Source organism: Nyctereutes procyonoides, unplaced genomic scaffold, assembly GCF_905146905.1.
Source record: "Nyctereutes procyonoides isolate TBG_1078 unplaced genomic scaffold, NYPRO_anot_genome, whole genome shotgun sequence".
In the NCBI taxonomy this organism is placed as follows: domain Eukaryota; kingdom Metazoa; phylum Chordata; class Mammalia; order Carnivora; family Canidae; genus Nyctereutes; species Nyctereutes procyonoides.
In genome coordinates this window covers 36,398,987-36,687,344 of record NW_026575134.1, presented here as the reverse complement: position 1 = coordinate 36,687,344, position 288,358 = coordinate 36,398,987, and the positions used below count along the sequence as shown (strand labels likewise).

General features: G+C 41.0%; 1 protein-coding gene across 2 annotated transcripts; it reads right to left on the bottom strand.

Moving 5' to 3' along the window:
- Positions 1-52,065: 52,065 nt before the first annotated feature.
- Positions 52,066-228,507, bottom strand: MPPED2 (metallophosphoesterase domain containing 2). 2 transcript variants are annotated; one of them, XR_008661307.1, is made up of 8 exons: positions 228,380-228,507; positions 222,406-222,654; positions 180,058-180,239; positions 142,849-143,074; positions 59,796-59,911; positions 56,163-56,276; positions 52,935-53,441; positions 52,066-52,808 (listed from the first exon to the last, which is right to left on the bottom strand). XR_008661307.1 is itself a non-coding variant. In XM_055301042.1 (7 exons), exons 2-7 carry the CDS (start codon positions 222,531-222,533, stop codon positions 53,323-53,325), a joined length of 885 nt encoding a protein of 294 aa, XP_055157017.1. In that variant the 5' UTR covers positions 222,534-222,654; positions 228,380-228,507; the 3' UTR covers positions 52,066-53,322. The 2 variants fall into 2 exon arrangements, 1 of the variants encoding a protein (XP_055157017.1); XM_055301042.1 differs by having other exon boundaries at positions 52,066-53,441.
- Between the last annotated feature and the right edge of the window lie 59,851 nt (positions 228,508-288,358).

Genomic DNA, 288,358 nt, shown 5'->3' with positions numbered 1-288,358 from the left:
AAGTCTCTGAAGAAAGTCCATGGTACTCTGCGCCTTTTGATGGGGTCATTAAGCCCATTCACGTTCAGAGTTACTATTGACAGATATGAGTTTAGTGTCATCATGATATCTATTTAGTCCTTGTTTTTGTGGATTGTTCCACTGACCTTCTTCTTAAAGGGGAGTTTTAAGAGTCCCCCTTAAAATTTCTTGCAGAGCTGGTTTGGAGGTCACATATTCTTTCAGTTCCTGCCTGTCTTGGAAGCTCTTTATCTCTCCTTCCATTTTGAATGAGAGCCTTGCTGGATAAAGTATTCTTGGTTGCATGTTCTTCTCATTTAGGACCCTGAATATATCCTGCCAGCCCTTTCTGGCCTGCCACGTCTCTGTGGAGAGGTCTGCTGTTACCCTAATATTCCTCCCCATGAAAGTCAGGGACTTCTTGTCTCTTGCTGCTTTAAGGATCTTCTCTTTATCTTTGGAATTTGCAAGCTTCACTATTAGATGTCGAGGTGTTGAACGGTTTTTATTGATTTTAGGGGGGGATCTCTCTATTTCCTGGATCTGAATGCCTGTTTCCCTTCCCAGATTGGGAAAGTTTTCAGCTAGGATTTGTTCAAATACATATTCTGGCCCTCTGTCCCTTTCGGCGCCCTCGGGAACCCCAATTAAACGTAGGTTTTTCTTCCTTAGAGTGTCATTTATTTGCCTTAATCTGTCTTCGTGGTTCTTTAATTGTTTATCTCTTTTTTCCTCAGTTTCCCTCTTTGCCATTAACTTGTCTTCTATGTCACTCACTCGTTCTTCCACCTCGTTAACCCTCGTCGTTAGGACTTCTAGTTTGGATTGCATCTCATTCAGTTGATTTTTAATTTCTGCCTGATTGGATCTAAATTCTGCAGTCATGAAGTCTCGTGAGGCCTTAATGCTTTTTTCTAGAGCCACCAGTAGCTGTATAATGGTGCTTCTGAATTGGCTTTCTGACATTGAAGTGTAATCCAGATTTTGTAACTCTGTGGGAGAGAGGGCTGTTTCTGATTCTTTCTTTTGAGGTGAGGTTTTCCTTCTAGTCATTTTGCTCAGTGCAGAGTGGCCAAAAACAAGTTGTATTGGAACACGGGGGAGTATCACTGGTCCGTCCAGCTGGTCTTCTGGGGGAGGGGCCTGCTGTGCTGATTTTCAGGTGTTAGCACTTGGGGGAGCTGCTCTGCCCCTGCCTGCTGCCGGGCTCAGCGGGGGTTGTTTACCCCGTGGGGCCCCAGGAGGAACAGCAGCAGTTGCTACGGCAACTCTGGAAGCCTGGATTCAGCCTCCGCAGGAACTACGGGGCTCGGGGCTCTCGGTTCTCCGTCCGCAGGGCCTGGAGGCTCCGGGGCGGGGCCACTGATCTGCTCAGCTCGGGGCAGGAGCGTCCTCGCTGTCTCGGGCCCTCCCGGCCTCTGCCTGTCCCGGGGGAGGCCGGATCCTGGGCTGTGTCCCGGCGCCCTGTGCTCCGGGGCCTGCGCTGTGGGATTCGCGCTCCCGCCCCGCAGCCCCCTCCGCGGAGCCGCCGCCCGAGCCCCTCCGAGCTGCTCCGGTCGGTCCCCGCCGTGCGCGCTGCAGCCCTTAGGGAGCTCGGAGCACTCTCCCGGGGCGCAGGTGCCTGTTAGTGTCCCCGGGAGCCCGAGGGCATCCCCGCTCTCCTGGGTCCTGCTCCAACTCCCTGCGAGCCCCTTTCCCCCGGGAAGGTTGGTGCAGCTCCTGCTCCTCCGGGACGGGGCTCTCCTGTCCTGGGGACACTCGCCCCGGCCTCAGCCCGGCTCCTCCGGGGCCCCTCCCCCTCCGAGGCCTTTTGTTCCTTTATTTCTTTTCCCCCGTCTTCCTACCTTGATAGAAGCGCGGACTCTTCTCACTGTAGCATTCCAGCTGGTCTCTCTTTACATCTCAGGCCGAATTCGTAAATTTTCAGGATGGTTTGAAGGTTATCTAGGTAATTTGGTGGGGACAGGTGACTCGGGGACCCTGCTCTTCCGCCATCTTGCCCCTCCCCGGTTTATTATAGATTAAAAGAACATTTTGAACCCCATTGTCTCTCACGTGCTTAATTTTATGTAAGTTGTTCTTAAGTTGGAATATTGTATTTCCACTAAAGTGATTTCTCCCAAATCATTTTGTTTTATTTACCAAAATGCTTAGTTTTTGTTTGAAAAAGGAGGATTGATATCTTTTTGCTTTAGTCGGGTTTACCGCACAGAATTATTTGATATTCCTTTTTCATCCTTTGGTCCTTATTTTTATCAGTTGGTCCTCATTCATTGATTCAATCCTGCACCTTCTCTCTGTTCCCAGAGTGTGTGTTTGTCAGGGTGGGCAGGCTTGATGGTGACAATGATTGGGGTCATGGTTTCAGCGGTAGAAAATATTTGAATTCCATTTTTTTTTCAGGGTTCAGCAAATTAGAACAGATCATTTTTTATCTATACTAATAGTATAGATTGTTTAATTGTTTATAAATTGTTATAAATTGGTTCAAGTCTTATATTTCTGCACGTAAGAAGGCCGATCTCTCTAATGAAGCGAGAGCTAGCTGAACCCATATCTGTGTATTCCTGTTTCAGGGATCCTTTTATGCCATTTGCCACAACTCCATTCCTGGTCCCGAGGTCTGGTCTGCCATTGCCAATGATCACAAACCAGGCGCTGCACTCTGCAACCAGAGAATGATCCTGCTACTGTTGTGGATGCTTCCTGGAGCCCCTGAAATCACCTGCTTCCCTGTCTCACTTCACAGAGCAGCGCTGAAACACAGAGAAGCCACTTACACCTTCCTAATGCAAGCATGGGAACTGTTCAGTTGGGAGGAAGCACTCATGGCTACACACACACAGCCAGCTTTTCTTCACATTCAAGTTAAAGATTTCGATACGACAGGTTGATTAGTGACAAGGAAAGACTTAAAAATCATCAGACAGGCTGGCAGCACCCAATAGCTCAGGTGCCTCTGCTAAAGGGACACTGACAAAAGAACAAGTGACTGGATGAGGGGACCATAGATCTTTGCCATCCCTAGGAGATGGAAGTTGCTCTCTGGGCCAGAGGCAGGGGCTCAATTCCCATTTGGGACGGTGCTCACAAAGCGATGAATTGACATTGTCAGGGAGTCAATCCCAGATGAACTATGGTAATGAATGTTGGGAAATGCATAAATGCAGTCCCAAGCAATCTGTCTGTGTGATGTTTGTATTCGAAAACTGCCTTTTAGAGGGGTTTACAGTTGTCTTTGGTCCTTCAGAAAACCCTGCTGTGACAATATTGAAATGAATAGCAAGAGGTAGAATTGAATTAAACTCTTTCACTTTTCAAAACATAAAGAGATGTTTTGAAAGTTCAAAATTCACAGAATTGCCTCGAATGCTGCAAACCTTATGCAAAACCAAGGAACTAGGGATCCCTGGGTGGCGCAGTGGTTTTGCGCCTGCCTTTGGCCCAGGGCACGATCCTGGAGACCCGGGATCAAATCCCACGTCAGGCTCCCGGTGCATGGAGCCTGCTTCTCCCTCTGCCTGTGTCTCTGCCTCTCTCTGTCCCTCTCTCTCTCTCACTGTGTGCCTATCATAAATAAATAAAATAAAATAAAAAAGATTAAAAAAAATACCAAGGAACTGATCGGTCTTACCTTCCAGGCGGTCAGGGCGGAGGGTGATCAGAGATGTTCCTCACTCTCTGGGCACCCCTGAGGACCATCTTTTGCAAGAGAGTCAAGGTACCAAGCCAGAACTGGCAAGACAGTTACTCCCTAAAATGAGAATGGAATGGAATGCACTCTCACCTTTGAGTTCATGTGCATGTTAAGGTTTTTATCTGAAATGAATTCTGATTAATATCAACTTGGACTAAGGAAAAAAAAAACATTCAAACATGTGTTTGTGCTTGTTGACATGCGTAAAAGATACACCTTAAATCTGAGTCATAATAGAGAAATGCATACCACTGATACAGTCTTGGAGAAAGCCCACATTCCAAATCCCCCAAGAGACAAGGAAATTTGTTTAAGTGATTGTCCAGTCACTCTACAGCCATCAGAACAAGCTACATTGAGTGACCTCAACCCTCCCCCCACCCCTTTGTTCTCTTTAGTTATCATCTCAGTTTCTCACTCTAATATTTCATTTTCCATTTATTTCAAGAAAAAAGAGAAATGGATGTACCTTCCATGGATGCTTTAGAAGACTTGTTGCTGGTACAGAGAGAGGAGAGAGGGTTGACTCCACATTCTTAGGAGGGAGTTTGTGTCCATGGCAGTGAACATCTCTCATACACCCAATCAAAAAGAAAATAAAACAAGCTCCTCTCTTTAGATGATGATGCCAAATGCTTGCAATCAGCTATCTTCATTAAACTTGAACCATCACCTTCAGCTAAGTGAAGTCTTTCAGTGGAGATAAAATGGAATTCCCAAATTGGTAAAATCTGGAGGTTGGCTGGAAAAGCCCTGTCAGCAAGAAGCAGCAGGTTTTTCCATTTCTCTACTCTTAGCTTTAGTCCCTTGGATAGACAGTCTTAGGTTACCTATTACTTCTTCTATGATTTCTTAGCAGAAGTTATCTTAAAGGATATGCAACAATTATATCTAATGGCTTCCCATCTCATTCAAAGTCTCTACAAGCCCCTCATCATCATGTCACCAGCCAACCACTCATGCACCATCTTCATTTCTTCTCCAGCCTCCTCCAGGCACACTAGCCCATGTGTTAGTCCGTGAGCACATAGTCCGTGAGTCTAGGCATGTTCCTGATGCAGGGCCTTTGCAATTGCTGTTCCCCCTGACTGAGTCTCTCTTACTACAGTGTACACGTGGTGAAATTGGGTCTTAACTCAAATACTGCTTTCTCAATAGAGACGTCCTGAACTGTCTCACCTAAAATTTTAACCTCCTAATTCTCCTAAACAATTCTTATCCCCTTTCCCTAACATAGCATATAATTCACATTTGCAACCTTATTTAGTCTCTCTCCCTACTTGAATGTGGAAAGGATAGTATTTTATTCATTGCTGGGTCCTTAGTGCTGAGAATAATCCCTGGCATGTACTAAGGGCTCAATAAATACTCTGAATGAATACCAATGATTTACCAAGGGAGATAGTCATCTCTCCTTTATTCACATAGAAAGGCCAGATCTTTTCATGAGACACTAGAAGCATTAACATGATAATCTTCATTGTAAATGACTATGAGCTTTTACCGTACCAAGCATTATGTGAAATGCTTTATGTGTGTTATCTTAATCTTTACAACCAACCCCTGAGCTGAGTGTGATCATTTTTAGTTTACAGTGACTAAATGAGGAGCCAAGGAGATCAAGTAATCTGCTATTGTTAGCATATTAGTATGAGGTAGAGCTCAAATACAAATTGAAGTTTGTCTAACACATAGGTTTCAACCAAGGATGACTTTTGCCCCCACCCCACCCCCAACCTCCCAGGACATTTGGCAATGTCTGGAGACCTTTGTCATTGTCACAACTGGAGGATGCTACTGGCATCTAGTGGGTAGATGTCAGAGATGCTGCTAAACATCCCACACTGCACACGCCAGCCCTCCATAATAATGAATTATCCAGCCCAAAAGGTCAATTGTGCTGAGGTTGAGAAACGCTGGTCAAACCTCATAGACTGTCTTTAGTCACTTTGCAGTTTTGCTCGATTAGCTGCTTGTGGCAGTGAAAATGGCATCAACTCTCTTATAGAGCAATATGATGAGAGTGTTTCTCAAGAGTGTCAAATGTTTTCATACTTTTTGACCCTGAAATCTGGCCTCAGGAAATAATCTGAAATGTAGAAAATGTCCCCAAATGTTTATCACATTATTTGTAATAGCAAAAAAATGAAAACCACCTAATGTCTTGTAATAAAGGAATCATTAAGTAAACTCTGGAATATCCACTTGTTGGAACATTAAGCAGCCATTAAAATGATGTTTATTAGCAGTTTATAAGGAGATAGGAAAATGCTCACATAGAAATGGCAGATTTTAAAAATTAGTTTTAAAAATTATGTATGCAGAAGGACTATTTAAGAGCTCACAAAAATTATATAAAATTATATAAACGAGGTAAAGCAGAAATACACTAAAACATTAATACTGTGGTAGAACATTGGGGGGGTTAATTTATTTCTTTTTATAGAAGATTTTATTTACTTTTATTTTTTATTTTATTTTTTTAATTTGAGAGAGAGCAGGAGCATGAGCAGGGGGGAGGCACAGAGGGAGAGAGAGAAGCAGGCTCCCATCTGGACAGGGAGTCCGATGCAGGGCTCGATCCCAGGACACTGAGATCATGAACTGAGCTGAAGACAGATGCTTACTGACTGAGCCACTTGGGCATCTCTATTTCTTTTCTCTTTCAGTACTTCTAAAATGTTAAAAAATTACAATGTACTCATTTTATAATGGGGAAAATATTTTTTTAAAAATATTTTTCTATAAAGAAAGAAAAGTAACTAGAACAACTGTCCCTAAAGTAAATTTCAGACCTGTTGTGGTGGGGTTTTCTCACATATGGATTTATTAATTGTGTTTAATTAGTGTTTACTATGTTTCTTCTTTGGTGGCTGTCTTTGTTATAGGAAGAGAGTCATGGTTAGTTGTTTTATGGTAGCTGGTACTAGCTCCATCTTCGCCAGTTTATAGCCACCCAAAACGTTTCTCTCACTCATCTTAAATTTGTTTTCTATTGTTTTAAAAAAAGTCAAGCCTATTAGATCAAAGAATTCTCACCCTTAGAACCAGAACTGCTGGGGCGCTTGGGTGGCTCAGACCGTTAAGCATCTGCCCTCGGCTCAGGTCATGATCCTGGGGTCCTGGGATCGAACCCACATTGGGCTTTCTGTTTAGTAGGGAACCTGCTTCTCCCTCTCCCTCTGCCTACCCTCCCCTTGCTTGTTCTCTCTCTCTCTGTAAAAAAAAAAAAAAAAAAAAAAAAAAAAAAGAACCAAGACTCTTCTCAGGGCAGGTATGGGAGGTGCATAGCTAATCTCCTTTGTATGGAAATCCAAAACTGGGAGCCATGCATCTGTGATTTAGAGTGGGCTGTGCCCTCCAACAGGCCTTGCTTCAAATTCAGATTCATATTCACCGAGGTATCTTTGAGTCAGCTCTTACTCCTCCATGCCCTTTCTGGATTCCAAGTCTATGTTTAAATTCTCCATTTGAAATGCTGTTAATGCATCACAGATACCATGCTCTTTGGATACTGTGACTTGGGACCATCCACGTAAGAAAACTTGTCCCATAACCAGCCTAAGTTTCTTATCCTCACCCACACCCCACTATCCAGATGTCTTTAATTTGAAACTTCAGGCTTAGGCCACAAAAGTTGTGATACCACGTATGAAAGCTAAGGCTGGGCTTTCTGGTCAACTGAAGGGCAGCCTTTAGGATGGATAAGGAACCCAGACAAAGCAGCTACAGAAGTGGCATCCTCATTCACTCAGACACTATTTGGGAAATTAAAAAATAGACACCCCAGTTATTCAATTAGCCCACGGAGTCTCTGGAATGTAAACATTTTCTTTGCAAGTACTTTCTCTTGTTTCCAACCAGCAGGCCTTTATTTCTGCCTCTCCTTCTATTCTCTCCTCTCTTGACCCCCCTGTAATGCATTGTTAGATGACTTGTTTGCACAAGATTCCCCCCGCCCCCCCGCCCAAATTCTTGAGGCGTTAGAAATTTTCTCCCTTATCAATTTTCCATGGACGGGCCCTCTATTCCCTAATGGCCCTGGATGGGTACACACTGCAGACAGTGCCTGAGAAACAAAAAGGAAAAGCAGGAAGATAGAGATACACAGAGCCAGCCTCCCTGGCTATTCCCAGTGTGTCCCACTGACAATGCTGTGTGGAAGGGAAATTGTTCTATCAGCGACTGTGTTAGATTCATGACCCCACCACAACCTTGAATTGGCCTTTAGTTGTCGCTGATGGGAACTGAAGAACAGCGCCTGTCGACATGATTGCTACTCTCCAATGAATCAGAACATACAGGGCGAGGAGCAGCACATTAAACCAGCAACAGAAATATATCACTGTACTTTTATATAGATGTATTGCTTTTGCCCAGGCATATAAATGATTGGGCCAGGCACTTATTTTTTTTTTCAAGGACTATAAATTAAAAATAAGCTAAGGGTTTTTAAATTATGTTCTTTTAAAAAAAATCAGGGTAGCTATTTTAAGGCAACAGTCAAATATTTAAAGATCATCTTATACGGATATTTCAGCCACTGTCATGGGGAAGAAAACCAGCCCATTGCCACCTGCACTCAGGTTACTTAATACATGGCCACCAATTTATCATGCGCTGTCATTTGCTAATTGATCTTTTTAAAAAGTAAATGTTTCCCATATTTACTTCCCTGCCTGCTTATTGATAAAAGTATGGTTCACAAATTAAGCTGTGATTTAAATAGACAGCAAGCATATTCACCTGCTTAGAACAAGGTACTGTAAGAGTCAAGGGGTTCAGAAAAAGCTAAGAGAGAGGATCAATGATTTTTAAATTTAGAGGTTATAGAGCCCTATCGAGAATATGCTGGGGCCAATGGACACTCTCCCCAGGGAGCACACAAAGCATGCTTACACGTATAAGCAAAATTCTTGATTTCGCTCTGCGGACTCCCAGACTGTCTGAAGGCCCTCCCCAGAGCCCAGGTTGAAAGATTCCCCGCCTTTGAGGTCATCATGTAAAGCTCTAAAGTCGTGACACTAGGATGATGGTGATCAGCTATGAAGCATGTCTCAAGTAGTTGGTTACTAACAATAGGTAAAATATAAATACTCGCTAATGGATTACTTTTTAGAAGTATGTATGGTTGAGGAGCTTCAAAGGTTTCTCTATAACAGGATCACTCTCACCTATCACTATGGCAATAAGACAGAACTATGTGGTCTAAGTCCTGCCTACCTCTCTGACATCACTCTTACAGCTTTTCTCCTCACCCTCAAAGCTCCAGCCACATGGCCTCCTCTCTAATTTTCAGCCCACTAAGTTTTTTCCTGCCTTAAGGCATTTTTAATGCTGGGCAATACTGTAGGCACAGTTTGAACAAGGCCCCAATATCTATCTTTTGTGGATTTTATAATCTGCAGAGGGAAATGAACAATAGGTAGGTGAATAAAGCAATTTCAAATGTTATGTTTGAATTTCATTTCAAATGTTATGAAGCAATTAAAATAGAATGATAATGGGATAGAGAGTAATTGATGAGTGGCCAGGTAATGCCTCTTTGGGGAGATTTTTTCTGAGAAGAGAGAAATGAGAACCAGCTGTGGGTCAAAGGAAATACTTTGCAGTAGCAAGTGCAAATGCCCCAAGGCTGGAAAGAACTTTTGGAAGGTCAGAAAGGAAGCCATGTGGCATCTGATATGTTCTCTCAAGGAAAAACTTAAATGATCTATGCTGCTGCCCATATTGATATACCATTGATATGCCATAAAGCAGTTGTTGTGATAATTACAATTAAGTTCTATATCTCCCTGTGATGATTTTGAGTTTTTGTCAAAATATGGATATGCAAATCTAATTGATTAAGACCTGGTTTAAAAAAAAAAAAAAGAAAAAAGACCTGGTTTGAGATGGAGTAGTATGAGCCCCAAAGGCATTAAAGAATTTGCCTGCAGTCACACAGCTGGTTAATAAGTCAACTTATTATTTCAACATTGGTGAAAGAGACCAAAGGAAAGCCCTGAATTTTGCATTTGCAGGATGGTATGCTTGCATTGTACCACTCTGCCTCCCTATGGTCTTCATATAATTTACCAAAGTTTCTTTTTTCTTAAAAATTACTCTGGTATCTGGTTCTATTCTCAATCATGGCTCAGAGATACAACATCATTACGTAGTTTTTAGCTTTTTGAATTTTAATAAAGAATCTAGCTAACCCCAAAACAAAAAAAACAGAACCCCCCCCTTCCCACTATCCCCTTTGGGCCAGGTATTGAGATCATTAGACTATTATAGGTTCTGGGTCCTCACTTGCCTCTGATTGGGCTAGAAGTTGGGACAGATGGTCTTTCGTATTGAATGTCCATGTTAAGGAGGATAACCATGCTTCTACCCCCTTTGTCCCTCTGGGTTCCAAATAGCAAGTGAATTGACAGCAGTCTCGAATTCACAAAGAAATACTCTGATCTAATGGAATCAAATTATTTTAAAACATTAGAAAGAGGGTCAGTTGGTTGAGTGTCTGACTCTTGATTTTGGCTCAGGTCATGATCTCAGGGTCATAAGATTGACTTCCAATGGAAAGTCGGCTTGAGATTCTCTTCCTCCTTCTCCCTCTGCCCCTCCCCCCACCCTGCACACATGCATGCATGCTCTCTTTCCTCCCCCTCTTTCCCTCTCTTTCTCTCAAATATTTTTTTTCTTTCTCTCAAATAAATACATCTTTTAAAAAAAGAGAAAACATTAGAGGGGCACCCGGGGGGCTCAGTTGATTATGCATCTGCCTTTGGCTCAGGTCATGATCCTGGGGTTTTGGGATTGAGCTCTGTGTCCAGCTCCCTGCTCAGCAGGGAGCCTGCTTCTCCTTCTCCTCCACTGCTCATGCTGACTCTCACTATCTCTCTCTCTCTCTCTCAAATAAATAAATAAAATATTTTTAAAAAACATTAGAAAGAAAGTGGACATAGGTAAGAGAAATACTTTTGGTAGCTATAAACTGGCAAAGACTAAGCTAGGTCCAGTCTACATAACTAACTACATAGCTAACTGTCCCTGTACCAGTACTGAACTCTCTCATAATAAAATTCTAAGAAAGAGTCTGGCCCAGTCTAATATTGAAATACCCTTTTGAACTTCTGAGCCTCTAAGAAAGTTCAGAAAAATGAACCTAGCATTCCTCTAGTGCTTCTGATAAAATTCAGGCTCATAGTCCTCTCCTCCAGCATCTGAAATCTGTTTTCTAGCCAGCAAGTTCCTCTCTCCTCTTTCATACTGCTGGTAGGAATCATGCCTTCAGGAGCACAATTTGGCTATTGGATATCAAGATGCTCTAAAAACTATGTAGATTTGACCCAGTGATTATACTTAAGATTTGATCATGAGAAAAATCAGAGATACTTACAAAATTATATGGCAAGACAGTCACAGCAGCTTTATTTATAGTGGTGAAAAATTGAAAATAATCCAAAGGAGCTCAATCTCCCAAAATGTGTTCTGTGGAAACTTGTCTCCTAACTTGTCTAAACACACACATACACACACACACTGAGGAGTGGGTGATTAAATGAGTTTGAGGCACACATATGACTTCTTTTGAGGAGTCACAAAACATATTAGATAAATCTTTTCTAAAGAATTCTAACAATAAAGAAATCTAACCATGCTGAACTTCGTGTTTTTCAAATTCATGAGGTCATGGAACCCCTTTATTATATAACACTTCTTGATATCTAGAAATAGGGTTCTGTAAAATATGTTTCAGGAAATACTGGGATAAATAAATATATGTATCTATATTATGGAATGCTTTACTGGTATTTAAGACAATGTTAAAGAAAATTAATTCTATGGTGTAAGTAGTAATGATATATTGTTGAGTGGGGAAAAAGCATGTTACATAACAATGAATATTTGATTAGTCTAATTTTGGAAGCAAAATGAATATGTGTACAATTATACCAAAATAATTTCAGATTTGATCTGTTGGTGATGGAATTACTGATGTTTTTTTTTTCCTTTGTGCTTTTCTAAATTTTCCCAATTTTCTATTATAGATAGGCATTAATTTTGTTATGAGGAAAATATTATATATTTTTAAACTTTTATTTTAAAATAATTTGAGTGACCGGTATATCCTTCCCAAATTCAAATGTTGAAACCGGGGGGTGGGGGTGAATGGGTGATGGGCACTGAGGGGGGCACTTGACGGGATGAGCACTGGGTGTTATTCTGTATGTTGGTAAATTGAACACCAATAAAAAATAAATTTATTATAAAAAAAACAAACAAATGTTGAAACCTACTCCCCACTATCATGGTATTTGGAAACAGGGCAGTTGGAAGGTGATTTGATTGTGAAAATGCAGCCCTCGAGAATGGAATTAGTGCTCTTGTAAAAGAGACCTCAAAGAGAACCCTTACCCCTTCCTCCATGTGAGGACAAGCAAAAAGACAATGAACCAGGAAGTGGGCTGTCACCAGCTACCAAATCTGCCAGTGCCTTACCCTTGGCTTTCTCAGCCTTCGGAACCTATGAGAAATAAATTCTATTGTTTTTAAGCCACCCAGTTTACAGTATTTTGTTATAACAGCCCAAATAGACTAAGATAGTTATTATAAAATTGCAAAAAACAGTACAAGAAGTTTTCATACACTCTTTACCAGGAGTACTTCCCCTTATATTAGCATCTTACAATAAAATCGTATAATGACTAAAATCAGGAGATTAGCACTGATGGAATATCCCTGTGAGTTTCACCAGTTTCCCCACCAATACCTTCTTTCAGGTTCAGAATCCAATCCAGGCTCCCACACTGTAGTTAGTTGTGATGTCTCCTTAGTCTCCTCCACTTTGTGACAGTTTCTCAGTTTTTTCCGTCTTTCATGACTTTAATACTTCTAAAGAGTCCTGACTAGTTTTTTGCAGAATTTTCCTCAACTTGAACTTGTCTGAGGTGTTCTTAGGCTAGTTTCATGCATTTTTTACATTTTTGCAAAAATGTCACAGATTTTGTGTTGTACCCTTCTCAGTGCATCATATAGGGAATTACATGATGTCAGTATATTTTATTACTGGTTTCATTAACTTTGATCGCTTAATAGGTATCTTTTTTGGGGAGCTATTTTGAGACTATGCAAATCATCATCCTTTCACCTGCTAATTTTAGTATCATTATGATTCTTAACTATAAAAGTTATCACTGTTGGATTTCCTAATAAGTTATCACTGTTGTGTTTCCTAATATCATCCCACATTTATTAATTAGAAATCTACTGTAGGAAAATGTCCCTTTGCTTCCATTTATTTATTTATTTAACTATTTTTAAGTAGATGTGGACTAATGGCTATTTATTTTATTTTTGGGTTATCATGAATGATTTTGGTTTTTTAAACTGTCCCAGATTTGGCCATTCAGAGCCTCTTCAAGTTCGCTCCCATGTGCTTTTAAAATTTCCCCACCCTTATTTTCGGAACTTCTTTACTTTTTGGCACACAAAATATTCCAGAGTCCTCTTGTGCTTTCCTCTCTTCAGCCCTGGAATCAAACATTTGTCCAAGAGAAATCAAGATGTGGGCATAAGATGTGTCTATTGCTACCAGGGCCTTCCTACGTGGATAGAGCTTAGAAATACAGAAAGTGTACTCACACATGCATACAAAAATATCTTTGTTTTCATATCTACCCCTCTCTAACACTGACTTCATGTCGATACCTATGATTCCATTCCTTTTAAAAAATTTCTTATTTTTTTTTATTGGAGTTCGATTTGCCAACATATAGTATAACACCCAGCACTCATCTGGTCAAGTGCCCCCCTCAGTGCCTGTCACCCAGTCACCCCCTCCCCCCGCCCACCTCCTCTTCCACTACCCGTTGTTCATTTCCCAGAGTTGGGAGTCTTTCGTGCTTTGTCACCCTCTCTGATATTTCCCACTCATTTTCTCTCCTTTCCCCTTTATTTATTATTTTTTAAAGATTTTATTTATTTATTCATGAGATACACAGAGAGAGAGAGAAAGAGAAAGGCAGAGACAGAAGCAGGCTCCATGCAGGGAGCCCAGCATGGAATTCGATCCCGGATGTCCAGTATCATGCCCTGGGCCAAAGGAGGGGCCAAACTGCTGAGCCATCCAGGCTGCCCTCCTTTCCCTTTAATCCCTTTCACTGTTTTTTATATTCCCCAAATGAATGAAACCATATGATGATTGTCCTTCTCCAACTGACTTACCTCACTCAGCATAATACCCTCCAGTTCCATCCACGTCGAAGCAAATGATGGGTATTCATTGTTTCTAATGGCTGAAGAATATTCCATTGTACACATAGACCACATCTTCTTTATCCATTCATCTTTCGATGGACACCGAGGCTCCTTCCACAGTTTGGCTATTGTGGACATTGCTGCTATAAACATTGGGGTGCAGGTGTCCCGGCCTTTCATTGCATCTGTATCTTTGGGGTAAATCCCCAGCAGTGCAATTGCTGGGTCGTAGTGCAGGTCTATTTTTAACACTTTGAGGAACCTCCACACAGTTTCCAGAGTGGCTGTACCAGTTCACATTCCCACCAACAGTGCAAGAGGGTTCCCCTTTCTCCACATCCTCTCCAACATTTGTTGTTTCCTGCCTTGTTAATTTTCACCATTCTCACTGGTGTGAGATAACTATGATTCCAACCAAATTCTACAACATTAATTCTAGTTTCCCCAGTTTTTTTTATTTGTAACCCCTTTCTCCGACAGGGAGAGACCTGGTTTTCATTATCCATGATACATCTATTTATTTGTTCAACCTTAGAACACACATAAAGAGTTTCAGAATTTCTAACCCATACCTTGTGAAAAAAATGAACTTACCAACTGGAGCACAGTATTTGTACATTATCATTCTTTCTTATCTTGAGTTAAATCATAACTAAGTACTGCTTTCTGGTGTGACTTAGGTTAGTTCTTCTTTTGGTGCAGTCACATAATCAATTTGTCAGTTAGGTTCATTTTTATTGTTTGTATTCCATTGGGGATCTCCTCATATCCCGGTTGATTTAAACTTTATAAATTTATTTTGGGGTGTGTGCAAAACATACCTAAGAATCAGAGTTATGTTTTAAAAAATACACTTGGGGTATCTGGATGGTGAAGCGGGTTATGTGTCTGACTCTTGGTTTCAGCTCAGGTTGTGATCTCAGTCTCATGAGATCAAGCCCCATGTCAGGCTCTGAGCTCAGTACAGAGTCTGCTTAAAACTCTCCCTCTCTCTCCTTTTGTCCCTCCCCCCCTTCCATTAAAATAAATAAATATTTTAAAAAATACTCTCAAAGAAGTGTCACTTTCTCTAATCCCTACTACCTCTTTCCTGTTCCCCCATTCTTTCCATCCTGTTCCCACCGAGCCACTCAGTAACTAATTCAATTAGTTTTTAGTTTTTCCTTTCTGCATTTCTTTTGCACAAATGATTAGATACCCATATATTTTATTATATCTCCTTCTTTCTTACATGGGAGGTAACATGCTATAAATACCCTTTATACTTTGCTTTTTTTAATTTAACAGAATATCCCAGAAATCACTCTCATTCTTTTTGATACTTATCTAGTACTTCATTGAGTGCCTATGCCAAGTTTATTCAATCACTTCCTTATGTATGAGTGTTTAAGTTCTTTCTATTATTTCGTAAGTACAACTAATGCTGAAATGAATAACCTCGTGCATGTGTATTTACACATTGTTGGACATATATCTGCAGTATAGATTCCCAGAAGTGAAATCACTGCATCAGAAAGTAAGTGAATATGTAATTTTATTATTGCCAGATTATCCTCAAGAATGGTCATGGCAATTTGCATTTTCATCAGCAATATATAAGAATGCTTGTTTTGGGATGCCTGGATGGCTCAATCTCTAGAGCATGTGACTCTTGATCTTGGGATCATGAGTTCTGGCCCCATGTTAGGCCTAGATCTTACTTCATTTTATTTTAAAGATTTATTCATTCATGAAAGACACACAAAGAGAGGAAGAGACATAGGCAGAGAGAGAAGCAGGCTCCATGCAGGAAGCCCCATGCAGGACTTAATCCTGGGACTCCAGGATCACTCCCTGAGCCAAAGGCAGCCGCTCAACCGCTGAGCCACGCAGGCGTCCCTAGATCTTACTTTTTAAAAAAGCATGCTTATTTCTCCATTGTCTTGCCGACAGAACATGCTTTCTGCTGGTTAATTTTTACCAATCTAGTAGGTGAGAAAAGGTATATAAGTTGAGTGTTGATTCTATTTGCATTTTGCTAATAATGGCTGGTGTTCTACATTTTTTTTTTTATGTTTAAGAGCCATTTTACATTTTTTTGTGTGAATGGTCTGTTCATGCCTTTTTCTCATTTTTGTATCATGCTTTTGGTCATTTATCCCTCAATTTTTAAGACTTCTTTATGTCCTTAAGTGGATTAGCCCTTTGTAGTATATGACAAATATTTTTTCCCAGTTTGTTGGTTTTCTTTGAACTTTTTAAAAAGTATTTCTGCCCTGCAAAATTTTTAATTTATTTATCAAATTTATAAAGTGAAATTTATCAACTTTTTTACCTCTGAATTTCATTATATAATTTTAAACATGTGCCTATTCCATAACCTGAAAGACTTGGACACTATACCTCAGTGCTAATAAAAACAAACACTTACTCTAGGGTATTTTAAACAGGAGAGAGAGAGAAAGAGAGAGAGAGAGAGAGAGAGAGAGAGAGAAAGGTCATAGAAAACTCAATAGCTCTGCAATCCGGTGCGCTTTATTGCCACCTCGTTCACTTTCATCTTTTTAGCTGTGAGACCTTTGGCAAACTATTTAACCTTTCAGAGCTTGGTTTTTTCTCTTCTGTAAAATGGGATGATAAAACCTACCTTGGGCTGCTATCAGTATTTGAAATGCTTATTTCAGTGGTTGTTACTAAGGAAACACTTAGTAGTAGTAGTATTCATAAAACATCTAATTCTAATACATCTAATTCATTTATTATATTATCGAAGTGATAATATAATAAAAATCTCAAAAGATGTATGTTATTTTGTTCCCAACATTATCTCATCAAGACTCTACCACTTTTATAAAAGCAAAGAATCTAAAAGATTTTCTCCCATTTATCTGTATGTTCATCCAAATTGTTTTCCTATTTACTTTCCGAAGTACTTTTTCTTTTGAAATGTTATCATGTCTCTGTTCCATAATGCATTCAGAGAAATGTAAGGATGAAAGAGTTAACATCCATAAGGCACACTGAACTGACAGATAAGAATATCAAACCGAGTTCCAGAAAGGATCCTAATTAACCCAATTTATTATCACCTTATCTTTCCAAAGCCCTTCCCTGCCCCCAGATCCAAGTTCAAAGTTTTGTGGTCTCTCTCGAAGGACACATGTTCCATAGAACCAGGAATCTTCAGCTGACACTGGTTATTGTCAGTACCACAAAGGTACTCATTGGAATTCCTGTTGCCAAATGTGCTCTTGCCTTAACAGGCAATTCATTTTCAGTTTCCCTGTGAAATGAAACAGATGCCCATAGGGAAGTCTGATGTCACCTTTGTTTTCAGTACCATTCAAAGCAAACACAACCAAGACTATTCCCCTAATCCTTTGGCAGCTGCTTCTAAATTATTTGAACATGATGAAGTTCCCATCTACCAATAAGTTAATTAGGTGGATGTGTGTCCTTATAGAGTACAGATGTCTTGCAGGGAAAAAAAAAAAAAGGCTAAGGGCCCCATGGATGGGAATGGATTTTCTTCTACTTAACTGATGTTTGGTTTTCTCATAGCCTTAGTCTCAAGGGGGTGATTTGGGCATAGTCCTCCCACCACCCTTTTGCAATTCCTCACTGCCTCAGGACACATGCAACCGATAGAGGCAAAGAAGAGTAGTAGTGACAAACTAGACAACTTACTTTGATTGCACATCTACTACAATCTGGGCACGACATTAGCTACTTAGAGATATATTATTTCAATGGTCCTTAGTCAAGAGGATACCACCCTCAAGTGGCATTTGGAAAATTTGTGGAGACATTTTTTTGTTGCCATAATAATTTAAGAGTACTACTGACATTTATGGAGTGGTGTGGTATAATAAAAAAATAAATACTTGTCCAAGTTTTCTGGCACAGAGCCCCTAAAATTCTTGGAATCTCCTGAGCTATAAGAGTATCTTTTGTCTTCTAATGAGATGGCTGTTGGGCAGGGGGTGGGGAATGAGCTGGGGGGATGTGGTGGGGTATGAGGGCCCTAGATACCTTCAGGGTGAGGGGTGGTCATCAGAAAGACCAGCCAGGATTAGAAGGTTGGTACTTTACATACTCCAGTCCCCTACTGCCCTGCCCTATCTCTGGGGAGGCTGGAGAGGCTGGAGATGGAGGTAATCACCAAAGGGAATGATTAAATGAATCTTATCTACATAATAAAACCTCCACAAGAAAACCCTAAACGGTGGATAGCTTCCAAATTGGTGGACTTAACTCCTTCCCAGAAGAGTGGTAGAGTGGCATGCCCAGAAAGACCAGGGAAGCTCTGTGCCTCCCTCTACCCCAGACCTTGCCATATGCATCTCTTCTATTTGGACGTTCCTAAATTATATCTTGTATAACAAATCTGCATGTTAAGGATAGCACTTGCCTGAGTTCTGTAAGTCATTCCAGCAAATTATCGAACCTGGAGTGGGGAGATGGTGGTGACTCCCTAGTCTGTAGTCAGTAGGGCAGAAACGTGGGTGCCCTGGGCACTCCATTTGCAAATGACATCTGACGTGGGGGCAGTCATGTGCGAATGAATCCTTAACCTACTGGATCTGCACTAACTCTAGATAATCAGCATCAGAATTGAGTTGTTGATACACACAGTTGGTGTGGGGAGAATTGGTTGTTGGTGCTGAACCAAAGGTGCAACCTGCTTGACATGCTGCAGTGAATGGAACAGCTCTGCAGAAGGAAGAGTTGTCCTGCATCCCACATGGCTTTCAATGGACTCACTAGTGCAAACCTGTTTATAATTATCTGAGCCTAGAAACTGACTTCATTTTATTTACAGCCTATGTTTGGCATAGTTTTTATATATATAAAACTTTCCAGAAATGCAACTATTATGTAAACTGAGGGCAGACTGCACTTTATTCTGTGCTCTGTGGTACTTGAGTTGCTAATACAACACATTTGTATTAGTCTACATTTGTACCTGTCACATATATGGTGAAAAATGTAGGTGTAAACACTAGACCACTTCATTGTAGTGTCTAGAGTAGTTGTGCTTGAGTATTTATAAATTATTTTATTATAGATTACTTTCCTTTTATTTCTTCTTTATATCACATATGGGCATTTTGGATTTTTTATGTGTGTATATATGAGTATGTTATTTATGAATTTAATTTCAGTATAGTAAAGGGGGCATTGCAAAATATTTGTAATAAAATTACACCATTTGTTCTAAGAGGGTTGAGACTCATTGTATTATTTCATGAATGCCTCATAATGATTTTCAGAAGATCTCGTTAGCCCCATTTTACATACACAGGAATTAGAGACCAGAGTGTCTAAGTCGCTTGCCCAAAACCACACAGCCAGTTAAGTGGCAAAGCCAGGATTCAAACTGTTTCTTTCTGGTTCTAAAGGCCGAAATTTAGCAAAAATAAGAGGACAAAGAATAGAAGGATGAATTAAGGAAGAAAGATAGGGAAAGCAAAAAAGATTGAGGAAAAAGTATGGAGGAGGAAAAAAGATGCAAATTAATTTTCGTTTCAATTGGGAAGCTCTGATGAATAATCTAAATATATGTAAAAAGTTTTCATAGATATTGTTTGGTATCTGTTGTACATAATGTGTATCAAAAATACTGAGGATGCAAAGTAATTTTTAAGTGCATAACACAACCCTATTCTTGCATAATTTGTAGTTAGAAAGATTTACTTAAACAAGTAAATAAACAACATGGTCCAGTATACATTAGGCCCAAAAGGAGAAGGGCAACATCATTTATTCATCTAAATGCACAGCCTCGTTTCAAGGTAGCTTTTCTTTTTCACATCATAGCCAAGGAATGAGAAGCTAAATGGTTATATATTCAGTGAAAACTTCATGGGACAGGATCACAATTTTTTGCCCTCCCAAGTAAAGCTGATTCCTGTATCTGAGGTTGATCCTGGCTTTGTAAGATACAACTTACTGCCAGTTTTACTTTTTCCCTAGCTGATGCTTGGGGGTACCCAGACTCTTACTGGAAAAAAAATCCCACAGCCCAAAAAAGGGAGGATCAATCAGGTTGCCAGTAAATGCATCATGCTTGGTGCCACATCCAAAAGCCACAGACACCACAGGGTAGATGAGTGGCCCGCTTCCTGATCCTGGCTGCAGCTACTGGTTTTCTGGGACCAATGTTAAGGGAACTGCCATCTCCTTGCCCCAGGGGAGTTATTTCCCTTTGAGGACTCACAGGCAGAGGCAGATTTCCATGCAGCTAAAGAAGCTTAAGATTCAGGGATCCTCATTTGGAAGGGGGCACCAATATGCTCACATGGTCATAGATGTTAACATTTGCAAAAGTAAGATATTGTGACTATAATTGGTTAAACCCACTGTCTCTTCCGATTTGGGCATCACCTCCCATCCACAGCCCTTTGTGTCAAAAGGGGATTGGAGTGACAATGGCTATTTTCAGTTACAGCTAATAACTTGGGAATACGTTTTGTTTGGGTATAGTAGGATCTATTTTTGCAGTTCACATTCGCTTTTTTTTTTAAGATTTATTTATTTAATCAGGAGAGATACAGACTGAGAGAGAGAGGCAGAGACATAGGCAGAGGGAGAAGGAGGCTCCTCGCAGGGAGCCTGATGTGGGACTCGATCCCACATCTTGGGATCAGACCTGAACTGAAGGCAGGCAGGCGCCCAACTGCTGATCCACCCGGCGTCCCTCACTTTTCTTTTCTTTTCTTTTCTTTTCTTTTCTTTTCTTTTCTTTTCTTTTCTTTTCTTTTCTTTTCTTTTTTTTTCACTTTTCTTTTTTAACCTTGGTCACTGTGTTTCTATTCAACTATCTTCTACCATCTATCTATCTATCTATCTATCTATCTATCTATCTATCTATCATCTATCTATCATCTATCATCATCATCTATCTATCATCTATTTATCTATTGAGATATATTGACATTAGTTTCAAGTATATAACAATGATTATATATGTAGCATGATGTGTGTAACATGTGATATATGTGTATAACAAGTGTATAACGTAATGATTTCAAGTGCACAACAATATGATGACTCTCTTCTATACACAGGTAAGTTTGGCTAGCTGTGTTGAGACAAGAATGGCTTCCAAGCATACTCTTATCACTGATTATGCTGGATAATCCAATCACTGAACTCGTCATGAAGATACAAGGCCAGGGGTTGTACGTTACTTCCGAAGTGTCATACAGTGTCTGGCATCAGATGTTTATAGGTAATGTGGAGAAGCAAGGTATGAAATGTTTAGAGACAGAAATTGGTCTGTGGAAAATTCTTCCAAATTCTAGAGCTCATATATAACAGAAACTTATGGAGGATTTCCCAAACTTGACAATACTAAAAATTAATTGATGTTACCCATCACAACTGGCATAGTTGGGAAAAAAATGCTTCTCTATCAAAAATAAAAGACAAATTTTGATATTAGAGGAAAGATTGAATTATCTTTCTCTTCTTTTCCTTAGAAAATAATATCAAATTGAATTATCTTTCTCTTCTTTTCCTTAGAAAAAAATTGTCAAATAAAGAGTTATTCAGAATACTGATCCAAAAATGTAGGGAATGAAAAAGTATTAGAGGTAAATGTTCTGAGCACCCAATTTCAATCTGTGGCAGATTTCTTTTCCCTCTTCACCACCAAGCTATTCTCAGACACCAGCTGGTTGTCCTACAGCTCAACTCAATAGTGGCCAATCCCACAGGCTAAAGGCTCAGTCCCACAAGACAACCTCTCTGTCCAACCCACCCTTATCCCCCACCCTTCACACTTCAGACATCAGTCGAAAGTCCAGGTTATAGACCAGAGGTGTCCACAACTCTATCCTTGGTTTATGAAACTTATTTGCTATGGTGGTTTATGAAACTCAGAGAAAGATTTCATTCACTAGATTATTGGTGTATGATGAAAGGATGTAGCTAAGGAACAGCCAGATGGAAGAGATGCCTTGGGCAAGGCATAGGGAAGGGACATGGGGCTTCCAGGCCCTCTCCAGACTCCACTTTCCCCAAATTTCCAACGTAGAAGCTCTTAGAGCACCATCCTTTTGGGGTTTTATGGAGGCTTCATTTCATACACACAATCGATGAAATCCTTGGCCATTGGCAATTGATTCAACTACCAGCCCTTCTCCCCTTCCTGGAGGTCAAGGGGGTAGAAATGAAAGTTCTAACCCTGTGAGTTCTCCAAGGTAGGTTCTCCTGGCAGCCACCTCGCATCCTTAGATGCATTCCAGAAATTGCCTCTGAATATGACAAGCTACCTTTATGGTTCTCCTCATTTAGGGAATTCCAAGAGTTATAGGCCCCCTGTGCCACAAATGGGAACAAAGACCAAATAGGCATTTCTTACTATAGACCACAATATCACAGAAGCATATTGGAAAATCTATTAATAAAATTATTATTTTCTTTTCCTGGATGTTTGGATTATTGTCAGTTTTTTTAAAAAAGGGGAATTTGTTACAACTTATTTTCTTCTTCAAAGTAAATATTTATTTTTGTACCTACCTCTTTTTTTTTCAGTAATTTTATATAATTTTTCTTAAAGAGGGCCTTTCAAATTGTATAAGCTCCAGGTCTCACAGGACTTAGGTTCATCCCTGCTCATGAGGCCTGGGTTAGCTATTTTCAAAGTGTTGGTGTGCAAAGAGGGTTCATTAGGCTAGAGCTTTAATTCATGGTGGGAGTTATAGGAGGAAGGATTTCAGGTCAACTTCAGACAAATATTTTATTATTCGGAGTCTTGTAAAGCTGAAGAGGGAAGCTAGGAGGAGTAGTGAGTTTAATGACAGCAGAACTATTTAAGTAAAAGCTGCATAATCATCTGGCATGGCCATCGTTGTGTGGGCCCAAGCTTGGCAGGCTGTTTGGGCATAATGAGCTTTCAGGTATATTCGGACACTGAGAGTATCTGCTTCTTCCAGTCTGCTGTACCCTCGGACCCCTCCTTGTGCCCCCAACAATGCTCTTGTAGTAGAATCTTCGGGGTGTGTGTGTGTGTGTGTGTGTGTGTGTGTGTGTGAAACAGGCGGGAGTAATGAGGGCAGAAAACAAGGAACACAACAATCATTTTATGAAGAGGAACGGAGGGCTCAGAAGTGAGATTAATGGCATGGCGTGTTCAGCAGTTGAGAGGGAATCCACAGCAGACAATTTCTGGAAACACCTTCTACAAGCTCCCCAAAGACCTAATAACGTCCTAAGGGAAAGGCCCAGTTTCTCACTAATGGTGGAGGCAGTTGCTTTGCCATTAACCTTTTCAAAGGGTCACTTCCACACCACGAGCCCAACATGCCACCCAGAAAATGTAACTGAACATCAGTTTTGCTTTTCTTCTTGCTTAACTGTTTTAAATGTCCTTGAACTGCACTTCTCCACCAGGCTTAATTTTATGGATTGTGGATTACATTTACTGCTCAGCACTTCTTGCTCAACCCTGGACAATCGCAGACCTACTGAGTTGTTAACTCACATGGTCAGCATTAATGTCTGAGACTAGTTATACCAAATGAGCGTAGCATAGCGTGATTAACACCTGGCCTTAGAGCGTCCCAATGAAATCAGCACTTTGGTTCTTCTTTTTCACCAGCGCAAACCCAGGAGGAATGTACAAGTAATGGCTTGGGTTAACTGTGCTTATCTTCCAAAGAGTTCAAATTTCTACCTCAATCTTACTAGCTTGCCTTATCTTGGAAAATTGTATCTGCAAGCTGCAGGATGGCCACTTTTCCCATCTCGCATTGCAGGTTGCAAGATTCCAGAGAAAAATGCGACTTCTTCATTGTCACACAGAGCCAGTAGGTTCGCCCCCCACTAGCCCAAGCTATTTGGTTAGAAGAACTCCAAAAAGTTGATGCAGAAGCTACAAAAACTTTAGAATCACAGAATCTTGAAGTTGAAAAAGACCTTAAAGTCATTATTTGCATCTTTCCATCTTAAACAGAGGTGAGTAGAGCCTGCTTCAGGTATGACCTGTAGCCAAAGCCACCTTATCCACTAATCTGGATCACCCTCCACTCCCGGCTGATGAATGGACCCAAGAGAGCACAGCGCAGGGAGCGTAACTGGTCTCAGGGCATGAGAAATCATTACCAAAGGGCTCCCAGTTCAGGCCTAATAACTTCGTCAACTTTTCTGGGTCTTTTTCTCATTTTGTCAGCCCCATTCAGTGTAGATTGTCGTTCTGTGAAAGTCTGACATGTGTTGAGATGCTCAGGTTAAGGATGTCAGCAATTCTATTTAGGAGAAGGACAATCTGCAGCTGCTGAGAGTGGGGAGAAAATTCTGTAATGTCCTCTCCTGATTCACTCAACCGTCCCTCCCACCACTCCTGTGAAGGGGAGGTTGACAAATTCCTGATATCAAACCCAGCTGTCAGAACAACATAGGGTAATAGCTGTCCTTGTCAAATGCACCAATTAATTCACCTGACTGTCAATGCTAGGATAATTGATAGACTCCGCAATCTGGCTGAGTAATGAAAGTCAAAGGCATTACTAAGTCCATTTCACCTCCTAACAGGTCCTATAGTGGAACTGGGGCTGTCAGAGCTGGACGATATTAATAAACCCCTGCAAAAACTAGAGCTTGATTTTTAAATGTATGTGTGCCGGCATGGAGAGGAAGGCTCCCTAATCAACTGTATCTGTTACCATGGGACCAATTCCTAATAATATTACCAGAAAATGCTCAAAGGAAAACATGGCAGATAGATAAACATTCTACTGGTTAATACTAAGGTTTGCATGTAGATACATCATTGCTTGGACATGCCATTTAAGACTGCAGTAGCCTGGGCCTTTCTGCACTACTTACTTACTTTGATAAAGTAGAAAATAGAAGTCTGGCTCAACAGATGTATACCCAGAAGATTTGGTAGAGAATATTCCTTATTCTTATGACAGGATTATCCAATGACTACCATGCAATGAGAACACTCATGGTTAGAGATCTTTGCTGAACATATGGTGATATAATATAAAATGTGGAATTCCAGGGTGACAGTCACAATTAGATCATTCTGGCAGGGGGGACCAGGGAAATTAAATGTCTCATAGATTCCCTAGGAGAATGAAGGGTCATTTGCAAGGAGGTCAGCTACGGAGGGGCAAGTAGGTATACTAGGCCTAAACAAGCAAGACGTCAAATAGAAGAATCATAAGATCTGCACCCATGAGCAAGGTTGAACTTTGATCTGTGCATTTTAACTTTGCAACATGTTTCTTATATTAAGATGTATATTTGCTGAGCTTAAACCATCCTCAGCCCAGAAGTGACAGTGATAACGATAGTAACAGTTTATTGAGCACTTGCTATGTTCAGTACTTTGCTTAGATTCTATATACATTATGTCATTTAATTCTCGCAACAACCTCATGTGACCCATGGAAGTGAATGCACATTTTTAATGTTCACGGACTTATAGCTTAAATGAAAGACATCTATAGGGCAGCCCCGGTGGCACAGTGGTGTAGTGCTGCCTGCAGCCCAGGGCCTGATCCTGGAGACCCGGGGTCGAGTCCCACATCGGGCTCCCTGCATGGAGCCTGCTTCTCCCTCTGCCTCTCTCTCGCCCGCTCTGTATCTCTCATGAGTAAATAAAATAAAATCCTAAAAAAAAAAAAACAAACAAACAAAAAACAATTCTACTTTAAAAAAAAGAAAGACACCTGTGATGTCCATCTCAAATTCCCCCAAAGAGGAAGGCTTCTTTCTTGCTGGTGGAAGGACTAAGTATTGATTTAATCATCACAATACTTTAATCTTGTTGCTGCTGCTGCTGGGGGTAGGGGTTTAGGTTTTTAGGAGTATTTGAGGAGAGAGGCTATGAGCAGCTGCAGGAGTAAGCCAAGTGGGTGGGGGAGTATAGGAATGAATAAATATTGCTGTGAACCAAGTATTAAAATCCTCTATAATATCCTTTTAGGGAAGCCAGTGTAAACTGGGACATCCTTTCTCTTTCTCTGGGCTGTTGAAATCGATGTTTATTGTATGTGACATTACTGAGGTAGAACTACATGATCTGTGAGTTCATTAGGATTAGGATATAAATATTACTCATTGAAAGACAAAGATATTGGAACTCAGAGAAATTACATAATTCATCCAAGCTTTCAGTACACTTGTGGAAATGCAATTTAGCAGCACAGATGAAATACCCCATTTGTACGCCCCTTCCCATGCCATTCTGGAAGAGTTCCATATTCAAGGATATTCCTTGGCCAATTACACCAAATCCCTTAAAGCCTCAACTCAGAATTTAACTGCTCTTGTCTCATGAGGTAATAATACTCCCAAGCATGATAAGTTATGCCAAACACTGTACTTGTATTTTCTCATTTTATCCTCCAGTAATCCCCCGAGGCAGGTATCATTCCATCCAGTGCACAGAAGAGAACACTGAGGCTGCAGGAGATCAAGTAGGGTGCCCACGGTTGGTTGCACAGCCGGCAGAGAGCCAAGTCCCAAGTTGAACCCAGCTCTAAGTGCAAGCCTCTGCCTCACTCTCTTTCTCTTAGGATAATTTTATTTATTTATTTATTTATTTATTTATTTATTTATTTATTTATTTATTTATTTACTTATTCTCTTAGGATCATTTAAACGTTTCAGGTAAATGCCAATTGTCTGTTGGGAGTGGGAAGATCTCAAACTATGCTCAGAAGCACTCCAGGCAGCCTCCTCACCTTCACCCGTTTTCTGATTGTTTGGGTTGCCCCTTCCTTTAAAAGGACCACCCCATTTGAATAACCTGTGTACTCCTCGGAGCAGAGAATTGAGCAAAAGAGTGAGCAGTGAATCTCAGGCAGGCTGGAGCCCAGGGGATCTGGCCCTGGGGATTAGCTTCCTTGGAGCAGCCTGATTGATAAGCCGGGATTTGTCTATGCAGTCAGTCTTCAATTTGGATTTGTCAGGATCAGGAAGATTTGTTTTCTTCTGGAGTAATGTGAGGCTCCGAGTGAGTTCAGTGTAATGTGATGCTGGTTCACCTTGACTATGATCTTCAAAATCGTGACCACGTTTCTCGAACTACCAGCTAAGAAAACACCCGCATAGATTGGTGTAGTGTCTTCCAGTGGAGAAGGTTTCTCTTGAAAAGTAAAACATTTGTCTTCCTTTCTATACCTCATCTTGAGTGAAGTTGTCTAATGAAAAAAACAAAAGATACACTGAAAAGAAAGGAAAAAGAAAGGAAGAAAAGAGAAAGAAATGTCCTGTCCTGAATTCTGTCCCAAGGATCATAGACCAAGGTCCTTCTATCAATGAAAAGTAGATATTTGGTGCCCACTAAGGTCATCCCTCTTCTTCCCCATCACCCCAAACTCCAGAGGCTTTCATTTCATTTCATTTCATTTCATTTATTTCATTTCATTTCATTTTTACATTGGCCAACTGAAGCTGTCATGTTCAGGAGCTAAATGTGTTGTCCTGCGTGGGCATCACATCCATCAATTAATGTTTCTGCCTTCTGTGCTAAAGGAATTATCTCCAAGTTCATCTTGATGAATTTTTCTCTCTACCTCATTACCCAAGCTAGATACAGCAGAGACTTTTCATGTTTAATGGCGACCATCTTACACACATTCTGATTCTTTTGAATGCACACATGCCTATTTATAGAGGCCCATGAGCATGCCATTGACTCTTTTTGCATTAAAGACTCTTAAATTACAACAGCCATACAAGTCCCTTGTAAAATAAAATCAAACATTAGAGAAGTGTTTTTAAAAAGTGAAAGTCCTTAAGTAGAATTTCTCTGCAGTGAAAAATCAAAAGGAGAATCACACTTCTATATATAACTACTGCAATTTGATTTTTTCACTTTATTTCAAATCTGAGTACACAATAATAAGATGGACATTAATAACTGACTTACATTTTTAGAGTATTTATCTTTTATAGCACATTCACATTTAGTTTCTTAATTGCTTCTCAAATGGACCTTTGAGATTTTATTGGAGTAGACTCTTCGTCACTAAAATTCCTGAGGTAGATTCCTTATATACTTCTGCGTTTACTTTGCTTATATTTGCTTATATTCTCACTCTCTCAATGTAATGCAAACTTCACGAGGCCAAGGGATGCCATTTGTCTCTGTCAGGACTATTTCCTCCTGGCATATAGTAAGTGGTCAATAAATATTTGGGTACAAATAAATAATAAATAATTTATTTGAAATAGTTCTATCTTCTGGGTAATGGAGTTTGGATTTTAAAAAATCTAAATGACTTTATTACTGAGCTATATAAAAGGCTTTCTTTTTAATTGAAGCATATTGTCCATCATCTATTTTGGAGTGGTGCAAGATTGTTGTTGTATCATTGCTTACTACTTTCTTGTGTATCATACCACCATGATTTTAGGGCTCGAGATATATCAGGCTTTTTGCCTCTACCCTAAGTGACGAAGACATTCATTTAATTCTGCTTGGCTCTATGAGTTTTCTGACAAAAAAAAAATCAGTGACGATAATGTTAATTTTATTTCAGCAAACATCTATACTGAATACTCAATATATGCTAGGTTTCATCATGATTACAAAACCCAAAGTGGATATAGTCCCAAAGCACAAGATCATGTAATCATATTTCCGAGGTATCAGTACACAGGAACCCTCATTTTGTATCTGCTTCTGCTCTGTAATATTACGTGATAAATTTAGGAATTAATAACTATGTCAGCAATGTGTGTAAAGTATGAGAGAGGAGGCTTAGAAATAAAGTGTCTCCTATTAATATTGTTAAGAGATTTTGTATGCAGACTGGATAATATCTAGCCTGATGTTTATGGAAGAGTAGTTTTTTTTTTTTTTTAATTGCATTTGATTCTCAATCATGTTTAGGGGACTGGGTTCTTTTTAGAGAGGAATTATTCTATGCCCATATGAGAGAAATGAAACAGAAACCTGAAGGAAAAAAATATCTTCTCTAAGTTTTCTTGCTAGTTAGAGGAGCCAGAACCACACTTCATCTTTCTTAATCATTCATTCTACAAATTTCCTAGTGGGCCACAGACTCACAAGGATTTGTTACACAATGACAAGGTAGACAAGTAAGGCTTATATGCCTCTCTGTGTAATATTCCTGGTAATTTTCCAGAATAGGGCATTAGGGTCACTTACCTTCTTTCCTATTAAGCAGCTGTCTTATGTGAATCTGTCAACATCAAATCATATAAAAACAAAGAGTGGAGGCCAAGTTGTGCAATGTGTGTGTAAGGGATGCGGACTTAGAAAAAACTGCCATAGACATAGTAGCCAATTTAAAAGATAATGAGGTATAATTGCTTGCTATTCTCAAATCTTGAGCTTTTACAGTTGCTCCGGGTATTAGTTTGGGTGGAGCAAAAGCACCAAGCCCGTAGAGAATGCAATGTCAACTCAGTTTTACTTGTGAACTTGTCTTTGGCGCAGGCTTCCCTTGGGCTCCTTATTTAGTTTCCAGAGCCAGGCCACTTGTGGCTCAGGCCTTCTCCTGTCCTGGCTTTCAGAATTTTTGTGATAGGTGACATTTGTGTGGACCAATGCTACAAAGGCTCTTCATGCAGGTGCACTGTTACGGAACAAAGTGGCTAGAAGGACCTTCCCAACGTAGAAATCAAACTATGTCCTTTGAGTACTTAAACCTTCTACCATCTTCATATGGAAATTAGAATGAAACCCTAAATTGAAGTTTGCTAAGAGAGTAGAATTTAAATGTTCTCACCCCCCCTCTCTCTGTGTATGAGATGATGGACATGTTGATTAGCTAGTTGAGAGGAATCCTTTCACGACGCAAATGTGTATTAAATCACAGCAATATATACTTTAGATAGCTTACAGTTTTATTTGTCAATGATACCTCAATAAGGCTGAAGAAAAAAAAAAAGAATACAATCCTCATACCAGAGCCTACAAGGACTTTGGTGACTTGGCAGTTGTCCCAGCTCCTCCCCGGCAGCTCACAGGCTACTCTCTAGCCACACTGGGCTCTTTTTCTATCTTTTTCTTCCTGGAAGCTCTGCATTTGCTATTCCCCCTGCCTGACCACTTCTCTTCCACATCTTCACACGTCTGCCTCATTCTCATTGCTCAGGTCTTCACTCAAATGTTTTCCAATCGGAGACTTTTTCTTTGGCTACCTTCCTTAATGTCACGCACTCACCCTACTCTGCTAGTCAACTTCTATCGCATTATGTAGTTATTTTCTTCATAGGGCTTATCATGATTTGAATTATCTTTTAAATTTACATTTTATTTTCTTTCTTTGCTGAGTGAATATGAGTTCCAGAGGACTTTTAGACTCTCATTTACTGCTCTTTTCCAAAGCCTAGAACAGTGTCTAGCACATACAGAGGTTCTGGATTTGGGTGTTAAGTAAATGAATAAAGAGCTCACACGGACACCTCTCATCAAGTATGTGGTTCTGCTTTCAAGCTCATTCCCAACAGTCAAAGGCCCTTCTGACTGTGGTAGATTTATAGTCAATAATTCTTGCCTACACTCATACCATTATGATCATTATAGAGTCCATATTAATAAATGTGTTTACAGGTCATACACAGTGACCGGAAAAGCAATTATTATTATTATTATTATTATCACCAACACGTATTGAGCTCATGCCAAACGCTGGACTCAACACTTGTCTCATGTTTATTTCTAATCCTCACCACATCCCTGCAAAGTAAATGATAGAATCCACATTTTGCAGAATAGGAAAATAAGGCCACACATTCATTATGTCTCAAACATATCTGCAGATTCCCATATTCCTCTCAGCATGTTTAGCAAGGCTTGTTAATAGCCCTCTACTCTGAGCAGATATTCTCTCTGGGACTGGGAACAAAAGAGGCTCTCTCTCAGGAGGGCTAGGAAATGAGAGTGGCCTCGGTGCCGCTGACCACATGGGGCTGTAGAGACACTGTCCCCATGCTCTGGGCCAGCCACCAAGGAAACTGAGCAGTGGGATGGGACGGGTGTGGGAATGATCCCATAACAACTAAGGGTTAATTAATTTCATGTTTTGGGGGAAATACCCAAGAGTGCAGTTAAGCATGCCAGCTTCTTTGAGATCCTACCTATGCAATCCTATCCCCTTTTTTGTTATAGTGAACACTGCTAGCAGAGTCCCATCTGCAAAAGAAATTTCCAGGGTCCCCCCGCCCCCCCAGCTCTTCACTCCACTGCACTTCACTCTGTGACAGTGCCGGCCCTCACTCCAAGGAAGTGCCCAGACCTGGCCCCTTCAGAGTTCAGAGGTGGGGCCAGAGGGGGAGGGGCAGCCAATTCGTGCCCTTGGCAGATGCCTGACGTTGGGGGGGAGGGGGGGAGGGCTTTGTGGGAGGAAGGTGGGAGCTGGGGTGTGCCCAGCTGGAAGCCGCCCGTAATTTAACACTCACAGATGGAGACTGAGGGTGATATGATACCCCCAGCTGTCTGCCCCTGCCGCCTTCAAGACCCCCTTCGGCTGCCTGGGACTCGGGATGCTTTAGGAAGGGCCTGATGCGGGTGGGGGCAGCCTAATAAAGCAGCTGGTCTATTAGAAGATAAGCTTTGTGGAGAATCACACAATCATTTCGAATCCCCCTAATCCCAAACTTTATTGCCCTAGATAATAAGCTTTGGTGGCGACGCTCCATTGAAATATGGAATTGTCTGCAGGCTGGAAGCACCTGCTGTGTCACTCAGCTCCAGGGCGGCAACTGCCTTGCACATAATTCAGGGGCAGGTGCACAGCTCCTGCCTGGGCTCCCGGAGGGAGGGAAGGGGGACCGTCAAGGGGGCCGGCCACGCTCCCATGAAGGGCTCCAAATACTCTCTGTGCCCAGGAGGCCTGGCTTAGGCCTGAGAATGTTCTCTCTGAGGCCTGTGGATTAAGCTGTTTGGGGGACTTGGGGAAGAAGGAGCAAGAGGGAACAATTGTTTGTTGGGGACGCTGAGGCTTAGAGAAAGGACCAGCTCTGCCTGCAGACCTCCGTGATCAGTGGATGATCCGTCCTCTTCCTCCCTCCTGCAATTCCTCCTGCAGCTGTCTCTGAGGCCCACCTTGGCACGGGCTGTTTCCTTTTCGGCCTCCTTCCCTACAAGTCCACCTGGTGAGCTTCCCTGTCTCCTCCTCCACGATGCTGTGTGTCCACCAAGGAGATTTGTGTGTCTTCTCCTATGTGTTTCTCTAGCTCTTGATTCACATCAGCCATTGGAGCCCATGCAACAGTAATTAATCAAACAATCAATTAATTTCTTCTACGCCTGTCTCTTCCACTAAACTAGGATGTCCTTAAGGGCATGGATCATATCTGATTCATCCTGTCCCCAGAATCTTGGAGATGCTCAAAAGATTCACAAAAAGAAAGAAAAAAGAAGAAAAGAGGAAAAAGACAAACAGAAAAAAAAAAAAAAACCCAAGAAGCAACCTACATGCACATAAAACGAATCCTATATGGCTACTGAGAGTAATGAAGCATACCTACACGTAGTCAAAAGGGATGAGAGGTTCAAAACCTATTGTTACGTGAAAATAATGCAGTGTCAAACAGCATCTAGAATATTATGTTAAAAAAATAGTGCTGATGGTAACGGTTGCCTCGGGAAAGTATACCTGCCTGGAAAGGGTTAAAATAGGTAGAAGGGAGACTGACTTTACACTTTAAACCTTTTGTAAAACTGACATTTTTAGCATGTACGAATCTGACCTTTTTGAAAGGGTAGAAACAAATAGCCTCGCACGCGTAGAAAGACAGTTGTCGAATGCACAAATAAACCAGCCGTTCATGCTCAAGTCTGTCTTACTCCTCTTACTCATTGTCCAAACATGATCTAGAAGAGTGGGATGTGTCCCCCCTCAAAGGCATTGGCAGCAGATTCAGTTCCCTGAGTGCCGAGCAATCCTTCAGGCTGGCACAGCAATGGGTCTTTGCTGTCCATGAGCTAGGAAGCTACTGATGGGAAGCTTGGAGAGTATAATGCAGGAGGGAACTCAAGGACTGCTCTAGAATGTACAACTATGGATGAAAGAAACCCAACTGGCATTTAAGGAACCTCTGAGGCATATTAGACCTGGCAGGAAACATCTTTAAAGAAACCTGTCAACTTTTCCCAATTATTCTGACAATTCCCTCCTATTAATAAAATGTTAATATTCCAAAAATGTTCAAATTCCCTTGTATTAACATATTCTTTCTTGCTTCTCCCCTTCCTTCCCTCCTGTCTCCCCCACTCTCCCTCAACTATGGTTATCGATGCCCTTTCTGGAAGGTCTGCCCTTCCTCAGATGAACATGACCTAAATTATTTGGCTCTTGCTCTGATGGTGTATTGATTACTTCCCCATCCCCATAAACCACCTCTTGGCGTCTCTCCAGGGGACTGCCTACACTAGATGAAATTAAGGGCAACCCTGGCTCTCAACAAGGCCTCTCCACCAAGCAGTTGCTTTGGAGGAGTGATTCATGAGTTTAGTTAATGATCCTAATGGCCTCCAATAAGAACAACCCCTTCCTGCAGCATAGTCTTTGGGCTACACTGGATTTAGGGGACCTTCGTTAAGGTTGGGGATATTCTCCAACACTAGAGATCGAACAGGAGAACAAGAACAGCGTGTGTGGTCACCTGCAGAACTAAACTGAGAGCTCCGCTCAGGTGGAAATGGCTAATTCTCATCTTTGAAGATGGCATCCTGGGGAATTCCTATTCTCTGTGGGTTAATGTGGCAGCAAGAGTTCTTTTTGGTTCCCCTGCTAAGCTGTGCCAGCTTTTGCTTCTACGTTTTCATAAAATGTACGGCTGTGGTTAGGATTCTGACGTGCAGAAATTCAGGAAAACCCTGCTTCCTTTCCTCGGGTGGCATTTAGGTTTTAGAGAATTCCCAATCCGCTAATGAACAATTCGGGAATTCTTCATGGCTTCATTGAAGTATCCCATGGTAAACTTTGCCCCACAATGCTCTGTTTCTCTAGAAAATACCGTATTGCTTTCCCGTGACCTTGCTGCTGACTTTGATCACTTTGATCTGCCTCAAGGAGCCTCTGAGAGGCTAAGGTTGGTGATGTTGACTTTTCTGGGTAACTGACTTGGGTAGATAGGGCACCCTTAGTTTTAGGAACTTCACACTTAATCTTCTTCCGAAGGATAGGATTGTGTAACACAGTGGGAGTTTGGGGGCATTGCAATAAATTTTAGTGGCCAAGTCCCCAGAGCTCCCAGGTCTATCAGCACACAAAATGCCCAACCCACTAAAAATCTTCATGTGCCCCAGGTCATCTACCTTTTAGGAAAAACATCCTAAATCATTGATATAAGTACAGTGGTTCACATTAAATATATTTTGTAAGCGTTCAATGTATCACTCTACGTGTTGAAATGCAGGTAACTAGTTGGCATGTTATGCCATTTGCAGACATTCAACTAAATATTTTGTAGTTTTGATTTTCTGCTTTTTAAAAAATTTACTGGAACAGTATTTTTTTCAGATCTCAAACACTGTCAGTCTAACAGCATGGGTGTCCTGTCTGTGTTGCCCAAAAGATAAAAGAGGCCTGAAACCATCCTTTGTTCCCTGGAGGATTTGATGGTAATGAAGGCAAGAATCTGGAGGGCATCATTTCCATTGATTGAACAGCGGCACCCTTTGGGGTGTTCCAGAGAAGTGTGTCAACCGAGGACCCTTCCATTGCTCTGTACTTCAAAGGAACACTGTTTCAGTTAGCCTTTGCTGTGTGACACACAACCCCTCAATGTGGCTTAAAACAACAATTATTTTTCATGAGATTCCATGAATTAGCTCCAAGGTTTTTGCCTGGGTTCACTCAAGCAGCTGCATTTGGCTGAAGGGTCAGCTGGGCTCAAAGATAGAGATGGTGGGCCTTCTGGCAGGTGTGGCAGTGGGTGCTGGCCATTGGCTGGGACGCCTCCCTTCTCCCGCATTTGGCCTCTCCTCTTCCAGTCGGCTAGATCAGCTTCTTTGTATGGTGGCCTCTGGGGAGCTTTCAAAGATGGTGGAAGTAGATGGTTCACAGTAAGTCACAGCAAAGGGCAAAGGGGCCTGGACACTGGAATGGAAGGAATTCGCAGTCATTAAACAACATACCACAGCCATGGCACAGAAGGACTGCAGGTCCCAGAAGCTGGGGAGAGGAGAATGTCTGGAGTCTTCTCATGTGGTCATTGCATCCTTTCTCTTGCACTGTCCACACACCCTGCAGAGAGGCTGCAGCTCAGACCTTAGGTTCCTCATGGAGGAAACGTGGGATGGATGCTTAGCTTTATCAGTCAGGGGTGGTAGTATGGTGCCCAAACGACACAGCAGGTAAGAGCAGACTCCCAGATCAAAATGCTCGGTGTGAGCTCTGGCTCTACCACACACTAGCCATGATATGGAAACAAGAGACAAACTCTCTAGGCTTTGGCTTCCTCCTCTGAAAAATGGGATGACGACTGAATCTTTTATTTACGTAGATAGGTGTGCTGTGTGTAGATTCAATGAGGAATGCCATTTTGCTTCAATATCTGGTATTTGTTAAGTCGTAAGTATTAGTTTTTGTTATTTTCCAAAGAGAATTCAAATTAAGAAGAGGTGTCCGAAATAAATATCATCACACATACTTCTAGAATCTAAAAGAACAAAGAGAAATTCAACCTCCCCAGTTACCCTGACATCAAAACCCTATTGTTGTGCTTGAATGTGGGGTAGCGACTAGCATGAAAAAGATGCACAAATTATAGTCAGACCAACCTGGGTTCTAATCCTGGCTCTGCCAGTTACTTACTGCGTTATCTTGAGCAAACTACTTACCTCTTTGGGTCTCAGTTTCCTCACCTGCAAAGGACGCTCAGCATATACAACTACAGTGGAGTAGATGTGAGAATTTAGGCAACATAGGGTGAAGCAGCTGGCACACAGTAGGTGTTTAAAATAGACTAGTTCTCTTCCCTCCGCTTTTTGAATTTCTGATTTCCTGCTTGAGCCCCAATAACAAATTCAACAATATTTTTTGAGCGCTGGCATGTAGAAGATGAGACTTGACTCTAACATTTATTTTTGTTGTTTGATTTTTGGGGTCTTTGCCAGAGGCCACAAAAAAGAAGCAGCCTCCCTTCTCTTGCAATGTTAAATCTGTTTTTGTCCTATTGACAGTTGTCTCTGCTCTGTCCCTTTAAGGAAAAGACCCTGAATGAGCTGCTCACCCCATTAATGCTAAAGGCTGTGAGTTTTTCAGTTCTACTGAACTCTGCATGACCCTCGCAGACAATAATTGCTTTAACATAGGGTTAGGCAACAGCAACAAACTTGTCTAAAAATAAGCTGAGGCTTAAAATACAACTTAACCTGGGAGATTTAAGTAGGTAAAGAAGATGGCTTCTCTCTGGAATTGCTTCTTGATTAATCACCCCATCTGAGGCTGTTGGAAAAATGACAGTTTTCAAACAGGGCTTTAAATGTCTACCGTTCTACTTTTCCATACTGGCAGGAAGCCAGTCCCTGCAAGCCATTGGTTCTTAAAGGGGACGGGTTCCTTTGGATTTTCTGGAGCCGCAGCTCCAGTTGGGAGTGGACAGCCATGGAGAAGCTGATGGGAGTCCTCATGCTCTTCACTGAAGCTTTGTCCATCTTCAAGACAAACCCAAGGAGCAGCCATTGAGGCTGGAGGAGTGAAGCAGCAGGATCTGGGGATATTTTCAGCTGTGCTCAGGGCTCAGGTCAAATAAGGTTTCAGTGTGTCCACTAGCTTCTTTCCAGTCACATTATCCAGAATCTTGCATTCTACGATTGCCCCAGTATTTTATTGACTTGTCTCTAGTCAGCCTTCTGTTCTTCCTGCTGGCCTCTCTCAATCCTAGGGTTTTTCCCAGGCACCATCTTCTGAACATCCATGCTTTGAGTTTGGGAACCTTCAACTTGCAACCAATCTGGGGATCACCTCCCGTCCACAGCTGTTCCTCTGTCCCAAATGAATTAATAATCATTTGGGTTAGAATTGTGCTTCGCCACCATACCTACTGGGCACCCATAGCATCACTGAAAATATCCAGTGGCCAGCCTCGTCTCCATGTCCTCGCTATCAGACAAGCTGATTTCTGCCCTCACTTCACCGTGGACATAGTCTCTGTGGTCTTTAGGCAACTTTGGCTTTATCACTTAGGCCTAAAGCATGCCTCCAACTGTTGGGATTTTCAGACAAGCATTTCATCTTGGCCTTGGGTAAGAGATTTTTCTTTCCTAAGAGAGATTTCTTAGCTTGAAACCAGATAAGCTCTGTACAGGGATGGGTTGGCTTAGTGGTTATCACATTGTATTCTTCATCCTAAACCTAGAGTTCTGCAACAGGGTCTCTAGGGCTCTCTCACTTGGTTTCAACTAGTGGTTCTACTTTGAGAACTCTATTGGAGGTATACTTTGGTATACTCTATTGGAGGAGTTCCACCTAGGATTGCCCCTTTTGCCTGCAGCATTCAAAGGTATTTGCATAACTTGCTCTTTCTCTTCCTTTGTGTCTATGCTTCAATTGTCCTCCACAACCACCCCATGTAGAATGGCAATACAACCTTCCCTAACTTCATACTTCTTTACCATAATACCTGACATACCATATAGTTATTATTTATGGTGATTCATATTCCCATGAGTTTATGTTTAGTGCTTCATCCCCTGCACCTAAAATAATGCAGATACATAGGAAGAGTATGTTTGTTCAATAAATGAATAAATTATACTTACAGAAAGAGTCCCAGGATTCTAGGGTGTTATGTCTTATTTATTAGAAGTCAAAATGACTTCTTGCTGGCATCATATTCTATTTTATTCTATTCAAAAAATTAATATATAGTCAATTTGACTTTTATAGGGGGTGGAGGAATGTGGCTTTTTGAGTTTTAAGACACATGTAGATTTGTGTAACAATCACCACCATCACAGGGTACAAAATGGTTCCTTCAACTCCACCCACCCTCAAACTTCCCTATGCTGCCCAACTGAATTCATTACCCTCCAACCCTGGCAAACATTGTTCACTATAGTTTCTTTCGTCTTTTTGAAGATATCATATAAATGGGATCATACAAGATATAACATTTTCAGACTGTCTTTAATGCTTGAAATTCATCCATGTTGTGGGTATTAAGTTTCTTCTTCTTCATTGCTAAGCAATATTCCACTATATGGATAGACTACAGTTTGTCTATGTATTCACCCACCAAAGGACATTTGAGTTGTTTCTAGTGGTTGGTGATTATGAAAGGAGACGGTATAAACATGTGTGTACAGGTTTCTGTGTAAACCTAAGTTATCAGAGCTCTAGTGTAAATACCCAGGAGTGAGACAGCTAGGCCTTATGATCAATGCATATTTAATTTCATAGGAAACAATAAATTATTTTCCAAGTGACTGTACCATTTTGCATTCCTAGTCATAATTCATTAGAATTCTAGTTGCTCTATATTCTCATTAACACTTGGAATTCTCAGATTCCCCCCTTCCTTTTCTTCTTCCTTCCTTCTTTCATCTTTCCTTCCTCCTTCCCTCCCTTTGCCATTTAATGGTTGCAGTGGTAATACGTGGTGGTTTTAATTTGCAAACACAAATTATTTGTATCTCATTTCCTTAATGGCTAATGATGTTGAACATCTTTTCTTGTGCTTATATGGCATCCACATCTCCTCTTTGGTAAAGTGTCTATTTAAGTCTTTTACCATTTTCAATGTGATTGAATTTTAAGACTTTAAAAAATATATATTCTAGCTTATAAGACATAATGTGATTTGCACGTATTTTCTTGCAGACTGTAACTTGTCTTTTCATTTTAACAGAGCATAAGTTTCTTAATAAAGTACAACTTACCTTCTTTTCTTTATCTATTATGCTTTTGAGGTCATATCTAAGAACTCTGCATAATTCCAGGTCACAAAATATTTTCTATTTTCTTCTGAAAGCTTCACATATGTCTTACAATTAGATGAATGATTCATTTAATTTTTATACAATCTATGAGATTCAGGTCTAGGTTTATTTATTTTTGCATTATATTTTATTTTGCAAGTTTAGTTGTTCTAACTCTATTTGTTGAAAATACCTGTGTCTCTTCATTGAATTGCCTTGGCACCTTTAAAAAAAATTGGTCATACCATATGGTACTATTTTGAACTTTCTATTCTATTCCAGTGGAGTAATATCTATCCCTTCACCAGAACCACACTGTCTTGATTAATGTTAACACTATAGCAATTGTTAAATTCAAATAGGATGAGTTCTACAACTTTGTTACAGACTAATTTTCTAACTGCTGTCATCTTGTGCTACAAAAGGAGAAAGTAAAGAGAAAAATCTTTTATTGAGCACTGTCTAGGTGATAGACAGTTGACTATGGAAATTTACTGTATTTAATTTTTTAAACAATACATTTCAGGTGGGTATTGTTTACTATTTCTGAAGATAACTGAACCTCAGGGAATTTTAATAACATACCCAAGGCTATGTAGTTCATATGAGGCCAAACCAGGACTTAACCTCAGGTCAGACTGACCCTCAAGCTCCCAACCTTTCTACTAACAATAGTTCATGTCAACTCTTCTGGATTCTGGAGGTATGGAATATGCCTGAGAATACCTTAGATCCTCTGCTGGATTTAATTTCAAAAGAATTTCAAAAGAAATCATTTATGTTAAAAAAAAATCCTCCGTGATTTTCCAAAAGTTATTTTGTTCTCATCGTTGAGATGCAAACATATTATTAATACAGACTGAGCAGAAGGTTTAGTTTGGCCTCTTGGAAAACAGTGCCGAGTTAATAATCTAAGAGTAGATTGTCACACTGGCTACAGGAAGATAAATAATCAAGGATTCTAAGTCTTTAATTTAATATAACTTATTCTCATTAATTAAATGCCAATTACCTGCTTGTCTTTCCTGGGAACTGGCCTTTGCAATTAATCTTTTCAGAAACGTTGTACACACATGCTCACAGAGGTATTAATATCACTCTCAAGATTTACAGGCACTGGACTCTTTGGCTTAAACCATCCTCAAACACTCTACACTGTAACCGCAGATAATCGTCATAAATTTCCTGATCTTTGACCTAACTGGTTCTTAAATTTCCATTCCCTAACCGGCTTGAGGAGTTCGTATTTATCATACTGAGACGCTTACTTCTAAGGATCAACGCATTCCAGCAAGGCTTAGATTTCAGATCTCTGACCCATCTTCCTACTTGGGGTTTTTGCGAGTCACAACAGATAAGACCCCTTGGGGACTAACAGAGTACTCTGTCCTCTGACTCCCCTGAGCAAAATCATTCACTCACAGACAATATAACCTTGCAAAATACCTGGAGCAACTTGACCCCTTAGAAGCCTTTTGAATGCCCTACCTGTACTGATTTAAGCATTTGATGGCAGCACATACCCACTGCTGAGAATATTCCTATTCCAGCTTTTAGCAGCTGGCTGCATGTATCTGCACTTTTTATTAAATTTCTTATCCCCTAGACTGCTTATTCCTTATGCTTGTACATAACTATACATTTTATGGGTGCTATAAATTTAAGTCTTGCAAGTGCTGGTGGTTTGCTTTGCAGAGCTAGTCTTAAATATGTGCTTTCTAATTCTGGATTTCAGTGCAACAACACAAGGAGACAGAGGAGGAAATCAAATTTATTGAAGGAAATCTTAGGTTTACTTGCAAACTCGGAGTCACAACTTCCTACATCTGATCAGCTTTCATTTTTTTCTTTGTTAACATTTTGATTTCAGTGCCCAGGATACAATTATCTCCATCTCAATCACTAGTTGAATGCTATTTTTTGTTAGCTTATTTTTTAATTTAAAATAGTTACACAAGCACATGCAAAGTGAATTTAAGGAGTGTAGAAAAGTACAAGGGAGAGAAGTCATAAATCAACCATTGGAATATATAAAAGGTCTAATAAATGATTTGATAATGGTAGCACATATGTGTCAGGCACCATGCTAAGCTCTTTGCATCCATTTTCTCTCAATAATTCTACGAGATCAGTACTGTTATGACTCTCATTTTATTCTATTCTATTCTATTTTTATTTATTTTTAAGTAGGCTCCACGCCCAGCATGGAGCCCAACACAGGGCCCACACTCACACCCCTGTGATGAGGAACTGAGCTGAGATCAAGAGTCAGATGCTTTACCAACTGGGCCATCTAGACACCCCATCACTTTCATTTTAATGATGAGGGAACTGAGGTTCAAAGAGATTATGGAATCTGATCAAAACCTCTCAGCTAGTGAGTGATAGAATCCTGTCCTGAATCAAATCTTTCTGACCCCAAATCCCATGTTCCAAATATGATACTAAAAGTATGAGCTATTCACCACCATTATCATCTCAGGTTCATCTTTTCAACCTTATGCCTAGCTTAACCATGAAACTAAAAATCCACCTATTATGGATCTTTATTGGGGACAGGGCCAAACATTTTTCAAGAGATGCTTCTTAGCTTAGCTTGCACAATTCATTCCTTGAGTTTGACCACTCCATTTCTCCATTTTGTAGGAAACAAGGAAAACTGGGCTAGGGATTTCTTAATAAATCATTATCCTTAGAGGTAAACATGGTACTATGATTCATATCAGCACTTCAAGGGCTATAAATTATTGTAGCTCCCCCACCCCCCTTTAGTAGTAGAGAGAGATTTGCCTCAATTCACTTATATTCTTTCAACCACTCTCCGTGGTAATACCAATGAGTTATTTTAAGGTGCTAGGGTTGAAGTTGTGTGGGACTTTGGACAAGAATAATGAATGCTTGTCCTCTTTAACACAACTTCTCTGACCTAAATTCAACCTATTTCACTCATTTGCCAAAGAGGTAGTTCTAGGTCTTATGTGACCCTGGCTACTGCTGATTAGATCAGGGGGTAGACACATAACCTGGGATGCCAGTTCATGGATTAGGAAGAAGCTGATCAGATAGTATTTTTTTTTTTAATTAAGCACCAGATAAAAGATCCATGAACAACTACTACTGAGATGCCTGGAGATTCTTGGTTTTTCCCTCCCTAGGTTTGCTTGTTTCTTGTATTTATTATGTCTCTCCCTTTAAATTGCAGGCGCACCCCTCCCCCTGATTTTTTTTGAAGTGAACTGGAGTGAATTTTGGTTCCTGGGAATCAAATATCATTTGGACAAGAGAGATGTATTAAACTTTCTTTAGTATCAGAAATAGCTCTTTGGAAGTACAAGTGGGTAAAGATCTACCAACTAAAAAGTATAAGACGGTACGTATCAGACTTGAAAGAGTTAACTTCCCACAAAGAACTAAGGGGTTGACATTCTTCTCTTCAGTTGGACCCAGATTAATTTTGGTTGGTTGCAAATGGTATTTTTATTCAGGAGGCATGGGACATATGTGATAAATTTGAGGACTATCATATGTCTTATAAAGAGCTAATTGTTTGTGAAAGATGCTCTCCCAGTGACACACACAAGTCTGATATACACTGGCTGCTGGCTCTTCTATAACAATTTCATTAAACTATCAACCCTTACACCAGAACATAATGTGACAAAGCAAAGATTGTCTTCTTTGACCTTGGCAGGATCTGGAAACATTAAAAAGAGATCAAATACTTTTTTTTTAAATAATAAACAACTTTATGAAGACCTAATCACTCTGCATATTAAATTCAAGCACAGGACTTATAAGCCACTTTCTCATTAACACTGTTGTTAATTTTTCATGCTGTATCCAATTTTCTCTATGTCTCAAACTAACCACTTCCTCTAATTTATTAGCTTAAGAACTGCCGAATTACAAAGGTAAGAAAAAATCTTGTGCTTTGCCTTTCCTCCAAAATTAGACTCCCAACCCAAGGAACTGGAATTTTTCAGTATGGAATCATTTCTCCCCATCCTTTAAATTGCTGTTTTATCAAATCTCTGGCCTCTGGAATGCTGGCAGACATTACTCAGAGTAGAATGTAATGTACTGTTTCTTGTCTTTGTAAAAGTCATTTTGCATTTATCTTCAGAATTATTTTATCATTTTACGAACAGTTTAACATATTTACTCATGTGTAAATGGACAATGGGTGAAGATTAGAGAGGCTTCATTTGCAATGAAGACCTCAGTAGAGTCTCAAAAAAAAAAAAAAAAAAAGATGGTTGAGCTACCAGCTAAAGATTATAAATTCTGGATAGCAAATTATGGCCATAATCTCTAACCTTTAAGATAATTGCTTTTAAAAAACAGACAGAAAGTTTCTGAAATAAAAAAGAATTTATCTCAGCCTCACAAATAGTCTTGAAACTCAGCACTGTTCTGAAGAAACACTTAAAGTCTTGAGTTTGTAGTTAATTCCTTATTTGTAATTAGAGAACATATTTGCGGAGAGAAAGTTTTTGACTGACTTACTTGGAAGAAAAAGGAAGCAGTCTTACTTGGAAGAAAAAGGAAACAGTAGGAGAATTCAGGAATTGTCCCAAAGTTTTAAAACAGTTAAGGTCCTGGCCCATGGGAGAGATATTCATTCTTCATTATTTGAGCATCCCTTTCAACATGACTTTGTTGATACCAATGTTAATATTAGCCAGAGAAGTTCTAAATCCTTGAAGAATAAAGAGTGCATTCATTAGCCTGTTTTAAGACATATCATCCAAACACTAAAAGTTTAAAAGGCCTGAAACTTTAATTTCTGAGATTTAATATTAGCCAGACCTCTCTGATATAGACATGCTCTTCTAACTAGGTCCAAAGGCCAATTATTTTGTATTCATTCCTTTTTCCAATAAAACATATTTGTCATCAAACTTTCCTAAATGAATTTACGGATACATTTTCCTTTTTACACATGTCATGGCCCCAAAATAAAACTTATGAAATATAAGCCCTGGTCTGCAAAAACCACTACAAAAGATTGAGACCGTGAGTTATAGGACAGCAGGTGGAGAAAATGTTGTAGTACCACTGATTTTCATACACATTACTTGGAGGAAACAGGCTCATTTGCTCTGATGCAGGTTAGACCATGTGGTTAAGGCTTTGGTTGGAGCTTCTTTTTGGCCCGATTCTAGACTGAATCTTATGCTAAACAGAGTGCCTGATGCAGAGCGGCCACATGATAAATATTAGTAACTCGGTGCATGAGTGTAAAGGTACGGATTTGCTTCCCTGACCGCAACTTACTATCCCTCAGGTACATGTTACTGGCCATTAAAAACACCCAAAAAGGGCAGCCCTGGTGGCTTAGCGATTTAGCGCCACCTTCAGCCCAGGGCGTGATCCTGGAGTCCCGGGATCAAGTCCCACGCAGGGAGCAGGGCTCCCTGCATAGAGCCTGCTTCTCCCTCTGCCTGTGTCTCTGCCTCTCTCTCAAATAAATAAATAAATAAATAAATAAATAAATATTAAAAAAAAAAAAACCAAATAGATATATATTGGATGTGCCACTCCACCTCCAAAGCTCATTCTAGGAATGAAGACTAAAACAGAATCTCTTTGATTTCAGGTGAGTAGTAGAAACATTTTGTAACTAAGTGAACTGTAAGTGGATTCAACTGGAGAATGGCAATTTCAATTTTACAAAACTTTCAGATGAGAGAGAACTACATAAAAGAACAAAAAGGACCAACATACATCTCCCTCCAGAATGCCTCTAGGCCAGCTGTAATTATTTTGGGGGGCGGGGAGTGGTAATGAAAGGAGATTGCCTCTATTGAATTACTTTTAACATCGGTCCAGAGTGGTGGTGATGAAGGGGTTCTTTAAATAGCTTTGAGAATGCTGAGCTTTCCAAACAGTAGGTGATGTCCTCAGCATCCCAGTCAAGCTATTCACTGCAAATGCTACCAACAACCGCAGCACTACTGGCATGGATATAAATATTCATATCAATAAATGGGATACTGCTGAATCCACAAGTATAGCTGGAATAGCCCTCATATTGTCACTTCACCAGAGATACATAATTTATTTCTTGGGAAAAGTCTTCTGTAAGAGTAACATCCTCACGAAACAGTTTTCCATGCGCCACAGTGTTGATTGTGCTGGAAAAACCCATCATGTATAGAAGTGATGAGAGGTCCAGATCTCCTGGGCCCCTACAAAAGCCAGGGGACTTCATATTAATGAAACAGCCAGGCAACTAACTCACTTGCCCTTTCTGTTCAAGGGTGTCCTAACCTCAGAGAAGATAAATATATCAATTCATAGTTTAGAGAAAGAAAGTGATCAAAAGATATTCACAAGTCACATCTCTTAGCCTGGGAAATCAAAAGGTTCATTCAGGTTTGGATCTAGACCTCCTGCTTTCTCTTTCCTCATCCCATTCCCCTACCCCCACTTGATGTTTCTAGAGTAAATTTCTCTGCACAATCTCTGAACTCAAATAACGTTATTGCAATTCCTGGATGCTGTATCCATAGACTTGATCCTTCCTTGGGAAGATGATCTGTTGTATGTAAATGCAAGAGAAATACAATGCCCATCTACCATAGTTTCTGAATCTTTTCAGGACACGTGGATTCCACTCTTAAAATGTAGAACCAACATATTGCTCCCATCGCAACTAGCAATCTTATGATTACCTCTCGATTTTTTATTTTGGTTATTTAGTCCTTAAGAAAACAATGTAAGGAAGTTCTTATCCTTCTGTACATCTTATTTCAATTCCAGCTTATTCCAATTCCATTCTTATTTCAAAACCAGCTACGTGACACACTTGGAATTGCCACTGGCCAGACTGGTAACCAGAAATATAACCAATCAAGGAAAAGGGTTAATTTGTTATATATGGGACACAGTATTGTTGAAGAAGACACAGACAGACTGACAGACACATACACACACATTCTTTCACAAGAGATACTTTAATGCAGAAACAAAGTTGTGATAAGTATCACTTTTCTTATTTCTATAAAGTATATTTAAACAAATTTCTCAGGCGAAACCCTCCAAGTTGTATTTTTCAACTTTTTGAGTTAAGAATTAGGAAGATAAACACAGAGTTTCAAATCTCACCACCATTTAATAATGCTAGATGGGAGTACTGTGTTGTATTATCTTTATCTTATCATTATTGTCGTCATCTAATAAGACAAAAACCTTGTGAAGTGGTCCCCTTCTGGTGTTTGAGTCAGTACTAGAGCTTACTTAGGAAATGCAAGACTCCGCCTTCTTTCAAGGAACCTTCAGCAGGTAAGAATTATCTTGATGTTCCTGTTTATCTTCCATTTCTGATCTGCTAAGCTATGCAAAACTGAGGGGTTAAAGACCAAATGTCTCCCTCATGGGGAATTCAAGGAAGTGGGGCAAATTGAAAGAAGGAAGGAACTGCACTCGTGCATGCAATATCTTTTCTCTTCCTGGTAAGAGTGAGTTCAAGAGAACTCATGGAAGAATCATTGCTTGTCCAAATGCCCACACATCGCTTCGAAGGCCAAAGCCTTCCATACCTCATAATGCAACCCTAGTGGTCACACCACAGGAATGCAAGCCCTTTCATCCGAGAGTCACAGACCACAGTGGACACCTTGACCAGCTCCCCAGGAAACACTGGTCAGAAGGACATCAGTGCAGCTCAGGCCAAAGTCACCCTCCAAGACAAGTCGAGAACAGTATAAAGAAACATGTGCTCAGGGCAGTATTTCTCCAGAGAGCTATTTCAGATTCCACAGAAGAGTAACTGGTGGCCTTGGATAAATCATTCCTCTCATTTATGTGCTGAACGGGAGAAAACAAGTCAACAACCGATGCATGCAAAAGCATTTGGAGGTGATGGATGGAGACATTATGGCGCATTTCGTCAATGGCATGCCATTAGAGAAAACCATTTCATAGAGTAAATTAAGAAAACAAACCAGCTACGTGACACACTTGGAATTGCCACTGGCCAGACCGGTTTTTCTCCTTCAGGAATGAAGCTGCCTGGGATTGACATTATCATTATCACTCAGACTCCCTTTCCTAGGTTAGCTGCCAGTGCTGGTCTGAGAATTCAATCCTCGGCCAGCACTTCCCCATAAGGATGGCCACTCACATAACTGGACAAACCGATCACAGGCCCTGATTTTCTTTTATTGCTCTTTTGAACTATTATTTAAACCTTACTGCTATTTAACTTCATTGTGTCAATATATTGTCTTCTTCACCAAATTATAAGGACCTTTCATGACAAGAACGGAGTCTTGCAAATGAAGCGTACTGGTCCGGCACTGTGCCTATCATGTGCAGGAAATGTCTATTGATTTCATCTGTGATTAATTTCTCCTATCTTTCTCACATACCTGGCTATTGTCTGCCAAACACTGATTAATTCATTAAGAAAGCATGTCTTCAGACCTAGATGCTGGGAATGCAGAAGACGTGGTCACTGAACTCAGGGAGCTCACAGGTACACAAGCAACAGTTGGAACATGATGCGGGTGGAAGTGCTCGCGGGGGACGTGGCAGTATAGAAAGGAGGCGTTCTGGGTATGGGGAGGGGGATTCAGGAAAGGCCTCTAGGAAAAAGGAGTCCTTTTGAGGATTAAGTACTTGGTACCCGAGCATTATAGCCAATGTGGGCCAGGGCATGTTGGTGAGCCCAAGCATGGAGAATTTGGGTTCCAAGTCATTTGCTATTTTAGAAGCTTCTACTGAAAATCTCAACCTATCCTCAAGGTCATCCACTAAGGTCAGGGCAGAAATGGGCTATGAAATTACAGGCCCCTTCCCTTGGTAAGCGGGCTTGAGAGCACTCGGATGCACCTCATGGTAACCGTGGCTTCATAAAAATCAAAGCTGATTGATGGGTGCAGGCTCTCTGCCTCTCCGTGTTTAGTCTATTCGTGCTTTTAGTACCACTGTGGCCATGCTTCCTAATGGAAATGCATTTCTCTCTCTCACCATTACCCAGATATAGATGCTCTCAGATATGAAAGGCCTTTTACCTCAAGATTTTTGTCTTGTAAGACATCCCTAATTCAGGAAGGAAACAAGGAGGAGTTGAGAAGAACCTACCACAAATGTTTTGTCTTGTATTTGAGAGGGCGGGGGTGGCGGGTGGAGGGGGGCGGGAATTAAAGAGCTCAATTTATGTATGGCGTGGGCTTGCAGCTCCATTACCTTAATTCAGTTCAGTTCAAGGAATTCACTTTCTCTTGTGAAAGACTCCGAATAACCTGGAAAAATAAGCTAATGTTTCCTTTTTCACCCCCCTAGCCCTTTTCCTTTGCTTTAAGAAATTGTGATGGACAGCATAATAAAATCTTCCATGTATAATGAGAGCTCTGTGGCCCAGGAGTCTAGTGATATTATCATATTAATTCCAATAAATCCACAGTGAGGTGGGAATTATTCCCATCATACAGATGTGGAACAGGAGCCTGAGCAAAGTACAGCAGCACATCCAAGGCTACCCAGAAGGCAAATGGCATTGCTGGGGTTTGAAAGCAAGTGCATCGGATTCCAAAGTCAGGGGCTCTTACGGACACCCAACAGGTTCAGACTGGACATATCCGTGTATGTCAAAACATGTGACAAAAGAGCAACATCTCTCTTGTGGGAGGAGGAATTGGCTGCCTGTCAGTGTCCTTATAGGTGGACTGGTTGAAAGGAAACAAAGTGACTCATCATGGGAACACTTGAGGTCAGATTCTAAGGTCTAATAATAATCTGGCTTAATAATAAGAAGCCACAGATAGGCAGGTTGTTGTTCTCTGGTGAAAAATCATATTATGTCTGGCCAAACTGATCTCTCCATCTGTGATTAATTCCTGAATGTCAAACTGAAAAAGCAGTTCAAGTTCAAAATTAAGAGCCTAAGGCAGCCCGGGTGGCTCAGCAGTTTAGCACCACCTTCAGCCCAGGGCGTGATCCTGGAGACCTGGGATCGAGTCCCGTGTTGGGCTCCCTGCATGGAGCCTGCCTCTCCCCTCTGCCTCTCTCTCTGTGTGTCTCTCATGAATAAATAAATAAAATCTTTTAAAAAAAAATAAGGGCCCAAATGCCAATGTAGGGGGCTATTTCTTTTGATTTACTGTGTGACCATGGTGGTGCCACCGACCCTCTCTGAACCTCTCTTGAGTTGCGGAGCCTGACTTGACAATGGACACCAGGGAAGAGTGAGGCTTTGCAGAGAGGCTTTTGGATCAGTGTGGTTTTCTCTTCCATGGAAAGGCAGGACATGAACAGAAAGGTAGAGATAACATCTTGAAAAGGAAGGGAAAGAACCTTGTCAGAGAGTGGACACACAGGTAGCAGTCTTGCTACTTCATCATCAAGTAGGAGAAAAAACATTTTGCATTTAGAAGCTGACATCCAAAAGTGGGCCTGGAACCTTCTATAAAACCGCCTATTAAGAATGTCCAGTCCTGGAACCGTCCCCTCATCCAACTGCTTTCCACTCTGTGCCCAGCCATGTTTCCAAATGCAGCTTATAGCCAAATTCTCAAAACAATGTAGACCTTAATTCACTTTGTTTTAATAACTCAACAAAAAGTACTTGAAACCTGTAGGAAGATGGGAACAAAGCATGAAAAGATATTGGAAAACCCAAATAAAAGATGGATGTTCACTCTGATGGAGCAGCATGGCCTTGCTTGGGGGGGGGGGGGAGGGGGGCGGGACAGGACATTATTCTGGGCACAGCAAGTATTTTATCTGCAATTGACAAATCCCAAATCCTCCCAGCTTCTGTTTCTCCCTACTTAAGACCTGGGTCACAGTATTTATTTACTTAAGTGATGGAGATGAAGGCAGGCTTAACGCTGGCCACCTGTCAGAGTAACAGTGACCTGCCTCTTACGGGGATTTCAGCAACCCCCCAACATCTTTATACGACAAAAGGGGATTGGGAGAAAATGGAGAGAAAAAAATTGACTAACTGAGCTTGAAAGAGATGGTGACACGGAATACAAAGACTCCAAGGAGAGACAGAGGTGCTGAGATCCACGGGTGCCATTTAAAGCAACTCTGAAGAGTACGGACCCCTTCCTCTCCTGAGATGATTAGAAGGGATTTGCAAAATACGATACCCACACTGAAAAGTCAGACCCCCTTATCTGCCTCTCACAAGTGCCCTTGGGGTTCTTCATAGTCTCATGAAAGAGGTTCATTACAGTTTCCAAGGATTGCAAACAAATACACTTTCTCAGAAATAATGCAACTGGTGCTCTTGAGGGTGAGAAGGCAACAGACAGGTCCTGCCTGGAGAATGTCAAGGGTGCACGGGGAGCGGGGGGAGGCGGTTATTTAACAAACTGGATGCTGTAGGCAGTGATCTCCGTATCACGACTTACAGCAACTTCATCATCACCAATCCCCGTTTATAGCGATGGTAAAGTACCCAGCCCAAGGTGTGAGAGCCAGTCTGAGGAGGAGCCAGGACCTGGACAGGCCTGCCGGCCCCAGGCTCTGTGCTTGGATCCATGCAGTGTGCTGTGTCTCCAGCAGAGAAGTGGTCCAATTTGATGTTATAAAGCCACACTGAAGGATGCTCCAACAGCTCCTACATAAGTGATAAGAAATGCCTCCAGGCCCATATCAATTTTGTTGTATCAGTTCTGGAAGGGGATCAACTTTTCTAGTCCAGAGGCCAGGTGATAAAAAAGGGCAAGGGGCTACGAATTCAGACGGACCTGGTTTTGAACCTTCCATTTTTCTAGGGAAATTTATTTAACTTTTGGAGCCTTGGTTCCCTGTCTATAAAGTGGGGCTTCTGTGACCTCTCCCAGGGTTTTGTGAGGAATAGAAACAAAATAGGAGACCTGCTCAGCAGAGTGCCTGGTGATGAAAGGACAGAAAGTGCCAATTTGTAAGAGCTATTTCAAATGTTCCTTTGTTAGAAGGCCCAGTGGAGAAAGCGTCAGGCCTTTGGACAGTCATCCTGGCCCTCCTGGAGGCAATTCATACATATGGAATGGTGAACCCGGACCATGAGCCAGTCTGCCCTGTAGATTTAGCAGGCTGGGTTGCTTCCTGCCCCCTCACAATGGAAAGCAATTTTAGTAAGTGCTTAGCTTAATTAGTTTGTGTCCAGACGTGCTGTCAAGAGCTGTACATGCATACTTGTCATCATGATCATCCACCTGTCTCTGGAAAGCCTGCTTTTCCAGAAGTCCAAGCTTAGCTCCAAATGAAATTTCCATTCAGTCACCTTTCACTCCAGCTCCCTAGGAAGAGCCCTGAAGTCAACACCTTCTTCTATTGATGTAGCAGATCAGAGGAGGGTTGTTAACTTCTCACAGTACCTCCTTTGGTCCACCATGGCTACTATGGTCATGGACCACCTCTGCTTGGGAAGGTCAAGCGTCTGGTCTGCGAGCTCAGACCAAAGTGTCCACCATACACTCTAGGTGGCGTCCAAGACACTTAATCAATATTAACAACTATGATGGCCCAAGATGATTACATGTGAGCCTGAGCTGGAATTCTGGCCTAAAACATTCTCTCTAGCCTACTGGTACCGAAATCAAGGATTCTTTTCATCAATTACAACCAAAGGGTCCGCAATGGAAGGAGGAAAGGAAAATCTGTCAGAATATAATCCAGTGAGCACAGGAACGCAGACTTTCGGCCTACACAGCAGATTCCAGATCATGCTGCTTTTCTTCAATGGCTGTTCCAGGGAAAATAAAAAAGACTTTTTTTTTTTTTTTTAAATAAAAAAGACTTAACTTGGTTTACCATGGTCCACCACCACCTGTTGGACTCCTGGCTGCCACGTTTTAGTGAGGGACATCAATAAAAGAATAGTGAGGGGGTGATGGGGTAATGCTCCTGGGGACAAGTAAGACTCCGCAGTGGTGACTCTATTACCCACTAGTTCACCCTCTCGCTGCCAGGCACACAGGCGTCCACAGCCTCCACTGCACGGTCAGCCTTCTCATAGAAATTACAATGGTGAGGATGAAATATTCACCCTCAGAAGCCCACGGCAAGATAGATGACAGTGTGATGGAAGGAAAGAGTAGACTGAGTGCCTTATCGATCTACCTGCCAGCCTGTGAATGGTGGGTAATAAAAATTTATTGAAAATCAGAAAAAAAAATCACTTATTCTAATTCTTCTGAAAGGCAGTACTAATGCTGCATGTGAATAAATCCCTCCTTCCCCAGGACTAAACCACCATCCTCCTACCAGCCAACCCTCCAAACAGGACAGATTTAAAAATCTTGCAATTTTATTTGCATATAAAGGCCGCTAGATATAGAATATCACAATAAATTTAAAAGAAACAACTGCTTTCCTAAATTTCATTAACAAGATAACATAAAATAGAATAAAGCTCAACAGCATTTACAATGGGAAAACAGAAATGACTATTAGCGACAATATTTTGTGCTAGCGAAGATTGCATCGACACACAGTGCAAAATGGGGGGAGGGAGAGGAAGTAAGAAGACGATTCAGGGTATTTAAATATAAAGGACGACTAAGCCTTATTTTAGTTACCTCCCATTGCATCCACTTAAGTCTGTACACGCCTGTAACTGTACCGAGACTTAACTCAAGCTCTTTGAGACCTTGAGTTCTGAGAAAATGTGTCAGCCCCTTCGGACTTCTGTTGCCTTGCTATAAAGCATCCCTTTGCAGTCATACTGTCCTTGGCAATATTAAACTTCTAACTTAGTCATAATACACAAAAAATATTTATATATATAAACCCATACTGAAAAGGAGTCTGCACGCTCAATTTTTTTTTAACTGCACGAAATACTTGCTCTTGACAGATTCCATTCCCATATTTTTAAAGCTAAAATAATTTAAAAGAAACAAACAAACAATGAGACCTTGTAGAACCACAATACGGATCTCACTAGCTAAGCCATCCTTTAAACGAGGGCCGTTTTCTTCCCTGGACGCAGCTTTCTTTATAGTGAGAGTGTGAAGAGAAGTCTTTTCCACGCCTACTTTTTGTTGAAAAGATTGCTATAAATCCAGGCCATGTCTGCAAAAAAGTAAGCGTTACCAAGAAAACAACAACAACAACAACAAAACATCAAAAAATAAAATACTTCGAACAATACTCTTAAACAGTTGTGCAAATCTGGGTGGTTTTTAAAACACTACCTACCTGTTTCTCTCTCTCTCTCTCTCTCTCTTTTCTTTTTCTTCCAGCTTAAAGCATATTAAAATAAGACTTTCATCACCTTTTAAAAAGAAAGCTTGGCTGTCCTTTGGCGAATACTCACAATTTACTATGGCGTGGCCTTGGAGAGAACGGAAGTCATTTTACAAATTCACAATGCTCCTTTCATTTCGAATGGACGCCCCATTTTTAAAAAATAAAAAATAAAATAAAATAAAGGAGAAGCACAACCTCTAGCGTCATTTGTGTTCCAGTAATTTACAAAAAGAACTCACAGGATTTGGAAATAAACAAGTAAGAGAATGTAAGTTTATAATTAGAAAAATGGCAGTTTATAGACCTTCCCTCACATTCCAATTGGGCTTTTAGAGCTTCAGGAACCCTGTGGGTTTGGAAGGTCAAATATAATTGGAGGGTTGGTCGGTTGAAAGCTGACTGTACACGTTGAGGCATTGATGTACGTTGTATAACCGTCGGTCATAATGCCGTAACCTGTGGAGACAGAGTGTCATGCTTACTGTAATATACACAAATGATAGTGACTCAGTGGTGGGCTGTCAGGCAAGGAAAACTCAAAAATCTTTGCCAGTGGGCAGTGAGATGAGATTCAATGAAGCCTCCCCAGATGATAACAGCTTTCAGAAGCTGCCTTCCAATTACATTCTGTTTTCTTTAGAGGGAGAATCCTTGACTTCAAAGAAAAGGGATTCTTTTTTTCCTTATTTAAGCATTAGATTTGTCGGGGAAAGACTGTGATTTCTTTACTAGTGAGAATATAGAGAAAAACACTTCTCCCCTCTTCTTTAAATATGATTTTCATTTCAAAGCCCTGCATTCATTACTGAGTTCTAGGGAACAGAGAGAGTCACAGAAGAGGCTCCTCAGGGTGCACACATCCAAAACCCCAAATGGGCTTTGGGGCAGGTGAGGCAGGAAAGAGCACACAGCACTGGGATCCGGAAGAGGGGGTGCAGGGGGGGTGGGGGGGATGCTCAGCTTCCTTGTCTATGAGATAATCTCTACTGCCTCAATGAATGGTTAACAAGAAGTGATCTTATCTCACTCGAATTGTGTGGCTTTTTGGTGCTGAGTTCCATTTCATTCAAAAAAAGTGAAGTAATCGAATATCCAAGTGATTTGCAGACACACATCACCATAGGACACTGCTTCCTAAGCTCACCCGGGCACTGGATCAAGCAAAAGCACTTCCCACGTGCAGTATATAAATCTCTTGTGACCTATCAGGAAAAGCTACGAAAGTTTTTCTTGGGTCTTCGGTATGTAGGTCCCTTTTATAATTTTTAATTTGTTGAAATTTTTAACATGTTTGCAAGTTTGCACATTGCCCTGGATACTTTATATCTACCTTAGAGCCTCTGCGATTCAGTTTGTAATTCTATGTTGGTATCAGGCTCTTACGGAATAGAAAAATATGCCTGTGAACAATTAAATTACCAGGACTTACAGAAATAACTGAGGGTTTTTCTTGTCTTTTTTTTTTTTTTCTTTCTTTCTTTCCATTTGCTAAAATTTCTCCAAGTAAGCCTGTGGAGAGCTTAATGAGGGTCAATGGAAAAATCTCTTAAGAAAAGAAAAGAGGCATTTAAAATGTGCACTGTTTAGTTCTGGGGTCATAAAGTCTTGTTATCTCTCTCCATCAAGAGGTTGGTATTTGCCCTCTCTCTGCCCTCTTCAGCTGTCTTAAGTGAATAAAAGTGAGACAAGTTTATTTGAATATGATCTCCTCCCTTTTAAGCAAGTTTATTATTTTGGGACTTCAGTGGAATTCCCCAATTGTCTGGCTAGTTTAAAGCTAATTAATGATTAAAAAAAAAAAAAACCCGGATGAAATACAAACTCACATAGGCAGGCTGCAGGAATTCAAGCCTGATAACTGTCCCCCAGAAATGCCTGTTGGACAGGAGCTCCCATCCATCCCCCCACCTCCCCGCCAATCCTTAGAGAAGGGCCTCCCTTTTTTAAGACTACAGCTCAAAGTCAGAGTAGGATGATGTCCACTCTTGGAGAGCTGCACGCCTGCATTCCATGCACTCAGCTGGTGCTTGCACTTGGGGCACGATGAATTTTCTCTGGCATTAGTAGGATGATTTTCAATACATATGCTTTTAATTCCATGCCTAACCTGGAAGCCAATGGATTTGCGGGCTTTGAGAAGCAAACTTTTGTTTTTTCACTTCGTCAGACACATAGGCCTGAACAACTCGCCTGCAGATTCATAAATAACTCCAGAGTACAAGCTGTAAGCAGGAGCTGGAGGAAATTCGGCAGCTGCCTATGTAAACGCACCCACGGCACACAAACCCATGTAACAGGGAGAGGCCAGTGGGGCCAGAAAAATCTAAGGCCTGCTGAAAGACAGCTTTGCATCTCTCTGAAAACCCTAGTCTAAAAGAGGAAGGGAAAGACAAAACCTAGAACCGTGAAGTTTCCTGGGAGGCTTTCAGGTTCTGTGAACTCGGCTCCGGCTTACCTTGAGAGGCAGAACCAGAGGCAACTGGACCAGTTCCCACTTAAGGGAGATTTAATTATTCTGTGTAGCCTCAGCCTGACCTGAGAGTGCGGATGATTTCTGAGAAGCCTGAAATGGTTTTCTGAGGTTAGTAAGGAAATGACTACCTGCAAATGATGGCAGGTTCCTGCCATTTCTGTTCTATAACTTTCGTTGAGTGTCCAAAGTTACTTGCTTCAGAGACTGTCCTGTCTTCCTGGGTTCTTCACGTGCATTCCATGTGAAACACAATATTTACAGGTAGAGCGAGGCCATGGAAGATATTTGGTCTAACATCTAGGCCATTTCCTCTAGCTCTCTTAAGGAAAAAAATATCTTTTTTTTTTCTTTTTAACCTCAGGGCACTTTACAGTTGGTGGTTAGCAAATATTTCTCGTCAGAGCCCTGAGATTCTAGAAGTTGCCTGGGGGAGTGCTGGGTTTTCCCCGTAAGGTGAACCAGACCGGGCTTTTTCTCTCCACTCTGCTTAAAAGAGAGCAGCTCCATATAAAAAATGTATCATATAAAAGATATTACATACAGGCGTTTCTCCTAACAATTCATCTTATACAAGGGTTCTCCCACTGGTAAAAACTTTGACAACCACTGCTCTAGTCATATTCAGCGTAGCCAAGGTCCCCATTCTGGGATGAAATCATGGATAGTGACCCAACCTCTTGTGAACTCCTTTCTTCTGGTCTTACCTTCATGGATTCCACCAAATACGTGGAGCTTGGGCCGGACTCGTCTCTGGACTGTGTTTAAAAGCTCCACGCAGCCCACTCTTTGAAGCTCCTTTGGAACCCAGTCTCGAAAACCTAAGGGCAAAATGCAATCAATACTCTTAATTTTCTTTCTTCAGGTAAGGTTTCATTTAGACTTTCAGGAAGCCATAACTCACAGAAGGTTTATTACATTATCTGTAATCCTAGCCTCTCCATTAAAGCTCACAATGGCTTTTAAGGAACTTTTCACTTGTCACTTTGTCTTCTTTAGGTTCTTGAAAAAAATTTTTTTTGGTTTCCATTTTTTTCTTCCTGTTAATTAACATTTTTTTTTTTTCTGTAAGGGATTTGATTTATGCAGCCCCGATTTCAAATCTTCATGGGCCTAATGACATTTATTCCCGGCAGTCCTGCAATATCTCTTTCTTTCACGATTCCGTTACTTTCTCTTTTTTTTTTTTTTTTTTTTTTTATTATGTCTTTCTTATAGCAGTTTACCTCTAGGATGGCTCAAAGAAGACAGGCTAGGAGGGGCTGTCTGTAAGCTGGCCACAAGATACCTGGCTCTCCTTAGGTACATCAACTCTTCACCTTTGGCGGTTCCTGCTGACCAAAGCTTGGAAATGTCAAGCTTCCTCCTCCAGTCTCCTGTCTAGCAATAGGCAACAATGTGACCTCATGGTGGCATCCGGTAAGCTGGGGCTAATTGACTACCTTTAAAGTAAAAGCCACTTACTTCTATGCCTAATGCAGAAAATCCATAAAAACCGACATCAATTATAGCAAAAGTCAGGTATCTGAACGATTATGGTCAGAAATGGAACCCATACACCTCAGCAGGATGGGTGTGAAGAAGACAGCTGGGAATAACAGCTAAATTGTAATAAGTGGGAATCTGCACCATAGCTCTATTAGCTGAGTTCTGTTTAGAAATGAGGCAGAAATGGACAGACAAGTTTACTGCACTTTGGTGAACCTGGAGAAATGAGAATATAGCATCTCTGTAAAAATATGGTAACTGGAGTGTGGGGAGCAGCTGGAGAGGCTGCAAAGAACATTAGATGAGAATGGGGGCCTTAGAAAAATTCAGCCAGGGGTTTCAGAGGAAAAAAATCCCAAGACTGGCATATTCCCTCATGGGTGTGTTTTTCTGGAAAGGGGAAAGACCTCATTTCATATAGAATCAACCTGAGGAGGCATCCTGCTTCCACCAGAATAGTAAAGTCTCCTGGAGAGATGGCTTTTCTTCTCAACAGGACAGAATTCAAGGCCAATCTCTATTCCCCCACCCAATCCAGCATTTTCACCAGAATCCCAATAATGTACTGATTAGGTTCAACTGAACCTTAGGAAAACCTAGCCTGACCTTTTAGTGTGGAACTCGTTGATGTAGAATTGACTTACCTTGCTCTACCCACAGCCAACTGTCTGGATGGTGCCATGTTTCCTACAAAGGGAGGGATGGTAGTCTCCCTCTTAAAAGTTCTTGGGATGTCTGAATTCTTTGGAGGCTAGAATTCAGACTTATTACTACTGCTACTGGCTTCTGTACCAAAATTAATGGCTTGAATGAATTGTTCTATTCAAAGCTATATTCCAAATAAGGCTTCAGTCATGTAGATGTTTCTGTCCTGAGGATATGCAAGTTTTATTTACAATAAACAGCCTAAGGGGAATCATTTCTCTACAGAAGGAGGCCTCTCAGGGAAAGGATCAAGTTGGCTGGGATGCTCTCTCTGTGGGTCTCACTGGGTAACTCACGCTGATCAGAATATTTAGCTAACAATTCAGGATTTAGTCTCTAATGACTACAAAATAGGGAAATTAATTAATTAGGACGATACATGTTGTTGGTAAGTATAATCTTTTAAAACATGGGATGGGATGGGATAGAATCGGGAAAAAAGCATGGGGATGGTGATTCTGAAATACTGAAGGAGTCAGGAACGGCTAAGATCTTGTGCAAATCTGGACAGCTTCTCTATCTGCAACAGAACTGGCTCCTCCTCTCTAGCTTCTCCCTATCATTAAAATGTGCCACCTTAACTCATGGCTTGTTTCTTCCTTCTGCTGTTTCCATGTGGAACAGAGAGCACTTCCCTTGTAAGGGAAGGGAAGCAGCCTTAAGTGGGTTGGAGGAAACAATATTTACGAAGATTAAATTCACAGTAGGGGACGTGTGTTAGATTTTTTATTTTTCAGTTAGTTGACAGAGGAGGTAAGTGATATGGACAACCCCAAACCACAGGGAAAAAATGGTGAAAATAATTTATTTTGTATTAAGCGTTTTCTTCCTCTTTCCAAAACAAACTTTGCTAGTACTATACATTTGAAAATTTATTATTCTTTTTTTAAAATTTTTATTTATTTATGATAGTCACACACACACACACAGAGAGAGAGAGAGAGAGAGAGAGAGAGAGAGAGAGAGGCAGAGACACAGGCAGAGGGAGAAGCAGGCTCCATGCACCGGGAGCCTGACGTGGGATTCGATCCCGGGTCTCCAGGATTGCGCCCTGGGCCAAAGGCAGGCGCCAAACCGCTGCGCCACCCAGGGATCCCCCATTTGAACATTTATTAAGAGTGAAGATTTCACGCTATGTATTTTTTTTTTAACCACAATCTAAAAAATAGAAAACTCTCCTACTGAAAGTGAAGTATCTGAATTTCCTGAGTACACCTTTGTTGGACAGGAAGGGTCCTGGTGTAATAGATACCAGACAGATGGGGATCAAGGTGATAGTCGCGTTTGAAAAATGTTCTGTAGCTAAGTCAGAGATAACAAGTTTCATGAATAATTAAAAGATAATTATATGAGTCAAAGAATCATCTTCTGGACCATAATCTGCGTAACTAAAGGTAGCTTTGAAGCACACTGGCAATCTAAACTGGATGTAGGTTCAAGGATTCTGTAGAATGAGTATTATTAAATAACTTTCACCATAAGTCCTTACTTAACACCTTAGCCTTAACAAAAAAAGAAAAAAAGGATTCTTTATTCATTTATCAGCTCCAACGTTCAACTATGAAGATTTCCTAGGTCTTACTATTAGATGGAAAAGGAAATGAGCTACTTTATCTTATCTTTGGGAGAGACAGAGAGAAAAAGAGAGAGAGAAGTGGGGGGCGAGGGAGAGAATCTCGAGCAGACTCTGTGCTGAGCATGGAGCCCGATGGGGGTGGGGGTTGATCCCACTACCTGAGCTGAAACCAAGAGCAGAATGCTTAACCAACTGTGCCACCGAGGCACCCCAAATGAACCACTTTAAACAAAAGTTTCCATCATTTCATTCCACCTCCCTCACTCCTGAGAAGTACGGTTCTTAAAATAAATGATCAAGCTCAAAAGACTGTGGTGCTCCATACTCATTTGATTTTCCCTGACTCGACTAAATAAAAAAAAATTAATTTCAAGAACACCTGTAAGCCCAGCAGAACTGCTGAGTTTAATTATCATACTGGTTTCTTTTAAAGACATTGGCTTTTCTTTTTGTGTTCACTTTTTATTTTTTGAGAGAAAATGATTATATCCCCGAAGGATTATTTATTACACTTTATTATTATGAAAAAAGGCAGTTCTATGACAAAAGGACAACCTTTTGCTTCACTTACCTAGAGGAGGTCCGTGTGTCATGAGTATGTCGATGCCCTCAGGGATGAGGTTCCACTTGTCCAGCAGAGACTGACCTCTGGGCAGGTTAAAGCCCCATCCATTAAACCACGGGGTCCTTTGGGGGAGATAATGCACATGGTATCAGGCCAGCAGAGCTATGTTTCTGCTCTACAATATTTCTCTCTAGCACATTCCCCCACGGTTTGCATTGCTCTCTTTTCTCTTTTTGATGGTTGGCCCTGGCAGCAGGATGCTTTTTTGTTGACTGCTTCAAAACCAAGGCATATGAAAGCAAGTGTGGAGCCTGCAAATTGTTCAACCAGAAAGGGGCACAAGAGTCTTTACAGTGGAGACTTTCCCAACAGACCTCTATCAAAATTTTAACAATGCTTTGTCTTCTCCCCCAAATCTCCATGCTTCCTAACATGCCTACCCCCGATCCAAAGCATTCCCACTCTTCCTGCAGTATCTCAGAGCTAAGACATTCCATCAGTACTCCTTCCTCCCCTTCACTGTGACGCTACTTTAGTAGAAGAACACTTACTGGAGATAAGACCAACAGCTCTGAAGGCAGAGCATGTACCCCCTGCCGTACATGGAGATGTTCTGACAACCCTGGACTGAAAAAAATACAGGGACTCTGACAGGTGAGAGAGGGTACAGGGGACAAAGACCAAATGTGGGCTTTTCCTCCTATCATCAAAAAGAAAATCGGGGGTCATTCTGGAATCCACTCTCTTGACAGGGAAGGTAAGCAGTCCACCCTCTTGGAAACTTCTACTTCAGGAATGAGTTTCTGAGACATGCCTCATGCAGAAGTGAAAGGAGTTCTTGTCCAGCACAAGCATCTCTAACCGGAGCCGAACACGCCTCTACCATTTATAACAACAAGAGAAAAGCAATTTTTCTCTACAAATAGTACAAGCTAAGTCACATCAGAACAAAGCAGTTCCCAGGGCTGTCCTATTCCCAAACATCTAGTTATAACTTTTATTTTTTGAAACTGACTCTTGGGATCCCTGGGTGGCGCAGCGGTCTGGCGCCTGCCTTTGGCCCAGGGCGCGATCCTGGAGACCCGGGATCGAATCCCACATTGGGCTCCTGGTGCATGGAGCCTGCTTCTCCCTCTGCCTGTGTCTCTGCCTCTCTCTCTCTCTCTCTGTGACTATCATAAGTAAATAAAAAAAAATTTTGAAACTGACTCTTTCCCAATCTGTAGAACCCCCCCACTATTTGTTAGCGTATACATGCAGAAGGCAAGACGGGCAATTTTCTGGCTAAGCTGAATTTTCCTCTTTGACTTATGCTGGTCCTTCTATGCCTCCTGAAAGAGGTGACCCTGTGTCCCAGGCAGCCTGGTCAGTCACAGCTAATCAAAGGAAGTGCACTTTTATTTAAAGCCACTCATGTGCCAGACTGTCAGACTCTCTCAAGACTCAGAACTGAGAAATACTGACCCAGCATTCATGTGGTGGTGGGCACGTATAGGCAAGGACAGAATGAAAGGAGGGCACCTGAAAACTGAAAATCCATCCTACAAATGAGAACCTCAGTTGCCCCTGAGGTGCTTAAAAGAAAGTTCCAGAGATAACAGATGGTGTGGCCCCAGCTAGAAAAAGAGAAAGCAAGAAAGTATCTGACCTGGTTCCTAGAACTATTCTGCAAATTCCTAAGCCACCCTCAAGGGCTTACTTATAATAACAACAAAACTTTTTAAAGCTATTACTAGTTGAGGGCTTACTCTGTGTCAAGAAACTATTCTAAAACACTATTTGGATTAACACAGTTAAATTTCACGTGAGCTCATGGGGTATTAGCACTAACCCCATTTTACAGGTGAAGAAACTGAGGCACAGAGAGCTCAAGTAAACACAACCAATAAACCAGATATGAACCCAAACAATCTGGTTCCAAAACCCATACTTATAGCCATCGCACAATTCCTCTTCTTCCACAGTACTTGAATTAACTTCCTAGCTGCCCTGGGTGAGCCTCTTCTGGACTCTTTTAAGTGTCTTGTTGCTTGAAGCCAAATGAACTCTGAACTGGGATCGGGTGAATGGTTCTGAAAGCCAGCAATGAGATGGAGGAGTGGACGCCAGTGGTTACTGCCTGCTTAGCTCTTTCACTCTTCTTTTGGTAACAGCGTCTGAATTTTCTTTGGAGAATCTCTCCTTCCCCCTCTCAGTACACGTGCTCTAAGGCTGACTCATCGCCGCTCTAGGATCTCCCTAAACAGTGACTGGTGTCACTGTACCTGTGACCAAGCTGGGAGTCATCCTCAGGCTTTTGCTGGTGCTACCTAAAAAGAGATCATGGCTTTCTCTCTGGGATCCTCGGTCTTGAGGACTGTATAGGCTTGGAATTGCCTGGGAGCTTTGTCTTAGCCACCGTGCAGATGGCCTGTGCTTGAGAATCAAACCATTAAGGGAAATAAATAAATAAAAGAAAGAAAGAAAGAAAGAAAGAAAGAAAGAAAGAAAGAAAGAAAGAAAGAAAAGGGAAGGGAAGGGAAGGAAAGGAAAGGAAAGGAAAGGAAAGAAAAAAGAAAAGAAAAGAAAAGAAAAGAAAAGAAAAGAAAAGAAAAGAAAAAAGCCAAGCAAAGGAACAACAGTACCCAGATGATCGTGTTAGACATGTGGATCCAGCTGTGCCCAAAGCCAATCACATATTTCCTTCCAAGAATATAAGCTAATAAAATACTTTTCTTTTTATTAACTTGAATTAGCTTCCGTTTCTGCAACTGAAAGAGTCCTAATACATAAAATTGTAGTAAAATGTAAAAATGACCTCTGTATTTATGGTAGGCAACAACGTCCACACCCCACCGCCCCCAAAGATGTCCATACCCTGATCCCTGGAACCTGTGAATATATTACCTTACACGGCACACGGGAATTAAGGATGCTGATGGAGTTTAGGAGCTAATCACGCTGACCTTAAAATGGGCGAGATTGTCCTGGATTATCTAGGGGGTAATTACATGCCAAAAGCAGAGGAAGGAGGCAGAGGAGGAAGATGGAGTAACGTAAGAAGGACTCAACCTGCTGTTGCTGGCTTTGGACATGAAGGAGGAAGAACGCAAGCCAAGGCATGTGGGCAGCCTCCAGAGGTTGGAAAAGTGAAAGAAAGAAAAGGAACTCTCCAACAGAGCCTCCAGAAAAAAACCAGAGCCTTGCTGACATCCAGATGTTAGCCTAGTGAAACCCATGTCAGATTCCTGACCAAGAGATTATAAGATAATAAACAGGTGTTGTTATAAGCCACTAAACTTGGTGGTGATTTGTTACAGCAGCCAACTGGACACTGATACAGAACCTAACATGTCGGAGCTGGCCGGGCCATTCAGGAGCTGTTGGTGGCACGGGCCTCACGTAGCACAGGTGCAGTCAACACAGCCCTTTGCAACCACACTGCCTTGCTCAGCTAGGTGCCATGCTTTGGGTTTCCTTGGAGGAAAGGCAGCGCTTGCTTTCTTACCCCAGGCCTGGGGGGTAATGCCAGGTAGACCCTTTTAGGGCTCAACTAGTCAATCTCGCTTGCATTTGTCATCTAGGACTTCCCATCTTCAGGTTCTTCAACATTTTCACCGGAGTCTGAAATAGACCATTTCCAGTTTGGGACGCCCATCCTCCCCCTTCATTTTACAACGATCCCTTTCTACTATTTGTCTTAAAGGTAAAAAGAAAAAAAAAATGGCAAGTTCTAAACCCAGTGAAAACTCAGTAAGCATTTTGGCACTGGAGAGAGAAAAAATAAGCAAAAACATCTGTTTCCCTAGATTTTGAAAACAAGCTGGTGGGCCTATGGTTTGTCTCTGAATGGCAAATAAAGAAGGCTTGAAAGAGTCCCAAGCACACCCAAGTAGTTGGTACAATGAGGAGCTCTGATTTCACTGCTAGAGTCCATCTGAGGGCAGTCAGCCTCTGGGCCTCCAGGTCATCCAAGGGGATTCCAGAGTCAAAGGAACAAGACTTCAATTTTCTAATTTTCTCCACAGAGTCTTCTCGGGAAACCCACAGCCCTATTCCCCCCAGGAAGTGCTCAGTTTTATAAGTGCTTTGCAAAAGAGTAAGACAAGCCCATTGTCTGTGGATACCCCAAATTTCATTTGGTTAATGTTAAGCTTGTGACAAAATCCAGAAGTTTCCAAGTTAAGGGGAAACCTTAAAAAATAATCTGGCTTTCATGCTGACTCAAACCTGTATGTATGTGTATGAAAGTGAGATGGAATTTAAATTGTAAGAAAAGGAACATTTATCAAATCCCTGATATGCTTCACATGGAGGCTTTACATAGACCATTAAACTTAATTACTCATAACAATCCTTGAATTATTATTAACAATCCTTGAGTATTGCCAGCTCTATTTTTAGATAAAAAGGCTGAAGATCAGTGATAACCAAGTAACGTCAATATTCCCAGGATTGGTAAGTAGTGGAGGGCTGATCCAAACACAGATCCGCTGTCTCCAAAGCCTGTTTTTTCCCTTGCACGATGCGAACTAAAACCTTCTAGCCCACTTCTGGGTTTGGTTCTCACACTTGCAAAATAAAAACAGGGCTGCTCCATACAGACTCTTAGGCTGTGCACGGTACAGCCTCAGGGGGTGCCATGGCATCGTGCGATTGAAATGGTTCTTTGTAAAAAAAAAAATAGGGGCACACAGAAGAGACCTGGGTGCTGATTCTCATTCTGGCATCAAGCTACTAACTCAGGGGAACCTGTGATAAGAGAGCGACCGTCAGTGGGCCACTTTCCTCATCTGAAAAATGAATGCGAGCATGTATTTGATTACTGGATTTCGGATTGCTTGTAGATTGTGGAAATCTCAGGCAGGAGCCCCACATCCAAAACAGGTACATGCAGGGGTGCTCTTGCTAGAAGGCCTGGAAGAAGAGGCTCTGAACGTGCTCCTCACTCGGCCCCTTCCTCCTTTCTGACCTATGCTTCTGCGCAAAGCCAGCAAAACCTGGCACTCGACAGTCCTTCTGTGATCGAGAAATCCTAGCATTCTAGAAGTCTGTGCAGACTATCCATGTTCTCAATAAATGCTGTGAATCACTCTCAATGAATTACCTAAACTGCCTGTAAGGGACCGAGTCTAGCGTGGAAGAAATCGCTGCACAGAGCAGAGACCAAATGTGTCAGCATCAATGAACAGTGCTTTATCCAGTTGAGTTTCAACCTGAAACATGAAACCCCAGCAGTGAGCCCATCAGGGGTTCACTGGAAAATATGTGCACAGTCGGCCTCCAGAGCCCCACAATGGGTTTTGTTCTGTAGCAATGGGGGGTGAGGGGGGCAGGGTGGGGGGAGGAATCCAGGGGAACAATGTCTATTGCCTCAGCCAAGGACTTAATAATTAGCTGTGACTAACAAATACCACATGGGAACCAACTTGTAAGAAAATGTCCCACAAAGCGCCCTGTTGCCAGTGGGCCAATCAGAACCCGTAATCCAGCCCCTTAGAGAGAAGGATTAGAAAACTCTGGAAGGAAGGGGAGAACTACAGCTGCCTGAGGCCATTGGACCAAAGACTCGGATGGAAGCTGCGGGAGCTTTCAGGGCTCCCTCCCCCTTGCTCTTGCCATTAGGGGCCCTTGGCTTCTTTAGGCTGCAAGTTCAGGGCCGGACACTAAGGGAGTTAACCTCGGCAGAACTTGTTCCGAACAATGTCAACACAAAACAGGTTTCCTATATGGGAGCAGGTTGAGATGCAATCGCTGCAAAGGTCATCTGTGTTTGCTGTACACAGTGCGGCAGTGAGGGCCGAAGGGAGCTGCTGGACCATAAATCTGAGGTTGGGACAGGTGAATGGCTCTTTACTCCCTTGCCCACATCAGTGGGGGCTGGGCACACCCCAGGAAAGCAGGATTTGGAAAAGGAACCGTCTAACTCGTTCTGCTCAGCTGGGCTCCTCAGGTTCATGGCCCTGGTACCCACCGGCCCACATCTACAAACTCCCCATGTGCAGATGGGTCGGCAGGCTGTGCCACCAAGAACCTAGGTTCTTGGGATTGTTATGAACTGTCACCTAGGTTCCTCCTGCGAAGGCTAGGGCTCCGCTGGGATCCTGCATGGAAGGCGTGGAGGGGCAAGTGCAAGGGCCCATGCGGTGTGCTGGCCGCGCCGCCCAGAGCTGCGAGAACCTGGGGGTCCTGTCCAAGTTCACCACTCTTGTGGAGGCAGAGGAATGAGCGTGGATTAGGGAACCACAGGCCAATCAAGTCCCAGGTGTGGCTCGTCCATCTCCTCATCTTGCAGATGGAAGCAGAGTATCTGCTTACCTGGGGGAAGTTCACGCAAAACTTTCAGCAGAGTGCGGATGCCAGGTGTTAACGTGCAGCTTTTAAATTTATATATATATATATATATATATATATATATATATATATATATATATATAAAATATATTAGCATACGTGTATGTGTTTGTGCACATGCATGCACACACAGACACACACACACACACATATACAACACAGTCTCTCGTGTTACTTTTTCTTTTTAGAATTTCCCAAGCTGCGGCTCATCAAATACTAGGTCCTCCTGCTCCAGACTTTTCTGAAGAGTCCCCAGTGAATAGGCCAGCATTACTAGATGGCTAGATAGAGCCTGATTTCCTCCGGCTGATTACTTATTAAAAGGCACTTCCTCAGTTCACTTTTGAGTGGAAGTTTTTCCAACAGGCGCTCACTCACTCGCTGGCTTGCTCAGTCTTGCAGAGACAATCCCGTGGAATGTGAGAGCACAGGGCAAAACGTTAGTCAAGGCTGCTTAGCTGGCTACTACAGGTGGTTAGATTTTGACAGCATCTTAAATTGGGGAAGTTCCAGGAAGGGGGTGACTTTGGGTCCTTGGAATATTAATAGTAATAGGGCGCTCAGAGAGGTTCACTGGCAGCCCGGACAAGCTACTAATTAACACCATCACCGCAGCCTGGCACCTCCATGAAGCGAAATTCAGAAGCCAGGGGCCAGTTTCCACGTACACTTTCTTTTCTAAGTGGAGGCACTTCAGAATTGCAACCTTGCTCACGCCTGGCACTCCCAGCCGCCACCGGCCCCTCTCCGACTGCACATCACACCAGGTCCAACAGAAGCTAATTTAACCACCGCTGGTTAAAATCACACTGCACTTCACAGCCCCCTTCACATGCCATGAAGCTGTCATGATAATTCTTGATCTCTAGCTCACCTGACAGCTCAGCCCTCCCTTGATTGCAAAGCTTCCCGTCAGTTAGAAATAGCAGCTTCCCTGGCACCAGATGTGTCATCCTGAATATCCAGATGAAAGGCAGACACCTGCCCCACTCCCTTCCTTGCCTCCTTTTCTCTTCTTAGCTCTGGAGTTTGTTAGGAAGCCAGCCTTCTCCCCCAAGTCCCTCCACTTGGCAGCCTGGAAGTTACTCTCCCGTGCAATTAAGGAGATGCTTTGCATGAGCCCACAGAGGATCTTCACACCTTTGTGCAGCGAACACACACACACGCACACACCGGTTGACATGGCTAGGAGAGAGAGGGATGGCTTAACTTCAGGGCAAGATTTACAGCCCTGCGCAGCTGCCCGGGAAGCCTGCTGGCCCAGACCACAGGCTCAGCTGCCTCTAAAGGGCAGTGCGGGCTTCTCTCTCACACCAGCTGTCTGGTCCCATCTCTTCCCTGTGACTTTGCAACATGTTCTTTCCTTATGAGGTCCTTGGGATGAAAACAGATACTGTTCTTGATAAAGGGCACGCCAGGGTGAAAAATGCGGTCTGTGTGCTTGTGGACAGAAGAGGAACAAATCTTACCTGCGGGGGTCACCTGAGGCCCATGAGCTGTGAGCAGGGGCTTCATAAGCCAAGACAGGGCACCCAGTCTTGACAAACATACCAACTGTGCCCCCTTTTTGGTAACTGATAAGGAACAAGTGTCAGAATTAAGCCTTTGTTACTCACTTTCCTTTCCCCTGCCCCAAAGGAGATGGTGTAAGAGGAGTCTGTTTGGGGAGCCAAGGGGAAAAAAAAAACCCACTATGACCTGTTTTCAAACGTGCTGTGTCTTGATTTATTAAAAATAACATGACAGCATCTGCTGCCTTCCCATGGGGCTGGGTGGGAGACTGGGCTCCTCAATTGTGCAAAGGGCCTGACAGGGCAGAGGAAAGGCCACGGCAGGACTTCCGTCTTGGCGGGCAGGTGAGGCAGATTTGGGACATGCCCAGGTGCATCCAAAAATAGCACTTTGTTTTGTGGCTGAGGAAATTAGAGGGCACCCATACCAGGGTGCCTGGACCGGAAAATGGGCCTTGGGTTGATCTTTACCCCCGGGCTGGGAGAATTCTTCAAAGGGGGATGTCAGCCAACTGTCCCGCTTTGAAAGAATGAGGAAGGCTCAATGGATGGAGAGGAGTAGAAAAATAAGCAGCATCCCTCTTTTTTTTTTTTTTCTTTTTTGGTGATTTTTAAAATTGTGGTAAACTGGGAAGCCTGGGTGGCTCAGCGGTTGATCGTCTGCCTTTGGGTCAGGGACGTGATCCTGGGGTCCTGGGATCGAGTCCCACATCGGGCTCCCTGCCAGGAGCCTGCTTCTCCCTCTGCCTGTGTCTCTGCCTCTCTGTGTGTCTCTTATGAATAAATAAATAAAATCTTAAAATAAAATTGTGGTAAACTAAATAGAACATAAAACTTAACCATTTTAGCCATTTTTTTTAAAGTGCGTAATTCAGTGGGGTTAAATACACTCACAGCGTTGCGTAACCATCGTCACCATCCAGCTCCAGAACTTTTTCATCATCCCAAATAGAAGCTCCCAGGAGACAATAGTTCCCTCTACCCACCCTCCCTCCAGACCCTGGCGACCACTGCTCTACTTTGTGTCTGCAACTGTGCCTACTGCAGGCGTCTCATGTAAGTAGAATCATACCACATTTGTCCTTTTGGGTCTGGCTTATTTCTCTTAGCCGTGTTCATGGGTCATCCACATCGTAGCATGTGTCAGAAATCCACCTCTTTTTATGGCTCAATATGATCCCATCATAATACTTTTCATCTAAGGTTTCTGAAAATCTAGGATGTGCCCGGCACTAAGCTTGGCCATAAGGGACACATGGTGTCCCTTGCTTTGTGTGCGGTTACTGGGTGGATAGCCCAGTCAGGATGTGCTCAGTACGGTACTTGGGCAATTACTCATTCAACAAACATAACCTGGATGCCTGTCATGAGCTAGGTTCTGGCAAGGTAGGTGTTGGGAATCCAAAAGTGAATATAGCTTTCAGGATAAACCCAAAGCTCACCATTTCACAGGTAAAATTGCCCTGGACAGAAGTCCTTCATTTCTAAGTAACCTAATTGCAGAGGAACTTGGGGGACACCAGAGTGATCTGAGAATCCAGCAATTTCAAGTGAAGACGGGCCTCCAGGCCACGAGGTGACCAGGAGCATACAAGGTAGGACTTTTCAGGGGAGGTTTCCTTCTATTTCCTCCTGCGTACTCCTTAATAAGGCTGGGCAGCTGAAGCCAGGACCACAAAACACAAAACCACATCCTACTAAAGACTGAGCTTGTGACGGCAACATGTGTCACATGCCTGGCTGATTCCAAAGCACAGGACGAACAGGATGGGAGGAGACAGGGAGACCGCCAAGTACTCAGGCAACTTGGCAGAGAGCACCTGCACCTCCTTCTTCTGCCCTACAGACGTGTCACAGAAACCTAGTAGGTGGAGGGGTTTCCTAATTTAGATTTCCCAAAAGAGCAAGAAAAGAAGGAAAAATGGCTTCAGGATTAGCTGCATTTTGTCTGGTTACCTAGTGAACTCTTAGGAATGGATGTTAATAGGTGGGATGGCCTGGTGAAATCTGTGCCCCCCACTCGAGGCACCATTTTACTATGTTTAGTTGATTCGAGAAGGTGTCTGTCTGAGTGTGAGCTGTCACGTATTGGTGTCGATAACGCTGGTTTCTTTTTATACGATTTTGCTTTGGGGACCCCATGGGGGAATAGCTGGGGAGGGTCACACTGGCAAGAAAGGCTGTCACCAGAAAAATACATCCTAAAAGAAGAAGTGGACAATAGAATGCTATGCATTAAACATAACAAGGAAGACTGGAAGTTCAGTGACTTCAGTCTGGATCACCTGGCACAAAGCAAATGCTCAAGTATTTGCCAAATGAATTAAGAGCGACTGTTCATGAAGAGTTTGTGACTTCATGAAAAACTGTGTATACCTTGGGGGTCAATGGAGAAGCAGAGCATTAATCTGCATATCCGTATGAATTCAAGTATGCAAAAATGCTTCGAATAAAGACACAGACCAACATAATGAATGGTTATCTTGGATTTGGGAAGAGGATTAGGGGTCATTTTTTCCCCTTTTATTTGAAAATCTATGTTCTACGTTTCCAATACTGATTAATATCATTTGGAAGGAAATAATTATTTGGTGTAAAATCTCCATGTAGCCAAATGCAAGTTGGATATGGACGGACAGATTCACCGTCTATTTAGACTCTACTCTGACCATAAGGCAGTTTCCCTAGGGGGTGGGACATTTGGGGGACTTTTGCTCAGGAGGCTGCTTTCTTTCTCTCCCCTCCCCACCTAATAGTTTGTGGGAACAGAAAGGTGTCTTAAGCGGCAGAAATTTTTTATTCATACAAGTAATTCGATACATGTTTACGGAGCACCTACTATATGCCAAGCATCGTCCTGATGGCGGTGGTTCATTTTTCGTTTTACTGAGGAACTTCAGTTTTTAAAAAAAATATTTTATTTATTTATTTACGAGACAGACACAGGCAGAGGGAGAAGCAGGAGCTTGATGCAGGTCTCCATCCGGGGACCCCAGGATCACGACCTGAGCCAAAGGCAGACGCTCAACGGCGGAGCCACCCAGGTGCCCAGGAACTTCAGTTTAAACGTAGGTAATGTTATATATCTATGTAGTACTTAATACACATCATTCCCACATTTCTTAGTTCACAATAACCCCAAGTGGTGAGTAAGGTATTCATTTCAGAGAAAACGGTATATAGAATTTTAATTTCTTGCCCACCGTCACCTCCAGCTGAGGTGGCATGAACATAACTGTAATGCAGTGACTGCATTTGCGGGGTTAAAAATGAGGTCTGGTTTCAAATTCACACTGCTCTCTATCCAGCCACGTGACCTGGGCAAATTCCTCCAGCTGATCTCATTTTTCCATCTATACAACGGAGGTCACAATGGCTACACCACACAGGTGGGTTGTGAGGACTGGATGCGGTAATATATGGAATGCGTTTGGCAGGATGCTGGCCCGGTATTAAGAATGAAATATTAGCTCTTGTTGTCATCATCATGAATATTACTATCATTATAAATATTAGTCATCTTCAAACCCTTGGCTCTCTGTCCCCTACTTTACCTTCTTTGTATCACCACGAGGTGTACCTTCTCGCCACTGCTCAGATTTAGAATGTAAATACCAAAGAACTGAGTGCTCCATTTGAAAGCAGTGAGTGTTAACATTTCAGCACAGAGGAGGCAGCTTCGGATAATGAGAAGGCCAGGAGTTAGCGTCAGAGGACTCGGAGTCAGAGCCCTGGCTCTTCCAACTCACTTGCTATATAACCTTGGGCGAGTTAACCTCTCTGATCTCCTGTTTCCTTAACTGTGCCACAGGGATGACAATTCTTATGAACCTTGCAAGGTTGTCAAACAAAGGCCCGTGTAAGCACATGGCACCTAAAGGGAAAGTGCCTTCTAATTCCCATGTCACTGGCTGTCTGTGTTGCCTGTTTGTGCTGCTTGAAAGGCTCAGAGGAGCTGGAATAAGTGACAAGGAGGTCAGATGGGAGTTAAAGCGTTGGCCCCCACTGATCTACCATTTTGGCTCTCAACGACTAGTTTTGGTCCAGACCGATTTAGAAAAGTGAGAAAACTGGGAGTGCAAACTGGCAGTCCACACAATCAGAGGGATGAGCGAGAAGCTGGAGCTGCCCCTTCAATTCCGAGGTTAAAGCAGGCAGACAGACCCCGGTGTCTCCCTCACCGTGCCAGCCAACCAGAGATTATTAATTGGGCTCAGCAACCATTGCCCAGCCCCTTCCACTCACTGCAAGGCTCTTGGCAAAGGCCCTCCAGGGAGATGGAAATGCAACGCGAGACCATCCCAACCTGCCATCTGGTTGGGATAACGAGATAGTCACAGGCAAGACTGTTCTCCCCTAGTTCTGCCCATTAAAATTCGACTCAGCCCTTAGGGCTCTGCTCACAGATTCCCCAAGAAGCTTTCCGGGATCCCCTCAACACTTTATTTTATTTTTTAATTTTTTTTGTTTTATTTATTTATGATAGGCACACAGTGAGAGAGAGAGAGGCAGAGACACAGGGAGAGGGAGAAGCAGGCTCCATACACCGGGAGCCCGACGTGGGACTCGATCCCGGGTCTCCAGGATCGCGCCCTGGGCCAAAGGCAGGCGCCAAACCGCTGCGCCACCCAGGGATCCCCCCTCAACACTTTAATTGTTGTTCGTGGAATTCATCATGTTCTGTGTTATGACTGGCCTGTGTGTGTACCTGCGTGTGTTTTAATTCCCATCTCATTCCAACAAGTTGGTCAAAGTTGTGTTATGGGTAGGTCTGTCTTCTCCAGTGGATTGTGGGCCACGTCTTATTCATATTGGTGTACCCAAGATCTGTGTCCCCAGTAGGCACAGTGCCTATTCCATAATGGATGTCAAGAAAATATTCACAATAATGAAAAAAGCAAGAGTTTAGAATAAGAGCCCAAGGCAGTGATCCAAATAACGTGTGTGACTGGAGGTCAGAATGGGGCAAGATAGAAGACTGAGTTTTTAAAAACAAAGGCCATTTAAAAATACTGGATTATAAGTCTCAGAGGCCTGTGCTGTCAAATATGATAGACACTGTGTGGCTACTGAGCACTTGAAATGCGGCTAGGCCTGCTGGAGATGTACTAGAAATTTTTTTTTTTTAGACTTTATTTATTTATTCATGAGAAACATAGAGAGAGAGAGACATACAGAGACACAGGCAGAGGGAGAAGCAGGCTCCTCGAGGGGAGCCTGATGTGGGATTCGATTCTGGGACTCCGGGACCACACCCTGGGCCGAAGGCAGATGCTCAGCCACTGAGACACGCAGGCACCCCGAGATGTACTAGAAATTTTAACATCTGCTGTATTTTGGATACTTTACAGAGAAAAGAAATGTAAAAATATCTTAGTTTTTATACTGATTGCATGTTTCCATGATAATATTTTTGATATACTGGGATACACAAAATATATTATTAAATGAATTTTATCTTCTTTCTTTTTTTTTTACGAGGCATATTTAAGACTACATATTCGGTTCATGTTATATTTATATTGTACAACACCATCACAGGCCACAGAAGCATTTATGCTAGGATTCAGAAATCCCCAGTTTATGGCTCATACCCTAATGAAAATAATCCAAAAGTGAGTAAAAATGCCATGCACAAAGGTGTTCACTGCAGTGTTATTTATATGCAGAATACTGGAGACGTATATCCTCAACTCTGCATAAAAATAGTAATGGTGGGGATCCCTGGGTGGCTCAGCAGTTTAGTGCCAGCCTTTGGCCCAAGACGTGACTTGGAGTCCTGGGATCGAGTCCCGCACTGCGCTCCCTACACGGAGCCTGCTTCTCCCTCTGCCTGTGTCTCTGCCTCTCTCTCTGTGTCTCTCATGAATAAATAAATAAAATCTTAAACAAAATAGTAATGGCTAAGACAATTACTACTGTTGGATATTCCAACAAAACGTATATTATGCAAGTGCTAATTATCAAAACAATGTAGCAACACAGAAAATTCTTAAGCCATAATACTGCTTGAAAAAGCGCTCAGCACCTAAATCTGTACAATCTGCATATAGGCATGTTCTTTCATTCAGCTCATTACACATTTGCTGAACTAATACTGCACCCCAAGTTCTATATTAAGGGAAGATTAGAATTGGAGGTGGAAGGGGGTGGGGCACCCCAGGTAAAGTGACAGTGGGGTGTGCAAATAAGATACCAGGTGGAAAGGGAAGGAGGTCACATCTAAGCTTTCCTGGGGTGAGCAAGGACTGGCGAAAATGTGAAGAAAAACAAGACAGCTGCTCTTTTGGTTAAGGGTGGGATGGGGTTTTCCTTGGCATCTCCAGTTTTCTCGGGTTTTTGCCATGAAAACGCAGAATAGAGGGACGCCTGGGTGGCTCGGCGGTTGGGTGTCTGCCTTCGGCTCAGGATGTGATCCTGGGGTCTGGGATCAAGGCCTGCATCGGGCTCCCTGCGTGGGGCCTGCTTTTCCCTCTGCCTGTGTGTCTGCCCCTCTCTCTGTGTCTCTTGTGAATAAATAAATAAAATCTTAAAAAAAAAAAAAAAGAAAACACATAATAGAGATCAGCATCTGACTCCACAGTGAGCCCCTGGCACTGAGCAGCAGGTGTTCATTGTTGGTTCAAAGAACCGGGCAGCCCCTTACCCGCATGGCTCTGTGGTTTGGCCTGTGTCCTAACAGGAGCTAACACCTCCCGCCACAGCCCTCTCGGTCTCAGTTTGCTCATCTGCAAAATGGAGATAATTAAAGTATCTGCCTCATTAATACATTATTGAGAAATTAAACACAATAATCAATGTAAAGGTCTTAGCTGGGTGCTTTTGCACATAACAAGCATTACATAAATGTCGACTTTATTATTATTGTAATGATTAGAGGAATAACACGAAATAATTGATCAGTAAAATAAAACAGAGGGTGGAACCCATCTGCTCCTAACACTACATTTGAGTGGAACTGGTTCACTTACTTTCAGTTTCTAAAATCATTTATAGCCACTAGATTGACCAAGTTTTCGCCTTCTTTTTTTATAATGCCTTGAAGGATGATGAAATTATAAATGTTCTATATAATGTGACAGCGAAATAAGTTAACCAGAGAATTATTTAGGTCTGCTGTCTTTCACTTAGCTGCATAAAAAAGCTGGACTGTATTCTCATTTCAAATTTCACATTTTTTTCCCCTAGCAGGATACTCAATCGGTTCCAAACTCCTCAGTCAGAATTTATCAGCACAATTTATCGATCTCTAGATGACCTCCCATTAGTCAAAAACAAAACCAGGTCAACTGTCTCATTGTTTCTTAAAGAGTTGCTGATGAATTCAAGAAATCTTGAAAAAGAAACATTTCATTTTTCTGACACGCTGTCCTGCTCTTTCTCTAATAAGAGTCTAAGCATGTTTGTGTGAAAACAGACTCTCTGTTTTATAAATAGAACACTATTCAAAGTTTTTTAGAGGTGTCTGCTAAAAATAAAGAAGGTTGTAGTTTACTTCTTTATAGCCTCTCAAAACAAAACTAAACACAACAAAAAAGCCCGAGCTTAACTAAATGTTATATTTCTATTTTGAAAGGTATCTTTATGTGAGTCAGGCATGATTTCTTGAAATGAAATACTCCAGAAATTAAATTTCCTGTGTTTATACAAGGTGTGCCTATGTAAGTAATGACACCATAGTGTTTGTTGTGTTTTTTTTTTTGACACCATGGTGTTTTGTTTTTTTTTAAATCTATGCTCCAGAATGAATACAACTGAATGTTCGACTTCATCCTATAAAGTACTCACACAATTCCTCTTTGAAAATTGGTTAGTATGGGACGCCTGGGTGGCTCAGCAGTTGAAAGTCTGTCTTTGGCTCAGGGGGTGATCCCGGTCCCGGGATCAAGTCCTGCATCGGGCTCCCTGCGAGGAGCCTGCCTCTCCCTCTGCCTATGTCTCTGCCTCTCTCTCTCTGTGTCTCTCAGGAATACACAAATAAAATCTTTTAAAAAAAGAAAAGAAAAGAAAATTGCATACTTTGTGGAGTATAATAACCATTTTTAAGTTCTAGGTTATTTGCTCTCAAATTATCAGCATTACGGGATCCCTGGGTGGCTCAGTGGTTTAGTGTCTGCCTTCAGCCCAGGGCGTGATCCTGGAGTCCCAGGATCGAGTCCCACGTCAGGCTCCCTGCATGGAGCCTGCTTCTCCCTCTGCCTGTGTCTTTGTCTCTCTCTCTCTCTCTGTCTCTCATGAATAAATAAATAAATAAAATATTTAAAAAAATTATCAGCATTACTTTGAAGCTGAATCCACTGGCCCCAAACTGTGAACGTCCGGACTGTATTCCAAGCTGTCTGCAGGTTGCCTGGTTGGAACCCATCAAGTGTCATGGTGTGGAAACACGGCCAGGTCCCCGGGTCAGTTCCCAAGACCCAAGCTAATTCCTAGGACAACTAACATATGATGACAAGGATAGTGCCAGAGCTCGACCATCACCTAGGATGAGGTGAAGTTGGAAGAAGGCATGCCTTACAACTCTGGATGCTAGGCACAAAGCTCTCCTCACCCTGGCTGGATGGAGGGTCCAGGACCAGGGGCAGGAGACTAGGGGTTGGATATAGCAACTGGCATCTCCTTCCATGGTGCTTTCCAAGGCAGTATTTCCTAGTGTGCCCCATGGATTGGATCTGTTGAGATTGTTCAGAATCACAAAGGGGTCTAGGGTTAAATAAGTCTGAGAAATGCTGCTTGATGCATTTCTCTTCTACTTTGGTGGTATAGTAGAAGGTGAACCTTACCACCTTGAAGACTCTGAGATACCCTGCAGAAAAGAAATCTGTTGAACTTGATATAACTGAACATATTCCAAACATATGAGGTCCTTATCAATCCTGCTGCACTGTTACCAACATGCCTATTAATAGTAGTTAACATGTATATAAAGCACGTGGCAGGTATTGTTCTGAGCACTTTATATACAGGAAATCATTTAATGCCCACAGTATCCCCCCCGAGGTAGAGATTAAGATTTACCTTACTCTACAGATGTGGAAACTGAGATAAAGAGAGGTTAAGGATTTCCAAAGGCCCAGAGACCCATGTTTCATCACCATGCCAAACAGATCTTGGAAATCAATCTCCTTAAAAGTCATTTAGGAAACACTGTCCCGTGGGCAGGCCCATATGGCTTGAGTCACCTCTTTCTTTTCTTACCCTGGCCCCTCCCTCTCATGAATCTTTTGAAGCTAAATTTGGAAATATTCCTCTTTTGCAACAGAGAATGACGAAGTAAACATGGGTCTTTTTTCCAAAAGACTAAAGAAAGATTCATCCACACTTCTGAGGAAATCAAGTTTGCTTTATGCTGGTGTATCAGTTTCCTACTGCTACAAATTATCACAAATTCAGTGGCCTGAAACATCTCAAATTTATTATCTTACAGTTCTGGAAGTCATTAGTCCAAATTCAATCTCACTAAATCAAGGGACTGGCAGGGCTGGTGGCTTTTGAAAGCTCTAGGGGGAGGATCCATTTTCTTGTCTTTTCCAGCTTCTAAGGGCTGCCAGCATTCCTTGGCTCTGGGTCCTGCATCAACCTGACATTTGCTCCTGTGGTCACATCTCCTCTCACTCTGACTCCTGCCTCTCGTCTCATAAGCACCCTTGTGATTATACTGGGCCCACCCAGATTATCCAGGATAATCTTCCCGTCTCAAGGTCCTTGATATAATCACATCTGCAAAATCAATTTTGCTATGTAAGGTAACATGCACAAGTTTCAGGGATCAGGATCTGGACCCCTGCAGAGGGCCAATATTCCACCTACCACAATGGCACTGCACTGATTTAGTAGGTGAGCTAATAAAGAAAAGATAGACAAGGGGCCTGGAATTGGCAGAGGTGGGAAGCAGGAGTTGGAGATTCCTCACAAGCTCCCAACTGCTGCTGCAAGGGTTGGGGGAAGAGACAAGGTCATGGAGCTTCTCTTTTACTATCACCGGCTCAGCTCCCATGGCCTCCAGATAGCAGATGTAAGATGAAAAAGGAAGGCAAGGGTTGTGATTTTAATTTTTTAAAAAAGATTTATTTATTCATTCATGAGAGGCTCAGACAGAGAGAGAGAGAGAGAGAGAGGCAGAGACACAGGTAGAGGGAGAAGCAGACTCCTTGCAGGGAGCCCCATGCGGGACTTGATCTCAGATCCTGGGATCACACCCTGGGCCAAAGGTGGACACTCAACCGCTGAGCCACCCAGGCATCCTTGGTTGTGATTTTCAAATAGATGTGTGTTTTCTGCCCCCCCAGAGGACATGGTTTTATGCTGGGAACACCTGAATCCACAGACCATCCTGATTTACCATCCTGGATCAATTATTTTCCTTAAAGATGTTGAGATTTTAACACTGAAATCACTTCTTTCACATTAACCCAAACCCAGGTCTCTGGGTCTGCTAAAAAATGACACTTTGTAAGCCTCCCTGCTTGTCCGAGTGTATGAGACCTAATAACACAATCTATCTCCAATGGCAATAGTAAGGTTTAAGTAGATTAATACCTATGAGATGCTTAGATCAGTGCCCGGCACATAGGAAGCTCTCAGTGTTATAATTCGATTTGATTGTTGTTACTCTATCACTACCCGAACCATTATATAGCCACCTGCCAGGTGCTTTCTATACGTTAGCTGCTGTTAGCCTCACAACAGCCCTAAGAGGTAGTACTGTTATCTTCTCCATGTTTCGGATGATCAAATGAGGTGAGGTCTGCAGTGTTCAAATCATCTGATTAGGGTCACACATCTGACTGGCAAAGTTGGGACCCAAACTCTGTTTGCCTCTGGAGCCCACAGTTTCAACGCTTCCCTCTCTCCTGCACACTTGCCACCCAGGTTCCTCTGGGGCCAGTAGAGCGTGTCACCATCACGAGTCAAATCAGAGTTAGCAGAACTTCTAGTGAGTTCCTAAGGGGCTCCTGGTTGCAGATTTTTCTGAGTTATTAATTCTGCAAGGAACACATTTCTGCTCATTCATTGTCAGTGCCAGTGTTTTAAAAGTAAGAGAAACCGAGTTTTTATCCCCCACACTTCCCCAGTCCCCTTTCCTCTCTATCTGATGACACACTGTCGCCTGTGTGTCGTGGCCACAGCCTTTAGCTAGTCAAACACTTTCTTCTCAAAGCCCTTCAATAAACAGTAGCAAAAGTGCCACTGTCTGACTTCTTCAACAAATGGAAATTTCTCGGAGTCAAATTTTTGCTGGCTCTCCTTAAAACAGAAAACTCTGAACCTGTGGCAGTGGTATTCGATTGCAGTGGCTCTCCATTCGAAGAATACTTTACATAGATAAACTCTGTGGTCTTCTGAGGATGCTGGCTAAGTATACCACAGGGAGAAAGAGAGAAAAACATATTTCCTGAAATCTTCACAAACGTGAAGAACAGGAAACTTTCCAAGCCCATGAGCAACGACACTTGGCCAGCAAAGGCTGACCACCCACTATTCATAGCTCTTCCCTAGACTGGAGTCTCTCTCGGTTTTATGAGCTGCAAGTAACTGGGAGTTCGAATTTCCAGCTCTGCCTCTGCGAGCGATGTCAAATCCCCAAGGTCATCTACGTGGGATAAATCTGGAAGTAGCCAAGCAGGGATTTGGTCTCAGGACAGCCTATTAACTTCATGTTTTTTTCCCCCCAACAAGATGCATGTGCAAAGGAGAAAGACTCTACAATCAGAAACCACGACACTGGGTTTTAAACCTGTGCCTTTGAATTATAAACAGTTGTGCCACCCGAGGGAAGTCACTCAACTCATTACGTAGCTGTTCCTTCACTTGCCCATCAGTGGGTGGGATGCTGAGCATATCTTGTTTTCGCTCACTGGCAACATAATCTGCCAACCTGAGATAACAGAGCTTGGTATATAAAGTACTTCATTTTCCGTAGTGTCTCTAAGTGGTAAGCTCTACGAGGGAAGGCATTTTTTGTATTTGCTGTATCTCCAACAGTCCCTGGCTCTTATAGGTACCTGATGGATATTTTCCAGATGCAAAACAAAATCTGGAGAGAGAGCATGGTGTAGTGCAGCGCTTCTCAAACACCAGAGTGCATCAAAATCACCTGAAAGGCCCACTCCTGAAGTTCTGTAGGTGTAAGGTGGGGCCTGAGAATGTCCTTTCTTCCTTTTCTTTTCTTTTTTTTTTAAAGATTTTATGTATTGTGGGCTCCATGCCTGGAGCCTGACGTGGGGCTCGATCCTGGGACTCCAGGATCGCGCCCTGGGCCAAAGGCAGGCGCCAAACTGCTGAACCACCCAGGCATTCCTCCATATCAGATCTTAAACTCCCCCACCCTTTCCCCCATATTGGAATGGAAAAAATTCCTCCACCCCTTCTGAAGATCCCCTACACCAGCCCATAAAAAATCCAGCTGTAACCCACTTCGGGGGCCAAGCCCCTGCTCTGCTGTATGGAGTATACTTGGACCCAAGCTCGAGCTTGTAAATAAACCCTCGTGTGTTTTCATAAAAAAAAAAAAGATTTTATGTATTTATTCATGAGAGATACAGAGAGAGGCAGAGACACAGGCAGAGGGAGAAGCGGGCTCCTCGCAGGAAGCCCGATGTGGGACTCGATCCCAGGACCCCGATCACGTCCTGAGCTGAAGGCAGACGCTCAGCCACAGAGCCACCCAGGCACCCCTAATTCTTTTTTTAAGAGTGGCAGCCTAATTTACCTCTCTATGCGTTCCTCTGTGCTTCCTCAACTGTAATAGCACAGATAACAACGAAACCTACCTCTCGAGGTTCCTGTAGGTAAAACATTTCAAATAGGGCCTGATACTTCATAGACCTTGTGTTTTCTATTATTATTGGGAGATTTTTTCTCTCCGGCTTGGATGTTTTAGTCTGTGTTTAGATTTGTTCTTCCAACAACAAAACGAGTGCGAATAATTTGGAAATCCTGGATCTCAGCCCAGCTGTTACTCTGGACACCGCTGGGGTGCACATTTTTGCCATGCGGATCTATGTGGACATGGGCCTTTGCTGAGGAACAGAAAGAGATTCCTCACTAAGTCAATATATCTTTAGACTTTTAAGGTGACCACCTATGGTTTTCGAATCAGGTAGCATCCAGGTTCTTGCAATAAGTAAGGATGACACCTCCTGCATTAGAGTGTGGCCATGTCGGCCATTTCTAGATGGTCAAGGCCATGATGGGTATCACCTCTCTGAGACTGGTTGTGCTGGCTGTGGGAGGTGCCGAGAGCCTCCTCTATTTAAGCCAAAGGAAATTAACAGTGGGACAAATTAAAACAACAATCAGATTTAAGTGGCCTCTATCAGGAAATTAACTTTAATGGATATTGTCATCACCAGGCCTACCTCAGAGCTGCTAGTCTCCCAGTGTTGAGATGCAATAAAAACTAGGGCCTAAACACTGAGTTACCCAGCCACAACTCAGAATGGATTTTCTTTTTACTACCTTATGTTTGCTTTAATATGTCCCTTTCCCTGTTCATTCAAGCTTTTCTGTGATTCTATTAAACTGATTACACACCTCTGCAAATGACTGCACACCTTCCCTGAGACAGAAGCTCAAATGGGGACTGGGAGATGCATTCCCTTTTAAGTGGGATCTGTAAGCTTCTCTTTTCCCCATCAAATTCCAACCCTAGAATGCTGTGGAGGCTTAGAAGGGACTGTTTTCCGTTTCTATGGCCCTTTTTTTGCAGGAGAATAAGAACCAACCTTGTTATCTAGGTATGGCTACATCATCTGGGCTTTTCTGGATCAGCACTTACTTGAAATTCTAGGCTGAGTGTAGTCTCTGGCCTTCCTCTACTCGGTGGACCTATGAGGAACCTTCTCTCTTCCTTCAAAACAACCATCTACACTGAAATTTAGCCCCAGGGTTTGGTGTCATTTTTACTTGCTACTGAAAGACCCAGAGATCAAGAGCAAGATCACTAGATCCAGAGCAGCGCAAGGGAGGCAGGAGAGGGAATCTGACCAGGATAATCTTTTGACTTCATAACAAAACGAGCCTCCAAGGACTAAGAAGCAGGAACCTTGAGGGAAATAGAGTTGATGGGCCTAAGCGAACCCAGTCCACCTGATGGCAGCACAGAGCTTGGACTCTGGAGCCAGTCAACTGGGTTTGAATCCTTAGTCCACCACTTAGCTGGATGAACTCTGGCAAACTTCCTCACGCTTCAGTTTTCTCATCTGGATAATTGGAAAATTGTTCCTCTACCTCAAGGGTATATTGTGAAGTTTACTTAAAATACACAAAATACTTAGAATGTTGCTTGACACGCATGAAGCGTTAGGTATGTGTTACATGACTAAAATATGTTGAGCCCTACTATGTGTCCGAGATGACCAGGACATGGCTCTTATTCTCAAGGAGTTCACGGTTCAGTAAAGCAGACAGACTTGAGAAGAAGTTAAGTGGTGTGTGTGCAGAATGAACTCTAGTCGGAGGATAATTATAACAGCTCCCTCTTATAAAACACCTACTAGGCGCTTTCCACATGTGTCCTCTATTTAATCTCCATAAGGGTTTTACAAGGTAGGTATTAAGAGTCTTGAGTTATCTATGAAGAATAAGACAAAGTTTAAGTTACTGAATGAAGCATCATGGCCAAGTGGCTGAGCTGGGATTTGGATGCAGAGCTGCAGCCTGGAGACCATGTGGAGCACAGGAGACTAGTTTTTATCTTAACCCATAGAAAACTGTGTGATGACAGAGAAATGATTGGACCCCCTGTGCTTCTGCTTCTTCAGGTCTGAGACGGTACTGTCTGGCTCCCACCTGCACAGACTTGCAGAGTCATTGTGAGACCAACGGAGATAATGAGGACAGCCCCGAGAAGCATGGAGAGTGCCCGAGAGAAGTAGGATGCTCCAACTTTAAACCTCAGAGGCAACAGCCTTCACTGATGGGCCAACCCTCTTTTCCTTGGGCTGTTCCCACACGGGTCTCGTTCTTCCAGGGCAGGGACAGCATCTTCACCTCCTCATATTCCCAGGGCATTTTGCCCAATGCTAGCCACAGCAGACAAGGAACATACTAAACAGTTGTTCAGAACCAGGACTCTAGCAGAGGAGAAAGATTGAAGTCAAAAATGGCAAAATGTGTCCAAGGAACTCACAGAGGGATATGGGGTTTGATGAGACTAGATGAGTAAAACTAAATAAATGAGTTAGGAACGAAATGTCGTCTGGTTCTGAAACGGCCCGGGTTCAGAGAAACTCAGGTTAGGCCCTTGTACTTCTAGATTCGGAAAAGAACAAACCCTCCAAACCTTGAGAGACTTGCCAATCACTAATTATATGCCAATTATTCTATTTTGGGCTTTTGCTAATGAGATCTGGGAAGTGTCTTAATTACCCAAAATTATGAAAATAATTTCAAACTTGACTCTAGGGCTAGTTTTACTCCACTTAGGAAGAAAAAATATAAATGAACGTACATGGGGTTATTTTTTATTAAGAAAGACTCTGAATTTGCTGGAACTCTAGCTCCTATTGTAAACCCACATCTACAGCTCCCAACACTTTAATGCTCGAAGTTTCAGGCACACTGGCAGTGTCACTATTATGTTCAGTGGATTGCTGGTGGGTTTTGGTGATTTCCAGAAAAAGGTGGTCCCTTTAAACTGTGGTGCCCTAGAAGTCCCAGTCTTTGCTGAACAAGGAGAAGGTGAATCACACTCTGTGCTCAAGGGGGCTGGGGAGAACTGGGACTTCATATAGAAGAAGGAGTAGACCCCAAATGAGGAGACAGTAAGTTTATTATTTAGTATGTGCTTTTCCTCATGAATTGTCTTCTACGGCCCAAGTAAAAGGGGGTTTCCTTGGATAATACTATGTCCTATTTGTATATAGCTTTGTAATTTAATACCTGTTTTTTTTTTGTGATATTATAGGGAAGGGAATGTAGTATGGAAAATAAGGACCAGTTCTCGGTCCTTCTTACTATACTACATTGCCTTAAGGAAGTTATTGAAAGTCTCTGTGCTTGAGTATAAATCGAGGTATTTATTTTCTTACTCCACAGGCTTAATTAGAGGTAATACATTTAAGCTTTCAGTGTACCTTTGACTAGGGGTCTACAAACTATGGCCTATGGCCCAAATCTGGCTTGTTGACTAGTTTTGTAAATAAAGTTTTATTGGGACGCAGCCGTATCTATTCATTTATATACTGTCTGTGGCTGCTTCCACACTGTAATAGCAGAGTCCAGGAGTCATGACAGAGACCTTGAGCCTGCAAATTCTAAGATATTTACCCTATCCCTGTTAGGGACTCTAGAGCACTGAATGAATGATGGTTATTAGGGCAATTGTAGAATGGGTACTGTTATGGCATTTTATAAATAAAAAAAGGAAAGCTCAGTAGACTTGCATCCCTTACTCAAGGTAGCAGAGCTAGGAAGTGCCAGGCCAAGACTAGGCACTGACTGTCTGACTCCAAGCCCAGTATTTTATCACTATACTCTGCTGACATATGCTAGTTTTACTCAATAGACAATCAGGATCAAGTTGCTGACAAATCAATGGCTGAGCCCTTGCCTCTGGCATCTGTATGACGTATGCCTTCTTATAAGTCCTGTCAGCTCGGAATCACCACAAGGATGCGTCCAGAGGATGCTAAGAAATCCCACTTCAACCACATTTTCCAAAGAGTGTACTGTGGAATGATAATAGGTCTGGGTTAAAAAGAGAGTTTCATAGTCAAACACATCTGTGAAAGGCCAAGCTAAAAAAAGTTTCTTTACTGCAGGACCTCTCAGAGTCTTCGGTGTATTAGCGCATATTAAGAATCTCCAAGAGGACAGAGTGAGTGACACTTTCCAAGTCAATCCCTCCCCCAGCCTCTCCTCATGGCATGGTTATCCAGCAGGACGGGTGGTCCTCCGAACACTCTGGAAAATACTGCTTTTTGGTCTCAGAAATAGTATTTCTCCATTTCTAAGAGGGACTACACATCCCCATACCCAGATGACATATTTTTTAATTAATAAAAGAAATTAAAACCAAGGAAATGCCCTTTTAATTACAGCTGAGGCATTTACTGACCAAATAGTTCCCAGGAGTTATTACTAGAAACACATGCTTTCCAATGCTGCTGAGAAAAGACTTAAGTAGCAGTTTATGCTCCTTCTAATCTTCCCAGACTTTCATAACTCCGGCTGACCATGAGACAATCAAGATCATCTGTTCCATGTGGAAAATCAGAAATGGAACAAGTGAGCGATCATATTTTTATACATTTGCCACAATTCCCTTCTATGAAACCAATCACTCTTAAAAACATCTGTAACGTATGAAATCCTTACAATTGACTACAATCTTGAGGTAATAGCTTAATTATGCCTCCAAAAGATGCCCCCTCATTCCAGGAGCCTGGCAACAGATCTGTGAGCCTGTGGTTCAGTCTCATATTTCTCTCCCACTTTGTCCTTAAATTCATTCCCAACTATGAAAGCAGGAAACAGTTCTGAAGCTTTGGTTCCAGGGCCATTGCCTGCATTTTCTTGGTCCTTTTTTTTTTTTTTTTTCACATTATATTTTCTCCACTTCTTAGACCCAATGGGAGCAAGCACTATGGCCCCACCACAGCCTTCAGAGCCCCACTCCAGGCTAGGCCAGGCAGCCCTCTTATCCCCTGCTGATCACACGGCAATGTGTATCGCCCTCGCAGTGCTCCCTTACCGGAGTGTCAGTCCTCTAGGGCCGGTCTTGTTTACCACTGTTTCCTTACAGCCTAGCCTGGTGCCTGGTACTCAGAAGTAAAATAAATATCTGTGTTTATTGATCTCTGGCTCACTGGAACAACTGGCTCGGAGAGGGCAAGAAGAGAGCATTTCAAAGATATTCAGGATACCTGGTTTAAGTAGAAATGTAGATATTGCTGGAAAGTTGTGGAAGAACTGAAAAAACTGAGATGCTCCCTCAAAACACTGTGGATGATGAAGAAGAAACCCCAAGACTTCAGATGGGGAGAAAGGAGAGTAGTTGTCAGTCAGAAATACCTTGGGTATGTTTTAGAGGAAAAAAAATGGAGCCCCACTAATTTAAGATCTGTGATGTGGGTCCTTGGTCAGATGAACTCTGTGAGTGCTTGGAGAATTGTTTCTGGTAGGAAAAGAGTCTAGAAGGAACAGAAAAACATTTTCTGACTGCCTACTAAGTGTGAAGTATGTCAGGGCAGCAGGGATAAAGGGGAAGAGATGAGACACTGCACCAAATTCAACTAATTTCGTGGTGTGATATGGGACCCAGATATGAAAATATTTTAAAACAATGTGAAAAGCATTGACATTCATTCATGACTTCATTTATTTGGCCACATAAGCACAAGTCACTGAGCACTCACTCGATGTAGAGGCTGGCATGACCACCTCCACCTGGAAGAGTTCTGGAATATCCCACGCAAGGTGACATTTCCACTGATTATTCACCGGGGTCCCATTTTTAAAAATAGTTATTACCATTAAGCCCTGATTCTAATCTGCTTTGGATTAATCACATGAGAAACTCCTCAGATGCAATATCAATATGTCTTTTTGCACATAGAAATGCAGACTCCCAAAATCAGTCCTCCAGACCTGCTTCCCCATCCACTGTCCTGGAGTCCCATCCACAAGTCCTGGAGACTTACTAGGAAATGATGTATTTTATTTCTTTTATTTTTTTAAAGGATTTTATTTATTTGTTCATGAGAGATATATATGGAGACTTGATCCCAGAACAGGACCCCAGGATCATGACCTGAGCCAAAGGCAGACGCTCGACCACTGAGCCACCCAGGTGTCCCGGAAATGATGTATTTTAACAAGTTACGAAATAGAAACCGCATTTATGATGAGGAGATAGTAAAATTAATAGCAGTTCACATTCATGAGAGCTTCCTCTATGTCAGGTGCTAGGCCGAGCGCTTTCGGTGCTGGAGTTTAGGATTACCACTTTGAAGTATCAGTAACTTCTGTTTTCAGCAGAGGAAATCTGCAAGTTACTAAAGTTAAACAACTTGTCCAAGGTCACCCAGCACAGGTGGGAGTCAAGCTCTGGTCTGCCCGACTTCAGGGTCAGTGTCCTGTCTCGCTGAGCTCCTTTCATATGGGAGGGGCGGAAGGGAGGAGGAGAGACAGGAGGTGGGAAGGGGGAGACAGAAGGCAGATTAGAGACAGAGTGAAGGGAGACAGAGGTTAAACATTTTTGGAAAGTTGGCATGGTGAAGTGGAAAGCGCCCAGACTTCGCAGCCAGAGGATCTGGCTCCAATCTTGGCTTTGCAGAATGAACTTAGGGAATGGGCCGTGCTTCATATAGAGTTGGGGTGATGAATACCAGACCCCTCCCCTCCAGCACCTTCTGTCTAGTGCCTTCGTTTGAAGGAGTTCCGCCTACTGGAAACAGTATGAATGAGCGACATTTCTCACTAGCAGCAAGACGGCCTAACTAAACAGAAAACTCTTCTTAAGTAGAGATGAGCCCACCCTGTGCTTCTCCTTAGTGCCCAGGCGCTTGCCACGGTGCATTGCTCTCAATCCTCATTTGATACACGGACGAATGCAAATTGCTAAGGGACACAAGGTTTTCTGGAAAAAGCACTGCTTTCAAAGCAGAATAAGCATCTTTTGGTGTTCTTGTCATCTCGTGAGGGTTAAAGCACAAGCAAAAACAAGGAGGTTGATTAAAGCTTTTTGTAATGAGTTCAAAAAGAAGTAAAACACACACACACACACACACACACACACACACGGTTATTCCCTGGAAAAGTCAAAAAGAAACCAAATAGGATGGTGTTAGGTGAAAAGATTACCCCTAAAGCGCAGAAAAGCGGAATATATGAAATCGGGAGCAGCATGATTTGCATTCCACCTGCATTGTAAAGTAATGAAAATAAAGCTATGTGCTTGGGGCAGAGCTGTCACTTCCAATTGCTCCAAATTGTTTTGCTTGTCTCACAAAGTGCTTCAAACATATCAAATGCACTTGCCTTCCTGAAGAAGTAGTCCATAACAAGACTGGAAATTAATAGTGGTTTCTGAATTACTCTCAAATGTACAAATGTCATCCCTCCTTTTTTATTTTTTATTTTTTAAAACAGGACACATTTTTCCAAGATGACCTAACTCCATTCCGTGATGGCTAATCCATTTAAAATAAACATTCCAAATAAACTCATCTCAGGGCTGACACAATAAATAAAATGCACATTCACTATGATCCCAAATAAGCTGGTAAGACTTAAAAAAAGAATATGCAAATCAACTCACTTTTAAAAAGGGCATTTGTTGTAAGCTTGCTCCCTTCCACTTTTCCTTTTGGTTTTATATCTGTATCTTTGGGCTGTGCTGGTTTGTTGGGATTTTACCCTTTTGCTTTACTTATTTCAGTTTTAAAATGTTTAAATTATTCAGCAATCCACAAAAGCTTTAACAAAATGTTAGCTGCATGTATGACAGCATTAATTTCTTAAATCCCCATAACTGTATGCCATGGAACCAGCCCTTGTGCTACCTTAATTAAATAAATTGCAGCACATCCTCCGTCTTCACTTGACAAGATTTCTAGGATTCAGTGATTGCCCACATTGGGATGAAAGAACAGGACACACAGCAATTTCTTAACAGCAACCATATTATTTTTTTTTTTCCTCTTTGGGAATTGAGAAATTAAGTTTGGGGGAGATGAGCAGTCCCTTCAAAGCTCTGTCTTCTCATTCACACTTTTCCCCTGACAACACCTAGTCTAGGTATCCAGTCACTGCCTGAGTGACCTGTGACAAAAAGAAAATACAAAGAGCAAAAACCAGGCTGGCCTCATTAAAATGTCTACTGAGAGAACTCAGTAGGTGAGGAAGGGCTCTGGGCATGCAGGGCCGGCTTAAGGGAAATACTGTTCAGCACCGTCCTCTCGTATAAATAGGAAATAAGGCTCAAAGGGCCGATGCGACTTGTCGGCAGACCTTCAACTAATACATAGAACTAGATTCCACACTTTCTGATTCATAAACCAAATTCTTTCTTTTCTATTTTTGGACTGGGACTCAGGGGACCTGAATTCTGATCTAACCTGTTGCTAATTAACGTAAACCATTTTTTTTTTATTGTGGTAAAATACACATAACATACAATTTGCCATTTTAACCATTTTCAAAAGTACAGTTTGGTGGCGTTCAGCACATTTATGGGGTTGTGCAACCCTCACCGCCCTCCATCTCCAGAACTTTTTTTTATCTTCCCCAACAGGAAATCTGTACCCACGAAACAATAACTCCCCACTCCTTCCTCCTCCCTAGCCTTCTCTATTTTCGGCCTTTATGAATTTGACCGAAGCAGGTATCTCATATAAATGGAATCATACAATCTTTGTCCTTTTGTGTCTGGCTTACTTCACTTCGAATATTTTCAAGGTTCATCTACGTTGTAGCATATCTCAGAATGTCCTTTCTTTTTAAGACTGAATAATATTCTATTGTATGTACACACATTTTATTTATCCATTCATCTGGGGAAGGACATGTGGGTTGCTTCCACCCCTTGGTGACTGCGAATAATGCTGCTATGAGCATGGACCTACAAATACCCGCCTGAGCTAACAGAACCTTTGATGGAGCAGTTTCCCTTTCCCTAGCATTGCTATTGTCTCTGCAATGACGGTAGAGGGATGTGTACCTTCTTGAGTACCCCACTTTCTTTTTTTTAAAAAAAGATTTATTTATTTATGATAGACATAGAGAGAGAGAGAGAGAGAGAGAGAGAGAGAGAGAGGCAGAGACACAGGCAGAGGGAGAAGCAGGCTCCATGCCGGGAGCCCGATGCGGGACTCGATCCCGGGACTCCAGGATCGCGCCCTGGGCCAAAGGCAGGCGCTAAACTGCTGAGCCACCCAGGGATCCCCCAGTACCCCACTTTCTACTAGTATGTTCATCTCATCCAGGATTTTGCTAGGTGGGATGCAGACAACTATTAATCCAGCTCCAATTTAGACTGATACAAAATGAGTAACTTTCCAGTCAAGGTCAAAGATTTTGAGTTCCAAGGCACCTGCGTGGCTCAGTGGTTGAGCGTCTGCCTTTGGCTCATGTCATGATCCCAGGGTCCTGGGATCGAGTCCCACATTGGGCTCCCCGCATAGACCCTGCTTCTCCTTCTGCCTATGTCTCTGACTCTCTCTCTGTGCCTCTCATGAATAAGTAAACAAAATATTTAAAAAGAAAAAAAAGAAAGAAAGAAAAAGATTCTGAGTTCCTCCCTGGTCCTGGAAATTCCAACTGTATATAGGAAAAAGGATGTGCTACCAGGTAGAGAGGCAAGTTTCCTCTTCCACTAGGTAGAGAGGCAAGTTTCCTCCTCTACTCTTCCCTCCCCAGTGTTTAACCCATAAGGACTTCATCCTGAGCAGAGTCTTAATCCAGCTCAACCCGACAACCACTTTTTGAGCGCCTAGCAAGCAAGCTCCAAACTCTGTCCTAGGTATTCACTGGCTTGATCCCGGCATCACCAAAGCTACCTTTTGGAGGAAGACACTGTGATGGAGTGACACGTGTTTCAAAGTGCTACCTATTACACAGCATGACTTACGAAGAATCAATCCACTCACTGCAAAGGAGGGGGGAAAAAGCAGCATCAGTCAGCAGAAGAAACAAACATCTCTCCATCTCCTGGCCTCTTTGTCCACGTCTGCTGCAGCCTTCACACTTTGCCAGGCCGCTCCAGGCAGATTTAAAGTCTCTACAGAGCCTGCTCAGCAAAGCCATTAGAGAGCCCCTTGTATACCTCCATCTGGCACAGGGCTTCCCAAGCCAATCCCTCGCCCAGGAAGGGGCCCACCAGCAACACCGCAGCCGGGGAGCACCCCTCTGACTCCAGGCTCCTGTAAAGGCCAACAGGCAGCCCCATCTGTTCCCCCCAGACCGTCAGAGTGCACCCCTCCCGGCCCCCCCAATGCTGAGCTCCAGGCCTACAAGACTTTCTTCCATCCAAGGGACTGATTTCCTTGAAAACGGTGACTTATAATGAAAATGGGGACATTTAACTCAAGTGCTCTTTTGGAATGGTCTTGCATTTTACTAAGAGGCACAGCAGCCCCAAAGTTAACATACTGTGTCATTTCAGCGAGGAGGGAGAGGAGGAGGGAAGGAAGAGCTGCTGAAAACGAAAGGTCATTCTATTTGATAACATTAAAAGGACATTAGATGTGTACTCTGGGAACTGGGCGGCCTGAACACGGGGTCTTTCTAGGCAGGCAGGCTGCTGTTTGTCAGGAGGGCTCTGTCCGCGTGTCACAGGGCCCACTGGACCAGAATCCCTTCTCCGGGGCCGCTGCGCAACGCCAAATTCCACCCAAGTTCAGAACTTCTGACAGTCCGATTTGATGAAAATCCCAAACCCACAGTAGCCCATTATGTGGGCAAACTATTCATTTTATATTCACCTCCTTGTCGTGTTAGTGCAGAGGTCATCTAAAGAGGAGGCCTAATTAATCAAACTGTCAGAGGCAATGAGGAGGAGCATGTTAATAGGACTTTTATTTCACCCAGGAAAGCGGCGGCCTGACAGGGACCAGAAAATATGGCCTTGGTGTTGCTGTTTATTAGCAATTCTGAGATCAGTGGTAATAGGAGCCAAGCAGTGTGTGGTTGATAAAGTGCAGGGTGTCAAGAAGCAGCGGCAACTCGAAATTAGACTGACAAGAGCCAGCACTCGCTGGATATTGATCGCTGATAAATAGGAAGCCCAGCGCAAAGGGGGCATATCAAAGAGGGTGGCATGGCCAACAAGGGAATGTGCGGTGAGGTGGGGGCAAGGGACACAAGGCAGAGTTCCCATTCTGTCCTCTGCCGATTGCTCAAAGGGGTTGGCTTCCAAATGAATCTTTCCTGGACTTGGAGGCTGTGCACTCTACTGGTCCTTGGGCTGGACGCCTGGGATGCCCAGATGCCCAGGATGTCACCCCTCCTGGCTAGTGGGCTAGTGCCGTGCTTATTTACTTGGAGAGCAGACCCGCATGGAGACTGTAAAGAAAACTACCTGCCTCCAAAAGAGAAAATTCGTATTTGCAACAAAACATACAGTTTTGGGGGTGTTTTAGAACTGAAGTCCCCCGAGAAACACTTGCGGAGGGGAACGCTGGCTAAGAGTCTGCTGTCACCATCTCCTGTTGAGGAGGTAGCTTTCCAGAGATGAATGGGCATGGCTTGGGGTGAGAATGAGACAAGTCATAAGGGCACCGTTTTCCTAACAGGGACTTCCACTGGAGGCCTAAGGCACATCTTCATGCCCTTCACACTGAACTCCATTTGCGCTTTCTGGGGCAACATTCTGCTTGCAGAGGAGGGGGCCGTGATTTTCGCAGGAATCAGCCAGCAAAGGAATCGACAGCTCCCGGGGTTTGAGAGGGGCCCTGGGACGTGAAGGCACAGCAGCACCTGATGAGCGCCACATACCTGGCACTGCCACCAGGGCACCCCCCGCCCCGTCTCAGGAGGCCTCCTTCTCTGCCTCTGGACACAGGCCCAGGCTTCCGACTGTTTCATGGGTTCCACGTATGAATGATCATGTTGTGCACTGCAGCTTTGCAGCTTTATCACACTGATTCTTACCACTGTATTTACGTATTTAAAGATTTATTTATTTATTCATGAGAGGCACAGACACAGGCAGAGGCAGGAGCAGGCTCCCTGTGGGGGACCTGATGAGGGACTCGATTCCAGGACCCTGGGATCATGACCTGAGCCGAAGGCAGATGCTCAACCATTGAGCCACCCAGGCGTCTCTTACCACTTTGTTTAGAAAGGTTATTGCTGTGCATCCATCTATAAGGACACGGCCTAAACTGAGACAACTTTCTTCAACAAGGATGAAATGCAACAGGTTAACTTTTTTGTGTTTAGAAGATGTCCCCTAACTGCCCGGTTAGCTCAGTCGATAGAGCATGAGATTCTTGGAAGACAATCTCTGACAGCCCAGAAGAGCATCCGTCCCCATTATTTTTCTTAACCTCCTCTTTCTATTTCCTTCGTAGCGCTTATTCAAATTCATAACTGGATGTATTTGCTTTACTTACTGGTTCACCTGCTGTTCTTCAGTCTCCTCCGTCAGATTTGAATGTTACCACAGCAGGAACTGTGTCTATTTTATACTAACATAGATCCATTCCCAAGCACAAAGTCTGGCACATGGTAGGCGCTCAATAAATACTTGTGGAATAAATGAGTGAATGTCCCTAAATATAGCCGAAGATAACATTAATTAGAATAGAGTGAATCTTAAAGTTCTGCTCTGTTTGCATATAAATTCATTACTTCACTACAAGATATTTATTGAGTATCTATGATGGCCAGGCCTTGTCAGACGTGGGAATTCACTTAACAAAAAGAGCCGTGACCCTGCCTTCATGTGGCTTTATAGTCTCACTCCTTGTCTAGATCATAATAAAAATAATGACAGAAGCAATAGTGACAGCAGGTGTTAGTAATACACTTCGGGATGCACAAAGTGATTTGTACATATTTTCTCACCGATGCTCACAACCATCTTATAAATTAAATGCCGTTCTTGGTCCCATTTTACAGGTGATCTTTGCTCTGAGAGATGAAGTGAGCTGCCCATGACCAGGAGTGGACAAATGGAGAAGCTGGGATTTGGCAACAGCCAAGTCTGAGCCCAAAGCCTGGCTGTGTAGGATCAGCAATAGAGCCTCTCTCCCCCTGGTACTTCTAAAACAACTAGGAAACAGACACAGAAAAATAACAGCTACACTTGTGAGAGTCTGGCACCTAGGTTTTGTAGTCAAGAGTTTGTAGTCAAGGGGATCCCTGGGTGGCTCAGCGGTTTGGCACCTGCCTTTGGCTCAGGCCGTGATCCTGGAGACCACGGATCGAGTCCCGCATCGGGCTCCCTGCATGGAGCCTGCTTCTCCCTCTGCCTCTCTCTCTGTGTCTTTCATATGAATAAATAAATAAAATCTTTAAAAAAAAAAAGAGTTTGTAGTCAAGAGTTTAATGACATTTGTCATAATGGGGATTTTCAGTTTGCAAAGAATTTCCATGTAAAATGGCACATTTCAGTCTCAGAAAAACTCTGTAAGAGGGAAGGGAGAGAGAGAGAGAGAGAGAGAGAATGAATATTGGCCCCCTTTTCTAGAAAAGGTAACAGGCTCAGAGAAGGGCTGGCTCAGGGCCACACATCTGGTAAGCAGTAGAGAGGAGTCCTGAACCTGGTCCCCTAGGCTCTTTGGCTTCCCAGGATCATTTTAGTTTTGCATTTAAAGGATTCATAAAAGGGCGCCTGGATGTCTTCAGTGGTTGAGTGTCTGCCTTTGGCTCAGGTCGTGATCCTGGAGTCCTGGGATCGAGTCCCGTATTCGGTTCCCCTGCATGGAGCCTGCTTCTCCCTCTGCCTGTGTCTCTGCCTTTCTCTGTGTGTCTCTCATGAATAAATTAAAAAAAAAAGAAAGGATTTATAAACTATCCCGATGGATCCCTGGAAAACAGTCTGTGGGATTAATATCACAGAATCATGAGACAGCAAAGCAGCAGCGTGTCATGGCAGCGAGAGCCACCTGGATCACTGTCCCAGCCTCATCACAACCTAGCAGTGGGGGTCTGAGCAAGTCACTTTCTGTCTCTGGGGCTCACTTTCTCCTCCCATAAAGACGGGGCCCTGGGGGTGGGGGGTGGCAGCTGGTTTTTGGCAGCAGGCTGCACTGTTGTGATGGGCCAGGGGTCCTGAGTGCCCGGGGTCCTCGTATTTACCACTTAAGCCGGGCTGATTTCAGGGACTCTGCTCCTGAGACAGCTTCACCTTAGAGCCGGAAATGTAGTCTCTTTAGAATCTTATCAGGATCCCTCCCCACACCCATCACTGTGTGCAGAGATGCTATTTTAACGTTAAAAGAAGCCTGTTATCACAAACGTCCATTTCACTTCGACCATTTTCATGCGTGTTCCAATGATGTTAGAGGAACTTTCAAAAGAATACAATTGCTTTGTGCAGCGGGCCTCATTATGACAGAAGTTAAAGGGGTGGGGGGTGGGGTGCTTTTTTTTTTTTTTTTTTTTTTAATCTCCCCGGCTGGCAGGCTGCAGTGGGAGATCCCGCTGGAGATCTGGAGGCAGGAGACCTGTGGCCTAGTTCCTGCACCCCGTGTAACTTGATGCAATCGTGGGCAAGTCGTTTAACCTTGATTTCTTAAATTGGGAAAATGGAATCACACCAATTAGGCCTGCCTCAAAGGAACGCGGGGGGTGCAGGGGGAGCCAGAGCAGGGTTCCTATTTCCTGCCTCCGCTCATTTGGCCTTTTCCGCTCCTGTAATGCAGCCTCAAACCACCTCAACTGGTCACCACAGAATGAAAGCAGGAGTCAGACTGTTTCACCTCTCTGCTTAAAATTCTTCAAGGGCTTTTCACTGCCTAAGAATAAACCCTAAATTCTTGAGTTCCTCACGTGGAGTCCTGGCCTGCACCCAGTGCTCTGGCTGCGAGGTGACCCCTGTGCCCTTGACCCTTTCACCTCAGCCTCTGGATCTTGTTATTTTCTGTTCTGAAGGCCTTCTGTCTCCAGCACTGCCAAGTGACCAAGGTTGGGTCATCCTTCGAGATCTGGCTTAAATAAGATTCCATCCAGGGGGTCTATGGCCATCCTGCAGCGTGAATACCTTCTGTTTCTAGAGCACTCCCTGGGGACCTTCATTCAGGCTGGAAACAGTGATGTTCTGTAGTACTGGAAATAAAAATCTTCTACGTCCTCCCCTCTCACTTTATCAGTATTTCTCTTGGGGTCTTTGCATCAAGATTATCTGGGAGACTTGTTAGAAATGAGGTCTCCTAGCTTGCTCTCTCTATAAAAAGGTGTGTGTGTGGGGCACCTAAATGGCTTAGTCGGTTAAGCATCCAACTCTTGATTTCGGCTAAGGTCATGATCTCAGGGTCCTAAGATTAAGTCCCACATAGGGCCCTGTGCTCAGTGGGGAATCTGCTGGAGATTCTCACTCCCTCTCCCACTGCCCCTCCCCCGCTCATGCATATACTCCCCCTCAAAAAAAAAAAAAAAAGAAAGAAATGAGGTCTGGGTCCCACTCAAACTCACCAACTCACAATTTCTGGAGCTGAGGTGCGACCTACACCTGCTGAAGCCTGAGAATCACTGTACTAGCATGTAAGCTCTCCAGTGGCAGAAATCCTACCCTATTTGCTGTGTGTCTCTAGAGCTTACCACAGTACCTGGCACACAGTAGGTACTCATTAAACATTTGTGAATGAATAAATAACTTAAGCCCTGAGGACACAGGCAAGCAGAGTTCTTGTCTGGAAGACTGATTCGAAGATGAGTTGTCTTAAGATGTCTCTGGAAACACGTTTTGTCTGGCAGTGTGGGGCCATAAAAGTCGCTGTTGGGAGAAAAGAACTAGAAGAGGACTGCCACGCTTCTTTGCCAACATTATTCTATGTGGCTCTGCAACAAGGATGGTGGGAAATGACAACAAAAGTGGGGTTTGGAGAAAGAAAGAAGGGCCTTGGAGGCGAATATGGATGGAGACATTACAGAGGAGACCGTCCTGCTGAGGGTGTCCAGCATGCACTGCGCCTTGCCCACATGTGGCTTCCTGGTGAAGCCAGCAGGCATTCCCTGCAAGGACGTACATCCAGTTCAGTTATGCGCTATGAGCACTGAAGGGAAACAACTCTTTGAACTGTTGTTTGTTTTGTTTTGTTTTTTCTACTCAAGACATTAAATAGATAGAAAAGGCTACACTACCAGCAGCTAAAATTAAGCCTCTGGTGACAACCAAAATAGAAGCCACGGAGTCCCTGGGATCTTTCATTGCAAAGAGAATTTGGCGACCAAGCCTATAGGGGTACAACCATCATATCAAGCTACAGGCTCCGTCTGGAAAGCCTCCACATCCCTAGGGCTTTCTAGATCCAGAAAGACGAGGGAGCCTGCTGAGGTAGACGAGTTGCCTCCATGCTATCCACTGGCCCTCAGGCATTCTTTAATTTAGTCTTCTTCAAAACAATCCCTTTGAATTGAGGCTTCGCAGGGGCCATAGCAAAATGAAGATGGAGACCACTTTACTTTATATCTGGGACAATCAAATTTTCCTCCGATAGAGCAATTTCAAGACTAGCTATTTTTGTAAATAGTGTACTACGGCCCCAACACTAACACCATAGCCCATACACTTGCTTCCGGCTGCGTATGGTGACATTCTCACTGAACTCGTTTCCTTACACATTAAGAAAATAACCGATTTTCCCTCCCTACGGGGAAAATTGAGTGCACCAAAATTTCTGGTCATTTTCTACAGTTTGCTCTGTGATTTCAAAATGGCAGATTTCATTGGACACTGATAAGACCAAGAAAAAAAGACTAGTTTCTTCTACTCTGAGCTTCCCTACTTGGCTCAAAAGGACAGATGCTCTCGTGCTATGTCTAACTCTCCATTACTCCCTCCCACGGCTGTGGAGGAGTCTCAGACTTGGGCACTCTGGGGCTGGCTTGGCCCTGCGTGAGGTGGGGCCCAGACAGCATTTGAACAACCTCTGCATGCAGCAGGAATCCACAAGGCAACCTCTGGTGCTCTGGTGCTGCTGTAATACACAAATGGGGTCAGAGGAGTGTCCTTTTTTTCCCCAAAGAGGTCATCCCCGATCTTGTCTCCATGCCACACACCTTTGTTTCACTCATTTCTTTGACCAGGCAACAATTTCTTCAAAAGATTCCTTTATGAGGGAAGGGGTTTCTTTTTACCTTAGCAAAAAGAGGTATTGTTGCTTGAAAACAAAAGGAATCTGCACCTTAATCCTGATGACATTGCTACAGGAATCTTATTTACAGTATGACAAAAACCCGTTCCATTCTTACAGCCTCATTAAATCTAAGCCTCATTTAACTAGCGGGACATTTTTACAATGGGTTTACTGGCGTACTGTGATAAATGGCTGTCTAACATCTTTCAACAATAGCCGGGCTACAGCCATAACCATGATGTGTATAAACACAGCATCAGTTTAACAATGCACAGTGCTGAATAGCAGGAAGTGAAGGCAAACATTTTCCCTGGGTGTTTCTGTGTGTGTGTGTGTGTGTGTGTGTGTGTGTGTGTGTGTAGGTGGGGGGGGGGGCAGGCCCGGCGGGGCATTCACTGGAGGGAAAACTTATAAAAATTTTTTATAATCCTAAGGCTCCGGCTAAGGAGAGTAAAGATGACCTTTGAAACCCATGACCTCTTTGAAAAAACATTTTCCTGAAATTTGATAATTTGATCCCTGAAAGATAAAAGAGATTGGCAATCAGATGAAAATGATCCTGCTCCCTCTCCATTTTAAAAGATCCTACATCTAAAAAATGAATAGAACGGCTTGTGAATACACACAGTTCACATGTCTAGAAGATGAAGTCCAGCTTGCTTATTCAAGAATATCGGTTAGGACTCTGGGCAAATCCAAACAACCACAGTCAGGCCAGATTCTGAAAGACCAAGGCACTTTAAAAAATAAAAACAAACCACATTTTTGTCTTTGTGATAGAGAACCTCACCACCACATGCATACTCAAGACTGTTGGGGCCTCTTCCAGGTACTTAACAGGTGCCAAAGGGTGGAGAAGCATAAGGTTTCCTAAATTAGGAGAGAAACTTCAATGTACTCAACACATTTAGATCCTACCTGGATTTTCACTGGCCTCTGATTTAATTTCACACCAAATGCTATTGCATAACTGGACAGAGCAAAGCCTCTAGTATTTACACTGGAGACTAAGGTCTGACATTCTGTCTAAATGAAATTTCCCAGTTGTCCCAAGCAGTTTTTACCTTGTTTCCACGCTAGCAGTTTGAAATGTCACTACATATTGCTGCAGTGACAAGTGAGCAAAAGCCAAACCTGGCTTGGCTGGTGCCCAGAGCAAGCAGGCCTGGGAACCAGCCTAGTGTCCTCTTCCCCACTCCCTTCAGGGGCACTGGCCCGTGCTCTGCCCCATCAAGCAGCACTGCCAACGGGGACCCAAAAACTCTGCCAGTGACCCTCTCCAAAGGCTAATTAGGAGGAACCATGGACAATTACCACTGAAAAGAAAGGACACTTAATCTCTCTCTGTCTCCTTCCCTCCCTATGCTTTAAGAATCAAAGGCTGCCTTTTGGAGTAGAATTTTGGCCATAGCTCTATTTTTATTATTAGGATATACATGTAAAGCAGAAAACTAGTTTTCCGTTCAAAACTAGTTTAACGGAAAACTAGTTTTCACAGTGTTAAAAAATTAAAAAGCTAAGTGTATGCCCTTAGGTTACTCCAGTGTCTTGTTTTTTCTTCTTCCTCTTAATACCAAAAGGCAGCTTCTACAACCTACGCCTTCCTCTCCATATGGGATGGGAGGTAATCAGAAGGCACGGCTGCCTGCTTCATCAACAGTGTAAATCAATTAAGCATCGCCATTCCCCCCAGGAAGCCATCCCCTTGCAGATCAGCCTGGCTTAACATGATGAGATGTGGGAACTCCCCACTCACAAAGGTAAAGATTCCTCTCCTGGACAGTCCTGCCAAGAGTAGAAAGTAGAACAGTCTGGGCATATCCAGACTCATGAACCTGCTGGCCAATCTGCTCTTGGAGACAGACAAACTGATGCTCTGACCAACAGGCTCTGTGATTCAGTTTCCCCACTCTCCCATCGATAGGACACTGGCCTGGGTAATGTTTCATCATATCCTGAATTCAAAGCCTCTATGTCTTACCTTTGAAATAGAGTATAACTTGTTGGGATTTAAAACTCTCTCCCAACATGACTTCAATTGTTCTTTATAAGTATTATTTCTCTATAGAAAACCCACACAAATATTAATAAAGGAGGAAACCTTATAGCAGGTCCTTTAGTTTTGTTTGTTATCCCCCCAAAAGAGAAGCAAATGAAGAAGCTGGCGGAAATTTCATCTGGGGAATAGATAACTAAAGAAAACACCAAATTCCTTTTGAATATTTTGAGGAACTGTCTGACATGTGGAAGACATCAATGGATATGGGTTCAACCAAAGGAGGTTTGAGTAGAACATACAGCCTTGCCTGATGAGTGGTCCTCAGTTGAGAGGAATAAAAGCATAGCAGAACGAGAGGAAGGGGACTAACTAGCATCCAACCGACAAAATCAATCTTGACCATACATGGTGTAACACGTGTCCTGACCACATTCCACATACTACTTGAGCGATTCAGCTAAAAGTAGATGAATTCATTCATTTTCATTCTATCTCATATTTTCTCTTGTCACTCTCTTGCACTCTTGCTCTCATTCTTGTGTGTGTGCGTGTGTAGTAAAGGGCTGTTGGCAGAGGCACCGACTGGCTAGATAAACTTTAAGGAAAACGCAATCCTGAACTTCTATAATCCTAAAGATCAAATGGAAACAGGAATGAAAAGAAATGGCCTAGCCTCCACCACTTTTTTTTTTTTTAGCGTCCCCATCCCCCCTTTTTTGTAGGCACAGTATATCTATTTTGGACCTTCCCAATTTCTTAAGCAGTGCCATAATGGCTTCATACATAAGACCCTTTTTACTAGCAGTCTTAGAGCACTATGTGAACACTACTTATTCATCAACCACACAGTATGAACGAAAACTATCTAGATGGTCAAATACATAAGCAATAGCAACTAATTCACACCTGGAAAAAGTGACCTATACCCCTGTTAAAATTAACACTTCACCAAGAGAAGTTACTGAAAGAAAAGCCAGGTCCTGGTAGCAGTTAATGTTCTTACTCTTTGTTTGATAAACTTTATCCTCTGTCCTTGAATGGGAGAGAGTTGACTCATATGGTTTCAGTCTGTCTGTGAAAAAGACTCATCAGCATTTATGAAGTAAACCAACACGCTTTGAGAATGTACCCCCAGCGCTGCTCCCTGGACATGTTCTAAAGGAATGCTGACGACAAGGAAAAATGGGGACAAAATGAGGGAGAGATTTTCTGCCTTGCTCTGTGACAAAATTCTCTCAGAGGCTAGGGCCTTAAAGATGACATAACACATAATAAGAAAGCTCAAAAGGAGTTTTTCATTCATCTATTAGTCTGGCATTTTGACCTTCTAATTTTTCAAAACAGTCCCTTGTTTTTAAATTGCTGAAAGCTGATAGCCTCCAAAAGTCACATGAAAAGCTTAAAATGATCCCTTGGCATTTTCAAATTGTTGACATGTGCCCCAAGTTTGTAAAGTTTCAGATCCTAAGAGCCCTGAAGAGTAAATAAAGGTCCATGGAAGAAAGCTGGCATTTACTCGGTGCCCACCAAATTCCAGGACTCTTTACATATGCCCTTAATCTGCAAGCCAGCTATTTTAGAACCTTTATGCTAATGAGGCTCAGAGATGTAAAGTAACTTGAGCAGAATTCTCCAGTTAGTAAATAACTGAACCAGGGTTCAAACACAGTTCTAAGTCCACAGCCATGTCTTTCCAATACAACCGAGGATTGCAATAAAATTTGCAATTTATGCCGTCTTGGCCTTCTACCCTTAGTAACAAGAGTCATCTGGGATTTACTTGTGGATCGCCATATTCATATTTGCATCTTAATTCATATTTGAGTCTTCCCAGAATCTATGTTCTCAGGGTAAAGATACAGTTTGATAACACAGATGAACCAATCTGCATTAAATTCTTAATTCCCAAATGCCCAGGACAATCTGTGATGCTGCAGCACCTAATGGGAGTCCTTCCCATGACATGCAAGCAATTCATGGCACAGTGGAAGGAGCCCTCACTTGAGCTAAAGCCCTGGGCTCCCGTTCAGGCTCTTCCAAAGTACACCTCCCATCTGCTTCTCAGTCTGTTTTCTCTTGTGCTAAATGAGAGATTTCCAAGGTCCTTTTCAGTTCCATGGATGGGAAAATGTTTTGAGGGTGGGAGAAGAAAAGTTATAAAGTAAAATAAGGAAACATAAAATGTTAGAGAATGGAAAGAAACTCAGAGATAAATTAGCACAATATTTTCTTTTTATACATGAAGAAAGTGAAAGCCAAAGGGACAAGGTAATAAGCAAAATCACATGAGTAGGAAGTGAATGTGTACATAACTGGGGTTCCCTTGGGTTGCATGTCCACCCTCCTCCTACAACACAGAGCAGAATGAGCTTGAAATAAAACATGTAATTAAGGGGAAATATTTAAAAATCAGTAAAACCCACAGTTATCTGTATCCCAACCAATACAGATGATGAATTAAGAGAATTTTAATTTACTTTGCCCTCCACTTTTATAGGAAAGAGGCAGAAAGATGCCCCCATCAGGAGTCGATTTACAAGGAAGGATTCTAGGAATAAATACACAGACCTATAGCTTCAAAGCCGGTTGTTCTCATAGTTTAGTGGGCATAAAAAGCACCCTGCTAAATTATCCTGCTAAAGTACAGATTTCCTGCTCCCCACCCTCTCTCCTTCTGATTCATGTCTACATAGGGCCCAGGCTCTGGATTATCAAAAACTGAGGTCAAGCCTGAGACCTGTAATCAGGAACCACACGTTCTAAAGCTAGATGAGTGGGGCAAATAAAATTTTCTTAATTATGATCATCTGGAGACACTAGAGGATCCTAACTTAAAATTCCCAGGGCAATTTTGAACAGTTATTAAAATAAAACATTTTTTAACTCAATCTTCAGAACTGTACACTTACCAAACATTCCATATACTAAAGACGCCTGTTTATCAGTGTTGTACTACTGTCTGCACACAATGTTAGCACATTCATAAATAAATCCAATTCCTTAAGTGGGACTTTTATGAAGCCATGGAATATCTGGTTTGAAATAGACAAAGTCACTCTAACAACTCTAATTTTATAATAAGAAAACTCACAAACATCCCAGCAGACAAAATAAAAGCTAAACTAAGGCTTTGGAAATGCTGCATCTCTTGAGGTTTTTCTGCAATTGGGAATGTTCAAGTCTTCATAAGAAAGAAGCCATGGTAGTGCCTGTAGGTCACGTTATAAGGAGAGGCCTTGACAATAAGATCATGAAATATTCAGTGCAACTGTTTTCAAATGCACAAAGTTTCACACAGAAGCTCCTTCTCTGGGTCTTATTATTCCAAGATATATTGTGAATTTTTTTTGTTGTGATATATTGTGAATTAACAGAGTTACATGAAATTGCAAATAACTTTCTTGTGCTCTCTCTTCTTCACCCCAAACCTGCCATATGTATGGCTAGAATGGACTTCATATACCAGTATCAAACATTTCTTTCTCTTTGGAGATCCTGAGCAGAGTATGTATGTTGTGACAATTAGTTTTGCCCAAGGGTGGTAACTGTTTTCAGAAAGCCAAAGTGACACTCTCTTTTTCCAGAAATGAAAGGACATGGTTTGAACTATCTAGAGGCAAACAGCAGCAAGGAGTCTTTATCTGAGAGTCAGCCCAGCATCTGCTCCACTTTGCAGCTCACATGGACACTTGTGTAGGAAAGACAAAACACTGGGGGCTTGGCCATTACAGAGGCACACAGAGCATTTTGTACTTGGCACAACCAAGACCAGGTGCGCCCTAAAATGAAACAGTGACAGAGAGGCAAGCGTTTCACACCCAGCTTACAGCACTTTCTGTTTAAATCCAGAGTATCCCGTGTTCTTTGTGAAAGCTGGCTCTTCTCTGCGTTCATTATGCTATAGTTTTTACTTTTTTCTTTTTTATCCTCTTTTTATTCATTTCTGCTTCTCTTGGTCACCATATAAATGTAGAGCCCAGTTCCCCACCCCACCCCCACAAAATGGAGCAAAACCTTTCTTGACAAGAATCCAGAGTCCACCAGGCCCATATTTTGGGGGATATGGTGGCATGGGAATTAGGTCTGCTGAACAGAACCTGATGGATTGTTGTAAGAATGTAAAATGGTGCAGCTGCTGTGGAAAATGGAATGGCAAGTCCTCAACAAATAACCAATAAACATAGAGTTACCATCTCATTTGGCAATTCCATTTCTGGCTGCTTACCCCTAAAGAAGAAACTCAAACAGATACTGTACACCCATGTTCCTAGCAGCATTGTTCACAATATTCAAGAGGCAGAAGCCTCATCCAAGGATGAATGGATACACAAAATGTGATATGTACATACAATGGAATATTTAGCCTGAAAAACTCTGACACATGCTATAATATAGATGAACCTTGAAGATATTAAGTGAAATAAGCCAGACAGAAAAGCACACACATTGCACGAAGCCACTATTACGAGGTACCTAGAGTAGTCAGATTCATAGAACCAGCAAGTACAATGGTGGTTGCCAAGGGTTGAGGGGACGGGGAAATGAGTTAGTGTTTAATGGCTATAGAGTTTCAGTTTGGGATGCCAAAAAAACCCAAACAAACAAACAAAAAACAACCTGCTGGAGATGGAGAGTGGGCATGGTTGCACAATGAGTGTACTTAATGCCACTAAACTGTACACTTAATAATGGTTAAAATAGTAAATTTTGTCATGTGTTCTTTTTTACCACAATAAAAAAAAAAGGGAGCTGATAGGAGAATGAGGATATCGCACCAAAGACACCGTCTAATGGGACTCAGGTAGCATATCATTTGTGCTGTAGCGAAGTTGAGCACCAGCAAATCCATCCCTGCTGGAGTGGAAAGGATGCTCTAACTTCTGCAGAAGTACAAAACCCAGCACTCGGAGGAAGACATATGATGAAAACGACTCTCACGAAGAGAAAATGTTCCTGGAAGTTGACTACAATGGCTAAATCTTCTTTATGAAGAGTAAATGTTCTTTCGGCCTTTACCTATTTCAGCAAAAATCATCTTGACAATTTAATCTCTAGAATTTTTTTCCCCAAGTCTCACTTCATATGCTGAAGGTAAGCACCATATATTTCGTATCAAAAATGGAAACTTATTTAGGTTTCAGGAGATTATCCTGTATAAACGTTCAGGCAGAGATGCTGGGCACTCACTGTCCTGCATAAATTCATCTCACCCACTTATCAATTTTAATTCAACAAGTTCGTGCGCCTCCCTCAAGTGCTGCCAGATTCAGAGGTCTGGGAAGTGGAGCCCAGTAGGACAGTAGGGGAAACACTGCAGTTACCAATAAGGCGATCTGCACTAAAAGACTCAAAAAGCTTTGCTCCAGTCTGGGCACGTTTTGAGAACATAAAACTGAAAGTTCACATTTAACACCTGTTCTTCATTACCCCTGTTTTCCAGGGTAAAGACATCCCCATTACCAGGGAGTAATCAAAGACATAAACAATCCTTTAACTTAACAATAAATGGAAAAACAGCAAAAAGCAGAACGCAAACAAAATGAATTCTATAAGCGCTAGCCCACAGCAAAAACTCATTTACGTTATTCTATATAACCCAGATGGAAAGAGAAGAAAAAAATCACCCATAGCCTCCAGATTCAACTTGGGCATGAAGGAATAACAAAACTTTAATGTATGCTTTGCATAAAAATCACTGCCTACATAATGCAAATAATTAAAAATAATGTAAAAATACCAAGGTCTTTTAAAAGTATGTTCAGAAATACTCTTAAAAAGGAAAGGGAAAATTAATCTCTTTTAAGTATTATTTTAAACAATGACTTCCTTCATTTAGTGTAAAAAAAAATCCTGTTTCTATTTCTGGCCCTCAATCTATTTTCCTGGACTGGATCTCCAAGAGAAGTTTACTAACGTCCAAGTACTTGCAAACAAGGAGTCCAATAATACCCCATTCCCATCCACTTTAACTCCCATTTAACAGATAAATAAAAAGCCACTGTAGTATGTTTAATTGGTGGAAACTGAAATATATAGATGTATTTATTGCCCACATGGCAAAAAGTATGGAAAAGGGCATAGTCCTATCATCTGGTATTTATTTGATGGATGGAAAGTTTAATAAGAAATCTAAAAAGGCACATATGAAAAGATTTTAAATCTGGAAAGAAAAGGATCATACAGGAGAATCAGCTGGGAAAAAAGCACTAATTGTTGGAGAAAAGAAAGATGCATTTTCCTAAAGAACCTGTGGTTCAGGAAAAAAGAAATAAAATCATTAAGAATAGTTGAGTGACTATGGAATGGAATCTGTCAATTTTTGTGCAAATGATAAACTTATAAAAGAGGGAGAAGTGAAAAATCCCTCGTGCCTTTTCTTTATAAAGTTTTATGTCACTAAGAAAGGTTCCTCAGGCCAATTCTGAAATATCAGTTACGATAGAATATTGAGAACCACTGAAGAAAAGACACACCAAATAATTGCAATTATTTAAAGGAAACGAGCTTCAAAGGAGAGTTGCTCACTTCCTGTCTCTAGTAAATAGCTCAGAGTGGACATTTGTTGGTTGCTTTCCCATGTTCATTCCTCCACTTCCTCTTCCTCACAGCCCTGGCTTCCACTTGGAGATCTAGGGTAAGGTGACTGAACTCCAGGCCAGCAACATAGAGCTTGCAACCCAGGCTAAAGTCATTGGTACATCGTCTCCCTTTGGCTCTGGCAATTGGTAGAAGGGCGGAGATATGAAGAATCAGCTGCAGGATTTTACGGAGTCTGCCTTCCCCTAGATGTGGTCTCTTTTCCCCACTTAGTCCCTCAAAGACACTGGCAGCCATTTTGAAAACATGAGGAAACAGTATGCCCGAGAATGGGGCCAACATGTGAGGAAGGGAAAGGGAGAAGCAGTATCCCGGTCACATGTTAAGGCCACGTTAAAACGCCCTCAGAAAGCCACATCTACTTTAAATTTTTTCCAGTACATGAGTCAATACTTTCCATGTCTTCAAGTCAGTTTGAGTTGAGTTTTCCATCACTCGCAGCATAAATAGCCTCACTGATACGGTGTTATGCCCAAACCGTTCCTATGCATATGTATAACTGATATACATATATGTGTGCATAACTGACGTACAGTATTATATTAGTTTCGAGTGTACAAAATAGTGATTTGACATTTGTATACATTGTAAAATGGTCACCACATACCACAATAAGTCTAGTTACTGTCTCTCACCTTGCAAAGTTTATATATTGACTACAGTATATTTTTAATAGAGCAAAATATCATTAATTTGGACTCTATACTAACAAATTTTAGAAAATGTATGTCAGGGATGGGCTAAGTTGAAACTTACCTACTCAATGTTTAAAGAAACAAGATTCAAAGAGAACATTTAAACTATTAGATTACAAGTGTATATGGGAAGCATTCAATAAAAATTTGATTGCATTAATATATATTTAAGATATGTTTTTTTAAGATATGTTAACAACTATGCACTCTTTAAAAATATGCAAAATGATAAATATATATCAGCCTCTTTGATCTGACCTTTTTTTTTTTAAGATTTTATTTTTATTTATTCATGAGCCACAGAGAGAGAGGCAGAGACATAGGCAGAGGGAGAAGAAGGCCCCCTGCAGGGAGCCTGATGCGGGAATCAATCCCAGGACCTTGAGATCATGACCTGAGCCAAAGGCAGATGCTCAACCATCAAACCATCCTGGTATCCCTTGAGCTGACCTTTTATTAGGACCAGAAGTTACCAGATTTTTTGATCTCATGACTAGTAAAATGCCAAGGAATGTTTTGGGTACTCATAATTTATTACTTTTTTCTTCTGCCACAAAAGGATGCTAAAACACAAACATGTCCGTTCTCATAAACACACTCACTACACTCGACTATCATCGACTACGTCTCACTTAAAAAAAAAGATGAAAGACCAAAATGTAGGATGAATATAATTTCAGAATAAAGGCTAGTCCTCCCCGAGAAAAAGAAGTTGAAAGATACAATGAAAACACAATACACATTGTCTTTTTTTCTCATTCTGTTAGGATAATACTGTGAAACTTTACCTTCAGTTTCTTAATGAACTTGACTGAAGTAAATAAACCATTTTGAAACTTAGACTTTTTACTAATTCAGACTGTCTGTTTGTGGTTTGTGCCACTGCGCAAAACCTGTCAATATGAGGTTATTCTGCCTAAGGGAAGAAACTTTGATCAAGTTCAGAGAAAAACTTAGGAATATGTAAGGTTGCTTCTTAGTGCTCATCTTCAGTCAATTCACTTTCATGATTTATAAAATCATAATTTTACCACTTATTTTGTTTTAGTTTCTATTAGGATGGTGTAAGAATTTAAATGAGAATGTTCTCAAGGGTTGAGAAAGCCAATACTAATGCCCATGAGATACCTGGCTAACTCTCAGATTCTATGGTTCAATCCTACCCAGAGCTTAGCTTTCATATTAAGCAAACAGAGTCTAAGTCTCGGATTCCTAGTTTTACTCCTCACTAGCCATATGATTCTATTAAGTCACCTCTGAGTCTCAGCTGCAATGACAGCTAGTATACCTTCCCCACAATGTTGTGAAGGTGAAAGAAAACATTTATCACAGAGTATGGCACATGCTAAGTTCTCAATCAAACAGGGTGGGTGATACCACATAAGTTAAGAAAGATCTCAAGTGGTTCAGGCTGGAATTGCATTTAGTTCATGTGGGTAGGTTAGCAGGTGAAGGTGGACTACTAATGCAATTGGAAATAGAGATGGGTTCTATGACATATTGGAGCATACATGTATCACATGAAGACTGTTAAACTTATTTATTTGCTTAAAAAATACTGTTCGTGGAAAACAACACACCTGACGTCCAAATGTAGCCCTAATTCCTAGTTTGTGGCCTTTGGCAAGAAGAACCTGAAGACACAGCAAAAAGCAGAGGATTTCGGTGACTAGAGTGTTTCTGGAAGTTACACCCAAGCTTATAGTAATAGTGATGCCTTTCCTATTTGCTAACACACTGCTCGATTTCATTCCTGATCACAGCACTTACTAGGATCTCACGGTCTTCTACATCAATTTTCTTTTCAGACTATTTTGTTGTTGTTGTTACAATGGAAGCTCCATGAGAGCACAGACTTTGCTCCTAAGCCTGGCAAGAGAAGGTGGTCCATAAATATTTGCTGAATGACTAAATGAACACTATTGTTATTTGGTCCCAGGGATTTCTAAACAGGATCACTCCTTTCAAATTAGGAATTTGAGTTTCTGAAATTTAATAGATTTACCTTCCTCTTTGAATGAGGACTCAGCTAGGAGAGCAATGTAGGGTAACCAGGTAATTCAATAAAGCTGTTGATATTAATATGGAGAATTAGCTTCAAAAGTGTTTGAAGAACCTGGATTTAGCAATGGTAGGCTACCACTGCCTTGCATGGGGCTGGACTGACAAAGGCAGGAGATGCTGTTGCTGGAAGCCCTACCACTCCGACAGCTGAGATCAAATTGGCCCACCCAGTAGAAACTGGGTCCACAAAAGAAAGGGGTCTCCAGGGGAAACCAAACTCCAGAACCCCATGGAGGTCAGATGGCACAGGAGCCCTGGAACCCTAGTTGGTAGCAGTCAGCTTGCCCTGTGATGCAGAGATGAGCAGGGCAAGGGTGAGGACAAGATATACACGCACAGGGCAATGGGTCAGTGCGGCTTCTGACTTTTAATCTAATCTAAGCACAGGTCAGGGACTGAGTTTTTCTCTGTCAACTTTCTCCACTTCAAAAGCTTTTGCAAATTCAACTGAAACAGTACTTTTGGTTCCCAAAATATACTGAGTTTTTGGACTATAATGCATTTGAAAGAGATAATTATTAAAGGCCTGCACAAGCACAACATTCTGATTCTTTTTTTTTTTTTTAAGATTTGAGAGAGAGAGAGAGAGAGAGAGAGAGAGAGAGAACATGTGAGCAGGGAGGAGGTGCAGAGGGAGAGGACAGAGAATCTCCAGCTGACTCCCTGCTGAGTGCTGAGCCTGAAGCTGGACTCAATCCCAGGACCCTGAGATCATGACCTGAGCCAAAATTAAGGGTCAGATAATCCACTGAACCACCTAGGTGCCCCTGATTCTTTACTTCTGAGCCAACTCTACTTGGTAAGAGTGGGAAAACATGTTTTCTTGTTGTTGTTTTTAAAGACTATTTACTTATTTGACAGAAAGAGAGCGCACAGGCAGTAGAGAGGGAGAAGCAGGCCACCCAAAGAGCAAGGGAGCCCAACGCGGGGCTCGATCTCAGGACCCCGGGATCATGACCTGAGCCAAAGGCAGCCACTTAACCAACTGAGCCACCCAGGCCCCCCCCCACCCAGAAACCGTGTTTAATACTCTATTTAAACACACTTCTGAGCCTCTAAATTAAGTGTGTGTATGTGTGTAATATTGTAACAAATAGTTTAGCTTTCACAATTTTTATCTTCACATATGACAGAACAATTAACAGAAATATTAATCTTGGTTTTCCTCTTTTTCTCTCCCTTATCCCAAGAAGGTCTTTGTGTTCCTTTGCCTCCGGGTGTTTATACAACATAGTTTAAGTAGAAGTTGCCAGAAATACCCCCACTCCCACTCTTCCTGGCTTTTGTTTTCACTGAGGGCATGAAGCTAGGTCAATGCACTGGGGAGGGAGGCCTGGGGACAGGGGTGGGGGTGAAGGACTACCAGAAGTAGTCAAGATAAGGACAGGAGGAACTCTTCTACAGTGAAAACAGAAAGACTGTCTGGAGCAGTGAGGACTCAGCTGGGATTTCTGACAAGGGGGCATAGTGGGTGGGAGACTAACCAGCCCTCAGCAGGAACAGCTATGCGACATTCCTCAAGAGGCCAAATCATGCCCTCGCTCCTCGTTTGGGCAGCCACACCCCAGCCTAAGTCAGGGAAAACAGAGCCATCTCCTGCCTCCCAGGAACTATGCCATGCCAACAAAGGGCCTATCAGCAGTGGGCCCCATCCACACGGTCCCCTCCAAAGGGCCTATATCTCTTCAAGTCCCTGGTTGGGTGCCAAGGGCCGAGGGAACCTCACTCATAGGTGAGATCTAATTTCTTCCTACGTTACGGGGAAGGACTCAGATTTGATTTATTTCAACTCTAAGACCCAACAAACAAATAAAAATGATGTGAAATTTCTTGCATCTGTATATCACAGCATAACATTCACACCTGCTACACATGTTTAAATGTTTAAAAACTCAAGTTGCTGGTGCAGAGTTATTGCTCACGCCTTGGGCTTTCATCAGTAGATGCAGCTGCGGAATTGCTGGGAGTGGGAGGGGTTGGTTCTATTCAGAATCCTAACCTCGGTGATAGACTTGCTGAGGGCACGCCACGGGAAGATGGCACGGATGCCTCTTAGAGATGACTTGGGGTCGACAGAGAAGGCAACAGAGCTCCCCAGAGGCGCCAGATTCAAGTCAAAGATGCCATATATTAAATAGTGTTTCTCAAGCTTTGGTCCTTGTGTGCTACAGTCATGATTCATTTGCTACATCTGTGTACCACCTGTACTAATATTTACTAAATATTTCTCTACATATGGATTCACTTTTATTACTTAAATTTATCCTCACCCTAAACAATAATATCCATGAAATCACAAGTTCGGTGTGCTACATATAGACTCACACACACACACACACACACACACACACACACACACACTTTTCAATATGCATGCAATAAATACAAAATTACTCAAGAACAAATGCTCATCTGTACACTGACTAAGATTATGTCATGCTTCATTAAAGTGGCATAACTTAACCCACTTTGGGAAACTGCATCACATACATTTATGTAAGAGCTACAATTGTTCAGGATATTCTGATGACCTCCTCTCTTCCCTTTGATCTCAGTTTCCAGACTTTGATAACGTTCCGATGATGACGGGCCTGAATATAAAATGGAACTGAGAGGCAGAGTGTGAGATAGGGGTCAGAAAGGAGGGACAAGGAGGAGGAGGAAGAGATGAAATAAGAGAAGTAGAAAGAAAAGATGTCAGGTAAGAGATCCAAACAAGAACGTTAATGGCATGGGAGCCTTTGTATTTGTGTATGTGTGTTCTGAATCATGTGATCACGACAGGAAGTATGTTTATCAAAAACGTGGTTACCTCACGAAGGGACAGTAGTATCCTAAATAATTATACAGTGCTTGCTGGTCTCAAGCAGAAACCTGAAAACAGGAAGCGTTTGTGCTTGAATCCTCCAGATTCTTCGAGGCCCCTTGTAGTTCACCCTGCCACTTGATCTTGGCCTTTTTGCTCTGCAGAGACTTAACAGTGGAGCTGCACAACCAGCCCTGCCTCTACACCTTCCCCACTTACCTTCCTTATCAGCTCAGGAAGAAATTTCTGCAAAAACTCTTCCTCTGGTCACTGATATCTCTGGGAACCAAATCCATTAAGATATTTTTGATCCTTACTCATGCTATTTTGAATGTCTGGTGCACAGGAAGGAACCGATAAAAATAGAATTACAATGCCCTTACCGCCAAAGTAGCAAAGGGGCTGATTAAGATTGATGTCTGAATAAATATACAATAGCAGGCCCTACATTTTAATAGCTTTTGATGGAAGCAGAAAAAGGAGTAAGTGCAGTTTTCACTGACTCCATGTGTATACATTCCTGTTCCCTTATCATGGACTTTTGTCTTAAAATATGGTCCCTCTTTTTAACAAAATATTAAAAGTCATGTAGAACAACAACAATAATATATAAAATCATGGCTGATATTCACTAAGTACTTACTGGATGGCAGCCATGGTTCCATGGTTCATGCTCACTAACCCACCCAATCCCCACAACAAACAACCAAACAGGGATGTGTGGATACCGTGATTCCTCTTTCCTGGGTGAGGAAACTCACAATCAGAAATGCACCAATAGCACAGCAGAGATCCAAGTCTAGGCCTGCTTTTCCAAATGGGTATATTAGCATGGGAGCTACTGATATCTCTTCATCTCAATCTCCTCTGTAGTCAGAGCCCCGGGAATGCGGGTTACCATGAGGACTTCACGCATGTGCCGGCCACCCAGTAAACCCTGGAATGCAATGCTGCATCATCGCCATCATCATCATCATCACCACATCACCATCCTTTCTTCCATATCTTCCACTGATTAGGAGGAAAATTCTTTCTCTCTCTCTCTCAAAGATTCAAATGAATCTTATAATATAAAACAAATAAATTTCAATGAAAGGGGCATCGCCTTTCAGTCCCTCCAGTCCCTCCAAAGGAAAATTCTCTCTCTCTCTCTCTGCACCTACGAATGAATCTTATGATATAAAACAAATAAATATCAATGAAAGGGGCATGGCTTCTGCCTCCAGTCTCTCCAAGGAAAGGAGCTAGGGTTCACTATCCCATCCTGGTGGGTACCCAGAGAACTCCATGGGGACCACCTCCAGCCCAACCAGAAGCATAGGGCCTTCACCTAGCAACATTCAATTTATGGTCTGTAGTCACTTAAACTCAAAGAGCCTTGCTTATCTGTAAGTGGTTATTCTTTGGTGGTTTGGTGATTGAATTCTTTCAGCTGTCCATCTTGATCATTCTATCCACTTTTGTTTTAGCCTGTTCTTTTCCGTAATATTATTTAATTTTGCTTAACATTTTACTTTCCAGGTATAAACAGTATGGTCCATCATGAAATGGGCATCTGGGTAGGCAGTTCATGATTCAAAGACAAGAGGTTTTAGAAAACTTTCTCCTTTCACTTATTTCCTACCCTGTTGGTCCAGCATGAACTTCAGCAGACAAGCCCCCTCCCCGCCATGGTAAGCAGCAGTAGCCTGCCCACAACTTTTTATCATTCACAGTCTCATTTAAATTGTCTGTGCCCTGCGCTACTTTTATATATACTCAAAAATCTCCCACTCTTCCCAACGGAGAGTATGGTGGTTTATTTCTACTTTCAGACTTGCTTTGTTACTACTCTCGCTTAATTCTTGTACCCAATGGCTGCTTCTCTCTTTGCTCCTTCTCCCACCTCATCTGCTCCAAGTCATCCTGTCTAGGTTTCCAACCTCTAACACTCTACATGAACATGCCTCCAAGGACATGAAAGAAGGGAGCTTGTAGGATGTGCCACCTAGGAAGGGTGCTCACTATCTTTCTAGGCAAATAATCAAACACTGCTCACAATAGAATTCTTTAGAACAAAAGTATAAGTTAACAATCCATTATCAGGTTACTGGAATCACTTAATACTAGTCAGAAAGCCAGAAATCTAATCTTGACTTCTCCCTCAGCCTCAGCCCATGAGTCCTAAATCTTCTGATTCTACCTTCTCAACATATCTTGAGTCTTTCTCTCCTCTTCATCTCTCCTGACAATGTTTTAAGGAAGACTCTCCATGTCTCATTCCTGCACAATTCCAACAATATTTCTGATTATTGGTTCTGGTCTCATTTCCTTTTCCACTCCTTTCATTTTAGTCTACACTGCTGCTAAAGTTCTTTCCAGAATTAAAATAGTCAAATAACTCTCCTACTACAAATCTTTCCATGGCTCCGGAAAGCCAGAAGACAAAGTCCAATCTCTTACACCCGGCATATCGGGCCCATTATGGCCCTCTTACAGCTGGAGTCTAGGGCAATGGAATTACTTTCAGATCCTAAACTTTTAATTGCTTCTACTCATTGAATGGGCAGCCCTTTAATGCCTGAAATATTCTCTTCTAGATTCTTCTCGGTCTTCTGAAGGCTTTCTTTAACCACCCAAGCAGAATTGACTGCCTGCTCATCATGCCTCTGTCTCCAAAGTAATCTTACTAAACTACCTGTAGTACTTGTGTCAATCTGTTTGATGATCTACTTGTCCCCTCTGTAGTAAGAGACTTCTGGGATTCTCTAGGATCAGTATTTTGTTTTTTTTCAATCTCATATTCCCAGCATCACACCTACTTAGAGAAAACCTTTTCATAATCTGCATATAGCTTATAGCCCCACCTCTAAGTTGAGGCCATAACTTGACTTTTTTCATTAAACAGTCTTATAAAATAATACTTCTTTTTTCCAATGGAGGACTGTGCCTCATTAGTAGGTCATGAAAGGAATTTAGTGGTCAGCATTTGAAAAATGAAATACACAATGAGGTACCACTATATACTCATTTGGATGACTATTATCCCCACCACTAGCAAAAAAAAAAATGTATTGGCAATAATATGGAGAAATTGGAGCCCGTATGCTTTCCCGGTGGGAATTCAAAATGATGCAGCTGCTGTGGACAATGGTATGGCAATTCCCGAAAAAATTAAACACAGCATAATTCAGTAATTCCAATTCTGGCTACATTACTCAAAAGAAGTGGAAGGAGAAACTTGAACAGATATTTGCGTACTGTGTTCATAGAGCATTATTCACAATAGGCAAAAGATGGAAGCAACCCAAATATACTTTGACAGATGGATAGTACACATGTGATCTACACATAAAGCGGAATATTATTCAGCCTTAAAAAGGAAGGAATTCTGATACATGCTGCAACACGGATGAACTGTGAAGACATCATGTTAAGTGAAATAAGCCTATCACAAAATATTGTATGTAATATTTGATTCTGCTTATTTGAGGTACCTAGAACAGTCCAGTTCGTAGAGAGAATATAGAATAGTGGTTGCCAGTGCTGGGAGGAAGGAAAATTGGAGTTGATGTTTAAAGGGTACAGAGTTTCCGCTGGGAAAGATGAAGGTGTTCTGGAGATGTGACAGTTGCATACATCATGAATGTATTTAATGTCACTGAACAGTACATTTAACAATGGTTAAAATGGGAAACTTTATGTTATATATATTTCACCACAATCTGTATAACAAAATAGAATAGAGTAAAAAATATCAAAGTGCATCTTATGTACAAAGGGTAAGCATTTTCTATGAAAGTTTTATTTATTTTTTTAAAAGACTTATTTATTGGGATCTTCGGGTGGCTCAGCGGTTTGGCGTCTGCCTTCGGCCCAGGGCCTGATCCTGGAGATCCGGGATCGAGTCCCACGTCAGGCTCCCTGCATGGAGCCTGCTTCTCCCTCTGCCTGTGTCTCTGTCTCTGTGTCTCTCATGAATAAATAGATAAGATCTTTAAAAATAAATAAATAAAACTATTTTAAAAAAGACTATTTATTTTGAAAGACAGAGAGTGAGCAGGGAGAGAGGCAGAGGGAGAGGGAGAGAGAGAATCTCCAGTAGACTCCGCGCTGAGCACATAACCTGACGAAGGCTTGATCTCATGAGCCTGAGCTCATGACCTAAGCTAAAACCAAGATTTGGATGCTCAACCAACTGAACCTCCCAGGTGCCCCGAAAGTTTTTATTTCAATAAAAGTTTCTCTATACTTATTTTTAAATGTAAAACAGATTTCTTACTGTGAGTTAGGATCAAAAAGTTTAAAAGTCACCACTCCAAAATATTACTTTTAACAGCTATGATATTCTATCATATAAATATAGTGCAATTTTTAAACCAATCTCCTACTTTTGAACATTCAAATAATTTTCTTTGCTCCCTCCCTCCCTCTCTCCCCTTTCTCCCTTCCTCTCTCCCTCCTTCCTTCCTTCTTTCTTCTTTCTATTCTCTGTAATGAACATTCTTAAATACAACTCTTTAGGGGCGCCTGGGTGGCTCAGCGGTTGAGCGTCTGCCTTTGGCTCAGGGTGTGATCCTGGAATCCCGGGATCGAGTCCCACATCCGGCTCCCTGCATGAAGCCTGCTTCTCCCTCTGCCTGTGTCTCTGCCTCTCTGTGTGTCTCTCACTAATAAATAAAATCTTAAAAAAAAAAAAACTCTTTATGTGCATCTCCTCTTTCACCTCTTGTCATGTAACTATTTTTTCAGTTTGTTTCTGTAATCATTTTCGGTACAGGACAATCCAGCTCTTCAGTGGTTTCAATTCTGCCTTCTCTGATTTGCATTTCTAACCTCCTCTGGCCTCACCTTACTGCTGGACCTTCCTCCATCCACTTCACGCACCCAGGATCAAGAATCATTCAAGGATCCCAACAGAAAAACTCAATGGCAATAGAGATGGGTAAATTCCTTCCGCCGTAGACATACCACCGTCACTGCAATAAACAGCTTTCTAAGATGCTTCCAATAATCTTGCTTCCTGGCATTCATGCCCATGTGTAATCTTTTGCCTCCTGGGTCAGGATATGGGCATAGCCTAGTGATTTGCTTCTAATTAAAAAATATGGCAAAAGTGATAGAATGTTACTTCTGAGATTAGATTACAGAGACAGGTTCCATCTTGCTGGTCTTCTTTTACTCTCTCACTTGCTCACTCTGATTCTAACCAGTTGCCATGTTCTGAGCTGACCTATGGAGGAGCGGCCCACATGGCAAGGAATTGAGGAAGGCCACTGGCTAACAGTCAACAAGAAACTGTGAGAAACAGGCTCTCAGTCCAAACATTTGCAACAAACTGAATTCTACCAATGACCACTTAAGTCACCTTGAAAATGGATTCTACAACCACATTCAGCCTTGAAATGAGACTATAGCTCTGGAAAACACCCTGATTATATATTCTTGCTAGAACCTTCAGTAGAGGACGCAGCGAAGCTGTGCCCTGATTCCTTACCTATGGAAACTATAAGATAATAAATGTTTGTTGTTTAAGCACTAAGTGTGGTTATTTTTTTACATATTTATAGATGACCAATACAGCCATAATCTGAGAATTTCTGGTTGTTGGGCCTAATATTAATAATAGGCATTTATGACTCCAGAATTTTCGATTCATCATCACTAGTACCCACCATTGAGAGCATTTCTAGCTTCCAATGCCAGAAGCAAAGATACTGGGATCAATGAATAGCCATTCTTGAAAAAAGAGACTGCAAGAAATTAGGACCAGAAACTCTCTTCTTATGTGTGTGTTTATAGAGAGGCAACTATGACTGTTGTCTGTGGTACCTTCAATTCACCTTCTTCTGGTGATAACGTACCAATTTTCCTATGAAAACACACCTATTCCATTGTTACTTCAAGTGGTACAGGTGAGACCCACCCCATGTCATGCTTGCACCAGGAAGGAATCTATGACTAGGCCTAGCCAACTATAGCATTCCATCCTCCTCCTCACACTGATTGGTTTCAGAAATGACATGTAAGTCAAAGTGGGATAATGAGACTCTCTTGATTAGATGTAAAGTTGAAACTGCCAGCAGCACCACAAGGGGAGAGTCTGTCTACAGAGGAAGCCAACAGCCCAAGACCCATCCAGGAAGTAGACATTGGTTCCAGTAATAACAAATGGGTATCTGATCAACCGTGCTCGATGTCAGTTAACCCCTGGACTTCTAAGTTACATGAGCCAATAATTTCCCATTTTTGCTTTAGTCATTTTGAATGAATTTCTGTTACTTGCAACTAAAGGGTTTTTTTTTATGTTTTTAAGATTTTATTTATTTATTTAACAGAGAGAGAAAGAGCACAGTAGGCAGAGCAGAGGGAGAGGGAGAAACAGGCTCCCCACCCAGCAGAGAGGCTGGATGCAGGGCTCTCCCAGGACCCTGGGATCATGACCTGAGCCAAAGGCAGACCTCAGCCAAAGGCAGACCTCAACTGACTGAGCTACCCAGGCACCCCTAAAAGAGTTTTAACTAACACCTTCATTCTGCTTTGCTGCTCCAAAGTTAAAAACAAAACAAAACAAAACAAAAACACTGTGTAACTTGACAGAGAATGTTGCTGATACAAATTGAAATTTTTCCTGATTACAAAATCAATAGCCTTGAACCATAAGGCATGATAAAGTCTGTTTCTATAAACTGATTCTCTTTTATCTAAGATGGCTAGATACGGAAATCTAGAATTTGGGTTATATCATTTAAGAAAACTTGAACTTCTTTCCATCTTTTTCTCCCTTCCTGTTAAAGAAATGACTGACATAAAAATGCCTCATTAACTCCTTCCTTTCTTCTTTACTTCCTTTCTTCCTAAAATATTTGATTAAAGATACTAATAAATGTTGAATGAAATAAGAAAGCCCCAGAGGACCACATTCTGTCTAATTTCCTTTTAAAAATCAACTTTACCGGTATATAATGTATGTACAATAAGCTATATCCATACAAAGTGCACAGTTTGTTGGAGTTTTTCAGATGTATGTACATGTGTAATGATGAAACACCGCCACAAAAAAAAAAAGCCACATTTCCATCACCCCCTAAATATTCTGTATACCCTTTGCAGTGTACTCTTCTTTCTGCCCCTACTCTAAGTGGCAACCACTGATCTTCTTTGTGTTAATTTTCATTAGTTTGTATTTTCTGGAATTTCAAATAAATGGAATCATGTTTTTGTTTTTTTTTTTTTTTGAATCATGTTTTATGTACTGTTCTGTGTCTGGCTTCTTTTCCTCAGTATATAATGATTTTGAGATTCATCCATGTTATGTAGAATATATCAGTAGCTCATTCCTTCTTTATTGCTTAGTAGTACTCCAATATATAACACTTATTTATCTGTTCACTTGATGGAAACAGGGGTTGTTTTCTGCTTTGAGTTAATGTGAGATATGCTGCTATGGACTGTTGTATACAAATCTTTGTGTGGACATATATTTTCATTTGTTTGGGGTACATATCTAGGAGGAGAATGGTCTGCTTGTACGGCAGAAAGTTAAAGGATTAAATTTCTAAGAAACTGGTAAAAAGTTTTCCCAAAAGGTTGTAGCCTTTTACACTCACACCTCCAGTACATAAAAGCTCTCTTGTGCTTCATAACTTGTCCCTTTCTGGTATTGTTAGTTTTAAAAATTTTAGACCTTCTGAAGGGTATTTAATGGTATCTTGTGTGGCTTTAGTTTGCATGTCAGACGTGAATAATGATGCTGAATATCTTTTTGTATGGTTAATGGCCATCTGTTTATATTCCTTTATGAACAGTCAATTCAAACTTTTGACCATTTTTTATGAGGGTATTTGTCTTCTTATTATTAAGTTGTGAGAGCCTTAGATATTCTGGATACAAATTTACATAACTGTCAGATTTGTCAAGAATTTGTTCTCTCAGATTGCGGACCACATTTTTTATTTTTCTAATGGTGTCTACTGAAAAGGAGAAGTTTTTAATATTGATAAAATCCAATTTGTCTTTTTTTATTCTTTTATGGTTCATGCTTTTGTGTCCCAAGAACTCTTTTTCTACCTCAAGGTTGCAAAGTTTCTCTCTTTCCTTCTGAAGTTTTGTAGAATTAGTTTTATATCTCAGTATAAAATCTTTTTTTGTATTTATTTTTGTATATGGTGTGAGGTATGGGTCAAGGATTTCCATACTGATATTTGTCTAAGTACAATTAATTGAAAACTATTGTCTCCCTTTAAATTGCCTTGGCCTGTGTCAAAATTCATTTGACCATATGTGTATGGTCTATTTCTAGACTCATTTTTCTTTCTCACTGAACTACATCTCTACTTTTCACCATTAATACACCATTTTGATTATAAAAACTTTATGGGTAAGCCAACTTTTGGTTTTTAAGTTATTTTTGGCTATTCTAGATCTTTTTCATTTTCAAATAGACATTACAATCAGCTGTTTATTTACAAAAATTAAAAGCCTATTGAGATTTTGACTCTGTAGACTGAGTTGAATCTGCACATTAAGTTGGGGAGAACCGAATGGTCTATAAACCCAGTATATCTTCATTTGTTCAAGTCTTTAATTTCTTTCAGGAATACTTAATTTTCAGGGGGATCCCTGGGTGGCTCAGCAGTTTGGCGCCTGCCTTCTGCCCAGGGCGTGATCCTGGAGTCCCAGGATCGAATCCCACGTCGGGCTCCCTGCATGGAGTCTGCTTCTCCCTCTGCCTGTGTCTCTGCCTCTCTCTCTCTCTCTGTGTCTCTCATGAATAAATAAATAAAATCTTAAAAAAAAAGGAATACTTAATTTTCAGTAATGAGATACTCCACCATGTTTTGTTATATTTACCATTAGCATTTTATGTTTTTGGTGCTACTGTAACTAATATTTAAAAAGTCACTTTCACTTTTATGCTGCTAGTATACAAATATACAGTTGATTTTTGTATATTAATGCTGTACCCTGTAAACTTGCTAAATTCACTTACTCTATATTCTTAGAAGATTCCTTAGGATTTTGCTGTTCTGTAAATTCCTTAGAATTTTCAAAATTAACAACCATGTCACATGCAAAAAAAAGACAATTTTACCTTTTCCTTTACAGTCTTCACTTTATTTCTTTTTTGTGCTTGATTGTATTGTTTAGGGACTTAGAGAATTTAGTGTGTAGAAGTATAAGCCCAGGAATCCTTACCTTTCTCACAATCTTAGTGTGGAAACATTCAGTATTTATCATTAACTATGATGCTAACTGTAGACGGTGGCCCTATATCAGACTGATGAAGTTTTCTTCTACTAGTTACTGAGAGTTTTATTAGGAATGAGCTTTGAACTTATTCAAATGCTTTTTCTGTATCTCTTGAAATGATCACATGGTTTACCTCCTTTATTCTGTTAACAGGTTAAACTACATTGATTTTTTTTAATGTTAAACCTATTGTGAATTTTTGTGATAAACTCAAATTGTTTGTAATACATTAAACTTTCTGTATGTTGTTGGATTTAATTTTCTGAATTTTGTCAAATATTTCTGTGCTTGTTCATGAGGCATATTATTATGTAATTTTTTGGGGAAATGTCTTTGTAAGATTTTGGTATTGATGTTATGCTGGCCATAAAATGTACTTACTTTTCTACTTTCTGAAATAGTTTATGCAAAATTTTGATATTTCTTTTTTGAACGTTTGATAAAACTCACAAGCAAAACCATCCTGACATGGAGTTTTCTTGTTGAAAAAATTTTTGAAAATGAATTTCAATTTCATTGTTAGATATAGGACTATTCATATTTTATGTTTTATCTTATGCCTTTTTTTCAGGAAGTTGTATTTATTTTTAAAATTGAACTGTCCATTTCACCTAAATTTTTTTTTGGCATAAAGTTTTTCACAATATCATCTTATTGTATTTTGAATGTTTTTAAGGTGAGAGATCCTCTTTCATTCTTGATATTGGTGATTTATATTCCCTTTTTTCTTAATCATTAGAGGGTTATAAATTTTGCTAATATTTTTAAAACTAGTTTTAGCTTTGTTATTTTGTTTCCTATTTCATTGATTTCTGCTCTTCACTTTAGTAATTCCTTCATTCTACTAACTTTGAAGTTGTTTTTGCATTTTCTAGGCTCCTGAGAAGGACCTGTGAAAATTGACTTTACATACAAACATCAGGGATAGAAATCCCTCTCTAAGCTGTGGTTTATCTGTACTCCACAAATTGTAAAGTGTTAGACTTTCATTTACTATTCAATTTGAAATTGTTTCTAAATTTGAGGATCTCTTTTTTGACTCATTTAGAAGCACACTACTTGGTTTCCAAATATGTGGGGTCTTCAAATATATCCTATTGCTATTAATTTCTAACAAAATTCCCTTGTGTTGAGGGAATATCCTCTGTATGATTTCAATTCTTTTAGATTTACTGAAATTTGTTTTATGGTACAGCATATGGTCTACCTTGGTTAAAGTACTATCTATGTACGCTTCAAACAAATGCATATCCCACAGCTGCTGTGTGAAGTGTTCTAGAAGTATCAATTAGGTCTAGGTGGTCAGTAATGTTGTTCTGATCTTCTATTTTTCTTAAGATTTATTTATTTGAGTGAGAGAGAGAGAGAGAGCATGTATGTGAGTCAGGGGAGGGGCACAGGGAGCCGGAGAGGGAGGGAGAGAAGTATACTCCCTGCTGAGTGTGGAGCCTGACTTGGGGCTGGGTCTCACAACCCTGAGATCATGACCTGGGCTGAAATCAGGAGTTGGACACTTAACCAACTGAGCCACCCAGGTGCCCTGATCCTCTGTTTTACCTTTTTTTTTTTTTTTGGTCTAGTTTTAGAATCAATTAATGAGAGAGATGTGTTAAAATATATTATGATTATGGAATCGTCTCATTTTTTTCCCTTTAACACTGTCAATATTTGCTTCACGTGTTTTGAAGGTCCAATGTTAAGCACATACACATTTATGACTATTACATCTTTCTGATGAATTGATCTTTATATCATTATGGAGGTCCCTCTTTATTTATGGTAATACTCATCTTCTTAAATTTCATTTTACTTGATATTAATACAGCCACTCCAGCCTTTTTATGCTTACCATTTGCCTGGTACATCTTTTCCCATCTATTTGCATCTACTTACTTGTATCTTATATTTAAAGTGTATCTTTATATTTAAATATTTTAATATATCTTACAAATTTTAATATATTTTAATATATCTTTTGTAGATAGCATATAATTGTTTTCTAATCTATTCAGATACTCTCTGCCTTTTAAGTTCATGTAAAGTAATTACTCATGTGAGTATATGTAGGTCAGCTCTTACTAGTTTTCTGTTTGTCCTCTTTGTTTTTTTTTTTTTTTTTTTTTTTTTTTTTTAATAATTTTTTTTAAATATTTTTTTTATTTTTTATTTATGATAGTCACAGAGAGAGAGAGAGAGAGAGGCAGAGACACAGGCAGAGGGAGAAGCAGGCTCCATGCACCGGGAGCCCGATGTGGGATTCGATCCCGGGTCTCCAGGATCGCGCCCTGGGCCAAAGGCAGGCGCCAAACCGCTGCGCCACCCAGGGATCCCTGTTTGTCCTCTTTGTTTTTTGTTTCTCTGTTCACCCTTCCTGGCTTGTTTTGTATTATTTAAAACTATTTTGGAATTCCATCTTATCAATTGGGTTTTAAGCTATACATCTTTATATAGAATACCTTTAGAGATTGCTTTAGTTACATTATACATTCTTAACATCTTACAACCTTTTTAGAGTTAACATTGTACCACTTCACACAAAATGTACAAGTCTTGAAATCACGTAAGTCTTTTTACCTCACTTTGTGACACAGTTTTCATGTATTACATCGGTAAGTGTTATAAGCACAAGATACTATAATGTTTGCTTTAAATAGTTGTATGTATTTTTGGCAACAATCCGTGGGAAAAAATACATTTTTATATTCAACCAGATATCAGCTATGTCTGATACTCTTAATTAACTCCTGAAAATCCAAGTCCCCCCCTAGTTATCATTTCCTTTCAGTGTAGAATTTTCTTTAGCATCTCTTATTGTGTGGGTTTTGCAGCAATTAATTTTCTTTGATTTCCTAAATTTATTTGAAAATGCTGTTATTTTGCTTTTATTTTTCAAGGATATTTTCACTGACTATAGAATTCTGAGTTCACATTTTTTTTCTTTTAGTTCTTTAAGAAATTGTTCTACTGTCTTCTGACCTCCATGGTTTGATGAGAAGTCTGATACCATTTTAATCATTGTTCACTATATATAGTATGCTGTTTTAGTAACTGGCTACTTTAATTATCTTCTCATTTTCTTTGGACTTCAGTAATTTGACTGTGTTCTTCTTAGGCATAGTTTTCTTGATATTTTCCCTCTCTGGGGTTCACTGAGCTTCTTAATTTGTAGATTTATGTCTTCAATAAATTTGGAGCTTTGAGAGCCCTTATTTTGTCAAATAAATTTTTGGTTCTATTCTCTCCCCTCTCCTTTGGGCCTCAGATTACCTGTATGTTACACTTTTGTTATTGTCCCATAGATTCCTGATGCTGTTAATTTTTTCAATACTCTTTCCTTCTTTTCTTTAGACTGCTTAGCTTCTATTAATCTACCATCAAGTTTGCTCATTCTTTTTTCTGTTAGTCCATCTGCTATTAAACCCATAAAGTGAATGATAAATTCAGGTATTACATTTTTCAGTTCCAAAATTTCCATTTAGTTACTTTTTATTTCACTTCTGGTATTTCCTAATTTTTTATTAATTATAAACATATTTTCTTTATCCTCACTTAGCAAAATTATAATAGCTGCTTCATTTTTAAAGAGATTTTATTTACTTATTTGAGAAAGAGAAAGGGAGAGAGAGACAGAGTGAGCACGAACAGAGGGGCAGAGGGAGAAGGAGAAGCAGACTCACTGCTGAGCAGAGATCCTGATGCAGGGCTGGATCTCAGGAACCTGAGATCATGACCTGAGCTAAAGGTAGATGCTTAACCCACTGAGCCACTTAGGTGCCCCATAATAGCCGCTTTAAAATCCTTTTACGATAATTCTAATATCTGATTCATCTCAAGGCTGGCCTCTGTTCATTGTCTTTTCCTTTGACAACAGGTTACACTAATCCTGGCTCTTCACGTTGTCAATACCAGATACTTTGAATGTCATGTTTGTGGAGACTCTGAATTCTGTTATATTTCTCAGAAGACTGAGTGTTCATGGTTTGTCTTAACAGGCGATTATCTTGGTTGGAATTAAACTCTAAACTGTCACATCTGTGGTGGGCAGTAGCTCAGACCTCAGTTTAGACTGGTTTCAATCTGCCCATCAGGCATAGCTCAGGAACTTATCAGAGACTTGGACAGAGATTCCACACCGAATTTGGTGTTTCTCTTATTTGTCTCTCTTTTTCCTAGAATGTCCCCTCATTCTGTAGTGGCTCTAGTAACCGAACTTCTTCAAAGGGTTCTTCCTGCCTAAAGGAGTGCAGGTTCTCTGTTGGAATTTTAGCAACCCCCTGCTATAACTGCCCAACAGAAATAGAAAACTCACACTATGCTTGATGCTTCCTCCAAGTTTCACCTCCCCTCCAAAAATCTACCTGCTTGTGTTTACTTTCCAAAGCCCTTAAGTTGTTATTTTTTTATTTTTTCAGAGCTTATAGTTATTTGTAGGAGGTACAATCTGTTAGAAGCTTATTCTATCTTAAGTAAAACAGAAACCCATAGTATTTTTATGATGTTTAAAGCCAATAACCATGTGTGTGTGTGTGTGAAGACAAATCTAAATAAGCAAGGGAATGATAAAGACAAAATTCAAATTAATGTTTACCTGCAGAAGAGAGAGGGATAAAAGAGGAAAACACATAGATTAATACAAATTATTATATGCTAGTTCTCTGGCTATGTGTGGGCTAATAGGTGTTTACTTCACTATTCATAAATGGATAAATATCATGACAATAACAAGGCCTATACATAGAGCAGTGATGATCCTGTGTTATAAACCAAGAACTTGGGATCCCTGGGTGGCACAGCGGTTTAGCGCCTGCCTTTGGCCCAGGGTGCGATCCTGGAGACCCGGGATCGAATCCCGTGTCGGGCTCCTGGTGCATGGAGCCTGCTTCTCTCTCTGCCTCTCTCTCTCTCTCTCTCTCTGTGTGTGTGTGTGTGTGTGTGACTATCATCAATAAATAAATAAATAAATAAATAAATAAATACCAATAACTTCAATATATTTAATTCTGTCTGTCTAAAAACAAGTGTTCACAGAGTCCTCATCTAGTTTCTAGACTCTTGAAAAGTCTCAATACTAACAAGATTCTGACAAGCTCCAGGATCTATGAAATTGCTAAGGATTTATGAGATTCATTTATAGGTAAAATTTATAAACCATTCACATTTTGGCATATCTTAGATGCATGCTTCATAATGAGAAAACCCCCTAACTAATGTCATTTTGAATAAGAAGGATAAAAAGACAAAACCAAGTATGTGTGTATTGTTTCTTTGTTCACAATACATACAAGCTCCTTGACCAAGACAGGAAAAGTTCCCAAGGGTGTAGAAACAAGAAATAAGAAAAGAGAGTGAGTGTGTAAGAATGTTGAAGCATTCTCAAAGCAGAGGCAAACTTTAGTTTGTATGCCTAAAAGCATATCCACATGTCAAGGACCGTGGGACATTTTCCCAGAGGGGACTGGACACGAAGCCTCCCTGGTCTTAGTATCTTAAACTACGCTGAATGAACACCAGGGAATATGCTGGAGGAAGGGAGAGCACACTGGCCAAAGGGGTGGAAAAAGTGATGCAATCAGAGAGCTCTTTCCCATCTCTAATTTTATGACTCTCTGTAAAAAGGAAGGAGAATTCAAACCACTTCAAAATAAGATCAACGGAGACCTGGCTTGGAAGACTGGATTTGATGAGAAAGAAAGTTTATAAAAATTCATTTTCATGGTTGAAAATCACATACCATACCAAAAGATACCTCCATCTGACTTCTGTTTAAATAGCAAATACTGGGTAAAATTTTAAACTAATGCAGAAAATTTTCTCTGGGAATTGGGAACAGCAGGGAGAGAATCTACAAACAATATTCACTGTAAAATAAAGGCTTTCCTTCCTGACAATCAAAAGCTTGACAGATCATGCCAACATTTTATTTCTCAGGATATTTAAAAGAGCACAACAAACAGAAGCCTCTTTGCTTGCTTGCTATCTGGTTTGATTTTAAGGAGAGTACAATCCCAAAGACAAATCTCAAAAGAAAAAAAAAAGCCATTAGATTTTCTTTTATTTTTTCTTATTTGATGCCATTAATAATAAATTGTATTTTCCCAAGTCGAGGAAAAAAGAAACACCTTTCTGCTGCTTCTTTGAAAGCAGCCCAACAAACATATTTTAAAGACTATGCTATATAAAACTTTTTTTTTTATTTTTTTGTATTTGAAATTCACTAAATGCTCTAAAATTCAAATCTTTAATCAACTGAACAACCCCCCCCCCCACCACCACCACCGGGGTGTGAGGAAATAGGGCCTCTTTGGGGGAAGGTAATCCTAATTATGTGGCATGCTGGAGAGGCACCCAAGTTTATGTCAGTAGCAGATTCTGATAAGATATGCACCAAAAGAATCAGGTCTGGACTGTTTCAACGCGGGGGGAAGGGGTGTTGGTGTAATGTTGGTATTTAACTGTGATCTAGAGGCCAACAAAGGGCAGGGTGGACAAAGCAGAGCCTAATGAAGCTGCTAGTGTCTGGGGTGAAAGAGCCACAAAGCCTTTCAAATTAGCAGCTGAATCCTGACACTCATTAGTGATTATACATGCAAGGGCTGCAACTTAAAGCTCTAACCAGTAAAACAGCCAAGACACCGCATACACACAAAGGAAATAAAGTATGTACAAAAATAAAGAACCAGAACCTTTCAAATGTCTTCCCTTTCACATTTTGACATTTTTCTTTTTCTTTTCTTTTCTTTTTTTTAAAAAATATTAATGACAAGCCTGCAGTGTGCTTACCTTCCAATTTAGTACTAAAATAATTACCACTGCGACTAAAATGAGACTTTCATTTTTTTTTAATCAAGGAAGGTCTAGTCAGAAATTGCTTCTGCTAAGTTCTGTACAAGACATAATATACTCTTGTTAACTAACAAAACCAATAAATCAAACTGAAGCACTTATTAAAGTATCTTACAGCACTAAATTTATCACTGATGACAAATTTAATTTGGGACTCTGACAGTTTGCTCCTTGCTTGTACTTGAACAGATTTCTTTCTCTCTCTCTCTCTCTCTCTCTCTCTCTCTTTTTTTTTTTTTTTTTGTGGGGGGAGTCGGGGAGCGGGCAGTTATTTCACAAATAATAAATGCTGAATTTTACTAGAAATTTTTGGAGATGTAAAAGACAACTTCTGATAGAAAATGGTGTTTTCCCCACAGCGTCGCTGTCACTGGGGAAAGTTATGCATTAAAATTCTTTTCTAGTGATTCTGTCCTTTGCACATTAGAGTTCGCAGAATTTTTAAAATGGTGATAATGAGCACTTTACGAAGCAATTTATAATCATCACTCAGTTAACCCACACTCTATCTCCACAGTTAGGTCAGTGCACGTCCCTTGATAATGAAGATAAGAAAATTGAGATATTGAGTTTTCCCCACCTAACAGGTGGAATAATTTTAATCTATGGCAAGGTCATTCGGCACAAGGGAGGGTGAAAAAGTAAAGAAATTCTCAAGACTGGGTTGAATCTTCTTATAATTACCCAATACTATAGCTTGAAAGGACGATATTCCCACTTTAAGTATCAAAAGAGAATTACATTACAAATACACATAAAATTATTATTAATAGGCAACCTTTGCTCGACACCATACTTCCAGACTATGTAATATGAATAATGCCTTATTTTCTGTCCTGGCCAACCTCACTAGTTTATTGTACAACACAACCAGGTTACTTACATAAGTTATATTTTCTATAAACTTTTCCTCCTCCTAAAACACAGCTCTACAATTCTACATTAGCATTTTCCTGTTGTCTTTTCAAATGGTGTTTTCTTTCTTGACAATGCCATCATCATATAAAAACCAAATTTCACTGCCTGGTCCCAGTTAAGGCAAACCAAGCAGCCTGAACCACAGCCTGACAAGGAGAACGCATTAAGCTCTGAAACAAAAGCATCCAAGTCGACCTGTTTTGCAGACTGATTAATAGAAACAAGCTCCAAGGACTAATCACAAGCCGAGCCCTGTTTTGCAGATTAATAGAACAAAGACACACGAGAGGAGGGGAGGTTACAGCACCGGAATACAAATAAGCAAAGGTAGACACCAGGCTTTCCTCCACTCAAGTCACCTCCTATACAGTCAGATTTACTGACCCAAAACCCAGGGTGTCACATTCAGGGATGAATCAAAATGCAGCACCAAAGAAGTCTGGGTTCTCTCACTCACGCAGCACCTAACAAGCCACCTGGGTTCCACCTTCTTTGGAGAGTGTGATTTAAAAAGAGGAAACCAAATTTCTCAATGGAATGACACACGAGGCAGGGAGCTTTCAGGGACTCTTTCCAGGTTCAGCCAGGCAACCCTACAGCACTTGTTGATTGGGACAGACACCTCCACCTCCCCAACGTTTGCAATGGCCCGGGACACAGGTAATCTCTAAAGTGTGTGCACACATGCAGGCCCACAAGGATACAAGAACTATATTCACAATGACAGCATAAAGCTAGAATTAAGAGAGTCCGTTTCCAAATTATCCCCAGACACACATTTTATGACTGGAGAATGTGACTTTTTTTTCCTGATTGTAAAAATACAACTTACCCACTCTACGAAGATACAAAATACCAGGGAAGTAGAATGAAAAGAAAAGGAAAAAAAAAAAAAAAAAGAACACTCATAAAAGAAAACCGCTGTTATATTTGTGGTATATTACCTCTCAGTTTTCATTTTCTTTCTATATTTATATACATTCTTTATAATGTTACGATCCCTCTGTATATTTTTGGTGGGGATACGGCTTTTGAAACGCTCAGTGCTAAGCAGCAGAAGAAAAACATACCACTGCTCTCTGATGACTGATGCTCATTCTTGAATGACTAAAACTGGATGAATGTATGAATTTTTACTGGAATTGTAACATCTTCATCCAGGTGAGATCTGGTAAACTGAAGACAGTTTACACAGTTTGAAAAACAATCTCTAGGAATGGAGACGTCTACTTTTTGCCTGATTTCTCTCCTTGATGGTTTTCTGTAGCAACTACTTTCCTTTTCTTTTTTTTTTTTCTCTTCTTAGTTTCTTTAAAGTTTTTACTTATTTTATTTAATTTTATTTATTTATTTTATTTATTCATGAGAGACACAGAGAGAGAGGCAGAGACGTAGGCAGAGGGAGAAGCAGGCTCCCGATGCAGGACTCGATCCCAGGACCCCACTATCAGGACCTGAGCCAAAGGCAGGGGACTCACCCACTGAGCCATCCAGGTGCCCCCTCTTCCTTTCTTATTTTTTTCTTTCTTTCTTTTGACAAAGCTTTTTGGGTCTCGTTCAGAAGAAGAGGATTTGAGTCAATGGACAAAGAGAATGGATTTTCTCTGCCATGTTTGTATTCCCCTTCCTCAGCAATCCATTTATTCTGTTCATTGCAGCAATCAACAAAGCAAAAATACATTTATAATGAAAATCATAAATTTCAGCAGTTACAAAATCTCAGAACGGACTCGAGAGCACAGTTAAGCCTGTGGTTTACAAGCCAGCCAAATTTCAAAATTTCCAAAGAAGTGATCGTATTTCTCTCTGGCTTTTCAGGAGACTTCGAACTCTCCAGAAGGTAATTCCTCTAGCAAATAAGCTTAAAAACCTCGTACCTTCCTTAGTACGAGATCCTCCCTTTAATCCTAAGACTGAACAGCACACACAATGTGTTTGAGCGCAGGAAGGTACTCGATACCCTGAATCCCCTTGCCTTTCACCGGCCTGCTCTGAAGCTGCTATGCCAGCGGCAACCACACAGAATTCGCCTCTGGTAAGAGCTGTCTAAAAGCACAAAGGTCAGGGCCAGCATTATACACACGCACTTAGGTTTTCCATTTTTCTACTCAATCTGCTCGACCTACAGGTAAATACTTGTCCTTGCAGAATTCTATCTTTTGCAGGGAGAGGCTGAAAAGGAACTTCCTTGCTGTTCCCTTTGAAAAAACGGGAGGTATCGGGGAATGTTTGGTAACAGAGGCATCATAAGCAGGACCTAAAATCCTGATTCTCCAGTGCTTCCTATGGATTCATTTATTTAAATAATATAAAAGTAAAGCCCATAAACTGAGTCTTTTAAACAAATTTCCTTTTCACAATCTTTTTTTTTTCTTTCCATAACACCAAAGGAAAAGAAGAAAAAGAGCAGGAAGGTGGCTAGTAACAAGCCAACAGCCTATTTCCAACCAGTTTTGCGGTCAACAAACACCTGATTAGTTTTTTGTCTAGCCATCTCTTATTTTGTTCTGTAAATATCAAAGCAAGAAGGCCTTTTTTTCCGGGTGCACCTGGGTGGCTCAGGGGTTGAGCGTCTGCCTTCGGCTCAGGTTGTGATCCCAGGATCCTGGGATCGAGTCCCTCATCAGGCTCCCCACAAGGAGCCTGTTTCTCCCTCTGCCTATGTCTCTTCTTCTCTTTCTGTATCTCTCATGAATAAATAAAATCTTAAAAAGTTTTTTTTCCCTATTGATTCCTGATTTACAATAAAAATGAAGACCCCCTCCACTATGGCTAGTGATAGGGGTATGGAATTTTAAATCATCAAGACAATAAAAAGTTTTTACCCCCGTTTCTGTCTTTGGTAGTCCTCTTTCTAGGTCCATGGTACTTCAAGCTACTTTCCATTGCTCATGAAGTCTCCTGTGGTATGGAAAGTCAGTACATCTTAGTGGATTCAGTCTTAAGATTGACATGTCCCACAATTTCAATACATACTGTAGCTTGAAATCTAGTGAGGAAAACAGTGATCTTCCATATGAAGCCCAAGAGCATCAGAGGCACTTAGTTTTATGTACAATCATTTTGTACATAATATGTAAAAGAAGCGCCTAACCAGTTTTAGGAAAAAACAGATAATCATGTGTCAACTCTTTTTTCTTCCCTTATAAACAGCATTGGTTTTATTTAGCCTTCAATGTTGATTTACTGCAGGTTCAGATGAAATTTTAGCATGACTTTTTTTTGGGGGTGGAGGGTGCAGGGTATAGGGATATGATCTATCCTAAATCCACCATGCCAGACATTAGGGGCATGAGGACTCAAGTATCTGAATTACCCAATAATATCACCAGAACCTTAGATGCTGTCTTGGGAAATTTTATCTTGGGAAGAATCTTACTTAGGCTGGTTCCTAACCACTTCCTCTAATTTGCCTCTATATGAGAGGTGTTTCCCTTTGTTGCCTTTTCCTTTTTTGCTGCAAATTTCATACTTGGACGTTATTAGTCATAGTAACCATATTTACGCTTTAACCAAGCTGATCTTTTCTAATATTTGACCAAAACAGTCTTCCTATGTTCTCCCCTGGATTAATGTAGATTTATAACTCATCTTTTCTACTCTTTACAGAATACATGCACATTCTATGTACCCACAGGCTTTCAAATTTGCCACTGGCTTCCTGTTTGAGCAGCCCTCATGGAACATTCCACATTCAATTTATAGTCCCCATCCAAGATTACCTTTATTTTTCCTGGGTGAAAATGCATTACCAAGCATTACTCATACATTTCAAATGATACTTCATATAAGTGACCTTAAAAATGCGCCCATGTCTTCATTTAACAGACATCTAGTCACGCTTCCCCGTCTTTCGACCAAATGCAACCGATGTACGGGGTGCCTTTCCTAAGTGGTTTCCACTTACCCAGATCATAAGCAACCTGCCGTGCAAGGAAACTGTACAATATTTGCTTTTAAAAATTCTTTCTCTCACACACACAAACAGAAGGAATCATTTTCCTAGACAATGCTGCTGAGTCATCTCTTTTCTGCCCCCTTTCACTTCTCCCTTGATATACCAGAACATAAAAAGAAAACAAAACAGAGCAAACACAAAACAAACAAGCCAAAATGAACAAATGAACAAACACAAATAACAGCCGTTATAAAAACCACACAACTGTTACGTTTCAGGGGAGAAAATGACATTTACTGAGCATTTACTGAGTGCCAGGAACTTAACATACATGACCCCGTTTTTAGTCCCATAAAAATAAACTGAATGGTGAAAAATATAAAGGCTTTGGGGTTGACTTCCAGTTCTGCTACTTTAGGAAATGAGTGTCTTTGGATGAATTAGTTAACTTCTCTAGCCTTCAATTTTTATCATCTCCCAAATGGGGATGATTTTACTTTCTTTATAATAAGGCTCAGTCAATGTGACACTTAAAAACAATGTTATATAAGGTACCTGTATGTGGGTGATGCTTAATAGGTAGTAGTTATTACAATTTGCATACCCATTTGACAGATGAAACTATGGCTCAGAGAGATAGAATAATGCCTAACAAGGTAAAATGCCTAACCCTAAAGGATAAAACTGAGACTCAGTGTGCTGGGGACAGCTGTCTCTAAAGGCTAAAAGCCTGTGGCCTCTGCCCTCCACTGCCTCCCTTCAGTAGGGAGAACAGGGTTGTTTAAGCTACGTCCAGTCTGGGGATTGGACCTTTCAGGGTATATCTCCCCACTGGGGAGGTCGAGAAGTTTATTAACCTGAGGAACAAATGGCTTAAGGGGAGAGGGAGTGCGAAGGAAGAGCCCAGACCAGTTTCAACAAAGCCTTCCTTGTCAGAGGGATGTCCCTGAGCTCAACGTGGTTTGGCTTGTCCCCCAACAAGTTCCTAGGGCTTAGAGGTGAATCCTCAGGAGGTGAGTGACATCATGCCTTGACTGCTTCTCACAGAGCAGCCTAGCATGGCAGAGGGGTTCTTTCCTGTGGAATGGGGAACAGAGGATGGCTTTGGTTATCATGCCCCTATTGTGAAGCTACTTTAGCAGCATGCAGACACATCAGAAGGGGGGAAAGGGAGGAAGGCTGTCCAGATGTGGTGCCTGACCAAAGGGGAGCCCTCGGTGGCAGCGGCAACCTCCAAAATGTGTGCTCCAAGGCCCACTGCCCTTTCATCATTGATCACCTGGAGGATTACATGAACCTGGGGAGTTACTGGGACTTACTAGTGAACGCATCAGCTCTACAGGGCAGAAGTGCACAGTGGGGAGGCAGGGCAGCAGCAGTGACTGGAACCAGGCAAATCTGGGTCAAGACTGCCAGCGGGACCCCAGTGCACTAAGTATCTGGTAATACCTGTAGAAATTCACATTATGTTTACAGCTCAGGTTATAAAATCAGAAATCCACGTTGGTCAAAGAACCTGAAAATAAATGGTACAGAATCCACACGACTTTAATTCTTCTCTAGAAATTCAACCACTGGGAATTTGGCCATTAAGAAAAGAGAATACCACACGTTTGATAACTGGTTTCTAACGTCCAAAAGAACTTTCTGAGTGCCCAGCTGTCTAGCTTCCTACCAAACTCATACTTGATGCTGACTACTTTTACTGCAGCTTGAAGATACAGTCTTCAAATCTAATAGAAACTTCTATAGTTGGTCCTAGCATGGGGATATGGCATCTGAAGTAAAGAAACGACAAGAAAGAGCCTAAAAATACTGTTGGAGCCTTCCTTTGAAAATTCTCACTGCCTTCAAGGTTAGGTTTGTCCAACTACTCCCACTCCTCACCTTTTTATTAAAGCATGCTCACCTGGAGAGATGTTATACTCTCTCCATTTATGAATGTTCAGGATGGATCAAATACGTTCACAAAGCTCACAAACATAGTTGAGTGCTCGGTTTGGTTCCATCTTGCTTACCATCTCTCTAGTCCTCCTTGTAGATTCATGGCTACACTTGATCCCACATTGGAAATATTCTTTCCTCTGCAGCTCATGACTCATCTGTGTAGACCGTTAATCCATCAGCCACAGAAACATCAGCACCACCCTCACTCATTCATTCATTCATTCATTCATCTGATATGGACAGGGCATCCACCATGTGCCAGGTACTGGGCCACCCCAGGGGATGCAGAGAACAAAGCTGACAGGGTCCCTGCCCCTAAAGAACTTCCATCCACCAGCAGCGACTATGGGTTAAAAAGGAGCCTGTTAGTGTAACATGAGAAAATGAAAGAACACTCAGCAGCCAGCCAGCCGGCTGAGTCTCGGTGTTAAGGGCCAGGTCTTCTCTGGAGCATGATGTGTGGGCCCATGCCAGGCAGGCCTGACTTCAGCAAGGCACACTGCCAGCACTTCCTTCTTGGTGCATATATCCGGGGCTGTTGTCTTTCTCAGCTGCTACCTGGTGCCACAGAGGGAAAAAGCCACAGGCACCCAATACTTACCCCCGCCCCTCACCCCGCTGATGTGTGTGCAAAGGAATCATGAGTTGTCTCCATGGAGCAGAAGGATTAGAAGGACCAGAAGGAGGTAGGTGATTCATGTCTTATGACACACTGAGACACAGATTTTTCACAGAAAATCCCAGGCTCTGCAGCTTGTCAAGCAAACAAATACTGGATCATTCCTTCATCTGTCCCCTCAATATCCCTATTTGCCCCCTAGGAGCACCTTACCCGGAATCCTGAGAGCTCCTGAAGAGTACTAGCCTGGATTTCTGTGCGCCCTTTCTGCAATTGGATGGAAAAAGCTAAGTCTTCCAAGAGGCCCCTTCCTGAATTGCCTCAGGTCAAGGAGTAGAAGGACATCTGGTTACTAGGATATCCTGGTTTAGTCTAAAGAGCTCAGCATAGGAAGGCTGGGTTCTAGTTCTATTTCTCCCTAATACCTTTGGGCAAACCACCGTCTCTGTCAAGAACTCTATCCTGGCCTCCTCTGTCAAAAGGAGGCAATACTGAGCAGCATCTGACCTACAGGCAATTGTAGATGCTGGCTATTATTAATTATTGTTATTAATACATACTCTGCTTATTTCAATTGTCTGAATTACTTTTTTAACTTAAATTTTAATTACTTAGAATTGCTGTGAAGCCCAAACGACAGAATACATGTGACAGTTCCCTGATTGAAGTAATCATCCAAATGCAAGCTTGTTATTGTTGTCTGCTAATTGAGGTTGTCTCTCAGAACGTGCAGGCAAAAATTTAATTTATGCCAATAGCTGATATTAAGGATAACTGAAGACACACAAACATTTCCATAGCCCCCTCCCCATGCTTCCACACAGCCACCACCAAGGTGTCAGATAAAGGCACCAGGACAGGCTTTACGGGTTTGGAGGGAGCAGGGTGGAAAGGTACCAGCGGGATCCAACATCACAAGCTCTGCACAACCTGGCTTTGGATTTGGTACTCACTGAGATGGCTATGAATGGGAGGTGGAAAGCAAAGTGATCGTTTTTGCTTTCTCCTTTTTCAAATAAACAGGGCATTTGTTAAACCAGAAGTGAATCTGATCCCGTGTGGCTTTAAGAACAGTCAGCTGCATTCTGGAACAGGCAAAAATGTAAACAGAGCCTGTAACTCTAGAGCAGGGCAAAACACCCATAGGTTTCATATGGGAGAGTCTATGGGCTCTGTGCCAAGAAAAATGAAATGCTAGCCTGGGCCTTTAAACAGAATCATGTAAAAGCAGAGTGCATATTTGTTTAACACACACACAGACCTTTCTCTGTGCCAATACCTTTCTGAACCCTCCTGAATAAAAGCTGGAATCCCTGAGACGGTGGTAGGAACCAATATTGTTTGTATAGTCCTATTCTTTAGTGCGAAAGGACCTTCCAGCTAAACATGGAGATGTTTCTTTTCCTTCCTTCCTTCCTCCCTCCCTTCCTTTCTCTCTCTCTCTTTCTTTCTTTCTTTCTTTCTTTCTTTCTTTCTTTCTTTCTTTCTATCTTCTTTTTTTTCTTTCTTCTTTCTTTCCTTCTATTTCTTTCTTTCTTTCTTTCTTTCTTTCTTTCTTTCTTTCTTTCTTTCTTCTTTTTTTCTTTCTTCTTTTTCTTCCTTTCTCAAGTTAATCACAAAGTAGGACTGTGAAAATAAAATAAATGAGCCCATTCCACTCATCCTCATATCCGAGTTCTATCACGAGTTGCCAATTGGTTTCCTAATCCTCTTACTCAATATCTGCTGTTAATTTGTCTGCAATTTCAAGAACTTGAAGGCTGTCAGCAAAATACATGATGCATCACAAAACTTATAATTGGAAATAAAAACATCTGAAGCTTTTCTGACAGGGTAAACACAAAGTACTATTGCACTGATCAGAACAAGGAAACGTGAGGAACAGTGTAGCTATTTCTGTGCAAACACAATTACAAACGCTGCAGAGAGTGGCATCAACACTTAACTCCCACTTGTAAAAATGCTGAGAAAATTATATCTAAATGAATGAATGAATGAACTCAACATGTTTGTGAACCTGAAATGAGAGGCAGGGAGGAGGGGAAGAAAACATTCTGCTCAGTCTCCCTTTGCAGATGCAACTCAACGGGCTTTCTCTTGTTACTGCAGCCATTTCAGAATTCCACTGTCTAGGTAGGCCCCATCTAATTTTCCTGCCACAGAAGTTTAGGCACTTCCTCCACAGTTACTAAATCTGACAAATTACACCTGGGTCTACTCTAACATGAAAAAGCGTGTTCTTCGTCCCTGACCCTGTGGTCTTAGAGAGATCAAATTCCTGAACATCGGAAAGCTCCGCTCATACTCATTAAAAGCCACGGGAGGCAGCCCTGCATTTCTGCTCAAGAGGGGAACGAGGTGCAGCCACTGCTGAACCACACAATGCTCTGCTTGGGTCAATGTGGGCTTATTTCTACTGTTTGCAGGTTGGCTCCTGATCAATTAGTACCTCGATTTTTTTTCAACACAGCATCTTAGTATCAAAAGAGCCACTGAGGGAGGGCAGCCTGGGTGGCTCAGCTGGTTTAGTACCATCTTCAGTCCAGGGCATAATCTTGGAGTCCCAGGATCGAGTCCCACGTCTGGCTCCCTGCATGGAGCCTGCTTCTCCCTCTGCCTGTGTCTCTGCCTCTCTCTCTCTCTGTCTTCTCATGAATAAATAAAATCTTTAAAAAAACAAACAAAAGAGCAATTGAAACAAAACCAAAACAAACAAACAAGAAAAACCACCAAAAAAAAAAAAAAAAAACCCGAAGGGGCAGGGGTTGATTTTATTTATTTATTTATTTATTTATTTATTTATTTATTTATTTATTATTTCTAAATACTTTATTTATTTATTCATGATAGACATAGAGAGAGAGAGAGAGAGGCAGAGACACAGGCAGAGGGAGAAGCAGGCTCCATGCTGGGAGCCCGATACAGGACTTGATCCCGGGACTCCAGGATCATGTCCTGGGCCAAAAGCAGGCGCTAAACCACTGAACCACCCAGGGATCCCCAAGGGGTTGATTTTTAAATGGCAAGTCCCACAAGTGAGTTTACTGAAGCCTGCTAGTACTAAGCTGCTGGTTATAGATCCAATAATCCAAAATACAAAGCTGATTTCAAAATTCCACCTCCCCCCTACCCTGGCCAGACAAGCAGATTCAAATTTTGCCTCCTCTTTCAAGCCATCCTCAGCCTTTGGAAAAGACAACACAGACAGGCAATCAGGAACCATGGCGGCAGCAGGAAACCAACAACAGGGATACAAGAAATCCAGAAGCTTTCCTGTCGTGGCCCCAAAGTCCTAGGCAGACCTACCTGCCTGACAACACAAGACCCTCTTCTTCTCCCCCCAAGAAAGAGAGAAAAAAAACATAATATGTGAAATTCAGAAAAGCTGTGTCTGTGCTGATACATTCAAAGATGCTAATACCTCATGCCTGCTTCCTTTCTTCAAGATACTGGGAAGAACAAGACGGTGAAGGAATATATTCAGAAGCCGCAGATCCTGCCAAGAGGCCTCCTGCAGTGGGGGTGCTTTCTGGAACTGGTCAGCTCTTGCCCTCCTTCCAAGGGGACAAGGCAGCCCGCTTACATCTTCTTTGGTGTAGGCAGGCTACTGAATTTCCCCAGACCCACCGAACCACACCCAGATCCTCTTCCTCGGGAACCTCAGAAGTACCACCGTGCACTCCTATTGCAAACACACACGGATCCTTTGAATGCTGTACATTCTTCTCCACGTACAGCTTCCTGCTAAACTGTAAATTAGAGACATTGCTTTAATTTTCCCTCATCTTTAGGAAGCTTTCGGCTGTGCTGCAAGTTAAAACACTGTAATGAATATGGACTGATACTCCTTTTCTATACTGAAAGCAAGTCACGATCCACATTCTTAAAATACATGAGTTACAGCAATCTTCCTGGTTGGATGGCCATCACCTCTGAGAAATCCACAACAAGATGGAAATCCTTGTATCAAGGATCTTATTTTGGTTTCTGTTTTGAAATTAAGACCCTAGTAATATCAAAATTCACTGGAAAAGCCCAGGAATCAACCTTAAACCAGTTTACATTATTTTGGGGCTAGAATAACTAATTGGCTAGTAAGCAGGCATTCACCTGTGGGTGAATCTCAGGGATGGAGAAACCTAATTTCTAAAGGTGGAAAAGTGGTAGCTCTGGTACAAACCCTCCCAAACTTTGCTTCTAGTCAAATTCTTAATAGTGAAAGTGGTTACAAAGTGTACAAGATATTAAAATAATCAGGGCAGCCCTGGGTGGCTAAGCGGTTTAGCGCCGCCTACAGCCCAGGGCCTGATCCTGGAGACCCGGGATGGAATTCCATGTCAGGCTCCCTGCATGGAGCCTGCTTCTCCCTCTGCCTGTGTCTCTGCCTCTCTCTCCTCTCTGTATTCTCATGAATAAATAAATAAAATATTAAAAAAAATAATCAAGCATGCCCTGCTAATATGGATATTTTTTGAAAATGTTAACTTTGGTGACCAAATTTAAGTGCACAGTGGAGGAGAGATACTGAGGCCGATCTCGTTGGCCCTAGTTCACAAATATAGAAGCTTGGTGATTTGCCTCATGTCACTCAATCAGCAGAGCCTGAATTTAAGCTAGAAGGCACCCCATCTGACTCCTGGTGCAACGGCCTTCGTATGAAGATGGACAAAGGTATAAAGTAGATTTGAAAGACTAACCGCCCTATATCAGTAGTAGCTCACACTTATTAGATGCCTCCTCTGTGTCAGGAAGTCTTTGGGGGTGCTGTAGATATATTAACTCATTTATCCTCATAGGAACCATATGAAAGAAATAATGTTGCTATCTCCCACTTTAAAAGTGAGAAAACAGGGAGATGTTCAGACACTCACCCAAGGTGCCAGGGCTGAATAAGTGGTAGAGCTAGGAAAATCTGTGCTCTGTGCACAGAAAAGCTAGCGTGGGCATTCCCAAATGAATGTTCAGATTATCAGCAGTCCTGGGAAAATTAATTTTTTAAACTTTTTAAATTTAAACTCAACTTAGTTGACATATATTGTACTATTAGTTTCAGGGTTAGAACTTAGTGGTTCATCAGTCGCATGTAACACCCAGTGCTCATTACATCAAGTGCCCTCCTTCATGCCCATCACCCAGTTACCCATTCCCCGCACCCACCTCCCCTCGAGCAATCCTCAGTTTGTTTCCTAGAGTTAAGAGTCTCTTATGGTTTGCCTCCCTCTGTTTTCATCTTATTTTATTAATTTTAACAAAATACCTTCACAGTGCGACCCAATTTACCGATAGCTCCAAAATACATATTGAAATTGAAATTTGCTCTTCACCAACCTCTGTATTCTTAGTTAAAAGACAAAGTACCAGCAATTCCTATGGGTGACACAAATTCCATGTAAAGATCTCCTTTATTGTAAGGAAGTGTGAGGCAGGAAATAGTTTAAATTTTCTGGAAATCCCAACAAATTATGTTTACGTAGACAACTTTAGGAAAACATGTCAGAAGACGCATCCTGCCCACCTTCTTGCTCTCCAATATTAAAACAAGCAATTTTTGAATGGCATCAATTCAGATCAAATATAAACACTGTCTGAAGTTTTTAGCAACATCAAAAATGGATTATGTTCCATCACATCACATATTTGAATTACTGTGTTTTGTGTTTTTTAAAAAATTTTCTTTTAATTTTTTTTTATTTCTTTTTTCTTTCTTTCTTTCTATTTCTTTTTTATTTCTTTTTTCTTTATTTCTGCTGCAAGATCTGCCTCTGGATCCAAAATCACTCCCTCATTCATCACAGCCGTCAACTGGTTTAGCTAAACCTTATCCTATACAGATTTGAATCTGCTCAGATAGTGGATGGAGTTTGCTATCATCATTTCAGCAACTATCAATGTGGAGATCTCTGAAAGTGTGGCTTGTTCAGGAACAGCCTTCTATGTTCCGTGCCTTCGAGAAGGTTTCAAATATCATCTTCATGTGTTAAAAAAAATGATCGTAACTCCATGTAGAGCTTCTCTGCCAATCAGAAGTCATGCCTCAACTACTGCATAGTCATTAAGGAGGGAGCTATGAGAATGGAAAAGCTCCCTCTCCAGCCCTTTGCTCAGAAATGCTAATACCGACATCCTAGGTTACTTTGAGACCGGTTTTCAGATTACAATTTGATAGGACCACCAATTTCTCCTGTTTGTTCTCCTGCCCTTTACCACCTTCTCACACATAAAAACCATTACTTGATGTACATTAACAAAGCTGGATATAACCATCGTGGATTCTCACCACCAATTACCACACCACTACCACCTGTCATAGCACGCACCCTGTAGTCAGACTCAAAATTAGGATGCTGCCGCTCAGGGTCTTGGTGATCCCTGAGCAGTTACTTAACCTTTCTGTGCCTGAGTTTTTTCACCTGCTAAATGAGAATCATAACAGCGTCACATTTCTTAAAGGCATGAGATAAAAGGAAAGTGAGGAAAATGAGATAAAAGATAGACTTAGAACAATGCCTGGCATATAGTAAGTACTCTAGTAAGAGTTCACAATCTTTTGTTGGGTTGATTTTAAAGTGAAATATATTTCGTGTATTCACTCATCAGTCCTTCTGGATATCAACTAGTAAAGCTGGGGGAAAAAAGATCAACTGTTTAGAAACTATCTCAACTTTCTATTCTACAGAGAACAAACTATGGAGTGGGATGGTCAATCTAAAGTCATGCTATTTGCCCTCCTCCAGCCTTATCTGCAAATCCTAGAGCAGGGCTAGGATTCTTCTCCAGGTTGGGTAAGTAAAGGTTGGCTCTCTGCTTCATAGACACACAGAGCTCCGAAAAAATAGATAAATAAATAAATAAAAATCCAAGACTCCTCTGATATTGCTCTTCCTGTCTAAAACTCCTGTTTTGAAGATGAAGAAACTGGTTTGGAGGCTCAAGTTCACTTAAATACTTAGGGGCAGAACCAAGGCCAGAAAATAATAATCATTATCCTAAATAAACCACCCAGCAGTCTTACACATCCGTTACAAACGTCACCTAATTTAATCCTCATAATAATCCTCTAAAGTAGGTATTATCTCCATAGGCTTAGAGATGTGGAAACTGAGGCTCATCCTCAGAGAATCAATGTCTTCAAAGCCATATAACGGACAAATGATAGAGACAAGATCAAAATGCTTCCTCTCTGGTCCCAAAGAATCCATGCCTGTTTCAAGTTTTCTAGAGCTCCGTGCTAGAATTTTCAGCACCGAGTCTCAATCTGTGACTTTCAAGCTGACTGTGCCTCAGTCTCCTCTGGGGAGCTTTAAAAATACAAATTGCTGGGCTCTACCTCAGGAAGGAGAATCAGAGTCTCTGGGGGATGGCTTCAAAATCTGTATTTCTTCTGAGTTGGGTCAGGTGATTCTGATGTGTAGCAAGATTTGAGAAAGCCTAATCTAAGCCAGATATTTTACGAGGGGTTCCAGTGTAAAATGAGAGGGAAATGAGTTACCTAAGGCTGATGGAATGTTCGGAGTAGCTGAATCTGCAGGAAGGGTAACGCGGTGACCTTCCCCCAAATCCTTCTGTGTCCCACAGATGCGCATGCAGCCCCAGTCACATAAGCATAGATGCATCTACCAGCACCCTACATCCACTGATCTTGCCTAAGGAGATGTGCACCACGATGAAAACAACAAGCTCTGCTCTTTCCAGCCACAATATGTGTTGTGTTGGACACGCAGCAATAAGCTTTCTTTCCACCCTTAGCCTTTTCATTGAAAGCACCTTAAGTCTGCACCATGATTTCTTAGCACTGAGCTAAAAAAAAAAAAAAAAACGAAGGAGAAGATTGTTCCATTGAGCACTTACCAAGGTGCCCCGTATATCCTGAATCCCTTCACTGTTACCTCCGAGTCTTGTAAGTAAATACTGTTTGTCAGGAGGGACTGAACGTTGTCAAAGTCCTCTGGTTTCAATTTGGACACAGAGGGGAAACGGTAGTAGTCCTGTTTAACAAGGTCTGCCATGAATTCCTTATCAAATGTCAGTTCATGATTCCCAGCAATCACTATTTTATATTCATATGGCAGGTTTCCTGAAATAAGAAAAAAGAGTACCAATTAGCACGTTCATTTCCCATCACGAAGTACAACAGCCGAGACCGTATGATTAGCAGACAGTATACCCAAATGAAATAGCTCACGCATTCCTTTATATTTCCATGGGAACCAAAATTTATGACTATGCCTTTATGCCAGCAAAAAATGACAATAAACAGGAGAGAGGAAGCTGCTAAGAAGCTAAAAAGCTACTAAAAAGACATTCCACTCTCTGGTTCCATTTCTCTCTTCTGTATGCTCCAGATTCACTGTGATGAATCTACACTGTGATGAATCTGTACTTTGTAATTATCCTGCAAAAAGCACTTTAATCACGATCCTTAAAAAAGGTCTGGACTTGGTTTGGTCCTCAAAATATAAGCCAACCAACTGTTCTTAACAACTCAAATAACTGCTGGATTTGTAGTATATCCTTCAAAAGTATATTTGTAGTATATCATATAAAAGACATGGCCTAGCCAAGCATTCCACAATTCACATAAATGAAAGGAACTACATAGTACAATTTCATATTGTAAGTTAAAATTTACCTTGTGGCTTGCGAATAAAAAGAACATTAATAATGGCCCCCTGATTAGAAGGCTAACTTTCCTCCCATTGGGATGGGAGAAGAAACTGTAAAGCTTAACCCCCTTTTAATATTTATGGTATGGGAATGTGAGTTCTCGGTGTGTGCTTTTTATGCAAAAGTTTCCCGATCAAAATGAGATAATTCTGGGAAGAAGAATGAAAGCTATAAAGGAAAACCCAAACACCAGACTTCTGCATAGATTTATAATGTTTGAATAAAGTACAGATCATACATATTAATAACTCACCGTGATGCTATAAGAACCAAAATCCAAAGGGAGATAGTGCCGGGCAGCTGTCCCCATCCTGAAATTAATGCCCTTTTCTCTTCTTTGTCATTACCCATCCCTCAAGCCTCACTGCAGAGCTGCTGCTCATTTTATTTTATTTCATTTTATTTTAGGGGAGAAAAGGGTGGGGCAATGGTGCCTATAATTCCAGCTTCCTGAGACTCCTGGGTCCAATGCAAAATTAATGTTTCCTGCTATTCCAGGAAGAATGAAAGTTACCACTAGCAGGAAATTGGATACACTTGTTGTAGGAATTGGTCCTTACCAGCAAGCCAGAGTCAATGATTTAATTAATGAAGCTTAGTGGGGAAGAAAATTATATTTTGGGGGTGGGGGCACTTGGACTTCAGCAATGCAAACTGCGGAGACCTGTGAAGTACTCATATCAGCAGTGCACTGCAAACTTATTTGCTAATATTGAAATGATTTTTTTTTTTGAGAGAGTGCATGCTCATGAGTGGGGGTGGCGGGAAGGGATAGAGGGAGAGGGAGAGAGAATCTCAGACAAGCTCCATGTTCAGCAGGAAGCCCAATGTGGGGCTCAATCTCACAACCCTGAGATCATGACCTGAATCGAAATAAAGAGTGGGATGCTTAACCCACTGAGCCACCCAGGTGCCCCTGAAATGATTTTTAAGATCACCAGAATATGCTTTATAATGATATTTTCTTTAGCTTTCAATTTTTAGGTTTCTATCAGTAATGAAATTGCATATATAGCATGTGGTTTAAAGGTGAGGCTTAAGAGAGAGATGAAAGCAGTCAAAAACTAACACGGCAGAAATCTGAAACCACAAACAGCGTGGCCAAGCGTCAACGGATATCCCTGACTACTAGTGCACAGGGCTGTGCGACATGCCTTTGGCCTCAGATATGTTTTAAGGCTGTAGTGAAGAGCTCACAGAAAATAGGAAGCTTCTCTCAAATGTACGTTTTTACAAGTTTATAATGCCCACTAGCATAAGACAATAAGGAGTGTGACATATATTGTAAGCTGATTGGATAGAAAAATGGTATTTCGCACAATTCCCTGCACTTAAAATAGAGGTGAGAGATGTATTAGAGGTGAGAGATCCCTGCCATAAATCCTGACACCACACACACTAGAAATTTGTGAGATGCTCCACAACTCTCACATTACGGCTATGTGGCCGGCCCCCTTTGGCCCGATTCTGCACCCCTAGGGTTACCTGTGCCCCCAAAGTTGGAACAGGCTGAAACATTTTCCTTGACAGTAATCTGTTTCAAGGTAGGTCGTACCCGCATGAGTCTTTGAGCAACCCTATTTGTACAAGTCACGCTATAGCTGCCCAGTTCCCTTTTAATCATTCATGATGATGGACTCACTGTAAACCTTTCTTTATGCACCACTGCTCTTGCAAGAGGCTTCTTGCTTTTTCCATTTTAGAGGTCTGGTTCAGGAATGGATGGCATGGGTGAGACTGAGAAACAAGGCAAAGGAACTATATTTTCCCCCCTTTGAACTATTTTTTTTTTTAAAGAAAGTAAAACTGCTACAAAGTAAATCTTCAGGAAGACAGGCCTCTTACATGTCTTTTAAATCAAATTTTGGAGACGCAGCATAAAAAGGTAGCCACCAAAATGAAGAAACAGTGAGGATGTTTACACACTGCCAACAAACTCATCTCTTTCTGAGAATCCAGTAGTAGTATCCAGCTTCCATCCTCTGTTACCTGTGTTAGGAGATTCTCTCTCTCTCTCTCATACACACACACACATCTAAATATATATATATATATATATTTTTTTTTTTTTCTGAACGGACTTCATCTATAATCTGCCAACTTTTATTGTTTTATATGAAAAGTGTAAGCAGGGCAGCTGACAAATCTCCCGTTACCTGATGGTATTTTTTTTTTTCGAGGCTAGATTAATTTGGAAGACTTTGCAGTCAACCTCCAAACTTCTTGGTATTCAAATAGCATCATTTAAAAATTGTCAGACAAAGAGGTGCCTGCCTTGTTCCATTTTATTCAGATCAGGCCATTGAAGTTGACCTGCGTAAGTAAAAAAAAAAAAAAAAAAAAAAAAAAAAAAAAAACTAAGGCTATATACAGTTATTTTAACACGGAAAAATTCTTGCTTCGAATGACCTAAAGAACTCTAACTAGCATTCCATCTTTCCCAAGACATGCTCTATGTTCTACTAGCAGTATAAAAGATTGTTTTAAGTGGAATGGAGATAAACTTTTGACAAATTATCAAATAGTTCTATATGTTTTAAAAATGCGTATTTGGGGGATGCCTGGGTGGCTCAGCGGTTGAGTACTTGCCTTTGGCCCAGGGCGTGGTCCCACATCAGGCTCCCTGTATGGGGCCTGCTTCTCCCTCTGCCTATGTCTCAGTCTCTCTCTCTCTCTGTGTCTCTCCTGAGTAAATAAATAAAATCTAAAAAAAAAAAAATGCATATTTGGGAAATACAATCTGACAGTACAAATAATGATAGATGGCTTCATTTTTCATCTCTACTCCATTTTTCTCTCTTTACATCTAAAATAAGAGGTGATTTAAGGAAAATTATTAAGCAAATAATAATACAGATAATTCACAAGTATGGCAAAGTGATGAGTATAGCAAGTAAAACAAGAGAATGTGAGAAATTAGCCCATCTTCTCAATGTTTCTAATAATTGGCCTTTTGATCTCATTCTTCCCACTGTCACTGACACTTTAATATTCCAGACATCTATCTTTAATATTTTGGGTCTCTTTCTCTCCATCTAATCCTCCTTCTTAGTGAGTTTTTGTTTCCCAACCCTAAGAAAACAAAAACAAGCAGTCGTTTACACGCACACACACAAACACACACACACACACCCCTCATGTACAATCCTAAACCATGCTTATTCGTTGAGATGCTTCTTCATTTCACATCTAAATTTCTGGAAAGAGGATTCCAGAAGCTCACAGCTGGTAGGCCAAATACAGCCCATAGATGTATTACAGTTGGCCTCAATACTGTTCTGTGTTTTGTTTTTTGAATTGAACTAACATTTAGAAATTAGGTGATACCACGCAAAAAATTCTGATTTTCTAGCTACTTTTAGAAAATCAGAAGACCAGTCAATACTGACCTCCAGTCAGCCACAGACCTCCCCAGCCCCTATGACTTCTCATACCCGGCCCACTTACCACATTTGTGTTGCCTGATGGTCTCCTCTGTTAGGAGAATTAACAACTTAGAGACACATGGCTACTCAGAACTTACTCCCATGTAATCTGGCTTCCATTTCTATTCTCTTCCCAAAGCTTTCCCAGAATGTCGATAATAACTTCCTAATAGCCAAAGCCCAGACATTTTCTCACTTCTCATCTCCATGGATCACACCACAGTGACATTCCTGTCCCCCTTGACACCAGATGCTGTACTTTGGATCACACCACAGTGACATTCCTGTCCCCCTTGACACACGAGATGCTGCACTCCCGGGTTCTCCTCCTTCCTCTGTGGCATTTCCTTTCCTTCCTCTTCTTCCTTAGCTCCGTTTGCCTCCTGTCTCATTCTCAGTTGACTCATTTCACTCTCCCTCTTCAGAGTTACTTCTATGGATATTAGTTAATATTTCCTTACTGTATGTTTCACATTTCTATTCTCTGTGATTCAATCTTAAAAACTATTATAACTTAAACGATGGAGGCAGCACGAGGTTAAGAGCAGGGACTCTGCTGCAGGCTTCCCCACACACTGGCTGCACGACCTTGGACAGGGTCCTTACGTTCCGTCAAGTGTGCTCACAAAATGAGGATAATAACTGCACCTACCTCATAGCCCGTGCTCAAGATAAAATGAAATAAAAATTTTAAAGCACATGCATGGTATGGAGTAAACAATCAGTGCATGTTAATTATTTTTTTACTCTATTTTTCTTAGTTTTGCTTTTTGCATATGACTTGTCTCCCACCCCCTAGACAGTGAAGTCCTTGAAAGCATGGATCATGGCTTGTGGCTCTGTATTTGACCCAAAGTACCAGGTTCAATACCTTCCAAATGGCAGGCACATGATTATTATTTGCTGAATACATGGAAGAATGAATGACCTTCTGCAAGATTTGCCAGGAGCTTTCTTAGGAGAATTATAGGAACTGAGCTTATCATTTTGGGACATGACAAGGTTTAAACTGCCATCACATTGGCCTCCAGGGACATATGGTGACTCAGTTTAAGACTCTCAAAGTGTTCCATTCTCTGCCTCTAAATTCAGTCTAGCCAAAAAAATCTCTAACAAACCATTTTTAAACTGGACTTTTCTCAAATCTAAATGGGGGAAAATATAATCCCACCACCAAGGTTTGGTACACATTAAACAAGATGGCACATTCAAGGAACTTGTTCAGTTCAATGATGACTCACTAGGTATCAGCTGTGATGTAATGATTGTTATAGTGATGGCCCTTCCCAGTTGCCAACCAAGAAATTATTAGTTGATCCATAAATCGGATCACTCCTTTGTCACAGTGGCACAATGCCACTACTCCCAAGGAAAAACATCGGAGATGGAAAAGAGAACTTTGATTTTCAAAAGGTAGAAACTAGCATGGTCTAATGTGTCCTTCAAGTTAACAGAAGTATTATTAGAGCCATCAAGGCATCTGGATCTAGAGGGGACGGTGGGTGGGCTTATGAGGTCTTTAACCCGCACACCAGTGGCTTCTGTCAAAATTATTCTAATTTTGAAAAACGTGTCTTGTGAACATCTCATTTCTTCCCTCTTTCTGTTGCCTTTACCCATCACTTCTAGTATTTACTGACTAACAAAAAGTGTGCCAGGATCAGCCTCTCATTTACAAATGAATAGCATAATGCAGGATCGATAACATCTCTTAGGAGTGACTACTCATCTGGAATACCCCTGGTATCTTCCTAGAATCGGACGGGGTCCTCTTCTCTGAGTATATAGAGAGGAACAGAATGCCTAGAAAAGTTTAAGATCTTCTGTTATGCACCTGTCTGCTAAATCCGCAACAACTTTAAAGCAGACACACAGTGAATTGTATCAAGGTCAGCCTCCCTTCCTCACCAAACTCTGGACATTGAGTGTGTTACTGAAAGTGACTCCCGTGAATCACAGCACATGAACCCAGTAGGATTTTCAGAGACAGCCTCATTTGGTGATTTGAAAGCTGTGCTCCTTGAACCTTCCCCCCCACCCACCCCCCAGGGCTGGAGGAGGGTGACGTGAGGACAGTGATGAAGGCAGAGGCAACACACCTGTTCCTGTGTTCCACAGCAGCATTGCTTTCCTTTGTTTTACAATTTGGGGCAAGATTCCGTGTGAAGACTTATCCCTGGCTTAAAAACAGTCAACAGAAAAACCACTGATTTGTCCAATTCAATTTTACTGATGAAGAAATGGAATGCCAGAGAGGCGCTACCACTGGGTAAGCAAAATCACAGGCCAAGTTGGAAGCACAAGCAGGACAAGGGGAGCTCTTCTGCCTCCCAGGCTAGTTTTCTTTTGGGTGACCCCCAATTTTTAAAAAAGATTTTATTTATTTATTTGAGAGAGACCAAGAGAACACAAGCGGGGGGCAGGCAGAGAAAGAGGGAGAAGCAGACTCCCCGGTGAGCAGGGAGCACGATGTGGGACTTGATCCCAGGACCTGGGAATCATGACCTGAGCTGAAGGCAGACGCTTAACCATCTGAGCCACTCAGGTGCTCCTCCAAATTTTTAAGTCTTATGAAGTTTAGCTCAGGACCTGTCTCTTACACCAGTCCTCCTTGTACCACTCGTCCATCCACGAAAAATTCTTCACCCTAGCTCTTGGCAACTATGGCCTTTCTCCTTTGTATCACGAAGTAGAACTGGCCATGTCATGGATTTCTCCTCCAGGAGTCATGAAGCAGTTTCAGTTTCACACCATGACAACACATATGCTGGCTCAACTGAGGCATTCCCCACATGCTACTGAAATTGTGGGTATAATTTCTTACCAACCAGCTCTCAGAAGGATTTGGGAGCCTACCCAATGAAGAGAAGGTCACGGCCTTGGGAAAGAGAAGGGAAAAGCTCCTGTGCCCAACTTTCTGGAGGGTCCCAGAATTTAAAAACATGTTGACTATATTATAAGAACTAAGATGAGACTTTGACAAGAGAATAGAAGTCCAAGATGATAGGCCCAGATGCCTATAGGGACCAGAGAGGTAAAGCAAAAATGTGAATTGGACCAAGTGGAAGTTAATAGAGGGTGGTGAGGATCAGTACACGTGCGCATCACCATTTAAAAATAAACATATATAAGCACTGCTGTGGCCAAACAAGATTCCTTGGTAGCTTGCTCCCCTCCATAAAAGTCAATGTCCCTCAGAATTAAGTATCATACAACTGCGACCTATTTTTCTGTCACAAATCATTATAAGATGTATTCCTCTAGAAAACTTAAGTTCTGTTCAAATCAAAATCCAAAGTCAATTCCAGGACAGTCACTTTTCTTGACTCCTGTGAGAAGAGGACTCCTGCCTCATAGTCTTCATTCCTCATGAATGGGGAGTATGGGAAGTAGGGGTAACCAAAAGGCCATTAGGGTGTGGCTAATGCCAAATACTGCCTTCCCTAAGCCCCATTTTTATCAGGGATCTGATGAACAAGGCTAATTGCTAATTTATTTCTGCTAAAACTGAGGAAAACAAAAAGCCAGAGTACAACAATAGTTCTTTGTGAAGGAGAGCATCCCAAAGCAAACATGGCTTGCCAGGTTCTGTGGGTAAAAGAAAACCTAGTTATTTAAAGGTGACAAATTTCAAGATCTCCAATCTCTATGCCCACTCCCCTCTAAACCCTTAAATTTTGGACTCTGAAAATATATAAAGAAACCAAAAATATGTATGGCATAACACTCAGATTAAATAAAGTTAATTAGGCAGCAAGCAGAAAACAGAGATGACGAGATAGGAGGAGAACCTGCAATGGCTTCCAGATACCCAGGAAAATCACACTCACAAGGCACAAGCTTCAGGCCCACTTTCCCTTGCCAGTATGCTAGAAGAAAACTAACTTATAAAATTAAAAAAGAATAAAACAGATATATAGTCAGACCTATTATCACGGGACTGTTTCTAAACAAAGGGGATATATTACAATTCAATCCCAGTTCTGAAACCTTCAGCCTGCATGGGGCAGTGCCAGGGGCCTGTTTTAAAACTCTGCTCCCCCCCCCAAAAAAAAACTCTGCTCCCTAACACCAGTGTTATAAGAGGACCTTGTTATACCCCCAAAGTGGATAAAAGGCAGTAATATTTTCTTTTTAAAATTATTATTGTATTTTTAATATCATGACTCCAGCAGAGAGGGAAAACATTCAAACCCTTGATGTCTCTCTATTCCACTGAGGACTAAGAGTAACTTGGGCTTGAAAACTGTTGAAGCAGAAAATTTTGCAGGAGGATGAAAGAAAAAATATTAATACCAGTGGCTACGAGGATGGAAGAGCTATGAGGCTCTGGGAGGGACTAAGGAGACGTGTCATCTACATTCCTTCCCTGGATGACTGGGGGTCAATAGCAGAACAGAGCTGAGGCGAGCCTGGAGGTGAGGGAGATGACTCCGTCAGTTCTCTGTGGGGAGAGCCCACCTGTCCCCACTGTTCTCCTAGCATCTAGAAAAATGCTTGGCATTTGGTTGGCGCCCAGTGCCTACTTGCTAAATGAATGAATGGACCTCCGGCAATCCCTCTCGGCTCCACGGTTTGCACTCACTTGCCTGGGCTGCGAAGCCACCAGAAACATTCAATCAGGGCAAGCTCCGTCTCTGACCTCAGTCTGCCCCCGTCAGGCTCCATTAATTTTCACAAGTCCTGACAGCTCTAACGTTAATACTCACACTTGCTGATGGAGCCACACAGCAGGTTCAGACTGCTACCTTCTCCTCTGAAACTCATGCATTAGGGTTTCTTCCATGCTTGCAATGGGAAACCAAGTCTAAGAAATATTAAACACAGAAAACTATATTACAATAATGTCAGGGCTGAGCTGGAAACCCAGGAGAATGTAAGGAATGCTGAGTGAAAGCCCAGTGGTCCTCTGTAGGAATTAGGGCTAGCGTTAAGACACCACAGCTGAAACGCTCCCTCCTCTTCTTTAGCCTCCTCCATAAAAAGAATCCCAAGGTACCAGAAGATGCTGTAAGCCTTATTCCATAGAAAGGAGCCAAAAGTCCATCCCCCACCCAGGAAAGCAGACCCCTTCTGGACCTGAATAGTCACCAAGATGTGGTACTGAGAAGTATAAAGTACGAGGGAGCAGGCTGTTAGCACCCATGATTACTAAAGACATAAAAACAGCACAGAGAATTGATTGTTGCTCAGCAGCAACTTGTTTTGCACCTATTTCCTATCTCAACCATAACCTTAATCCAACATAACTTTTTTGTGATTTAAACACACATACAGGCACACATACTCATTCACACTCAGACATATTAAAAGACAACCACAAGGTAGTAAAAACAAAGGACAACATCTTCTTTGTTTCCCAACTGAGTATCTCTAAGTTGTCACTCAGACCAACATGGCATGCTGTACATGGCATGCTGTACATATGAAGGTGTGTGTGGTGGTGAACTGTCCTCTGAAATACAGCTCCAATTATACTTGGGTATTACCATCTGGCTGGACAACTGGAGTCACAGGTAGGTTCTTCACTGTATTTTGTCCAATCTCTCATTTATGAATGCAGGCCTCGGCTGGCTGAGAAAGTTTTGTCTGAACACTCAGAATATCTCAAAGACTTTTTAATCTACTTCCTCAAGCTTCAGCAAACTGGTCCAAATCAGGGTTCCACTGGACAGTCCGAAAAAGAACTGGTAAAGACACAGTAAAGTCTCCTCTCAAACAGCTGTGTGCATGTTTCTATCATTCAAACATACTGGCATATAGGGATATAAGGCAAGATGGAAAGATCATGGGTTGTGGAGTCAGATTTGGGACCATGTTCCTGACTGTCACTTATTATCTCTGAAACTCAAACTCAAAACATGCTTTAAAAAAAAAAAAAGATTTCATTTATTTATTCATGAGAGACAGAGAGAGAGAGGCAGAGACACAGGTAGAGGGAGAAGCAGGCTCCACGTAGGTGGCGCTAAACCGCTGAACCACGGGGGCTGCCCCAAAACATGCTCTTTAACTTTCTTACTTCCCATCAGAAAAAATAAGGATAACTGTACATCCTACTTTACAGAGTGGATGTGCAAACTGAATGAGATCACTAAAAGACCTAATACGAATCTGACACATAAAGGATAATTATTATTATCATCATTTTTAGTCTGTCTTCTGTTTTGCATTGCAACCTCATTCAGGATAAGGGACCCATCTCCTACTTCTTTCTCCCTTAAAAGAGTATTCAATAAATATCTTTAATGAACTAGTAGTCTTGACTGACAAAATCTATGGTGAGCTGAAGAATATTATTGTTTTTTCTGCCACAAAGCCTTTAAAAAGCAACTGAGAAAAAGGTGCCCCTTCCAGCATTAATTATAAAATGAATGGCAATTAGTCTACTGAATAATTAGAAGAACAAATGCAAATCCTATGTTTACATTTTCAGCCATTAAATATGATGAAAATAAAATTAAATAAAAATAACACTGGCATAAAAACCATATTCCTTAAAAGAAAGCACTTTAAGAGAATTTTAGGTTCCCTATCCATCTTAACCCTTCAAATAGCAATAAAAAATCCTTTTGTAATAAACACTATTATTTTTGCCTGCTAAAATAATATTTGGGCAGATGAATGCAGGATTTCAGTATGCAGTGATTCCAGGGGGCCGGTCCACAGAAGCCGAAAGAGAGGATTGACAGTGGAAATAAAATCTCTGCCTTAACAGCGCCACTGGGGCTAGATGAAAATGGTCTTCTAGAACTTGATTAAAACTAAATTGAAAAAGAACATATTTGGCTAATATTACATTAGACTAAAATATAGAAATGAACCCTAATACTCTTGAAATCTAATAAGAAAAAGCCATCTCAATTTCCAAACTTTCAAAAGCATCTTCTTTAAATGCATCACAGATCAATTTACATGGTACTTTTGCCAATAAGCAAAACCAAATCACAGGTTCCAATTGGCTTATATTGGAAAGTATGAGAGCAAATGCTAGAAAATGCAATTACTGCAAACAAACTCCATTTTCTCCCCTCTGAAGGGAATTTCAGAGAATATTTTATTGCCATCAAATAATATTTCTGAAGGCATCAATACACAATTCTATTTTCTTTTCAGAGTCCCTACTCACTGGATAATCTAATCCACTCTACAGAATATCTTGAAATTTAGAGAAGAGTCCACGAAAGGGGATATTACCTTGCACACACATCCTATGTCAATTTTAATAATTTGCACTCTGGACAAAGCAAAATCTAGGATCCAATAAAATTGACTTTTCTCATTTTGTAATTCAAAGTTTTAATGAAGCATTTCAAAAATAAAATTTTAAAAGAACTCTCTCAGGGAAGGTTATTTTCATCAAAAGTGACAGAGATGAGATGGAGGAAATGGAGACCACGTTTATTTCTTCTTCGTTTCTGCTCCCCGCTCCCCCGCCCTTCTCCTGGCAAATTTTTCTATTAATAAGAATTCCAGATAATCAAGAGCTACAAAGTAGACTCCCTGTGGGCTATGGAATCATGAAGTCTCCCAGTGATAAGGTTGGTTTCATTGAAACACTGGTTCCAAAAATGTCTGACCTCTTCCCTTAGGAACAGTTTTGTGGCCTCGTGCCACAAGCCTCCCCTCTGGGATAAAGTAGTACAAGGTAGTATAATTCCTTAGGAAGAAAGCATTTTTTTGCAAAGTCTATTATAGTCCCTGGAGTCCAAGGTTCCAGGATGTGGAACTGGAAGTCTATTTCCCTTTGGCATTTTTGTTCCTTTTCCATGTGTCATGGTCTGAATGTTTCTGTCCCCCCAAAATTTGTATGTTGAAATCCTAATCCCCAATGTGAATGATGGTATTTGGAAGTGGGATCATTGGCAGGTGATTGGTCATAAGGATGGAGCCTCCACAAATGGGATTATAAATGAGACCCTTAGAACCCTCTAGCCTCTTCCACCATGAGAAGACACAGCAGGAGGACACTCTCTGGGAACCAGGAAGAGGGCTCTTACCAGAACCTGACTGTGCTGATGCCCTTGGACTTTTCAGCCTTCCAAACTGTGAGAAATAAATTTCTGTTGTGTAAAAACACCCCAGTCTGTGGTATTTTGTTCTAGCAATCTGAATGAAGTAAGACCTCATAGTTTTCTAGTTTCCAGAGATCTAGCCCTCAACATCTTACATCTACAGTTCAGGACAAATTCACACTGGTCTTCCTAAGTCCATGTTTTCTCATAAAATAGTGTGCTCAAAGCATATGGTGCTCTTTACAGCTCTCCTTAAATAATTCAATTAAATATGTTAAGGAATCCAGGTAATCACGGCACAGTTGGAGAGCATACTCATCTGCTGAACACTGTTCCCAGCAAGACAATAAAATGAAAAAAGAGCAGAGGTAGTCAAAGGTTCTGAACATTCGAAGTCATTCTGTTCATTCGAAGTGAACACATACTGCTTTAGTACATATCCATTTTTTTCCTCATATCACACACACCCATGTCCTCAGACAGGTTGTGGATTTCCCCTACCTTTAGGTTTCTGTCTTTTTTTTTTTTAAAGATGTTATTTATTTATTCATGAGAGACACATAGAGAGAGGCAGAGGGAGAAGAGGCTCCCTGCAGGGGCCTGATGCAGAACTCAATCCCAGGACCTCAGGATCACCACCTGAGCCGAAGGCAGACACTCAGCCACTGAGCCACCCACGTGCCCCAGGTTTGTGTCTTTTATGAACTGAGTTGTATCCCCTCTAAATCCATGTGATGAAACCATCACTCTCAGTACCTCAAGTATGGGGCTATATTTGAAGATCAAGCCTTTAAAAAGGTGAATAAATTGAAATGAGGCCTTAAGGATGGGACTTAATCTGGTCTGACTGCTATCCTTAAAAGAAAAAAATGTGGATCAGGAATGTGCTTGCACATGAAAGGCCACAGCAGGAAGCTGGCCATCTACCAGCCTCCAAACCTACTGACACCTTGATCTTGGACTACTAACCTCCAAAATGGAAAGAAAGTAAGTTCTGTTGTTTAAGGCTCCCAGTCTGTGGTATTTTTTTTTTTTATGGCACCCCTAGGAAACTAAGACATCTTTCTACAAGGAAGACTGCTTAATCCATCCTATATACTAAAGCTGGGCTGATCTTATCAGACTACAAATCCGATCATATTTTCCTTCCATACACTTCCACACTCATCCACTTTAAAATCCTCCCAGACTCCCTATTATTGTCTACAAACCAGAGGTCAAACTTTCTATGTGGTGTGTATAACTCATTGTTACCTGGCCCCTTCAGCTAATCCTCCACTCATACTTTGGGCTCTGAGCTTGCTAAGTGCTTGCATCTCATAGAATAAGAATGTGTCCACAGGGCTCTTTCTCCACTTGACCATGGACCTCAGGAGATCAGACTATGTTTTATTCATCTTTGCATTCTTAGAAGATTTCAATAATTTATCAAATAAATGAATGAATGAAGAAATGATTTCATCCTGGCTAAGAATCAGTACCTTAATTTTGCATTCTAGATGCCCTTCAAAGTGTGACAAAACTAATTCTCCTTTATCCTAGGATGGCACCAATTTATACATCAGGAAGTATACTATTCATTTGCAATTGAGAAAATCTGTTCTAAGGAATCTTTCTGGTTGTTGTTGGGGAAGGCAAGGAGATTGGCCTGCACATGGGAAGGACTCAATTTTGTTGAATGCTTGAAAAAATAAAATGGATGAATAAATGAAAGAATGAGCTATATACATCATACAAATAATATGTTTCAATTTCAAAACAGAAGGGAATTACTCCTGTTGCATGGTTAACATTACTCATTTAAAGATTTTTCCAACCTTTGTTCCCAGGATTGGGTAGCTCAGAGGAGATAATCAATACTGGAGTTAATGGAATAGCCATTCATTATTTGAGGAAGGTGCCTGTATTTCTTCTTCACTGTATCCCTTCATCTGAAAGTTCTTACCCGTAGGGCCCTCAGGCAAATCACTGCTGTTTTGACAGCTGGCTTTCCCGAGGCCACTCTTTACAAATGAGCCTACTGCCTGGGCCAAACAGGACATGCGTGCGCATCTTCTCAGGACCCCAAGTCACTGGGTCACATGAAAGAATCCACACTAACATACTTGCAGGGCCAGCTTTTTCCCTTTGCTTCCTCCAGAAAAATCAAGAGGCAGCAGGGTGCTCCTGACCTCTTCTCCTATAATTCCAGGCTCGCTGAAATTCTAACCTAGAAGAGTCCTCAGAGATCAGAATCATTCCTTCTATGGAATGGGAACCTAAGACCCAGCAAGGCTAAACCACTCCTCCAAGGTCACCCAATGAGTCAGCTGTAAAGTGGAACTCCCAATCTTGATGACCCATCTCTGCCCTTCCTACCATATCATACAATTAGAGAGTCAGAGACAGTCTAAATTATTTGCTTTACAGATCAGGAAATTTAAGTTCAGAGAGAAATGGAGAGGCTTTTCTGAAGAGAGCGTCTACAATCATGAATCCTGACTCTCAAAATCAACCTGCCGCTACCCACCAGTAACCTTCCAATAACCCTCTGGGCCTATGGCTACTAATTTCTTCATATTTCAGGGACAACACACAGGATTGCTCAAAGTTCATGGTTGGAATAATCTTTTTTGTTCTTTTCTAAACCTCTACTGTTAGAGTTTAAAGACCACTTTCCTTCATCTGATCCGTGGAAGGCACATGTTTAGCAACTTTAACTCTGAGTTTAAATCATAGAGCAACCTGAGACAATAAAAATGATCTCTCTGGACCCAGCAAACATCCTTCCAAATTTTTCTTCTGTTTCTGACGGTATGACTGAGGCACCTTTGCTGAAACCCAGTGGTGGAGATCTTTCATGAGACTAGTATCCAATTTTTACTTATTTTTTCCTACCAGAAGCTAAGGAGCTATCTTTGCTTATTCTCAGCCAATATGGTACCCCTTTTTCAGATCAAATACCAAGGTGGTTTCTCAGAGTTCTGAGCAAAAGATTTTCTAGATTGTTATCTTCTTATAACACACAGGCTCATCTCAACCATGCTATTCATTTCTGCATGTCTCTGAAATACTAGCATTTTACACTAGGATTATTCTCCTCAGGGTGGGAGGTAAGGCCAGTATCATTGATTCTCAAATGCCAAAAGTGGAGGTGAACCTTTTTTTTTTTTTGAAAACGACTATTTTTTAAAAAATTTTTTAAAAGGATGAATTCCTTTAAAGTGTTTTAGTCAGAAACTGGAGATCAGATACACTAGCAGGAAAAGAAGGATCTTTTGCAGGTTCTTTTTTTATTTATTTTTTATTTTTTTTAAAGCTTCTTTTTTAAAAATATTTTTTATTTATTTATCCATAGAGACACAGAGAGAGAGAATGAGAGGCAGAGACACAGGCAGAGGGAGAAGCAGGCTCCATGCAGAGAGCCCCACGTGGGACTCGATCCAGGGTCTCCAGGATCACGCCCTGGGCTGCAGGCGGCGCTAAACCGCTGCGCCACCAGGGCTGCCCCAGGTTCTTTTTTAAAATATTTATTTATTTATGAGAGACACACACAAACACAGAGGCAGAGACTTAGGCAGAGGGAGAAGCAGGCTCCATGCAGGGAGCCCGATGTGGGACTCGATCTCAGGACTCAATCCCACGACTCCGGGATCACACCCCAAGCCAAAGGCAGATGCTCAACCTCTGAGCCACCCCAGGCGTCCCTGCAGGTTCTAACATAATTCTCCACAACCAAGAACACCAACCACTTCTATTCCAACTCATCTAAAGCTTGTCAAGTCGATTCCTTAGTAGGAAGGTCTAGCCAGATTTCAGTTCTTTGGGTTAAACTATTTCTACTTTTTAACTCTGTCATGTGATTTCAATTCCACATTCTCAGATTCACCCACTTTGTAGTTTCCTTTCCCTTTTAGCTCATTTAAAAGCTCATTTCAAAGTTCTTGCAAAGTCAGGTCTCAACCTAATTTCCTAATACAGCAGCCTTGAGGAAAAGAAATCCTATTAGATCCCATTAAATCTCATTAAATCTCCAAACCTCTCAAAAGTCAGGATGAGATTTGCAAATGCCCATGGAATGATCGCAGTCTTTTTACAACAGTCACACTAGTCCCCTAGATTGCTGGGTATCACAGTCAGTATGCTTGGTATGGGCTAGGAATATAATGATGCACAAAACAGAGTAAGGTCTCTGCCCTTACAGAGTTTATACTCAGCTGGGAGCAACAGACAAGAAAGAAGTAAGTACCTACTAATATAACTTAGATTATATAAGTGCTAGGAAGGGAATTAGCAGGTACTATGGAAGAGACCAAGAGAGGACTTCTACCAAGATACGTCAATCAAGGAAGGGGTCTTCGAGGGGTGTCAGTCAACATTTTCAGTCTGCCCAGCTCTTTATCAATAATCCGTTAAGAAACAGACTTTACGGGACGCCTGGGTGGCTCAGCGATTGAGCATCTGCCTTTGGCTCAGGGTGTGATCCTGGAGTCCCGGGATCGAGTCCCACATCGGGCTCCCTGCATGGAGCTTGCTTCTCCCTCTGCCCCTCTCTCTCTATCTCTTTTATGAATAAATAAATTCTTAAAAAAAAAAAAAAGAAAGACTTTACTAATCGTCTGTAACATAATGTAAGGAGGCATGATGCACACCTGTGCATGTGTGACCATGCGTGTGCACTCACACACACACGATGTTTAAGACAGTGTATCAAACACACGGTTTCTTTAAAATCTCAATTTTTCATGAGAACACTCAGATACTGCCATCCACTATGACTGATTAGCTGAAAATTAACTAAAGAATATTTTTTCAAAGCCTACTCTTGTGATTGTAAATCTAAAACATGTTTATTCAACTTCCTGCCTCGTAAGACAAACATAGAAAAGTGGGCCTGTTCTTGGATCCTGACTAAATTGGTAATTGTATCTCCCTTGCCAGTGACTGGTTTAAGAAGATGCATGTCACCTAGTCCTGGTCAATGAGACAGAAGGGGTGGTCTGCCAAGGGGCTTCTGGGAAACAGTCACCACCTATACAGAGGAGGAACGGCCCCCTCTCCCACTGAATTTCACTCTACGCCTTCATGCTCTGCCTGAAACCTCAACAGTCACCCTCCAACCTTTGTGGCAAGGCTAATAACGTATGAGAACAGGAGAAAGACATGCCGAAAGAATCGGGCTCCTGAATTACCAGATCCTGAAAAAATGCTTTACTCCCAGCCTTCTTGTTATATGAGATAATAAGTCCCTTGCTGCTTCAGCTATTTTTTTTCTTGCAGCCAAAAGCCTCCTGATTTAACTCACTATGTTTATACTTCCACATGCTTCATTAATAGTGTTTCTCCCAAACACTGCTATTTGAATATCTTCCTCTCCTCCTCACAATATAGCCTGGCAAGAGATTTGCTGCCTCTTGCACAGATACACAGAGTCCCTGTAAACAAAAGATGAGGCTTTAGAATCAACACATAGGACACTTACCTCCTGTTGGGCACTGTCCTAAAAATTATATATACATTAATCTACTTAATCCTTGCATGAACCATATGAAGTAGGAATGATTATGCCCTTTCACAGAAGCAGCAACTGAAATACACAGAAGTCACGATGGGAAAGAATGGCCTATTGTTAAGGGTGATGAGAGCTTGTAGAATAATATCCCTGAACTTGACAACTGATACTGTCATAAGTAAGAACAGTGGTCATGAACTGGCAGGAAAAGCCACAGAAGAGCTCATTAAAGTTCCAATTATTTAGATCCACTGGTAGAAAATCTGATTCCAGAGGTCTAAGCTAGATTTCAAGAATCTCAATTTTTAACTATCTGCCTAGGATATTCTGATAAGCAGTCTGTTGGAGAAGAAACGAACTTGAACTAGGGAAAACTGAGCTGCTCCAGATTTGGGGCACATGCCAAGATAAACCGAGTGGGTCTATTAACTCCTTTTCAAATCAGTAGGCAAAAAGCTTCAAAAGTTAACTCCCCTCAGAAGGGTTAGGTAACCTTAATTCTGTATAGGTCAGAATCATAAACCAGAGTTAATTTGCTTCCTAAATACTGCAGGACATAACCGTTTCGTGGTATCTTCCTGACTGCCTGATTCACACACTGACCCCAACTTGTCCCACAGATACGTCAAGAACCTGCACAGCAGACATGGGACGGCCCACGATGTGAAGGAAACCAAAGTCCCACCAAGCCAAGGTCACAGTCATTTCAGGATCTTTCCAATAAAGACATCTGAAAGTCTGGATTGGCCATAAAGAGTTAAAATAAAGCAGGCGTACACTTCACTGTGGCAATTTTCTCTCTACCGCAGTCAGAGAGCATGAATATGACCAAAGATGAATGACACCAGACCAGGAGCCTTCCCATCCTACAACATGACAGACATTGCAAATCAATCCTTAACATCTTTCCCACTGAGGCTGGATGTGGCAGGAAGATCATTCTTAACAAAGTGCTTCAGGGCTGAAACTCCTTTAAGAACATGAATAAAAACTAAGCCCTCTCACTAATAGATCAAAAAAAAAAGTGAAAGTATTATGCCTTCGTTTCCCAGACTCTCTCCTGGCGCATCCAAATCTCACTATTTTTGTTTCTATAGCTCCTCATCTCTTGTTCATAAAGAGCCCTTGGATAAATGTTTACTGAATTTAGTTTTTTTCTACGACTTTGGCCAAAGGATTTAGCATTTCCCCAACAGGAATATTAAACCCAGCAGAGTCCATGAAACACTGGAACCAAACAGTTAATTAGCAAGTCACCAAGACTGGAGCAAGAAGCAGGAGGCACAGCTTAGAAAGCTGCCCATTTTTCTTGCAATAAAGAAAATAAAGACAGTCATTCTAAGAACATTTATTAACCCCCCAGTATGGGTAATTGCCATCAGATGTGGGTCTGTCAGTCTTGCATTAACATAAGCTACTGCATCTTGGTTTTCAATGGCACAGTAATGCCCATGATACTGCAGATAAGTGCTAACGCTGGAGTTTTGAGAACCAAGCCCTGTGTCCAGCAAATGCTTTTAAAAGATTTCACTCTCAATGGTTGCTTGCCCAGAGAAATTCATTTTATGTTTTTTTAAAAAAAGGCAAGAAAGAAAACAAGGAGGCATTCAATTGAGCAAGCATTTTCTTAACTCATTTTAAGATAATCTCTTACATTCACCAACAATTTCTCCAATGGGTGGAACCACAGAAAGAGACTTTGTATGGTTTGGCTGTATGCTCCATCCTATATTGGTGTATGACCTAAAATAATGGAATGGCGATAAAACAAAAAAAAAAAGAAAGGCTTTATAATAGTCAGGACACGCCGACCAATTTTAAATTGAATTACACAGCCTGCTAATCTTTATGATGGGATAAAATTTCTTTCAACATTATGCATTATACTAAAATTTGCAGCTTCCCCCTCCCCACTTCTTGAGCTGAGAGCCCCCCACGCACACCTCCCCAGTGATAAAGCTTCCTTTCAACCCCAAAAGCATTGTTCCTGCTGACTGGGAAGGCAGGGCACGGCTTGTGCAAGGTTTCATTTTTATAGCTATTGTTATTCGGTGCGCATCTATATTTCACACCAGGGTACACCCAAACAGTATTACGAACACTGGACATATTTTCCTAATACCCACAAGCACACATTTTTTTTTTAAAAAGGATAAATTCGAACATATACAATGAAAGAGATTTTTAAAACCAATAAGGTTGAGGAGCTCTGTTAAATTTTATAAAAGGATGTGCGGAACACTGTCCAGGCTGCATATTTGATGAAGAAGGCAGACCACAGAAACTCTAAACTATGTAAGTCCAGAAGTGGGAGCAACCCCAAGGAAGCATGAGACTGTGTGTCTGGGCTGTGTTCTTGGCCACTTGCTGAGTTTCTCTCTCTCTAGGTGACAGTGCGGGGTACGAATGGGGAAAGAGCTTGTTCCAAAAATTCAACCCTTCTAACCCCAATGAAGAGAATTAAGAGAGGACAGCAAGAACTGCCTGCCCAAATTTCTGGATCCTTCTTCGTCCCATCCAGGGAAAGGAAATTCCCAAATATACCTTACTAAAACTACGTATAAAATATTCCTAGGAGACATGAACCCTTCTTAAAACTTAAGATCTTCCCTTATGTTCCCAATACCTTAGACTATGGAATCTTACTCTGAAGCATTTTGGCTTACTAAAATAAAAATGAAACGCACACCCATAAACACAGAGCTGTGGAAATTTCATGTTCCCTAACACTTGAGTTCTATCTATGACTTTTCATTTAATTTTATTTTGTTTAAAGATTTTTATTTATATAACTCATGAGAGATGCAGGGAGGGAGGCAGAGACATAGGCAGAAGGGGAGCTCCATGTGGGACTCCATCCTGGACCCCGGGATCACGACCTGAGTCAAAGGCAGATGCACAACCACTGAGCCCCCCAGGTACCACTATGACTTTTTTTTTTTTTTTAAATATTTGCAAGGTAGGCAGAGGCCATAGGTAAGAATAAAAACTTAGATCTAGAAGTACTAGAAGAGTATATGGAGAATTGTGGGCTATAGAACTACCACCAGAAACTACTAGTAGTTTCTGCTTCAGATCTTTCTAGAAATCCCAGACATTCTTTTAACTGACACTAACCAGTTACCGTTGAGACACATGCTGGCTGCTGCCCACAGTGCAGTGACCAATGCCAGTCACAGTTATCCCTGGTGACACCTATGGACTTCTGCTCCCATGTGCAGCATCCCAGAGCCACCTGCATGTTCCTCCAACTAGATTATGCCAGCTGTACTTCTTTAGCATAATCACCTAACACAATTATGTATTACTTAAAATGATGAAATAGGAATGTGAGAAGACCGTATAAATTTGCTGTTGTCCAAGGAGTAAAGGACAGCACTATAGAAAATAAGGGGGCTGGAGATCCCTGGGTGGCTCGGCAGTCTGGCGCCTGCCTTTGGCCCAGGGCGTGGCAGTCCCGGGATCGAGTCCCACGTCGGGCTCCTGGCATGGAGCCTGCTTCTCCCTCTGCCTGTGTCTCTGCCTCTCTCTCTCTCTCTCTCTCTCTGTCTCTCTCTCATGAATAAATAAATAAATAAATCTTTTTTAAAAAAAGTAAGTATGGGGGAAAGAGTCCTAAAAATCTAGAAGTATTCTGGCCTCAGACTGTTTTGCAAGGATCTTTGCATTCTTCCTCACCAATAAATAAACTAAAACAGAAAACGTGATGAAGATGATGAATGTTAGGTGAGGACAGTAAGTTATACGTGTGATCTGCCCACGAAAGGCAGCGCTGATCTCCGGCTGCTGTGCTCACATCCTCATGAGGGCCTTCTGCATCACCTTAGAAGACCAGCCCCGTCATGTGCTTCACGTTAAAATAAAAATATCTGACTCTAGGATTATCCTTGATACGGTTTCCTGCTTTAGCTGACTTTCTGACCTACTGTGCACGTTCCAGTCCCTGGCACGCCGGGTAGGAGGACTCTCACCGGAGTCGGGCTGCCCAGATGCACAGACGTGAAGGCAGAAATTAGGTCTTTCGTCACCCCTCACCCTCACGTGGCCTTCTCAGAGAACAAAACACCCAAAAGCAAAGGCTGTCTTGGCACTACAAACATTTAGACAAACATAGTATTTTTGGTTTCTACCTATTTTTATAGGAGTTTCCTCCCTTCCACAGTGCTAAATATACAAGGGTAGAGACGCAGCTGTCAATTCATATACTAGTCATTTTTAGGCTTTGTGGTTCCATTGCCTTCTCCATTCTTGCTTCCCGTGAAGAAAGGGTTCATAAAGTGAACAATGTGAAACTATGCAATGGAAAAAATGAAAATACCAGTTTGCTTTCCCAAGTCAAGAAGCTCGTAAAGGATGGCTTCCTCCATAGTACTTAATACATGCAGTCCTCGTCCTTTGCTAGCGCCACTGCCACTGCCACCACGACCATCACTGAGACTACTGCCCTACATGCTTGTTCGATGAGCAGCTCCAAAGTCAAGTGATAAATGCACTGGGCTTTGATCCATTGCGGGCACTGAATCACAATCAGCTTTGTAACATGAAATTATGTAGAGTCAGTAAGTTAAGAGCTAGACAACCTCATTCTCCACATTTTACAGAGAAAGCAAAGCTCAGAGGTTGTCCGGTTTATAGTCAGAGGTCCTCACAGGGCAGTTTAGTCTCCTCAAGAGAGAAAGTTTATCCCCAACCTTATTTTCATACAAAGGAGGACAATTCAACGTAGAGGATAGATAAATGAGATTTCATATAACTGGCAGGGAAAAGACAGACAACACAGTTTAGTTGTATATCTTTACCCTGAAAGAAGAAAAAAAATATGCTGTTTCCTTCCTGTTCATGAAATTTCAATAGAATTTAAGAAACGAGTGGGGGTAAAAAAAAAAAAAAAAAGAAAGAAAAGAAAAGAAAAAAAAAGTAACGAGTGGGGGAAAAATTTATGTCGGTTTCATAATGCACACAAAACTTGCTGTAATAACATCTAAATCTGGTAGATCAATAATGCATGTTATAGTTAGCTGCTTAATTATTCATTTTGGATATACCAAATAGGGTTTTAAAACAAACTCCAGATGTGAAGAGAGCTAGGAAATACAGACAGTATAATAAAAAATAAGTTGTTTTTTCCCAATGTAATTCTCTCCGGGGACATTGTAAAAATCTCCCCTAATTTTCAAAATTAGAAAGAGACACTTTGATTAAGAACTTTATATATATGTTTTGACAATTATGTGTGTTTTATAGACTACTGCATGTACTAAAGTCAAATACTCTATATATCCCTTTCAAAATATGTACATAAAAATGGCATATATCACAATATCAAAAGATTACAAGGTGACAAACAAAAGTAAATCCTAGCATAAAAGCTTCAATCAAAGATATGTAATTTAAAAAAAGCAAAGAAAAAGAATGTTCATTCGGGAGACAAAATAAAAGACTACTTGAACGTTGCTTTATATGTTTGCAAAAGTTGTTGACTGCAGAAAAGCAGCAGCCAAAGAGGTGAGTGGGAGCTATGTGCCATTCAACAACATGTACTCATTAGGTTCAGGGTCACCTCTATACACTTAGTACAAAAGCACCCTATGGACAAACAGCAGCCCTAATCAGGAATAACACTGAAAAAATGGAAACATTTTTAAGTAAAAGTGCAAAACTACCCCTATTTTCTTCCCTAATAAAATCACAAGAATAAACAAGAACAAAACCAAGTGTAGAGATCTGAGTTTCAAGATGAACCCCCATCTTAGGCGAAAATATGAATGCCTACTAACCAACTGTCTTTGAAGGACTCCTTCAACCCATGCCTCTGGAATGTGCCTTCAAGTTTCCACAAGGACTAACTCAGCCAGGCCAGAAACATGGAGATTCTGAGGGTGCAAGTTTTTAATGCCAGGTTATCGAGGATCTTTTGATCTCATTACTCAGCACCTTTCTGCCCAGCAGTCTAGTGGCCTTCCATCAAACAAAACCTAGTTTTCTGAGTTCATTGTATCTTGCAACTTTTCTAAATCTTGAAAGTAGATTCAATATAAGAAGTACAAAAATGTGAATTGACAAATGATTCATCAACTGGTGTGAGAAGTAGTGTCTACACTTGAATGATCCTTCTGGTACTTCACCTTGGGCTCCACACCACTTCCTGCTCCCAAGGCAGGTGGCCTGCCCCGCGTGCAGGAATGGCTGTACTGAAGTACGTGGGCCATCCTAGAATTACGTCGTCTTCTCTTTCATCTTCCTTGCACGGCTCCAAGTGAACATGTGTAGGGTGAGCTAATGATTTGCTGCGTATCTCTGATGAGTACTACATTATTTGCATCATAATATTTTCATTTCTTCCCTCTGCACATAATGCCGTGTTGACAGCAAGGTCAGTTAAGTTACTATAAGGGATTTTTAATGAAAACAATTATAAATTTAAAATAACTGTGTTTAAAGCACTTAACAGTCACTAAGGGTCAAGTGATTACAGCAGTTACAAGACCCATGGGACATGTTCACACCAAAACAAAGTGAATAAATTACCTCAGCTGGCGCATGTAATCACTAAGTGACCACAGGGGTCAGGCAGGGTGGAACCCTGAAGACTTTCACGCAAAACCAATAATGAAAATTTATCAGTCAAAAGGGGGAGGAGGGGCTAGGGAAACGTCAAGAATTAGTGCGGGCAGCAACAGACTGGAAGCACAACTGACTTCTCCATGCTATTTGGAGGGCCAAGAAAATGACATCTGAAAACCCAGGGGACAGTTGGAAAAAAGATTCCAGGAAACAATATGCAGGCAGGCAGGGAGGAGGTAGGAGAGCTACAATAGAAGTGATCCATGGGGTATGGGCAAGTTCAAAGCCCTACCAAGGACCACAAGGACCACTCCCGTGTAAGAATGAATGTCCTTATCCAGAAACCTGGGGAGGGCTCTGGAAATGTATTCAGAGGCTGCACTGTAAGACAATGAGCATCGTGACGTTAATGAAACGATCAACTCTAACATTTACATGGCACTTCCTACCTTCCGAGGGTGTACCTAGTCGCTGAAGGTCAGGAAAGCAACGCATTTGGTTCAGGGAAGTACAGCTAGGAAACGAAGAAAATCAAACTTTAGGAGGCCCTATTTGCTAAAGATGCCACTGGAGTGTGCTCTGAGGAGACCTGTATTCAAGAGAGACTGGAAGCCCTAAAAATAACGTGTACTGAACAGTGTGGAAGGGAAGAAGGGGTAACCACCAACTGGGAAGGCAGGGCCAGTTTCAGAACAGAAGTAACCTTTGAATTGGGCCTTAAGGAATGAACAAGAGCTCACAGAAGAAAGGAACAGGACTGGCAGGCAGTGGGATCAACAGGAACAAATATTCAGTTATTAAACAAAAATTGATTTGAGTGCTTACAGTGCACCCAGCACTGTGCTTGCAACCCCATCAATGACAGGGAGCAAGAGAGACATGTCCGCTGCTCTCACAAGCTTGCTTTCATTCATCGATCTGTTCACTAATGCACATGTTCTGAGAAGCTCCTACATGTCAGTAACTGTAGGTATAGAGAATATAGTGGTAAACAAGACAACTGCAGACCTTCACGGAGCTTGCCTTTGTTGGAGGAAGAACAATAAATAAGATACATACATAGGAAAACTAAGAACTTCCCAAGGAGGTGGCATCTGAACAGAGACCCAAAGACCAGAGTTACTGTTAGGTACAAAGGTTCAAGGTGGGAACACTGGACCTGAATGCGGCTGTGGTCAGAGGACAGGCAGCAGGGAGAAAATGATAAGACGGAAGGCCAAAGAGCTAAGGAGAAGATGGAAAGAAGTATGGCGGGGAGCGAGGCTGGAGGGATAAATCTGACCAGTTCATGAGGAGCCTTGAATGTCATGATGGACTTTATCCCATCAGTTAATGGTTCCTCCAATACATTCCACAAAATAACAGTCTGGTGGAAAAAGGGCTCTGTGCCTCCATCTCTGCATCCATAGAAATGGTCATTAACAGCATCAACCAACTTGAGTACTGTGAAGATTAAATGAATTCATTCTTGTAAAGGGTCTGGCAATGGCGAGTGCTCAGTAAATGTCATTATTCATATATGATTCCAAGAAAGAAGAATGGCAGGCTGGGCCCTGGCAGTGTCTTTAAGCGCCGTGGAGGTCTGAAAGACACTGCAGGTGCCTGAGTTAATGGCAATGCAAATTGGAAGGGGAATTCAGGAGAATGAGCAGTATTTGGAGGAGATATTTAATTCAATCTGAGACACACTCATGTGAGAGATCTTGTGTACCTTCTACAATCCATGGCAAAATACCTAGCCACCAGTTAGATACAAAGATCTGGAGAGAAAGAGATTAAGATAAAATCAGTACTCCATTCCATAAACAGAATCTCAAAGAATAAGAATAATCTCCCAGATTTTGATACACAGTGTTAACACAGGAGGACAAGGGGCATCACACCAGACAGAAAACAAGGCCCCTATTCCTGTGCCCTCAACTAGTAAATCTGTGCAAAACCAGATAAGATATTGAAACTCTCTGAGTTCCAGCTGCTTACAGAAAAGGGGGAAAATCTCACTGACCATCAGGGGCTGGATGCCAGATGCAATGATTTGCCCTCTCCTTCCCTTCTGCATTCTCAGTGCCTGTCACAAAGCAGGACCTGGCCCTTAAAAGCCAGTTAAAATATATGCAAATAATCTTTTGAGGATGAAGTCCCTTCATGTTCTGGGAGACCAGGATCCTGCTCCAAGATTTAACAACACCAGCTGACCCTTGAATAATGAGGGAGTTAGGGGCCCCAACCCTCCACACAGTGGAAAATCTGCATATAACTTCAACTCTCTGAAAACTTAATGACTAACAGCCTACTGTTGACTGGAAGTCTTACTGATAACATAAACAGGTAATTAACACCCATTTATACTATATATTGTATTCTTACAATAAAGCAAACTAGAGAAAAAAATGCTGTCGAGAAAGTCATAAGAAGAGAAACTACTGTACAGTACTGTTAAACATCTCCATGTAAGTGGGCCCGTGCAGTCGAAACCCATGTTGTTCAAGAGTCAACTGTACACCATTTGGGGGCTTCAGTTTTCCCTCTTGCATCAGAAGGCTTGGAAAATTAAAGACTTTTTGGTTTCCAAAAAAACTCCTCTTTAAATTTCATTTCTTTGTTTTAAATAGTGATACAACTGTCATACGGTAAAATACAAAAAGATATCCCCCCCGTTTCAGAGAGTGTTTACCTGGATTTTTCTGTTTAACTGATGAAGTAATGGTTATATGTGTCCTGTTCGTGTCTGTTTCTTTTTAAAAGATGGGGAATACTTCAGAAAAGGAGAAAAAAGGAAGCTTTAGAACTAAAAGCTGGAAGAAGTGTGGAGTCAACGTCCAGTTCTTACGTTGACTCACAATATGACCCCCGCCTGTCCTTCCACATTTCTGGATCTCCATCCATCCATCAGCAAGACATCAGCGATACTGTCTGCCCATATCAACTTCCCTGAACTATTATAAGCATTAATGATCTAATATACTCAAAGGTACTTTGAGTCCTTTGGAGGAAGGATGTCACATAAATTAGAAGCATTATAATTAATGTAATTTAAGAAAATGGCTGGCCATAACAAAGAGGATTAGGTTCACACGGATCATAAATGACCTAGTCATCATGTCCTCAGGTCACTAACGATCCTTCCTAATGGAACAAAATCCAATCTTACTTATTTGAGCATATTCAGTTGTTCTGTGTTTGGGTTCATTTTTTCCCCCAAGAATCTTACTTAATTCTATATCAAAATTGAACTGTGCTTTAAAATTAATTTTGTCCTTATTGGAAAGATGTTTTATATATAAATTAGACCACGATGTAATTCACTTTAGGGAAAAAAGATCCTTCCATGTAAAAAAGGACAAGTAGATACTGAGTATGAATCAACTACTATTTGGGTGAAGCAAATACAATAGTAAGATAAGGAAACGGAATGTGTGTATCCACAGGATAGAATACGTAGGCACCTCATAGGCACTTTTTGAAACTCTACGATCTCATACAAAGAAAGAAAAAAGCAAAACCCTAAGTAAAATGCTTAAAATAAAAACAGAAGCCATTATACAAGTTTAGAATGATAACTGGAAAAAACAAATTATGAATCAAAAGCTAAAAAGCACAGCATGGTTTTTGTGAACAAGCTAATGATTAAGAAACTCCTTTGATACCGAACTCTAAACAGTAAGAATTAGGGAATTCCAGGCCGTAAGGAACTCTCTGGCACATTCTCCTCTGTAAATTATGGGAGAAGTCATCTCGCTTGTCCTTCTGAAAGCCTCCTACAAAACCTCTGTATTAGATATGATTATTAGGTGGTAATAAAGTTATATCTCTATAAACATTCCAATGAGGTTTTGCTGCTCAACTCAAATCATTTCTGAAAACTTTTCACTAGGAACTGCTAAGGCATTTCACTAGAGAGCACTGTGTCACACCATTGTTTGGTTTTATTTTTCTTACTGAAGTATAATTGATATATAACATTATTTTAGTTTCAGGTATATACCATAATGATTCAATATTTGTATATATTGCAAAATGATCACTTCAATACATCTAGTTAATATCTGTCACCACACATAGGTGCAAAATTTTTTTCTTGTGATGAGAACTTCTAAGGTCTACTCTCTTAGCAACTTTCAAATATGTAATACTTGTATGTAAGTATCCTAAAGTATATAGGATTGCACTATACTACATTCTGCTTTATTATATTCCACTATATTATGTAACTATATTAAAACATACAGTATTCTTAACTATAGTCACAGCATGTTGTACATTACATTCCCATGACTTATTTTATGGCTGTTATGTAGTATCATTAATTTTTATTCAAAATGGCATATCTCAACTTGCCCATGTCACAAGCTCCAATGCCTAACACTTTTGTATTGTTTAAAAAAAAAAATCAGAAGCCTTAAATGTGACAACCATGCCTAGAAACCATTACGTGTTAAGAGTTGAAAAAGTAAATTGGAATCTGCCATTGATAACCCAGCTACAGGCTGGTGTGCTGGAGTCTGTAAAACAGGAGCTAGTGCATAGGAGTGGTTCCTAGAAGGACGACAGGTGGTGACACTGTAGAGGAGAGTCAACACTGACCGTCCCAGGTTCAAGATCGGAACAGGAGGGAGATGACAGGAGACTGAAGAGACGGATAGGAAAAGGGGAGTAGTTCAGAGGTATTAGAATCTAAGGAGCTGTCTCTGTGTGTTGGGTCTGGGGTGTATGTGAAGAAGACAGAGGCCAGCAGGTCACTATGGCACAAGAGACTGTAAGGCCACTTTCCCTGAAGTTCTGCTGTCCCAGGGAGTCAAAGAAACACACCAACAGGAGAGGGTGAAGTGAATGGCACACTGAGTAGTGGAATAGAGCATTTAACATTTACTGAGTGTTCACTACCTGTACACACTGGGTATCCGTTATATTATCTAACCTCACAGCCATCCTTGTAGGTTAGATACACTAAGCATTAATAATTATCCTTTAACAGATGAATAAATTGAAGATCACAGAATTAACAATATTGAGATCAGGATTCAAACACAGAAAATAAATAAATAAATAAATAAATAAATAAATAAATAAATAAATAAAAAATAAATAAAAAATAAGGATTTAAACACAGGCAAAGTCCAGTACTCACACTCTTAACTTTATACTCTACTGTCTTTTTATACATTAACACACACACATGTATTTATACACCACATAACAGGATGCATGCCAGCTGTTAAGAGAAGTTATCTGTGAACTGTAAGATACACTGGTGATCTTTTATTTTTCTGTACCATGATTTACATTTTTTCCACAATGAGTATGTAAGCTTTCACCAGTAGAAAAAGACTCTGTATTCATTTTTAAAAAGCCCTTAGAAGATTTTTCTGCCACTGAAGACATTCAAAAACACATGACACAAATTTCCAAATACTACTGAGAATATTGGGGGAAATTATAATCTTAATAGAGGGAAATTTGACAATATATAATAAAATCATGTTTTAAGTTATGTATCATTTAGAACAATTCTCGTGCTAGGGAGATATCCTACAAATATAACTTAAGGATGTTTGCAAAGAGAGAGCAGGAAGGATGTTCATCACACCAGTGCAGATAATACAAGAATCAAGATATCTCAGGTGTCCAGTAATAGAGATCTGGCGAAATAAACCAGAGGGCACCCACAGCAGATTGCTACGCTAATGCAGAGCACGATGTGTTAAATTTTTTAAAGTTATAGGATAGTACACATAGTTGTAATAATTTTTTAAAATAGTCATTAGACAAAAAGCCTTTAAAGGGTGAATGCTGCCATTGAGAAGATTCAAAAGAGAAACAGAAAGTCAAAAAATTTCTCTCACATTCCATAACAAAATAGAATTACTCCAAAGATAGGACTGTAGAGGGATGTATATTTTCTACTTTGCACACATCAAATACTTGATTTTTTTATAATATATGTGTATCTCATTTATATTAAAAATAATTCTTTTTTGGGAAAAAGCACTTTAACCATATTTATTAATGTGGAGAATTGTGATATATTAAGATGAAAAACACACAATAAAACAGTACTACTATAAATCTCTATTTTGGTAAAAGGTGTGTGTGTGTGTGTGTTTGTGTGCAAGTATCAATAGAAAACTTTCTATAAAGACACTAAAATGGGGATTCCTGGGTGGCGCAGCGGTTTGGCGCCTGCCTTTGGCCTGGGGCGCGATCCTGGAGACCCGGGATCGGATCCCACGTCGGGCTCCCGGTGCATGGAGCCTGCTTCTCCCTCTGCCTGTGTCTCTGCCCCTCTCTCTCTCTCTGTGACTATCATGAGTAAATAAAAATTAAAAAAAAATTAAAGACACTAAAATGTTAACCGTGGTTGTCTCTGGCCATAGGTAGTTTTATTTTCTTCTTTCACTTGTCTCTACTTCCTAAGTTATCAGGCATGGACATGTATTACATGTACTATAAGAATAAAATAAATAGCCCAGACTGTGAAAGCTTTTCCTAAAACCCAGCTCCAAAACTCTGGGCCAACAGCAAGATCACTGGAAAAGGGACACAGTCTCCCAATCTGATTATTCTGAAAGAAGCCAAATCGATTTCTATGTCTATGATCTGTGATGTTCGTTACGGTCACACTCTGTTATAACCATGCCTAATACAATGCTCCTACAAATATGAATAACCTTCTTCTTGAGATTTTCCTTGGGAACATTTTCATTCTTCCTTTCAGGCCTAGAGAAACTGAAGCGCAAAGCATTATTATATAACAACCAAGACCAAAGAAAAGTCCTAATGCAAAGTTCATGGCATTAGTGCTGTGCTAAAAGGGATTCTGACCGGTTAGACTGTCACATATAAACTCGAGGCTGAAACAACAGGCCATCCCAGAATCCCGTCTAATTATGATAGGAAACACAACAACAAACCCTTTTTAAATATTTCTGCGCGTTATGTAGAAATCATTAACAATAGCCAACTGGGTGTTATAAATACTTTGAGGAGAAAGAGAAACAAAAGGAAAGGAAAAAGAAAGACATTTTGCATACGGAACTACATAATTTTAAAGTTTGAGCCAAAGTACGGGCAGAAAAAAGTCTTGTACCTTTATGTTCATTCGTTCACTCCATGATTCCATAACCATTTTTGTGCACTATGTTTCAGGCCCTATACTCAGAACTGGGTGTACAAACAGTGCTCGTTAAGCACAACACCGTTGTCTGGTAGGGAAGAGACAGCAAACAATTACAGAACCACCATGAACGCGCAATATGCACATGCCACATCAAGACGAAGTCTACCAAAACCATTCTGAAGGTGAGAGGACAGCAGGGATGAAATCGAATGGAGAGTGAAGAACGGTAAAGAATACCAAAGAGGCAGAGATTGCAAGAACGCAGGGGCAAAGTGAAGGAAGACCACACGTGGCCCAATGCCTCACAAAATGTACCTTTGGGCCTATCAGTGGTTCAGAATTTACTACCAATAAAAATACTCACATGGTAACTAGCAAGCATGTTATAGTTGGCAAGTTTACTTTTAAGCCAAGGCTGTGATTAGGATGCATTTGTGCCAAGATAAAAAAGAAAATGCTGTAATGGTTGAGTGGCCGGGATCCCTGGTCAGCTCAGCAAAGCCTATTCATCTGTGACATACCTGTAGCATATCTGATCTAATGTATTAATGGGACAAAAGGATCTAAATATCACTGTAAAAAGAATTTCTTTGGGAAAGATTTATCTGTCCCTCTTTCCCACAGCCCTGCAGTACCTGGCAATAAGAAGCCACATGTCTCTCTGACCCTGGGCTGATTCCCTTCAAGACCCATGGGCAGCAGCTGGGTAGGAAGAAGGGCAGGTAGGTGGTTTGTGAGATCAAGGATTCAGGTGTCTGGTCAGCCAGACTTGGGAGAAGTAAGAAGCAGGATTCTGGTGGCTCCCTCAGGATGGCAGAGATAGAAATTCAAAGTTGCATCCTCCGACCCACAGCAGAGATTTCAGAGGAAAGGGGCCAGTGGGGCAACAGCAGCAGCTGTCAGACTATACTGTTTTTTTTTTTTTTTTTTTTTAATTCAAGGGTTCGCAAGTGGGAGAGACTGGCCCACAAAAGAAAAGATTTTCAGGCTCCAGTCAGTGGCTATTCATTTCAAGGACTGAGATGAGTGCATTGGAATGCTAATGCCACAACATAATTTAGACATCCCTTGGAGCCTATGTGCCGGCTTCATCTTCAGAATTCTCTATGGATATTTACCTCCTTGTCATTCACTGCCATTGGAATCAGCCACACCAAATGGTAAGAATGCTTCCCCACCTCACAACGTCCCGCCGCCAACAGCCAACTCCTATTCAAGAGGCTGTGCCATAAGACTGTTAAAACATGACGTAAACCCACCTTAGACCAGTCAGCATCCGTATGTGTGAGTGTGTGTGTCAAAGGAGGCAGTTATTCAAAGAACCACCATTTTACCCAGAATATAGTCCCTCCAGCAGGGATCCTAAGCCCCCCATTGCAAATAGAGAAAGACAGGAGGACACGCTCAGGAAATGGAGTCTGATGGACCCAGGTTCAAATCCTGAGGTTATCTTCTAGTTGTTATGATCATAGATAAAGGAACTTCATCAAGGCTTGGTTTCCTCGTACGTAATAAAGAAACTAACAGCTTACTTATAAATAACAGGAACTACTTCATCAGTTACTGTGAGGACAACATGAACAATACATGTAATTGGGGGAGCGGGGAACTGGTATACCTACCACCCACGGATAATACATGTTCATTCAACCCCCCCTGTCATTCAAGTTCTAGTCTCCATGTTGCCATTTATTATCTGAGTGACCCTGGATAATTCATTTAACTTGTAATCTCAGTTTCCCCTTCTCTCAAATGAGGAGAGAAGTGGAGGCCTCTAATGTCCTAGCATTCTGTCCAGTAAGGGAGGCTTGTTTTCAGCTTCTACTCGTAATACCCTTTGGGGCCCCCTCTTAGAGTCTAAATCTCTCTTTAACTCCATGGTGCCAGCCCCTTCTAGTGTCTGTTTTTTGGATTTTTTTTTTCTCTCTGGCTCTGTTGTCTTCCTCTCTGCTAGTTGTTGAAAGTTGTCCACAGGCCAGGGCTATGCTAAGAATGGTCCAAGCTTTACCACAGAGTACATATGCACAACTACCATAGGGTATGTTATTATTATGACACCCATTTTACAAAAGAGAAAACAAAGGCTCAAGAGTTTAAGCAACTTATCAAAGGTAGGGAATTCAAAATTGACTCCTTCCAGCTGTTTATAATCTTTACACGATATACTACCTTTCTTTTTTTTTTAATTTTTTAAATTTTTTTTGTTTTATTTATTTATGATAGGCACACAGTGAGAGAGAGAGAGGCAGAGACACAGGCAGAGGGAGAAGCAGGCTCCATACACCGGGAGCCCGACCTGGGATTCGATCCCGGGTCTCCAGGATCGCGCCCTGGGCCAAAGGCAGGCCCCAAACCGCTGCGCCACCCAGGGATCCCGATATACTACCTTTCTAAGTCTGACCGTACCACCTAGTTTGAGCTCTATCTTCTTATGACCCTATGCTGTGCTAGCTTATCTCATAAATCACTTTGTATTAATAATTTTCTGTGTTACACCTGCCAGATGGCCTATGTATGAATTAACCAGGACCCATCATTTCTGGACTAACAGGGAAGTCATGATGGGATTCCCAGGCCCTGCAGCTGGTAGGTCAGGGTGAGACTCAAGACAGGCAGGGACTTAAATATATCTTTCAAATAACAGCACGTGGTCCAACAGCTACTCAACTTCCACATGAAACTGCTGGAAGCTACTGTGTTTTAGTTCAAGCCTAAACTGCAAGCTTCCCAGCTGCTCGAGGCCATTCATAATAGCACAGAGTGGTAACAGAAAAGCGCTCATACTTTGAGGTTGGACAACTTCAGGTTGACTAGTCAAGCAAACCTGAGTGGATTTCTCTGATAACCTCTCTGAGCTTATTTGTTACATGATTTTGGGTAAGTTACCCCAACTGAGCTTCAGGTTCCCCATCTGGAAAATGGGATAACACTTGCATCTTTAGGGGAATGACTTGGGGACAGAAGGAATGCCTGGCCTGTAGTAGAAACAGATTAACCTGTTGGGAGAAAAAGGAGCTGGGGGGATGGTCAGATTGTTTCCAACAATCAGGACAATCTAGAAAAGAAAGATAGAAATCAACTCACTGAACTTGAAGTACTTTCCAAAATCTGTAAGGACCCATGCCAGTGAGAACTGGATGCCCTATTACGACAAAAGCCCTAGACCGATTTGACCCCTGACTCTATTCTACTAGGTCATCTGGCAACTGTTGCTAAAGCACTTTCTTCAGGTGAGAGGCTTCTGTTAAGCCAAGTGGTAGAGTGTAATCTCACATCATCTCTCACTCTCAGAGCACCATAAGGTTGCCAGGGTAACTGAGCTATTCTGGTCCTTCCCTATGGGATCCCAACTTCATCCATATCCCAGCAGCTCCCTTTGGCCTCATGTTCTACACCCCCTTCTGAGGCCTCTGACTTCTGCCACACAAGATCAGAGGGGAAATGAGAAGGAAAGGAACTGACCGTGCAACTGGACCTTAGCATTTTATTTCCTTATCATTTTATTTCCTTAGTTACGGCACATTTCCATTTACAGAGTACTTTCCCTTATAAAATCTCCCAGTGTTTACTTCTAATCTACTAAATAACTCCTCTGACCTCTTCTTGTTTTTACCCTTTAAATATCTGTTGATGGTCCATTCACCACATTCCCCATTCAGTTATTAATGGCCCACAAAAACTTACTAGCAGCAATCATTTACTGATTAATCTGCACAACAATCCAGAAAGACAGGTAGTATTAATCCTTAGTTCTGCAGAGGGAAACCAAGGGGAAAAGAGAGGTTAACTCAGTTGCCCAAGGTCAGTGGCTAAACAAGATTATAACCAGGATCCATCCTGTCTTGTACTTCTATAAACACTTCCCACAGTGCTATTCCCTTTCTTTACAAATCAACATTGTCAAGGCAGCAAGATCATTTCTGCATTGAGATTCAGTTTCACAGAACAATTTACAACTGTCAAGATTCAAGCTCAAGTAATTTTGCCCGCTAACAGTTCATAAATAAAAGTTGCTAAAATTAAGAGACAGTAGTATTTGAAACCCAATTTTACAAAGGCAAAAGAGAAGTGAGAAGATCTGGATTATAGGCCCAGGTCTGCCACAAGGAGACTCTGAGAGAGTCACTTAACTTCTCTGAGTTATCTATAAAAATGAGATTACGCTGAATGTTATTTAAGGTATCCCGCTGTTTAACACGAGATGACTGAATAACTATTAAAACAGCACAAAATATAAAGCTTCAATATCCAATACAGCCGAGATCATGCTTACTTTGGTAGATCCATTCATTGTTAATGAAGTACACAGTTACAATCCCCTTGGAAAGCAAGATGCCAATACACAGCAAAAACCATAAAGAATTTCATATCCTTTTACTTAGTAATTTAACTCATGCAGTGCTTCACCTTGAGTAATAAGTCAATAGAAGCAAAAAGACATACACAAGTGGAAATGCAAATTTCAGTGCTAGGTATCAGAGGGAAAATTATCAATATCAATATTCATTTTTAGAGGAATGCCTTATTAAATAAAAACATAGAACAATATTAAAGTCATGTTTCTAAAAGGATGAACATGAAAATTATGCAAAGCCCCTGAAAATCATGTCAATACTCACTATTCAATGAAAATAGCCAGAAGTAAAAGAGCAGATGCACACTCTGAGGTTAACTACATAAAATGTGGATAGATGTGCAAGGTCACAGGAAAACTCAAAATAGTTATGTTAAGTAGCTAGGCTTATTTTTAAAAATATTTTAACTGTGGGTAATAAATGCTGTTTTTCCATTAACACAGACATTTTATCATTTCATCAATTATTTAAAAATTTCTCAGCCCCTGCTTTTTAGTTTGATGAAAAATGAATTTTAAACTTTCTGCCTAAATCTCCTGAGTAATTTTTATTGGCTGACATATTATTCATGACATTATTCTTCCGGAGTGATTTCTGCTCTTTACTATATAATTCTTCAGTGTCTTTAGAGATTCTAAAATCTCAGAACCCTTGCCTTCTTTCCCTCACCTAGGAGGATTTCTTTAAAAAGATGTGTCATCAAATCTAGCTATGAATAACCCCATGATTGCCTTGTAATGCTAATATTTGGCAACTGTCTGACCCAGAAGCCAATATTTTTCCATAACCCTGACCTGCAGGTGCCTCTACAGTAACCACAAAGTTGCCATTATCCTTTGCTTGGTGTATCTAGGGTGGTTTCATATTCCAAGTTGGGGGAGCTTTACAGCAGGATAACTTAGCATTTCAGGGGTTTTAGGACACCCTTTGGTTTCCTTTGGTTCCCTTTAGGAAAGCTGCCCTCAAGCAGCACTGTGCTAGGACCGTCCCTTCGCAGAAGGACTTTTACATCCTCCTCCTCCTTCATTTCTTAGAAATGTTCTCTTACTAGTAGGTCATTTGTACATCTTTGCTCATAATATCTGGGAAAGATTGCAGAGCCAATGAATTAAAAATATGATTCTAGGTCTCATGTGTGCCAATGAATGCCCTCATTAAAGCAGCATGAGTGAGATGAGATGGGTTTCAAAGCTTTCCATCCCTTTGCCCCAGAGCCTCTGAGGCCAGGCACTGAAAGGATGCACAGTAAAATTAAATATCTAAAAATTCATCTTTAATTAACAGAATTGGATTAAAGCTAGACACCACCGCATATCATACGAGAAATGGCTGAGCTGGCTTCCAAGTGCTCTAATTCAATTAGGACGCAGTGAGTGACACTCGGACGGGAAAGGTTAATTGGGGGCACCAGAACGCAATCATTCCTTACCTAACCAGTCATTAAACTTCTTAACCTCTGAGGGCAGTCCCAGCTCGGTGAAATCGCCTGTGTGGAGAAGGATGTCCCCATAAGGCATCTGGATACCATCTGTTCTGGAGTGTGTGTCTGAGATGCAGACAAACCGCGTGTGGCCCGCTGGTTTTGGAGTGTCATATGGGATGGGGTCGACCCTAAAGTAGACATAACAGATCCCATAACAGTTAAATATATTAGAACCCTTGTAATTGTCATTGCATATACATATCGACTGTTACCTGTGAACGCACCCAGACAAACTGATGCAAGGGCAGAAGGGCCCGTTGTAACAAGGGAGACGTTGGGGTACAAAGGAGAAAGCATCGCCCATCTACAACCCCATTTAGCAAATTCAAAAAAGGCTTACTTACCTGTTAGGAGAATGAAAAGGAAAGAACATCTTACATGGAGAATCAGAATCAACCCAGGAAACTGATAGAGTGATTAATGGTGAAGTTTAGGGATATTGAACCCCAACTGGGGAAGCAAAATTATGCTATTTTCTCTCATCATGCTCCAATTGATCCCACTACTCATTAAGAAATGGATAACTACATTTATTCCTTCTTAAACATGCATAACTTAAGCAGTGAACTAATTTACGGAGAACACTGCATGCGCTTTGCCAACCGAGATGTGGAAGATATAGGTAGTACTTATGTTTAATTTCCTTTCCACAACCATTCAACACCTGTATCTTCTTGTTTTTGCTAAGTGATTCACAAATCAAACAGTGGAGAGAGAAGGTGATGTCAAAATAACAGGACTTAAAAGAAAAACACTGAACGTTAAAAAGAACTTTGTCAAGCTCCTTCTTCACCACAATGAATTACCTGCAGTCCCAGTTACACCTTAGAGGACTTGCTACGCTCAAATGCCTTGGGCAAAGATTCTATTCAGTACAAATAGTAAGCCTTTTAATGGGTGTGTATAGCTCTACATATGCATTAATATATGTATAGTTTTAGAGACCTAAGCACTGTGAAATTACACTAGGGCATACGAATCAAAAGGCAAAATGATCAACCCGAAGCAAAGAAAATGAAACAGAACCGTCTCATTTAATTGAGTGTAACAAAGTGTGCTAAATAAACTTGGTAAAGAAATGCAAATCTGACTCTTCAAGCATACAGTTTTAATTATTTAAGGGGTTTGTAGCAGAGTTAAGGATGCTTTAACTATATTAACTCTACACTGACAGCTTCCTTTAATTTCTCTGTAGGAATGTACACTTCTTTTGGATTATGGGTGAAAATAAGCAGTTATAAAGGCAAAGAGAAGGTCACAAGAGAGGCAAATATGCAATGCAGAGATGAGAGTGTGAAACATTAAATAAGGAACAATATTTCATGTCACAGCCCCGCCCCTGATCGTTAACATGCAGCAGAGAGCACAGTGGAAGCTCAACACGAGAGTCCCTATATGTGCTGCCTCTACCGGCTTTGTTTAATTTTTCTTTCTTTTTTCCACTTTTTATTATTATTTTTTTAAAGAAATGATTTGTTTTAGCAATGGCAATTTTAGTGAGGAGAATAAAGACATGGATATACAACCCGGGTAGTCTCGCATTTCTTTAACAGTTAATCTTTTAGCATAATTTTCTCATTGTCACAGAAGAAGGAAAGGAAGAAGGAAGAAGAGAAGCAAGAGGAGAGAAAAGAGAGAGGACGGAGGAGGGGCGGTGAATTGGTTAACGTGGTGGATCTAATTGGAAACCCAAAAAGAAAGTTTAACTTCTGCAAAAAATTAATGAATTTTTCCTGTAAAGGTTAGAAATTAATAATGCTATTACCATGGAGATAGATATTAGATACAGAGATCTAATACACTGAGATCTCATGAGTAGCCTGGAAACCCTTCTGATCACATCCGATGTTGACTTTTCTATATACATAAAAAACTTCCCTTCCATTACTGAGATTCTATTATACTCAGTCTTAGTGGTTCCAGTCTCATCAATTTCCCGAGAGAATGAATGACTGTTCTCTGCAGCAGACTGGAAGGGAAAAGCCAAAGTGATAATAATATTCTGTTTCCATGTCAAAAGTTAAGATGCTCATTGGAATGAGACTGTGCACATTGATACTTAATCCACCAACATTTGAATGAAAATTAAATAAATATCAACCACTGGACTTCTAAATACATGAATAATTCAAATACATATATATGTATATACACACATATCAATATATCTTCATTTTCTAGTTCTCAATCTAATGGTAATATACACTGTCCTAGTTCCTCTCTTTTCTGTAACTCAGTTGAGCTACAGGCACAACTACGGCATCAAAATCCTCTACAGATCCATCGGAGTTTATCAGAGGGACACGCATTATAGTTATCACTTTGAATTTATTAGACAGAGAGTAGCATAGATATAAATCCCTTATTGTGAATAGGCCCCTATTCTGTAACTTCTACTCGGTTTAGAGAAGCAAATCATCACATGGTACATAATCTGTTTCCCATCTTAGTTCTAGACTGGACAATAACTTTCTGAGGTTACTGACTGGAATACCAGTCAATTTTAAGTGGCTTCTACTTCCCTCCCCACCTTCCCACCTCCTCCAGAGAAACATTTAAATGTCCAACAGAATTAACAGTGAAAGAAAGGCCAAGGAATAGAAAATTAGAGGGGAAAGGGAAAAGGGAGAAAAATGCATCTCCCTAGATCTGAGCTGAAATAACGAGTCAGAAGTACACAGGAAGACTGTCAGAGAAGGCTCACACCAGTATCACCAGTCTGATGTCACCAAAGCAAATTAGGTAAATGTTTAAGAGAGATATGGAGGATGTATTCAAGGTAGAGGCTTGGGGAAGGAAGAGTTATAAAGAGGCAAATGGAGAATTTATATACATCCTCGGACCCAGAGACACTGATGTCCTTTGTTACCCACAGGACTCAAAACAAGGCAAGAGATGGTTTCAGGAGCCAAAACAGAACAGCATGTCAGAGCCACGCTGCAGGATAACATGACAAATGTTACCCCAGGTTCAGAGGAAGGAAGACATTTCCACTCAAAGACATTCAGACTTGAAAATAAGACATCAAGTAGATTAGGCAGGTTGCAGCAGATATAATTAAAGTTGAGACAACCCTCGGGAAACTACTATTTCCAAATTGGGCATTTGGTAAATGCTTTGAAAATGAAAGTCCAGGCAGCCAAATATTTTCACTGTAACAGCATGTCTAAGGGAGACCCCAACAACCTTTAGAAGATCGACCTGTTCACATCATGGGAAGACCAACCCACAGACTACATTTTCCCTCTTAGTTAACTTCACTGCTTACTGTTTATGCTGCTGACTTCTCAAATGACCGACCATTTCCCCTAAGGCATCATGTCAAGTATGCTAGCAAGTGAGTATCTTACCATGGCGATCTAACCCCCAGAGCCAGATTCAAATATCACAGTGAGATTTGCACGTACATTTGAGCACACCCAGGGGAAAACAAGATGACTTGGGAAGATGAGACGAAAACAGAGCATCATAAAATCCAAGAGCTGGACAAAATTTTAAAAGGCATTGAGTTCAATGCTTTGTATGAAGCTTGAATCCTTCCTACCCCATTTCTGCCTAACTGACACCCAAGTCTTCTTCCCAAGGTTTCCTGAGGAGGAGAGATCCTGAGTTTCCTCCTCTTTCCACACCCACTCCATCTAGTTCCGGTTTGCCATAGTTCTTCTTGCTAAAGTTTCTGATTCAGGATCTACACCTCTGCAAGTGCACAGAAAGCTCACGGTCCAAAGAGACTTAGCCCAGAGCCCGAAAAACTAACAGTGTTGGCTGAGGTATTTGCTTCTGGCAAGTCATTTCATTCTTTGGGGCTTCATTTTTTATTTCCCCTCATCTGTAAAATGGGAATAGGAACGCCTAATATGCTATGATGCTATGAGGATAGAAACTCTCAAAGACTGGGTCTGGCACATAGCACATGCTCTGAGAGCAAAGATGCAGAATGATGTAAGAGTGAAGTATGCTGGCCTGTCTTTGACTCTTGCTGCAGATTTTTTAGCAGTGTGACACCAAACAAGGGGCTCAACTTCTGTGTCTTGGTTTCCTCACCAATAAAATGGATATAAAAATAGTACCTCTCTCATACGATTGCTGAGGATAAAAACAGGTGTCATGTACTAGAAGCATTTAGAACAGCCTGACACAGCAGATACTCAATAAGCAATTTTTGTTTCACTAAGTAGTAGTATTTTTGCTATTATTAGTAGAAGTAATATCTTGTAGTTTCTCTGATTTCCATCTCTTCTGTTACAAGGAGGTAACAGTTGCCACACAGGGACTTTCTGGGAGTTCAAGGAGGTCACATACACAACACTGGACACTGTCTGAACACATACCCCACCATCAAAGCAATTATTTCCTTCCTCCTACTTTCATCCTTAATCTTAACTTTCTGCATTTGAAATACCAGAGAATAAGAATCCAGTCCCCTTTTCCTTTGATGGCTCTTCAAATATTTGAGGACAAGTATTATAACCCCCTAATATCTTCTCCACTCTAATAGAGGAGCCCAGTTTCTTCAACATTCTCTTGTGTATTACGATTTCCAGGGCCCTCGGAGCCCAGCTGGTCGTCTTCTCCATATGATATAATTGGTCTGAACGCCTCCCTGTGAGGTTTTAGAATTCATGGACCTGTGAATTCATGGGCCCGAGAGCTGCGTATCAAAGACAAATGTTGTTAGGGGCAATGGAGAGACGACCATGCTGGGCACACTGGTGGTCCCTCAGAGAGGAACTTTCATCAAATCGTCTTCTTGAACAGTCTCCAAGTTTTGTGCCAACCCTCAAATCTTGTTCTTAGAGCTTGGCTGTCAAGTGTTTACATATCTCATTGCATATTCAAACAAATAAACCATTCTCATTTATTCAGTCTTGACACATTAGAGATTTTTTACCCATAAAAATATGATAACATTACCGCTTCCACTATGGAATACTCTTCTGACAATATCTGTTATTTTTCCCAATAACAAATTCATACAGTGTTGCAAGCCCCATTGATAGATCTTCATAAAAGCTGTTATCATGTCATTTGTTATGACATGGATTTCTTCTTTAGACCATGTGTGCAGGAAAAGCCTTGTGTACACAATTAGCCTACAATTCAGTGTGAGAATAGAATATTATCCTTACAAAGCATTTTAACAGGAATCAAGTGTATTTACCATCCCCATTCCACTTGAAAATCCTGCTGCTCTTTATGCATTCTACTGACTATCTCTAAAAAGTTTTCCAGTGTGACATTAAAGCTTTCATTTTTTTTACCCAGAAAATTTAGGTGGTATGAAAGCTGAAGTTATATCCACCCTAGGTATACTGGTTGCTAAAGTATGCAAAGCCCACCAGCAAAAACAATGGAATCTAAATACCGGGTGTAAGTTAGTAAAATCATAAAATTTTATATTGGAAGAGGCTTTAGAGATCCTACTTCTCTGAATATCTTCTTCATGGTCTGCTTACTCATTTACACTGCTACTTAGTTTCTGTTAAAAGTCCTATTCATATATATATATATATATATATATATATATATATATATACATACACACTTAAGTTTTGCCCTAAACAATGTCATTTATGAATTCATGAGGGAGATACGTTGGCTTTATGTTTTAACTACACACTGAAATAAGTAGTACGATTTAAAAGTTTTCCACTCTAAAGAACTAGAACTCAGAGTTCCTAAGTTCCAATTTCTTTTTCCACCCACTCAATTTCTAAAGCTTAAAAAGATGCTGGCACTTGGAGAATAAAAAAGGACAAAAATTATAAGATGCTAACAAGTCGCCTAAACTCTGGTAGCCATCAAAATTTAGAGAGTCTGCTTAAAATTAGTGGAGTTCACTATCGAAAACATCCAAGTTCTAATGCCTTCAAATTCTCGTGTAAGTTATCTAGTCAAACGGAATCTCTTAAAAGCTCAGAACAATCCGCAATTGTAGTATGTTGGGGGAAGTGAGCAATATAAAGGTTTGATTTTTTAGAATGTGGGTAGAAATTAAAAGCGTTCCTCTTTCTCAGGTACGTCAAGTCACATGTGCACACTGATTGTAAATATTTCCAAATACATGTCTCTTTAAAAGGACTACATTAGTTGAAAGATGAGCCTCATTGGTTTGTTGCTGTTGTTTTGTTTTGTTTAAAAAGCCCTGTTTGTAAAGTCCAGGAGCTCCTGCACTTTTACTCACTGGTCATCACTTAGCTATGTGACCCTGGGCAAGTCACTTCTCTTCCAGACTCTTCCTCCTCTAAGTGTAGAAAGAGGGGCAAGACCCAGTGACCCCCCACATGGCTAGCTGTGTGGTTTCTACACCACTATTTGTTTAAGGCTTCAGAGACAATGCAGTCTCTTAAGTAGCTTAAAACATGTCCTTTCTCTTTGCGATTTTGTTCTCTGCTTTCCCAGACAGTGCAAAGATAAACGCAGTCCAGATCCATGCAAATATAATCCGAATTAGCGAGACTTTATATGGAAAGAGAAGTAAAATTGCAACGTAGGACTGTAGAAAAGGCTTCCGGGGACATCTAGTGTAAAAGAGAGCAAGGCCAGAATTCCAGTTACCACAACAAAACAAAAATTAAAGGGCATGTGATTTAACTAAGTTGCGTCAGAAGTGGGGCTGTTCTCATTTTTCTAAAACTATGAGCTGGCGAAATTCTAGTTTAGCCATCATGCCCGGGGAACAGTAATGGTGCTGAAACACAGTAAGTAAGCATAACAGAACCAGATGTATAAATATATTCACATTTGTACCAAGGGCACTGCTTTTCTTTAACTGCTGAACTGCTGTATCAACACTGTTCTATCACCAACTAATTATAGCTAACAAAGCCCACTGCACGAAGTATGTCTCGTCTATTTTTTCCTAGTGCAGAAGTACAGTGCCGACATTCGATGAATATTAAGTGGTAACAATTTAATTCTTTGAGCACTGAATCTGCTATGAATTCATGGTCTTCCTACCAATGCCATTCCAGGTGTTTTAGTGCCCGTCAGGCTAGCGACTCTATGAGCCGCTTAAGCGTCTCAGCTGGCACATCGTTGGGTCATAAATATCTCACTGGAGATGTACTATCCAGAGTTAAATGTTTCCCTCTCTTCTAACCTAACAACCAAGTTAATCGGCTTACAATTCTGGGTAGTGGCCTTGCATCTGAGAAAAAAGAAGGCATGTGACACGGTACTGGGCGCCTGTTACTCCGTACACTCAGTCAAGCATTCAGTCAACACCCAATTTCTTTCTTTCTTTTTTTTTTTTTTAAAGATTTATTTATTTATGATAGACATAGAGAGAGAGAGAGAAGGGGACAGAGACACTGGAGGAGGGAGAAGCAGGCTCCAAGCCGGGAGCCCGACGCGGGACTCAATCCCATGGCTCCAGGATTGCGCCCTGGGCCAAAGGCAGGCACTAAACCGCTGAGCCACCCAGGGATCCCTAACACCCAATTTCTTAGGCGCCTACCTGTGTGCCAGGTGCCATGATAGGTTCTAGAAGGACAAAGAAGCAATAAGGAGGGTTCCTTCAAGGATCCTCCAATTGATCTGTCCATTAATTCATCAAATGCTGATCGGCATGCCTGGTTTCTGCTCATTTAGTCATTTCACAACATTTAAACGGGTGGCTTTTATTTTATTTTTTTTAATTTTTAATTTTTTTTTTTTACAGGTGGCTTTTAAAAGAGTGAGCCAAAGTGTTATAATCAAGGCTCTGTGAGGTGTTGTGGAGTAAAAAATGCCTGGCCCTGCCTGCAGGCTAGAAAAAAGGACAGGGGACATTACAGTGGGCAAAGGACAAGGTAATAGGCCAATTTCAAATGCTCGGGACAAAGGATCTTAGGCTCAGAAAGAAGCATGAGAGAGGCCTAACGCTGGAACTTGAATTGGGATTTCAACAAACATAGGATTTAGAAACTCAGGCAGAAAAGGAGGGCTGTCCAGGCAACAGGAGGAGCAATGTGGAAGCACTTAGCATGTGCAGGGACCTCAGAGTAAAGAGGTGTGGCTGGGGCAGTCACAAGACAGTGAGCAGTGGAAGGTCTGAGAGGCCGTGTGGACTGGGGAAGCCAGACCAGAGAGAGCCAGATGCTGGGGCCCGAACCAGTCCTGAAAGGCCGTGGAAAATATCTTCCTCCCTCACGCACTGAGAGGTGCAGGGGGACACAAAGAAAGCAAGCTTTTGGGAAAACTGAGGCTTTGTGCAGGATGTGAGGGGAAGTGGGGGTGGGGGATAGAAAGATGGAAAGGTAGAAAGGAGAGGGTATGGAAAGAGCAGTAGAAACCTGATGATGATATTAAACCAGAAGCCATCCTGAGTAGACTGCAATGAGGATCAGAGATGGAGCCACAGATGAACTACAATGACCTACACTATTAACTCCCCCGTGGGTTCCATCCTGTCCACACTTTAATCATTGATCTAGTGCTATGGACTGAATTTGTGAACACCCCTAATGAATCCTTATGTGACAGTGTTAGGACACAGAGCATCTGGGAGGTAGTTAGGTCATGAATGGGACTAGTGACCTCATAAAAAGCTACACGAGAAAGATGATCTCTCCCTCAGCCGTGTAAGGACAGAGCAAGAAGGTAGCCGTCTAGAAGCCACAGAGGGGCTTTCAACAAATTGGCAGGCACCCTGACCATGGAATTTCCAGCCTCTGAAACTATGAGAAACAAGTATCTGTTGCTTAAGCCACCCACTCCGTGTTATTTGTTATAGCCACCCAAACTAAGACACTGGGCTACAGACATAAACTTCTTTGGTTGAAAATAACAACAGTAATAATAAGAAGCAATGGCAACAGCCTTCATTTAGAAGCCAGGCACCTTGTGATGCCCTTCACATAATAGTTTTCATCTAATCCTTGTGGCAGGTAGCCCCTGTCCTCCCCCCATTTTACAAATGTGGAAACTGAGCCTCGGCAAAGGCGCAAGGCTAGTTAGGTGGCTCTGCCCCAAGCTGTCTGCTCAGTGTCTGCTCTGTCCTTCGGCCATCCTCCTTCTTCTCATGCAATACAACCCACCCAGGTATAAGAGCAGATTGTCCTCAACGGAGCACACTTTTTTTTTTCACATCAATAATTACAATTACAACGTCAAAAACAAAGTGTGGGTCATTTGCAAATACTGGTGCACCTGAAAGCATCCTCATCTGGCTCAGTCCAGTAGAAAGAACCATAAGAGATATCAAAAATAAGGCATTTAATTTTTTTTTAAGATTTTACTTATTTATTCATGAGAGGCAGAGAGAGAGAGAGAGGCAGAGGGAGAAGCAGACTCCATGCAGGGAGCCCAATGCGGGACTTGATCCTGGGTCTCCAGGATCAGGCCCTGGGCTGAAAGCGGCACTAAACCACTGAGCCACCGGGGCTGTCCGGCATTTAATTTTTTAAATGTTGGGGTGACATTCATGAAGAGGTGTTGGGTCTAAATGACTAAGCAAAAAAAAATATATATATATATCTTATTAAAACTCTGCTAAAGGGGAACAAATTCTACTTTCTCTACCATTCCAACTCATAAAGCCAAGGTTTCCAAGGCTTAACCTCTTACAAGTAGCTGTTAATGGAATTCATTGTTTAGTTAATTTGCTTATCAGAGTGCAGGTAGCTTCATATTTGCATGGCTGATAGGGCTTCTTCAAAGTGTGTGGTCATTTCAGTTGGATTTTAATGGTCTGTAATTTTTTTTTTCCAACTTTGGGTTGAGTTGATTGACTTACTTTCAAAAAACCAGTCATGCCTAAGGCAAAAAAAGACCACTTTTGCTACAGTTGGGACATCTTAGTACATTTCAAAGCAAATGCTTTTTTGTAAGGCCACTTAACATGATGCCAACATTTAACAATCTTTCTAAGTTAATACAATACAATAATTTTCCGACTCAATATATGATACTCTGGAGCCTGTTTCATAACAATAAAGAGAACTACTTTATCTTACATCTTTATCCCTTCCTGAAGTAGCTAGTCCATTATTCAACCATAAAAAATTACATAGTTCCCACACAACAGAAGAAGCCACGGAGAACTTTCTTCCCTGTGGAAATAAATATTTATTACCTTGGTAGAGTATGTCATAGTTTACATTTCCCCACGATTATCACAAGGTTGGTGTGTCCAAGGTACGGACCTGATGGGAGACTAAAATATTGACTATTTGGACCTTTATGGAAAAGAGTTTGTCCACTCCTGATTTTGTCACTCAACAAACATTTATTAAGCAACAACTATATGTTAGACATTATATCACTAAAAATAACACCTAATATTTAGCAGTATCTATTATGTGCCAGAGGTTTTCCTATATTTCCTATATTATGATCTTGAATCCTTTCAAGATCTCTGCATAACGTGTGTGCCAGTGCACACACATATGCGTGTCCTTTTTGTATACTCCAAATTTTATTTAAGATCCCACATTAAGCTTGGGACTCTTGATTTGGAACCTGTCGAAATCAGGAGCTTAAGCCCTTTGCTATGCAGTACTGTTTCTCAGAGGTGACTTTGGGATGAGCACCCATCGAATGGAATGCTGAAACCTCTGGGCATTATCTGATCCCATAGGGATAAATGCCTTAGCCTTCAGCTATTTTACAACTTGGTCACTTGCAGATAAATAAAAGCAATGCAAATAATTCTTATCTGTAGTTGCAAGTAAGTTCTGTCCAGTGGAGGTTCAGTGGACTCCCTCTCTAGTTTTGAATCCATTTGTAGATTCATCCCAACATTCTTTCATTCCATATAAATTTGTTATTCTTGTGAACCCATTATAACAAATTTCTTGGTTCCCTCATTTATTAGTGAGTTAAACAAAAATTTTAAGAAGTGTTCATTTCATATCCATATGAGTCAGGATTTTAAAGAATTAATCTTTAACAGGGGTAAGTAACCAAGATGCCATTTTTACCACCTTGAATCTCATTTTTTTTTTTTTTTTTGCTTGGGAGGGTGTACATACAAAACTGTAATCAATGTGACCATACATTTTATATACCTATATAGGTATGGGAGGAAGGAGAATAAGAGAACACAGTGATGAAGAGGTCACTTCTGGGGTCACTTATGTCACTTAGAGCATCAACAATACCTAGGTTTAGACCCTAGGCCTAGGTTTGAGGCCCTGCACACATTACTAAACTCCTCTAAGCCTTTTGTTACATCTCATCTGTAAGCTGGGGATGAGAGCAGGAGTTGCCTCACAAAGTTGATTAAGAACCATTGCTTATAAAGGGACTGGTGCCTAGTAAGTGCTCAATAAACGTTAGCCATTGTTACTGTGGTTCTTCTATGAGAAATACTGAAGAAAGAAATTAGTTCTATTTGGGGATGGTGAAGTCTTCACTAAGTGAGTACATCTGATCTGGGTCTTAAAAGATAGTAAGGAGGTCACCAAGCAGAGAATAAATGTCAGTTGACATAAAAGGAATTGTGTTTTGCTTTGTTTTGTTTTGTTTAAATTGAGAAGTATGAAGGTGAGGAAGGTAAGTCAGAGTGCTGAATCTACAAGAAGGCAATTCCCAGGTAGATGCTGAATTTGTAAAGTGATCTAAATTTTCCTAAAGTTGTTAAAGCCTGTAGCTCTCTCCTTCACAGCTGTATAAAGACTGCTAAAGCCAGGTAGGAATGCATGATTCAGATACCAATTTTCACGAAATCCAGAGGCCAAACCAGCATGACTACATGCTCACACCAGTTCAGGTACCCACTGGGAACAAGGGTGTAACACCACATTTTATAGGAGCCAAACTTATACATCGTATTAAGCCTTCATTTAGTGTAAACTCTCCCTCTTTCTCTCTCACTTTCTCTCTCTCTCTCTCTCTCTCTCTCTCTTATTCTGTCTTTTATGCAACCATGAAAATAACACACAAATCCAATTCCTCTCTGTTCTCATCCTGGCCAGACCCAACTCCTTTCAGTGCCTTGTTCTATGTCATTTCTACATTCTCTTACTGGTTTTCTGATAGCTCACATATAGAAATACCCTGTTTTATTTCAAATCAGTGACTTACCTGGATACTTTGGATAAGAATAAATTTCAGATAATTCTCACTTCTGAGTCAATATTTGCTATAAGTTTACTAGAAAGCCTTCATCCCCCCTGTCTGGCTGGTTCTGGTTGCTGCTTTTCATTCCTGCATAACACCCATTTGAATGCTGAACTGCAGAGGGCCTGTCATCTGACCTGTGCATTCTGCAGAGGGCCTCCAGCTCTGCTAAGACTCAGGCATGCCAGCTAGCTCTTTCTGCTAGAGCAATGATGGATAAGATGGAAAGGAGGTTAGAAATGCTTTAGTTTTTTGGCAGGAAAATAACTTCTCAAAAAGCCTTCTCCTTTAAAAAAGAAAAAAAAAAAAAACCCATCCTGAAAAACCTTACAGATACTCCCTGTGCCCTACTATCAGATATCATCCCGCCCCAGTCTCCGGAGGTTCTGCTGTGTGATTGTTTCAAGCTCTCTTCCTCCCGAAGAGGTGAACACGTGACCGCTGCCATCCATAAAGGCTGAAGTGAGTGTACTTAGCTAAAGGGCATTGCAATAATTTTTCTCTTCCACGTGAGAAAGTTAGCCTTGAAAATTCTCTGGCTCAGTGCCTGTTTTTAAATCATCTTTTAGGGAGGGGTGACCAAGGGGGCATGTTAAGTTTGAACCAGTCCCCTTCTCACTCCCCTATCATTTGCTCTTTCAAATCACAATAATAATAATAATAATAATAATAATAATAATAATAATAATAATAAAAAGACGGTAGCCCCTATCAAGCCTTCAGATTTGCTTTCAAGGCAGTGCTAAAGACACGATATTTTAATAGGCAATGCCTCCAAATGCTCATTGTGGGAAAGCAGTCCTCCTGGCTGGTAGATTAAACTTGATTAGCAGAGGGGCTGGCACTGCTCTGTACAGACAACGTGACTCCTTGTTGGTATCGAGGGTGAATGGTGGCCTGAGAAAGTCACCCCCAGATTTGTTAACCCCCAACTACAAATCAGCTTCTGATGCCAAAGAAATTACTGTGTTTCCCTCAGCCATGCTATAGCATGTCACTGTGTTAGGAAACACAGTGAGAATCATGAACCCATTTTAATAAATACAGCAGCAGGACTAGAATATAATTTCTCTTTGTCCTGACTCTTAAATGTCTGTTTGCTGCAGGACTCATGGCCGGGCAAGTATTCCCATCATGACCCTGCAGAGGAGAGTGAGAATAGCCTGGAATTCTGATGTGAGTTTGCCAAAGCAAAACTTTGCTGAGCACTGGTGGCAATTTAGCATACAGATAATTTTTATAAGCACTTGGCCTGAGGGGAGGGACAAGCTCACACACACTACACGTGATGCTTCCCCAGCTTGCCTGGCTGGAGAAATGGGCTCCCGACTGAAACAGTAAACCCCAGCCAGGCCTCCCAAGGGGTTCCCTATACAGCTTTCACTTGGGAAAACATGCAATAAGAACTCCCACAAAGTCCAGTTGAGGGCTGGTCTTTTTTTTTTTTTTTAAGATTTTACTTATTTATTCATGAGAGACACAGAGAGAGGCAGAGACACGGGCAGAGGGAGAAGCCAGGAGCCTGATGCAGGATTTGATTCCAGGACCCTGGGATCACAACCTGAGCCAAAGACAGATGCTCAACCATTGAGCTACCCAGGCATCCCTACAGCTGGTTCTTTTTTGATAAGAGGCCTTAAATCAGGGTAATCTGTGAATAGTGCTGCTAGGTATCTGGATTCAAGTTTTTTTTCACAGACGATGTAATATAACTCAGTTTATTCTCCACAAACTAAACTCCTATGAGAAAGTTCCAGTTACCACTTAAACCTAGGTCCATTACTTTGCCCTTTCTATCTGCCTACTGTTCCCTTCATCTTTTACTTGCATATTGGTACATCCCTTCATACTTTTTCAAAAAACTGGTTTGTATATAATCTGGTTTCATCCTCACCTTGCAGGTAAAAAGATCAGTGTTATTATTCCTGTTGAGTCTAAGATGCAGAAGGGTTAAGTAACTTGCTCATGGTCAATGTCAGCAGCAGAAATGGATCCAGGCTCCAGGCTTCCCAACTGTCAATACCCTCTGGGAGTGCTATTTGCCCCAGTGTGTCAGGTGCGGTGTCAAGCAAGCAGTTTATGGACATTACTTCATCTATTCCTCCCTATAAGGTGGTACTATTAATCCCATTTTACAGATGTACCAGGTTGCTGAGATTAAATAATTTCCCCAAGGTCAGAGATGCCATAAATGGGGAAGCCTCAATCATAAGGGGAATCTATCCCACTCTTGGCTTATTCACTTAGACTGTCTGCCTCCCAGGCCAACACCTTCTTCTATGCAAATCCAACGTTAAATTGGAGAAATACAAATGTGCTCCACATCTGGAAATTTCTTTTCTTTTTTAATTTTTATTTATGATAGTCACAGAGAGAGAGAGAGAGAGAGAGAGAGAGAGAGAGAGAGAGGCAGAGGGAGAAGCAGGCTCCATGCACCGGGAGCCCGACGTGGGATTCGATCCCGGGTCTCCAGGATCGCGCCCTGGGCCAAAGACAGGCGCCAAACCGCTGCGCCACCCAGGGATCCCGCACATCTGAAAATTTCAAACATTAGTTATTATTTTTAAATACCTAAAAAACTTTTGAAATTCTAGTTTCATCCAATTTGATACTGTCCAACAGAAAACACTAAAAACTACGAAGTGCTGCCTTTGGTCAGGTGTTTTTACTGGTCCAGTCATCATTTGTTTCTATCTCTTTGTTCAGTTCAAAGAAAACAGTTCAATACACGTTCCTATATCAAATTTACTAGAATCCCCAGAAAACTTTATGAACCTAATACGTTCTTGAGACAGACAACATAGATTCACATCCCAGCTATGCAAGACACACTGAGAACTTCTCTGGAACATGGCGCTGCTGAGCCTGCTTACATGAGGGGCACAAATCCTCACCTCAGAGAGATGTTCTGAGGAAGCAATGAGAAGGCACCAAGCATGGTTTTTAAGGATCAATAATTGCCATCCTTGTCATTGTTGTGTCGTTATTTCAGTCTCTGTAAAATTTCTCAGGATTGCCCTCATTTCACCAGGTTGACAAAACCTGAATACTCTCCTTAACGGAGTGTTCCAAATATGGCTTTCTCATAGACAGATGATAAACCCCTGCACCCTACCTGGGAAAGAACATACCATTTTGCAACTCATAATTCAACTGTCTCTCTCTTTTTAAAAAAAATTATTTATTTATTATTTGACAGAGAGAGCGTGCAAAAGCAGGGGGAGTGGCAGGCAGAGGAGAGGGAAAAGCAGACTCCCCATTGCGGAACTCGATCCCAGGACCCGGGGATCATGACCTGAGCCAAAGGCAGATGCTTAACCGACTGAGCCACCCAGGCCCCCTCAACTCTCTTAAAATGACTATTCGCCTCATACTATTAAAGCTGTCAAGTGTTCTACATCACCTCAGTACTCAGGTCAAATAGGTGTTATTTTACACAAAGTGAACATGTTAATTCAAACAAGAGTCACCCAGAATCGCAAAGGGAAGTGACTTTCCCTGATTCACAAAAGTGAGTTACCCCCAAATATAAGAAATTGTTCTTTTACTGTGAACAAAGCTTTTATTCTCCTAATCATAAAATATATACTTGCTAAAGTTACAGATAACTAACATTAGGAAAATGAAGACTATACGGATAAAGAGCAAAGAAAGATGAAACCATATTCATCTACCCAGAGATAGCTACGAGTAACGTTTTGGTATCTTTCCATTTTGTCTTTTCACTAAGCCTTTTTAAAACATAATTGGGATCATTCTGCATTCAAAATGTTATATTCTGGGAGTTTTTTGCTCCACTTAAGCCATTATAACGTCAGCATTTTCAGTGCTACTGCAGACTCTATAAACGTGTTCACCGGTGGCAGGATATTTCTTGGGTTAGTTTTGTCACAATGTTCTTAACCATTCCCCCTTGCTGAACTCCTCCAAAGGCTTTTAAGCTGTCAAGCCTAGACAAGATTTCTAGAAACACGGTACTAACAACGGGCCTGCCTGGGGTGGTGAGCGGGCCAATTTGGGAACTAGCTACATAACTTCTCTCCATAAGTGAGAAACACCATGGGTCCTACTCGTCAAATACCAACAGACCAGGAGTTCAGTGATGTGTGAACCCCAAATGCCAGTAGTTCTGGGCAACAATCACAGCAACTCCTCTAAGATAAATAAAATACAGTCCTGGCCACCCACGGTGAGCACAAACACCTCCCACCTTTGCAGCGTGTGCTCCAATGCAAACAGAGGGCACACATGAGACTATCTGCTTTTCTCTTCTTCCCCTAAACAGTTTATTTCCGAAAGTCACTGTTCCATCACCACTCAACACCATTTGCTACCAACTGCACCATGAAGCCTACTTTTTAAAGTAATGTACCATGTTCATTATATTTTCTTTCAGGAAAGAAAAAGAGATGGAAAGGCAAGGGTTATGCAGAAAAAAAAAAAGGAAGAAGACAATGTAGATCTTGCTTATAGTCACAGAATGTAACAATGAAGTTAAAAAACACAATCATCAACGTTCATACATGACCTTCATTCTCATGCATGGCTATCATACTAAGATCCAAAATTCAGTGCCAAGCCTTTCCATTTAGGAACTTGAGAGTCGCATTTGCATTTCCCACAGTGAAACAAACAAACAAACATGGATTTTTATTTTAAGTACTTAAAGATATGCAAAGAGGAGGCAGCATTTGTGAGCCTCTAAGCACAGTAACTGGAATTTTCAAAGTCTTCACTGTTGTGTTAAAAACAAGATTGAGAAGCAGGAAGAGATTACTTAAATCGAAAGTCAGGATGGCCTCATGGACAAGAATGGGCTTTGTCACAAGGGCAGCTGGGCTAGTGTTCTGATTCAAGCCTCAGGAAGGCGGGATTATAAGCCACTTTAAAGATTAAATATGGCATCTACAAGTCCAAGGACCATCTCTGTCACAAGGCAGGTATGTCTTACACTGTAAGGACTTTGGAATTATTGACAAGTCCATACTACAAGAAGGAGGAAGCCACTGGGTGGTCAGGTTGCACTGACAATTTATGAGTGTAAATAATCATAAACATAAGGTCAAGGACCTTATAAAATTGAAGACTACTGGTTCTTTTCCTTTAACCTTATGAAACAGACTAAGAACAAGGGAGAAAAAGCACACCCTAGACTTCTGGTTTGTCTTAAGGCAGCTTGACCAACATCGGGTCCTTGGGGCACTTTGTGAATTTCCCAACTGCAGGGCAGGGTTCCCTGCTCCCACATCTGTTCTCTACCACGGCAGCCTCATGCCCACCACTCAGCTCAATCCAAGGCAGGCTTCTGAACGGACCCTGACCAATCCTGACCATAGACACCACTCGGAAAAAAATCCCAATCCACGCCTTAAACCGTTCTCACTCAACTACAAATTATTTTTTCAACGTTGGATTTTTATTTTTCTTCTCTATAGAAACCATCTGAGTCCAGGTCCTCTGAGTTGGTCATTCAGCCAAAACTCACATCACTTGGAACCCTAGTCCCTCCAAACACCGCCACAATATTGCCACTCTCTTGCTTTAGGGGTTTCAAAAGATAATTGATTCACAGATTTTCAGCACCAGAAAACAGTTTTGGGGACCTATTTTCCATCTTCCAGGGAAGAAAATGGTGCTCAGATATTGAGAGAGTTGTCCAATATCAGAGCATGAATCAACATTAATTCTAAAACTAGAGGTTCCCAGACCTAGAGCCTCTCAGGACTCTGGCATATTCTTCGATGAACATGCCTCAAACTATTGTAAAAAAGAATAAATCCTGACACACTTCAGTGGAATCTGAAATTCTTTATTCTAGTCAATAAAGGGCCCAACCTCCACATATTTATTTCATACTTCCATAAGCCTCCAAACATACAAGGTAGAGAAAATCTTTTCCTTAAATTTTTACACTCAGTTTTGGGTGTTTAGCTGAATAGGTTAAAAGTCTTGAGTGTTCCCTCTGGAAATCCACAACGTGTGTGTGTGTGTGATGTTTCCATGTGAAACTCTCTCTTGCATTATCACCTAATCCCAGTGGCCTTGGAGTGGAAAGTCCAGGATCTAATACAAGGAATTCTGAGTAACTTCAGCCAAAAACCTTAGAATGCTTGAAATCCAAGGATCCTTGGAAACCATCTGCTCCAACTAGTATTTGTTCCATTTTACAGATGATATACCATTTGATTCTCAATTGAATATGCTTTTCTCCTTTGACCTCTCAGCCTCCAAATGATGAATTCCCCCTTACCTGCCTTTCTAAGTAAAAAAAAAAAAAAAAAATCATGCTAGGTCATGCTTCTCTACAGAGGCTGGACCAGTGGAGCTATTCCAAAAAAATATGTTTGTGGATCTGGATTGGATTTAACTTCATGTTCTTCATGACTTTAGTTCCACATGGTTTTATCATGAGCATTGTTTTGGAAAAGAAAAGAAAGCAGCCAAAATTCAAATTTTTAATTCATGGATCTGTCACTGCCTCCTTGACGGACTAGCATAATTCATAAACTCAGGCAAGTATGTATTTCACTGACCAGCTGTGAAACCTAGGTCACCCTGGGAGGCCCCTTTCAGCCTTGGTTTTCTTATCTGCAAAATGGGAATAATATGACCTACTTCTGAGGGTTTTGGTAAGAATTATATAAGATAATATACGAAGTTAGCACTTAGCTGGGTATACAGTAAGCACTCAATAGTTGACAGTTCTTATTCTATTATTATTATTATTATTATTATTATTATTATCTCTGTGGATGTTGCATCGTTCTGTCTGGGTTGCCTTTTTTAACTGCTTTCCTTGGTCTAACTTAGCCTGTGTGCCCTGCAGTCCAGAAGATCTAAGATGCTTTAAAGGAGAGAGAAAAAGGGTTCCTCAAAAGCAGTGTTTAACCAATGCAGGACAATAAAATAGGGAAAGGGGGCAGCCCGGGTAGCTCCGTGGTTTAGCGCCACTTTCAGCCCAGGGCATGATCTTAGAGTCCCGGCATCGAGTCCCGCATCAGGCTCCCTGAATGGAGCCTGCTTCTCCCTCTGCCTGTGTCTCTGCCTCTCTCTCTGTGTGTGTCTCTCATGAATAAATAAATAAAATCTTTAAAAAATAAAATAAAATGAGGGAAAAAGCCATCAGAATGGGGAAAATAACAACACCAACAAAAAAATAGGGGCTAGTTTTATACTCTAGGCTAGAACAAATTCTGTATGGGGGCTGATTAACATCACCAGTGGGCCCTACATTGACCCATTTTCCCCCATAATAAATTGGTAACATATTTTAATGTATTAAACAGTCCCAGACTCAAGCAAGTTTGCTTGCCTAGAACATAGGAGGAGTTCAATAAATATTTGAATTAGTGAATGAATAAAAGAAGGACCATGCCAAATAAGCAAATACATATCAAAACTCTGATACAATTATATCTGCTATTCTATTTCTATGGCTAAGTAAGTTTTAGGTTATTTCTATCTTACCTACACGTATCAATCCAAATTTTTTTATTGGAGACAATGTATAATTTTGTATAATCAAAATAAAAGAATTCAAATATATTTTTGGAAATTGATGGTATATTTTCACTTATTCCTGACTCCTGATAGCCTAAAAGCAGCTATTATGTCAAGGCAAATTATTAGCTTTCACAATGGTATAATAAACGTAGCTATAATTCATGCTCCCATTTGGAAACATTCTTCCCTAGTTATTGTGAGATTTAAAACACATATATAGCCAGATAATCTATTATGATTGTTAGTTTCCTCTAAGAAAATAAAAAAGAATGGCTACTTGTTTAGTTACCCAATCAGTAAACACCTCTAATCAGCCATCTTGGTCACTTAAACAACAAAATGTGCAATTATTTCAGTATCTAAGCTGAGAAACCATATTTCTCATTCACACAGGATTGTTTGGATCAACTGTTGGATCAAGTTTCTAGTAGTCACCCCAACACCTTTATGAACAAGTAGGAAGTTGCTGTAGTACTATGTATATGAAAACTCTTCATGGCAATGACCATTAGGTGCCCAACCAAAGAAGACATCTAGTCTGGTGAGTGTAAAGAGCTCTGTGGCCAGAGTGAGAAGATCAAAGGTAAGAACTCACTAGTGAATTTTATTCTTCAGGTGGTTTGAACTGGCACCGTAAAGTGCCAGGAAGGTATGAACAAATACAAGGAAGATGATTTCTGTAGCTGGAAAATATAGAGCACTCTTTCCGTATATGCCCATGAACTGGCTTCAAAGCTAAACCCTGAAGAGAGCTGCACGGCTGGTTTCTGCAATGCAGTTTTGCGAGAACAGGCGATAACTACACCAAACAGAATACACCCACATGCACGTATACATATGTATGTATTTTATTATTATTCTATTCATCCTGCTGAATGTATTAAAAAGAAATGAAAAACCAGGTCAGTAATTTATAGTCACATTTCTAGCACGATAGTGATAGTATTTCTCTGGTTAAACTTTTGGGATCATCCTTTACCTTTTTCTTACCCCCAGAGCTAGAGTTAAGTTATTCCCACAACTGCCTTGCTTATAGGTACTTTGTAAATTGCATCTCCCACCCTTATTTCTCCTTCTTTCGTTTCCTTCCTCCTTTCCTCTGTCCCTCATTCCTTGCTTCCTTCCTTTTTTGTTTCTCCCTAGCTTGGGAACACCAAAATTTGAAGATAAAAAAATGACAGCATAAAAATACTTTAGAGTCACAACCAATTCTTTTCAAATAGTTAGCAACCTGGTCCTCCTCATTTGGACAATTACAGCCAAAAGAAGGATCTAGTTTCAAAGTGCAGCTGTTCATTTGAAGTGGGATAGGCATGGTTAATTTTTTCAATGAGAAAATGGTGATGAATGGAATAGAAAATAAAGATATCTTTTAAACTAGACTAAAAAAATATTTTAACTCAAGAAGGTCATCAATTTGGAAATATTATCCAGAGAATTTTCAAACCACAGAGAGGAGCTTTCAGGAAATCTTAAGTGACTACAAATGAAAAGTATGCCTTGGAGACCAGTTTAAATAAAAGTCACAGTAGTCACATATGCAACTTTAAACCATGCAACATCCAAGGCAGAGGAATCTTAGGGAAGCCACTGGGATCCCAACACATATAATTATCTTCTTTGTAAACCACATAGCAATAATAACAATGGTCCCTACAATTTTTATTAATAAAATTTTATTGTAGATTGCAATAACATTTCAATTCATATGACTTCCGAATATTATTTTACAGACTAAATAAAACAATCTTTACAACTAACATCTGATGCTGGTCACGCAAGTACGTTCCCTTTGTGAAAATTCATTGAGTCGAACACAGTTAATTTGTACACTTCTCCGTACATATGTTATGCTTCAGTTTAAAGTTTACTAATTAAAAGAAGCTATACTCAATCCTCTCCTTCCATATGACATTTTTTTAGATACATTTTTTTAAACAATATGAGAACACAAAACTGCACATCTTCACATTCTTACCCCCAAAATTTGTAGGCTATTAGAATGTTAGTCTTTTGGGCTTAATATCCTTTTTTTTAAAAATTTTTATTTATTTATGATAGTCACAGAGAGAGAGGCAGAGACACAGGCAGAGGGAGAAGCAGGCTCCATGCACGGGGAGCCTGACATGGGATTTGATCCCAGATCTCCAGGATCGCGCCCTGGGCCAAAGGCAGGCGCCAAACCGCTGCGCCACCCAGGGAACCCTGGGCTTAATATCCTTAAACCTTCTCTTCTGATAGAAAAAAATGCATGCTCTCCTATTTTAATTGCCCACTCACCTCATTTAATTCTTCCCATTTCTCTCTACTAATACCTTTCCAAATAAGCAAAGATCACCATTCATTACTAAGTAACTTCACTGTTTGTGTATCACTGTTGTGCTTTTTTTCTTTTTGAAAGCAGTCTTCCCATTTGGCAAAGGACATGACCAGCACTAGCTGCCTGCTGCTTTGTGGGGTTTATCAATAATGTAGTTAATAAAGAGAGGTTTTGTGGATAACCACACTGTGTTATAGGTTATCTAAGAACACGTACCTTTTCTTCAACTTCCATCTTAAAAATTCATGAATTAAGAAAACCTCAGGGAGGAGGAGGGTGATTTGTGAAATAGGGCATTCTCATTTGTCACTGAAATTACTGATTTTGGAGTCAGCGATTATTATTGTTGCGTTAAATTATTTATTTTCAAGGAAATAAGTAGAGTAATCTCAAAATGACTTTTAAATCATTGGCCTTATGAATAACTTCTAAAGAGCCAATGAGGATATGTATTTTATACTGGTCACGAAAAAAATGATGAACTGAAGTTTTTATTTTTGTGTTTGTTTTTATGTAAACCATTTTCTGTAGCCAACTGCCTTAAAAGCCTCAGATTGCTTTATATTTCCAACCAACGGTGACTGGCATTTACTCTTAGTAAGCAGAAGTTGTCACAAACGACAGAAAGTGATTAGCAATCACTTGCTACACGACGTTAGATAGTCTTAAAACCCCATTTACCCCCTACTGAACCAATATCTTAGCTCATTCTAGAGAATACGAACAAGTATTTCTCCAGCAACTAACATAAGAGAAAATATGAGCCCTAGCTCCGTAGAACGCAACAAATTTGGTCACAAAGGAAAATGAAAGCAAGCACCCTAATACTAACTCAAGACACTTTAGTTGGAGAAAAACAGCCTGCATCCCATAACATTTTATGATACCAAATGAGATGCAGGCAATGTAATTTCACTTATGTGATTCACTTACAAGCAATGCAAATGCAATCTTGCTGATTACATTTAAAACAAAAGACTGAATCTGCTTATTTATAGAGCACACCGAGAGTCATGCAAAAATCATGCTACTCCCCCCACGAATACGGAACAAAAAGAAGACAATCTGCCTGAAGACCTTCTCATCTCCACAGAAAGAAAAATGATGTTAACAGGGAACCCTGAGTTGACCCAAGATGCTTAATAATGTGGCTTCTTGTTGCCCTCGATGGAAAATAAGGTCAACTGTGTGGGTAATCGTTAGCGGAGGTGTTCAACCCACATGCAAAGACTGTCCGGTGTTTTATTTGTTTCATAGAAGGGTTTCGGTAAGCACTTGCATCTATGTTTAATTTTAAACCTTCATTTATCTGTGGGCGTGTGTGCATGTGTACACACAAATGTATTTGTATACAGACAGTAGAGATGTATAATTTCTACAGTGAAATGTAGACTGTTAAAACCAACATAATCACTAGCTGGGCTCCTCACAATGCATGTTTTATGAACTTCTCTGCCTACTAATTTGGGGTCTTGATCATTCCAGAGCCACTAATTTTTAATCATCACCAGAAACTAGAGCTTTTATTAGAAAATTTTCCTATTATGAAGTTCAACAGTTAGAACTTCAGTGTGAAAGCTGCTGCTGCCAAATGCCATCTTTGAACTTCCCAGAAAAGCAACAGAGCTGGAAAAATTCTACTTTCTGTGATGCTCCACTTTTAAAGATCTACAGGTACTTCTGGCTAACCACCAGCAACTGAACCATTGCCCAGCTGTCAGCCATCGTATCGATATCCTAGGCATTTGGCTGGAGTCTTATTGAGAGTTAGATCTGCTGCACCCCAAGCAAGGAGGACCATCGCCAAAGCCAACTCGGGCCCAGCTGCAGTTTTAACGGAAAGAAGTTTACTGTGATACTTCACACCTGCCACAGAGAGCATTTTCCAAGAGAGAAATTGCATGTGGCTGGAAATGCTCCTTGCGGAGTGACTTGTGGCCACGGGGTTTCTCAATCTTAATGAAGAAGACACACTTCAGTGGTCTACTGCGTGATGCCAACACCAATAATGGATAACAGGAACAATTTTCTGTGCAATAACACCACTGTTTTTTGTCCAGAGACATCACTTCCAAGTAGTAACCTCTGAGAACTTGTCAAATACGGAGGGCCTTTGAAGCTACCCCCATAGTCAGGTCTCAAAACTATGTCCAATTTAAACTTTATAACATTTATTGCTTTAAAGCATCCAAACTTCCATCTTCATGTCTCCAAATGGAAAAGACCTAAAAGCATATAGGTTTGCTCATTTCCATACAGTGCAAGCAGTAGGCCCAGAAACCGTTTAACTTGTTTGGAATGTGAGCCATTATCCAATCCCATGGCATGTGGTTGCACACTTTTCAACTCCTGCATCCCAGCAAAAATGCAATTGCTCTCCAAGTGTGTAGTCTCTGAGTAGGAAATGGTAATGGTTTCTGGAGCCCTGGGATCCAGAAGATGTTACCAGATTTGAAAGGAACCAAGGGACACAAAAGTAGTTGGTAGTGGTGAGAGCAGGAAGAGATACTCTAAAATGAAAGCAAAGTTGATCCTCCAAGGCAGAAAATAGCTGCTCCTATTTAACTGCTATGGCTTTCCATCAGAGACTGCCTCCTACAGGGGGGCTACTCTTCATGTTTGGGACAAGAGTCGGACCTGAAGATACTGACTTTCCTGGGGTATGTCTGCCGGGAAAATGAGGAAACAAACCTGGAAAGCAATTTAATGGACTTAATTGTCAGATGAAAAAGACTTTATTTCAGACATGTTCTTGAAGAAATTCTCCCTCGCTTTTCCTACTCAGTTAGGACCTAATATCAAATTCTAAGTTCTCTAAGCACTTTCTGCTCAATAAGGGTCATAAAGACTATGACCAGCAGTCCTGTGTAACCTTGATCAGGTCCCTCAACCTCTCTGAGTCACCAACTGTCCATATGTAAAATTCCCTACACATTTCCCACACAGCACATGACAGGTAGAGAAAAATTTGCCTGATGGGCTTCTAGTAAGAATGCACACATGATTATATACATATTTTTAAAGATTGTATTTATTTATTCATGAGAGATACAGAGAGAGAGCCAGAGACACAGGCAGAGGGAGAAGCAGGCTCCTCGTGGGGAACCCAATGCAGGACTTGATACCGGGACCCTGGGATCACACCCTGAGCCGACGGCAGATACTCAACCACTGAGCCACCCAGCCATCCTGATTATATTATTAAATATTATTTAATTCAGGTGCATTTAATTATCTCCCTAAATAGGCAAAACCCCCCCTAGCAAACAACAATGGGTGGCTCACAGTTCTATGCTATTCGGACTGCTAGATCCAAGACATTCGTTTATACATCAATAACTATTTATTATAGCAGAGACTGTGCTATGCCCAGGGAACAAAACAATTAGGTGAACGAGCCACTACCCCTAACCCACCTTGCTACTTCCAGTAAATACTGATTGACTGACTCACTGAAACATTTTCCGTGACATCCAACTTTCCCCAGATCGCCCACTCCTCTTGCCCACATCCTCCCTATTTGTTGATGGTTCCCAAGAGTTCCATCAAGGAAAAAAGCTCTTTGTCTTATGCCAATTATTCTAGAGGTCCTCGGTTCAAAAAAAGAAACAAGGGTGTTAGAGGATAATATAATTACAAAAGAGGCCTCAGTGACTTAACGTCAAAATATAAGAGCTACCAACAAACCATCCTTCAGGTATCGATGAATGAGTGATAACAGGTGGCAGGGCATCTTCAAACTATAAACTGAAGCAAGCAAGCTTGGCAATACTAGTCCTTGGGCAAGCATTACGGTTGCAGGAATGACTCCCTCAAGACGATGGGGAGGTTTTAAGTTCAGAGAGAATGCACCATGAGGACACAAGTTACATAAATACATGTTTAAGACTGTTTATTGTTTCGTCAAAGATGTATTTAATTACTGAGCCCTTGGGCACGGCGCTGGATTCAAGAGCAGCCCGCAACAGCCCTGCCTTAACAGAGCTTCTAGTCTGGAAAGAGAAATAATGATATCTTGACCAACTGTTTATATTTGCAAATGTAAATTTCAAAATAGAGGTAACCGGTGCTGTAATGCTCATGGATTTAAGTCATGTGACACTGTGTAGGGCTGGTCTTTTGATCTCTCTCCCACATGCTTCTTGTCCTGGACTAGGCTCGAAGAAACAGGTAGAACAGGGGATGTTATAGACACTCTCTTACTCTGGCGAGAGGAAAGCTGCTTCTCTTTTTCTATTTCTTACCCTTTCCCCCAAATCTCACTCATGGTTATTTCCATGGGTGATATGGACAACAAAGACACACATCATTAAGTATTTTATATGTTTTAATGGCTTCTCCCAATTCACTGCAAGTTCCCTGACTTTGCCTGCCCTCAGCCTCATGTGTACATGTCTACTCAAGCACACACAGGCTTAGGGACTGAGTCTCTGGGTGTGCACACTCATCATCCCCAGCAGCCCTGGAAGGTGTTCTAAGATAATACTGATAACACCAATACGAGCAAACAGGTTGACAGGACTTAACTGCATTCCCAGGAAATGTTCTAGGTACTATACATAAATCAACCGACTTAGCATCCATGACAGTTCTGTGTGATACATACTAATTTTCTCCCTCATTAACAGATGAGAACACAGAGAGGTTAGACAGCTTCTCAAAAGTCACACAGCTAGAAAGAAGCAGACCAACACTCAAACTCTGGCCGTCTGGTTCTAGAGTCCACGCTCTTAAACACACACTCTACTGCCTCTCTATCTCCTCACATGGTGAAGCTCAGGAACATATTCCAGACCCTCAGGCATTTATTCTCAAACTAATTATTAAAGTCCTGTGTGTCAAACTTGACTACATTTTCTCAATTTACAGAGTAGTCACACTATTTTAAAAACACCCCCAAGAGACCAAAAAGAGGGAGAGAATGGTAAAACAAATGCACCGGATTCTATGCGTATCGAACACGTTCATGGCTCCCTAACCTGACTCTATATGTGAGCCAAAAAGATACAAAAATCTGGGTAGATTGGTTGTTCATATATACAATTCAAAGCCTTATCATGCCTCTCTGAACTGACTCCAATTCATCAAAAATGTAGGAGCAGGTTATATATGGCACCCTCCATTAACTAAAAGACACCAATGAATTTCCAAAATATAGGCTCAGCACCAAAATACACACACACACACACACACACGTATATATGGGTGGAGAAATCCCCACATTTATTGCAGAACTCCGTGCAGCTTGTGTCTCCTCTGTGCAGTCTGGATCATGCATAATGCAACACCGCAACTGCTAACAGCAGGCGCGCACCAGATAATTTACACTTGTTTTTATGGACACGAGGAACTGATCTTTGAAGCTGTCCCTAATGAGATTCCGCTTGGCCCTAACAGCATCCTGAGAGAGTGTTCCGGTTTTCTACTTGGCATCCGGTGCATATTTATAATGCAGAATACAAGCTCATTTAAATTGCACATGTGGATTTTGGTGTCTTCCCTATTTTAAAGAAAGATTTTCATATACTAAGGAGCACCGACTCCTCAATTACTAAACCATACTTTACCTAAACAATGTCACTGCCAGTCACTACAGGTACTTATCAAAGAGGCAGGTCCATCAAAGGGCTTCTACCTGCAGGGCAAAAAGCTTCCCCGATTCTAGTCCAGCCCTCAAGTCCAGAAATTCAATTAGGTCTTCAGCCAAAGGGCATCTCCAGAAAGCCTAATTATACGACACCTTCCTTAGTAGACACAATCATGGGGACAGTCAGGGAAAAAACCTGAAGTCAGGTACCTAAATTAAAAACTTCCTGCCCCAAAGTGCTTGCTATGCAAGCCTCTTTTCTTATTATCTCCCCTCTTTTAAGTTCTGCTCCATATAAAATTTTTCCTTAAGCTTGCTGCTTTAGACAGGGCTTCTTTAATCATTTGGTTTTCAAGAAGTTTATAGTTTAGTCAACCCATAATCAGAGCTCCATTACGTACTTACTTTGAGTTTCATCTGTTTTCCCTTATATTACATTTTTACAAAGGCTTTCAATCGCTACATGACACCAGTGTTGCTAGGACGGTGTTAGCTGAATTTACCCCAAATCACAGATTTCTGTCAAAGTAGTTTTTCTGTAAGAGCTTACTAATAATAAGAGTTTTAATATCTCCAAAAAAGTAATGTTGCTACAAAACATACGAGTACAGAATAGAACTGGTTCGTCTTATGCAAAATGTCTGATTCCCATGATAACAGATGACCCGTTTTCGTGGCCTTCGTTTCAGGTCAACAGCACAGATTAGGGGCTTTGTCAGTCAGACTCCTGATAATTGGGCTGAAATATATCCTAATTAATTTCACGCTTCTATCCAACAATTGTTGACTCCAGAATAGGATCAGTCAATAAGCATTTTACAAAGGAGTTGAAACAATATATTTTCTAAGAAAATAGTTTTTAAAGAAAAATTTAGGAAACCCAAATCTTTAGGGTCAAGCTGGAAGTGAAACTGATGTTTTTCCTATGTTTGAAATGAGAATTTACTACTGTCAATGTGAATGTCAACTGAAGGCAGGAGAGATTATAGCATCAGTGTAGGAGTATCAGAAATACTCACTCTGAGCTTCATCCAGCTCCATCCTGAAAAAAATACGGGAGACTTATATAAGTTACCCTTTTTAAAGCCAAGTATATGGTCAAGTCTAAATACATACTCTCAAAATGAATGGATGATGACAAGGGAGCACAAATTTCTTGGAGAAGCACCTATACGAGAGCACTGAATCCTTGCAAACTCAACTTCCACTCATTCAGTCAACAGGTATTTGGAGAGTATCTAGAATGTGTCTAGTACCGTGATAGGTGCTCTGGAGAGAGGTAGGCAAAAATAAAATAAAACTGCTTTCATAGCCTGGTGGAAGACAGCCATTTCACAAATAACTTAAAAATACATTTATGAGGGGCAGCCCTGGTGGCTCAGCAGTTTAGCGCCTGCCTTCAGCCCAGGGTGTGATCCTGGAGACCCCGGATCGAATCCCACGTCAGGCTCCCTGCATGGAGCCTGCTTCTTCCTCTGCCTCTCTCTCTGCGTGTATCTCTCATGAATAAATAAATAAAATTTTAAAAAAATACATTTATGGTAGCGCCTGGGTGGCTCAGTCAGTTAAACGTCTGAGTCTTGGTTTCAGTTCAGGTCATGATCTCAAAGTCCTGGGGTTGAGCCCCACAGCCAGCTCCCCACTCAGTTAGGGAGTCTGCTTGTCTGCCTCTCCCTCTGCCCCTCCTTCCACTCAAACTCTCTCTCCCTCTCTCTCTCCAAAAAACAAAGCTTTCAAAAGTAAATAAATAAAAATATATTTATGATAAGTGGGGCCAAAGAAAAACACTACTTGTAGGTACTCTGAATAACTAATAATGGGGTTACCTCCCAATAAACCCAAAAGTTGGAAATATTCTAAGTCAAAAATGCATGCAATACATCCAGCCTGTGGAGTATCACAGCTTAACCTGGCCCACTTCAACCATGCTCACAACACATGAGCCTACAGTTGGACAAAATCTTGTAATGTAAAAGCTCATCTTATAAAAAAGTGTTGACTATCTCATGCAATTTACGGAATACTGTTCTGGAAGTGAAAAACAGAACGGTCGTATGGGTACAGAATGGTTGTGGGCGTATTGGTTGTTGACTTTCATGATCGCATACTGACAGGAGCTGAGGCTGCCACTGCCCAGCATCACCAAAGAGGTCCGAATCATGTACTGCCAGTCCAGGAAAAGACCCAAATTCAAATAGTTTCTACTGAATATTGCTTTTGCACTGTGGTAAAGTCGAAAAATCGCACGTCGACCCGTGATAAATATAGGGACCGTGTACACATACAAAGGTTCACATAATCCAGAGAAGGGGTAGGGGATCCCCTAAAGAAGTGACAGAGGAGGAGGGAGGAAACAGCATTTAGGGAGGAGGCCCGTTGACATCATTCCGAACCTCAACGTTTAGGGCAGTGGACCAGCCTAATGCTCTCCCCCACACCTCTCAGTACCCACTGACTTGGAAAAAATTAAAAGTAAAAAATTCAGGAGGTGTGCCTAGAAAGTTGGATTTACGACGTGTCTTCCCCTCAATGTCAGCACCAAAAACAGACAGGATCCAAGACCTTGGGAAAAATCGGTGGACAGATCACCAAAGTTGGCACTAACTGCAGCCAAATGTCTGGCTGGCACCAGTGTACAGACTAAATTGGCCATAAAAACCTCACTGTAGTCCTTGCTCCTCTCAAAGGAAATCATTTCGTGATTCACAATGAGGCTTACCCAGAGGCCAGTCTTAGGGGGAGACCTTGAATTTTGAGCTTAACTCAATTGCACGGTTTAGGGCAAGAGTTTCATGTTTCAGATGTGCAGTCAGGTAATCTGATCCCATCAGAGTTTTAATGGCTTCTAAAAAATCCAAAGTGTTAAATCCTTTTCCCAGCCTCCCCCAGAGCTGTCTGAGGGTGTTTTTTTCCCCCCTAACCTCCATTCTCCTCCCCTCCAGTCCCTTATTTTTCATACTCAAACCGTTACTAAGTCTGAGACACTAATTTAACACACATTTCTTAATCCTGGAGTCTGATTGTAATCTGTGTGCTAAAAGAAAGTACACACATACCTAATGCATTCCCTTTAAAAAGCACTGACACAGAGGAAATAAAAGGATAATGGAAGGGAACACATAGAAATGGTGCTTTATTTCAGAAAGAGCACTATTGCCGTCATTCCTCATAAGCCCAGGGAGGACATTCTCTGGTTCTGGGGAAGCCCAAGGTGGCAGGCCCAGGTAAATCCCACAGCTCCAGGAAAGGCACATCTCTTAGAGTCACCCTGGCTCAGGCAGGCGGCATGCCGGGAGTGGAGATAAGAGTTTATTAAGTCTGTGCCCCTGGCTCTCAGTAAGTTCGCACAGACTCCATCCCTCCTTCCCCAGTGTGGGAGTCCCCTGGGAGACAGCACAGTCCTAAAAACTTTAAAAGCAGGCGGAAAACGGAAACAAAAGCAAAAAAAACTTCTCAACAAGAGTAACACAGACACACCACATTGAATGGCATCAAAAGAGGTTCTGGTAGTGAGGCCCATGTGCTGCCATGAAGACCTGCTGAAGCCCAAGGGTTACCACTGGGGACTCAGTCCCAATGAATAATTATACATATTTTTTAATTTTTATTTATTTATTTATGACACAGACAGACAGACACAGGTAGAGGGAGAAGCAGGCTCCATGCAGGGAGCCGGACGTGGGACTCGATCCCGGGACTCCAGGATCACACCCTGAGCCCAAAGCAGGTGCTTAAACCGCTGGGCCACCGGGGCTGCCCTCAATGAATAATAATATTAATACTGATACCTACCGTGCACTGAGCACTGAGATGCTGTGCTACGTGCTTTACTAAGCACTAAGCATCATCTACTAGAAACTTCGCTGTTACCTAGTGAAGCATATGTTATTATGATCCCCCCAGTAAAGCTAAGGCTCGAGGAGTAGAGAATATACCCGAACACATGCAAGGGGCATGGGGGTGGAGAGACAGACGGGAATAGGATATGCTATTTGGGGAAGTGAAAGGGGGGAGCTTTTCAAATTTCTTTTTTTTTTTTTTTGCATATTTTTAATATGTGCCTAGATTTCTGCTGGGCAAGCACCCCTCTCTTCTTGAGTTCTCCTCTCCAAAATATATGCATTCATTCTTCCCCTCCCTCATGTTCTTCTGTTTACAGCTTTATTAAGACATTCAGTCCAGCAGCGGCCCCTCCAGCCGGTGGCACAGCACCTCGCAAAACAGCACTGTTTGTTTATAAGGTGACACAATCTTCCCCGCAGAGTGTGGGGGCATGACTAAAATCCAACTAATGGCCAGAAAGCTCATTTTAATTCTACACTTAACAAAATAAACACCTCATAAAGGCAGGTAAGCAGAAGCTACTTTTCACTCTGGACTGCTTTGTCTTAATAACCTCTGAAAGGAAGGAACCGGCTGCAGGGAACAGGCTCTCGCACACGCAGAACACAATTATGGCACAAAGAGACTGTGACAAAAGCAAAACCCCTTATGTAAAGTTAAATTATTCTTTTCCTTGAAACGAGGGTACCCCTCACAAACACAGACCATTGCTAAATTGCAACGGTTCTTTCATTGCAAATTCTGGCTGGCCTAGTAAGATCTACAAGCCTGTCTGAAAAACCAGGGCATTTGATTTCCCTGAAACCAGTTCCCAAAAGGGCTGATTCCCCCCACCCCCCTTTTGTCCACAGAAAATGAAGCTCCACTTACATGTTGGAGGAAATATTTCAAAACATTCCCTTTTTCCTCAAAGTGCAGAATTTATGGCAACAGATAATTAACAACAAATGACAAACAATCTGAGCAGTAAAGGTCCCAGTTTGGTTGCCAAGATGATGGTATCAAATTCCAAGATAAACAGTGGAGCGTGCCGACTGCCATTAACGTCCAGGGGTCGAGATGGAGAGATGCAAAGCAGACCAGGCATCCGCCAAGCTGCCACCACCACCACCAAGAGGCACAATGTGGAGCAAACAACCTCCCGGGGGGGGGGGGTGTTATGATTTCCCTTCTGAATCCTCAAGAGTGTCAGAGGGTGCGGGGGTAGAACGGGGTTCACTCCACTGTACTGAACAGACACCCAAGCCTTTCTGTCTCACACAGGGAAAACATTCATCTTTGAACAGCATTATGGAAGAAGGAGGAATTAATATCCTTCAGGAGTTGACACCTCCTTCCTAGTTTCTTCTTCCCAAAGATATGCAGTCCCCATCTTCTTTTCTCTAAGTCTGTTGGGTCACAAGAGGTTTCAGGGCTACCCGGTGGTGCCCAAAATGTGAGGGTTAAGAACAAAGTGAAAACAAGTTAACCTGTAGAAGTTGGAATTTGAGCACAACATATGGTAAGTCTCCCAGATACGAACAGATGGCCAACCTTGGGAAATCGCGATTTCAGATATTCTTGTATCTCTCCAAAGCCGGTTCATAGTTTGCTATTTGTCAAATGGATTTTTTTAAAAAAAATATATTGAAATACCAACCTAAAGTCTGAATTACCTCAAAGGGCCTAACAAATTGTTCCTTTTCAGGGATCAGAACAATGTATCAAAAATTGCTATTCTGATCCTTTCAAAGGCTGGATTCATTGGTATGTGGGGTTGGCATGCATAACCCAGAAAGCTAAGGTGCAATTTGTCTTATCTCCTTGTTGACTGATGTTTAGGGATCCTGACACTCTCCTAGCATTACAGTCAAGCCCAAGGCCAGGAACATCATAATTGCAAGAAAGAGTTATGATCTATGAATATATCTGCTTCTCTCTCTCTCTCCTTTCCTCTCTCCCTTTCTTTGTCCCCTTCACACATATTCCCATTTCTCCTCTTCTCCAGAAAACACACATCTCCTCATTGTATATTCCTTGCCCACCCAAGCAGGATCAGTATGCAAAAGTTGGTAATATTTTTTTTAAATGGCAAGGAAAAACCAAAAAGCAATGGGTATGATATTTGTGACTTAAAAAAAGTATCTAATACAGTCTGATAGGCTTCTGTAGTTATCTCTGAAGTCTTAAGGCAAAGCAAAATGAAACAAAAAGAGAAGTATTTTCCAAAACTCAGAACTAAAATAGAGCTGGTATACTGTCTATGTCATAGCAAAAGGCTAAATCAGGAAATTAGGGAAACATGCTTAAGTTGCTTAGCTGGTGGAAGACTTAAGTTTTTTTCTTGATTTCGGTTTTAAGTCTTTGTGCAAAACACATTTTAAACTAAGTGTGCAATATGTAAACAGTTTGAAACTTGGTCTGAGGCCCAAATACCTAAAACTAAATACCACAAGTAAGCCACTTTTCTTAGCCAATCAGTATAAATGCCAAAATAGCCCACCGCAAGATGGGAAAAGATATTTTTCCAATCCAAGAATTATCAAATCTTTGAGCTGGAAGGTTTCAGAGGCTTTCTACACAAAGAAATAAATGGGCTTGGGTAGGGTCTGTGTTACGGCAATCTTTCAAGGAAGCAACTACCAACAGATGAACCAAGAACGGTTTAATTCTCACTTGGAATTTTAAAGCTCAATAATATCAAGTACTGAACCTGTTTGCTTTATTAATGTTACTAGTTTTTCTTTTCTTTTTTTCAACTGATGTCGAGAGCTTTACTACTTAATATAAAACCGCACAAAAATTTAAACCCACTAGAGGGGCTTATATTCTTGATTTGTGGTAAAGAAGAAAATATCGAAAGCCTGCAAAAGCGCATTTTCTTATGTACATTTTACCCTTCTACAGGGACAGAAATTGAGGGGAAAAAACCTTCAAAACAAAATAGAATAAAAATATGCAGACCCAAATACTGCAAGGGCCAATAAATCCAACAGAGTTTCCTCTTTGCAGAGTTAGTGTTTTTACATAGACAAAGCCTCCAAGTGTACTTCTACATTAAAAAAAAAAAAAAAAAGCAGACTAACATGGTGGTCTGCAAAAGGAGGGTAGTTTTGTCCATACTGATATTGAAGTAATAGCCCAATCATGCCAGGATGGCTATGAAACATCTAGTTTCCGGCATGCTGTGGAAGTCTAAAAGGGGAAAAAAACATAGAAGGACAGAGCTGAGGAAAAACTTGAAAAGAAAGAAAAACAAGCTGAGGGACAGATCTTCTGAGACTCAGCGAGCTTCTTTTCCTTTTTGGAAATAATTCAGAACTAGCAAGAACTTGCTGTACGACACGTGGTAGATTCAGTGGCATTGGCTTTGTTTTGATATCTTAAAATCTACACCTTCATAAGCTTTAAAATCTCAGAATTAAATTAAATATGTCTCATATACAGACTCCCTATTGCATTACTTCCCACTTAGCCATTTTGTATGTTTTTCTCAAAACACCTCCATAAAGGAAGTTTAAAAAAAATAACAAAAACTGCACTTAGAGCAGGAGATAGATTCAATTCATAAGGAGAGATGATTTGATGGTGTCCCAGTTTCAGGATATGTATATCCACTGACTATAACCACTGTTACCCTGTGAATCTTCCTCTATCTCTATAAATGTAGGTAAGTATTTCAGAATTTAAAATCCAGGCATACCACAGTAGATGGGATCTACTTTACTTGTCAAAATGCTTTACCCTCCTCAAAAGTCAAGTAACCAAAAAACAAACAAGCAAAAAGTACTACACAGTTATACAACATACAACCAGGATTCTAAGAACAAATCCATATGGACAAAAAAATCTAATTTTAGGTTGCTTTTTAAATGCTTGAATGCAAACAAAGAAATCTACAGAATAAGAAAAAAGTCAGCTCTAAAATGAAGTCAAACTGTCACGGACCACAAGACTAGTACCCTCAGGGAGTATATAGGAAAAAGAACTTATTTTAGGAAAGAAATGAGAGAGAAAAAGAAAAATACTCTGTGTTTACATATGAGTGCAAACGAAAAGAGCCATTCAGCATCTCCACGATGAATTTCAGATTGAAAACATTAACAAAAATTATGGCCATGCTAATGTGTAGGCCAGTGATAAATCTGTAATGAGAATGAGCATGGGAATGAGTGGCTTACCAAGAGAAATAATGTTTAGAATATATATATATTTTTTAAAACAACTAATGCAGCCCAGCTCCAGAACAAAGGATTAATTTCTACCTTGTTAGTAAAGTGCTATTTTTTACAGAGCCCCCGACATTCATTCATTCATTGATTCATTGATATTAGTCTTCCCGTGGGCGAAGAGTTAAGGGTTCATTCCTCTTCTCCCTCTCCACCACATCCCCATGATACCTTACTATTATATTCTTTTCCTACAAATAGCACGAATGATGAGGGATTCATATTCTTAATTTCAAACAGACCTAAAGATAAGAAAGAGAAATCCAAAACTGCCAGAGTGGGAGACAATGATGCTAAAGGGCACCATGTTCCTGATGAGGAACCTGAAATTCGGAGAAGCCCAATGCACTAATGACCACAGCCCTAATTAGTGACCAAGACGAGACTAGCATCCAGGTCTCTGAAATGCTATCAAGTAAGTCTACTACAGCAAACCATTTATTTACCGATACTGTGTACTCTGATGGCTTCCAAAACTGAATCCAAAAATACTTCTTAACAAATTTCCCTTCAGGTACAGGACGAAAAAGGAGGCAACATCTTTGTCACTGCTCCCACCTTCCCACAGGTGAGCAAGCAGAATTATACTGAACCAATAAACAGCCTTTGGTCTATTCTTCGATTATAATATAAAATAGAAGAAAGCACCATCCAAAGAAGGTAGGCCCAAAGAAAGTAGAAGATTTACATTTGTGTGAGTCTTCAGTGTAAATCTTGCAGACAAAGCAGAAGGACTTATAGATAAATTACATTTTTATCATTCTTAAAAAATGTTTTTATCATAAAAGTATCACATAGTTGCTATAAAAAATTTGAATTATACATAAGTACATAAAATAAAAAGTGAAAGGTCTTTATCCACCACTCCCTCCTCCAGTCATTCCCTAAATAATCACTAGTAATGTCGGTATTTATTTTTCTACACACTTTTATATATTTTTTTTAACCAAAAGGCACCATTCTGTAACTCTCTTCCGTAACTTTGTCTTTGCACCTAAGGATGCCTAGTACAGACCTGACATAAACATTTACTTCCCACCATGAAAAATGAAACTTCAGATCACACAAACAAAATCCTTTAAGAATTCGGCATGGAATGATCACCAAGATACCTAAAAGCTTCAGATCACTTTTGATTCACAATGGCCAAATACTGACAGGTACTATATAATGCAATAAAAAGTAACAAAAACACGAGTTGGACTTGTCAAGTTTCATACAACCAAGAAGTTCAGAAAGGAAGATGTTAACACTGATGTAACCAGGGTACATACATGAGGCCGTATGGAAAGAGCTTAAGTATTATCACAGCATCTATGTATCAAGTGCTATCTTTCAGGCACTATATGTCATATATGCTTTATCTCAATTGATACAACTATCTCAAAGGGTCAATCAACCCATTTTACAGATGAGAAGACTCAGTAATTTGTCCATCAATGCTCAGCCAAACTACTAACTGGTAGTATCAACATTGTATATAGATCTCTAATTGCAGCTATCACTCTCCTCATTCCCTAGCCAAAGCTGTGGCCCTCTGCACTCAATCCTGGCTAATTAGAGTTAATTCTTGATGCTTCTGTTTTAACCACAGCCATAGGTGGGGAGCCTAAGACATTGACGGGAATACAAGAATGTGAGAATAGCCCATGAGGAAGAAGGCCACTGTGATTTCACAGAGAATAACAAGGCAACCCTCAGGTCACTGGATTCCTTCTGCCCTTGGAACTGTCACTCCCAAGGAATAACTGAAGTTAATGAGATAATCCTAGGCTCTTTATGACCTTGCCAGCCATCAAGAGGTCAGAACATCTGCCAACCCTGACAGTCAAATATCCCACCCAGAAAAGTTTGCTGGGAATGGCTCCTTGAGGAAGACAGGACAAGACTTACCAGTAATTTTCTTATTCATTTATTTTTACCCCACTGATTTTCAAAATTAATTAGGACAGTTTAGAATAAAAAAATGCAGAATCAATAAAACAATCATTAATAACACCTAACATGTATTGAGTATAAACCATATACTAAGAACCCCTCTAAGAATTTTTACAAGTAACACTGTTTTAACATTCACAGCAACCTTTTGAGATAGGCCCTACTTTTATCGTCCTCATTTTACAACTTGGAAAAAGAAAACACAGAGAACTTAATACATCTCTCCACAGTTGGTTACACAGATAGTAAGTGGCACAAACCAGGTTTTAAGTCTAACAATCTTACTCCACTGGAGATGTCAAGCACTATGTGATGCTGCCTCCTCAAAACAAGTATAAATGAACAAAAGCACAGTAATACTTCACGAGCTGACAACTGAAGACAAAAAGGGACTAAAACTGAAAATAAGATTTGGTATGAGCTTCCTAGCAACCAATTCCTTAAAAAAAAAAAAAAAAAAGGAGGTGAGGAATGAACCTCAGTAAGGTGATCAACCATCCTGGTTAGCATAGGACCGAGGGGTCTCCCAGAACACAGGCCTTTCAGTGTAAAAACGGAGATGGCTGGCTACCCTACTAAAAGAGGTTTTATAATATTTTATTAGGCCTCACATCATTAAGAATATACAAAATCTTTATGGTGCTTTCAAACCTACGTTGGCGCCTTCAGCATCTCCTCCCACCAACATTAAAAATACTAAATACTAAATAATTTTCTCAACACTCCACTTGGGAAAAGTGAAGACATTGTAGAAAAACAAAATGCTGTTAATTGTTGGTTTTCAATCATCACATCAATCACTATGTTCAAGAGTCTGGGTTGGAGGGGCACGCAAATTCTTGGCTAAATACTGCCCTATCAACTCCAGCTGTGCTTTCATTTTCTTTCCCAAGGTCATATAGGATTCCTTTCTTTAAAACAAAAATCTTCCTTTAGATTTTGCCATTTGCAACAAACAGAGATGGAACTAGCGGATATTATGCTGAGTGCAATAAGTAAGACAGAGATTGACAAATACCATACATCTGACGCACACACACATACACGCACATGTATACATATATGTGGAATCTAAAAAAAAAAAAAAGCAGAAACAGATCCACAAATACAAGCATAAACTGGTGGTTGCCAGAGGGAAGGGAGGTGAGGGGATAGGCAAAATGGGTGAAGAGAGGTGGGGAGGCCCAGGCTCCCAGTTTTGGAATGAATAAGTCATGGGATGAAAGGCACAGCACAGGGAATATAGTCAATGGTATTATAATAGTGTTGTCTGGTGACAGATGGCAGCTACACTTGTGAACACAGCATAAGGCATAGAGTTGTTGAATCACTCTGCTGTACACCTGAAACTAAAGTAACTTTGTGGGTCAACTATACTTCAGTTAAAGAAAAATCCCTATGTCGCAGGCAGAGATGCAGGCCAGTGGTTCTTTTTTTTTTTTAATTTTTTATTTATTTATGATAGTCACTCAGAGAGAGAGAGAGAGAGAGAGGCAGAGACATAGGCAGAGGGAGAGGGAGAAGCAGGCTCCATGCACTGGGAGCCCGACGTGGGATTCGATCCTGGGTCTCCAGGATCGCGCCCTGGGCCAAAGGCAGGCGCTAAACCGCAGCGCCACCCAGGGATCCCCAGGCCAGTGGTTCTTAAAAAGCTTGGTGGCAGCCTCATGAGACCTCACAGGAGAAGCCAATCCAAGACCAAACAGTAAATCTCCGAAAGCCACCTGAAGCAATAGCTCAGAAATCAGTGATGAGCTTGATGAAGATGGGGACCAAGTTTTATGTATCTGTATTCCCCTATAGCAACCCCCTGCAAATAAATGTCATCTTAATCGCAATCTTGATCTCAGTAGGTCAGAGCTAAAAAGATCCATAACTATCATTTGGTGCAAATGTGTACAAACGAGTAAACTGAGGCATGGAGTAAAGAAGTAAATTGCCCAAGGGGGGTCACAAAATTGATGTGAGACTAACTGAACTAAAGGGGAAGTGAACTCTTCCTTAATTAAGGCAAGAAAACCCCACTAGGTTGTGTGGAAGAAGACAATGGATCGCTTAAGAGACCAGGATTGTAATTCCAATTCAGGTGATCCATTATGGATCTTCATAGGCCTCAATTTTAAGTGAAAAAGGAAAGGGAGCATTTTAGGGGCCTCATGCAAAATAATGAACAACTTTTCAAGTGGAAAAGTCAAAATATTTTTAGGGAGAGGAACAAACCTCTGCCATGTCATGTTGAGAATTTCAGAAAAACTGAAGATATTTTAGACTGAATATTTTATGGATATTTTCCAGCCAATTTAAGTTTCTATTTAGACTAAGCTCTCTCTCTCTCTCTTTTTTTTTTTTTTTTACTTTAAAGGAAGTGTAACATGGTCACATTTAACCAAGATACCTGAATGCCGAGTATGGGCCAGTCACTGCGCTAGGGCACCAAACAAGGAAAAATAAAGCCAAGGAAAAGGTGAGCCAGCTTGCTTGACAATACACACACACCTTCATACAAACGCTCAAAATGTTAAGATAGGACAGCAAAATTCCAATGAAAATCTCCAAATCTCAATTATAATCTCATCTCAATGCACAGTCAAATCAGTGGATCAATCAAGCCATCAATCAGTATTTCTGAACACCTGTTACCTGCTCAATCACCGCTCTTAAGAAACAAATGAAAGCGCAAGAGATAATAATGCAGGAGGTATGGGCTGAAGTACTGGGGCGTTGTGTTGGGGAGCAGGGCACGGTCAGCTTGGATTGGGAGAGACAGAGAGGTTTTATGGATGTAGGGAGGCCTGCAGGGACCTGAGGCATTTGATGAGCTGAGCATCAGTGTGAGTGCTGCAGCCGTGAGAAGCACTGAAATCAATGGCACCAAGATAGAGGTGTGCTCAGGCGACAGGGAGCCAACCTGCAGGGTGGCTGGAGCAAAGCGTTCGGGCAGAAAGCCCTGGGTAAGTGATGAAAGTGAAAAGGTCCCCTGGACCCAGATCGTACAAGAGTGCTCTACTCCAAAGGTGGAAAGTCTAGTGAAGGGCTACACCGCTGTTCAGGCTACCACTGCAAACCCCATTTTTGCAAGCCTTTTTTTTTTTTTTAAGATGTATGTAATTTGATCCTTCGATTTTTTTCATGGCTAGATCTAAGCAGATTAGTTCTAAGGTTACGTGATTTTTTAAAAATATCTCTGTTCATTCCCAGTGAACTAATAGAACCTTAGGGCCATGAACAAGGGAGGACTTAAGGTGGCGTTCCCTATCAGTCATCTTCCGAGGAATCTGAGGCAAAACATACTCTCTTTTGCCTGAAAGGAAACAGAATTCACAAAGTTCTTTGTGATTCTTTAATACCAAACGTCACACTGGCAGAACAGAGCTAAAGGCATCCCAAGTCCAGCTCGCACAAATTCTATGACATATTTGAAGAAAAAGAAATCATTAGAAGCAGAATAAAAGGAAATTTTGAAATGAACACAGACATATAGTTCAGAAAAGCCATTTTAACAAAGGAAAATCTCATTCACCTTAAAAACTTTTCCTTAAAATCACGTTAACAATCTTTCATAAAATCATGACTAAATTCTGATTTAGAGAAAGTATAAAAAAATTCTTCAAAACAGTTTAGCACTAACCATTCACAAGGATTTCTTTCCCTTTTTCTTTTCTTTTTTTTTCCCCCAGAAATCTCATCATAGGTAATAGAATCTACCTGCAAAGCAACATCCTAGTATTTACACTAATACCCAGGCAGTCAAGAGAGATCTTTTTTGTTTGATTAGTGTTTGTAAATTTGGGGGAGAGGTATGTGTGTGTGTCTGAGGGGGACTACTATTTTTTTCAAAAGCTCAAATAAAACAAATACCAGAAAAAGAACTTGTGACTTACACAAGCCCCGAGTTCAGTTTTGCCAGGAATGGAAAAAACAGTCAACAGAGCCCTAACCTCCTTTCTCTCTTGACTACACAATAGTGTTCAAAGAGGTTTAGTCCTACTATGAAAGACTCATGTTAGACATTGGAAGGGTCTAATAGAGAATGAGCACTAGGCATTGAATAAACTAGGGAGATGGTGACCTTTTGCCCCTCCTGCTAAAAGCCCAGCACATCCTGTGGCAGGGGAACAGAAAAAAGCTGCTGTGCATCCAGGTGCCGCAAAATCTTTGCCTCTGGATTTCTCCCACACTCTGTTCCTTAAACAGTTTAAAACTGCAACATGACTTAAATAGCATTAGGGAGTGAGAGAAAAGTACAATTCCTGGAACCAACTGTTCCACTGTCCCTTAATCCTTTGTTCCCCATATTGTTTGAGTCCTGCAGCATGCAGCACACGTTCCACTAGCAACAGGCAAGACAATGGATTTAGCAGTGGTTGGACAATTAGTCCCAATTAGGCCTATTTCCCAGCTGAATGTAAAGGGGTAGTGGGGTGAGGTGTGGTGGAAATAAAAAAAAAAAAAACTACAGAAATTTTAAAGAAATATTTCATCATGGAGGCAAACAGCACAAGGTAAAAGCAAACTGAACCAGGGGTCAGGAGACTCTGCCAAAAGTCACTGTGTGACATCAGGCAAATACCTTAACCTGTCTGTTGTTATCCACAAAATGTGGGCAACTGACGACCACCCTTAGATATCATGATCTAACATCAAAATGCGGTTGAAAGTACTCTGAAAATCTGAGAAAGTTACACACATCTAAGGTATTCCTCTGAGCTATATTTGGAACCACGGATACCCATCTGTTTTACAAATCATATACCTTTTATTGTCATTGGCAGAAATCATTAGTGACTTTCTTATTTTATTTCTATTTTCTTGATTGCTAATTTTTTTTTTAATTCATGAGTGATACTTACATATGTACATGTGGCGGCTGGAATCTGCTCTGGTTGATGTTGTAGTGCGTGAATGCTTGGGTGGGGTTTGAGCTGTACTCATCCACCGTTATGGTAACTTTGCCTTGAGAAGGAATCCCATGAGCCATCCTTCCTCCCTATAGGCATGAGCAATTCACAACTTTCCGGAGCAAAGGATGGAAGCAGGCATGGTGTGTTTCAGCCAACCTCTGAACCCAAGGATCTACTCATCAATACCACTGTGTGTTTCTGAAAAAAAATAAATAAATAAATTATAAAATGAGAACAAAGAAAAAGAAGGTGTTCTAAGAAACACCAAATATGACACCTGGACATGAATTTGGCTCAGGAAAAAATCTTAATATGTGTCGTCACCTCGTGGGTACCACCATTCCCAACACTACCCTGCACGCACTTCCGAGTGGACACTGCACTCCATATGACACTGCTGGCTGCTAGCAAATCACTTCAATGGCGTTCAATCTAAGATTTCCTCTTTAATTATAATTATGGCACTTAACATGAATTACGGAAGGGGCATATCCACAGTTGCCATGGTGTCTAACTATAAATGGTTTGTGCTCGAAGTGGAGAATCTTCCAAACCTTCCCTGCTAATTGGAATGTTTGGTCTGTACAAAGTTGATGTCATAGAATAATGTGAAATCTCAATGCTTAACACAGCCATATAACACAATGACAAATGTAAATTTAAAATGCTGCACTTATAATAGATACCTGTGTATATCTGTAACACACACATAAAATATGCACCCGTTCCATGCACTTTTTTCTTTCACAAGCAGTTCTCCAAATACACAGGTACTCAACGCCTGGTATACATATGTATTCCACTCTGGCCAAGAATCTTATGGTAAGGCAAATCCCTCTTGCTAAAATGTAATATAGTTTCTTTAAACACTCCAGTCACGCTGGGGGAAAGTCAAACACATCCAGGCTTGGACCACTACTTGGATGCATTCATTACGGCCCCTCTCAGAGCCCAAAGAGAGCACTGAAAGGGAGTAGCCATTATATCCTCCACCTCATTCTTGCTTGCTGCTGTATAATTCTCAGTAGTGGGTTTCATTCTTTCAAAACTTCCATTAGTTTTGATTATTTTGATAAATGTCAATGTATTATTTGCTGTGCTGGGTTGAGAAATGAGGATGTTTATTTTCATGATAGGTATGCAAAGACTGAGAGAGCACATCCCTGCACTGAGTCTGTTGGAATGGATTAGTGCAACAGAAAAGAAATGGGGAGCACCCTCCCTGAGTAACCCTTGGGTAACCCACGCTCTTACTTTAGGCGCTCCACATCAGAAAATGTTTGCCATGTGCGCTATTAAGCTCCAGGAATCTTAGCTGCTATCTCAAATAAAAATATTTAGAATAATAAGATTAGATTTAGATTTGGCATGAAACACCTTAGATATCAAGCAAAAGGCAGATGGCCTGCCATAGGCCATTTATTTTATTATTTTACAACCCCGGGGGTTGTGTAGTCCTCCATATGCTAGCTGGGCTAAGAAATTCCACAGTGTTCTACTCAAATCATTGCCTTCTTCATATTAGCAAAGCAAGCTAAATGACACCCACCTTGCCTTCGTTCCTAATGCACATCGCCACTGCCAAGAGATGAATCCCTGGTGTTCTGGCATTTTAAACAAAGTGTCACTTTGGGTTCTCTTTCTTCTTCCTGACTTCATGGGAGGTATGAGTCCTTTAAGCACTAGTTGATAGACAACCAGGCAAGGAGGATTAACTAAATTAAAATCTTTCCCTGCTCCTTTGATGGAAGATATCCATAAGAACTGCTTACAAATCATAATGTAGCAGTTTTCATACCAAGTTTGCAGCTGTTTCCTTAATTTCCCCCCAATTATATTTTACTGTTATTTTGCATAACAGTAAAACACAACACCTGCTTCAAATTGCAGTCCTGTTCTAAGTACTGTAATTCTCTTTTGAGACACAAAGTACCGAGACACTATTGGAGCGCAAAACTGCATAATTGCGCCACACTGAAAAGTAAATACAAATGAAAACATCTTCCTGTTATAGAAATGACTGTCATTAAAAAGAATGTTAGCCATCAAAGGGAAAAAATACACATTTTCAGACGGCGAGAACTTAGTGTTTGCATAAATTAAAGAGTGGTGTAAAAATTACATGGCAATTCTTATGTTCCTGCCATCAATGTCTATTGTGTGAGATACAGAGCATTAAGAAGCAAAGGAAACAAAATTCACGTCTCCACCACTGTGACCTCTCAATAGCCACGTCTGCACTCTGCGCCAGAAGGGGTTTAAATGTTTCTGGAGTAAACTCACCAATTAAACTAGAAAACAGCCTAGAAATAAAATTTCCACACCTCTTATGTAAAACATCCATGCGATGGCTTAAAGGAGTTAGCAGCAGACCCTCCCATTTGAAGCAGAGAGGAGAACTTAGGACGTGATCAATTCACACTCCTAAATGGTCCACTCTATCCTAAAGTCCAAGTAGAATGGCCTTTTCTACCAGGTGAACATCTGTGCCTCTTTGCACCTTTGCCCCGGCAAGACAAACAGAACATCTTTTCATCAGCAAGCACAGGCCCCTGTAACTCTGAAGGGCTAAATGGGTGGCTGGCACCTCATTTGAATTCATCTTTACCCATGTTCTCTTTCAAATGTTTTATCGAAAGAGTGCACCTGCAGTGTCTACCTTCTTTAATCTGGAGTCCTTTGAAGAAACTGTCGGACTGAGGCAGCTGAGCTTCAAAACTTTCACAGGAACCTTTACAGACAAGTCAAGAAAAGGCTTATTTTTTAAAATACTATGTTCAGCCCCACTCACATCACAAAATGAACATATCCTAAGATATTAAACACCAACACACGTAAAGGCTTTTCTTTTTTTCCCAGCAAACTCTCAGAGAGAGGGGACAACCGCCCCTCCTCTGACCTGAGAGATCTGGAAAAAGCTTGAAACAAGACAGCATGATACACTGCCTAAAACTACCCAGAAGCTGATTCACCTTGCTTCACATCCTTAGGAAGTAAAGTCTTCCAAATGTTCAGATTTTGGAGCATCTTATCCTCAAGACACTTACATCACTTTTTTACATGTAGCATTTAAAGAGACCGGTATTCTTTCTTTTAATTTTCATTTTATCTTTCAGCACACTTGCTCCACAAAACAAAGGAACCTGGCACTAAATGCCAGGAATCCTAAAGGAAAAATCGAAAAGGGACTGACACTGCCAAACGTTCATGCTGGTGCTACTTTGATTTTCTCTTTAAAAAAAAAAAAAAAAAAAAAAAAAGCATGTGGGCTCATTTTGCATTTCCTAGACAGCAATCCCGTCTCCTGTCCCTTAAGCTGTGCAACTTGCAATGTTCTTTTTTTTTTTTTTTTCAGGAATCTGCCTGGAAAACCTTTAAAAGTCTGCTGGCAATGAAAGGATTAAAAAGCTGAGGAATTAAATGACTGTCTCCACCTCCCAGACACCAGAAGTCCAATTTACCAAAAGTTTCAAAGCAACGACTCCTGACCTCTCTACCCGAGCTCGCTCGGCACAGCCTATGAGAGAGGAGCCCGTGATTTCCTCGTTCCAACAAGGATGCTCATTTTACTCATTCACCGGCCCTTCAGGAGACCGCCCGGCCGCCTGGCCGCACTTTGGAACTCGCCTGCTCCAGCGCCACCGAATTTCGCTCTGTCCTTCCTCCCTCTGCCGCCCGGAGCGAGGGCTTTCTCAACTCACGCCCCCACTCTTTAACGCCCACCCGGGGTTATGCACCCCGGTGACCCCGAGCGATGCCTGCAAGCCTTGGCAGAGGCTCCTCCGCCAGGGTTCCGGGAGGGATGCACGAAGTCCCACGTGCCTCGGTCCGCAGAGCGCCCTCCCTCCCGCCGCACTTACACCTGAACTTGTCTCCAGCACTGCGGACACCCGCCTGGCACATTCTCTCGCAGAGAAAGGGCAGGACTTTTCTCCTGCGCCTCTGGCAACGCGTAGAGCCTATATATGGCGGGGCGGGGGGCGCGGAATTCTCTACTTTGGATTGGTTTGTTTGTTTTAAATCCAGGGTGGGCAGCTGCGGGGGGGGGGTGTCCTTTAGCAACTACACACACGCACACACACGCGCGCGCACACACGCACACACACTCGCCCTGCCCTCCCGGCTCGCGGCAGGCTCGTCCGGGCTACAGCTCCCCCTTCCTTCCTGGAGCACCAGCTCGCCTTACTCGCTCGGTCCCCCGTTGCCACCACCGTCGCCTCCGCTGCCGCCGCGCTGCTGGCACTGCTGGAGCTGCGCTCGCGGCCCCGGGCTCCGCTGGGCGCCTTTCTCTCTCTCTCTCTCGCTCTCTCTCTCTCTCTCCCCCAGCCCCGGATTGATTGATGACCACCGGCGGCCAATGGCTCTGACACCGCGCCATCCTCGCTCGAGCATCACAGCCCCACGCCCCCGACGTCAGCCCCGCGGGCGCACCGGCATCCCCGAGCCCTCGGAGCGGAGCCCGCGCCCGCAGCCGCCGCGGCCGCCTCCCTGCTCCCTGCTCCCTGCTCCCCGCTCCCCGCTCCCTGCCCCGGGGCTGCCGGGCTGCTCCCCTGCAGCGGCGGAGAAAGGAAGGGAGCGAGCCAGCGAGCGTCGGAAAGGGGGTGTGGAGGCCACGGAATTCTCCCCTTCTTTAGACCTCTTTCCTTTCCCTTAAAGTTTTCTTGGGTTCCCCCCCCCACCTCCACCCCCACCCCGACCTGCGTGTTTGTTTGCAGCCTCGAAATCAATTACACGTTTTGCAGGACCCGCATCTGCGCTTCATTTGGGGGCAGGCTGGGGGGCGCGCGGGGGGGCGGGAGCGGGAGGTGGTAAATGTCCTCTCGGTCGCCCCCACCGGGAGGGCATCCTTAAATTTCTTCTTGGTGGATTCTAAGTCCCTCCCGGATCTCCAGAAAAATGCCCCCTTCGTCTCCTAGGCCGCAAAACCCCGGAACGCAAAGGCTTTACAAAGATAACCCTGTTCCCTGTAAATAGCCAAGAAAACTCCTGCCTCTCTGGAGAAGAAATCGGGCGGCAACGGTTACTTTTTTTTTTTTTTTCTTCTTTTTTCTTTCTTTTTTTTTTTTTTTTCTCTCCCCTCCCCTCCTCGCTCGTTCCCCCACCGGGGGCCCCGCCCGGGTCGCCGGCTCGCTCGGCGGGCTGCGATCGCGGAGACCCGAGGCGGCAGGGGACAGCGGGGCTGGGGGCGCGGGGACAGGGTGAGAAAAAGCCCCGCGCGGGAGCGGCGCGCGCGCGGGCGGCCCCGGGGGCGGCGGCGGAGCGCAGCCCCTGCACAAAGCTGCGCGGCGCCTTCCCGGCCGCCGCTCGTCGCTCGGGCCGCCGCGGGCGCCCGGGGCTCGGGCCAACACAATGCACCCGGGCCTAGGCCGGGGCGGTTCGAACACAGAACCCCGGGACTTTCTAGTAAACAGCTCGCCTAGCCCTGGTCCCCACCCCCATCCCCGCCGCCTGGCTTTCGCAGATGCCCCTCGCGGACATGCCCCCCTTCACCCCTCCTAAGAAATCCCGGCGGAGAAGGGCGCTGGAGGTGGGGACCCCGAGAGGTCGGGGGCTGGGGGCTGGGGGCTGGGGCGCCGGGGTGGGGGGGGAGGGGAGGGGAGCAGAGGGGCGAGATGGGCAGTGGGAGGCAGACAGCTCCCGAAAAAGAATTTGCTTTCGCTCTGGGGTAGAAAATACGCCCTCCTCGGGTTCCCGATCGCCCGGGAAGCGCCGGCTCGTGCGAACGCCAGGAGCACCGGGGCAGCGCGGTCCGCAGCCGCCGAGCCCCCCGCACGCGCCTCTGACAAGGCACCTCTCACCCGGGCTCCGCTTTGTGTGTGCATTTTTTTTTTTTTTTCCTCCCTTCCTCTCGCGCGCGGCACCGGGCGCCCGGCCGCCTCCTCCCCCTCCCCCGCCCTCCGCCTCCCTTCCCGGGGCGGATTACCTTTCCCGGGCTGCGCTCCGGGTCCCGGGGATGCCTTCAGCGCCCTGCGAGCAGCCGATCCATCGCGGAGCGGCCCGAGCCGGCGGGAGGCGGGCGGGGGGCGCGCGGGGGCGCGCGGGGGCGGCGAGGGGCGCGGGCGGGCCAGAACCTTCGACCCCGGAGGTCCCGCCGCGGGCTGGGGCGGAGGGGGGGGCGCGGCCCGGGAGGGAGGCGGGGGCGGGGGCGGGGGTGGGGGGGAGAAAGGACCCGAGCAGCCGGGATCCGGGGAGAGAGCGAGCGAGGGGGCGAGGAGAGGGAGCGAGGGCGCGGCGAGCCGGAGGGAGCGCGAGCGGTGCAGTGACAGGGACTGCCACTGGGGTCAAAGGAGCACAGCTCCAGGAAGCAGGGCGGCAGAGGCGCCGCTCCGTGCGCGCTCCCCGGCGGGACCCCGCGCCCCCGCGCGCCCCTCCTGCAGCCCGGGCCCGCTCGAACCCCCACCGGCGCCCCGAGGCCCCGGGGTTGCAGGAGGAGGAGGGAGCGGAGGGCGAGGCCGGCAGCCTGCTGGTGCTCTCGGGTCAAGCAGGCAGCAGGAAGCGGAGCCGCAAGTTCATCACCAGGACTGTGGTCGGCGTAAAAATGATAGGGGACTGGGCAGGGGGGCGGCTGCGGAGCCCCAGAAAAAAAATAAAGGGAGTTTTCCCTCCAAATGGGCGTCTTCTGCAAAGAGCACACCCAGGCCCCCCCATCCACCGACCTGCCTGGCGCTGTCTGGAGTCCTGGCCCAGCTCCAGGGCGCCGAGCTCGCCGCGGGGGCAAGGGGAGCGGCCCGGGCACTGGGCTCAGACCCGGGAAGGCGACCCTGGGTCCCCTCCCATCTGCTGAGCTTGGGCTTTCCTGGGGGGAGAGCTGTGCTCTCTTTCCTCAAGCCTTTCAACTCGCCAGATACAAGGACACACACACACACACACACACACACACACCTTTCTCTCTGCAATGTTGTTCCTGAGAAAGAAAAGGCCAACCCAGCTGTTAATTTTTTTCACCTCCACGAATTAAGGCAGGTTCGGAATAGGGAAGTGAGGAGAGGCAAAAGACTCTTCTTAACCGTTTCCATTTTTGTCTTGGGAGCACAGAGTCCTCCTCCACCACCACTACCACTACCACCACCACCACTACCACTACCACCACCACCACTACCACTACCACCCCCCCCAAATAAGCACTTCAAAACCATTTCAAAAATCAAAGTTGGCCCTCTGTTTTCTGCTACTTTGGATAATGGGGGAAAAAAGGACTTTCAGAATTGTATGCAAACAACACAAGGAAAGGAAAAGCTGCTGAAATGCTAGAAGGCAGAAGACAAGGAAGAGAATGCTTTTAGAAAACTTGGTTGGCGGGGCCCTCTGTAAAAGATGAGGTGGCCCTGTGATGTTATGCCATTGTCAGAGCTGAGGGATTTGGACTGCAACCAGATCTAATTCCTTTCCAGGAGTCAGACTCAAAGATCTAGGCGTTCTCCAAAGGGAAATCCACTGGATGTGTGTGTGAGAGAGAAGTGTGCTAAGTATACTATTTGACAACTGACTAGACATCCTGGCTGAAATTATATCCCCTAAAAATAAAAAGGAGCCATTTCAACCTGGTCTGTGGCCTCTGTGCTGAGACTAATTGGTTTCCAGGGTCTGGGGAGGAAGGGAGAGAGGCTGGTAGGAGCCCCTATAAAAAAAGATCAAACGGAATTCGCTTGAAAATATTTCCCTTTTACAATGGGCTTTCCTGGCACTTGAATTTTAAGTAACCTATCTCTTATGCCTGAGCTGAAATAAAGGGAGAGATGGTGTTGCTAATAAATTTATTTTGTTGTACAGTATGCCCAGAGTGTCAGTACTTGTCAAATGTTCTGAGATCAAGGGGACAGTGATTCTCCTTGCCCAGCACAAATCACAGCAAGTGGCATTGACATTAAAGATGGCAAAGATGGGCAGGGGAGCACCTTTAAATTTTGTTTTTGTTTTGCAGCCTAGCAGCAAACACTGACTAGAATCATGTTGAAGAAATGCTTGATCTGGTTTCCCTTCTTCTGTGAGTTAGCACTGCACTCCTCTTGTCTAAATGGTTTGAATTTTTTGACTGATTTGGGCCGATTTAATCAGTCAAAAAAAAAAAATCAGCACAAGCCAGATAATTTCTGTGGGTTTTTTCTTCTTCTTCTAGTTCTTCTTTTTTTAAAACAACTTGTTGTCAATCAGAACAGACAAATTTGTAAATGAACCTGAATCTATATATGTGCACACAGATGATAAATAATAATGTGTCCTACTTAGTGGCAGATTTTACAGGATATTTAATGCTATACAAAACAAGCGCGTGATCCTTTACAAAGTTGGTGAAAATTTGTATATCATTTTACTGAGTGGGAAAAAATTGAGGTAAAAAAGCTGCTTGAAATTGTAACTTTTAATGTCGGAAAAAGTGTGTCCCTGAGGCTCAATTATCCATTGGGAGAAATAGTGACCAAGCTGTATTAGGGCTATAAATTTTTATTTCTATTAGGTTACCAAAATAAAAAAGCCAGAGAAATAGAGGTAAATTTAAATAATAAGTCAGGAACAAAAGGGACTCACTTTTCGAATAATTCTCATGACATGGATTTGAACATAGGGTGTTTTGTTAAATCAGAATACTCCAACAATATAACTACCTACACTAAAAACTTGTTTTAAAATGATTAGATGTGAACCGTGTCTGTCCCCTGACATCAGCTTTGAAACATCGAGCTTCATTCTAACAAATTAGAAATGCCATAGGCTGGGGCTTTTTTTTTTTAAACGTAAGTGAGCCTATAAGCTTCATTTTTTTTGTCATTGTTAAATTCAATTTTTATTGTTTATAATGGAAAACAAAAGAAGGATAAAAATAAAATGCCAAGTTTATGATTGCCTTTATGCAAATATTACAAATTTTTCCTTTTAATGGAATGTAAATTTGGACCCTTTCTCCAGTGATTTCATCGAAGGAACTGGCAAATAAGCTTCCTGATAGCCTGCTGCACTATCTTGTAAAATATCGTTTCAGAATGCATTTAGGGAAGAAAATGAGAGAGCAGAGCGTGGGAGAACTTTACGTGGAAGCTTGGAAAGTGGATGCCACTTCCCTTGAAAGCTTAATACTTTATTTGGCATTAGCTCTCATTCTTCCAATGAGGACGGATTTTTCCAATATTTCAGGGACACGTGTATAACTTGAAACTTGGTTCAACCCTGTGGTTCTTCTTCAGAAAAAAAATGTATCGAAACTACTGCATTTCATTGAATAATTTTATGGAAATTATATACATCAATCTAACTCTAGGAACTATTTTGCTTCTTTTTTTCTTTGAATTTTCCGCATTTTTATCATTTTCCAGCAAAGGTTAAGATCATAGGTTATCAGAAATCAGAGCCTGCTAATAGAACTACAATTATGGTACAATTCAAAAAATATGAGCCAAAGAACATCCTTATTTTATTCTTAATCCTTACAGTTTTTACACTTTTTGACTTGTTTCAAATGTTTTTGCTAGAAACTCCTCAAGTTTAAGAACTATGCCCTTTATTCCTTTGTGTCCTTTGTTCTTACGCGCTGTGTACTTAGCAGAAACTCAGAAATATTTGTAAAACGGCTGTTTGGGTCAATAAATGAGAAAGTGAGTAAGAGAAGGCATGAGTGAAGGAGACAACTACACGATGAAAGAAAATCCACACCAGATATCCAGAAACGGAAGTGATGTCACGAGACCAGTGACAGAGGATAAGAGCTAAAAACTTCTCATGGAGTTCAAACAGTACATTCGAAGGAGTTTGCTAGTAATGTCTTTAGAAACATGAAGTAATACATAAGACTGTTTCAGAAATTGGTTTTCTTGAAGACTGTCACGTATCACTTCTGTTTAATGATAGCCTTTTTAAAAACACAGTAAGATGCAAATTTTTAAAAATCCCCTAGTAAAATTTGTATCTTAAAATTTACAGAGATAATGTAAATAATGTGAATTTTTTTTCTTGTGAGATATGGTCTCAAAAGAAAATTATGTGATTAAGTTGATTTTTTGATAGATCCTTTTGGAAGTTCTCAAAATAAATATATAATGTGTTTTGTCCTTTGTTTTTAAAATTTCCTTTTTGTGAACCATTAAGAATGTTTGTGACTGAGAAAGATACAGGAGACTAAAACTGAGGAAATTTAGCTTCATAAAATAAATTTTTAAGCATTATCTTAGAAAGGCTAAGCTTTGCCAGCAACTTAAATAATAAACATGGAAGAAGTGGAAATCTTAAAATTTTCCCAAACTGCTAATTCTTACCATACTTATTAGTCAATGTGTAGCATGTAGCAACAAATCAGACAAGTTTTATGCAATAATAATTTTAAAATTTAATTTAAAAAATGTGACGAGATACTGAGCATGTGTTAGGGTGTTTTCCATCTTCACAGGCTTGCATGATTTCTGTTATCAATTAATATTTGCCAAGTTTTTTCTCATTTCATGATCCCACTTCTGGAAAAAGGGTAGAATTTAGTGGTACTTGGGACAGACTTGTCATTGTGGAAGAGCATTCTCATTGAAGTAAAAGCCAAAGTAATCTCTTTCAAAAGATGGGCATGTGGAAAACCCATAATAACCTGATTAAACCAAATGTATATGAACGTTTTCAATTTTAATAATTCAATCTGACAAGCTACTGTAAGATATATCAGTATTTTGAGTAAGCAATACATAATGTAATTTTCTTTTTTAGTAAAAATAAATGAATACATTTTTTAAAACCTGAGTTTGAGAGACAAGCAGAATCTAAAACCCATCTCTCTCTGTATTATTAATGTAATGGTTTGATTATTCAACAAATATTTTTAAATCTTCGCTCTAGGCAGAATAAGACTTGTACCATACTAATGGTCTAAAGATGCAAAAAGCAGAGTTTTCCTCCACATAATCTCCTGGGTTTCAGCAGTCTGTTGTTAGACAATCATACAGATAAATACAAATTATATCTATGAAAAGAAGAGGAACCTGGTGCACACACACACACAAAACCCACAAAAAAACAACAACAAAGAAAAAAACAAAACATACAGTAAGGAGACTTTTTCTCCTCTGAGGTTGGGTGAAGACTTCCTGGTGGAGGAAAGAAATACAAGGATATCAGAGGAAAAAGAGAAGCAGTGTGGCGGGTGATGAGTGAGGAATCGCATGGTGCCTGTGAGAAGGGCCAGGATCCTGGATCTGTAGACAGGGGCCAGAACCAAAGGCCAAGCTAAAAACATTTGAAGGTCACAGCTAAGGCCCTGTTCAAGAGGTCTGACTTTATCCTGAGGGCAACTGGAAGCTGTTTAAGGATCTTAAGTAGAAAGGCTAACATGATTAGATTTGTGTTTTGAAAAGGTCGCTTCTCCCCCAGCGTGGAGAATGGATTTTAGGGGGCAAGAGTGAACATTGGGCGGCCGTATAGGGGTTATTGCAGGCATTGGGTTGAAGGTGATGGTAGCCTTCAGCATGACAGTTTGGAGGACACAAGACATGGAGAAACAGGAATGGATTCAAGATCTGTGAATAAATTTTACAAACAAAAACAAAGATACTAGAATATTGAACTACTGACATGGTATTCCCTCCCCAGCCAGAGAGACTGAGAGCCATCCTTATTTAACAACTTTTTCTTTACCCTAACATTTTTCTGTCACACATATCCTAAAACTTTATCCCCCATTCAATGTCCCACACCTGCTTCTGGCTCACATGTAAGGACTTGTCCTTATTTCATATGAAACATAAATGTAGGAGGTTAAGTGTATTTATGTTTTCCTATAAAGATTTTAGATGCTAGATCACTTCCATGTCTGTCCTCATCAGAACTAGTTCACTTATATTTAATGTTCCAAACAGTATTCTAAGGGAGTCTTCACAAGTGGCTGTTTTTTAAGAGAAATCTTCAAAGAAACAGATATGCTTCCAGAGGAAACACATAGACACTGACTACAAGTAAGAATAGTGTTCTTTCGGCGCAGGATTATTCCATGTGGACCCAATCAATCTTCACAGACCAATTGTAAGAAAGATATTGTAGTTGCTGGGTTTCTTACTGGTACAAGCTAAATCGCTATGGCCCTGCTTGGCAACTCAGACTTCTAAGAAAAGATGCAATGGAAATGCGGCAAATACAGACATTTCAGGACTTCCGTATATGTTTTCCAACTTTACTGCTTTCTTTCTTAGCATTTCTACATTTTGAAAATTCCATCAATTTCTTCTGTTCTCATGATTCCTCATAATGACCACCTATAAACAAAGTAAAATCTGCACATAAGAGAACAGTTGAATAGCCAAGATCTAGAGCACATTGTTTTACTGGAAGCTAAAATAAGAGGAGGGTTGACTGGAGGATAGTTAAAAAAAAAAAAATTTACAACACTATATCAAAATCCCTGTTGCGTGCTCAGTACAGAAGGAACTTTAAAAAGATTATTTTTTTATTTTCAATTTTTGTTCCTTTTTCTATTCCTTGTTTTGTGAAATTTTGGAAAATGCAGACAGGCAAAAGGAAAAAGTTAAAAATTAGCTGAAATTACATCATTCGGAAATATCCATTATAAATATTTTGTTATGTAGTTTTTCAGTCAAATGTACTTTTACAGAAATGAAATAAGATTGGGAATGCAGTTAAGTGTATAGAGTGGTAGTTGAGAGAAAACCAAGGTTGGAATCCCACCTCTGGCTACTACTACCCATGTGATCTTGAGTAACTTGCTTAAACCCTTTGTATCTTGGTTCCCTCGTTTGTAAAAAGGAGATATTAAATGACCTACTTTATAGAGTTGTTACAAGGATTAAATGAATTAATATTTTTTCACGCACTTAGGTTAATGCCTGATACATATCAAACAATGATTGTACGCTTTGTACCCCATTTCTAAATCTTTTTAATACAACATTAATACACAGTCATAAATAAATTAAATCCAGAAGCGCATTAAAAGTACCCCCCCCTTTTCCTCCCTCATTTTCCATCACCTATATAACTTATTCTTTCAAAGGAATAGAGAAAACCATGAACATCTCTCCATGTCATTAAACATCTTTCTATGGCTCTGTATACTAGAATTTTCATTAAAAGAAGTGCAATGCATAAGTTCAAAATACCCAACAGTCCATATTCCATCTCAGAATACTACACATATATTATAATCACAGAGATTACTTTAAAAGATATTCCCTTAAGGATTCAGGACTCCTAAAACATATTAAGAAATCCTTCTGCTATTCTTCTCTATGGGAATGATCGAATTGATCTTTGAAAGATCAAATACTTATGGTTTTATTTTCAGCTTATTAATGCCCTTTCTTTGAAGCATGAGCAAAATTCTAAAAAAGTAGAAGTGAGGATTGTATGCTGCAAACTGCAGTTTTGGGTTATTTATGCTGTTGAAATTCATAAGCAAAACAAACTGATCGTTGCATGTAGCCAAGTGATGACCGGTTGAAATTTGAACTTTACCATCAGTTGTTGATATAACACTTATTTGCATACTTCAGAGTTGTCTAGAATATATAATGGGTCATAATCTGTAGCATTCATTTGCCAACAGGAGGTTCAAGATGTGATGGCAGTAACATGGGAAAGTTGTTATGGGAATTTAAGGGAGGGGGGATAAAAGAATTCTTTGGAACTTGGCAGCTCTTTGGCAAATTGTATGGCTGCTGCTTTTCCACCAGCTGGGATATGAAGTATATAGAAGTGTATATGGCCAGTGTTTATTTTATCATAATATCTTCACATCAAAATTAAATAGTCTGTGATAATCCTCAACCTTCACCATATACACAGGCTAATCTAGTTAAACAAATACGAGTGTGTTTGAGTGTCAAGGAGTTGGCCTGGTGGATTCTAAGATTTTCCTTTTAGAAAAATCCCAAAGTAAGAGAAAACTGTGTTCTTATAGCAGCTATTATCTGGTATCTGAATTTGCTGTTGGCAAACTGGTCCTTGCATGTCTTTGAGGCATATGGAAATTGATGATGAAAGTGTCTAGTGTAACTAGAAATATAATTTGATGAAAACTGAAGCAGTGAACTGTGAGAACTGTTAAACCAGTGTCATCAAACAGTGCTTCGAAAATAATGAAACAGAACTACTAGCCCTTTATGAGTCATATTGGGTAAAAATGAGAAAAGCACACGGTATATACAAAAAGTTTAAATATATGAGGTAATGCTCTTTTTAATTACTATTATTACAAAGACCACTCCAAAAGTCTACACCCAGACTCCTTTCCATTTATCTCTCAGTAGACAATGACATCACGTCTCCTCTAAATTATTCAGACTCAGGGGATGGAATTGGCTCCTTCAATAGGGAATGCCATGTTTGGTGCTGGCACCAAACTTAAAGCCTCTCTCCACATTATCCGCAAACTGAAAAGCACATTTGATGGTGGCCAAATGATTAAAAAAAATCCCTCTAGACTTTAAGCATTCAGAAAACCATGAGGAACAAAAATAGAACTGCACCATAAGGTATAATCATAAAACGTCATAGAAGAGGAAAACTTTAAAAAGTATAAAACGCTCCAGTCATCTGAAGGCTAGCAGTTCGCGAAGTCATTAGAAGTCATTCCATACGGGCTGAGTTTGAGAAAAAGTCAGAGGTTGCTTTGTTCTTGGCTCTGAGTGAAATCAAAACCTACCCAGATCCTATACAAAGGCAACTGCGGTCCGCCTTTTTCTTGCTCGGTGTATGCCACTAAACACACGTAAATGACTTATGTTCAGAAAAGTCTGTGATTCTGTTCATATTAATCCATGTCTCAGGCTGGCAAAATGCCTAAGCACAATCAAAGGGGGGGGGGGGGGAGAGGGAGTTGAAGCCTGCCTTTTCAAACAGGCTAGAAAATTTGTACCAAAAGATCACAGGGCGACAGAGACAGCTGGAAAAATTGGAGCTGGGGCTCTGATTTTTGTGCCAGTGTTCCACCTAATGCAAAGGGAATGCAGATGATAGATTGAGAGTTATGTATGTTGTGTAGTTCGAGGCACTCACTGTACTTGCACAGAGGTAAAAGCGTAACATTTTAAAGGTGATATCACACTGTAGGGGACACACAAAAACCCTTGCTGTGCCAAAGAATCAATACCTCAGAATCCAGCAACAAGTTGCTGATAAAATAAGGTAAACACATACAAAGAATAAACAGTGAAGCCAAAGCTCCAAAATTACTCAATAGAAAGGTGTTTCACTAAATAAATGCCTCTTAATAATCCTATCTTTAGAAACTAGTGCTAAGAAGTGTTTCTACATACATAGAATTTTCTGCCAGATGGTTTAAAATGCTTGGGCCACAAGGGGTTTTCAAATCAAAGGTTCTAGGACATTTGCGCTTCTAAAAGGAAAGTGTGTGATTTTTCTTGGGTTTTGTAGTGGTTTTATCCGTAACGGAGAATAAAAAAAACCAAGGTATTAGATGTAATTCCCTGTATCATCTCTATTTGAACAGACCTTTTCATTTGAGGTGCTATTCAATATAATTTTGTTCAGATGAAGTGTGTCTTCCACAACTGAAACGTTGTATATAAAATGGAGATCATTGAAAGTTTTATTGAGATGTGTTGAGGGTCTCTGGGGTCCACACTGATTCAGGTTGTGTTTTCAGACTCCGAACTCTGTGGCCTTTGACAGGCATGAAGAAAAGCAAGACCAAAACAGTTCTCACAACACAGCCGGTGGTCACAAAGAACAGCCCATGGAGATGTCTGTCACTGGAAAAAGCAGCCTCTGGAAGAGAACCAAAGAGGGAAAGAGATGGAAATGGAGTGTGTGTGTGTGTGTGTGTGTGTGTGTGTGTGTGTGTGTGTATGTGTGTGTGCATGCACGCTCAAGGGAGAGACAGAGAAAGAGAGAGAGAGAGGGAAGGAGATATTGAGAGACAGATTGGAAGTAGATAAAATATAATATTTGAACGCTAAAAGATAAAAATTAAATCCTAAAAAAATCAGTAGTTGGAATCACAGGCATATATTTTCCTCCTCTACTTTATCTCTAAGAACTTCATTAACAAAAGAGTTTCAAAGTATAGGTGGTCAACAACACAATGACATTAACAAAGATAATCTGCTAGAACCTTCTGGCATCTTAGGGAAATTGGCTAATTGGTTCCAGGGGGAGGGATGGAATAGTCATAGAAACAAGAAATTTAGTCGCTTGCTTTGTTATTTATTTTAATGTTTTCGTCTTTAGTAAAGCAGCATCATATTCGACATACTAATGATACCATTTGCTACTTTTCTAACTTGCTTTTTTTGACGTTGATGTGCTCTTATGTTAAAATTCTTTGTAGGGTGCTAGTTTGATGACCACCTGATAATATGTAATGGAACATACACTATTAAAATGTGCACACAGGCCCTGAAGCTTTTTTTAAAAAAAGGATTAAAGTACTCTAAGCACATATATATATATATAAACTCACATACCCCTAAAATGTAAATTCCTCAAACAAGCCTGGTTAAGATAAAATCATAAGCTAATATGTAGCTAGGCTGCTATCCTGCCATTCTCTCACCACTTTTTTCTTTCTTTCTTTCTTTCCTTTTTTTTTTTCTGGTTTTCCAAATAAACAGAAGGCCCTAAGGGCTCTTTGAACTCACTAGAGTGTTTAGCGCCAGCAATCACTGGTTCATGTAGCTTATCTTTTCCTGGTATTTCTATGTGATTTAATAGTTCCAGCCTGGCCAAGGGAATGAAAACTTCTGGGTCTGTTTCTGGAAGCACTGCACTCCTCATTGCCATCTGTGATAAACCAAATAACCTTTCTCTGCTTCAGCTATTTTTTTTTTATAATCATGTCTGTTTTGCAGCAATGCAGTGAAGCTTGATAAAATAGTTGGAGTTATTCACCAGTGAAGCAAAGCCATCTTCTGAGTCATGCAGGTGTGTCTAGTAATTAATTAATGAATAAGTACCAACCTCTTGATGGTAATATTAATTAAATATCCAACATTAAAGTGGCATTTAATTGCCGAGGGATTAATAAAACAGATCCTTACTCTACTAGATTGGGATTCCTTAGTTATAAGTAATAGAATCTGACCCTGGCTAAGATCAGCAAGAGAGTTTATTGAAAAGTAACAGGATTACATCAATCAGAAGGCTTGGGGTGGTGGATTAAATTTTCTGAAAATGACTGCGCCAGTATATATTCTATCCCACAAGTTCCTCTTACAATGTGATGTTGACTATACTCTATGTTCTTTCCCCTTGAACGTGGGCGTACGTTTAACAGTGCTTCAATCAAGTGCAGAAGTGACAACTGCATGACTTTGGGACTAGGTCATAAAAAGAGATAGGGCTTCTGCATGTTTCTTCCTTGAGTGTGTATCTTTGGACCTCAGAGGTAAGAAGTCTGGCCACCCTAAATCCACCATGCTGGATAGACCATACACAGATCTTGAGAGATGACCAAGGGGCCCCATCTGTTCTGATCCCCAGCTGTTCCACTCTTCTCTGACCAGGTGCCAGACGTGTGAGCAAGCCTTCAAGCCCTGCCGTTAAGCCACCCCAGGCAAAAAGGAGTAGAGGAGAAGCAAGCTGTCCTTGCTGAGACCTGCCCAGACTGCAGAGTCGTATGCAAAATAGATGTTGTTATTGTTGTTTTCGACTATTAAGTTGGGGGTGGTTTGCAAAACAGCCATAGTGACTGGAACACTAGGGCAGAAAGCAGGAAGCAAGGAGAGAGGATAGAGCTGGGAACCAGGAGTTAGAGAACTAACTTGTGGCATTAATCCTATGGTTGTGCTACCGCCACTAGGATGACTCACTCCAAACATCTCTTCAATCTTGGGTCACTTGCTTAAGAGTCAAAATCCTGCAGAATATTTCCTTGGACCAGGCTGAAGCAGTAGTTCACCTCCTGCCTGTATCTGAACAATGCAGGAAAGATTTGGTAGATAGAGCCCCCTCCAGCTGCTGTGACTCCCCAGTAGAAAGGCAGACACCCGGATTTATCATACCCAGCAAGATTATGATGGAGGGAAAGAAATTTTCCGAAAAGAAATTAGAGTGTTTTTCAGAAGGGCAAATGGATGACGGAAAGCCAAAAAACAATAAGTTGACTCAGACCACATTCCCTTCTATTAAACAATATTTTCTACAGTTATAATATCCTTGAATATAAGTTAATTGCAAGTAACATGCATGTTTTGTCTGCTTATGGTGTTATTGAATGAAGTTGTTGAAATGGCCTTTGAGGTGAAGTAACTCATTGGATGTTAGATATCATGCTGCTATCTTCCTCACCAGGCTCCTTCCTTCCTTCCTTCCTTCCTTCCTTCCTTCCTTCCTTCCTTCCTTCCTTCCTTCCTTCCTTCCTTCTTTCCTTCCTTTTCCCCTTCCCTACCTACCTCCTTTCTCCCTTCTCTTTTCTCCTTTTCATTTCTTTTCTTCCTTCCGTCCATGATCTTTAATAATCTAATATTTAGCTCCCAGTCTACAAAATATTCACAAACATAAGACAAGAGACTGTAGATGATTAAAAATACTCAGAGCTGCCATAAACCTCTTTTTATGGAACAAAATGGGTGAATAAACAAATAATAAATTAATAAAATACTAAAAGTTTTCCAAAGCCATTGTTTCTCAAACTATTTTTTTTCCACTTCAGTCTGTTTCAAATGCAGTGGCTCAGCACACACACGCGCGCGTGCGCGCACACACACACACACACACACACACACACACTTCTATCATTTTCAATCAAATAAGCTGCTCAATATCTTGAAAATAGTAAGACTCACTGATTGTTCGACTGGTTCGGAGGTTTATTTGACTGAATTGAAAGGCCATTGATCCAGTGGCCCCATGGATAGAAAATGTAAAAGATAATTTTCCCTTGTTGTCATTGTTCATTCCAGTTTTAATTTGTTTTAGTTATTTAACAAGAAACATTGTTCTCTTTTAAACAATAGTGCAGCAGTGGAAAAAACGCTTCTTCATCATTGAGATTTCTCTGTGGTTTTTAAACAGGAGGAATAAAGACATTCTTTAAACCAAGATGCCTTCTTATCTGTAGAAAACACATCTGTAGAAGACTTAGAATTTTCACCAAAATTTAAAACAGATTACATATATTTTAGGCACAATATATACTGAAACAATACATTATTGCTAAGATGGTTTATTATCATTTCCTGGAACATGCGTGGAAGAGATTTGGGAACACAAAAAAAGGTGAAGAATTCAAGCCATTCTTGGTAGTCTTACATAGTTTTAGATTTTGTTGGTGAAGTTTATTAGATAGATAGATAGATCAGTCTCAGAAATTAAGAGTTTCTAAATTCTATCCTGAGATGTGATTGCTCTCCTCTTTCTTTTTCTCCTTCCCCTGCCGCCCCTTCTGCATCTTTTTAGCTTAATTTGGCCAGTGAAGTCTGGTGAAATCAGAAAAGTAGCCCCAGTGTGGAAAAGCAGTGTAAAAATGAAAGGCCAGCATCTCTACATAGTCTCTTACCATTGTTCTTTCAGTATTTTTTGAAAGTAAGATTTCTGAACGTCAACCCGATTGACATACAGGCTGGAAAATTCTTTGCTGTTTGTTTCAAAAATTATTATTATTTTTAAGATTTTATTTTATCTATTTTAGAGAGGGAGGCAGAGAGTGCACGAGCAGGGAGAGGGGCAGAAGGGGAGAGAGAGAGCCTGAGCTCAGATCCCAGGACCCTGAGATCATGAGCTGAGCCACAATCAAGAGTCAGACACTTAACCAACTGAGCTACCCAGGCGCCCCTGGGCTGAAAAATTCTTTGTTGTAGGAACTGATCTGTACATTGTAAATGCTCAGTAGCATCCCTGGCTTCTGCCCACTGCATGTTAGTAGCACTTCAGTCTTTTATTTTATTTTTTCAGTTGTGATAAAATATATATAACATGAAATTTATCATTTTAATCATTTTTAAAGTATGCAGTGCAGTGATATTAAGTACATTTATATTGTTGAGCAACCATTGCTGGCATCCACCTCCAAAACTTTTTCATCTTCTCAAATTGAAACTTCATACCTATCAAATAGTAATTTGCCTTTCCCACCTCCACTATGCCCTGGTAATCTTCATTCTACTTTTTATCTCTGGGAAATTGACTGCACTAGGTTCTTTACATCAGTAAAATCATACAATATTTGCTTTTTTACAGCCAACTTACTTCACGTAGCTTAGTATCTTCAAAGTTTTTTTACATTGTCGCGTGTCAGAATTTCCTTCCTTTTTAAGGCTGACTAATATTCCATTTTACAGATATACCACATTTGTTTATTCACTCATCTGTCAATGGACACTTAGTTTGGATTCACCTTTTGCCTATTGTGAATAGCACTGCTCTGAAGAAGAGCATACAAATGTCTGAGTTTCTGCTTTCAGTTCTTCTGAATATATAGACAGAAGCGGAATTACTGGGTCAATGTCTCTAGACATTGTCAAATGTCCTTTAAGGGGAAAAATCACTCCTGATTAAGAACTGCTTGCCTTACGGAACAAACCTCTTTGAGCAAAGGTATTTCTACAGAGCTAAATTATGAACTTTGCAGTTTAGAAGGAGCATTACAAGCCATCATGATGTGGCATGAATCATCTCTATCTCATCTCTGAAACTTATATTTGGACCCCAGCAGGGCTTGGGAACTCAGTCACCTGTAAGGCTACCTCAGACTTGCCCTATCAGTTCTCTCCTTACTCTCTTTTAGTCCACGGCTTCCTTCTTATCATACTAAAAACACATTTATGTCTCTATATCCTATATCTTTCGTGTGCTTGTCACTCTCAAACATCTTAATAGAGTAATCTATAAAACCTCAACTCCCATTTATTCTTTAATCAATTAACATCTGAAACTGCTTTGAATACAATCACCTAATTACTAGATTCAATCATGTTTTTCTCTTATCTTTATTCTTGACCGAGTCTTAGCAATATACAATTTAACCTGACCTAACACTCCAGTGGGTCATTTTTTTCAACAACACTTATTGTACCTACTATGTATCATCGTGTAATAAGGAAGGTCACTGGCCTTTGTCTCTGATTCCTGAAGGATAAATTCTAAACCTGTAGGATTTCCCAATTAATGAGGTGTATCCTTCTTATTCATGTATGCCCCTCATATCACACTTGAAAGTATGTTTGAAAGTAGGCTCCAAGGTATTTATACCAAGATGGGGGCTGGCTATGCTAGACAGACCAACCACATGATTAGACTTTGGGGTTTTGAACCACATGAGATAAGCCTGACCTCTGAGGAAGTGGGTGAGGCTGGAGATTGAGTCATATGGGTAATGATTGAACCAATCTTGCTTTTATAATGAAATTCTGATAAAAACTCTGGATACTGAAGTTCAGGTGAGCTTCTTAGGCAAGTAGTCTGGATATTGTCCCACATCAGTGTGTAGGAGCATAACATGCAACCTGAGGACAAGGAAGCTTACCATTTGGGGCCTTCTCTGATATCATCCTCTATGCCTCTCCTTTTGGCTTGTTCTGATTTGTATTCTTTTGCTGTAATAAAACTATACTCATTAAGTGCAGTGCTTATTGTATTGAGGTATATAAAATACCTTTCTGAGTTTTGTGAGTTGCTCCAACAAATTTTTAAACCCAAAAGGGTAATGGGAAACTTTGACTTTGTAGCCAGCTGATCAAAAGTGAAGGTAGCCTGGGGACTCCTAATCCTGTGGCTGGTGTCTGAAGTGAGGGCAGTCTTGTGGAGGACTATGCCCTTCACCTGTGAAGTTTGGCTTGACTCTAGGTAGTTAGTGTCAGAAATCATTATAGTCACTCTGAGGGACTCTTCAGTACCATGTCAAATAACACATTGATTCCTAGCCTCCTGGAACTTAGAACAGAGAGAGATAATAGAGACATCAAAATATAGCCAGAAAGCACATAGAAACTCCTCTGGGTACAAATGAGTTAAATTTCCAGACTGTTTATAAATCTATTTGTTCCTAAGTCCAAAATGATGCCATAGGAGTGATGAACATATGCACATCAATTAATATTAGGTTTTACTTTGTTTCCATCATAATCCTGAACCACTAATTAGTAGTTTTCATCATCCTCACTGCTCGTACATTCCTTGGACATAATGAGATTAATAATGCTCATAAAACATCTTGAAATTAAGCACAAACATAGCAAGCACTCAAGAAGTAAGAAAAATGAAAACAGGATGACTAAGATTAAAATGACTGTACATGACCATTTCTGTCTTCAGTTGTTGGTGAACAGAACTGACTTGGCTCTGTTCCAAAGCAAAGCTTTATTTATACAATGTCTATGAATTTCTTCAGTTGCACTTCACAAAGAGAGGCTATACATACATGCGTATATCTGGATAAATAAGTGGCTCATAGATGGAAGTTTAGGGAAGGCTTCTCAATGACCTGAAAGTTAAATAAAAATTAGTCAGGCAGAGTGGGGAGAAATACTATTGAAGAAAGAAGTTTTAACAGGTACCAAGATCCTGAGGTAGAAAAGAGTTTAGCACTTTGGAGACTAAAGAGAGTCTATGGAGAGAGTGTGTCTGAGAATGAGGAAGCAATTAGATGAAGGGGCCTGCCTTTGCAAGTTGGCACCAAGGCTCAGGTATCAGAGGGTGGTGATGGGCATATATGTTTGGGTAAATAATATGGTTAATACTGGGAAACATGCCAAACCAGTCATACCACTGGGATGTGAGCCTACTGAGGAATATAGATAGGTGTTGTGTGTGTGTGTGTGTGTGTGTGTGTGTGTGTTTGCTTGCTTGTGTGAATGGATGACTTAGAGCTATAAAAGTTTGGTGTTGATAATAGGGAGACATCTGACATGAATTAAATCAGGAGCTGTATGAGTACTTTCCATGAATTATTTTAGGTAATATTTAATAGCGACACTATGAGATAAGTGAATCCATTTTAAATAAGAGAAAGGAGTAAAGTTAAATGATTAGACTGGGATTTTGAACTCAAGCAGTGTGGCTTCGGAGCCCTCTCATGCCCATGTCAGCATGTACCATAGCAGGGATGCATTCTCTTTCTCAGTGCACAGTGGACCAGTTGTGAAAATGAGAAGGCTGTGGCTGGATTTCCACACATTGGCCTCCAGTCCACAGGGGCTATGAATTGCTCCCACAGCCAGCCCTGAGCCAGGGATCCATACTTGGGACTAGCAGGTAAGCGATGAAACACAAGTTCTCTGAGAATTAGGAATATATTTGGGGAATGAGTTTCCTTAGAAGGCTGGGCTTTGTTCAAGTGAAGAGGATTTGGCTTATGGAGGGATATTGGGATATTAAGGCAAAGGGCCCTGAATTTCAACTCATTGCTGAAAAAGTCTAGAATACCCTGGTTCTATGAAGTCATCCAGCTTATTATGGCTCTTCATTTCCATCTTAGGCAGCTCCCATTCTGACCCTTCAGTATGCAAAGTGAAGACACTCCTCTAAACTCATTTCATTTCTTTTCAGTTGATAGCAGTCCAGCATCAAAACTGTCCAAATTGAGCCATATCAAAGTTATTTAACCGTATTTCCTAAATTCTCCAGGGTTCCTCTCTCTAGTGCTCGTCATGCTGATAGTCCTATTGTCCTCCAAACTTCTTGTGCCTGAACTTGAGTGCACGTTTACTAAAAAATAGTCTCATCCATTTTACTCTACTTTTAAAGACCATTTCTACATCCTTCCATGGAGCTATTCCTTGAAACTCACTTCCTTTCTAGAGTACCTATTGTCTGTGTGAAAGAGTTTTTGCACATGGTTATATTTGTCCTTTATTATATCCTGCTTCAGTTTTTCCCTAAATGTTTGGTGCAGACACAAACATTTACATGTGACACAAGTTCCTGGTGGGCACGGAAGAGATTTTAGGTGGTTCTACAGAGGTAGCAATGAAGAGCATCATGTCACGTTGTCAGAAATGTATTCCCTCTTTGACTCTTTTTTCAATACACAGAAGTAGGACAAGTAAAAGTATCTGTTTTTTACTAAATGTATACTTAACACCTATATAGCACACAAACCTCCCTACACAGAGATGAAAAATCCCTTAGTATCTGTATAGAATACAGTAAAATATGTCATTGTATTTGTTTTTATAAATATAAGGCAAGTAATAGAAATAAACCACTGGGCATAATAAAATACCTTAAAAATTGGTTTAAATTAAACTATAAGTAAACCTTAAAAATTGAGTGAATACTAGTACAGTCTGTATGTAAAGTTGTCACCATGAAGCATCTAATTCACCAAGGTAAGTATATTCTTAAGAAGAAACAATGGACAACTGGAAGAACATTGATGTGGATATTGAGAAATCTTAGCTCTGGCAATGAGAGCTTAAGAAAACAAGTTTAGGAGTCATGTCACCTGGTTCTACCACAAGTTAGCTGTATAAACTCAGATGATTACTTAGACCTTTAGGCAGTACTGTCTAATGGAACTTTCTGTGATGTTGTTCTAATGTTTTATCATTTGAGGTAAACACTAACCACTATTGAGCACTTAAAATTTGGCCTGTGCAACTAAGGGACCAAATCTTAGATTTTATTTTAAATTAGTTTGATTTTAATAGCAATATGCAGCCAGTGGCTATTTATCACATGGTTTAGCTCCAAGACTCAGTTTTCTCACCTGTCAGATAAAGATAATAATAACACTTGCCTCAGGGGATAGTTTGACAATTAAATGAAATAATGTACATGACATACTTAGCTTGGGACTTGGCACAGAAAAAAGAAATTAATAATTTTAGCAATACATTTAACTAGCTTTATTGGTAGCTTGTTTCACATTTCTGAAATTCAGCTGTTGCTTTTGTATTTTAATTTAATGATATCTAAGATGATCTGAGTACTGATGTACCCGGTTCAGTCCTGCCCTAACTCTGAAATGTAGGATGCATAGTAAAGGCTCCATAAGTAGGAGCAAAGGAGGGCTTTTGCTGGGGTGGATTTTTTTTTTTTTTTTTAAGATCCAATTTGAACTCAGTTTCAAATTTCTTGGAGTTGTGAAAGTTTAAATGTCTAAGACCATAAAAGAAACTGCAGGATGGCCAAGTGAAACGTTGAGTAAATTAAAAATATTGCTTTATACCAAAAATGTTCTGAGTTGCATGTCAACTTTGTTGAATTGATTATGCAGTGTGTTAACGTTTCTGATGTTCTGGTCTGACTGTATCAAAGAGCTTCCCTCCCTTAAGAATAAGGAGAGCTGCCATTTATTGAGAGCTCACGGCGTGCCTAGCATCTGCCCAGTTATTATTGCTTATTCTATAACAAGCTTACAACACAGGTGTTGTTATCCCTATTGTAAAGGTCAGGAAATGAGCCTTGGGGAGATCAAATGAGTCATCCAAGGTCATATACCTAAAAGTAGAATCTGGCCCCACCTGGTTCTAAAGCTTGCTGACTTTACAGCACTTTGCATCTCTGCAGGCACATCTAATGAAGTTATAATAGTTATGCAATATTATAATAACGTGCAATCATTATATGAGCCAATTAGCTGATAGTTAGGTTTCATCTGAATCTATATAATTCTTCAGAATTCTTTTCCAAAGCAGTGGCCAAGGATTGTGTTTTCATTTGCATGTTTTGGAGGGTTCTGCTGTGAAAGCTAGAAAAGAAATCACTAAGATATAGCCAAGGCTTTCATAGTTACCATTTCTTGGCAATTAATCAGGATCTAAGTGCTATACTTGAGAAATCACATTCAATCCTCTTACTCTAATCCTATACCTGCCATTCTTCTTCTTTTTTTTTAAGATTCTATTTATTCATGAGAGACACAGAGGGGCAGAGACATAGGCAGAGGGAGAAACAGTGTTCTTGAAGGGAGCCCAGTAAGGGACTCAGTCCCTGTACCTGGGACGGGGCGGATGCTCAACCACTGAGGCACCCAGGCGTCCTGTATACCTGCCACTCATACCTATTTTATTGACAAGTAAACTGAGCACTGAGGGCAAACAACTTACCTAAGATCACCCACATGCAACTAAGATTAGGACCCAGGCAGTGTGACACCAGCATCCAGGCTGTCAGCTCCCACACTGCACTACCTAGGGGTTGCAACTGGTGTGAGGCATGACCAGCCATTGGTACTTGAATGTGTGTGCTGGACTTGGGTTTCTCCAGTAGCTTCCTTATCATCACCTGAGTCTTTTTGCTGGGTCACTCATAACACTTTTCTTCTCCATGCCTCTCCATCTCTAGCTGACCTTTTGTGCCACTCAACTTCAATTCCTTTTCTTCTCTGTTTATTTTTACTATTGGGATACTTACGTAACATTAGGAAGTGTGTGAGTTTTCTGCCAAAAAAGAAAAAAAATCTTTATTGACAGGAATAGTGAACTTTCAAAGCACCTGGAATAGAAAACTGTGTGAATTCAAAAATTCAAAAAAAGGCTCAAATCTCAATTCCTTCTTCATTTTGTCTGTATAGTTTTGAAGCGGTAATAGAAAGAGAAGCTATGTCGTTCTGAAGCTGCAATATTTTATTTTCTGTTAAGAGAGTTTGGTTTTAAAAAGTCTTTATAACTTTCTGCTTCTAGGAAAAACTGCAGTTCTCAGGACTACAATATTTAAGGATATTAATGAGGAATATCCAAGGGAAAACACTAAACATTGAGGGGAAAAATACATTTTCTGTGTCAAGGAAAAGATATTTCTGTGTTGTAAGTGGGCCAAATTATGAGAATTATTCACAGACTTTTTTTTTTTTTTATAGCACTTACCAGAGCAAGTTAGGATAATCTATGCTCTATTGCATCATGTGGTACTTTCAGGGTTTGGCATTTAAGTATGATACACGCTAAATTGAAACTATCCTCTTGTTAAAAAGAAAGACTGAGAGAATTTTATGAGTGGTTTTTCACCTGTCAGAGGTTATCGGAAGTTGTAATTCAGAAAAAAATAAAAGGGAAAGACATAGGTTGCCTAATAGATTAATACTATGTAGTGAACTTCCAGCCTCCTTAGTGGGGCTTCCATTTGACAGGCCAAGAAGTGACACACCCTGATGATGACAATCATGAGAATCCACGGTAAAGGCATTCAAATAGTTTTTAGAATTTGTACAGAAGATGCAAAATTTGTACAGAATATGTAGAGAATATGCAAAAAAAAATCCCAGCTAGGATTAATCGATAGTTTCTTTTCTTCCATTGCAGCCAGACTAGGGATGATGGAACAAAGTTGGATACTATATACTGAACTCTATCACTTGTAAGTTTATATGAGAATTTATATTTATTCTAGCAACTGCTTTGGGCACATGCTTTAAGGTTCTATAAACTCTAAGTCTCTGTGTTTCTGCAAGCTATGAGCTTTCACCAGGGAGGAAATAATATATGAATCATATTTTTATCTGATGTCAACATTACGGGAAATGTATTGATTTTAATAGGGTGAACCATATGAAATTGTCAATATTTGACTACAAAATGTCAAATTTGATTTACAAAATGTCAATTTTATGTGGTTCTATCTAATATTTTAAGATGTGAATAAACCACGAGGCAAAGATATTATTTTTGGATTCTAACAATAACTGGAGCTGCACTGGAATCTGTTCTAGTTTACAGAAGCTATGGCGGTTTGAACACTTTTACTTCAGAATTGTATTTGGAAGTGATGGACTGAGAAAAACAGAGTTTAAAGTGTTCTCTGACATTCTTAAATATTGTATCAGACTTGTTCACCATGGAAGACGCTTTGAACATCGTCATAGACCCAAACAAACAAGTCATAAATAGATAATGCAAAACATCTAGTGATTGGGTTGAGTGCTTTCTGTGTCAACCTGAATAGCAACTAAATGGCAAAGAGAAGCATAAGTAGCTTTTCCTCCTAGGAAACTACGGCTGTACAAAGGGTCTCTTGCTTACATAGTAATAATTAGGTTAATTGAAACAAGAAAGAAACACTGTACATTAGGAATTACTTAAGGCCCAAGTCCCTTGATTTAGATATATGGGATTCACTTTATCGTTCAAACTATGGACACCTCTCCAAGAGTGAAAATGAAGTGGCTCACCGCAAGTATCACTACTGAACATCAAGGGTCATCTGGTTCCCAGAAAGAACAATTGGCAAACTAGCAAGTTATTCCCCTTCCCAGTTTTTATCTTGAAATATTTCAAACCTACAGAAAAGCTGCAAAAGCTATGAAATGATTTTCCATACACTTACCCCGATTCACCAATTGTTACTATTTTGTTTTCTCTCCCTCTCTACCTCACTTTCTCTCCTCCTCAATTGTTCCATCTACTCTCACAACTATAAACAAGCAAAGATATATTTTAAGGTTATTTTCAGGGATTTGTTGAATGCTCTTCATGTCAGGTGTGAATCTCTCCCTTTCTCCTGCTTAACCAATGCGTCAAAGATTCATAGATCCTCTTCTGTCTTGGGAAAGTACCAGTTTACCTCAGGAATTCGCTTCTAATCAGGCTCACTCCCTACCACAGAGTTCTAAAGTTCGTTCCTTCAAGAAAGAGGAAGCAGGGATGGTAATTTTATCATTTACCCACAGGGCATGTAGGTGACAGCGATATATTCACTTGGTGCCCTCAGCAACAAAACAAAGCTCCAACAAATCAATTTAAAGGGGGAAGGGATTATATTACCTTCCTCCTATCAAGGCAGGGTCTAACTTTCACAGCAAAATCCTGTGGGGGAATTTATGTGCTCTCACCTGATCGTGTGCCACTCTGAGAATAACCTGTTAATTGATGTCCCTGACTTGAGTTTTCCCCTCTACTCTAACTCATCCCGCACACAGCTGCCAGTTTAGCCTTCTGGATATTCTACTTTGAACATATCACTAGCCTGGCCAGATATTGTCACTGATGTCTTACGTCCAACAGGATAGATTTCAAATGTCCTCACCGAAGACTGGTATTCAGCTGGTAGGACATAGTATGGCAGCATCAGTTGTTGAAATGTTGCAAGACTTCCATACCAGTTGGTAAAGAGAAGTCCTTGACCTACTGACTCTATAAATTTCCTAATGATCCAGCTCAGCAGCTGTGGCAGAGAGTCATGGGGTTTGGGAATGGTGCTGGTGTGACGGTGTATGGTCGGTGGTGACTGCTCAGGGACGTAAGTAATTGAAGTGGTGGCAGTGGTGATGCCCATGCAGCTACTATCCACTCCAAACCGAGATATTATCCTTGTTTGAGGTCGTGTCTTCAGATCATGCATCCAGTCCATTAAAAATATATAGATACATAAAGAGTCTCCCACACATCAAAAAGGGGATTTGATGCGTGGGAGACTCTTGTCTCCCACTCTTTTAGTGGGAGCGTGAGCTGATACAGCCACTCTGGAAAATGGTATGGAGGTTCCTCGAAAAGTTAAAAATAGAGCTACCCTGTGGTCCAGTGGTTGCACTACTGAGTACCCAAAGAACACAAAAATACTAATTCAAAGGGATACATGTACCTTGATGTTTATAGCAGCATTATCTAGAATAGCCGGATTATGAAAACAGCCAAGTGTCCATTGACTGATGAATGGATAAAGAAAATGTGGCATATATGTGTGTGTATATATATACACTGAATATTACTCTTTCGTAAAAAAGAATGAAGTCCTACCATTTGCAATGCCATGGATGGAACTAAGGGTATTATACCAAGTGAAGTAAGTCAGACGGGCACCCCGGGTGGCTCAGCGGTTTAGCGCCGCCTTCAGCCCAGGGCCTGATCCTGGGGACCCGGGATCGAGTCCCATGTCAGGTTCCCTGAATGGAGCCTGCTTCTCCCTCTGCCTGTATCTCTGCCTCTCTCTCTCTTTCTCTCTCTGTGTCTCTCACGAAAAAATAAAATCTAAAAAAAAAGTCAGAGAAAGACAAATACTATATGATTTCACTCATATGTGAATTCAAGGAACAAAACAAATGAGCAAAGGGAAAGAAAAGTGAGAGAGGCAAACCAAGAAACAGACTCTTGACTCTAGAAAACACACTGATCGGTACAAAGAAGAGGTTGGTGGGAAGATGGCTTAAATGGGTGAAGAGGATTAAGGAGTGGCCTCCTTGTGATGAGTACCGGGTATTGCATGGAAGTGCTGTATTGTACACCTGGAACTAATATTACACTGCATGTAAACTACCGGGAACTTAAATAAAAACGTAAAAAAACCTTTCCCATATGTTACCATCAGCACCACTACAATCTAGTCCAGCCCTTCAATGGCTCAACCTTCACATCGGCAGGTCATCTTCCATTGACCATCCAGAATGATCTTAATGCTTACCTCAAAACATACCTGGGCGCAGCTTAAACTCCCAGTGGCTTCCTTTAACATAGTAAGTGAATATCCGACTTCGGGATCATGGTCTACAATGCCATACAGTACTGCCTCTCTTTCCCCTTTCCCCAACTCCACCTGCATTGGCCAAATCTCTACCCTTCAACTATTCCGAACTTGTAGCCTTTTCAAGACCTATAGCATTTGTTCATTTACTCTTCTTTCCAGTTGGACCTAACTTTATACATTTGACTTCATGATGGCCTTCTCCTCATAAGCCTTACTTTTGTTCAGAGTCAGTTTCTCAGAGAGGCTTTCCAGGGCCAGACCCTTACCTCCCCTATTCCATTACCCCATATGTTTGTTGTATCACAGAACACCTGAAATGATCTTAAGTATACCTCTTTGTTTTCGTGTTTATTTTCTCTCTCCCTCTACTGGAATCTAAGTTTCTAGAAGGCAGCTTTCTCTGTCTTGTCTTTGCTTTCTCCTGGCACATAAAATAGTGTCTGGTCTTTTTTTTTTTTTTTTAAGATTTTATTTATTTATTCATGAGAGACACACAGAGACAGAGGCAGAGACACAGGCAGGGCAGAGAGAGAAGCAGGCTCCATGCAGGGAACCCCATGCGGGACTCCATCCTGGGACTCCAGGATCACACCCTGAGCTGAAGGGAGGCACCCAACTGCTGAGCCACCCAGGCGTCCCTAGTGTCTGGTCTAATACACATTTGTGTTTTTTTTTTTTCTTTTTCTTTCTTTTTTTTTTTTTTACTTATGATAGTCACACAGAGAGAGAGAGGCAGAGACACAGGCAGAGGGAGAAGCAGGCTCCATGCACCGGGAGCCGGACGTGGGATCCGATCCCGGGTCTCCAGGATTGCGCCCTGGGCTAAAGTCAGGCGCTAAACCGCTGCGCCACCCAGGGATCCCTAATACACATTTGTTGACTGAATGTCTGATTGACAAAAGCACTGAGCACAGTGCCTGGCACACAGTAAGTACTCAATATCTGTTAGTTACTTTGTCATCATCATCACAGGACTCTAGTTATGTATTTGTTGGCCTCCCCTGCTCTTCTGGCTCCATCTTCCTCACTTTCATTTTGCTATTGTTTTCTTTTTCTCTCTCTCAGTTTATATCCTAGCAGCAGCAGTATGCTTGGTACTAAACTGGTTGTGTTGATTCTACTTTATTACAATAAAGAATAATTAAACTGTTATAGGGCTCTGATAGAAACTTTGGGGGGAGTAGCTTTATCCCTTTTTTTCTCTTGATTTTGACTTTGGGAAAAGAAAGAATCAGATTTCTTGCAAAAAATTTGTTATAAGTTTTTCAAGTTATGCATACTTCTTATAAAACAAATGTAAACTGGCAGCCTGGAGGTTCAATATAGCAGTTGGATGTGATTTGTTTTGCTCAGCAACATATTAAAGTTTTTTCAGTGTACATTTAAAAAACTCAAAAGAATTCACAGTTTTACTTGGAAAAAAGAAATTACATTTTCAATTTCTTTTAAAAAAGAAAAGAGAAGAAAAGAAGAAGATCCTGATATAGTGAGTTCAATTTTATGCAACGATTGGCTGGGTCATGAGCCCTTGAGATTGCCCTAGTCCCAACCTATTCTTTTTCATTCATTTGTCATGTGTCTGGGTCCCTGGAATTTGAGCTTGTAATTCCTGTTGTAAAGAATGTTTCCATATGGGGAAAAGAAATATATATATGTATATGTATGTGTGTGTGTGTATATATATATATATATTTAACACCTTGATAGATAGAATTAGAATTTCCCTGCTCATCTGATCAGGGTCCTGGTTTCATTCGATGAAGTAGGAGTTAGAGTAGGTAATTTAAGAAAAGCTCTTAACTTAGATACAGTGGGGCAGGGTTGGGGGCAGAAGGTAGGAAAGGGAGAGATTTTTATGGGACAAGACATTTAGTCAACCTTATGGGTCCTCTGTTTTCAAAAAGAATATGCAAATACATATTTTAAAAAAATCATATTTTTCCCAGGGCATTAAAAGAGGCTAGAACAAGGGCAGAGCCTTGAGGTTTTAAGAATCATTAGTTCTATGGTAAATCCACTTCTGATTGCAGCGAGGAAGGAAAGAGGAGGACACTCTATAAGAGAAGGAAGAAAGCTCTATGAACAACCGTTGAGGCATTAAACATCTGTGCTTACTACAGTATCAAACATGAAACTGAAGACCTCCTCGGTTAAATTGATAGAGGCCAAAGCATGGGCTTTGTGCCAAAGCACATTGTAATATATATTTTTATTATTATTCACTTTATTCTGGGGTAATCCTTTTCTTGGATCCAAGGATTCTCAGATCCCCAGTGGCCTGAGTTTCCCAGGCTCCAATGTTAGCTGGCTTTGTCTAATGGGAGCCATTGACTTGAGATGGGAGGGTGGGAGGAGGGAGGAAACCAGGGAGTCTCTTGCCCTCTCTCTCTGTCTGGGTGGCACTTCCAGAGCAGCTGTATTTCCTCAGTGGCTCTGTCTCCCAGGGATGAACCCTTCATGGGTCCAACTTCCAACAAGAGTCTTCCGCCTGGGGCTTTGTTAATGAGCCCTTTCCCTTTGTCTCTCGACTAGAGGGGTGGTGGACCTTGCTGCTGGTGGCTAATTTTGGGGTTACCTCATTGTTCCCCCTTTGGCTTTTTGGCTTGTCTGTCAGCCGTGTAATCAATTCCCTGCATTAAAATCCTCTTGTTTTAGATACTCAGGGCGGATTCTCTTTTTCTTTCGGAATCTGACTGATGTTGAGACATTTTTGTGTAGTCTTATTACTACACTGTACTCATGCTTAATTCTATCATCTTACTATTCTTATTATAAACTGTAATTTTTTAAATATAAAATCTCTGTTCTTTTGCTATCATGAATTTGGTTTGTATATTGGCCTGTTTGGTAATTTGAAAGTATCTTTGTTACTATCACCCAGCTTCAACAATGATCAATATTCTGATATTTTTGTATCATCTATACCTTCTTTCAAACATCATCACTCCTCCACATATGTAGACTTTTCAGGTTGGCTTCTTTCACTTAGTAATAGCATTTAAGTTTCATGTCTTTTCATAGCTTGATAGGTCTCTTCTCTCTCTTCTCTTCTCTTCTCTTCTCTTCTCTTCTCTTCTCTTCTCTTCTCTTCTTTCTCTTCTCCTCTCCTCTCCTCTCCTCTCCTCTCCTCTCCTCTCCTCTCCTCTCCTCTCCTCTCCTCTCTTCCTCTCCTCTTCTCTTCCTTCTCTTCTCTTCTCTTCTCTTCTCTTCTCTTCTCTTCTCTTCTCTTCTCTCTTTCTCTTCTTTCTCTTCTCTTCTCTTCTTTCTCTTCTCTTCTCTTCTTTCTCCTCTCCTCTCCTCTCCTCTCCTCTCCTCTCCTCTCCTCTCCTCTCCGTGCTGTCCCATTGTCCAATAATGTTCCATTGTCTGGAATGTTATTTATCCATTCACCTCCTGAAGAACATCTTGATTGCTTCCAAGTTTTGACAATCAGGAATAAAACTGTTATAAACATCTATGTGCAGGCTTTTTGTGTGGACATTAAGTTTTCAATATTGAATAGATACCAAGAAGCACAATTCCTGATTGAATGGTTGTTAATAATTTATCCAATTTCTTTACTAGATACAAGATTCTTCAGATTGTCCATTTTCTCTTGTGTATTTGTAGATTATATCTTTGAAGGGATTCGTCTGTGGCATCTAGGTTACCAAATTTGTGGGTATAGAATTTTTCATAATTCCTTTTCTATCCTTTTAATATCCATGGGTTCTGTATTAATGTTCCTACTTCCATTCTTGATATTAGTAATTTGTAAACTTATCTTCTTTTTTCTTAATTTGCCTGCCTAGAGACTTACCAATTTTATTGATTTTTTAAAAAAGATTTTATTTATTTATTCATGAGAAGCACAGAGAGAGAGAGGCAGAGACACAGGCAGAGGGAGAAGCAGGCTCCATGCAGGGAGCCCGACGTGGGACTCCATCCCAGGACCCCAGGATCAGCCCTCGGCCGAAGGCAGATGCTAAACCGCTGAGCCACCCAGGGATTCCTATCGATCTTTTTTAAAGAATCAGCTTTTGAATTCATTGATTCTCTCTATCGATTCCATTTTTAAAAATTTATTCATAGTTTAATTTTTATTCTTTTTTTTCCTGCATACTTTGGATTTAATTCACTCTTCTTTTTTCTAATTTCTTTTTTTTTTTTTTTTTTTTTTTTTTATGATAGTCACACACACACACACAGAGAGAGGGGCCCGACGTGGGACTCGATCCCGGGTCTCCAGGATCGTGCCCTGGGCCAAAGGCAGGCGCCAAACCGCTGCGCCACCCAGGGATCCCCCCTTTTTCTAATTTCTTATGGTGAAAACTTAGATTGATTTTTAGATCTTTCTGCCATTCTAATATAGAAATTTAATGCTATAAATTTCCCTACAGTGCTTACAAGCACTGCATCCCACATAACTTTACTAAGTTTTATTTTAACTTTTACTGAGTTAAAAAATGTTTAAACTTTTCTTGAAATTTCTTCTTTGACTCATGTGTGACTAGAACTATGTTGTTAAATCTCCAAATATTCTGTAATTCTTCAGCTATATCCCTGTTTTCTTTTCCTTCAAATTTGTTAAGACGAGTTTTATGACCCAGAACATGGTCTATCTTGAATGTTCCAAGGGAGCTTGAGAATTCTTATTCTGCTGTTGTTAGATGAAGTAGTCTGGAGATGTCAACTATCTAATTAATTGATGGTTATATATATATATATATATATATATATATATATATATATAATATTGTGTATATATAGTATATATTGTATATTTTTGTCTTTTATATATGTATATATTGTATATATGTGTGTGTATATATATACACATGTTTATAAAATATGGATTTTTTTAAATTTTTGTTTTTTTTTAATTTTTTTTATTTATTTATGATAGTCATACAGAGAGAGAGGGGTAGAGACACAGGCAGAGGGAGAAGCAGGCTCCATGCACCAGGAGCCTGACGTGGGATTCGATCCTGGGTCTCCAGGATCATGCCCTGGGCCAAAGGCAGGTGCCAAACCACTGCGCTACCCAGGGATCCCCAAAATATAAAATTTTTAAAATAAAAAAATTGATGGTGCTGTTGAGTTTTACTATGTGTTCACAGATTTTCTTCCTGTTGGTTCTTTCCATTTCTGATAGAGAGATGTTAAAGTCTCCAACCATGCTAGTGCATTTCATTTATTTCTCTTTGCAGTTCTATCAGTTTCAGCCACATGTATTTTGATGCTCTGTTGTTAGACAAATAACATTAAGGACTTATATCTTCTCAGAGTATTGATTTATCAATATGTAATGCCCCTCTTTATCCTTGATAATTTTCCTTGCTTTGAAATCAGCTCTATCTGAAATTAATGTAACTACTCCTGTTTTCTTTTGATTAGTGTTAGCATGGTAAGTCATTCTCCACCCATTTAATGTTAATCTAGATGTGACTTTATATTTAAAGTAAGCTTTTATAGTCAACATGTAGTTGGATATTGTTTTTTGATCGACTCTAACAATGTCCTGTCTTTTAATTGGTATATTTAAACAATTGCCATTTAAGATGATTATTGATATAGTTGGATTAATATCTACCATATTTGCTACTCTTTTCTATTTGTTGCCATTGTTTCTTGTTCCTATTTTTGTCATTCTCTACTTGTTCTGCCTTTTATGTTTTAACTGAACATTTCATAATTCCATTTTCTTTCAACGCAACTGGATTTTTTTTACTTTTTTTTAGTGATTGCACATATTTGTAATATACATTTACAGCTAATCCAAGTCCACTTTCAAATGACACTATATTTCTTCATGCTTACTAACAGGATATTTCTCATTCCTCCTTTATATCCATGTATATATCCTTTATCCATGTATCCTTTATATCCATGTATCATCCCTATCACTCATTTCACTTATATATAAATATGTACACATACATATGCATACATAATCAAATACATTGTTGCTATTGATATTTTGAACTGTTATTTGATAGATCAATTAAGAATAAAAAATTATTTTACCTTTTTAAATTCACTTTCTAATGTTCACTCTTTACTTATGTAGATCTATGTTTCTTGACCTTGTATACTGTTTTCAATACATTCTTGTACATTGGTTTTATTTTCTCTGAAGAACTTCTTTTAACATTTCTTTTAAGGCAAGTCTACTGGCAACAGATTCCCTCAATTATTGCTTGCTTGAAAATATCTTTGTCTTTTACTTTTGAAGGATAATTTTGCAGGATAGATAATTCTAGGCTGGTAGGGTTTTTTTCTCTCAACACTAAATATTTCACTCACTTTCTACTTGTTTACATGATTTCTGAAAAGTCAGGTATAATTGTTTTCTTTGCTCCTCTGTAGGTAAGGTAATATTTTTCCTGTTGTTTTCCAAAATTGTTTCTTGATCTCTGATTTTCTGAAGTTCTAATGTGATATATGCCTCGGTGTAATTCTTAGCATTTATTCTGCTTGGTATTCTTCAAGTTTCATGGATCTTTGGTTTGTTGTCTGACGTTAATTTGGGGAAAGTCTCAGTCATTATCATTTCAAATATTGCTTCTGTTCTTTTCTGTCTTTCTTCTCTGCCTGGTATACCAGTTACAGGTATTATTACACCTTTTGTAGTTGTCCCACAGTTCTTGGATATTGTGTTCTTTGAGTCTTTTTTTCTCTTTCTTTCTTAGTTTTGGTAGTTTCTAATGTCATATTCTCACACTCAGAGATCCATCAGCTGTATGCAGTCTGCCAATGAGCCCATCAAAGACAGTCTTCATTTCTGTTACAGTGTTTGTGATCTCTAGCATTTCTTTTTGATTCTTAGAATCTCCACCCCTCTGCTTACATAGTCCATCTGTTTTTTTTCATATTGTCTACTCTCTCTAAAGCTCTTACTGTATTAATCAAAGTTTTTTAAAAAAAATTACCAGTCTGATAATGCCAAAGTTTTTGGCATTTCTGAGTCTAGTTTTTTTTTTTTTAGATTAAAAAAAATTTTTTTAATTTATTTGTTCAAGAGAGAGAGAGAGAGAGAGAGGCAGAGGGAAAAACAGGCTCCATGCAGGGGGCCTGACATTGGGCTCGATCCCGGGTCTCCAGGACCAGGCCCTGGGCTGAAGGCAGCGCTAAACCACTGAGCCACCCAGGCCACCCTATAGATTTTTATATATTTATGAGACACACACAGAGAGAGGCAGAGACATAGGCAGAGGGAGAAGCAGGTTCCCTGTGGGGAGCCTGATGTGGGACTCGATCCCAGGGCTCTGGGAGCACATCCTGAGCCAAAGGCAGATGCTCAACCACTGAGTCACCCAGGCATCCCCTGACTTTAGTTTTGAATCTTGTTTAGGCTCCTTAAACTACAGTGGGTTTTTTAGTTTCATTTGTGTGTGTGTGATTTTTTGTTGTTGTTCTTTTTTGCCTTTTAGTATTCTTTACAAATTTTTATTAGAAGGCAGACATGACGTACTGGGTAAAAGAAACTACAGTAAATAGGCCTTTAGTAATACAGTGGGAAGGTGGGGTGGGAAGAGGAAGCTTTTAGAGTCCCATGATTTGGTCTTAGTGCTTTGGTGAAGCTGTGGCCCTGGACTATGATCTTCACTAGTGTTTTCTTTTCAGTCTCTCCCTGCCTCATTTTAAGTGGAACAGAATGGTTGGTGGGGGCTAGACTTGTGTATTTCCATTTCCCTACATGGATGGCTAGAAGAGTCTAGAGTTAGGTATCTCCCTCCTTCCCCCAGGTAACTGACATCACTCCAGCAGTTTATATTCTGGTAAAATAATTTCTTCTGAAGGCAGCCCTTGTTTTTAAGAAAAGAGTATTTCAAAATTGTCTCTCTAGCATATTTCAAAATTGTCTCTCTTTCCCTCCCTTTGCAGAAAGCTCAGGGAATTTTTTCCCCCCTAATATTGACTATAAGTATCTGTTTAGGGCTTCTGAAAGTGAAACACAAAAGTGTGAGGGCCTCCCTATGACTGGGTCCCTCTGCAGTTTTTCTCTCAGGCTTGTCTACACTTAGTCTCCAGCAATTTGTCAATTATAGTTCAGGTTTCCTACACTGATATTGGTCCCTGTGTGGGTTTCTGCTTGTAAGTTTGTGCTCAGGTAAGTTGTGATTTTCTGTACTGCCATCTATCTCTCCAATTTGGAGGACAGTGATGTGCCCCATCACCTGACTTCTCTGACAAATATGAGTTGTTGGTTTTTCAGTTTGTTCAGCTTTTTAACTTACTGTTAGGATGAAGACTTTAAATCTCCTTACATACAGACCAGATGTCCGAGGTCAAGTCATTTACTTTTTAGAGACTCAGTTTCATTATATTGAAGTACAGTGGTCTGTATCGTCAATAGTAATTAACTTTATTTTTGAAATTAAAAGGCCACTCAGAAAAAAATCATGTTAAAAAGACACATTTGTTTTTCATTTAAAATGAAGATTATTTTACCACATCTCAGGAAAACATATACATTTATAATTTAAACCGAATATACTAAAAAGCAGCAAAAATGGAGGCATTTTTCTAATTATTCATGCTGAAATTAGGTCTTAGATCCTATGGAGAAGCTGGGCAAGAGTCATCCTCTGAGACCAACAGTTGCTCATCAAAGGACTACATTCCATTTTAGGTCTAAAATTACATAAATGGTAAAATCTTATATGATCCCACTACCCATTATAAGATATTTAAAGTCCCAGGAGATAAAATATTGATGCTATTTTGGGGAATGGGAGAAGCATATAGATAGTTAATTCTATGGTAAGTCACAATTTTCAGAAAACTGAAAATCTGTTCTATCACAGAGAACTGGGATGATAGTTCCCTTTTGTTAACCCTTTAATCAGTTTCTGAAAAATGTGAATTTGCCCATGAGCAAAAAATCTAAATGACACACGAATACAGAAAAGCTCCAGAGATGTCACATCAACTGCAGAGCTCACCAGTTGCTCATCAGAGACTGAGACTATTTCAGGCCTTCACAGGAACTTTCTGTGAGTATGAGTGAGAGGAATAGAAGCATAAATGACTACTGGGCTTTTTTTTTTTTTAAGATTTACTTATTTATTTATTGGAGAGAGAGGGAAAGAGAGCACAAGCAGGGGGAGTGGCAATGGGAGATGGAGAAGGAGAGAAGCAGAGGAGTACACGTATGTAGGGTCAATGATCTCATGGCCCTGAGATCATGACCTGAGTCAAAATCAAGAGTCCAATGCTTAACCCGCTGAGGCACCCAGGTGCCCCTGAATGGCTACTGGGCTTTTAAAGAAAGGCGTTCGTAGGGTTGAGATTCATTCTAAGTGCTGAGTGGAACAAAGGGAAAAGGAAGAAAATAATGATCACACTGGAGTAGAACTAAAAAGATTTTCTGAAGATCATGAATCAAGACAATGAAATAGATAAGAAAGTTTTTGGATTTATATGGGCATCAGCTGTTGAAAGTTTTCATTTCACACATTGCTTAAGTGGACCCAGATTTTCAAAGGTGAAAAGTTGGCTTGCTAACCTAATACATCTCAGCTTTGGAAGACAAGAGAATATATGCCTCTTTATCATGCAAGGGAAAGCAGATGAAGATGATGTTGACATTCACATTCAAGCGATGGGGTTGTTGGATCTTTGTGCCAACAGAAATCCTTTATCTTCCCCCAACACATTGAGTATCTGTTCCCTTCTGAAAGGAACCGCCTGACTTTCTGCTCACCACTTTCCTAGTGAGAAAGGAAAATAAACTAATTGCCCCCATAGATCGCATTATGTTCTACATGATTTCAGTTCTTCAAGGAAAATCCCTTAGTCAGCAAACCTAAACAGAATAAAGTTTCCTCTTCTATGTCTCCAAATACTTGTGCATATCTGTGCCTTAGCTATTATTTATCACTCTGTATGGCAGTGGGCCTCAACTCTTTGGATTTTGAGCACAGAACTTTTTGCAGAATATTCAAGGCATTAACTCATGTCTATCAACACAACTGTGTTCATTGGGTAGCACGTCAGCCTCGTGTTGTTATCTGAGAGTGTTGTTTAACTCACTGATTTATACAGTCAGGAGGCAAACTTCTCAAGCTTTTCAGTTTATGCACAATTTCTCAAAAGTTGTGGCTTAATATTTCATCTTTTACTCCTCACAGTTTTTATTATATAATATACCACATTGCATGAGCTCTTCAACACTTCATCTAAGCTCATTATATATATCCTAGTTGGTAATAAAGTTTTCCAAGAGATCAAATTTTGGCATGTCCCTGTGGAAGATTCAGAGCATACCAGTATCACTTCATAGTGGTTGGGAACCCCTGTTATATCAAAATAGTTGTGAGGTTTTTTGACCATTTATTATGATCAAATGAATGAATGATTTTAATTGAGCATGAGATACTATGAATAGTAAGTCTATATAATACAAATGGAGAAATTTAAGGGCCTTTAAAAAATATGTCATGCTCTAAAATTTGGATGTTTAATTACTGTAATTCTTTGATCTAAACCACCACTAATTTTCATTACTTTCATATAAATTTTTTGCAAACATGCTTGTTCTTTCTTTCTTTATCTGGTCTCTTCTTCGTCTTTTGCTTGACAAAAACATTCCTCAGTTTCTTCCCTAAAAATTCGGTTCAGTACAACTCAGAAGTTATATAAACCTCAGTGTTAGAAACTTCAAAACATTAAACCTTTTTTTTTAAGCCGAGGAATGTATTTTATAGGGTCTACCCAGGAGAGTTCATTATTGCAAAGCTGGTTGTGGCACCTAAATAATTAACCTATAACCAATACACGTGTGAAATTACTGCCTTAAGCTCGTCTTGTGACTGTTTGCCATTAAATTAGTAGAATAAATAATTTACACCAAAATGTAGGCCTGAATAACACCGTTAAAACTGATAGGACTTATTCATTAATTGTAAGAAATTAGATGAAACACAATTCCCCAAGTGTAAGCTCTCCTGTGGTGTAAGCGGTATGTTAGTTCTATAGTTGCATGAAGGAATAGATGAAAAGCCTGAAATCACTCTGTTGATGCAATATCTAATTGAGTAAGGTGTGTGTAAAGCATTGTACTAAATATACATGGAAGAGAAGGCGAGTGTCTGTGAAGCTTTGAAATGATTAGAAGCAACCCAATGAGAACAAAATTATTTTTGGATAGAAAAAAATAAAATTAGGGATGCCTGGGTGGCTCAGTGGTTGAGTGCCTTCAGCTCCGGACATGATCCTGGGGTCCTGGGATCGAGTCCCCCATTAGGCTCCCTGTGGGGAGCCTGCTTCTCCTTCTGCCTTTGCTTGTGTCTCTGCCTCTCTCTGTGTGTCTCTCATGAATAAATAAATGGAAATCTTAAAAAAAAATAGAATTAGTTATTTTTGTTTTTAGTTTATGACAATGGTTCTTGAACTTTTCTTGGTCTAAAATCATCCAGAGTACTACTCCCAAAGAAAATCTGATTCAGTAAGTCTAGAGTGGGGGTTCCAGAATATTCCTCTTAAACAAGCACTGTAGGTGATCCTGATGCAAGTGGTTGGTGGACCAAATTTTAAGAAGCATAGTTCTGTGCAATTTGGTGGGTTTGACCACTTTGTCAGAGGTCTATCTTGTTTACTTGTATAGCTCCACTACCTAGCTTGGTGCTTCTATTTAATAAATTTAGTTTCTTCAGAACAGAATACGTTGTGCCCAGCTCTGCTCATAAAGTGGTCAATAAGGTAGGTGGAGTTTGACTGGTTGGGTAGAGGGGGCGGTTTTCAACACCTCTCCTCTTAACACATTCTCTGAAAGTGGTTCCTTTGCAATAATTTCAAGGTAATATACTGACATGTTAGTGGGGACTATGATAAAAAGATTAAAAAAAAAAACCAAAACAGTACAAACCAAAAGTTAGAATGTCTGATACCTAATAGAAATAGTGCTCACATGGTGTCTTAATCTGTTTAGGCTGCTATAGCAAAATGCCACAGATTGAGTATCTCAAACAACAAAAATTTAGTTCTGGAGGCTGAGAAGTTCAAGATCAAAGCACCAGGTTGGTTTCATTCTGGTGAGAGCCCTCTTTCTGGCTCATGAGTGCCTCCCTCACATGGTGGAAGGAAAAATTCACATGGTGGAACATATAAAGGAAAGATTCACTTCTGTGTCTCTCCTTTACTCACACACTACTACCACATTCACAACACTTCTGACACCAGTTGTATGGATTTTTTTTTCCCCCTACTCCAACCAATTCTCTGTGACACTAGCTGGGTGTCCTGCAATTCAATCCAATTCTGACACTAATTGGAGTTAGCACAGACTCTACAGGTTCTAAGAGACTGCCCCCCACTTCAGATCCCAATCTCAAGTAGGAGGTCCCCAGGTCACCTACAACTTCTGTCTGACTTGGCTATAAATCAGAGGTTCCCATGAACCCCACCTCCGTTGGATTGGACTACTTGCTAGAACAGACATAGAACTTAGGAAACACTTATTTATGTTTACAAGTTTATTATGTAATAAAGGATATAATACAGGATATGAAAGACCAGCTGGAAGGAGAGATACGCAGGGTGAGGCCGGGAAGTGTCCCAGGTGCAGGAACTTCCGTTCCCATGAAGTTGGGGTGCGCTACCCTCCTGGGACCTGGATGTGTTGGCTAACCTGAAAGCTCTCCAAAACCTGTACTTTCGAGAGTTTAATGAGGATTTCATCACATAAGTATGATAAATCATATTCTCAATCTCCAGCCTTCTCCCCTTCCAGAAGAGTAGAGGGTGGGGCTGAAAGTTCCACGTTTCCCATCATGGTTCGGTCTTTCTGATGGCTGGCCCCCATCCTGAAGCTATCTAGAAGCCCACCTGTGAGTTGCCTCATTAGAACAAAAGACACTCCGATTACCCAGGAGATTCCAAGGCCTTTAGAAGTTCTGTGTCGGGAACCAGGTCAAAGATCAAATATTAGAACAAAAGATGCTCCTAGTGCTCATGTCATTCAGGAATTTACAAAAGCTTTAGGAACTTTCTGTCAGGAACCAGGGGCAGAGACCAACATATGCACTTTCTATTATTTCACAGGGGGCTAGCAAACTTTCCGGGACCCCTTTTACAAAGACACTGATCTCATTCACAAGGACTTGTCTCTCATGACCTAAGAACTTCCTTCAGTCCATAACACTGGACATTAGGAATTTCAACCTATGAATTTGGGGAGGACGGCACAAACATTCAGATCAGAACAGTGAAACGGATAGGAAACAGTTGTGTCGCCTTCTTTTTATTTTGCTTCCTCCTTAGCCAACAGCACTGACCTTATTTCCTGGTCCAGACCCACCCAAGGATGCTCTTCTATTGTTGGAACCAGGGGGTACCCCAGCCTGGTGGATGACACAGTATCAAACAGGTAGTTCTCAGCCTGATGTATTATGTAAAAGATGCTACTCCCTTGTAGCTGGTAACAGGGTTCCTAACTTAGTCTGGGGTGGTCAGGAGCAATACTGTTGAGGAACTGCTGTTTGAGTTGACAATTGAAGTCAGTGAAATTTAGCTAAGCCAAGAGTGTGGGAGGGAAGATGGAGGGGGAGTTGGCAAGGATGGTTTTCATGGCAAGCTGAATGGTGGGGTGACTTTGAAGAAGAAAGCCTAATTTGTGACCAAAGCTGAAAAACCAGTAAGCCTGGATCCTTAGAGAGTGATGGGAGATAGGCTGAAAAGATAAGCAAGGGTCAGACCAAGGAGAACTTTGAAAGTCACTGAAGATTTTCAGGTGAGTGACTAGGCACTTAATAAATACTGTGCTGGAATATCACAATCATCTCAAGATTAATAAATTTCCTTGAACTTTGATATAGCAAACTCTCCTAATTTTCTACCCCTCTCCCTTCTTACTTGCTGAAAGGGCTCCAGTTTGAGTTCCACAATATGGCCAGCCCCAGGTGAATCAAGGTAGGTCTAATACAGTTGCATGTTTTTTCTTCCTGTTTGCCAGCTACTTATTATCCCAGCCTTCTTTGTGTTGAGGAGGGGCTTACATATGGCCTATATCTGGCCAATCAGTTGTATAGGAATGTACACTAAGTGTGTGTATTAGTTTCCTATTGCTGCTGTAACAAAATGCTATAAACTTGGTGCTTTAATGCACAACTGTATTCTTTTCATGTTCTAGAAGCCCATAGTCTGGGATAAGTCTCACTAACATGGAGATATGAGCAGGTTTCTTCCCACTAACAACTCCAGGAGAAAACTGGTTCCTTCACCTTTTCTAGCTTCTGGAGGCCACCTGTGTTCTTGGTTTATGATTCCTTCCTCACATCACTTCAACCTCCCACCAGTCGCTGTATCACCTACTTCTCTTCTGTGTCAAATCTCCTTCTGCCCCCCTCCTGTAGGGACATTGGTGATTACAGTTAGGGCTCACTCAGGTCATCCAGAATAATCTCCATCTCAAGATACTCAATCATGTTTACAAAATCCTTTTGCTATGTAATGTAATATTCACAGGTTCTGAGGACTGAGGCAAAGGTATGGTGGGTATTATTCATCCCACCACAAGGCCTCTGGGTAAGTTTTTACTTCCTGATAATTGGAGAGCCGCTTTTCAGTCTTTCTCTTCCTTGTTAGAAATTTTTGGGAGAGACTTTATTTTTTGTAGACATGGTGTTTTATTACATTTCTTAAAAAAATATTTTTCCAGCTTTAGTGAAGTATGACTGTCAAATAAGAATTGCGTATATTTAGGTTGTAAAATGTGGTTTTTTGGAAAGTGTACAATATGATGATTTTATGTATAGCTAGTGAAATGATTACCACAATCAAGTCAATTAATATATCCATCATCTCACATAGTTATTTTATGTGTGTGTATGTGTGTCTGTGCTGAGGACACTTAAGATTTACTTTCTTAACAACTTTCAGGTATACAGAACAGTACTATTAAGTATGATAACCAGAACTTAATCATCTTATAACAGAAAATTTGTACCCTTTGACCAACATCTATTTTTTCCCCAAACACCAGCCACTAGCAACCACCATTCTACTCTATGGTTCTTTGAGTATGATTTTTTTTTAGATTTCACATACAAGGGATCAATATAGTACTTTTCTTTCTCTGCCTGGCTTATTTACTTAGCATAATGTCCTCCAGCTTCATCCTTGTTGAGGCTTTGATGCCTAGTACTACAGCAGCCATTTTATAACCAGTAAATGACATCTGAGGATAAAACCCCCCCATATGAAGGACGGAAGAGCCTGGGCTCTTGATAGCAATATTGAGCTGCTAAGCAGAACATTGAACACTATGCCTCCAAATGTCCTGTTAGGTAAGATCATCATCTTTTCTGTTTAAGTCACGGTTAGCTGCTATTGTTACTTGCAGCTGAATGTATCCTCAGTGCTCCATTTGACAAATGGAGTTTGGTGCCATTTGCAGCCAGGAAAATGTTATGATCAAGACAGTAACACTGTGAAAATGAAGGGAATCTCATATAAATAGAGTTAGGAAGCCCTGAAGAGGGAGATCTCACACACTACCATTCACAGTAATTAGCGAACCATGCATTCTCCAGCAGCAAGAAGCTTAGTTTATGAACAGCAAGAGGAATGAAGAATTTCTGCTTGCCCGGCAACAGCCCAGCCAATGAGAACTTAGTGGAACAGTCCCTCCCAGATTCTGGCTTTCTCCTTACAGAAGCAACCCCTCTCCTTTGTTCTCCAGACTTGCATATAGTTCACCATAGTTTGCTTGTCTCAAATTGTAATTCCTTTTCTTTTCCCAAGTAAACTCATATAGCTGGTAGAATAACCAGCTCTTTTATATATTTTCTAAGGTGAACGATATTAATTTAGAAACAGAGACTTGCCGGGAAAAGGGGAATGAAGAGAACATATTCAGTTTCAGCCTTTGTATTTTAAAGATTACTTATTAGAAGAAGATTATGAATTTGAGGCTAAGAGAGGTGATAGATTTCTGCAAAATCAACAGCCAAAATTTAGTTTGCAGCCTGGATTACAATTTCATCACCTGGCTCCTGCTTCAGTAATATTTTCCCTAACCCATGAAGCCTCAGAACAAAGGAAAGAGTTTTGAGGGAGGGAAAACGCAAAGAACAAACATGTTAGGCTTTCTTTGAGATGCAGGCTTTAACCAGTTTTCAAGTTCTTGTAACATAATATAATTTAATTGGGAGAGCTCTTGACATTAAGAGGCAAAATTTATATTTAAAAGGCTAGGATCGTGACACAGTCAGGCACTTTAAGGCTGTGGGCAAGGAAAACCAAGAGTAACTGATGGTTGTTATTATACAAGAACAAAGACGTTGATTCTCTAGAATTAAAGGTATTTCAGTGTTTCAGCTTCTCCTGGGGAGAAGTAGGCACCTGAATTTTTTTTCCCCTTGGGACAGCTTTATCCAAATAAAAAACTGTGTTTCATCACCCATAATGAAAAGTGCCCGTCACTCCTTGAACACCATCACATGGTTGGTGGCTGGTGGATAATGGAGCACTGAGTGTCAAGGTGACTGGCTTTCAATGAACACAAAACTAAAAATTATAGACCTGTCATTCCACAGGCAGGCCACAATTAGCTGTCTATGCAACTTGAAATTTCCATTTTGCCAGCTGAGTAATCAGTTGACTGGAGTTTCTCATTTTGGATGCATTTCTAAGCCTTTTGTGTCCTGCTCTTTTAAAAGGTGGATTCTGAAGTAAATAAACAGTGCACTTAATCAGATATATTCTTTTTAGAAACACCCTCTTCCCAAACATATAGGCAAACAACAATATTGCTATAATGGTAACAAAAGTGACGTGAGGAAACAACATAAGCTTTGTGTATTTCATTTAGAGATAGTAAAAGTTCAAGCCAAGAAACAGGAATCACCCCTGAATATCTGGGAGTCCGGGGTTGAGAAAGTGAAACAGATTTTGGCAGCAGGTAACTCGATAAGGTAACCAAGTAAGAAGTAAAATCAGTATTAGAAGTTAAAACTTGGGAATTTCAGTCTTGAAAACAATCACTAACTCAAAACTGTTTGCCTGTTTTCTATCTACAAATTTCTAATTCTATATCTGGCTTCCATCTTTTCTCTACCCTAGTCTTTCAGGGCTAGAAAAAATGATGCCAAAATGGGGCCTATCGAAAAATTGTAATGCAATTTTCATTCGGTTTCTATAAGTGCAGTAAACTCCAGGGCTCTGCAATCTGAGATCAGATTCTAGAGCATTGGATTGAAGATGGCTATTTACCTTCCTTGTCCCTTGCCCGCTGTCCATATTACTCGCTCCCTCCCATGGATGGCCCCTCTCTGAATTTAAATTGCGAAGCCACAAGGACACAAGTGAAGTTGATAATCGATATAAATTGAGGAAAAGATCAGAAGTCTGAGATCAGAAGTCTTTGAGTAAAATTCTCTCTGCAAATCTTGGAAATCTCATGATTTCATATAATTTTCCATCATGGTTTTGATTATTGGTAATGTTAGGCAAGGTTTCGTGGAATAGAAGAAATTTGCCCAATAGAGTAAAAGAACTGAATTTGTATTGTATTGAAATAGGTCCTAACTAGACTGCTGATGGTGGAATATTGACTTTTCTATTGTTTTGAATGACTGAGTGTCATATTTTACTGGGAATTGATTTCTGAGCCTCAGTCAAGGAGTGATTGAATTTGCAATTAGAGTCACTCTGTTGGGTAACTCGGATTATGCAAAGATCCTTCTGAAACAGCAGCTGGGATACAACCTAAGATTGGTGTATGTCTTCTCTTTAATTTCTCTGTCTCTCACACACAATTTTTGGCGAGTATTCAGTTTTTAAAGGACCAAAAAGACCCCTTTTTCATCTCTCCAGAAAAATAATCTAAGGTTATGGGAGACTTGACTATCTGTTTTATAAGAACCTAAATCTTGCAATCGGTTAATATTCTGTCTTCTATTTAAAAAATAGTAAGCTGGGGGATCCCTGGGTGGCTCAGCGGTTTAGTGCCTGTCTTTGGTCCAGAGCGTGATCCTGGAGACCCTGGAGACCCGGGATCAAGTCCCACATCGGGTTTCCTGCATGGCGCCTGATTCTCCCTCTGCCTGTGTCTCTGCCTCTCTCTCTCTCTGTCTCTCATGAATAAATAAACAAAATCTTTAAAAAAAAAATTAAAAAAATAGTAAGCTTTGTCATTGATCCCTAGTGATTAGCATGAAAGGGAAAGGCTTTTCAAAACTAAGATAGAATCTCTCTAATTCCAAAAATGTCCATTTAAGAAATATAAACTGTGAAGATAAGCAAAGGTTATTTTCTCTCTAAAAAAAAAAAAAAAAAAAAAAAAACATTTTCAAATGAACAGAACAAGCAAATGTGGACTTAATTAGGTGGAGTCAGATGGGTATTAATTATTCACCTTTCCAGGGCCAGAATGGTGATGCTCAAGAAATGAAATAAAGCATGCATGCTATTGGCTTCTTTCCTTTCCTTTCTGTAGCTGCTGCTCTGATCTGAACTGACTGAAGATGTGATAGCAGGAGGACAGAATGAAAATTTGCCCTTCCCTTCACAATTGGGGGTAGATTGGTTTTGGAAAGCGTAGTATCCTCCATTGAAATAGAACGTCACTGACTCTCTGCTTTTGACATAATGAACTTTCTTGTTTTTGGAATAGGGCGCATACTTACCGTTTATACCTTAAAAGCAGCTAAATAAATGCCTTAAAAATCGCTAAGTAAACTTTGTCCTCATTTTTTAGAGTTCCATATATTCTAGACTTAGTATTTGGGCAAGAAGCCAAAGTGGCCAATAATTGAAATTGATGATAATCACTTAGAGACTAGGACTGTTTACATTTGCACAGTGTCTTTTACCAGCATTCTTACACATCTGTCCCCTTTCCCGGCTGAGATTGCTTGATGCACATGCAATCTACCAATGAAATAGAGCAAAAAGTGGGCTCAGAAGGAACCTAGGGATAAGGGATTTAGCAAAGGTGGGTTTTAGGCCTGATAGTGATAGTGACTACTTGTTCCATACCTTTCAATATTGATCAAAATGTGTGTGTGTGTGTGTGTGTACATTGGGTGACAAGATGGGGCTGGAAGGGGCGGAGGCAGAAAGGAAACTCACCAACCCTAAGGACAGTGTTTCCAAGAAGTGAGATGCCTCTGTTATCACGTCTACATGCTAATTATACTTGTACTCTACACACTTTTAATTCTTTAGGTAACTTCCTGTTAACTACCTTTTATAGCTGAGGAAACCAAAACCCATGAAGACAAAGTGACTTGTCCCAAATTGGACAGCTTGTCAATAGCAAAGCTGGAGCTAGACTCTAAGCCTCTGACTTTCTGTGTAAGATACATTTTTTTCCCCCTAAATGATTGTTTTAACCATGGGCTCTGAAAATAAGCAATCTATTCAAAGTAGCACTGCATCCCTGTAGCTCTTTTAAAAGTCAAAATAATTATATCATCAGATCCATTACAAATTTCAATCCAGTATAGAAACATATGATTTGTGTATATGTTAATTAAGCTACCTCTTAAATTCCATCACAATAAAGGAAAGAAATTATAGATATACAGCATACGATTCCACTTGCCTTTTAAAACCACGTTTTGCTGAGGGAGAGGTATATAAAGAAAAGAACAGGAGTCAAAAACACCGGATCAACTTGTGCCATGCTGTTTAAGTAGAATTCTTTGGTAAAGCTGGAAACTGTTCAAAGAAATGTGTATTTGTGGCAGAAATTTGTCTTAAACTTGAATCAGTTGATTTTATTTTTAAAAGCAATATTCTTTTTGGTAAAGTCCAGGAATTATGTAACAAAGTGTCCCTCTCTTTGTGAGAGGAGTTAAACCACAGTTTTCTTAAAAGAGTGAAAGATTTATGAAAAATACTGTGAATCACAATAAATATTCCATTTCTATTAAATATGAGGCTTTCAGTCTCTAAATTAAGAGAAACTCCAAAACATCTCCGTCAATATATTTTTTCATAGACTAGTTGCTACACTTGTAAAAATAAATAAATAAATAAAAAGGTAGATGAGTCAGAAACAAACACTATGGAGAAGCTTATTTATAGACAAATATAATGAACAAATTAAACTCCAAATTAGTACAGCTCTAATAATGCATTCTACTTCTGTTCCATATCTCCACTCATTACTATTTTGTAACAGACTTTCTGCCTATTATAACTGGCTGATGCTGCGGTGCTGTTTTTCTGGGGGAAAAGTGGCTTTTCCTCCCCCCACTGGAACAGAGAGGTTCACCAAATTTTATAGCTCAGTTAAACTATTTTTCCACCCCCCGCCCATCACCAGAATCACGCCATTACTATAAATCATCTTAAAATTATATGTACGTGAAGACTGGCCATTTAATGAATGTATTATTCTTTGTTAAGATTATAGGTGGGCCTACATCCCACACTAAAGTGGTCATAAATAATGGAGTGACTGCAAAGTCAGGTTAATATTAAAAAAGCAGAGTTTTGTGGTGCATCTTAAATACCAGCATTCCTAATCCTCTAGTTTGCAAAAAAAAAAAAAAAAAAAAAAAAGACGACAAAAAGTCATGTAGCAGTAGTATATCCCTAAGCTCCCCCCCTCCTACCCCCCAACCCCATTCATCAGGCTAAGTTTTGCGGGGCCTTTTCTTTGCACGAAAATCCTTCTGGTCACATCATGTGCGTGTGTCTGTCACTGGGTCTGAATTGCATGTGAATCACACCTTGAATAGATGGCCCAGAGCGCAGCAGCGAAAATGTGCCCCCTTCTGAATCTGTGGGACTTGTATGAGTTCTCTACTATTTGTGTTTTTGTGCAAGGCCGCTGCTCAGGCGGCCTGGAGCCTTGAATGCTGACAGGCTCCATTAGCATGAATGCTGCTCCCTTATCTCCCCTCGGCCTCCCCCCCACCCCCCCACCCCCGGCTCTTTCTTGTCTGACGGGTCCCTGACACCGTTGACAAGGCTGACACCACCAATCAGCGTCGACTCAGCAAGGTCACCGTCGCGACTTGACTCGTGATTGGCTGCTGCGCTTCAGCGTGTTATTACTGTCTGATTTGATCGGAGGCAGGGGGTGGTCTCCAATCAAACAGAGAAAAGGTCCTAGAGAAGGTAATTAAATCCTGTCAGAGGCAATTATCGGTTCCAGGGCCATGACTCTGGCCCTGAATGCAGATGATCTGAAACTGTATTCTTCTAGAAATTCAAGAGGGCTCCTGGCGTGGTCGGCCCTGGGCATAAAGGAAGCCGCAGGCTTTTCTGCAAACAATGCAGCTCTGTATGGGGAACCTTTCTGTCTGTCTTTCTCCACCCCCCCCCCTTCCTCCCTTTTACCCGCAGACTTCTGTTTGCACCGATCAAAAATTATTCCTTTGCAGGTCACATTCTAATTCATTTAATAGACAGGGGTTTTCCTTGCTTGCACATAAATAGTGACGAGTGTCACCGAGGAACTTCTGCCCCCAGCACGGGCTGGGACCAGGCGCCTTTGTCAAGGCGAAGCGAGGCGTTAGGTGGGAGGACACCAACGTGCGGGGAAGGCCAAGGCCTGGCCCGGCCCGCGCGCCGCGGAGTTTGCTGCTGTGACAGGTCTTGGAAGTTTCTCCAAGGTGGTGCAGTGAGGGCAGCAGGATGCACAGACGGGCTGTCTTTTTTTTTTTTTTTTTTAAAGACAGAAAGCTGCAAGAGATTTTAGTCAGTGACCCAAATGCTTCTTTCTATTTAGGAAAGTTCAGTTTTGAAACTGGTCCTCCCCCCCCCAAAACAAAAACAAAAACAAAAACAAAAACAAACAAAAAAACTCAGAAAGGACTCTTGTGTTTTTCCCTGGGAGGGAAAAGCAAATGCAAACTGCATGGGTGCAACTTGCCTCATCCATGGATGGAGGCCTCCAGTTCTGGTTCCCTGCGGGATTTCTCTTCAACTGCTATTTGCAATTAAGGAAGCCTTGCCAATGTGGTTTTTGCCCAGGAACCTGGCTCTGCAGAGGGAACCTCTCTCCAGAATTGGGTTCTTAATTCCTGGTTCTCAATAGTCCTCAGTTTTGCATGAAAACCATTTGATCTGGGATGAAGGCACATCATAAAGTTTCTATATCCTCACACGTTGGCTTGAACAGGCTTTGTGAACTATTGCGCTTAATAAATGCCAACCTTCCATAAAAATAAATAAATAAGTGCCAACCTTCCAAATGGATAGCTCTGATTTCAACCTTTGTGTTGTGCCAGCCCGGGTGTTATTTTTGTCGAGAATAAGATGTTCAAAACACCATTAAAACAATTTCTGTATTGTTGCTGATGAAACAGTTTAACCACTAGGGTTTCTCCCCAGGGAACAGTTAACTTTCCTCTAATCTTGGTTGTTTTCTTTGTTCCTAAAGCACCATATTCCTTAATATGCCTGACTTTATTTGTTTTGTTGAAACGTAAACAGATGCTTTCATCAAAACATCATTAAAAAAAAGGGGGAAAAAATAAAAAAAATTAAAAAAGGGGTTCCTGCTACTAGTCCATTAATCAGAACGAGGTATCTGGCTAGGAGAGAAATTTGTGGGAGAAGATGTTAATAATAATGAAACTGTTTTGGACTCTGGTTGCCTGGATTAAGACAAAAAAAAAAAAAAATCTTGAGTCCAGATCTGCACACATGACTCTGAAAATGATGTTTAATTCATACCATATTGCGTTTTTGGAACATCAAAGGCTTCATCAACTTCCCTAATAAAGATAAAATCGATATGTAGATAGAAACAAACTGCTCACAAGTCTCGCAGCATTCTTTGGATCATTGGAACCAGGGGTCGCTGCTATTACAGCACTCTTTGGCTTTTTCTCCATTTGAGTGACAACTCTGTTTCACTTGTGAACTAAGACGTTTATTTTTATTTGGCCAGTCATTGTATACATTACTGCACGGTTACACTACTTGGTTTGGTCTGGTTTTCTGTTGAAGCAGTAGCTGTCCACATGAAAACCTCTCTTTTGAAAGGAATCTCCCTCTATGAAGAAAATCAACAAGTTTTGTAAGTAAAATGCAAGGTAAAACATGTGAAATATTTTTCCCAAATAATTAAGGTTAGTACTCCTAAACAAGAAAGAAAGAAAAAAAAAGAACAAAAGAAAGGACAAAAGAGGGGCGCCTGGGTGGCTCAGGGCTTGAGCGTCTGCCTTAGGCTCAGGGTGTGATCCTGGAGTCACTGGATGAGTCCCACATTGGGCTCCCAGCATGGAGCCTACTTCTCCTCCCTCTGCCTGTGTCTCTGTCTCTCTCTCCGTGTCTCTCATGAATAAATAAATAAAATCTTTTTAAAAAAAGAGAAAGAACCAAAGACTGGACCATGTGCCCAGTTTTCTGAGGAGCCCTCTGTACTCAAAGTCTTGTTGCCTTGGATGCATCTTCTAAGCTCCCTCACTGGATGGGGAAATACCTGAGAAAGGGATCCTGTCCTACTCCATCTGGTATGCCCGAAAACCAGTAATTCAAAGACTGGGGTCATTCCACTGACCTTTGTAGGGCACCCAATATTGGCCTCTGTGAGATGTGACCTCTTCCAAGTTGAGATTCTGGAAATCATCAGTGACTATATGGTAACATTATTTAATCAGAGAAGGAGATTAATTACAATGTCCCACTGGGGAGTGGACCCTGATCTGACGGCTGTTACCTCTGTCAAAGTGTTTAATTTCTGCTCTAAATAAAGATGGGAGCTTCTTTGTGTTATTACTTTATTCTGTTAGCATTTCAGCACTAACCATCAGAATTGCTTTAATGCAAAATATCCGAGGTCATTAGAATTATAAAGGTGAGCTGTCTGCATGATGGGTCTTTAAAAGGTTTGTAAACAGGACTCTCCAGGGGATGTTGTGTTGTGTTCAATATTAAAATGTATTTTAATATTTACAATGTTTATGCAACCTTATGTTCAGTTGCTTTGGTCAGCATTGTTGGAATGGGTAAAAAGGATTTGTCTTTTAATCGGTCTTTTCCAGATTTCTATCACCACTGGATGTAGGAATACACAGCCCAAACAAAGCCCATTGGGATACATTTTCAGGGTGGTGCATTTGGGAACAATAATTTATGAACCATAATAGGAGCTGGGCATATAGTTCCCTGCCCAACATCAGAATAAGTGTACCCCACTGATTATTGAGTGCACTGAAATATTTGCATAAATAAGATAAAAACCATCTGCAGTTCTTATTTGTAAGTTGGAATTCCTCAAAAGCAATTGAAAAAAAAAAAAGAAAAGATGACATGAAAATCACTCTTAAGCAATATGTTTTGTGAGAACCATATATTTTTTAAAAGAGGGGTTGGCAGTGAAAAATTAGCTGGGCCTTGGCACAGAGGGAATGAAAAAAATTAACTTTCACTGTTTTGTGATGTTGCTGTGAATTCGCTGTATTGCAAGCTGCATATTCAACCCTCGAGGGATCGGAAAACTTATCATATTTTATTAATTTATTGGCTTTGCGCTGAGGTGTATTGTAAACCAATTTTAAGTACTTCATTTCGGTATTTATTCACTGCTTACTAAAAGAAGCAGCCTTTTCTACAAACCCCAAGGGTTTCCGTAATCAGTTATAATATGCCTTTCCTCAACCTGAGGATATGAAATCTAAATACATTTAAATATTTTATTTGATGTTTCTTAATGGGTGCCACCTTCAGCCCTGATTTGCAAAATTAGGGATATTTTCTTTTCAGCAGCAGCATCAGAGTTGCAGATTCAGATTGAGGATGTTATTGAAGAATGTCCCCTCTTCCTATTTTTAGTAGGTGCCATCTTTTATCCCCTTCTTTTGGAGACAAAAATCTGGAAATGTGGGTAGTGGGTAGAAATGCTAACTTTTTTTTTTTTCAGTTGACCATGGATGTATTTTGTGTTTCTCACTTTCCAGAATTTGTGCTTTATAAATATAAATAAATAAATAAATAAATAAATAAATAAATAAATAAATATTTTGAAGTATAGTTGACATACAATATTGTATTAGTTTCAGATGTACAACATAGGATTTGACAATAATATATGTTATGAAGTGCTCACCACAGTGTTAGTCACCATCTGTCACCAAAGTTATTACAATATTATTGACTATATTCCCTATGTTGTACTTTTCATCCCTGTAACTTATTTATTTTATCACTGGAAGATTGTACCTTTTAATCTCTAGAAATATTAATTTTAGAGTGTGTGTGAAGTTGAGTGGCAAGGTCAGAGAATGGCGGGGAGGAGAGGAGAGCTGTGGTTTGGCACCAGGAGATCTGAAGGCCAAGTGAGGGGAATGAAGAAAAGATGGAAGTGATGAAGGGGAGGGGCTGCTGGGAGAGAGGTGAGATAGGAGTGGAAGGTGGGCCTTAAAAAAAAAAAAAAAAAAAAAGGACACGTCCTTGGTGGGTGGGAAGGATAAAGGGCCCCCGACTGGAAGTCACAGGAGGCTCTTGGTAGTAGATGGGGCTCTGTCCTAATTAGCCCCCAGGAATGTAAGGTCTGATGCACTTTGCTCAGCATCTGCCCCATTTCTTTCCCCTTCCCCCGATTACCAGATAAAATACAGGACACCCAGTTAAATCGAATGTCAGGCAAATACTGAATACTGTTTTATTTATTTATTTTTAAAGATTGTATTTATTTGTTTGTTTGTTTGTTTGTTTATTTATTTAACAGAGAGAAAGAGAGAAGTCAAGCAGGGAGGAGGGACAGAGGGAGAAGTAGACTCCCCACTGAGCTGGGAGCCTGATGCAAGGCTTGATCCCAGGACCCTGGGATCATGACCTGAGCCAAAAGAAGATATATATTTTTTAAAGATTTTATTTATTTATTCTTAAGAGACACAAAGAGAGAGGTCAAGACATAGGCAGAGGGAGAAGTAGGCTCCCTGCAAGAAACTCGAGTGGGACTCAAGGACCCTGGGGATCACTCCTTGAGCCAAAGGTGGATGCTCAACCACTGAGCCACCAAGGCGTACCCCAAAGCAGACTCTTAAGCGACTGAGACACCCAGGTGCTCCTGAATCTATTTTAATAAAAATACATCACAAGTATTGCATGGAACATATTTACACTGAAGGATTATTCCGTGTTTATGTGAGACTCAAATTGTTTTGGTATTGATATTTTCTTTGCTAAACCTCACAGCTCTACCCACTGGACCCCCAGTGACACCTGGAGCCTAGTGCAGGCAGGTGTGCAGGCACCTGCAGGCTCCTAGGCAGGCACCTGCACTAGGCTCCAGGTGTTACACTTCTCCAAACAAGAAGGTCAGTGTCAGCGTCAGGATGAAAATTGCCTCTTGATCCAATTTCTAACTAAGAACTTTGAGGTTAGTTTATTTCTTGCCTCTTACTTCTCTCATCTTTAGATATCACTGTGAATTTTTTCTTCCATGTTCTAATACCTAAATTCCGTCTACTGCACCCCCCGCCAGTATTCATTCCCTTCCTTTCTGTCTCCCAGCTCCTTGCAGAGTATCCCCAGAAGTCCACAGTCCATTGCTGACAAAGCCCTCTTTTTCTAAAGGGAATTGAGTTTCTTAACAGAAACCCTCATCTTCCTAGAAGGTATTACTTCCTCTGTAGCTGTCTTGAGCGGAGGCCACTCTTTCTGAGATACTCCAAGAACTATGGAGCAGGGAGGCAGAGACAACATTCCCATTGTCACTTCCGGGTCCCATGCCCCAAACCTCTGGTTATTTGAGAGCCTATGCCATCTGTCTATACCGTCTTCTTCTCTTTGCTGGCAGCTTCTCATCTCTTTTTCCCTTTCCACAGATAAGAAAGACTTTGTCCCTTGTCTCATCTTTTCCATCAATATATGGAACTTCTATCATTATTCAGGAGAATTTCAACAACCGCATACAAAGTCTACTGATGTCTTGCCTACATGCTGTGGTTGATCACCAATAACCACAAAGTCTTTGTAGCTCCTGTCATCAGGAGGTGGCGTCCATTTCCCTATCCTGTAAAACTGTACTGGCACTGTAACTTTTTTGTCCAATTGATTGAGGCAGAAAGAACACTAAGCTACTTCTGAGGCAGGATCTTAAGATGCCTTGTAGCTTTCTCTCTGGCTCTGTGTCTCTCAGAACACTTTGACCTTATGAACAGACTGATGTATCTGATGGGAGAGAGAAACTACATGGGGCGGAGACAAACAGGCCAGCTGAGATCCAACCACCAGGTACAGAAGTCAGGCCATTCTAGACCATCCAGACCCAAAAGAGCTGCCAACCAACTAGAAAGATCAGAGGTTTCTGCCTAGACCAGAAGAGCTGCCCCAACCTTTCTGGCTATTGCAGTCATCCTAGCCAACTCACGGAGCATGAGATAAATAATAAATATTTGTGATTTTCTGCCAGTAAGTTATGGAGTGATGAGAAAAAAAGCGAGGTTTAAATGAATGCTTTGGTATCTGGCTCAACTTTTTCTTTTTCAATAGGAATTGTATCTTTGTGAGAAATTTCTCATATTCATATAGAGATTTGACTGGCATTTGTCTTACATGATTGGGCTTCTTCGTCTCTGAAGAAGTTCACCTTCATCTTGAAAAACAAATACAACTAACATTAGGATGTGGAGAAACAGGCAGAAAAGGATAAAGGAAAGTCAGACTATGTCTCCAGGTTGTGATCTAAAGAGGTGAAATCCTTTGGGATTGACAGCAGAACTGATGACAAGCAAGTGGGAAACCTTCTGTTAAAGCAGAGACATGTCTAGACTTTTTTTTAAAAAGATTTTATTTATTTATTCATGAGAGACTCAGAGAGAGGAGCAGAGACATAGGCAGAGGAGAAGCAGGCTCCCTGCGGGGAGTCCAGTGCAGGACTTGATCCCAGGACTCCGGGATCACGACCTGAGTCGAAGGCAGACACTCAACCCCTGAGCCACCCAGGTGCCCCATGTCTAGACAATTTAATCAAACTTTTCTGTCTAAAAAACATCTTCCCCTAAAGCTGCCATGGGCCATACCTCCCTAAATATATATTTGAGAGAGAGAATTAGACAATTGGGGTCAAAGTTTGGTTCAGAAATGTTGTAATTAAAGAGTGTTTATAGTTCTGGGATCCTAAATAGTATAACAATCAGGTGATAACAATGATATTTTTCATTGTTAAATAATCAACATTTTGAGATCTGAGGAGATGAGGTGCCAACAGATAAATTTCAATGGCTTCCAGAGAATAGGTGGGAGAGAGGAGACCTGAGTGCTTGTAGATATAAAAGGAGAAAATAATATGAGGATGATGGGGAAGTGGAGGTAAATTGTTGAGCTAGGATTGATAAAGAACAGATATCAACAGTGAAGGAAGATGCTGAGGGAGAAGGGGCACTGTTGGGCCCTTTGTGAATCTCATGAAACAGAAAACACAAGTCTCTGGTCCTCCCTCTTCTCTTTGGTCAAATCAGTGGGTTGGATGGGTCAGCAAATTGTTGACATGCTTACAATCACTTCCCCTTTCCATAACCAACCAGACTTCGATAACCAATTACATCCCACTGTCCTGCTCAACCTGGACGTGGCTTCCCAATTTCCTTAGTGGTACAATCCAGGCAACTCAATACATTAGGGAAATGAAATATGAGATGAAAACCCATTCCTTTACCCTAGACTAGGTTATCTCAAACAAATTGTGCAGTATCAAAATTCTTTCATGTTTGATGTGGACAAATCTCATATCTTCCTCCCATCTCTGCTTTTGAAGATGGTATAAACAGTGGCATATTATAACCTGACCCCTCACATCAAATTGCTTCAAGTTCCAGAAAAAAAAAGTCGATATAGATATTTGTTCTCTTCAATCTATTTTTCAAAATTCTAAACATAGAAAACAAAAAAGGACATTTAAATTTAATTTTATCAAGTTGAAGGGGAAAATTGATTTTTGACCACATTATCAGATATATAGATTTCAAGGAACCAGCATTCAATTTTCTGAGTTTTTTTTTTTTTTCCTTTCCCATATATGTCAGGTCGTAAATCCACTTTGGGGATACAATGACTGTTTTTCTTGTTGTTTTATTGGATTTTTGTTAAAGCAGAACCCAAATCTAGCCTTGAAAACAAAACAAAAGTCTCTTCAAAACACAAAACCAACCCCTCTTTCAAAAATCATCTGCCTTTTTCCTTTGTTCTGACAGAAAGTGGCACTTCCCAAATTACGCATCATGTTGGAAAATTGTGGCACAGGGTGACATCCAGTTCTTATAGAAAGCTTATTAACATATCTTGAATAATCTTACCCTCTTCCTATGATTACCAGAGCTTGCAGAAATGTTAGTTATGTTTTGAATTTTATTTCCACGAACAACCTTTAATAAAGCCAATATTGAAAATATATTGGATACAGTTGAATTATATGAAAAATCTATCCATCTTCCTAAAACTTATACTTTTTATGGGTCATTTTACAGTTTAAAAATATGTTGTGTTTTTTTCATAATACGAATATGATCAATACTCAGTTTGGAAAACTTGGCAAACACAGAAAACACAAAGGGAAAAATAATTCATATTTCTTCCATCCAGAAGTCACTCTGCTTCTCATACATTTATGTCTTTTAGCTCTCCTTCCCCTCCACCCCACCCCCCTTCCTCTCTCCCTTCCTCATCCCTTCCTTCCACCTCCCTGGTACCATTGAAGCATCTATGGTTTTTTTTATTGTCCCTGTTTTACCTTTAGCAACATACTGTACAAATGCTTCCAGATAAATGCACATTTCACCTCAATATTTTTTTCCTCAGAAATTTTTTGGAAAAATGCTCATATTTTGCATACTGGTCACTAATTAACTATTATCCATCCATAACTTGTAACTTTCTATCAATTAACTATTATTCCTCCATACTTTGGAAATTATGCCTGCCTTGCTTCTCCTGTTCTGTATCATAAATACTAATAACAATATATGTTCCTTGTATTTGCATAGAACTATTTGAACTCTTTCACACATCTTCCTAGAGTGTCACAGCAACCTTTCTAGATAAGTAGGTAGGAAATGCGCTCTTATCCTCATTGTTATAGATGAAGAAACAGATGCTGAAAAATTATGGTAAGCCAGCTAGCTAGTTCATGGCAGAGGCAGGTTAAAGACTGAGTTGCCTAATTCCTATTCAAAACTCTTTCTTGAGCAATACACAACCTTCCAAAAATACATAAAAGGAGTCTTTTTAAAAAAACACCATATGTATAACATTTAATGTAAAAAAGGGAACTCAAATAGAATTTGCCACTTTGTCAGGCTCAACACATAATTTTGATGTGATGCCAGAATCTAAGGAGGATAGGCATACGATTTCATCATTTCACTGAAAATAGATATTTCAAAGTAAGCACGGTGGACAAATTAACTCATCATGGACAGACGATAGTTGTTATATTCAATTACTTTGGGAGTCCTTTTCTTAATAATATTATACAGTTGCAATGATCTAATGTTATTTGGTGTCCAGTAAGACATTTGACCTTTAGGGAAGCAAAAAGTCTCTGTGATGCTTTCTTAGTCATGAAAAACTTAATAAGATGAAAATTAGTATGTCTTTAAAAATTAAAGCAGGAGATAAAAAAAATAGAATCCAAATTTTTAAATTTACACTCACAGTATGAACAAAAGGCAAGAGTTTTCCAAACTCAGTCTGGCTGCTTTCTGTAGAAATGACATTCCTGCACAGGTGCCTGCTGACTCAGTTTTGGCTTTACACTTGGAAACCCTGCAGAGGTAAAGAAATTTCTAACTCGTGGTTGTCAAAATATTAAACCATTCTTTAAAAAGAAGTCTTTATGGAATTCTAATGTATAAAATGGAGAAATGTGGAGCAACCATAGTTAAAGCAGGAGTGAAAGGAGGATGGATCCCAATACACATCAAGATTTATTCATATTTATTAATTCATTCATTTTAAAGCATCTGCTGTCCTTGATGATGACAAAAGAAACAAAGTCCTTGCCCTCATGAAGCTTATAGTCTAGTAGAAAAGACTGATATTGATTAGATAATCCTCCTACCAGGTATAAATAAAGCAAGCAAATACAGCTTGACAGCTCTGACAATAATGCACATATGTACATAATGCTATAAGAAATTTTAATGGAGAACATAGTCTACCTGAAGAAGTCAGAGAAGTCCTCTCCAAGGGATTAGTGCTGTGCTTGGCTTGGATCTGGAAGATAGATAGATATTTACCGTGGAAAAAGGACAATGAAGGTACTTCAGGAAGAGGGAAAAGTATTGCAAAGGCCTATGCTCACAGGTAAGTAAGAGGAACTGAAAAAAAAAAAAAAAAGACAGTCCTGGATCAAGGACAAGAAGGGGATGTATGGGAAGAGGCTGGATGGGCAGGCCAGAGTCACGTAGGGGGATAGCTAGCTGTGCTGAGGAATTTTGTCATTGTTTTTTTTCTTTTTGTCATTGTTTTAAGACCAATGGACATAAGTGGATGATTCAGTTTGCAGTTTTGAGAAGATCACTCTGTTGTGCATAGAGCACTTTGGGGAGGGGGCTGTCAGTGGCTGTGAGTGGACAAGTCAAAGGGCTGGGGTCATGATCCAGGCAAAAGAGGACACAAGCAGCAGTGGAAGAAATGTGGAGCGGGGGAGGGATGAGAACTGTTTAGAAAGCAAAATTTGCAGGACTGAGAGGGCACTGGGGAGAGAAGGGAGGGGAGAAGATGTTAAGAGCTGGTTTCCAGCTGGTGTAACAGGTAATGCAACTGATGGCGGGGTTCATCCCTTTAGAGCAGGGGACAGCACTCTGTGGCCTGTGGGCCCAATCTTGCCCTCTTCTTGTTTTTGAAAGTCCAGTTTTACTGGAACACAGCCATGCTTATTTTTTAATATATTGTGTGTGGCTGTTTTTCTGCTATACATGCAGAGTTGAGTAACTGTAACAGAGACTGGCTCACAATGCCTAAAATATTTATTATCTGGGTCTTTACAGAACAGGCTAACTGACCCTGGCATTAGAGAGGGACTAATGGAAAAAACATGACATTGGGAGGAAGATAGTGAGTCTGATTTGGTGCACGTGTTTCAGGTGCTTTGAGAAAGCCTAGAGATGAAGTACAAGTTACACACCAGACTCTCCAAGTGGATAAACGTAGGAGTCGAGTGTAGGAAGGCTGTACCGAAGTCACGAGTAGGAACTAAGTCAGCTAAGGGGAAGTTAGAGTGACCAAAAGAATGGAGCCTGGAGAAACTCCATCATTTAAGGGCCAGGTCGTGTAGTGGTTAGAGAGTGTGTGATGCCAAAGCATGTGGCATCACCGAAGCCAGGTGTCTTAGTTTCCTAGGGCTGTGGCAACAAAATAACACAACTGGGAGACCTAAGACCATGGAAATTTATTCTCTCACAGTTCAGGAGGCCAGAAGTCTGAAATCAAAGTGTTGGCAGTGTGGCTCTTTCTTAGGGGCTCAGAGAGAAAATCTGTTCATACTTGTTTCTTAGTTTACACTGTTGCTGGCAATCCTTGGTTTAGGGATGCATCACTCCTACCTCTACCTCTGTTGTCACATGGAGTTCCCCTTCTATGTCTCTGTGTCTGTCTCTTCTTAGAAGAACACCAGTCATATCAGATTAAGGGCTCATCCTAATTCCAGTATGACCTCATATTCATTTAAATAATTCCATCTGCAATGATCCTATTTGCAAATAAGGTCACATTTCAAGGTTTGAGGTGCACCTGACTTTTAGGGGAACAGTATCCCACCTGGTGTACCAGGGGGAAAAGAGAAGTTCCAAAAGGAGCCCGTGTCAACAGCGTCTGATGCTGCCGAGAGGTTCAGAGAATGGTTTCAAACTTGTTCCGGCTTATTGCAAAGTAGAGACCTGTAGATGGAGGTTAAGTAGATTATACTTAAGTGTGGATGTGCAGATTCCCTCCTTGTTTCCAGTCATCCTGGAGTTTTATTGATGACTTCTACTGGAGAGTCCATCTTTATCTTTGAGAGATGGCCCAGTTGGCGTCCCTCGTGTGGCCCAGGGGTCCTGGCTCTGGAGCAATGTGAGAGTACAGATGCCACCTTTGGAATTTCTCTTTTTGATCTTTGCAACCATTTGATTTCCCTTGGAGATCCTTCCTTAAGTAATATCCAAGCCCTCTCCTATTTAGAGTGCACAAGGGCTAATGGGATCACTAGCTGAGGTGAAATGGTTGCAGATGGTAATGTGAAAAGACTAATTTATTTTCAGAGGCTTTTAGGAATTCATGTGCTTTTAATGATAGCTTACTATAACCACAAATCCCTCATTTTCATTCTTTAAAGGGAGAGGATATTGCCCATTATTAACAACAGAGGAAGATAGGGTAGGCAGCTAATTGACCCAGCAAAGCTGACACAATTGTGGTGGGGTTATGAAAGCTGAAGAATTTTACTATGCTCCTAGGACTTTTGTCTCATTTTTTATATCGACTTTTTTGACCTCTTGGTGAGCCATTTTCACCTGCTCGTCTCTCTTTCCTCAGTCAAGCTTCCAGCTGGCAGGCCCACAGTGAGGTGGGGTTTCTAGGATCTTTTTTTACATCAAAAAGCTGATGCTGCCTTGTGCTCCCAACAGAGAGACAGATGATGGCTTTTTCTTGAAGAGGGCAAAAATGGGTGGGACTAATTCCTGTCTGTCACTCTGCACTGGGGTCCTGTTATCTGCTTCTTCTTAAGCTCCGGGGGTGGGGATGACATGTTGCCTGTCACTAGGGATGAGGGAATATAGGGGTGGGTAGGAATGGAAAGATGTCCTTTCTTTTCATCTTGACATGAAGGGAGGGGGGAAAAAGGCTTCCATAGCCATAAATTGTTAATTTCAGGAGGGAAAATGTTGGTTCCTTCCCGGACCCTTTTAACCAGCTGGACTTGCTCCTACCACATTTCTGTAAGTCTAATAAGTAAGAGGCCCTAAGACAGCGCACAGCAAGGCCAGAGCTCACATTTGTTGAAAGCTTCTACTCCATCCACCACCATCTCCACTTGTATTGAATTCTTGGTTCTGCTACCCAGGTTTATGTTCTGCCTCTGAGTTGCAGGTTTATTCTTAGAATTTCCAGGTCTTTTTTTTTTTTTAAGATTTTATTTATTTATTAGAGAGAGAGAGAGAGAGAGGGAGAGAGAGAGAGCATGAGCAGAAGAAGGGGCAGAAGGAGAAGCAGACTCCCTGCACCCAGGGCCCTGGTGCTCCATCAGATCATGACCTGAGCCGAAGCCAGATGCTTAACTGACTGAGCCTCCCAGGCATCCTTAGAATTTCCAGGTCTTGAAGCTTGGATTTTTCTAGGGGTTTGTAAAGGGCTACTCTGGCCATATGAACTCTGTCACTTCCCTAAATGTCCTTTAACCTGTTACTTTCTCTTTATATGTGTACATATAAATGGGGTATCATGTCTTCCTTCTAGGGTGGATATGAGAGTTCAATGAAAAAATGCATGAAAGACACCTCATACTCAGTAAGCACTTTGTTATAGTTGGTACAATCATCTTCATCAGCATTTTTTTAAAAAAAGATTTTATTTATTTATTCATGAGAGAGACAAGAGAGAGAGAGGCAGAGACACAGGCAGAGGGAGAAGCAGGCTCTCCATGAGGAGCCCAATGTGGGACTCGATCCTGGATCCTGGGATCATGCTGAAGGTAGACACTCAACTGTTGAGCCATCCACGTGTCCCCATCATCACCATTAAAAAGAGAATGAATCCAGGGTGAAAGGGCTTTAGATACATATAATGAAATTTGATAGGGTTGATTTCTAGGTAATATTAATTATATTACCTACATTGGCACATTTTCCATATTTTATTTATAATTCTACTTTCTACTGTGCCAGAGTCCCTTAGAATGGTAAGGGCACCTGGGTGGCTCATGTTGGTTAAGCATCCAACTCTTGATTTCCGCTCAGGTCATGATCTCAGAGTTGTGAGATCGAGCCCCATGTCAAGCCCCATGTTGAGCTCTGCTCTGAGTATGGAACCTGCTTGGGGTTCTTCTTTCCCCTCTGTTCCCTCCCACCCCTGCTCATACTTGGGATCTCTCTCTCTCTCTCTAAAAAGGAAATCACTTAGAATGACAAGAGTAGTGATGAATTATTTGAAGGGATATAGAAATGGGCATGTAGAAAAAGATAGTTATGGAGATTATATTTACTTTGGTTTTCTGTTGTGTTAGGCATAATCTACTTGTCTTTTCATACCCATGGCCCACCCGTCTGTGCTTCTATCTACCTTTTGCTGTTTCCTGGGAGGGTACCTTCTATGGACTGAGGTCCCTTGGCCCTTTCTCAAGGGGAGGCATCGGTAGAAGATTGGAGGGGTAGAATAAGGTAAATTCAGGTTCTTTGTTTCTCTGGCTCCTTGGCTGAGGGCCATTGGTCCTGTCAAACAGCTCTCCCTACAATTACAGGAACAAATATCTCAAAGTTCCTGTAACCTATCCATCCTCCTTTCTTCCCAATTGTTCCTTCAGTTCTAAGGATGGTAACAGTTCCTAGGTGTTGCTGGCATTGCGATGTTTTACCCTTCTTTGCAGGTTTCCCTTAACCTTTCCCATACCCTTTTAAAAAGTCCCTTTGTTAAACTCTTCCCAATGAACCTGTTTAAGTATGCCACCAATTTTTCTCACTAATACACAGGTGCTTCATCAATTACAATTTAATTTACCACCATAGCTGAAATTTTTTAAGTTTTATTTTATTTTTAA

What these genes read in the sequence shown, in the direction of transcription:
- MPPED2 (XM_055301042.1), bottom strand. Translation starts at nt 222,533, where the DNA reads ATGGCTCATGGGATTCCTTCTCAAGGCAAAGTTACCATAACGGTGGAT. An exon ending in CAGCCGCCACATGTACATAT is followed by an intron (nt 180,240 to 222,405) that starts GTAAGTATCACT and finishes TGTCTACTTTAG; the next exon opens with GGTCGACCCCATCCCATATG. An exon ending in GAAGTTTAATGACTGGTTAG is followed by an intron (nt 143,075 to 180,057) that starts GTAAGGAATGAT and finishes TTCTTATTTCAG; the next exon opens with GAAACCTGCCATATGAATAT.